This window comes from Narcine bancroftii, chromosome 1, assembly GCF_036971445.1.
Source record: "Narcine bancroftii isolate sNarBan1 chromosome 1, sNarBan1.hap1, whole genome shotgun sequence".
Classification (NCBI taxonomy): Eukaryota; Metazoa; Chordata; class Chondrichthyes; order Torpediniformes; family Narcinidae; genus Narcine; species Narcine bancroftii.
Window position 1 is genome coordinate 283218597 of NC_091469.1, and position 288358 is coordinate 283506954.

Genomic DNA, 288358 nt, shown 5'->3' on the forward strand with positions numbered 1-288358 from the left:
TTCTTCTTCCCCATGGCCATCAGATTCCTGAATAATCAGTGAACCAAAGACACTGCACTATTATTTTTATTAGTATTTTATTTTTATAGTAATGTCATAGGATGGTTATAATCTGAATGTTTGCACTATGATGCTGCCACAAAACACTGAATTTCATGACTTGTTCATGACAATAAATCCTGATTCTGTACCTTTTTCCAGATGGTAGCAGAGTGAAGAGGACATGGCCTGGGTGGTGACGGTCTTTGAGGATAGAGGCTGCTTTTTTTAAGACACTGCCTCATGTAGATGTCCTCGATGGAATTAAGTCCGATGCCTGTGATGTCGCAGGCCGAATTAACAACCCTCTGGAGTTTATTCTTGTCTTGAGAGTTGGTGCCTCCATACCAGACAGTGATACAACCAGCCAGAACACTCTCCACGGTACACCTGTGGAAGTTTACAAGTCTTCAGTGATATGCCAAATCTCCTCAAAATGCAGTCGCTGGTGAGCCTTCTTTGTGATTGCATCAGCATGGAGGCTCCAGGGCTGATCCTCTGAGATGTTGACACCCAGGAATTTGATGTTTTGACCCTCTCCTCTACGGAGCCCTTGATGAGGACTCGGTTGTGTTCCCCAGACTTCCTCCTGAAGTCCACATCATCTCCTTGGTTTTGCTGCCAAGGTTGTTGGAGTGACCCCACTCAACGAGCTGATCCATCTCCCTCCTATACACTTCCTCATTGCTGACTGTGATTCTGCCGACAACTGTGGTGTCCTTGGCAAATTGGATGTGCCTGGCCACGTGGCCGTGGGTGATAAGCGAGTAGAGCGCTGGGATAAGCCTACATCCTTGGGGTGGCCCTGTGTTGATGATCAGCGGACAGGAAACGGTGTTTCCAATTCGTACTAACTGGTCTCCGATGATGAAGTGAAGGAGCCAGTTGCAGAGGCCCAGGGTTTGAAGGTTGTTGCCTGCGGGAATAATGATGGTTTATGCATGGCGCCAATTACACCCCCCCCCCCCCCCCCACCAATTTGCCTCCCCCTCACCATCTGTGGCGGGGTAAACTGCAATGTCATGGCCAAGCCGCTGGATGGAGCGCCAGCTGCTACCTTGGACTGCACGAGGCTGGCTGGCAGAGGTAATGCCACCTCCCATCCGCTAGATTGCGCGGCAGCGGGGAGCTGGGTCGCGCGCCGGCAGCGGAAGTGGAAGCGGCGGCCATTTCAGGTGGAGATGAAGAGGCTGAGCCTCTGACAGCTGAGCCCGAGCCCCCACAGCGGCGACGATGGAAGCCAGCGAGAGGCTGAGGTTCCAGACGGTGCTGCTCGACATCTCGCAGAACCTGACGGAGGACAACCTGAGCACCCTGAAGTGCTTCTGCGCCGAGCAGATCGGCAAGAGGAGGCTGGAGACGCTGAGGAGCGGCCTCGAGCTTTTCCAGGCGCTGGAGGAGCTCAGCCTGCTGTCCCCGGCTGAGCCCGCCTTCCTCACCGAGCTGCTGACGGTCATCAAGAGGCCGGACCTGGGCAACAAGTTGAAGGCCTTCCACAGTACGGACGGGCCGCCCATCGCCGAGGTCGGCGGGGACTCCAGTAAGCGGCTTCACCCGGTGGGGTGGGAACGGACGGAGGGAACGGACGGAGGGAACGGACGGAGGGAACGGACGGAGGGAACGGACGGAGGGAACGGACGGAGGGAACGGACGGAGGGAACGGACGGAGGGAACGGACGGAGGGAACGGACGGAGGGAACGGACGGAGGGAACGGACGGAGGGAACGGACGGAGGGAACGGACGGAGGGAACGGACGGAGGGAACGGACGGAGGGAACGGACGGAGGGAACGGACGGAGGGAACGGACGGAGGGAACGGACGGAGGGAACGGACGGAGGGAACGGACGGAGGGAACGGACGGAGGGAACGGACGGAGGGAACGGACGGAGGGAACGGACGGAGGGAACGGACGGAGGGAACGGACGGAGGGGGAGACAGACACCTCCCTAGGAATAATAGTGTGCTTGATGTGGCAAAGAGACATAACCAACCTTCACTTAAATCCTCCTCGTTTGAAGGACCTGTTCTGATGAATGGTGACATATGTAAAAATGCTAACGTTATTTCTCTGTTAAACGTAGTGCCGGGGAAACTCAGCAGGTCAAACAGTGGCCTTTATAGAGCAAAGATAAAGATATAGAACCACGTTTCAGGCCTGAGCCCTTCATCACCATGTAACTTGGTTCACTCCAGGCCATATAAATGGCTTCACTTAGCAAGTCCTGGATGAGCTGAATCCCTGGATGAATTGTTGGTTACATAGCTATCTTCGCTCTATTAAGGACACTGTTGACCTGCTGAGTTTCCCCAGCATCATGTTTTTACTGAAAGCACGCTGTCTGCAGGGTTTCCTGTTTTGCTTCTCACTTGGAATAACATTGGGCAACTCTCCTACCTTGAGAGGTAGGAGAGTGGTTAGCTGAAGATTGGAATGCACAAAAGTGCTGGAGAAACTTAGCAGGTAACATAGCATAGGGTACCAATGTTTCAGGCCTGATTCCCTTCGTCAGGGTACCCTTTACTTTCCCATGGATTCTGCTTAACCTGCTGAGGTCCTGCAGCACTTTTGTGCATTGCATTACAATCCCAGTGTTTGCAGACTGCGGTTTAACTAGGTGAACGATGGAACAAGATGATGGGCAGACGAGTCCAGGTAGATAGAGGATGGGGATAAGAAAGGTGAATCAAAGAAAAGGAAACCCAGGTGAATAGGTAAGCATCTGCAGTTTTGATTTTCAAACACTCGATAAGTCGTGCAACATTGTGACACAGGGGAGAATGTACAAGCTCCTTTCAGACAGTGCAGGTTTCGAACTCTGGTCCCGATCATTGGCGCTGTAACATCATTGCGCTATCTGCTACGCCAAAACAGTAAACTAGTTAATAAATATAAAGGGGATAGGGGCAGCCATACTTTGCGCTTCAATCCTGAGCTCAAATTCTATCTCTCTCATGCTGCCCTTTTTAAGATGCATAAATTATTGATCATTGTCCTAATATTTCTCAGTTTGACTTAGCTTCTGTTTGATGTTCCTATGGTCTTCATTGTACTGAAGGATCAGTGAACTGTTCAGAGAAAAGATGGTGTTCTTCCCCCACCCCATGTCAAAATGTCCTTGCTGAGTTGGCTGTGGTGTTAGGATGGGCCTGATTCCTGGATAATTCTCCTTTACTCTCTGCCACCTGGTTCATTGTCATTTTGAAACTGTTTACCTGGAATCGTAACAATCATTCTATAGGAAGTCTACTCCACAACCCCAAATCAAAGAAAAAAACATGCATTTGGAATGGAGAAGAAGCTGTTGATGGAAATGTCAAGTTTGATTTATTTTTTGCTAAGTGTCACAGCTTTAAAAATTCACTTTATTTTCTAGGTAATCTGGATCTTGCAATTGATGTTGTGTGTGATAATGTTGGAAAAGACTGGTGGATGCTTGTTAGAAGACTTGGGCTCGGGGAGTCGCAGATTCAGGTAATTGAATACAATAATCCGCGTAACATGCGGCGTCAGATTTTCACCGCTTTGACAGAATGGAAGAGAATTAATGCGTCAAAAGCCACTGTGGATGAACTGGTGACAGCTCTTCGGAGCCTCAAACTGAATATGGTAGCTGATACTGTCCAACTGAAGATTAAGCAAGCCATAAATTAAACCTTAACCCGAACTTGCTTTGTTGCCGAAGTTCTCTGAGCATCCAAAGCAAACTCTTTGAAAGTTCAAACTGTTCCTGCTGTCAATTGATAACTTTTTATGTAGTTGTTCTTGGGGATCTCCATTTTATTGCTGATGACTGTGTTTGGGTTACCAGAGTGAAGGATCCTTTCCCAACATGGGGTTACACTGCTCTAGGCTTTGCTTCAGGAACTTTGATCGTCTCCTCCAGAATTTCTTCACCTTCAAGTGATGCTGCGATCTACTTGCCTTGGCTACAATGACACTGTAGGATTTTTTTTAAATGATTGTTTCACAGGAGTGTCAGATTTAAAACTGAATTCTACTCAAAGCATATTAGAGAGGAGTGGGCAAAAAATTGCAATAATATCTTTGGAATTTGTCTTGGGGAAATTATTCAAAATTTATTTTGTTAAAATCAAAGTATTGTTTCCAATTAAAAAAAAACATTTTATTGAATGTTTTGTTGATAAATACATTATTTCACTTTATATTCATGATGAATTGATCTTCCATGTAACTCCTGGTAATTCACAGATGTAAGCCGTTTTATATGTACTAAGAAGTTCTTGTTTTATTTTGCATTTCCTGGCAACAGGAACTGAAGTTAATTTTGGCATCATTCAATAGAAATGCAAGACTAAAGCACATACCTGGACTAAAGCACATACCTGGACTAAAGCACATACCTGGACTAAAGCACATACCTGGACTAAAGCACATACCTGGACTAAAGCACATACCTGGACTAAAGCACATACCTGGACTAAAGCACATACCTGGACTAAAGCACATACCTGGACTAAAGCACATACCTGGACTAAAGCACATACCTGGACTAAAGCACATACCTGGACTAAAGCACATACCTGGACTAAAGCACATACCTGGACTAAAGCACATACCTGGACTAAAGCACATACCTGGACTAAAGCACATACCTGGACTAAAGCACATACCTGGACTAAAGCACATACCTGGACTAAAGCACATACCTGGACTAAAGCACATACCTGGACTAAAGCACATACCTGGACTAAAGCACATACCTGGACTAAAGCACATACCTGGACTAAAGCACATACCTGGACTAAAGCACATACCTGGACTAAAGCACATACCTGGACTAAAGCACATACCTGGACTAAAGCACATACCTGGACTAAAGCACATACCTGGACTAAAGCACATACCTGGACTAAAGCACATACCTGGACTAAAGCACATACCTGGACTAAAGCACATACCTGGACTAAAGCACATACCTGGACTAAAGCACATACCTGGACTAAAGCACATACCTGGACTAAAGCACATACCTGGACTAAAGCACATACCTGGACTAAAGCACATACCTGGACTAAAGCACATACCTGGACTAAAGCACATACCTGGACTAAAGCACATACCTGGACTAAAGCACATACCTGGACTAAAGCACATACCTGGACTAAAGCACATACCTGGACTAAAGCACATACCTGGACTAAAGCACATACCTGGACTAAAGCACATACCTGGACTAAAGCACATACCTGGACTAAAGCACATACCTGGACTAAAGCACATACCTGGACTAAAGCACATACCTGGACTAAAGCACATACCTGGACTAAAGCACATACCTGGCTACACTGTCAAGTCATTGAAGTTGTTTATTTTTTTCCTCAAAAGACTGGGGAGCAAGAATCTAAAGCAATGGTTCCCAACCTTTTACTTTCCACTCACATACCACTTTAAGTATTCTCCATGCCATAAGTGTTCTGTAATTAGTAAAGGTGTTAAACATCTCCCAAAGACTATGAGGCCATTCTTCTGTTTTCTGTTGTAAGTCTGTGGCACAGTGATTGGATCTGGATTTGGGAGGACATGTTCCAAACATCAAACATTTTGGATTTGACATTCCCTACAGATGTTGCAAATCCTGTGTATCTGCCAGTCTCTCAAAGGGGTAGAAACAAGGTGGTGTTGGATAACCTCAGCAGGTCAGCCACGATCGATCAAGAGGGAAACATAATTAAGTATAATCAATCAACTTTTTAAGTTGCTGGCTTATTAGAATAGAAATGAAGCAGGGTTTCTGCAGTGTCAAAAGAAAGTACAATATTGGGTGAGGGGGTATGAAAGAGCAAGGTAAGGAGAGTGAAAAAAAGATGTATTCAAGATGCTTCTGAGAATGTTGCATATGTCAACGGCAGAGTCATCAATATCTGCTGCCCAAAATGTTTTTTTTATTATTTAGCCACACTGGCCTAGGAATGATAAACCTTTTGACGGATGTGATTGCAGCCTCTAAGTCGAAGCTGATGCCATATTTCTGGCAAGTCATTTGTTAGGTTCCATGTTTAATGCTCAGGTGCCTGATCTACTCTTTGGACAAAGTTGCTTTCAAGTGACAGGGTGGCACTGATCCTAATGTGTTTGTCTTCCTTCCACCATCAGACTCCTCAACAATGTACTCAATCAGGAACTCATTTGAAAATTCTTACTTTTGTACTTTATTGATTTTGTTTTCTTTTTCTCTGTATTGCAGTTTGTTTACATTTCTTTAACTGTTTATACATGTATGTTGTGGACAGTTTTTTCTTGCACTACCAATAAATGGTAATTCTGCCTGGCCCACAGGAAAAAGAATCTCCAGGTTCTATATGATGTCATGTATGTACTCTAACAATAAATGTGAACTTTGAAAACTTTGTTACATGCAATCTGAGAAAAATAAATTGAAGGTGACATATGAGACACGGCAAATGCTGGAATCTGGAGCAGCAAGCAATCTGCTGAAGGAACTCAGTGGGTGGAGCACCATCAGTGGGAGACAGATTTTTCAACATTTTGCATTGGAACCATTCACCAGGACTGAGAGTTTATAGGAGAGATGGCTGGTGTGATGCAAACACACGGAGGGGATGAGCAGTGGTCAGTGGGGATTGAAGAACCAGGGAGAGGTGAAGGATGACAGACTGGCAGTTAATTGACATATTCTATCTGACCCCTTTTCCTTTTGCTTCTCTCTGTCCCTTTGTCTAGCATCTGCTAATTAACTGCCTCTGTCTGTACTCTTTCACTACTCCCAATCCCCACTGTCGCCTACTCACGCCCTCTGACCCTGTCCGTATTATTACCAGCATCGCTCTTCTAAGGTGGTATAAGAAATCAGTGAGGCCAAATTTGGAGTTTTGGTCACCTAACTACAGGAAAGATATCAATAAGATAGAGTGCAGAGATATACTGGATGTTACCCAGACTTCAGGAACTGAGTAACAGTGAAAGGTTAAACAGGTTAAGACTTTATTCCCTGGAGTGCAGAAGAATGAGGGCAGATTTGATAGAGGTATTTAAAAATTATGAGGGGAGGATAGACACTGAGGGTAGATGAGATACAAACCAGAGAGGACGTGGGTTAAGAATGAAAGGAGTGTGAGGGTGAACTCTTTCACTTAGAGTGGTGGGAGTGCGGAACGAGCTGCCAGCTGAAGTAATGAATGTGAGCTCAATTTTAACATTTAAGAAAAATTGAGACAGGTGCACGTATGGGAGGGCTATGGATTGGGTGCAAGTTAGTGGGAGTAGGCAAAAAAAAATGGCACTGACTAGAAGGGCCTTTTTCTGTGCTGTAGTGTTCTATAATTCAATGATATTTAAATTCCGTCTTGATGAAAAGTTCCAGCTCAGATCATTGACAATTCTCTCACTGATGCTCCACGACCTGATGAGTTCCTCCTGCAGATTGATTAAACAAATTGAAGGACTTTGAGATGGATTTGACGTAACCTTTCATTGTAAGCATAAGCATTAAATTACATTGTGAGAGTGGCAATTGGGACTTGAAGGCTTTGGCTCCAGAGGCTTCACAGAGAATCAGGTAAGAACTTTAAACCTTTCTCTTTAAATTGCTCAAACATTTAATTGTTCAGTGAGCTTGAGACTAAACAAAGTTATTAGCAATTCAATAAGACTCCAAATTACATTGAATTAAATTTAAAAAAGATGCAGTCCCTCTTCTTTACTTTGCATCATTGTGGCTATCTAAGAGACTTAAATGTCCCCATTGAACCAGCATCCACCACCACCGCTGTCAATGCATTCTTGGCATCATCTTTCTCTGTCTCCCAAATCTTCCACCACTCACCTTGAACAGATGTCCTCTGGTACTTGCTATTGTCCCCTTAGAAAAATGTGCTAGCTGTCCACCTAATTTATGCCCCTCATCATCTTGTTTCTGGTTCAGTCACCTCTCATCCTTTATTGCTCCAAAAAGAAATGGAAGTTAGCTTATGAGGAAAAATTGAGTAGCCTGGAACTATGCTCGTTGGAGTTTAAATAGATGAGGGGAATATATGAAAGAAATAGATCAGGTAGAAGCAGAGAAGTTATTTCTACTGCCAGGTGAGATTTGGACTAGGGTATATTACCTCAAGATTCAGAGGAGCAGATTTAAGGCTGAGGTAAGGAGGGACTGTTCCTTCTAGGGAGCAGTGAATATTTTGAATTCTTTGCCCAACAAAGCAGTGGAGGCTGCCTCATTAAATGTATTTAAAAGACAGACAGATCTTTGAATACTAGGATATTTAAGGTTATGGACAACAGGCAGGTAAGTGGAGTTGAGTCCATGGTCAGATCAGGCATGAATGTGCTAAATGATGCAATCAGCTTGATGGGCCAGCACACTTGATTCTATTTCAGATTTTTGGCACCTGCAGTATTTTATAGCTTGTAGTACTATCATTGTTTTCTTTCTCCGGTTTTCATTAATTTCCTTCCTGGTGCATTTCAAGATAGATCAGCTGCAATTAACAAGCTTTCACCCCTCACCCCTCACCCCCCCACCTCTCCTAACACCACTAACACTTGTCATTCCATATATTTTTGTCACCATCCTATGACAGACATTTCCTTTGTTCTCCTCTCCCTGTTCTGTGCACTTAAAGCTAGTTTGCTTTTATATTTTTGATTGTACTAACAGTTGGAACCACTGCAAGACCAATGAGATGAAGGGATGAGATTTAAGACTCTGAACAAACAAAATCAATTAAAAAACCCATAGAAAAAGCATCTTCGCACAATAAAAAGATCATTTTGCTTGAATTATGCAGAGTGTGGAGAGTAGTTGCAGATAAATGATGGACGTGACATCTCATTCATTTACAGTAATTTTACTAAGCTTGACTGACAGGAAAGAAACGAGTCAGTTTATTTCTATGTTTTACTGCATCTGCATTCAGTTTGTAACCTAATCACAGTTAAGCACTTTGCCTCCAAGTCAAATGTTTAAGATCCCATTCTAGAGAATTCAAAGTAGCATCAAGTTGCAGGGTCAGATTTTAAAGTTGAAGGAATTGGGGTGTGACATTCTGATTTCATTTTGTCTTCGATGTTTATGAATGTTATTTTTAAATTTGCTTTCTGGTGTAAAATATGCAAGACCATTTACAGTTTGAAAAAAAACCTTGACATTAAGTCGATTTATGGTGTTTATGAAGATCAGACCAAATTAATAATTAACACTGGTGGAAGAGTGGCACCCACTGATTAGCTGTGAAGCATAATAACATGTTGGCTCAAATTATTCCAAGAGAATTGTCTCAGCTTTGTTAATTTGGGCAAGTCTTTAATTTGACGGAGTGTAGAATGAAGGAAATACAAAACCTGTGTTTAACACTGCCAGTAAATGAGCATGCACATTAAGTCAACATTTCTGTTCACTTCTGGCAAGTTTTGAAAGATTAGGGAACTGCAGCCTTGGGGGAACTGGCATCAAAGAGGAAATAATGCTTGGGCAGATCAGCCATGAACATATTGAATGATCATATTAAATGCTCAGGAAGGCTTGAAAACTGGGTGGTCGTTACAATATTCCTTCTTCCTGTGTTAATCTCCAAGTGGGATTATTTTATAAATTATGTTCACTCCAATGGTTGATCATATTTTAAATATACAATGAAACTTCTGTTAGCTGGAATTCAAGCAACCAGCGAAAAAAAAACAAAGAAAATAAATTTTACAAATTAAAATAACCAAGAATAAAATAAGTTAAAATATGTAAGTTAAAAATTGTAATAGTAAAGGTTCACTGAAGTAATGCATAAAACTTTGGTGAAGATGGGAGCAAATATTCAGCCAGTGGAGGGCCTTGATCAGGCTTTGCTTGTAGCAGCTGTTTGAATAAAGTTGTGTGAAACAGCAATGATGGTGTGAAACAGCTGGTTGATGGTGCTTGCCATTGGAATGACATTAAGTCTCCCTTCGTAAGAGTCACCCCCGATCAGAGGCTTTATCTGTAAACTTGAGGGAGAGGAGGGTTAATTATCTATAATGTTATTTGTCTTTCGGGCACTCTGTGGAGGTTGAGGGTGAAGAACCTGAAATGCAGCAAAGGTTAAATGTTTTCAAAGAATGTAACTGAAAATAAAGTAAAATGAAAGTTTATGTAATCTTGCAAGTGAAATTTATTCAGTGTAAATACAGTATAGTACTTTCTGTCTCTTAAACTGTTTATTCTAATGTTGGTGCATTAGTTAGGCATTGTATGAATAAGTCTCAAGCAACTGGAAAATACAGCGACTATCAATCCCCATGGGTGCTGGTACCAGGGGTTTTACTGTATTAGTTTGGGATGTTCCATTTCTTCCACATGGCCTAATAAGATTCCTCACTATAAATAGGATCAAATGTATTGATTATATATTTAAAATGTAACCAAAGAGAATGATGGGAATTCTCAGCAGGACAGACAACTTCAATGGAGAGCAACAAAGATAAGTCAACTTTTCACTGGAATAATAGATCATAAGTATGGCTGCTTGCATAAGTAAATAACAAATGCGAAACTCTCAGCTCAATACCCTTTATTGAAAGCAGAAACTCAACTAAAAGGCATGCCTTGCACAATAATATATCAAAGTGATTCTTGTGGACAGTTCTGAGAAGTTCCCTCACACTTGTATACAATGCACTGCTCACAATGGTGGTTATGTGATGGGTAAATATTTACATATTTGTGAAAGTTAAATTCAATGAGAAATATGATCTAGTTTTCTTTACCTGTGAGGTCTCCTTAACAAATCTGTTACATTTCTATAGCCAGATCTCTGCTTCTATCGTGAATCCCAGATACATAAGTTTGGACTGCATAAACCTCAGTGAACCTTTATAGACTGCTGATTGCTTCACTGGTACCTCCAGGATTTTCCATCAAATCTGTGGGTTAGTGTGGGTAACATCTTGATTATATAAAGATTACAATTGATGATTCAGGGATGATTGATTTCTGTTTGGGCCCCAGCTATGCTTACCCATTTGTTGGCTTTGTGGAGCAATTCATGCTGCAAGTGTGCACAGACAAGACCCCTCAACTTTTCCTCCACTACATTGACTATTACATTGTTGCTGCCTCATGCACGTGATGAGCTCATCAACTTTATTCACTTTGCTGCTAATTTTCATCCTGACTTCAAATTCAATTAATCTAACTCCAGCAATACTCCTCTTTCTTGACCTCTATCTCCATCTGTAAAAGGCAAACTTGAAGACAATTTTTACAAACCAACTAACTACACAACACACCCAGTCCCCCTGCAAGGATTCTATTCCCTTCAACACCTCTGTCTCTGTTGTATCTGCTCCCAAGATGAGGTCCAGAGCATCTGTAATGTCCTCCTAACAAAAACATGGCTTCCCCTCCACCACCATCAATCAACTCAGCCTTTATCCACATCTCATTCATTTCCCACTCATCTTCCCTGGCCCCTTCTGCCTCCCCCCCAAAAAAACAGGATTCTCCTTGTCCTCACCTACCACCCCACCAGCCTCTGCATCCAACACATTATACTCTGTAATTTTCATCACCTACAGCATGATGCCACCACCAGACAAATCTTCCCTTCTCTCACCCACTCTACTCCGTGTCTCCCTTGGCCACTCATGCCTTCCCATTAATTGCACCCTTGGCATCTTTCCCTGTGACCAGAGGAAGTACCACACAAGTGTCCATACCTCGGCCTCACCAATATTCAGGACCCCAAACAATCCTTCCAAGTGACAACATGTCAATTGTGCATCTGCAGGAGTCATCTACTGCATCTGGTGCTCCAATTGTGAGCTTCCCTACATCAGAGAGACTGGATACAGACTGGGAGATTGGCTTTGCTGAGCACCATCACTCTGTCCCCATCAGTGACAGGGATTTCCTAATGGTCTACCATTTCAGTTCCATGCCCCATTACCTCGCTGACATATCTGTCCATGACATTGTACTGTCAAATCAAGACCACCCGTAAATTGGAGGAGCAACATCTAAATTTATCTCTGGGCACTCTCCAATAAGGTGGACTTCTCCGGATTCTGCAAGCCTACTTTGTTCTCCCTCTCTTCCCCATTCCTCTTTTTCCTCCAGCTCTTCACAACCTTCCTGTTCCATTCACAGCCATCCCCCCTCTTGTTTGCTGGTGTTCCCTCCCTCCCTGCCTGATCCACTATTACCTCCTGATTGTGGGACTGTGCTTCCCTGTCCCCACCATTATGTCTGGATGCCTGTCTATATTTTGCTCATACCTTGAAGGGCTCAAGTCTGAAATGTCAATTACATATCTTTACCTTTGCTATATAAAGTACACTGTTTGAACTTGACTTTCTCCAGCATTGTGTTTTTATTTTAATTCAATTTCATTTGGTAGCTTGGTGTAAGGCGAACAATCCCATGTGCATAAAAATTGTCCTCAATCCACTTTAAGTTGTGTTTAGGCATGGGGTAGATCCACCTCACTCAAGTATTTAGATATTGGCATTTTCAAGAACAAATCTTGTAAGATGGACAATGGTTTTTCATTATCAGCAGCAGTTTTGTGTTAGGTCACATGGTTTGGTGCATCATAGGATCATCTCCAACTTTGTCTCCCATCCATTGTTTTAGACTTTCACCAATGTCCAATTCTGTTCCAGTTTTCACAGCTTCTCCGTGACCTGTGGCTGAGGGAGTAAGGAGCCGCTCTTGCCTGGGAATCAGTAGGCTTGGTTCCTGGACAAACCTGAGCCTTGCATTCACTGTACAAGCTGAATGCCAATGTAGTGGCTCATTGACTAGACCAAATTTCATGGCCTTGCTAGTTTTTCACCTCAACATTGACTGTCTCATGCTATTGGACCCAAATATTGGCAGTTTTCTTTCCATTTACTTTTACATGATTTTTTTTCCTGAGAATTGGCAAGTGCCTCTGGAGTATAGCATGGAATATCACTAAAGCTTGTTAAGCTGAACCTATTATGTCCCATTAATAAGCCCTCAGCACTCTTTCAATTTTCAACATGCTAGCCATCCCTTACACATCCTCAAACATTAAAACCATTAAATTACATAGTTTCAGGTGAATTCTCTCATCACTCAGATCCCTCAGTGCTGACATTCTGAAAATTATGCAGTGGCTGGAAGAAGTAATCTAAATATAAATGGAAAAAGACAGGAGTTGGGAGACAGTGGAGGTGGGATCTGAAATATTCTCTCCCTCCTTCCTCTATCACCCCCTCCCGCTCTCCCTCTCTCACTGGAGCAAAAGGACTGAATTTTGTTTTAAGGTGAGGAGAACTGCTTGATGTCCTTATCTAGCAGCACAGAGCCTAGGGAATACTGATGTAATTTGAAATCGAGGGGAATCTCTCCACTTGGCTGGAGCCTTGACTCACATGAAGGACATGTGATCTTCTTTTCCACTTCATAGATCTTTTCATAGCCTTTGAAGAGCTGGTGTTGAAACACCTTTGAGCACTGCAGACCTTCAACTGAAGGTGCACTCACTTTCCCTTACCACTGGCCTGATTTCTTTCCCTCCTCCTCTCTACCAGTCACTCGCACCTTCCTTCCTCAAGGCACCCACCCCCTTCCCTTCCTCTTGTCAGTGCATCTTTCTTAGACCTCTGCCCCTTCTTTAATCACAGATCCTTTTTTTAAATTCCCTCTCCCACCTATATTCACCTGTCATTTTTCAACTGTGTTTTTTCCATTTCCACTTTCAAGGAAACTGTGGCGAATTTCCCCATGTAATAAATACCACTGTTAAAAACTTTGTCCAGGACTTGTCATTCTTTGAATCTATTGAGCCTATTCTCCCCATCACATCTCCTTCTACTGAATTTATATTGAGGTGGGGGGGGGGGTGGAATATGGGGTTCCTCTCGCAAATGGTCAAATATCTTTGGAATTATCTACCTTGGAGTGCTGTGGAACTTGGGATGGCGATGTCTCTGAATTATAGGAATGAAAGGTTCTGGGAAATGAGTAGGAAAGTTGAGTGTGGATCGGATCATGGATTGATACAGTGGGTTGTATGGTCTCATGTCACATAGGTTTAGGTCAGTAGGATGTCACATGTGTTCAGTGGTTAGTAAGGGATTACTTAAGGTGGTATGTGATCGAAAGAAAATGGTTATAAACCACTGGTTTAGGTGCTGAGATGAGAGTTTATCATATACACAAGTACAATCTACAAATGCACTGACATTCTTGCTGCTATCAAAACAGGTTCACAAGATACACCAACTACAATAGTGTAATAAAATTACCTCTAAGCAAAAAAAAAATGAAGATAAAAAGAAAGTATATTTTCAACAGTGCAGACAGATCTTTTGATGGTCCAATAAGTTTATGGTTGGAGTTGGGGTAGGAGCTGTTAGTAGTCACTTTAGTCTTTGAAAATTTTGAGCTAGAGGAAGCTAAAGCTCCCCTCATTCAGTATATTAAACAGTCTGACAGCACAGCTCCATTCAACAGATGGCATTGAGTCATACAGATTCAATCAAATCTAAATTTCTTTTAAATTGTAATTCACCCAGATCAGATTTTGAATGAAAATCTTTTATCTAACGTCCAGCAGAGAACTACATCCACTATTCTTAAATTAGATGGGTGTCACTTTTCTTCATGGCCTCAGGAATTTAAACTTATGAAGCTGATATTCTGGACAATGTAAATTGTACAATATAATCTAGTGTGATGAAACATGACCCTTCTCAATGTTACCATGCCTTCTCTGCTGGAACATTAAAATGTTTATAGGACCTTAGATAGTCTACTTTAAGTTGCTCAGTATGTGGCATGATCAGATGTACATCAAGAAAATATGTTGGTGATTAACAGGGGTTTGGGAACATTTGCAGCTGAATTTTATAAAACAGCATGCCGCTTCTTTCACTGTCTTAAAATAAAGGCACTGCTTCAAATTTCACTTGTTCTCACAGCATTTAACTTTAACTTCAGAACAATTATGGCCTTACTTTCAGATTAATTCCGCATTGCCTGTGAGGCCTTTTGGTACATTCTGAGGAAATGAAGAGCTGGTATACAAAAATGTTCACTCAGTTCAATGAGAGTGGGAGGAATCCGGAGCCCCCTGGGGAAAACCCATGCAGACATGGGAGAGAAAGTACAACCTCCTTACAGACAGCATAGGATTCAAACCCCAGTCCCAATCACTGATGCTGTAAAGGCATTGCACTAACTGCAACACTAACCATGCCACCATAATAAAACATCTATTTATTACATTATAAATAATAACAAAATTCATTGTAAAAACACAAAGCTGGAGAAACTTAGCAGGTCAAACAGTGGACTTTATAGAGCAAAGTTAAAGATGCAGAACCAACGTTTTGGGCTTGAGCCCTTCATCAAGGTATGAGCAAAATGTATACAGGCACCCGAACAAAATGGGGCAGGGGGAGCACAGTCCCACAGGCAGGAGGTAATAGGTGGATAAGGGAGGGAGGGCACAGCAACAAAAAAAATTAGCAGCAAGTACCTCCAATCCTTGTGGGGGCCAAACAGGGAGACCTAGAACCGACAACTGAAACTGCAAGCTTTCGTGTTTTACTTCTCTCACACAATTCATTGTGCTCAGTTCTGGTTACCCAGCTATGGGAAAGGTATCATTACAGAAAAGATTAATGATGATGATGTTACCAGGACTGGTGGGCTTGAATTGTAAGGAGAGGCTGGATAACCTTGGCACTTTCCAGGAGACCAAGGGGGAGACCCTCTCAAGGTTTATAAAATCTTGGAGGGGTGGGCATGGATAAGGTGAATAGTCATGGTGTTTTTCCTGGGATAAGGGGATTGCTCCAATTTAAGGAGAGAGGGGAAGGATTCAAAAGGACTTGAGGGGAAACGTTTTTATACAGAGGTGGTGGGTATATGGAATGAGCTGCCAAAGTAAGTGGTAGAGGTGGGTACAATTATAACCTTTAAATGACATCCGGACAGGTGTATTGATTGGAATAGGGTCTAATGCAGGCAAATGGGAGGAGCTTGACTTGACAACCTGGTCAGTGTGGACTAGTTGGTCCAAAGGGCCTTATTCCATGTTGTAAAACTATGACTCAAAACATTTTCTTTTCCTGTTCTGATGTACATAATATTGAGGTGGAATGTATATTTCTTTCCTTATTCTTCCATGTTATTGTGGGGACAGACCTTATCATCACTCTGCAGTGGTTTCACCACCTTTTGCGTGGGTGGCCTTTAACTCTCCAGCCGATTATGAACCATAGAATCTTTAGTGTTCAAGGAGGTCAGTTCAATGAGCCAAATGTTTAACACAATAATACACATTGGGGGATATTATCTCTTGCTTCACCATCAGAAAGTTGGGTTAAGGAGCTTTCCCCATGTCTGAGAAAGCAACTTTCCAGTAATCTTAATTTTAAAATTAAAAATTTTAATGTTAAACTTAGACATACAGCACAGTAACAGGCCCTTCCAGCCCACGAGCCCATGCCACCCAAATACCTACAACCCCCATACATTTTTGAAGGGTGGGAGGAAACCAGAGTAGAAACAAGGAGAACGTGTAAACTCCTTATGGACAGTGCAGGATTCAAACCCTGGTCGCTGGCCTCTTAACAGCATTCCGCTAACCATGCTGCCTCATTAATGTTGTGAGAGTTATGGGTTAGCAATAGGGATATCCAACTGAACATATTTCCTGTGGACACATCTGTCCAGTCTCATTCCATCATTTCTTCCCCATAACCTTGCAAATTATTCTTCAAGTACCAATGCAATTTGTCTGCACTTTGAAACATCACCTTTTTCACACAGACTGCAACTGTGAATATTTATCTATCATTTTGTATATTTATTATTTTTTTCTGTCTAACAACATATTGTGATGATCTAATTTATATTATTATAGCTGGCATATTTTGTGTTTGCTGGAGCAAGGAAGGATTTCAGTGCCTCTGTACATTGTACTTTTGTTCATGGTAATATACTCAATTTTATTCCAAAGCTCTTGTTAATACTGTTTACACCTTCTTTCCTATCATTGAGTTCCAAATCATCTCCATTCTCTTCATTTTAAAAAAATATTTTCTTACATTCCCTTGTGTATTTTACCCATCACTTTCAATCTGGATCCCCTGGCATTTGAACCATTTGCTGATTCAAAGAGATTTCTTATACTTACCTTATCTGAACCTGCAGTGATCTCAACCTTGCTTGCTCGTTAGTAAGAACTAACAAAAATGTCGGCTAATGACTTCCCATAAGTACAGGTACAACTGGCCATTCCCTTAAGGCACATCAGCTGCACATTTGGATACATTTCAACATGAGACACTCTGCATCCAGATGCTTCCTAATCTTCCACTGAAAGAAAAAATTCTTTAGCCCTCCTTAAATCCCTCCAATAATTCTCTCAAATTTATTTTGGCTTGTTTTTGCTTCTGTAATAAGGGAAATTACTCCTTCCTGTAAACCAAGCATGGGCCTCTAATAATGTTGTCTTTGATTAAATCTTCGCTCAGCCTCTTTCTTTCCAAGAGAAATAAGCCAGTTTAATCAGTCAGTCCTTGCAACATTACAAGTACATGAGCGGTATTTCTCAATGTGCTATTTCTGCTGGCCATAATAAGAAAGTATATTGTAAAACAAGGGTGTAAATTTGATGCCAAAAAATAGCTCTAAATTTTTCCCTCAAAATCGAAGAAAAGTCCTGTTGGTGTTGTGGGAATGGCTCGAGCTCCCCTCCCCCCAGACCCTCTGTGGTGGTCTGTGGTTTTCTTATAGGTTGTTCATAGTAAAGGACTACTTAAGATGATCTGTGGGTGAAAAAAGGTTGAGAACCACTGTCCTAAAACATCATGCTTTCTTAGCGAATGGGCCATTACATCTTTTTACTCTGCCACGTAGCCCCATCATCTGCCAGAACCAATTTCTTCCATTGTGCAATACAGGAAAAATATCACCCATCCTACCCCAAAAATGGATGAAGTCCTAAAGGCCATGTGGGAATAGAAAAAAGGAGCATGGGAGATGGGAGAACAATTGGTCCCAGAATCTGCTCTGCCATAAGATAACACACCTCATGTCCCTAATATTAAAAATCCAACCTTGTCTAAAATATATCTACTGAAGTAGCCTCCATGGCTTCAGTGGATTCACCACTCTCTGGATCCTCCTCATCTCCATCCTTAATCTACTACCCTGGATCTTGAGGCGATCTCCCCTAGTTCTGGTCTCTACCACCAATGGGAACAGCTTACCTACCTCTATCTTATCTATGACTTTAATAATTTTATACATCTCTTTAAGATCCCCCCCCCCCTCATTTTACTAAATTCCAGCAAGTATAGTCCCAGACGACTCAATCTCTCCTCATAGGCCATCCCCCTCATTTACTGGAATCAACCTGATGAACCTCCTATGCACCACCTCCAAAGCCAGAAATCCTTCCTTAAGTAATGAGAGCAGAACCGTATACAGCACTCCACATGTGGCCTCACCAGTACCTCGAGTTGTTGCAGCATAACCTCCCTGCTCCAAAATTCAATCTCTCACAATGAAGGTTACATTACAATGTACAGCACTTGAATGTAAAGACTGAATGACACTAATAACATTGAGTTTTTTGCACTGTTTCCTTTATATGTATGTATGTGTGTGTATATAAATAAACCTTGGAAAACCATGAGGGGCCACTAGTTGGAAAATAGAATGGGGAGGAGAGGATGAATTTCTTGATTATTGGGTGCTGTGAAACCATCAAGACCGCAGCTAAATGAACATGACACAGTTTAACTGAGTTCCAAAAAAGTTTATTCTTAGCTGACACTCCACATCAAATTTAATCTCATTCTCCTTATGGCATGGTTTTCTGTTTCCAAACTGAAGTTTGCCAACTTAAATGATGACAAGGAAATTGGAGAGGAAAGAGATGAATAATGTGCCAAGGCCCACAGCAGGCAAAGTTTGCTCACTGTATCTAGAACCTGTCAAAGCCTCAAATGTGCAGTAGTAATGACCTGAGCTTTGCATTGGACCAATTTAAATAATTTCTACAGCTGTTTACACTCTTAAGAATTTGAACTACAACTATGATTGTAAGCACTGGATAACAAGCAGTAGCAGTGCTCAATCATGAAAGTGGTTTGGATTTTGTTGGACTGGCAGCGGCAAAATATTCTCTTTCCCCCACCCCCACTCCCCATTTGCATGATGTAGATAGGACATGCAGATCCAGAATTTTCAAGAATTAAGATTCATTTTATTCTTTGGCTTGGCTTCGCGGACGAAGATTTATGGAGGGGGTAAAAAGTCCACGTCAGCTGCAGGCTCGTTTGTGGCTGACAAGTCCGATGCGGGACAGGCAGACACGATTGCAGCGGTTGCAAGGGAAAATTGGTTGGTTGGGGTTGGGTGTTGGGTTTTTCCTCCTTTGCCTTTTGTCAGTGAGGTGGGCTCTGCGGTCTTCTTCAAAGGAGGTTGCTGCCCGCCAAACTGTGAGGTGCCAAGATGCACGGTTTGAGGCGTTATCAGCCCACTGGCGGTGGTCAATGTGGCAGGCACCAAGAGATTTCTTTAGGCAGTCCTTGTACCTTTTCTTTGGTGCACCTCTGTCACGGTGGCCAGTGGAGAGCTCGCCATATAACACGATCTTGGGAAGGCGATGGTCCTCCATTCTGGAGACGTGCATAATAAAATGGCAAAAATATTTCCAATGTTTGACCTCAAAGGCAAGCAGTTAGCTAATCCAGTGTCTAAAAAGAAAAATAAAAGTAAACAAAAATCTGGAGACTGTGCTTGAAATAAAAACACAATGTTGGAGAAACTCAGCAGGTCAAACAGTTTCCTTTATATAGTAACGATAAGATACAGAATCAACACTTCGGGCTTGAGCCCTTCATCAAAGAATGAAAAAATGTGGGCAAGCACCTGAACAAAATGGGGGGGGGGGGGGGGAGAGGGGCACGGATTCAAAGGCAAGAGAAAATAGGTGGATAAGGGAGGGAGGGAGGGAACAGCAGCAAACAGGAGGAGAAGGGATGACTGAATGGAGAGGAGGTGGTGAGCTGGAGGAAAGAAGACAAATGGGAAAGGAGAGAGAACAAGAGAGCAGACTAGCAGAAACCAGAGAAATCACTCTGTGAATGGAGAGGGAGGGCTGTCTCTTCAGAGACATCGTGTCCGTGGATCTCTCTAAGGTCACTGCCTGTTCAAGCATAAACAGAAGATGTTGTAAATCAGAAACAAAATCAGAAAATGTGAGAAATCCCAGCAGGTCAGTGTGGTGGTACCGCCGGCCTACTGCAGGGGGCAACCTCTGTACCTGCAGGAGTGTAAGGGGACAGGACAACACCTGGCCGGCTGTCAATCAGTCGGCCTGAATGGATCAAGCCCCACCCTCTGGGGTATAAGCCTGCGCCGGTCTCCCGAGGCCTCACTCAGAGTTGCTGCAGCCACAGCCAGCCTGGCTCTGTGGAAGTCTTTTTGGTTTAAACCTGTTGTACAGTCTTTACCTTGTGTGTGTCTGATTCTGTCTAACAGCACACCACAGTCAGGTTACATCATCTCTGGTCTGGCTTGTCACTAAAACGGGGAAGGAGAGAGATGCAATGGGTATAGTTTGTTATCAACTGTCTGTTTCCATGTCATGTTGCAATCACTATGTAGTCAAATTTAGTTCACTTTAAGCACTGATACAGTTGGTGTGTCTCAGTAACTGATTCTCTTAAATCAAACTCTTCTTGCAATGTATCAGACTCTTCCTCCTCCTGATTTTCAGCCAGTCAGGACTGAGGGTAAATTGTTTTCAAGCATTTTCTAATATGAGTCAATCCTTTCGGCATCCTGAAACATTTCTGCATTCTTTCTGAAGTGTGATTTTAAACTACCTACACTGAAACCTGTGTTCAATTTGCTTTCAATTTTCTAAACCAACCTTTGCTCTTCAGAGTGCAATCAGTTTGATATGATATATGAGAGTTTATTGTCTTTTTATGTATGTGTGTCTATACGTGTGTACAAATGCATCAAAATTCTTACTCGCTGCAGCCACACACCAACAATGATAGTATTAATTATAATGTGCCAAGAGAGAAAAAGAAAAAATAAGTATAAAACAATAGATAAATAAATATTCATGGTTGTAGTTAATGCAAAAAGGTGATGTTTTAACAATGCAGAGAGATTTTTAGGTGGTCCCACAGTAGTTTATGATCAGGGTTTGGGTACTTTGAGGAGATTCAAGAGCCTGATAACTTTTGGAAAAACACGTTTTCCAATCTAGAGGTGCAGGACTTCAAGCTTCTGTACCTTCTGGCTGAAAGAAGCAGCGAGAAGAGGTTATGAGCAAGACGATGGAGATCCTTCATGACATTAGCTACTTTATTGAGGCAGCACCTCACCAAATGTCTTCAATGAACAGGAGTTCAGTGCCTGTGCTGGACTTGGCTTGCCTCTTTCTGCAGCCACCTGGGCACTCGAGTGTCCAATCCAAGCCATGATGCAACCAGCCAGTATACTTTCCATAGCACCCCTGTAGATGTTTGAGAGAGTATTCAATGACCTGCTGAATCTCCTCAGACTCCTTAGAAAGTAGAGGCTTGTGTGTGCCTTGTTGCTACTCTCTGAACATTTCATCAGGTCAAAAGACTTCAGTACTTTACCAAGAGATGTTCTTGGGTTCATTAGTGCTCAACTCGGCTTCCTCAGATAATTGTCCTTGGTCAAGGTAGGGCAATCTGCTATGTCTGTACTCATATCAGCTCCAAGTATTTAACTATTGACCTGAGGCAGTTCTGCTTTCTGGCGTTGCTATTGGTAATGAGGATGCTATATAAATCAACTTCTGCTTGATCTCTCTAGTTCCTCTCTGGTTGTTACAGAGACGAATCAAATGGCTGCAGTTACCTTGACTAATTCTCTTCTTCAGGCCTTCATGCTGAGTCTGCACTGTGTCCTGTCCAACAGTCATTTTGTACTACTCACAAGAGTTGTGTGCAAAGCCATCACCTCAAAGGCATTCAAGCCACACTCTGACCCCTTCTGCTGGTATTCATCCCTATGCCCACATTTCCAGTATGCATGCAGGATTAGCTGTGGTTCTACCCCACAGCACCACTAGTGTCCCAAGCTGCACTAATGGTCACCAACATTTCAGCTGACAGGAAGTTGCCACTTTCTGCAACCTTCTAGGCATGGTTAGCATAGCAATAAGTGCAATGCTTTTGTAGCACCAGTGACTGGGTTCATCTCTAAGTAGTTAATACATTCTGTGTGGGTTTCCTTCGGGAGCACCTGTTTCCTCCCACCCTTCAAAAATGTATAGGGGTTGTAGGTTAATTTTTGGGCTGAATGTGTTTGGATGTTTAAAAGGTCTGTTACCTTGATGTCTAAGAACTTAAAAATTAAAATTAAATTAAGTAATTTTAACTCAATTCTATTTCTTTTTATGCAAGGCCTGTTCTTTACACCTTCATCATGCTTTGTAAGGTATGTGTGGACTCTTATCCAATGGAACTAGTGTCAGGAATACAAGGTACCACTAAGAGATAGTGAGAGCTGCTGAATCACCTCCATCTTGTTGCAAACACACAGCACTTCTGCACATGTACAGTCCCACCCATCATGTTTGAGACAGACATTTATTCCTTTATTTGCCTCTGCTCCACAGTTTTACATTTGCAATCATACAATTCACATGTGATTAAAGTGCACATTCCAGATTTTATTCAAGGTTATTTGTATACATTTTGGTTTGACCATGTAGAAATTATAGTACTTTTTATACATAGTCCCCTCATTTCAGGGCATCAAAATGTTTGGGACATATGGCTTCACAGGTGTTTGTGATCACTCAGGTATGTTTAATTGCTTTATTGGTGCAGGTATAAGAGAGTTAGGCTTGCTTCTAAGTTTTTGATCACCTTTGGAGTCTGTAGGTACCAGAGTTGTGCCAATGAAAGTCAAAGAAGCCATTATAAGGCTGAAAAACAAGAATAAAACATTGTCCAAATCTTTGGATTGCCAAAAATCATCCATTTGGAACATCATTAAGAAAGAACCCAATGGTGAGCTCAGTAATCCCAAAGAGACTGGCAGGCCTAGGAAGATTTCCATTGCTGATCATAATGAGGAAAAATATCCAAAGGCTTGTCCAACAGATCAGAAACACTCTTCTGGAGGCAGGTGTGGATATGTCATTGAGTACTGTCTGCAGAAGACTTCATGAACAGAACAGCAAGATGCAAACCACGAGTTAGCCACAGAAACGTGGCCAGATTACAGTTGGCCAAGAAGTATTTAAGAGCCTGTAGAATGGGATTTTAGGGAGATGAAGTAATTGAGAAAACTTGTGGGCAAATGGGATTGCCTTGTGAACTGCATTGACACAATGCGCTGAATGGAAATTTAAAAATAGTGCAAATATATTTGAATCATTAATTTGATTTCATTTTTTTAAATTTAGGTCCTTCCAGTCCACGAGCCCATGCTGCCCCAAATACCCCAATTAACCTACAATCCCTGTACATGTTGAAGGGTGGGAGGAAACCCATGCAGATACGGTGAGAACGTACAGACTCCTTACAGATAGCATTGATTTTGAATATGGGCCGCTTACACTGTAATAGCATTGTGCTAAACATGTTGCCCAAATAATTCATACAATTAATTAAATAATTAATTTGGAATTATTTAATATAATTAAGGGAAAACTTTTTTTTAAATTAAAAACTAAAGCTTAAAGTAAGCTGCTGCCAATACTCAGCAGGTCAAGAAACATCCATGGAGCCCATGGGATGGTTGATGTTCAGGTTAAGGCAGCAGGGTCTTGATCCATAACATCAACCATTCTTTGACTCCACAGATGCTACTCAACCTGCTGAATTCTTCCAGCATTTTATTTTTGCTTCAGATTCCAGCATTTACAGCCTCTTGCATCCCCTTACTTAAACAATAGAAATTAATTAAAATCATTGTATGAGTCATTTTTTAAAAAAGGCTCTACATATTTTTTAAAAACCCTACAGCTATCTTTTCAGCCTGAGCCAGTTGTCCAATTAAAATGATCTTGCCAACCCAGACAAACTACTCATTCCCAGTGTGAACTGAGTCCAGCCCCCATCACAGCTCATTATAGTTCGTTCAAATGGAAGTTGAGGTTTATTCTCACATATACTGTGAATGAAATGATAGAGGGTTTTTTTTTTTGCAGGCAGACCAGTGGACATCTCATGCATAGTTATAGTAAGACACGGTTAAAAAAAAGGGCATATTTATAGAGTGGGATCAATTGGTATGGAGCAAATGCAACATAATTTTACTGGTGTGATATTCATTCAGGAGTTTGATAGCAGTGGGAAAGAAATTGTGTTTGAATTTGCTGGTGCGTGCGTTACTTCATACTTGTGAATCTTCTTCCTGAAGGGGGAGGAGGGGGACGAGTTTGGCCAGGGTAGGATGAGTCTTTTAATATGTTGACTGCTTTTCCAAGGCAGCAGAAGTTATAGGTGGAGTTGATGGTGGGAGGGATGTATGTATGATAGACTGAGCCATGTTTCTTCCACCTTAGGCAGAGTTGTTCTTGTACCATGCAGTGAGGTACCTTGACAGGATGCTTTCGATGGTGAACTTGTAGTCATTGTTGAGGGATGCAGAAGACGTTGCATAGACATAGAGAAAGGATTGATCGCTCGAGATGTTCCTATGTGATTCCCCCCCCACCCCCCCCAAGCACAACAGGTGAACTTTGCCTCTGGATTCAGTACTGAGATGGAGGAAGTCTAAGGAACTGCCATCTAAGCAAGGAGGATGATTTTAATAAGGAGCAAATGAAACCCTAGAACCTGTAAAATAACTGCAAAATGTACAGTCCACATTTTTTTTTTTTTATGTCCTGAAACATTTAATTAAGGAAACAAAGAACACAAATTGTCTTGATTTAATTCATGACTCAGGGTTTGCTTCTGATCATGTAAATTGTGGCTTGGGAATTCTGCAAAACATAAAGGACAAACCCCTGCTTTCACATATTGCTTGCTGGAATTTGAAGAGAATATTAATGAGACCAAATGATATGGATAATTTTATTTATGAAGCTGTGGTATTATTTTCTGAGCATTTGTTCCACTGAGGTGTTTCTTTTTTTTGTCGCAATTACCATCTGTGGTTCCAGGGGAAAATATAAGCATTTAAATGATAATAATACAGAGATTCTTTTTCAGAAGGAATTGCTGATAAATGTATAAGAGAAAGCAATGATTGTGAATGCGTTCAGTGACTGTATTCTGGAGATAAGGAACAAAGCCAAGAATGACAGCAAGTGGGCAGTTAGACCATTGCACTCAATGAGAATGTGGCGTTTCATAAACTTCACAAATGTTTTCCAGGGGCTTTAGTTCGTATAAATGTGTGCACATCCTTTGTTAGTTTTCATTTTTCTTTTGCAAAAATAAAAATGAGTTAATTGGCGCAAAAAGACAGAATTCAAAAGCAGGCTCACTGGAATTCAACAATCTTTGTTTCTCAATCATTTCATCCAGATCAGTTAGCTATTACATCAGTAAAAGACATTAAACTTCAGACCATAATATTGCAGGATTTTGTTCACCCCTCTCTCTCTCTGAGCAACCTTTCTTCATCATTCAACATTTATTAAAGTTTTTGACCTTGTTTCACATTTCTATCTATGGCAGTTGCTGAGAACATTTTGGTGGTTATGCTTCCCACATTACAACATTGTGTAGCTTATTAAATATTTAAAGAGATTGTGGAAGGCACAATGTAAATGCAAGCTCCTTTCTCTTTTCTTTCCATTAATATCATTCTGTCAAGCAAAAAAACAATCTGGCCATTGCACTGAGGAAGAGATAGCTTGCTCCTTCGAAACACCTTCTCAAATACACATCTTGTTAATTTTTTTTTAAAAAACAGAAAATGCTTGGAAGCACTGCAAATTAAACAGCATCTGTGAAGTGAAAAAAAAGAGTTTGTTTCCATTTCCACAGAGACTGACTGACCTGCTGAATATTTACCTCCATTTTCTGTTTTTATCGCTAATTTCCAGCATCTGAAATGTTTGTTTTGATTTCCATTTTCTTTTAATCTTGTTTGAATTTTTAGGTTTCAGAGCTAGAACTATCAAGCAGATCCCAATGAAGTGTGTAAATTTCTTGACAGCAAGATTGCTGGAATTTCTTCATCAAACACCGTTCTTGGACATGTTTCTCCTGCTGAACATTAGTAAGTCCCACTCCAGGTGATGTAAACAGCACAGTGTCAAATTTCACACTGGAACCACACAATCCCTCCCTCACAGAAATGGAGGTGTGTTTGCTTTTGTGTGTTTTCCATGTCCCTACTTAAATAAAAATGATGTCTCTTCAAAATTGTTTTGTTTTTTAATTTAAATGTGTCTAACTTTTATTCTAGGTATTTAAAGATAAAAAAAAATCCTTTGAAAATCTCAAATAGAAACAGAAAGTAATACATTAGTTAAGCAGCATCTGTAAAGATTCACTTCAATGCACTGTTTTAATGTACTTTTACCTATTCCCTGTACTGTTTTGTTCTTTTCTCTATATTCGACACTATTTTGTCTTATTGTAACGCTATCCCTAACATGTTGTTTGTTTGTTTATTTATTTACTTGCTATTGTGGCACTTATGGTTTTTCAACTGCAGGCATGTAATGGCACATTCAACGAAATTTGCCATTACATGGCAGTCTAAAAAGGAAAGTGCAGGAATTTTTAGTCAATTCCTGCACCGTGATTTATCCTGTAGGATCCCCTACTACTTTTTGGGGGAAGTCTGCAGTCTAAATTGCATGCAAAACTCACCTCATGAATCCAACGACCAGCTGATGACGCAGGCCATGTTGCTCCACGTAAAAGCACCAGGGCTAAAGTGCACAGGAACTTAAGGTGTGGAGTGTAAACAACCACAAGGTGAGTAATTAAGTTAATTTATATTAAAAAATTTTGAGATTTTTCCGACATTGCAGTCTAAAAAACACTACTGTCAGCTATACGAGTTGACTTGCCCTGAAAAAAAGAATCACAGGGTTGTATGTGATCTCATGTATGTACTCTTACAATAAATCTGAACTTTAGATAACATGTGAAACCAAGCTTTTTACTGTAGCTTGGTACACACAACAATAAACAATTCAAGTCAATTTATTAATCATTTAGTACTGGCCCTTCAGTATGAGTTTGCATTATATTATCTGCTTCAGTTTAAGATTATAAAAGCTGGGCATGGGGTGTAAAGGTTAAAACCTTGTGTTTTTGCTTCTTAGTAATTTTGTGCCTATCTGTTTAAGGAGAAGTATTGTTTATAGTGTTACCATAGTGACTATGATGTCATAATATCTGTGCAGACTTGGAGCTTGTTTTCTCATTATTTGGAGAACCATGAAAGAGACACAAGCTCTTAATACTTTTCTTTGAATTCATCTTCATCAGTGGATAATCCAGCTGACATGGCTTCATGAGGATCAATGGTTCAATCATTTCTGAAAAGAGCCAACACTTGGTGTTCGGTCCTCAATTTCTTTTGCAATTTCAAGAAGAATGCCCTCAAAATCCAGAAGAGTTGAAAGAATTTTCAATGAATAATCCAGAAATCCAAAACACTAATGTGAATACTTTCAAATAACTACCGGGAAAGATCCGATTATTTTGCTATCATTCTTCATGGTTTAGTTTGAAAAAGGCAGTAGCGTGGATTCTTAGATTAAAAACGACATCATATCAAAAAGGAAAATCTGAAGTCTCAAAAGAGCTGTTACCTAACAGTTAATGGATTGGGGAATGCTGATTTAGAGATAATTTGTTTTTGTCAGAAAAGGGCATTTGGTTATGAGATATCAAAATTGAGGTAGAACCTGAATATTACAAAAGCAAGTTGTGTTTATAGGCTGAATCCTATTCTGGTAAATGATGTATTGAGAGTAGGAGGAAGATTGGAAAGAGCAATAATTTCAGAAAGAAGATATCCATGCAAGATGCAGATAGAGAAGTGCAGTTTATTGCGGATCTATTATGGAAAATATGGATTAAAGAATATCTTTCATTATTACAAGAGAGACAAAAATGGTCTAAAGCAAAACACAATTTTGTATGCGGAGACATTGGATGATTCTGCACCATGAAATTCTTGGTTGCTGGGGAGAATTGTGGATACAGTTCCAGACAAGAAAGGTTTCATTCAGAAAGTGCAGATTAAAACCCAGAATGGTTACTTAAATCGACCTATTATTAAAATCTTTCTTTTACAAGAAGCAGATAGTTTTGATTTCTAATCCTATACTTAGCATGTTTACTTTTGTATCTGTAATAGTAATTATTATGTATTAGTCATTAATGTCTATTATAATAATGAGAAGCTGGAAGGTAAAGGTTAAAACCTTGTGTTTTTGCTTCTTAGTACTTTTGTGCCTATCCCTTTAAGGATAATTATTGTTTGCAGTGTTACCATAGTTCTTTTTTCTTTGGCTTGGCTTCGCGGACGAAGATTTATGGAGGGGGTAAAAAGTCCACGTCAGCTGCAGGCTCGTTTGTGGCTGACAAGTCCGATGCGGGACAGGCAGACACGATTGCAGCGGTTGCAGGGGAAAATTGGTGGGTTGGGGTTGGGTGTTGGGTTTTTCCTCCTTTGCCTTTTGTCAGTGAGGTAGGCTCTGCGGTCTTCTTCAAAGGAGGTTGCTGCCCGCCAAACTGTGAGGCGCCAAGATGCACGGTTTGAGGCGATATCAGCCCACTGGCGGTGGTCAATGTGGCAGGCACCAAGAGATTTCTTTAGGCAGTCCTTGTACCTTTTCTTTGGTGCACCTCTGTCACGGTGGCCAGTGGAGAGCTCGCCATATAACACGATCTTGGGAAGGCGATGGTCCTCCATTCTGGAGACGTGACCCATCCAGCGCAGCTGGATCTTCAGCAGCTTGGACTCGATGCTGTCGACCTCTGCCATCTCGAGTACTTCGACGTTAGGGATGTAAGCGCTCCAATGGATGTTGAGGATGGAGCGGAGACAACGCTGGTGGAAGCGTTCTAGGAGCCGTAGGTGGTGCCGGTAGAGGACCCATGATTCGGAGCCGAACAGGAGTGTGGGTATGACAACGGCTCTGTATACGCTTATCTTTGTGAGGTTTTTCAGTTGGTTGTTTTTCCAGACTCTTTTGTGTAGTCTTCCAAAGGCGCTATTTGCCTTGGCGAGTCTGTTGTCTATCTCATTGTTACTAAGACATTATATATCATAATATCCGTGCAGACTCAGAGCATGCTTTCTCATTCTTCTGAGAACCATGAAAGGGTCGTAAGCTCATAATACTTTTCCTTGAATTCATCTTTATTGTCTTAATTCATCTTATTATCATTTTATATCGTTATGTCATTAAATATAACTGAAAGCTTTGTTTATTCATCATTCTGAAAATTTTGATGCAAAGTTATGCAAAATTTTTGTCTGTTTAAATCAACCATCTACAGAATTTGGTTTATTGAATTGATAAGATTGTAATTTAGGTGATATGTTTTGAAATTGGGAAATACTAGAAAATGGAAAGTATTGTCTATATGGGGAAGTCTCAGTTGCTGCTTGAGTACAGACCTGATTTACATCCCATGAACTCCCACCAGCAGAAGCATAATAAGCCAAGACCATTCCACAAATGCTGGAAATCAGAAATAGACAATTGTAGAAATACTCAGCAGGTCAGGCAGCAGCTGTGGAGAAGCATCTTGGGCAGTATCCATCCAAAAACCAAAACTAGTCTGAAGAACAACAGAAATAACTTAAAACACACAGAAATGCTGGAGGAACTCAGAAGGTCTCATAGTGTCCAAAGGAGGTAAAGATGTATCAATGTTTCAGGCCTGAGCCTTTCCTCAAGCATAAATAACAGAAATAACGTATTCCCACAGCACTTTTTATACAACAAAACGAAGAAACGTGCTTCACAGGAGTGTAGCAGACAAAGAAAATAACCATATGAGATCATATTAGGGCAGTTGAGTAAATATTAAGTTTTAAAGAGCATCTTTAAGAAGAAATAAGAAACTTAAAAGGTTTCTGGGAAGAATTCCACAGCCTTGGCTCTGCAACTTTTTATATTTTGTGTGTTGCCTTGGCAATGGTAAAGCAGTTAAATCCATACTTTCTTGAAAGACTGGAAGGGACCCACGGATCTCTTACAAATCAAAGATGACACGATCATGGCCTTTCACATGTCACCTCATGACATAAACACTCAGCCCAGGTGAACAACTTGCATCTACTTCCAGCTTAGTGAAAATTCCATGCTCATAATACAGCCTCCACATTGCAGGAATCCGGTTGGGTCAACACTTGGTCAAACACCTCTGTTCAGTCTGTGGGGGAAACCCTGCTGTTCAATTTCCTCTCATTTTAATTCTTCGTTCCACTGCCACCTTGCCTTTATATTCCCACAAAGGTGGAGAAAATCACCTCATAGAACATGGAACACCACAGTACAGACCCTTCCCCCCTCAATGTTGTGCCAACCTATATATTCCTACTAAAAAAAGAAACCCTCCTGACCTCGTAACCCTGTCTTTCATCCCATGTGTCTGTCTAGGAGTCTCTTAAATGCCCTCAATGTTCCAGCTTCCACCACCATCCCTGGCAAGGAATTCCAGGCCCCCACAGCTCTCTGTGTAAAAAAAAAACTTACCCCTGATGTCTCCCGTCAACCTCCCTCCCTTCACTTTGTACACATGTTCTCTGGTGTTGGCTGCGCGTGCCCTGGGAAACAGGTGCTGGCTGGCCACCCTGTCTATGCCTCTCATAATCTTGTAGACATTAAGTCACTCCTCATCCTTGCACACATTATCTTCCAAAGACACATTGTAGACTTCAGGAACCAGCTTTAAATTCAAAATTTTCAGATAAACAGCTGTAACGTGATTAATACTCCTAGGTCCAGTTGTCATGACAATTATTTCTCTCTCCTTTTCTGATCCTTGAGATTATATGTGTCTCTCCCTATTTAAATCTCCTTCAGACATGATTTCATCATAGTCCCTTAGCAGGCATTTGCAACACTTGTGTCATTAACCCTTTGGATTCCAGCCATTTTTAACCTTTCTGTGATAGTACAGATTCTATCACCAATGTATATATGTACAGATGGTAGTGTAGGATGACTGTGATTGGCTGAGAGCATAGCCACACCTACTGGCAGGTCTTAGCCTTGGTTTGGGTCAACAAGTCTGGTTCTTTCGACACGCTCTACAGTTTTATTAACTAAAAAGCTTTGAAGGGATGGAGCGTATGCTACGGCTGAAACGCCTCGACATTGACCCACGGTCAGCTCCAACCTTGAATGACTTTAAGCACTGGGTGAGATGCTTTGAAACATACTTACAGCTCTCTGATCCTGCCATGATAGAGGACAGCCATCGACTACTAATATTGATGACTATGGTGTCCCCGAGAGTCTACCAGAGTGTCCAGGACGCGACCACTTACGCCGCAGCCATGAAGGTGCTGATAAGGCTCTACGAGCAACTGGTGAACAGATTCTATGCTTGGTACAAACTTGTAACAAGGAGGCAACAGCCCGGTGAGTCCTGTAGAGCTTATATTTTTCAGGCCCTAAGAGCAATGGAACTGATTAAAGTGCATGGACACTATACCAATTGCTTATTTGACTCTGGGTCAACTGATAGTTTTATCCACCCAGACCTGGACCACCGTTGCAGACTGGCTATTCTCCCCACTGCCTAGAGGATTTCATTGGTGACCAGATCGCACTCGACTGGGGTAAAGGGGTATTGCGTGGCGACCCTGAAAGTCCAGGGCATCATGTTCACAGACTTCAAACTATTAGTCCTTCCCCAATTGTGCACCCCTGCACTGCTGGGACTGGATTTTCAGTGCCAGTTTCAAACTGTTTCCCTGCACTTTTGGAGGCCTCATGCTCCACTCTCTGTCTGTAACCACTCCACCCCGGAAGCCTCCTGCCAACGGCAGCCCGAGCCACCCGCTCCCGTGCCCTGGGGCCTCACCTGTTGCCTCTCCACCCTCCGAGTTGCTCTACCAGTGCTCTTTGGAAACCTCAACCCTGGCTGGAAGCCTGTGACCACCAAAAGCCGGCAATATAGTTATGAACACAGGAAATTTATCATAAGCGAGGTACGCAGACTGCTGGACAAGGGCATTATTGAACCTAGCTCGAGTCCCTGGAGGGCCCAGGTGGTGATTGTTAAAAACGGGGAGAAGCTGCGGATGGTGGTTGACTACAGCCAGACAATCAACTGCTTCACACTTCTGGATGCATACCCCCTTCCAAAGATCACAAATGTGGTGAGTCAGATCGCCCAATACCGCATATTTTCCACCATTGACTTGCGTTTGGCCTATCATCAGCTCCTGATCCACCGAGAAGACCGACCTTTCATGGCCTTTGAAGCGAATGGGCAGCTGTATCAATTCGTCAGGGTACCCTTTGGGGTCACAAATGGTATCGCGGTCTTCCAGCGGGAAATGGTCCGGATGGTGGACCAGAATGGGCTGTCTGCTACTTTCCCGTATCTGGACAATGTCACCATCTGCGGCCTTGACACAGAGGATCATGATGCCAACCTTGAGAAATTTTTTCAGACTGCAATTCGGCTGCACTTGACCTACAATTTCGACAAGTGTGTCTTCCAGACCACTCGGCTCGCAATTCTGGGTTGTGTGGTGGAGAACGGGATGGTCATGCCAGACCCTGACCGCATGCATCCCCTCATAGACTCCCCCCCCCCCCCCCCCCACACACACCCAGAAGGGAGTCAGTTGCTGCCTGGGCTTTATCTCCTACTATGCCCACTGGGTTCCACACTATGCCGACAAGGCATAGCCACTTATCAAGACCACCTCCTTCCCCCTGCCAGCCGAAGCCAGAGCTGCCTTCGACCACATCAAATCGGACATCGCTACTGCAACACTGCATGCCATCAACGAGTCCACCCCGTTCCAAGTTGAGAGCGATGTGTCCGACTTTGCACTGGCAACCACTTTGAACCAGGACGGCCAGCCGTTAGCCTTCTTCTCCAGAACCCTCCAGGGTCCTGAGAGCCAACACTCCTCTGTCGAGAAGGAAGCCCAGGCCATAGTCAAAGCAGTACATCGTTGGAGACACTACCTCATTGGCAGGTGCTTTACACTGCTGACTCACCAACAAGCGGTCTCCTTGATGTTTAGTAATACCCAGTGAGGTAAGAGAATCGAGCCCTCCACCTTTAATTATGACATACTGTATCGGCCTGGTAAGCTCAACGACCCGCCAGATGCGCTCTCCAGGGGGACTCCTCCACGAGGAGCTCTGTCATCCAGGGGTCATTAGGTTCGTGCACTTTGTCAAAGCTCGCAACCTGCCCTACACGGTCGAGGAGATTCGCTCCATGAACCGAGCCTGCCCAGTGGGCGCTGAGTACAAGCCCCACTTCTTCCATCCGGAGAACACCCACGTCATCAAAGCCACCCGCCCCTTTGAGCGTCTCAGCGTGGACTTCAAGGGGCCCCTACTGTCGACCAACCATAATACCTACATCCTTATGGCCATCAACGAGTACTCCTGCTTCCCGTTCGCTGTGCCCTGCTCAGACATGACTGCCTCCTCAGTCATAGAGGCCCTGCACAGCATCTTCACCATCTTTGGGTACCCCAGTTACATCCACAGTGACAGGGGGTCCTTGTTTATGAGCACAGAGCTGCGGCAGTACCTTCTGGAGCATGGTATTGCTTCAAGCAGGTCCACCAGCTATAACCCACGTGGTAATGGGCAAGTCGAAAGAGAGAATGCCACCATCTGGAAAGCGGTTACGCTTGCCCTCCAGTCCAAAGGTTTCCCCACCTCTCGCTGGCAGGACATGCTCACTAATGCCCTACACTCCATCTGCTCCCTCCTATGCACCGCGATCAGTGCCACCCCCCATGAAAGGATGTTCTCTTTCCCGAGGAAATCTGAATCGGGAACAACCATAACGGCGTGGCTCGCTGTTCCATTATGCCTACGTTGAGTACCCGGACAGGCGGGAGGACACAGTCTCGGTAAGGGACCTAGCCTAAGCCGGATCAGGCGCAGCAGTGCCTTCCACCCAACCTCCTCAATTCCTTCTCCCCCAGGTCATGTGCTTGAACAGAGAGACCAGCACCACTCCACCAGCTCAAACCAGACTGTTGACAACGCATTTGGGGAATTGGGCAAAGCAGTGGCCGCACCCAACTAGCCTGCCGGCGACACAACTCCAGCGACCCCAATCCCGGGACCACGGCGGTCACGCTGGATGGTCAGGCCCCCTGAGCGGTACAGCCCCTAACCTCCACCAGGCACTTTTCTTTTTTTTTTACAGCCCTCCATCCATCCCGGGGTCAGTTCTCAAAGAAGGGGTGAATGTGATAGTACAGATTCTATCACCGATGTGTATATGTACAGATTGTAGTATAGGATGACTGTGATTGGCTGAGAGCATAGCCACACCTACTGGCAGGTCTTAAAGGATTGCTCCTAGCCAGACCAGGTTATTCTGGACTGGTTGACCTACTTGTGATATGCTCCATAAAAGCCTTGGTTTGGATCAACAAGTCTTTGGTTCTTTTGACGTGCTCTACACATTCATACTATATACTCCAGACCAGGTCCATGGGTAAACTACAGTACAAACTCCAGTACAAACCAGCTAGTGGTTGAACATAAAACCAGTCCCAGAAAACGGGAACATGGAGTATATGAGCTTATTGGTAGTCCCTAAAAACAAGGATACGGAGTCCAAAGGGTTAAGTCTCTCCTGATCTCCATCTAATCACAGACACTTTTTCCTGTTCTCTGCCCCTTCTCTTTCCTTTAAATATCAGATGTGTTTAATGTCCAACATTTCCCAATGTGGATGACAATGCTTTCAAAGAAAAGTTGAATCTTCACAGACCCTGGTGAATATTGTTTGAACATTTTCTGTTTATATTTCAGGTTTCTGGCATCTGCAGCTTTTACTTTTGAGGCCCACAGATCCTGGCTGGTTGTAGAGCTGAGGGTGATCTCAGAGGAAGAGAGGTTGAGACAATGGCATTTGAAAGCAACAAACAAAATAATTGATTTACTAAGGCACTGATTGGACAGAAAACACAAACCTGATGGTGAATAAGATAGTGCCAAAGGGTCAAGGATATTTCCTTCTTGGGGGAATAGTGGGGGGTGGGGGACAGTAGGGGAGGGGGATTGCCATGTTTTTCAGGTGAGAAGTGAGAAATGACATTATTACAGGTGATTCTCTGATTACGACTGGGCAGGTTAATAATAAATCAAGCAAGTCTGAGCCCATTGATGGACAGGTTGAAATGGTGTTGGTCAAGATTACATTGGTCAGAATCATATGCTGAAACAAAAACAAGATATTGTGTATACACAGTTAGTCAGTTACATCAATGGAGAGAGACGAACAGACACTTCATGTGATGGTTTTCCAAGTTACTTTCTCTTTCAGTTCTGGGGAGTCTAACTTAGATATTCAAAGTTCAAGTTTATTATCATCTGATTGTACATATACAAAATGACAAAATCGCATCTCTCCAGATCATGGTACATGCACAAAAATACACAATATGCAGATCAAAAAGATCACATAAATAATCAAAATATAAATAAAGATTTGGGATGATTGTCATGGTTACAGGAAACTGTTGATCAGTCTCACAGCCTGTGGGACGAAGCTATTTGCCAGTCTGGCATTCCTGATTTTGATGCACTTCTACCTTCTTTTTGATGGTAGTGGGTTGATAATACTGTGGGCTGGATGGAAGGGGAATATATATGGGCAATTATTCCACAATCCAATGTCAATGATCAAATGTTCAGACATACAGTGATATTCTCCTTCCTCCATTATTGACCTACATTCTCCACATCACAACATACTGCTGGACAAATTTCCCCCATTCAAAATAACTTGTAGACTGCCAGGGAGGCAAGGATACCAAATCTCTTCCCAGGCATTGGTCTTTCAGAAAAACGTCTTTATGGTTAGTGTGAGATAGATTTTTAAATTATTTCTCAGATTTCCTTGTTGGGATATGAGCAGATATACTTTGGATTAATAATTGTAATTAGTGTAATATCATAAATACTACCAAATAATCTTTTTTAAAGATAAATTAATCAACATTTAACCACATAAAAAACAGCTAACCCAAATGCAATTCTTAGAATTTAACATCTTCACATTAAATATTATCCCATCAAGATTTTGTGTTTTATATGTACACACAGATGATAATAAACTTGAACAAGAGTCTGTGCGGCTGCAGGAGCTCTGAAGGTGAATCCACGGACACTCAGTGACTCTGAGGGACTCCCTTTGCTTTTCTTTCTCTTGTACAGTAAGAGGCACCAGGCAATTCTAATGGTGACCCTTAATGTGCCTCATGGCAGGCAAAGTTAAAGTATGTCATGAATGTTACATTTTTAATGTATTATTAAGTGATCATAAAAGGAACCTTGAAGATTATCCCATTTATTCCTTAAGTCAGAAAAATAATTTAAGTGCACATTAAGTTCAAATGGCCAAGAATTTCCCAATGTGAAGAAAAAACACAGAAATGCTGGAGGAACTCAGCAGGTCTCACAGTGTCTATAGGAGGTAAAGATGTATAAACACCGGGCCTGAGCCCTTCATCAGTGATGGTGCGAGACCTGCCGAGTTCCTCCAGCAGTTTTGTGTTTTTACTACAATCACAGCGTTGGCAGACTTTCGTGGTTCACTCCCAATGAGTGAAAATGGGTTTAGACAAAAAAAGCACGCACACACCCAAATTTAAAAAAAAATAATTTTCAAGCTGACAAAGCAGTAAATGCTACTGTTGTTAATGATGCATGGGGAATGAAACAGAGGGTCTGCTTCCTGGACAGCAAGGTAGCCAATGGACATGGGGAGATTTATTTTCCCAGCATGGCAAAAGAATGCAAAGTATGTGAGGAATAGCAGTCATGTGGAACCTGCAACAAACCGTACATTTCTGGTCCATTTTTTTGGTAAGCGTATGCACTTTTAGTTGTTCACAGAAAACTGAGAGTGATGTGCTTGGTGTGGTTGTACTAAACACAAGCACAAACAGAAGATTTGCTTGTAACCATCATTATTTACATCATTAACCTCATAAATAGGGCAGGATTTTAAATGAGTTAAATTTTGGAGGGACACAAACACATCCTTTATGTTGTAGGTGAATGTGCCTACCAATACTTGTCCTCAAATTTTGGCATGATCATTATGGACGAGGTGACCCCATTTGGATCCTCCAGAAAAGGAGCAAAGTGAACAATATTTTTTTCACTGAACAAAGAATAATTGTAACTGTATACAATGGATAAAGACTTGCATTTCTTTAGTGCTTTTCATCTCCCATTCTGGATTGAATTAAGCACTGTTCAACCAATAAACAACTTTTAAACTTTTAAAGTAAAGTCACAGTTGTACAATAAATTTGACCATAAGAAGCTTCCACAAATAGACTAGAAATGGGCAGCATAGTTTATGCAGTGGTTGGTGCAACATTATTACAGCACCAGTGACGTGAGTTCGAACCTGACTCAGTCTGTGAAGTGTTTGTATATTCTCCCCATGACTTGTGTGGCTTTTCTCTGGGTGCTCTGGTTTCCTCCCACCTTCCAAAGATTACAGGGTTGGGAGGTTGAATTGGTATGATTGGGCAGCACAAACAGAAGGGCCTTTTACCATGCTGTATCATTAAAATTAAAAGAATTCAATGGCTAACTGAAGGTTGGCTAAGGGGACCAATTCTGTGCTGTGTGATTCTCTGACTAAGTCCAGATTTATGTGGTAAGACATTAGTTTCAAAAATCTGTCATGGATGATTTCTATTTAGATACACAATGAGATTCAAATTTGTGCTCAAAGCTTCCCTGAAGGCAACACATCTCCTTTGATTCCTGGGAAACTCTGGCTGATAACTGCTCAGAGTGGAAGATGTGAAGACTGAGAACCTCAAGGTTACATATCAGGACACACAGTGAGTGTGTTAGCATGGGGGTGGGTGCACCACTTCACACACTCACCACCTGCCCCTACTGGGTGAGATTCTCTGGTTCTCACATTAGCTTCAGTCACCTCACACCCACTAAACTGCAGTGGAGTGAGGGATCACCCAAGTATTCTTTAGTTCAAGTTTAGTTGGTTCAAGTTCACATGTATGAAGGTGCAGTGAGAAAGTTTGCATCACAACATTGGCTGCATCACAGTGTAGAATGGTTGGTGCAGAGAAATGGATTGGAGGTCAATCCACAGGACCAAAAGAGTGGCAGAGAGGATCACTGGAGTCTCCCTCCACCCCCATTGACACGATATACCAGGATTGTTGTTTGAAGAGGGCGTGCAAAATCATTGAGGACTCCTTTCACCCCGCACATAGCATCTTTCAGCTGCTCCCAACGTGAAAGAGATACAGAAGGATCAGAGCCAGCACCACCAGGCTGAGGAACAGCTTCTTCCCACAGGTAGTGAAAATGCTGAACGACCAAAGGAACTGTTCACGTTAACCATTCCAGTTTCTCATATTCATTAAACAATATTTATTTGTATATATGAATACTTATCCTGCATATGTGTTATGGCTGGTTGTGTGTATGCATGTTTTATACTGAGGACTGGAGAATGCTGTTTCGTTGGGTTGTACTTATGTATCAGATGACAATAAACTTGACTTGCTTTACAAGCAGTTTAGCTTGACATCCCATTCCATAAAGTAAGTAAAACACATCACTAAGTTACAAAGAGAGAGAGAGAGATTAGTTGGTATGGAGCAAAGACAATTTCATTTTACTGGTGATAGGTCCATTCAGGTGTCTGATAATAGCAGAAAAGAAACTCCATGGATCTGGCCATGTGAGATATCATATGAATTCTTAGTGTGAGGAGGGCAAAGAGAGTGTGGGTAGGGTGTGATGAGTTTTTAATATTTTGGGTGCTTTTTTAAGGCAGTGGGAAGTATAGATGGAGGGGAGGGGGATTAATGTGATAGTCTGAGCTGCTTTCACAGCTCTCTGAAGTTTCCTGCAGTCTTGAGCAGAGCTGTTCCTGTATGCATCTTGCAAATTACCTTCATGAAGGAAGGTGATACAAGACTTAGAGGTGAAGATGAGAGACAGGTGAGAGAGAATAGATCACAGGAAATTAGTTTTGGAATGGGATTGATGGAATAGCTCTGAGAGTTAATATCAACTCTGGCCTGAGTAGACTGTTGCTCTGTCATAAAGAAATTGAAGAATTATTTATCAGTGTGGATCCGATAACTCATAAGCAAAACTGAGGTGGAACTTATGAAAGTTTACGTGTCTTTTCCATACTTTTCGATGGCTTACAAAATTATTAACCATCAAAATAATGGAATAGCAACAAAGAGAATGACAACAATATCAAAAAAATACACTATTTATCTGAGATTAACAATGAAAATCTTTATTACAATTGCTGGGAAAAAGAGGGCTGTACATATTGAAGGCCAGTCTGCAGCTGTACTTTGTGAGGTGTTTGAGGAGATTCAGTATGTCATTGAAGACTCTCGTAAACTTCCACAGGTGAACCATGGAGAGGTTTCTGGCTGGTTGCACCACTGCCTGGTGTGAAGGCACCAACTCTCAGAACAAGAATAAACGCCAGAGAGTTGTTAACTTGGTCTGCGACATCACAGGCACCAGACTTCACTCCATCGAGGGCATCTACATGAGGCGGTGTCTTAAAAAAGCAGCCTCTATCCTCAAAGTTCCCCCACCACCTAGGTCAGGCCCTCTTCACTCTGCTACCCTCGGGGGAAAGGTACAGGAGCCTAAAGGCACAAGGACAGTTTCTTCCCCACTGCCATCAGATTCCTGAATAATCAATGAACCACAGACACCGCCTGACTTTGACTTTTCTTGCACTATATTTATATGAATGTTTGCTCTGATGGAGCTGCAGCAAATCAACGAATTTAACGATAGTTTAATGACAATAAATTCTGATTCTGTCATATCTTGCTGTAAACTTTGTGTGAAAGAAATAATATCCTTGATGAAGGGCTCAAGGCCGAAACGTCGGTTCTCCGCTGCATAAACGCGGTTTGACCTGAGATTTGACCAGAGTCTGCAGACTTAGGTGTTTTACTTGGAGCAGCGCAAAGATTGTATTGCGGGCAGGCGTTGTGACCTGGGGGAGCCTGGCGAAGGAGGTTGGAGTCGGGAGGAGCCGAACGCGGCCGGGAGGCGCCGAACGCGGCCGGGAGGAGCATCCGCGAGTGAGTGAGGCTGCGCGCGCCGACAATTCTGACGGGATCGAGCGCGTCCTTCGGGGAGCATCGAGCGAGAGGAGAGCGAAGGAGCCGAGCGGCCGGGGAGCTGGACCCTCCGGGTGGCGTTTACCGAGGCCGAGGCAGAGACACGAGCAGGAAGCGCCGGCCTACACGTGGGTTTGGATTTCACGCTCGGGCTGCGGCTGGTGGCGATGAACCCGGGGCCCGGAGCGGCCTGGAGCTGCCGCCGGCTCTGCTGACGGGGCGGGCGGGCGAGTCCCCTCCCCTTCAGACATTAATTTCTCGGTGCTCATCCCCACGCACTGCTCGTCTCCCGTCCTCGTCCCCCTCGGAGACGCCGGTGGGAGAGCAGGCCCGCCCCGGCCCAGGATGATGTGCGAGGTGATGCCGACTATCAGCGAGGACGCGCTGAGCCCGCGGGGCTCCCAGTACGGCCCGGACACCGAGGCCAACTTCGAGCAACTGATGGTGAACATGCTGGACGAGCGCGACAAGTTGCTGGAGAGCTTGCGGGAGTCGCAGGAGTCCCTGGCCCTGTGTCAGGCCAAGATGCAGGAGACTTCCCACGAGAGGGACTCGCTGCAGAGGCAGCTCAACACCGCCTTACCTCAGGTACAGTCGGCGGCTCGCCATCCCCGCCTCCCTCAGCCACGTCCTCCCTTTGCACCGGAACCAAGCTGCTCCCTCAGCACCCCCACCTGGACTGAGCTGCTCCCTCAGCACCCCCACCTGGACTGAGCTGCTCCCTCAGCACCCCCACCTGGACTGAGCTGCTCCCTCAGCACCCCCACCTGGACTGAGCTGCTCCCTCAGCACCCCCACCTGGACTGAGCTGCTCCCTCAGCAACCCCAACTGGACTGAGCTGCTCCCTCAGCACCCCCACCTGGACTGAGCTGCTCCCTCAGCACCCCCAGCTGGACTGAGCTGCTCCCTCAGCACCCCCACCTGGACTGAGCTGCTCCCTCAGCACCCCCACCTGGACTGAGCTGCTCCCTCAGCACCCCCACCTGGACTGAGCTGCTCCCTCAGCACCCCCACCTGGACTGAGCTGCTCCCTCAGCACCCCCACCTGGACTGAGCTGCTCCCTCAGCATCCCCACCTGGACTGAGCTACTCCCTCAGCACCCCCACCTGGACTGAGCTGCTCCCTCAGCACCCCCACCTGGACTGCTGCTCCCTCAGCACCCCCACCTGGACTGAGATGCTCCCACAGCACCCCCACCTGGACTGAGCTGCTCCCTCAGCACCCCCAACTGGACTGAGCTGCTCCCTCAGCACCCCCACCTGGACTGAGCTGCTCCCTCAGCACCCCCACCTGGACTGAGCTCTTCCCTCAGCACCCCCACCTGGACTGAGCTGCTCCCTCGGCACCCCCACCTGGACTGAGCTGCTCCCTCGGCACCTCCACCTGGACTGAGCTGCTCCCTCGGCACCCCCACCTGGACTGAGCTGCTCCCTCAGCACCCCCACCTGGACTGAGCTGCTCCCTCAGCACCCCCACCTGGACTGAGCTGCTCCCTCGGCACCCCCACCTGGACTGAGCAGCTCCCTCGGCACCCCCTCCTGGACTAAGCTGCTCCCTCAGCAACCCCTCCTGGACTAAGCTGCTCCCTCGGCACCCCCACCTGGACTAAGCTGCTCCCTCGGCACCCCCACCTGGACTAAGCTGCTCCCTCAGCACCCCCACCTGGACTAAGCTGCTCACTCAGCACCCCCACCTGGATTAAGCAGCTCCCTCAGCAGCCCCTCCTGGACTAAGCTGCTCCCTCGGCACCCCCACCTGGACTAAGCAGCTCCCTCGGCAACCCCACCTGGACTAAGCTGCTTCCTCAGCACCCCCACCTGGACTAGGCTGCTCCCTCAGCATCCCCACCTGGACTAAGCTACTCGCTCAGCACCCCCACCTGGACTAAGCTGCTCCCTCAGCACCCCTACCTGGACTAAGCAGCTCCCTCACCTCCCCCACCTGGACTAAGCTGCTCCCTCAGCAGCCCCCCACCCCGACCCTGACCAAGCTGCTCCCTCAGCACCCCCACCTGGACTAAGATGCTCCCTCACCTCCCCCACATGGACTAAGCTGCTCCCTCAGCAGCCCCCCGCCCCGACCCTGACCAAGCTGCTCCCTCAGCAACCCCACCTGGACTAAGCTGCTCCCTCAGCACCCCCACCTGGACTAAGTAGCTCCCTCAGCACCCCCACCTGGACTGAGCTGCTCCCTCAGCACCCCCACCTGGACTAAGCTGCTCCCTCAGCAACCCCACCTGGACTAAGTAGCTCCCTCAGCACCCCCACCTGGACTGAGCTGCTCCCTCAGCACCCCCACCTGGACTAAGCAGCTCCCTCGGCAACCCCTCCTGGACTAAGCTGCTCCCTCGGCACCCCCACCTGGACTAAGCAGCTCCCTCGGCAACCCCACCTGTTCTAAGCTTCTCCCTCAGCACCCCTACCTAGACTAAGCTGCTCCCTCAGCACCCCCACCTGGACTAAGCTGCTCCCTCAGCACCCCCACCTGGACTACGCAGCTCCCTCAGCAACCCCTCCAGGACTAAGCTGCTCCCTCGGCACCCCCACCTGGACTAAGCAGCTCCCTCGGCAACCCCACCTGGACTAAGATGCTCCCTCAGCAACCCCACCTAGACTAAGCTGCTCCCTCAGCACCCCCACCTGGACTAAGCTGCTCCCTCAGCACCCCCACCTGGACGAAGCTGCTCCCATTAGCACCCCTACCTGGACTAAGCAGCTCCCTCACCTCCCCCACCTGGACTAAGCTGCTCCCTCAGCAGCCCCCCGCCCCGACCCTGACCAAGCTGCTCCCTCAGCACCCCCACCTGGACTAAGCTGCTCCCTCAGCACCCCCACCTGGACTAAGCAGCTCCCTCAGCTCCCCCACCTGGACGAAGCAGCTCCCTCAGCACCCCCACCTGGACTAAGCTGCTCCCTCAGCACCCCCACCTGGACTAAGCAGCTCCCTCAGCAACCCCACCTGGACTAAGCTGCTCCCTCAGCACCCCCACCTGGACTAAGCTGCTCCCTCAGCACCCCCACCTGGACTAAGCTGCTCCCTCAGCACCCCCACCTGGACTAAGCTGCTCCCTCAGCACCCCCACCTGGACTAAGCTGCTCCCTCAGCACCCCCACCTGGACTAAGCAGCTCCCTCAGCAACCCCTCCTGGACTAAGCTGCTCCCTCGGCACTCCCACCTGGACTAAGCAGCTCCTTTGGCAACCCCACCTGGACTAAGCTGCTCCCTCAGCACCCCCACTTAGACTAAGCTGCACCCTCAGCAACCTCTCCTGGACTTAGCTGCTCCCTCGGCACCCCAACCTGGACTAAGCAGCTCCCTCGGCAACCCCACCTGGACTAAGCTGCTCCCTCAGCACCCCCACCTGGACTAAGCTGCTCCCTCAGCACCCCCACCTGGACTAAGCTGCTCCCTCAGCACCCCCACCTGGACTAAGCTGCTCCCTCAGCACCCCCACCTGGACTAAGCTGCTCCCTCAGCACCCCCACGTGGACTAAGCTGCTCCCTCGCCACCCCCACCTGGACTAAGCAGCTCCCTCGGCAACCCCACCTGGACTAAGCTGCTCCTTCAGCACCCCCACCTGGACTAAGCTGCTCCCTCAGCCCCCCCACCTGGACTAAGCTGCTCCCTCAGCCCCCCCACCTGGACTAAGCTGCTCCCTCAGCCCCCCCACCTGGACAAAGCTGCTCCCTCAGCACCTTTACCTGGACTAAGCAGCTCCCTCACCTCCCCCACCTGGACTAAGCTGCTCCCTCAGCAGCCCCCCCGCCCTGACCCTGACAAAGCTGCTCCCTCAGCACCCCCACCTGGACTAAGCAGCTCCCTCGGCAACCCCACCTGGACTAAGCTGCTCCCTCAGCACCCCCACCTAGATTAAGCTGCTCCCTCAGCACCCCCACCTAGATTAAGCTGCTCCCTCAGCACCCCCACCTGGACTAGGCTGCTCCCTCAGCACCCCCACCTGGACTAAGCAGCTCCCTCAGCAACCCCTCCTGGACTAAGCAGCTCCCTCGGCACCCCCACCTGGACTAAGCAGCTCCCTCGGCACCCCCACCTGAACTAAGCTGCTCCCTCAGCACCCCCACCTGGACTAAGCTGCTCCCTCAGCACCCCCACCTGGACTAAGCTGCTCCCTCAGCACCCCCACCTGGACTAAGCTGCTCCCTCAGCACCCCCACCTGGACTAAGCTGCTCCCTCAGCACCCCCACCTGGACTAAGCTGCTCCCTCAGCACCCCCACCTGGACTAAGCTGCTCCCTCAGCACCCCTACCTGGACTAAGCAGCTCCCTCACCTCCCCCACCTGGACTAAGCTGTTCCCTCAGCAGCCCCCCGCCCCGACCCTGACCAAGCTGCTCCCTCAGCACCCCCACCTGGATTAAGCTGCTCCCTCAGCACCCCCACCTGGACTAAGCAGCTCCCTCAGCTCCCCCACCTGGACTAAGCAGCTCCCTCAGCCCCCCCACCTGGACTAAGCTGCTCCCTCAGCACCCCCACCTGGACTAAGCAGCTCCCTCAGCAACCCCACCTGGACTAAGCTGCTCCCTGAGCACCCCCACCTGGACTAAGCTGCTCCCTCAGCACCCCCACCTGGACTAAGCTGCTCCCTCAGCACCCCCACCTGGACTAAGCAGCTCCCTCAGCAACCCCTCCTGGACTAAGCTGTTCCCTCGGCACCCCCACCTGGACTAAGCAGCTCCCTCGGCAACCCCACCTGGACTAAGCTGCTCCCTCAGCACCCCCACCTAGACTAAGCTGCTCCCTCAGCACCTCCACCTGGACTAAGCTGCTCCCTCAGCATCCCCACCTGGACTAAGCAGCTCCCTCAGCAACCCATCCTGGACTAAGCTGCTCCCTTGGCACCCCCACCTGGACTAAGCAGCTCCCTCGGCAACCCCACCTGGACTAAGCAGCTCCCTCGGCAACCCCACCTGGACTAAGCTGCTCCCTCAGCACCCACATCTAGACTAAGCTGCTCCCTCAGCACCCCCACCTGGACTAAGCTGCTCCCTCAGCACCCCCACCTGGACTAAGCTGCTCCCTCAGCACCCCCACCTGGACTAAGCTGCTCCCTCAGCACCCTTACCTGGACTAAGCAGCTCCCTCACCTCCCCCACCTGGACTAATCTGCTCCCTCAGCAGACCCCACCCTTACCCTGACCAAGCTGCTCCCTCACCAGTCCCCCGCCCCGACCCTGACCAAGCTGCTCCCTCAGCACCCCCACCTGGACTGAGCTGCTCCCTCAGCACCCCCACCTGGACTGAGCTGCTCCCTCAGCACCCCCACCTGGACTGAGCTGCTCCCTCAGCACCCCCACCTGGACTGAGCTGCTCCCTCAGCTCCCCCACCTGGACTAAGCTGCTCCCTCAGCAGCCCCCCGCCCCGACCCTGACCAAGCTGCTCCCTCAGCAGCCCCCTGCCCCGACCCGGACCAAGCTGCTCCCTCAGCAGCCCCCCGCCCCGACCCGGACCAAGATGCTCCCTCAGCAGCCCCCCACCCCGACCTGGACCAAGCTGCTCCCTCAGCAGCCCCCCACCCCGACCCAGACCAAGCTGCTCCCTCAGCAGCCCCCCACCCCAACCCGGACCAATCTGCTCCCTCATCAGCCCGCCACCCCGACCCGTACCAAGCTGCTCCCTCAGCAGCCCCCCACCCCGACCCGGACCAAGCTGCTCCCTCAGCAGCCCCCCACCCTCTTTTGCACCTGGATCAAGCTGCTCCCTCACTCCACCTCCCACCCCATTCCCCCACAGAACATTACCGCACAGAAACATACCCTTCGGCCCTTCTCGTCTGTTCCTGGTCCCACTGACCTGCACCCAGTCTGCAGCCTTCCATACCTCACCCATCCATGTACCTGTCTAAATTCTTCTTAAATATTGACCCTGCATTCACCACTTCAGCTGACAGCTCGTTCTATACCCCCATCGCTCTCTTTGAGATGTTCCCTCTAAATCTTTCCCCTTTCATCCTTAACCCATGTCCTCTAGTTTGTATCTCACCCATCCTCAGTGGAAAAAGCCTAGTAGCATTTACTCTCTGTATACTCCTCATAATTTTAAGTACCTAATTTTTCTACACTCCAGGAAATAAACTCCTAACCTGTTTAACCTTACCCTGTTGCTCAATTCTGCAACATACGAGGAAATCTTCTTGAGACTCTTTCAATTGTATTGATATTATTCCTGTAGTTATGTGACCAAAACAGCACACAATACTCCAAATTTAGCCTCACCAATGTCCCTTATACAGTTTTACTATAACTCCTCTACAGGTGCTTCCCTACTTACAATGGTCCAACTCACGATTTTTTTTGCAGTTACGATGGTTTGAATCTGCATTTTCAATTTTGAATTCCTATCTGCTCCCGCGCTGACAATATGTGGTACTCGCAATGCGGGCAATGGTAGCACTGCATGAGAGTATCGTACAGCGTACTCATGATGCTGACTCAACCATGCTCAGTTGTGTATGTTAATGGTTTTTTTCAGTGTGGAATAAAGCTATTCAAAATTTAATTATAAAAAAATGGTAGGTGCGTTATTCTTTATCGATGATTTTTTCGATTTACAGTGAGTTTGCCAGAATGTAACCCCATCAAAAGTTGAGGAGCACTTGTACTCAATAGTAAAACACACCCCTGCTTATTGCCCTATTCCCATCCTATTTTCTCCCCCACTTGCTCAGCCTTGTCTCTTCTGTCCCTTGCTTACCCTGCCCATCCCATCCTCTGACCCATCCTTGATGAAGCCTGAAACGTTGGTTACGTATCTTTATCTTTGCTATATAAAGTCCACTGTTTGACCCATCATGAAGTACACTCAACCCACCATAAACTCAATCAGGGACTCTCTGAAGGACTCGTACTTTTGCACATTATTGTTTGTTTTTCTCTCTTATCGTACAGTCAGTTGTTTACATCTCTTTATTTGTTTACGTGTACATTGTACAGTTTTTCCACGCCTATAAGAGGTAATGCTGCCTTGTTCGTAGGATAACGAATGTCCGGGTTGTATGTGATTTCATATATGTACTTTGGCAATAAATAAATTTGACCTGAGTTTCCCCAGCTTTGTGTTTTCACTTTTATCCCATCTTGTACCTTATTCCCCACCACTCTCCCTCTTGTTGCTGCATTCTCCTTTCTATCTCCCCAACCCACAACTCGCCTTTCTCCTGTTTTTTATTTTTTTCCTGATCCCCTGTCTGGTCCTTCATATTCCATTGTTCCTGTTTGTCCCCCACCTTTTATCTGATTCTGCCCTTTTCTTCCCTGGTTACTCCTTGTGTGCTTTGGCTTCCGTTCAGTTAAACCTATTATCTTTTTGGAATGAGAATTTTTATTGTTGCTGAACCTTTCAGGAACAGCATGTTTGTGTTTAATTGTTTCATACTTAATGTTTGGATGTACTCAAGACTAAGACATTGACTCTTTAACCAATACTTTGGTTTACTTAATACCACCTTCTATGTTTTATGAAATTCATTTTGATACTGAAGCACATAGAAGGTGGTATTAAGTAAACCAAAGTATTGGTTAAAGAGTCAATGTCTTAGTCTTGAGCACATCCAAACTACTTTATCTTCACACTTCACTGTAAGTTCTTCCAGGATTGTGACCTTTTGGAATGTTTCTTGTATTCTGATGCAGATTTCATCATTCACTGTTTCTTCGACAGCTAAGGCTGCTTGAAACCCTCCCTCTTCCTCTCCTTCTTTGACATTATTCTTTGACTAAACTTTTGGTTAATGGCACGTCATCATGGGCTGAAGGGCCTGTACTGTGCTGTTATGTTCTCTGCTCTAACCCCCTGAAGTAACTGAGGATCATTATCAGCTTCATAATATTTCTGAGGAAGTATGTTGAACTACTTGTGATGTCCTGGGCTGGGTCTGCTCGCTTGTGCAGAGCTTTTGCTCGGTTAAAGCTGCATGTGTGAATTTTATAGCATTGAAATAAGCATGGTTCATGTTATAATATTGAAAAAAATGGGAGTATTTTATGCCGAACAACCTTCAGAGTGGCAATAAGGAAATGGACTAATCTGTTTGAATATTGTGATGTCTCTTTGCAAACTAGGATAATTATGGACTTGGAATAGTTTCAAGATTTTTGTCTATGCAAAAGGTCTTGATATAACATCTCTCTGCTACTGGAGTATCAGCCTTGATGTTTGTGATTAAGTATGTTAGGTAGGACTTGATCCCACAACCAATAATATTTTCTACAAATTTGAGATAAAAAGGTAACCCTGATACTCAAGAAAAGAGTCAGAACATAAGTACAAATCATTTGTTAAATGCAACAATTTTTTGGTAAAAATGATAATTGAGCATTTAGAAAATAGTAATTTCAGATTTATTGCCAGAGTACATACATGACAGAACACACAACCCTGAGATTCTTTTTCCTGCAGGTGGGGCAGAATTGTCACTTATTGGTAGTGGAAGAAAAAACTGTACGCAATGCACACATGTAAATAAATTAATGTAAACAAACTGTTGAATGCAGAGAGGGGGAAAAATCAATAAAGTGCAAAACTAAGAGACCTTAAATGAGTCTCTGATTGAGTTTATTGTTGAGAAATTTGATGGTGGAGGGGTGCCAGCTGTTCCTGAACCTGGTGGGGCGAGACTTATGGCACCCATGCCTCTTTCCTCATGGTAGCACTGAGAACAGAGCTTGTGTTGGGTGATGTGGATGGGTGATGTGGATCCGTGATGGCACTGCTGGTCTTCGACAGCAGCGTTCCCTGTAGATGTTCTCGATGGTGGGGAGAGTTTTGCTTGTGATGTCCTGGGCTGGGTCTGCTCGCTTGTGCAGAGCTTTCCAATCAGGGGGATTGGTGTCCCCATACCAGATGATGATACAGTCGGTCAGCACACTTTTCACCACACATCCGTAGAAATTTGTCAGGATTTCTGATGTCATACCAAACTTCCGCAAGCTCTCAAGGAAGTAGAGGTGCTGACGTGTTTTCTTCACTATGCCATTAGTATGTGTGGAAAAATTCTCTGAGATGGTGGCTCTCGAGAACTTAAATTTTGCTCCCCCTCTCTTTGAGCAGGTGGATTTTCAAAGTGATGAGGGTGGAAATCTAGCGGATGTGTATTTCTTAAATGGAAGGCTCTGTATTAGATTGTGAAATAACGATTATTTCATATACAGAAATCAAAGGGTCATTTTTTGGGTGGGGAAGGTTGATCAATGGTTCTTGGCTCAGTGGTGGGTTCCAACAGCTCACAATCGATATCAATGATTTGGATGATGGTACAGATATGAGGTGAGTTTTCTGCTGATGGAGTGGGGTGAGAGCTGGGGTGAGAGCTGGGGTGAGAGCTGGGGTGAGAGCTGGGGTGAGAGCTGGGGTGAGAGCTGGGGTGAGAGCTGGGGTGAGAGCTGGGGTGAGAGCTGGGGTGAGAGCTGGGGTGAGAGCTGGGGTGAGAGCTGGGGTGAGAGCTGGGGTGAGAGCTGGGGTGAGAGCTGGGGTGAGAGCTGGGGTGAGAGCTGGGGTGAGAGCTGGGGTGAGAGCTGGGGTGAGAGCTGGGGTGAGAGCTGGGGTGAGAGCTGGGGTGAGAGCTGGGGTGAGAGCTGGGGTGAGAGCTGGGGTGAGAGCTGGGGTGAGAGCTGGGGTGAGAGCTGGGGTGAGAGCTGGGGTGAGAGCTGGGGTGAGAGCTGGGGTGAGAGCTGGGGTGAGAGCTGGGGTGAGAGCTGGGGTGAGAGCTGGGGTGAGAGCTGGGGTGAGAGCTGGGGTGAGAGCTGGGGTGAGAGCTGGGGTGAGAGCTGGGGTGAGAGCTGGGGTGAGAGCTGGGGTGAGAGCTGGGGTGAGAGCTGGGGTGAGAGCTGGGGTGAGAGCTGGGGTGAGAGCTGGGGTGAGAGCTGGGGTGAGAGCTGGGGTGAGAGCTGGGGTGAGAGCTGGGGTGAGAGCTGGGGTGAGAGCTGGGGTGAGAGCTGGGGTGAGAGCTGGGGTGAGAGCTGGGGTGAGAGCTGGGGTGAGAGCTGGGGTGAGAGCTTGGAAGCTTCATGGGTGATATAAACCAAGGACATAGTATATGGTGTGTCTTATTGAAAAACAATAAAAGTGAGGTTGTCACTGGTTTAAAAGCAAAACATTTTAAATTATTGTGGTTCCAACCTTTTTTCCCCACTCAAGTAATCCTTTGTTAACCATAGAGAAAACTGAGGTCCTCCATCAGCCAGCTCCCCACCATGACTACCAGCCCCCCCACATCTCCATCGGGCACACAAAACTCAAAATGGTCAACCAGTTTACCTATCTCGGCTGCACCATTTCATCGGATGCAAGGATCGACAACGAGATAGACAACAGACTCGCCAAGGCAAATAGCGCCTTTGGAAGACTACACAAAAGAGTCTGGAAAAACAACCAACTGAAAAACCTCACAAAGATTAGCGTATACAGAGCCGTTGTCATACCCACACTCCTGTTCGGTTCCGAATCATGGGTCCTCTACCAGCATCAACTATGGCTCCTAGAACGCTTCCACCAGCGTTGTCTCCGCTCCATCCTCAACATTCATTGGAGCGACTTCATCCCTAATATCGAAGTACTCGAGATGGCAGAGGCCGACAGCATCGAGTCCACGTTGCTGAAGATCCAACTGTGCTGGGCAGGTCACGTCTCCAGAATGGAGGTCCATCGCCTTCCCAAGATCGTGTTATATGGCGAGCTCTCCACTGGCCACTGTGACAGAGGTGCACCAAAGAAGAGGTACAAGGACTGCCTAAAGAAATCTCTTGGTGCCTGCCACATTGACCACCGCCAGTGGGCTGATATCGCCTCAAACCGTGCATCTTGGCGCCTCACAGTTCAGTGGGCAGCAACCTCCTTTGAAGAAGACCGCAGAGCCCACCTCACTGACAAAAGACAAAGGAGGAGAAACCCAACACTCAACCCCAACCAACCAATTTTCCCCTGCAACCGTGTCTGCCTGTCCCGCATCGGACTTGTCAGCCACAAACGAGCCTGCAGCTGACGTGGACTTTTACCCCCTCCATAAATCTTCGTCTGCGAAGCCAAGCCAAAGAATAGACTTAAGGTGGTATGTGAGTTGGCCAGGGTGGGGGGGGGGGGGGAGGTTTGAGAACCACTGTTTTAGATGGTCAGAGAGGAGAGGCACCAGGTTTTAGTGTGTCTCTTACTGGTATTGAGAACATACTTCCAGATAAATCCTTGTACTTATGTCTAAAGTTATCTTATCTATTTGCCTCTGTTGCGAAGCCTGAACAATTGTTTGACAGTTTTGAATTTTTTTTTGTTTTATGCTAACAGGTGAAATCAAACATTACAGAAACAAGTGGAGGAAAAATGCTTGCATCCTTTAACTGGCCAGTTATAAAGAGGATTTGTAGTCTGAGTGTAACTTTAATTAGAAATGTATTTGAATTGGTTGGAATCAGCAAGATAAAATATCAAAATTTGTGTACTGTACAAACTGTTTTCAGCTTCTTAAAGAGCAAATTTTTACTCCTTCCTAGTTGTTTTAATTGTATTATGCAAATTCTGGATTTGCTTCTGATGGCCATTTAAATAATGGCAGCAAAACAATAGAACTGTCAGAAGTGTTGAGGCTGTAAATTCTGGCTTTTATTTCACCTTGAATGATTTTGTTCCTGTTAGAATGTTTTCTTGCTGCCTTTTACTCAACCTTTTGTATTTGCATAATTATTTTCAAATAAGTCTGTCAATAAAGAAACTCCTTTCTGGCCTTGCACATTCATAGAAACATAGAAAATAGGTGCAGGAGTAGGCCATTTGGCCCTTCAAGCCTATACCGCCATTCATTTTGATCATGGCTGATCATCCACTCAGTACCCTGTTCCAGCTCTCTCTCCATACCCCTGATCCCCCTAGTCACAAGTACTAAATCTAACTCTCTCTTAAATATAGCTATGGAACCGGCTTCAATTACTTCCTGTGGCAGAGAATTCCATAAATTCACCACCCTCTGAGTGAAAAAATTCTTCCTCGTCTCAGTCCTAAAGTACTTCCCCTTTATCCTTAAACTGTGACATCTGGTTCTAGACTTGCTCAACATTGGGAACAATCTTCCTGCATCTAGCCTGTCAATTCCTTTAAGAATTTTGAACGTTTCTATTAAATCTCCTCTTAATCGTCTAAACTCCAGCGAGTACAAGCCCAGTCGTTCTAGCCTTTCTTGATATGCAAGTCCTGCCATTCCTGGTATCAATCTGGTAAACCTTTTCTGCACTCTCTCCATGACAATAATGTCCTTCCTCAGATAAGGAGACCAAAACTGAACACAATACTCCAGGTGAGGTCTCACCAAGGCCCTATACAACTGCATCAATACCTCTCTGCTCCTGAACTCGAATCGTCTTGATATGAACGCCAACATACCATTCACCTTTTTTACTGCTTGCTGCACCTGCCTGCCCACTTTTAATGACTGATGCACAGCGACACCCAGGTCTCTTTGCATCTCCCCTTTTCCTAATTGGATACCATTAAGATAGAACTCAGCCCTCCCATTCTTTCCTCCAAAGTGGATAACCACACACTTATCCACATTATAATGCATCTGCCATACATTTGCCCACTCACCCAACCTGTTCAAGTCACCCTGCACACTCTGAACAGCCTCTACACAGCTTACAATCCCACCCAGCTTCGTGTCGTCTGCAAACTTGGAAATGCTGTTCTCTATTTCCTCATCTAAATCATTAATATATATTGTAAATAACTGGGGTCCAAGCACTGAGCCTTGTGGTTCCCCACTAGTAACTGACTGCCATTCCAAAAAGTACCCGTTTATTCCTACTCTTTGCTTCCTATCTGTCAACCAATTCTCTCTCACCTCAATACCATAGCCCCTATACTGTGTGCCTTAAGTTTGTATAGTAATCTCCTATGTGGGACCTTATCAAAAGCCTTCTGAAAATCCAGGTAAACCACATCTACTGGTTCTCCCCTATCCACTCTACTGGTTACATCCTCAAAAAATTCAATAAGATTAGTCAGACACGATTTTCCCTTCATAAAACCATACTGGCTCTGACCAATGAATTCACCATTTTCCAGATGTGCCGCAATCACATTTTTAATAACTGACTCTAACATTTTCCCCACTACCGATATCAAGCCAACCGGTCTATAATTCCCTGATTTCTCTTTCCCTCCCTTTTTAAAAAGTGGAGTTACATTAGCCATCCTCCAGTCCTCAGGAACTACTCCAGAATTTAAAGAGTTTTGAAAAATTATCACCAATGCATCCACTATTTCATGGGCTACTTCCTTTAGCACTCTGGGATGCAGACCATCTGGCCCTGGGGACTTGTCTGCCTTTAATCCCTTCAATTTATCCAACACAACCTCATAACTTGCACTTATTTTCCCCAGTTCTTCCATCACATTAGCCCCATGGTCCCCTATTTTTTCCTGAAGATTATTCATATTTTCCCAAGTGAAGACCGAACTAAAGTAGTTATTTAATTGGTGTGCCATGTCCTTGTTCCCCATGACCAATTCACATGTTTCTGACTGCAATGGACCCACATTTGTCTTTACTAATCACTTTCTCTTTACATATCTATAAAAACTTTTGCAGTCATTTTTTATGTTCCCTGCCAATTTTCTCTCATAATCTCTTTTGCGTTTCCTGATTAATCCCTTTGTCTTCCTCCGTAGAACTCTGAATTTCTCCCAATCCTCTGGTATTCTGTCTTTCCTGTCTAGTCTATATGCTTCCTCTTTACACTTGATACTCTCCCTGATTTCCCTTGTTATCCAAGGATGTACTACCCTCCTTGAGTTATTCTTTTTCCAAACCGGGATGAACAAACGCTGTATTTCATCCAGGTGATCCTTAAATGTTTACCATTGCCTTTCTACAGTTAATCCTTTAAGTAACATTTGCCAATCTAACTTAATCAATTCGCGTCTCATACCCTCAAAGTCACCCTTCTTTAAGTTCAGAACCTGAGTTATAGAATTAACTCTGTCACTTTCCATCCTAATGTAAAATGACCACCATATTGTGGTCACTCTGGCCCAAAGGCCACTCACAGTGCCCAGACCCTGGCTACTGCTGCCTTCTCCTGATGGGCCATCTCCCCCAACAACATACAAAGCGGAATATCTGTTTTTTAGGGAGATGACCACAGGAGACTTTTGCACTACCATCCTGTTCTTACTCTTACCTTTGGTCACCCAGTCCCTATCTCCCTCAACTCTATGAAGCTGTGGTGTGACCAACTCACTAAAGGTGTTCTCCACCAAATCCTCAGCATCCCGGATGCTCCAGAGTGAGTCCATGCGCAGCTCGAGTGCCGTCATGCGGTCAATCAGGAACTGCAGCTGAACACACTTCCTGCACACGTATTTCCCAGGGACACTATCAGTCACCCTGAGTTCCCACATAGCACAAGAGGAGCATGCCACGGGACTGAGCTCACCTGCCATGTCTAAAATGACCACCTACGATTGAGTTAAATGAAAAAAGAAAAAAAGAGACTCACCCCTTTACCTGTGCCTCAGCCTCTCTGCGCCTAAGTCTCTCGAGCCAAAGTCTCAAGTCTCCATTCCTTCACTGTCTCTCGAGCCAAAGTCTCAAGTCTCCACTCCTTCACTGTCTCTCGAGCCAAAGTCTCAAGTCTCCACTCTTTCAGTGTCTCTCGAGCCAAAGTCTCGTCTTTGCTCCCTCGCTCCCTCGCTGCCCCGCTCCCTCGCTGCCCCGCTCCCTCGCTGCCCCGCTCCCTCGCTGCCCCGCTCCCTCGCTGCCCCGCTCCCTCGCTGCCCCGCTCCCTCGCTGCCCCGCTCCCTCGCTGCCCCGCTCCCTCGCTGCCCCGCTCCCTCGCTGCCCCGCTCCCTCGCTGCCCCGCTCCCTCGCTGCCCCGCTCCCTCGCTGCCCCGCTCCCTCGCTGCCCCGCTCCCTCGCTGCCCCGCTCCCTCGCTGCCCCGCTCCCTCGCTGCCCCGCTCCCTCGCTGCCCCGCTCCCTCGCTGCCCCGCTCCCTCGCTGCCCCGCTCCCTCGCTGCCCCGCTCCCTCGCTGCCCCGCTCCCTCGCTGCCCCGCTCCCTCGCTGCCCCGCTCCCTCGCTGCCCCGCTCCCTCGCTGCCCCGCTCCCTCGCTGCCCCGCTCCCTCGCTGCCCCGCTCCCTCGCTGCCCCGCTCCCTCGCTGCCCCGCTCCCTCGCTGCCCCGCTCCCTCGCTGCCCCGCTCCCTCGCTGCCCCGCTCCCTCGCTGCCCCGCTCCCTCGCTGCCCCGCTCCCTCGCTGCCCCGCTCCCTCGCTGCCCCGCTCCCTCGCTGCCCCGCTCCCTCGCTGCCCCGCTCCCTCGCTGCCCCGCTCCCTCGCTGCCCCGCTCCCTCGCTGCCCCGCTCCCTCGCTGCCCCGCTCCCTCGCTGCCCCGCTCCCTCGCTGCCCCGCTCCCTCGCTGCCCCGCTCCCTCGCTGCCCCGCTCCCTCGCTGCCCCGCTCCCTCGCTGCCCCGCTCCCTCGCTGCCCCGCTCCCTCGCTGCCCCGCTCCCTCGCTGCCCCGCTCCCTCGCTGCCCCGCTCCCTCGCTGCCCCGCTCCCTCGCTGCCCCGCTCCCTCGCTGCCCCGCTCCCTCGCTGCCCCGCTCCCTCGCTGCCCCGCTCCCTCGCTGCCCCGCTCCCTCGCTGCCCCGCTCCCTCGCTGCCCCGCTCCCTCGCTGCCCCGCTCCCTCGCTGCCCCGCTCCCTTTATTTTATTGGCCCTCAGACAATTTACTTACTGCTCTAGCAGTCTCTACTCGCCCCTCCTCCAACGGTCGCCTTGGGAAACACCGACTCTGTTGCCCTCCGAGCATCAACAGCCCTATCTAAATAGGCCCACGATGCTAAACCAAGAATTTAAATTCATTTGACAACTGACTAAAAAGAAATTGGTTGAGTTTTTTTACATAATTCTTTCCCACTGCAGTGTGGATTTTGTCATTGAATATAGATTTAATTATAGTTAAATATTTCAAATTCTGATTGCACTCTTACTATTGAATGTGAAACTCACTGTGGTGCATGTGGTACTTGTTGCATGTTCCCAAAATAACTTGTCTGTCATTCGGAAGAGTTAATTTACAGAAAGTGTGAGAATCGAAACCATGCATTTGATGTATACTATATGGACTTAAAGTCCTTTTGACACAGAACACAGGCCCAAAAGAACACAAGCCAAAACCTATTAGGCAGATTGTCAAATTGGATCCTAATTGGCTTGTTAATGGTAGATATCTTCATGTGATTGGAAACCTGCAACCAGTGGCATCAGAGGGATTGATGCTGGGAACTTTACTGCTCACATTTGGATGTGAATATAGGAGGTGTGACAACGTTCCCAGATGACAAGAAAGTTGATGGTGTTGACAAAAAGTTAGTCTTATATTACGGGAAGATATTCATCAAATGGTAAAGTGGGGGCAGCTTTATCCTGGGGAAATACACTTCAGGAGAATGGATAATGACATACGTAGTGTATGGCAAATCTCCAAGGATTATTAAGAAACAGAAACACTTTGCCATGCAGATCCAAGCATATATGAAAATGACAGCACAGATAGGTAGTGATGAGGACAGGTATATGGGATACTACCTTCATTCATCGGGTCATAGAATACAACAGCAGGGATGTCATGAGACATTTTAAAACTTTGGTTGTGCTACAGCTAGAATATTGTCTGCTGTTCTGGTTGGAAGGATATGATTTCAGAGGAGAGGATGCACTGGAGATTCACCAGTGATGGAGTATTTAAATTATCTGGAGAGGCTGGTTTTGTTTTACTTGAAGCAAAGGAGACTGGTGATGGAGAGGGGGAAATGGTAGAATCTAAATGTGTGCCAAATTTTGAGGGGAAATTTGAGGGTGGATTTTTTTCCTCTATTCCAAAAATATCAAAAGCTGGAGGGTATGTTAAGAGCATGGGGAACAGGCTTAAAGAAGATCTGAGGAAGATATTGTTTTGCACTGCCTCAGTGGGTAGTGGAAATGGTGCACTCGTGTTTAACTATCTAAATGAGCACTGGAATTGCCATAGAAAGGCCATGGACCAAGTCTTGGTCAATGAGGTGTGTGTGATTAGTGTGTATACGGGGGTTGTGTGTGATTAGTGTGTAGGTACAGGGTTGTGTGTGATTCATGTTTAGGTACGGGGGTTGTGTGTGATTAGTGTGTAGGTACGGGGGTTGTGTGTGATTAGTGTGTAGGTACGGGGGTTGTGTGTGATTAGTGTGTAGGTGCGGGGGTTGTGTGTGATTAGTGTGTAGGTGCGGGGGTTGTGTGTGATTAGTGTGTAGGTACGGGGGTTGTGTGTAATTTGTGTGTAGGTACGGGGATGCGCGTGATTTGTGTGTAGGTACGGGGATGCGCATGATTTGTGTGTAGGTACGGGGACGCGCGTGATTTGTGTAGGTACGGGGATGCGCGTGATTTGTGTAGGTACGGGGACGCGCGTGATTTGTGTAGGTACGGGGACGCGCGTGATTTGTGTAGGTACGGGGACGCGCGTGATTTGTGTAGGTACGGGGACGCGCGTGATTTGTGTAGGTACGGGGACGCGCGTGATTTGTGTAGGTACGGGGACGCGCGTGATTTGTGTAGGTACGGGGACGCGCGTGATTTGTGTAGGTACGGGGACGCGCGTGATTTGTGTAGGTACGGGGACGCGCGTGATTTGTGTAGGTACGGGGACGCGCGTGACTTGTGTAGGTACGGGGACGCGCGTGACTTGTGTAGGTACGGGGACGCGCGTGACTTGTGTAGGTACGGGGACGCGCGTGACTTGTGTAGGTACGGGGGCGCGCGTGATTCGTGTGTAGGTACGGGGGCGCGCGTGATTCGTGTGTAGGTACGGGGGCGCGCGTGATTCGTGTGTAGGTACGGGGGCGCGCGTGATTCGTGTGTAGGTACGGGGGCGCGCGTGATTCGTGTGTAGGTACGGGGGCGCGCGTGATTCGTGTGTAGGTACCGGGGCGCGCGTGATTCGTGTGTAGGTACCGGGGCGCGCGTGATTCGTGTGTAGCTACGGGGGCGCGCGTGATTCGTGTGTAGCTACGGGGGCGCGCGTGATTCGTGTGTAGGTACGGGGGCGCGCGTGATTCGTGTGTAGGTACGGGGGCGCGCGTGATTCGTGTGTAGGTACGGGGGCGCGCGTGATTCGTGTGTAGGTACGGGGGCGCGCGTGATTCGTGTGTAGGTACGGGGGCGCGCGTGATTCGTGTGTAGGTACGGGGGCGCGCGTGATTCGTGTGTAGGTACGGGGGCGCGCGTGATTCGTGTGTAGGTACGGGGGCGCGCGTGATTCGTGTGTAGGTACGGGGGCGCGCGTGATTCGTGTGTAGGTACCGGGGCGCGCGTGATTCGTGTGTAGGTACCGGGGCGCGCGTGATTCGTGTGTAGGTACCGGGGCGCGCGTGATTCGTGTGTAGCTACGGGGGCGCGCGTGATTCGTGTGTAGCTACGGGGGCGCGCGTGATTCGTGTGTAGGTACGGGGGCGCGCGTGATTCGTGTGTAGGTACCGGGGCGCGCGTGATTCGTGTGTAGGTACCGGGGCGCACGTGATTCGTGTGTAGGTACGGGGGCGCGCGTGATTCGTGTGTAGGTACGGGGGCGCGCGTGATTCGTGTGTAGGTACGGGGGCGCGCGTGATTCGTGTGTAGGTACGGGGGCGCGCGTGATTCGTGTGTAGGTACGGGGGCGCGCGTGATTCGTGTGTAGGTACGGGGGTGCGCACTCTGTCTGTAATTTAGGAATAATGCTTTCAATTTTTGAGTTTACCTTCCCAGTGGTTATGTAAAGCCATGCTTGTGGTTTCTGATTTTGTTATTTTAGACTGGGTGGCACTCATAAAATAGCATGGCCAACTATCGCAAACATGTATAGTGGATTTTGTGTTATGCACTAGTTTGACAAAATTTTCTCCTTTTTATGTGAGAGAGAGTGAAGTTTATGAAAATTATATCCATAGTATAAAATGACCACTTCAATACCACCAGTTTTCTACCTGCGCTGAGGTTGATGGTTAATTCCATTTATGAATAATAAAACAAAGAAAAAATATCCTGAGGTGTTTGAAGAATGGACCTACTTTGATGGTCCATTCAGAGTTAAAAATAACTGAGACATTAATAGTAATATCATAATACTTAAAATAAAAAAGCACCCTTCTCTTTCATTGCTTCAGCTGTTTACCTATGCTAAATATATTAGTTTTCACATTTGTTTTAGTCTACTAAAATTTATTTTAAACACCTTTTGAACCAGGAAAACATTTTTGGATTACATGGGACTCAAATCTTGCTTTCCAATTTTGTAAAGTTAAACTTTCCTTCAGTTTTTGCACTCTTGTGATTCACTTTCAAAAATTACGATTGTTACTTAAGTTCTGGTGTTCTCATAGCAAGAGAGAGCAATACCGACCAATAGGGCACTTTGGAAGACCAAACACTTGGAAATCCTTGTCATTTTTGGGTATATTGAGTTTCTAGGAAATGATTGCTTTTTGACACAATGTCTGGCACATGAGATTACATGCTTTGTATAACAATTAGCTTTTCATTCATGCTATTGTTGGTGCCCATAATTATTTTTTACAAAATTAGATTTTTCAACGGGTGACTTTTAAACAGCTAATGTTTTTAAAGTTGTACAGAAATAAATAGCAGCCACGATCTCTAGTACAATACAGAAAAGTGCTGGCGAAACTCAGTAGATCACGCATCATCTATCGGAAGAAAAGGGTAAGTCGAGGTATGAGCAAAAAGCAGACAGGTGCCTGAATAAAAAAAGGTGGAGAGAGGAGAGGCGGGAGGAAGAGTCATGGGGATGGGGTACAGGCTAACGGATAAGAGGTCATTGGTGGATACAGATGGGATGGTGGAAGAGAAAAAAGCAGATAAGTGATGGGGAGGGGTAGCTCTGAATAGAAAGAAAAGAGGGTGGGGAGGTGGTGGAAAGGAGACAGGGAAAGAGACGCTGGGAAGAGGTCCAACATAAACTGGAGAAGTTGATGTTCATGCCATCTGGTTGGTGAGTACCCAGATGAAATACTGTGTTGTTCCTCTAATGTGCAGGGTGGCCAGGTTGACGTAGTGGTTAGTACAACACCATTACTGCGCCAGCGATCGGGACCAGGGTTTGAATCCCACACTGTCTGTAAGAAGTTTGCATGTTCTCTCCATGTTTGCATAGGGTTTCCCCCTAGTTTCCTCCCACTGTTTGAAACATACCGGGGTGTAGGTTAATTGGGTGGCATTGGCTCATGGGCTGAAATGGCCTGTTTACACCCATGTCTAAATTTATGCTGTATGTCAAAATTTTAAAAAAATTAAAGCCCTAGCCTGGCAGCGCACAAGGCCATGGACAGATATGTTGGTGTAGGAATGGTGTGCAGAATTAAAATAGTTGGCCACATGGAGGTCCCCGTGGTCGCAGCAGAGAAAAGGTGCTCAACTGAACAATCTCCTAGTCTCTGATGTAGAGGATGCCAAAACAGGAACACTGGATGCAGTAAATAACCCCGAGAGATTCTGAAGTGTTGCTTCATTTGGATGAACTGTTTGGGGCTCTGAAGTGGAGTGAGTTGATGTGGGTGCAATTGTGGCATTTCCTGCAGTCATGGGGGTAGGTACCTAGGGGACAAGTGGACAACAAAGTTTTCGAGGGAGTGGTTCCCACAGAAAGCAGGGAAGGTAAGATGTGTCTGGTAGTGGGATTGCATTGTATGTGGCAAAAATTGTGGAGGATAATATGTTGGATACAGAGCTGGTGGGCTAGTCAATGATGACAAGGGAAACCCTGACCTTGTTGAGTCTTGCAGTGGAATTGGCCAGGGCAGATGTGTGGCAAATGGAGGAGATGCGAGAAAGGCCTGAGTTGATGGCAGTAGAGGGGAAGCCATGATTTTTGAAGGAGGACATCTCAGATATTCAGGAATGGGAAACCTCATCCTGGGAGTAAATACGACGGAGGCAGAGAAATTGGGGGAAAGAATTAGAATCCTTGCTTGAGATGTGGTGTGAAAAGGTGAACTGTGGAAGTTGGTAGGTTTATAGAAAATATCTGTTGAGAGTTTGTCTCCTGAGATGGGGACCGAGAGATCAGGCCCAAAGCATTGGTTACCTATTACTTCCTGTAGCTGCCACATGACCTGCTGAGTTTTCTCAGAACTTTTGTGTATTGCACTACCATCTTTGTTGTGTTTAATTTCAAGTGCAATAGTACAATTTTCTCTTCTTCACATTCTCTGATGTATTGTAATGTTAGAAAATTTTAAGAGTTGGATTAGCAGCAAAAAGATTAAACACATGAGAATTGTTTGCTTCTTTTCAAAGACATGCATAGTATGTTTTTTTTAAACACTCACCTATTGAATTCCTAATGTGGGTGATCTCCAGTGAGTAGCATCAGTGGCCATGAAGAAAATGCCTTGGGCTTGCATATTAGGTTAAATTGCAAGTAACTATTAACTGTAAGCAAACTATGCAATACAGAGAGAAAAAAAGAAAATCAATAAAGTGCGCAAGTTAGAATCTTTAAAAGAGTCTCTGATTGAGTTTGTCATTGAGGAGTCTGATGGTGGAGGGGGAGCAGTTGTTCCTGAATCTGGTTGTGCGAGCCTTGTGGCATCTCCACCTCTTTCATGACGGCAGCAACGAAAACAGAGCGTGTGCTGGGTGGTCTTTGATGCTCCCTGCAGACGTACTCAATAGTGGGGAGGGTTTTGCCTGTGATGTTCAGTTCAGCATCTATATTTTAATTTTCAACAAATCAATCAGATTGATTGGATAAATTCTGTTGGCAATGGTAAAGAGAGTTTATTGATACAAGTATAATGTACAGATTAGCACAATTCTTGTTGCAGCCTCAAGTAGGTAAAATACACAAACTGCAATAGTATAAATTAAATTACCACAATATGTCAAGATAGAAAAAAATATATTGTAATAGATACAAGAGGATAGATAAATATTCGCAGTTGCAGTTAGTGCAAGGAAAAAAGTTGAATTTTCAATAGAGCAGTTATTTTACTCATCCTAGAGTCCTGTGGTTTACGGTTTTGAGTAATACAGGGAGGTTCAAGAGCCTGTTGGCTGTGTGGAAAAATATTTGTTCTGAAATCTAAAAGTGCTGGACTTCCGGCTTACGTATGTTTGGCATACCTATCATAAGCTTAGAGTATCATTGTACAGGTACACGATCCTTTATCCGGAAAGCTCCAAAATCCGGCGAGTGGGGAGCGACGGTCGGGGGAGATGGCCAGGCGGCCGAGGGACTAGTGGTCGGGGGAGAAGTCCGAGGGACCGTGGTCGGGGGAGATGTCTGGGCAGCCGAGGGACGCGGTCAGGGGAGGCTGCTGGGTGGCCGAGGGACCGGTTGTTGGTGGAGGCGGCTGGGGTAGACTGCTGGGCGGCCAAGGAACGCAGTTGGGGGAGACTGCAGGGCCGAGGGACCGGCGGTCGGGGGAGACGGCCGCAGTAGACTGCTGGGCGGCCGAGGAATGCGGTCGAGGGACAGGTGGTCGGAGGAGACGACTAGGTGGCAAGGGACCGGTGGTCGGAGGAGGCAGCTGGGCGACTGGAAAGGGGTGGGGTGGATACGGCAGCACAATTCGGGTGGGCTTTCCGAAATCCGGAAAAATCTGAAACTCGGAACACACTGTCCCCCAAGGGTTCCGGATAAAGGATCGTGTACCAGTAGTTACATTTATCCAAGTGGAACTTTTCAATTTGAGCCTTGTAAATGGTTTGGCAAGTTTGGAGGTGAGTTACTTGCCTTGGCATTCCTAGTCTCTGACTTGCTCTTAAAGGCATAATATGTATGTTTGCAATCTAACTAATGTGTTTTATATTTTTCATTGGTTATTTAGATCATTTCTCCAAATCCAAAATAATATAAAACTCCATATTTAACAAGATATTCAGAATTATTCATCCAGTATTGTTCCCTAGAGTTTGAAATGAGTATTCCTGAAGAGCAGATGAAGAAATAATTTTTCTCTCTCTTATCTACATGCTGTTTCTACTAATGCCATTATTAACTGTGCACTGATTAACTGATATAAAGTTATATAAGATTCTTTCTCCAAAGTGCTTTTGAAAATTTAAATGAACAAAATTCACATGGCAAACATTTGTCTTGGTGGAAATGCTCTTGTAACGAGCTGTGATGTAAGCAACTAGGTAGTAATAATGCAATTTTATTCGTCAAGATGGTTGTTCGTTGTCAACAAGCATGGATCAGGATACAGTTAAATCAGAGCACTTCTTTGGAAAAAGAATTATTATGCAAACCAAACATGCATCAACTTAAGAACTTTCAGATCACTGTATTATAGAAGTAGGGAGCAAAATGGTAAAGAGCAGACAGAACTGGAGCTTCAAACCCAATTCAAAATGATTTCCATCACACTTACTGAAATTGCTTTATTGCCTTCTATTATAAACCAAGAATTAAGATTTAAACATTTTAATTTCTATACTGTATTTGATTTTTCAGTTTGGGTGTTGTTGATCTCTTTTGAAAAGTGAGTTGTCTAAAAACAGTAATTAAGATTTAGCCACATATAACTTCATACCAGTGTAATTTGATACATCCATTGGCACTTGCTTTTTAGTTATGGGTTTTTGTGCTTTGAATTACCCAATTACGTCATTGTCCATTGTAATCCATTGTGTTCATGAAGAAACATGATTGATTGGTCAGTATTCTGCACACTATATCTCCACAAAACGCCACAAAATACTGGTTAATATTATACATTGCTAACATGAGTTTAAAGTTATATTCATGTTAAAATTTAAATGGATTTTTGTAGTTTATTTAGTTATTATTGGGATAATATCTTCAATTATGGCTTTGAAGAGAATTAGCTGATTTTGAAAAACTTGATTTTCATGTGTGATTTTTTTTTAAAAAACCAAAGAAATTTTTGTGATTGCAAAATATTGCAACTTCCTTAAGGATAAGTTCAATTCTAGAAACTCAAGAGTGCAGATGCTGGAATCTTGAGCAAACAATGAGAACTCAGTGGGTCAGGCAGTACCCATGGATTGAAATGGACACTTAGTTTTATTGAAACTTGATAAAGCATCTATGTAGATCCGAAGCCAAGGAGATGATTGTGGACTTCAGGAGGAGGTCAAGGGAACATGACCCAGTCCTCATCAAGGACTCAGTAGTGGAGAGGGTCAAGAACTTCAAATTGCTGAGTGTCAACATCTTCAAGCATTTGCCCTGGAGCCTCCACATTGATGCAATCACAAAGAAGGCTTGCTAATGGCTATACTTTCTGAGGTGATTGAGGAGATTCAGTATGTCACTGAAGATTCTGGTAAACTTCTACAGGTGTACAGTGGAGAGCATTCTGGCTGGTTGCACCGCTGCCTGGTATGGAGGTGCCAACAGTCAGGTAAGAATAAACTCCAGAGGGTTGTTAACTTGGCCTGTGACATCACAGGCACCAGATTTCACTCCATTTGAGGACATCTACATGAGGCAGTGCCTCTAGCCTCAAGGACTCCCACCAACCAGGCCATGCCCTCTTCACTCTGCTACAATCAGGAAAAAGGTACAGGAGTCTAAAGACGAGGATTCAGCGGCACAAGGACAGCTTCTTCCCCGCTGCAATCAGATTCCTGAATAATCAATGAACCAAAAACACTGCCTGACTGTTCATGTGCTACTTATTTATTGTTGTAAGGTGATTTATATGAATGTTTTCACTGTGATGCTGCTACAAACATTGCATTTTGTAACTTGTTCATGTTTAGGTACGGGGGTTATGTGTGATTAGTATACCTACACACTAATCACACACAACCCCCGTATACACACTAATCACACACACCTCATTGACCAAGACTTGGTCCATGGCCTTTTCTGATTCTGAAAATGTTTACTGACCATTTTGACCCATGTTGACTTGCTGAGCCCCTCCAGCAATTTTCTGTTGGTCCTAAAACATGTGAACTGAATTAGGCCATTTGTCTTCTCAAGTCTATTCTGCCATTCAAATCACGTTTGATATATTTTTCCTCTCAACTCCATTCTCTTGCCTTCTCGTATCCTTTGACACCCTTCCAAATCAAGAGCCATCACACTTAAATTATCAGACTGAAAATTGCTCATCTTAATGAAAAAACAATGTCAGTTGCTTTTGCACAAAGCAACTTGTTTCGGCTGAAGAGTCTACACTGCATTATCTTTCAGGTGGTACAGGTTAGAATGAGATGTCTTAGACAGGCTTAGAAAATATCAATAGGAAGTAACTGGTGCTTGTCCTTCACCCTCCTGCCCAGTCTTGGAGTTTCATCTTTTTCCTCTTTGCTCTTCCATCGAATCATAGGAAGGTTGTGCTATTTGTGTCTGGAAAAAATGTGTATGATCATGTACAAAGTAGACAAAATACCTTAACATGGAATAACTGAAGTAATTACATTTCCTATTTACTTTAGTAATATTAATAGCAAAACTTTCAGACACTTTCCCCTTTTATTCCTGCATGGCTCCAAAGATGTAAATCAACAGTGTTTAATTTTGAGTGTTTCAGTTATCTGATATTTCATCCCAATGCTGTACCCAGCAATGCTACTTAGTGTGATTTTAGTTAATTTGATAACTACTGAAAATGAACAAGGTATGCTGTTTTAAGTTCTGGGAGTTCAACTAACTTGGCATCGGTCAGAAATCAAATCTTCCTTGGTATGCATCATTTGTCCATTAAATAATAAGAATTATTTTTAATTGAGGGTTTGACATTCTCTCACGATAAATTACTTTTCTAGAGTTGGCATATGAGAATATTGTAAAGATAACGAAGGTGGTGATGTGGATTGTGCAGAGAGTTGCTGTAGACTACAATGGGATGTAGACGGGATGCGGAGTTGGACAGAGAAGTGACAGATGGAGTTCAGTCCGGAAAAGTGTGAAGTGATAAATATTGAAAGATTGAACCCGAAGGTGGAGTACAAAGTTAATGGTGCAATTATTAATAGTGTATAAGAATAAGGGGATGCTGAGGACCAAGTCCCTAGGCCCCTCAAAGTTGCTGCGCAAATAGGTTAAAAGATGCTGTATGGTGTGTTCGCTTTCATTAGTCTGGGGGGATTGAGTTCAATAATTGTGAGGTAAATATTGTGGCTCTGTAAAATTCTGGTTAGTCCACGCTTGAAGAATTGTGTTCTGTTCTGGTGACTCATTATAGGAAGGATGTGGAAGCCTTAGAAAGGGTTATGGTGTCTGAGGGAGGGAGGGATTAGATTGTTGTCAAATCAGTTTCTATAGGTCGGCACAACATTGTGGGCCGAAGGGTATGTACTGTGCTGCAGTGTTCTATGCATTTTAACCTGAATTGAGGCAATCAACTTGTATGATCCGAATGCACAATTATGTCTTGGCATCTAGCCTTCATTGTGGAAAGTTACCCCTGTCTGGTCTGTCCACACAAAGTAGGTCTAGTCTAATCTAATCACATTCATTCCTGCCAATCAGTCTATTCTCAGCTATTAGCATAATAACATCAACGATGTGATCAAGCAACATTTACTAAAGAACTGAGAGATAAATAGTGGGTTATTTCACCAAAGTCTTTGATTCCAGACCTCAATGCTGCCTTTCTCAAAACATTTTGCCTTTCACTGTCAGTACGAATTGGAAGCAATGTCTCCTCCTCACTGATTATCAACAAGACGCACCCCAAGGATGCATGCATAACCCACAGTGCTACTTGTTATACAGCCATGACTGTGTGGCCAGGCACAATTCCAATGCCATCTCCAGGTTTGCCGTTGGCAGAATCATAACAGACAATGAGGAAGCATCCAGGAGGGAGATAGATCAGCTTGTTGAATGGTATAACGATGACAACCTTGCACTCAACGTCAGCAAAGCCAAGATGATTGTGGTCTTCAGGAGGACGTCAGGGGAACACGACCCAGTCTTCATCGAGGGCTCAGCAGTGGAGAGGGTCAAGAACTTTAAATTCCAAGATCTGTCCTGCAGTCTCCACGTCAATGGAATCATGAAGAAAGCTCGCCAGCAGCTATACTTTGTGAAATGTCTGAGGAGATTTGGTATGTTACCGAAGACTCTCGTAAACTTCTACAGGTATACAGTGGACAGCATTCTGACTGGTTGCCTCATTTCCTGGTAATGAGGCACCAACTCTCAGGACAAGAATAAACTCCAGAGGGTTGTTAACTCAGCCTGTGACATCACAGGCACCAGAGGTCACTCCATCGAGGTCATCTACACGAGGCAGTCTTAAAAAAGCATCGCCTATCCTCAAAGACCCCCACCAACCAGGCCATGTCCTCTTCACTCTGCTACCATTGGGGAAAAAGGTACAGGAGCCTAAAGACGAGCCCTCAGCAGCACAAGGACAGCTTCTTCCCCACTGCCATCAGATTCCTGAATGGAAAATGAACCAAAGACATGGCCTCATTTTTCATGCCCTGTTATTGTTATTATTTTATTTCTTTTTTTTTAGTAATGTTGTAAGATTATTATATCTATGCATTATGATACTGCTGCAAAACACAATTTCATGACTTGCTCATGACAACGTCCTGATTCTGACATGGGCTGAATTTTGATGAGCTGAGAATTGGTTATTATGGAGGAAATACTCCAGTGATTGCATGAAGGAAATAAGAGGTTATTAGAAGTAATTCATCAGATTCCAGAACATGAGTACATGAATGCATGTGTTCCCCAAGGACGTTTTCAAGGCCTGACAGCTTCAGCAATTTATTGATAACTTTCCATCATCAGGTCAGAAATGGAGAACATCACTGATTATTTAATATTCATAGTTTAACATGAAAGCTGAAAACATTGACTTCACTTAAAATGTAAAACAAAATGGGGTGTAATATCCTAATAGCACCTCTCCTTGCGCAAAACTGAGGCCCAGATGCAAGGTGTACCTAAATCCTTTTTTTTAAATCTTTTTATTAATTTTCTACAAAAACAGAATAATATATGGAAAACGTGAAAAAGTAATATACGTTGTCCTTGAATATAACAATCAATTACTTTTAAATTAATTCAACATGTCCATATATTGTCAGTGTGGCGGCACACCACGAGGCAGGCAAACCAGCCCCGGTTGTAATCCACATGGCGGGGCAGCTGGCCAAAATGGCGCTGTCGGGGATTTCCCCTTCTCAGCACAGGGCTCAGAAGCCCGCGCTGGGGGTCCACGTGTTGCCCGGGTGACGTCAGCGCCCCCCAGCGCGGTTCTCAGCCAGGTCTGGCCTGGGAGTACAAGTCCAGCCCAGCAGCCTGCAATAAATCAGTTCTGCTCACTGAGCTCAACCCATCTGGTTGTGTGTTCTTTTAGTAGCAGTCTAGCTGCTGCTACAACAGTTACATTGAATAAGAAAATAAAAAGTTCATGCATAAAACAAAAAAATCTAACTCTGATTGGGGGAGGGGAGAGACCCAAAAAACAAAAACAACTGGTCAATCAATTGAGAGTAATTTCAAAATAAGTAGAAAAGAGATTCTTGAAGAAGGAAAAACTGGAAGTGGTTCAATTTTGTTCATTAGTTTGAGTCATATGTTACATTTCTAACAAACTACCATAAATCTCAAAATAAGCCCTCTGGGAGATTAGAAGAATTAGAGAAATGCAAAATGCTGTTCTGCACATAATGGTTGATTACCGTTCTCAACTTTAAGCTTTAAGAATGTTTGAGGGAAGGAAGAAAATCATGTTGTATAAAACGTCATCAAATGAAAGCTGTAGTCATTACTGGCAAATAAGGTCTAAAAATTTCTTCCTCTACTAACTTTTCAGTGCTTTTCAAGTTCAAAGAATTGTTACAGTTAGTGCAACCCCTCAAGTGTATTTTTTTTCCTTGTAATTCCATTTCATCACTCTTTTAAATTTTGTTTCTTTTAAATGTCTTATTTACTTTCCGAAAGCTCTGATTGAATCATCATCTTCCACAAACAGGGCAATTTGTTCATGATTACCAGCAAGCTTTAAAAAGTACTGTGCCCTCCTCATTGCCAGATCTTTTGTCTATCACTTGGCCCCAGATTAAACACTTGGTTGATGTGGAAAAAAAAATTTCTATATTTAGCTAAACCTCTCAGTATTATTTTTCAAAACTTTTCCCTTAATTTAGAAAATGCTATTGGTGCTGACCACATTCAATTGACCTTAAATATTTGCCTTTCCTCTGCAAAGTACAATCAAGAACTTCAGACAAAAATCCCTTAGAAACTGAATATTAGAATAAATTATTTGAAACCATTCTGCTCCAGAAGGAAAGTTTCAACATTTCATTCTAAGATTTTAACCCATGTTAAAAGTGGAATTACAGCATTGATTCATAAGTTAGCAAAAAAATTAGTCTGTTGTCCTGCTTTTATTTTCATTATTCTGTACTGCATTGATTCAACTCAAAATTGGTGCAGCTGAACTTTACCATTGCAAATAGTGCATATGATGTCAATGTACTGTTTTTGTTATCTTTAGCGGATCAGAATGTTGATTATAGAGTTTTGACATTGTTTAAACTTGAATGGATTTAAAATGAAGAGTTTACTTGTCTTCTGTTAGTTTGAGTAGTATCAAATGGCCTGTATTTGATAGAAAATGAATGGTGAGGAATAATGTTGCATAATCTGTTATAGTTTGTGATTGCCAAGTTAATTTCAAAAGCATTGTGACTTTTGAAGTGAAGTGACTTGCATATTTTTCTGTGTCACATTCGATCGTCTCTGGTAAATTTTGTGTACGGGTGCTCAAAATCTCTGTTTATAGTTCTATTTAAACACCATTTTTGCAGAGAGCTATACTAAATGTTAAATGTGTATATTTTTAGGATAATGAATTGCTTCAAGAAGTCATTGAGGCACTTCTGAAAAAGGTAAAGCAGATTGACAGCAAAGAGTGAATGTTAAAAAAAGAAAATTATTACTGTTCAGAGCAACTCAATAAAGAGTTCTAAAGATTCTGTTCCCTGGAAATTTATAATCAGTTCGCCTTAGGTGCACATTGAACTATGATAAATGTGAGAATGGTTGGTTGTATTTCCAATCCTATCTGTCACTCCTAACAAAACAAATTTGCTGTAATACCAGTGTATCATCTGACCTGAAGTTGTGCAAGTGATGTTTATCATTTACTTCCATGCTATTTTGACTCTTGGCAATAAAATTTACTGTTTAATGGATACCTTTCCCATTGCTTTGGTACTTGCTGGCATTTGTTTTCCATGTTGTTTTACTAAGCATATTATGCTATGCAGCTTTCAGAAATGAATGATTACAGTGAACAACAGTGTTCCACTAGCATCAGTTATAGCTTTTTTTGAGTTGAAAATTTCAATTTTAGATATAAGTTTAATATCGTGCCAAATTTGGTTTTGTTGTTGAAAGGGATGTGTTATAGTGGTAATGGGGAATAATTAATAACACTTCATCAAATTGGAAGACCAACTTGCAGAATAGGCAAGTGATTTGGCAAAGTAACCCCAACCAACCAATTTTCCCCTGCAACCGCTGCATCCGTGTCTGCCTGTCCCGCATCGGACTTGTCAGCCACAAACGAGTCTGCAGCTGACGTGGACATTTTCCCCTCCATAAATCTTCGTCTGCGAAGCCAAGCCAAAGAAAGAAAGAATAAGCATAACCAAGTTCAAGGCAAATTTAGCAAGTATGCATTAAGGGTTAGGGAGTGATCACATCCAGGGAAAGTGTAACTGACCAGCAGCTAGCTCGGGCCAGGGACAAGAGTGAAAGCAAGAACAGGAGCACTTTGTTTGCTTAATTGACTTTGACCAAAAAACTTCATTGTTTTTGACTAGTTAGCCTACTTGATTGGCTCACCTCTGCTTCAACAACATGATACTATTTGCTCTTGACCAGAATAGCAGTTCATCAGACCTGCTTCAACAGCACTTCCCAAATTGTCCACTACAGTGCTCAAGACTGGATGCATGGCAAGTTCCTCTCCAAGATGCACACTGCTATGATCTGGAATAATTTCATTAAATTTTAAATTACACATACAGCACTGTAACAGGCTAATTTGGCCCTACAAGTCCGTACCACCCATTTTACATCAGTTGACCTACACCCCGGTACATTTTTGACTATTCCTTTTGGGTGGCTTTTTAAGATGTTTGTATTAATATTTAATGAAACCCATTCCTAATGATCCCCTTGAAGCTCTACCATCTTTCTGGGTGTGCACTACATAATGGTATGCAAATTAGAGATGTGCAAATGCTGGCAGAGGTTGTGAATTTAGAAAGTGTTCTTGGAGCAATGGAGACCAACATTTTGTAGATAATACCCAATGCAGCCGTTGTGCAACTTTAATGGAGGATAGGAATTTTTTAGGGTAGTTGATAGGGTATTATTTGAGCGTGCTGCTTTATCATGGATAGCTTGGAGGTATTAAAATATTGTTGGAGCAACCCTCACTCTAACAAATGGATAGACCACTGATGCCTCTTGCAGATGGTGTAATGACATTGAAGTGGAGAATACATAGCCTGTGAACTTTCAGTTGAAGCCCCAGTTTTTAAGGTGAGCTTCTGCTTCTGATGTCACCCCCTGATGAATATGTACATTGTCAACTTTCACCTCATCTCTGGTTCTTTGGTTCATATTTGGGCTAGGTTGTGATGAAGTCTTGAACCAATTAGGTTATTAATGAATGACTATCACCTGAGCACTGTTAATAATATGTTCCATTGTTTTGAGATAAATTGAATGGTAATTTGCTGAATTGAATTTCTCCTGCTTTTTATGAAAAGGATGCAAGAGGCTGACTTCTTTTTATTGTCAAGAATAAATCCTTGATTGGTGTACACCGAACAGACCTTGGGAGTATGCTGCTACCTCTAGTCACTTCAGAGCTAGTGCTGATGCTCTTGGTATTTTAATTAATTTGGGAAGATCCAGAAATGAGCAGAAGCATGGAAATATTCTCTAAAAACTTCTTCATTGTTGGAATTAGAGGAGCAATATGATAATTAGAAGATTACAGGACAGAAGCAGGCCATTTGGCCCTTCTAGGCTGTGCTGTAACTCTGCCTAGTCCCACTGACCTCACCCAGTCCATAGCCCTCCAGACCTCTCCCATCATATACCTGTCCAAATTCTTCTTAAATGTTAAAACTGAGCATGCATTCACCCTGCCCTAGCACTCTCTGTGTGAACATGTCCTCTGGTTTATATCTCTTACTCTATGGAAAAAGTCTACGTACATTTACTCTGTCTATCCCCTCATAATTTTAAATACCTCTATCAAATCTCCCCTCATTCTTCTACCTTCCAGGGAATAAAGTCCTAACCTGTTTAACCTTTCCCTGTAACTTAGTTTCTGAAGTCTAGGCAATGTCTAAGTAAATCTTCTCTGCACTCTTTCAATCTTAATAATATCTGTCCTGCAGTTCGATAACCAAAATTGCACACAATACTCCAAATTTGGCCTCACCAATGTCTTGTGCAACTTTTCCATTAACATCCCAACTCCTATACTTAATACTGTACTTTGATTTATGAAGACTGATATGCCGAAAGCTCTCTTTATAACCCTATCCACCTGTGAAGCCACTTTCAGGGAATTATATATCTGTATTCCCAGATCCCTCTTTTACTGCACTCCTCAGTGCCCTACAATTTACTGTGTATGTCCTTTCTTGGTTCGTCCTTCAAAAAAGTAACACTTCACACTTATCTGCATTAAATCTCATCTGCCATTTTTCAGTCCATTTTTCCATCTGGTCCAGATCCCTCTTTAAGCATTGAAAGCCTTGCTTGTTGTCCGCAACACCTCCAATCTTTGTGTCATCTGCAAACTTTCTGATCCAATTTGTATAAATTAATGAGAGACATAGGGAAGATGGCTTTTTTCCCCAGAAAATCTCTAATATGAGAGGATGAGAGGGAGATTCTTTGAGGGAGATTTGCTAGTTGTGTTTTTTTTAACATGGAGTGGTAGGTGCTTGGAACATGCAACCATGGAAGATGGTAGAAACAGATATGGCAGCAATGTTTGAGTCATTTAGACAGTAAATGAAAGGCAGGAAATAGGGACTTGTATTCCATGTGGAAGCGGATAGGATTAACTATATCGTCATCGAGGTTGGCACAAACAGATTGGGCTGGATGGTCTGTCCTGTGCTGTACAATGGACTTGTTGAAGTAGTCCTGCTGTGCTATGTTACTTCAATTTAAATTTGATTTTGTTGATCCAACATTTAAAAACATAGAAAATGCACCTAACTTGTGATTTTTAAACTGGTTAAATTGAAAATATTCTAAAGCACTGCAATTTTAACCTTGTAACAACAATTAAACAAAGTGCAACTCAGCATATGGTTCCCAGTATCCTGGGCAAATAGAAACGAGAAGGGCACAAGAGGTTTTTCAAGTTCTTTGTTTTGATGAGGACATCAGATTGCTGTTCACCATACTTTATTCTCTGACTGGATGTCCAATTAAGTGAAACTTTTTAATTTAACTTTATATTAATGTGCTAATTAATTGGTTTGAAGTGAGATAAAATGACTTCTGTTACATGATGTATAAGAGAATGTAGAAACATTTCAGAGGTTAAATTACTGGCAATTTGTCAATTTGCGCAAGGAAGAATATGATTATTCTTTTCCATGCCATTAATAAATGTTGAGCTCTGCGATTCATGCTACTGTGGGATTTCTGCTGAAGTATACTGGTTTAGCTATTTTTGCTGATGTGGAATTTTGGAAAGGAAGAAGGACTGAGATGGGAAAACATTGTGGCTTGTCAGTTACCCACTAACAATTGAAGAATTTTCCTGCTGCCTCCAAGATTAAATTGCCATACCTACATGTAATCTAGAAAATGTATGTCCCATTTGTCTTAAAGAACAGGAGTTTACCCCTTCAAGTTTGTAGATTTTTTTTGGCATATTGTTACTTTTTAATTAAATGGTGGAAATCTTGGTGAATTGGCAACAATTCACTTGGCTTCAATGTGAATATCAAAAACCAAGTTATATGGAAGGAAGGCTGCTTAGAATATAATGTCTACCTAGCCTCAAATGGTACTTCTGGAAATAGAAATACAAAGTTCCTCTTGACAATTTTGATGGAGTTGGTGAGCAGGATTGAATTGTATAGGACTGTTTTGTAGGTCTGAAAATCAGAAACTGCAGATGCTGCATACATGTAAGCAGAAAATACTGACACCATTGAAAATCAACTCCCAGACTTTTTTTTAGGTTGTAGTCTCTGAAAAGGTGAGCTCCAATCCTTGATAGACACCAGTGTAGAACCGGTGGTTCAATGTGTGGATCTGGTGGAGGATGAAGTGTAGGAGAGGTCTATGGCAGGTTGTGGTAAGTTTTTTTTTGAGCAGCAAAAAAGCAGTCTTTAGGGAGGTGAGCTTCCAATCCTTGATGGACATATCTGGGCATTCTTCACCAGAAGGCATTAACATCGACTTCTTCAGTGTCTGTTAGGTGCATTCATTCTCTCGCTCTCCCTTTTCTCTCTCTCTCCCCTGTCTCCTTTCCTCTCCATTCAGAAAGCAACCCCGCCCCTATCACTTCCCAGATTTTTTTCTCCTTCCTTCCCACTCATATTCACCCATGATCTCTTGTCCATTGGCCTTTGCTATTCCCCCTGCCTCTTCTTCCTTCCTCCCCAATCCTTTTTATTCAGGCACTTGCTTGCTTTCTGCTCATACCTTGATGAATGGCTCAGGCCTGAAATGTTGGTTATATAGCCTTTGCTTCCAATGGACACACTGAGTTTCTCCAGCATTTTTGTGTATTGCATATTTTGAAGCTTGCTGATGTCGCTGAACTCAATGGCATTTACAGACTTTGAAGGTGTAATGATTTTTCAAAGTGACCTCATTTGAGCAAGAAGGCAGAGATTTTGTATAATGTGGATAAATGTATCTGCTTTGCTAGGATAAATAAAAAAGATGTCCTGTTATAAAAAAAATGGTAGATTGAAAGGAGTTGAACAAATTGCTTTGTATGCACTTGACTCGGAGATATACAGGCAAACTTGAACAATGGTCATTGTTGCACCTGCAAGTTTGCTGTCTACATTAAAGAAAGCAAATGGTATTTTGTCCTTCCAAGCAAGAGAATTTGAATATTGAACAATTATATGGGGTCTTGGTAAAATCAAACTCGTATTGTGCGCAATTTTGGAAAAAAACATTTTAAAAGATGCACTGATAGGCTGTATTTGCTATGGACTGCATTGGAAGGTTACCAGACTGAGACCAGGAATGGTGGGACTTCAATAAGAGGAAAGATTTAGTGAAATGTTTTTATTCATTGGAGTTTAGAATATTGAGTACCAGTTCAATTGAAATTTACAAAATTCCAACATGAAGATTTGAAGATTATTTTGTCTTGTAATAAAACAGAAACTGCACTGGATGTAGAGACAATCTTTCTTTTAGGAAGATTGAATCATAATCACTGGTTGCAGGGCAAGACATTTAAGACTGAGCTGAAAAATTTTGTCACTCAGGATGGTGCATGTGAAGTTTACAACCACAGAGGATTACAGGGGACAAATACTTTGTATTTATTTTTACAAGCAACTGATCATCATTTGGTTAAAAGAACCAGTTTTCTGTTTCATTGCAAATTGTGATAGTAATTTTCTCTAATGACTATCAAAACTTTATCATTTCTCAAAATATTCTCCTCTTTGTTGCCCTTAAGCTTGCAAGTGGTTTCTTGGACAACAAACTTGACCATTCATTGTGCTCATCTAACCAAAAGTTCAAGTAAGATGAACAGTAGGTTCTTTCCTTTCAAAATCTTGGTGTTAATGGGAGGGCAAATGATATGGAACTTTATCATGGAACCAATGAAAGAGACTTAAAGCAGCATTTGATAGCGACTCATATTTAAATCTTCACAGATACTTTGTAGGTAGTCTAATCAAATTCTTGCTAGTCCGGCAGCTTTTGGTTGAGAGAAATATTACTTGCAATGATGCAGAAGGTGAGGGGCTCTCACTGAACTTTTGCCTGATTAAATATGAATGTGCTCTCAGTATCCACATGAAGCTGACACTATCTAACTCAACCACACTACTGCCTCTATAGATCGCACCAGAATCTATCTGTAAATTGTCAATCTGCTTGACCAATGTCCAGTACTGAAATTTCAAAGCAGAAATTTCCTGTCATAAATTGTTTCCTGCCCACAGTTTGAAGTTGAGTCCTTGAGTCATGTGCATCCCTGAGATGAGATGAAGATGTGCATTCAAATCTTAGTTAAAGACTCCCAATTTTCACCTCTTGTGATGTTGACCAGTTCTGCTTTGGGCTCGGTTCATCTCCTGAAAGGTTTATCCATGTCATTGTTACCTTTTATTTAAATATTTCAATGCTCTTCTGATTAGTTGCTCTTATTCTGTTTGCTGCAACCAATCTTCATTGTCCACTTATGAACTCGTATCAAGCCCAGATAACTCAACAAATCTCAGCTTGCTAACCTGCTTTTGCTTCTAGTTAAGTCAAGTCTTTATTTAAAATTTTCATTGTTTTCAAATCCATCCTTGGCTTTGCTCCTCTCATTCTAATCTCTTCCAACCCTTTTAAGATAATGTCACATGGAGAAGCTCGTGGTTCTGCCTCTTTGTGGCTCAGTTAAGATGATGCTTCTCTGTTGTGCTTTAAAATATTTTAAGTTAAATATTTCTTATAAATACAAATAGTTGATTACCTGAACCCAAAATCCTTTTTGGAATAGAGTAGTTGACTCTAGGTAGAATTGTCACCAATGTATACCAGTCACAAGCACTTGGAGATGATTAGATTTGTGCATTGTTGCCACACTTTGTCCTATAACACAAAGAAAGGTTGTGCAGTGATTCTCAATCTTTTTCTTTCCATTCACATACCACTTTAAGTATTCCCTATGCTATAGATGCTCTGTGATTAGTAAGGGATTCCTTAAGGTGGTATGTGAGTGGAAAGAAAAAGGTTGAGAACCACTTAGTTTCCATTGGCCTTAGTTAAAGGGATATTCATAACCTGGTTTTCTGTTTTAATCTTGGAATTTTCTTCCCACTCATCCTTCTCGCGACATTAGATGATGGAGAATACTATGGGATGCAAGACACTTGGTAAAATATCTAAACCTAGGACTTTTTCAGCAAAGGAGAATTCATCCACAAAGAATGGACAGAGTTCAGATTTGATCTGTGGCCCATTGTTTGGGAGTGTCGGAATGAGACATTGAGAATGTGCCTATTTATCAGAAGACCAAGTTTTAAATTAAATCATTATTTGCATTTGCTTTTTCACAGACTGTGCCTCAAGGCATTATTGAAGATGAGAATTTCAATGTTGATTTTTACTTGAAATGTTTTCAATGTAACTTGGATTTTGTAGATTAGAAAAATTAATTTTGCTCAATTTTCATACCAACAGCTAATCCCAGGCTTTTGTTGGGATTTAAATGCCAGTTTACAGCTCTTGGACAACTGTACGAGGAGAAAGCAATGAAATAGCTCTTTAGCTCATTGGCATTTGTGCTTTCTAATAACAAACTATGTTAGTCACCACAGCCCATCTTAAAATTTGCGCACTTATAGCTTCTCTGGAAATACGAGTGAGGTACCACAGCAATTGAGTGTACTTACTATCTTGAAGCAAGCAGGCTATTACTCAACTAGTCATTCCTTTTGTCTATGCTTGGTTAAAAACTGCTCTCCCACTCCTTCCACCTTCTCCATCAACACATCCTTCTGTCTTATTCTCGCACAGCTACTTTGAAGGAGTTTTCTTTTAATGTTTCAACTACTGCCTTATGGTAGCCATAATACATTCTCGGCACTCTGAGTAAAGAGATTCTGCATTCCTCAGTATTGATTTGCAACTACGGTACCTTGCATTTATTACACTGAATTTAAAATACCTTCTCTCAAGCACGTGATTCGATAGACATTGTGCTTAGTATGGATTTCAGTTGTGAGTCTAATAATGAAATGCAAGTACAGACATTGAAGGAACAGGGCAAATCAAGCAATAGCATTCGCATTTCCACATTTAAATGTGCATCTTCAGATTCTGGAAGTTTGTGCCTATTTTCCTCATTAACAGTGAACATTGTTAGCTTTAGGAATATGATATTCCTTTTGTTCCATAGACTGAGCATAATTTGCACCAATAGTTAGCATGGCTTAGTTATTTGCAGTGTTACCTCATAATCAGGTAGCCATGGTTTCAAGATCTAAACTAAGAACTGGCAGCATCCAAGCTAATTGAATACCAGGGGAGTATTGAATTATCTGAGGTTTCATCTTTTGGATGTGACTTTTAAGATGGTTCAGTTGTAGGGATTGAGATGTTTGCTTATGCAATAGTACCGACAACTCAGTGGAAATACTTTGGGATATTTTGAGATGTTAAAGCAGACTTTGAATGTTTAACCTTTCACCAGCCTGTTGTGATTAATTTGCATATTAACTATTTACGTATCATTGTACTATGTTCCAAACTGTACTGCAGTATTCTGCTTTGATGTTTGTTTTGTAAAGCAGAAAGACAGTTATCCTTGGTCTCTGATGTTTGGTACTGGTGGAGTCACTGGATAACTACTGGAAGTTCTCCCCAGTACACAGATACTGAATCCATTTGAAAAGACATTACTTAATTAGATATCTCAATTTTTAAATTCACCAATCTGAGCTGTACATGTAAGAGAGAGAAAAGCTATTTTCCAAAATAAAATTACTATTTCCAGTTTCCATTGGATATTTCCAAATTATTTTAAGATTATTGTCTTTAATTTACTGATTTAACCCTCCAATTTTCTGTTTAATGATTTTCCTGTTTGTTGAAACGATCATGTCCAGTCTCAAGGTCCAGGTTGTAGAACTTTTGCCATTGGTTTAAGATACATGAATTGGTCAGAATTAGCATATTAGTAATGAAATCTGATTTGGTTTATTCAGGAAAATCTTGGTCTGTGTCCCAATTATACAAAGAATTGTACACAAAAGCACACTGTTGTCATTGGAATCATAGCTGTGTATAAGATTTGATTCTTGTGTTCGGTGTGTGATAAGTCATTATCTGTGGTTTCCAGGTTTCATGTGTAGGGATCCAGATTTGCTGTACTTGTATCCTTTGCTTTTAATGTGATAATAGGTTTCACTGGTACAGTAACATGGTGCTGCAGATAATGCTGTTGCCCCAGAGCTCCAGTGACTTCGGTCTGATTCTGACCTCTGGTACTTGGTTTCCTTCCATATCCCAAGTACAAATGGATTGGTACATTAATTGGCAACTATAAATTGTAGGTAGGTTACAAGAAATTTGAGGGTGGAGTGAAGAGATGACAGGGCAATGTTGAGGTTGATATTGCTTTAGGTGATGAGCTGAATGATCACCTTGGCATATGGATATAAGAGAAGAGTCAGTTTGTTGCATGTGAAATTGAGTGTCTGTTAGAAATTAGCAGTTATAAAATTTTAGGCATTCTACAGCCTTATTTCTTCAATCTGTTCTGACCCACCTGGAGAACCATGCCTCATATGTTCATCGACTTCAGCTCAGCATTTAATATGATCGTTCTCCAAAGGCTGGTGGAGAAGCTGTCCTCACTGAGAGTCAACACCCCTCTGTGTAACTGGATTCTGGACTTCTTAACAGAAAGACTACAGTCTGCCCAGGTTGGTTGCAGAACGTCAAGCACATTCACACTGAGCACTGGCATACCTCAGGGTTGTGTGCTCTGCCTGCTTCTGTTCATGCTATTGATCCATGGTTGTATCACTTGATTCAGCTTCAACAGTATCATCAAATTTGTAGATGAAACCAGAGTATTTGGCTTCATCGGCAACAATGATGAGACACACTACAAATAAAAGTTGGAAAATCTCCTGATTTGGTGTGAGAGTGACACCTGAGTTCCCAACATGGGCAAGATGAAGGAGATGATCATATTCTTTCAAGTGCTCCTTGGCTGGTAGAAATAATATAACATCTTACTTAAATCTAAATTTTACCCCAACTATGCTCGTGTGTGTGTGTGTGTGTGTGTGTGTGTGTGTGTGTGTGTGTGTGTGTGTGTGTGTGTGTGTGTGTGTGTGTGTGTGTGTGTGTGTGTGTGTGTGTGTGTGTGTGTGTGAGAGATAGAGAGAGATAATTACCCAAACCATTACAAATTACAACTTGGGCACAATTCTGATAAGTAAATTCAAGGTTCAGTCTTAGAAATCCTGTATTGAAACTCAGAACCTTTAAACTGATATTCAGAAGTGGATGAGACACTGAGTCATCAGATTTCTCAAAACTCACGAATTCTTGTCAAGTTGTTTTCAGAGAAATGTTCCTTCATATGACTGATATGTCACAACTCCCTTTTTGAAAAAGTTCTATTTGCTAAGGGTCAGAATAGTCCACCATTGCTGACCATCAAGTTATCATTTATGCTAATCTTATTTGCCAGCATTTGATCCATAGCTTTTAAGTTTTGGATTTGTTTGTCTAGAAGTTACTTCCATAAGCCGTTCCAGATTCAACTACCCTTTAGCTTAAAAACGATTCTTCCTCAGACCTCCTCTGAACCTCGTATTGCCTAAATGTATATCTTCCATTATTAAGCCCCTTTTCCACTTGCATCCCAGTTGAGCGATATCCCAGGATAGGAAGCCCTTTGTGCTGTTTCCACTGGGACACTAATTGCTTTTCCACTGAATGCACTCATCCCCAGGGGTCAGAGTGTTCTACTAACAGAAAACTGGTGACTTTCTGCTGTCCCTTTTCCACTGGTCTTATCAGTACACCCGTGTCAGCAAACGTCAGGAATATGGGTAGGGGTTGAGATGGTTAATCCTTAGATTGAAATGATATCATTTGATGCTGGTGTTCGAATAGTGTACCTTTTCCACTGGACCCTTCCCAGTAAATTCCTAATTAATTCTTGGGGCAAGGTTCCATTGGAAAATGGGCTTGAGATATCTGCTTTGGGGAACAGTTACGCTGTTTATTATATGTGCCTCTTATAATTTTGTAAACCTCAGTCAGAACAAGAAAAATAAATTCCCTGCCTATGTAATATCATCACATTTTTAAAACTCTTTACCCCAGGCAAAATCCTCTGGAACCTCCCTCTGTACCCAGGAAATTATGACTGTTTGGCAGTGCAATAGTAAAATTAGGTGCCTGGGAGGGAATGTGTGGGAAAGAGCTTCTCAAATTTATTTCAAGTCTGGAGCAGGAAGTAATTTGTATCTTGTTTGCCCAATTATTAATTGAACTCTGTTCATAGTCGGTAAAAAAATTGTTTGCATTCAATAAATGCTGTATTTTTTCAGTGCGAGATAACAAAATTTCGATTGTATTCAACACAGAAGAATATTAAGATGATGATTGCTCAAAATTTGTTTTGCTGTTTATGCCTTAAATTAACCTTGAGGCATGCAAATCTTTTGCTGGGCATTAAAAGGAAAAAAATTAACTTTTAAAGCAGTTTTTTGATTTGTGCTTTAATTTATCAACATTTGTCTTGAAAATGTTTTTCCTTATTTTTGTTTTTTGAACAAGGCAAACTGGTGGATCAGTTGGCATAGTGCTTAGGCCAAATCTTTGGTAGCACCAGCGACCTGGGTTCGAATCTGGTGCTGCCTGTAAGGAGTTTGTTCGTTCTCCCCATGTCTTTTTGTTTCCCCGGGTACTCCAGTTTCCTCCGCCTTTCGAAAATGTTTGTTGGTTGTAGGTTAATTGGGGTATTTGGGTGGCACAGGCTTGTGGGTTGTTGTGCTATATGTCTAAATTTAATTTTTTTTTTAAATTAACATATGGTCAGGTATAGAGTGAACACAATTGTAAAACCTTGATGAAGCTTTTAAAACGTTTGCAATGATTGTGTACAGTTAATACACAATTGATGAATTCTCCACCTACTGAGCAGCCGACAGGTGCTATGCCCTCTTGTCATAATTTACACATTATTACTCAAGGTTAAAGTGTGAATTAATTTCACTTCTCGTGATTAATTATGAAAAACATTTCAAGAAAAATGTGATCACTCATGGCCCATAGCTTATCATAAGATTGAAATGAATAAACTGATGTTGTTAAGCTCTCCTATTTGATGTTTTTTTTAAATATTTGATTATAATGTTTTTAACAACCATGTGTTTGAATAATGTCCTTCAATTGAGTGTAAATGTAAAATAAAATAACTAATTGGATTGTTCTTGTGCTACATTAAATGCTAGGGGAATTATTTATTCAAAGATGTTTATACTGTCTAAATTGCAAATAGTATATAACCAGGCTTTCAAATAAGCCTGTTATCAATGAGGCTATTGGGATGCTTTACTTTTTGCATTGTTTCATAAAAAAATTCTTAGTTTGTGAAAATCTTTGCAGTGTATATTTTTATAAGCTCCGTGAATTTTTGCATTAATGTTAGTTTTAATATTTTACTCTTCTTAAATTTACTTCCACACACTTCTCCCTTTCCTCGTCGTGAACATATATAACCATAGAACATCAACATTTGCAGTTTTGTAGAGCCATTGATCTTCTGGTTTTATTTTCTTCAGATTGAGCAGCAAACTGGTACAAAATGCTTGAGGGCGTTGCACCCGATATTTGTTTACATTTACCATAAAATTCTAAATACCAGTGAATAACGGTACAAATTTTGATTTGCTGATTTCTTGGAGCATTCATTGTCTTGCTATTAAATAAGTTCATCTTATTGGGGCAGACCAATTACCTTTGAAAACCTATCTAAGGAAAGGAAATGCTTCATTTTAATGTACATATCTGTTCTGTCAGGATTAGAGTCATGGGGTTGTTCAACAGAGGAACAACTCCTTTGGTTTTCTTGCCCATGCAACTGAAATGCCTATCTATGGTAATCCACTTGCATTTCAAGTCAAGTCACAAGAAAAAGGAACAGAAGTAGGCTGTTCATCCCATCAAGTCTACTCTGCAAATCCACTCTGAGCTAAACTGTTCCAAGTTCTGGTCTTTTCTCCATATCCCTTGATAGCTTAACTAATGAGATACCTATCAATTTCACTTTTAAACTCTCCCAACAATCTGTTCTCCACAGGTGCATGTGGTAGTGAATTTCACAAATCCATGACCCTCTGACTAAACACATTTCTCCTCTCTGTTTTAAATGGGTACCTTCTAATTCTAAGATGGTGCCCTTTTGTCCCGTATTCACCAAGCAAGGGAAACATCCTATTCACATCTACTTTGTCCAAACCTTTCAGCATTAGAAATGTTTCGATGAGATCATTCTTCAATATGCCCAAGAGTCGCTAAGCGTTACTCATGCCTGGAATCATTCTGGTAAATCTCTCTGTTCTCTCTCCAATATTATTACATCCTTTCAAAGATAAGGGGCCCAAAACTGCACACAGTATTCCAAATGAGTTCTCACCAGTCACATGAGTATGTAGAACCTCATCAACACCTAATTTTCTCCCCAAAATAATAATATCTGCCTCCAAATGATAATGCCTGTTTACTTCCTCTTCCAAAATGTACAATCATACATTTTTCACCACTGAATCTCCTCTGCCATTTTTTTGCCCACGCTCCTAAGCTGTCCAAGTCTCTCTGGAACCTCTTCAACACTTCTAGCTCCATCACCTAAATTGGTGTCATCTGCAAACTTGACCACAAAACCATTCAATCCATAATCTAAATCATCAATATATATTGTAAAAAAAAAAGTGACCCCAACACTGACTCCTGTGGAACACCACTAGTCACCGGCAACCCACCAGAACAGGATCCCTTGATTCCTTTCTGCCTATCAGCCCCAATGCTCCATACAATCTAATTTCTTTCCTGTAATTCTATGGGCTCTCATATTGTTAAGCAGCCTCTTATGCAGGATTTTAAAGAAGGCCTTTTGAAAATCCAAGTACACAACATTCACAGCCTCTCCCCTGACCACCCTACTTGAGATTTCCTCAAAAAATTCCAGTAGGTTGGTGAGGTAGGATCTTCCCTTCATGAAACCATGCTGGCTTGGACCTATCATGTCATGCACCTCAAGGTATTCATAACCTCATCTTTGAGGATCGACTCCAATAACTTCCCAACTACTGATGTCAGACTAATAGGCCTATAATTTCCTTTTTTCTGCCTCCTTCCTTTCTTAAACAGCGGAACTATATTTGCAACCTTCCAATCCTCTGGAACCATGCCAGAGTCTATTGATTTCTGGAAAATTATTTCCAATGCCTCCACAATCTCCAAAGCTGTAACCTTTAGAACCCGTGGGTGTACCTCATCCGGACCAGGAGACTTAGCTACCTTCAGTTCATTAAGCTTTCTGAGTACTATCTCTCTAGTAATCTTGACTGTTCTTAATTCTGTTCCCTGAGACCTCTATCAGGTATATTGCTGTTTTCTTCCTTTGTGAAGACTGACACAAAATATTCATTTAATTCCTCTGCCATCTCTTTGTTACCCATTATAATTTCTCCAGCATCACTTTCAATCATTCCTATATCTACCAGTGTCTCTCTTTTACTCTATATATTTTTTAAAAATTAATATTCTTTTGTATGTTTGCCAACTTCTTTTCATAGTTCATCTTTTCTTTCCTATGACTTTCTCTTGCTGTAAGTTTTTAAGTTACCAAGTCCTGTTTCTTCACTAATCTTTGCTTCCTTTATCCCACCCCCCCCCCCTTTTGCTTTTATTATCGCTTTAACCTCTCTTGATAATTTTCCTTTTCCTTGGAGTATTTCTACCTGCGCTTTCTTTACTTCTTGTAGAAATATCATCCAATTCTGCTCTGCTGTCCCTCAATCGAGCTTACTTTTCCAGTCAACTTGGGCCAGTTCCTCTCTCATACCTCTGTATATTCGTTTGTTCCACTGAAATATTGAAACACCTGATATCAACTTTTCCTTTTCAAATTTGAAACTGAACTCAATCATATTATGATCCCTTCTTCCTAAGGGTTCCATTACCTTTAACTCCCTAATCACCTCAGGTTCATTACACATCACTGAATCTAAAACTGCCAATCCCCTGGTTGGCTTATTGACGAGTTTCTCCAAAAAGCCATCCCATAGGCATTCTGCAAACTCTCTCTCCTGAGATCCAGTACCTTCCTGACTTTCTCAATCACCTTTCATGTCAAGTCACGTTAATTTATCGTTCATACCATGCTCGCACATTAACGACAAAGTAACATTTTTCCAGGCCCATGGAGCATATTGATATAAATAGAAGTTAAACGTAAAATATTAAATATTAAGACGTATATTGTAAGAGTTCAATGTACCAAGCTACTCTATGCACATATGTTCTGGGAATCCAGGAGTCTGATGGCCTGGGGGGGGGGACTTGCCCAATCTGGATGTGAGGGCCCAAGTGCTGCAGTACCTCCTCTCAGATGGCAGAAGAGGGAACAGTTTACTTGAGGGATGTTTGGAGTCCTTCACAATGTTTATTGCCTTTCACCTGCATTGAGTGTTGTAAATAACCTTCGTGGTAGGAAGAGAATCCTCAATGTTCTTTTCTGCTAACTTCACTATCCTCTGCAGGGTCTTTCGGTCCGAGGAGGTACAGCTACCAAACCAGGCAGTGATGCAGATGCACAGGATGTTTTCAATGCATTCTCTTTAGAACATAATGAGGATGGGTGGGGGTGGGGGGGGGGGTGGTGGGAGATGAACTTTCCTTAGCCTTTACTGGAAGTAGAGACACTGCTGGGCTTTCTTGGCCATGGAGCTGGTGCTTAGACCCAGTAGGTTCAACTTCCTTATCAGGTACTGAGGAATGATTGTGTTGAATGCTGAGCTGAAGTCAATAAACAGTATTCAAACATATGAATCCTTGTTTTCCAGGTGGGTGAGGGCTGTGGCAATGGTATTGTCCGTGGAGTAGTTGGGTCAGTATGCAAACTGCAGAGGGTCCTGTAACGGGCAGCAATAGCTTGATGTGCCTCATGACAAGCCTCTCTAAGTACTTCATGATGATGGGCACGAACGTGACAGGGCGGTAATCATTGAGGCAAGATGCAGACAACCTCTTTGGCACAGGGACAATGGTGGTGTCTTTGAGGGATGTTGGGACCACAGCGTTTCTCAGGAAGATTTTAAAGATGTCATTGAGACTATCTGCTAGCTGAGCCATACATCCCCTGAGCGTTCTGCCGCGGATGTTATCCAGTCCAGCAGCTTTCCGTGGGTTGACCTTGCCTAGCTCACTTCTCACATCGATCACTGCAAGACACAGCATCTGATCACGTGGAGGAGGGGTGGTCTTCTTTGACGCAACATCATTTTTTGCCTCAAAATGTGTGTAAAAGTTGTTCAGTTCGTCTGGGAGGGGTGCATCAGTACAGACAGATGGTGTAGACCTGTGGTTGATGATGTCCTTGGATGCCCTTCCACATGCAGCGCCTGTCCTTCCACATGCAGCACCTGTCCTTCCACGTGCAGCGCCTGTCCTTCCACGTGCAGCGCCTGTCCTTCCGCGTGCAGCGCCTGTCCTTCCGCGTGCAGCGCCTGTCCTTCCGCGTGCAGCGCCTGTCCTTCCGCGTGCAGCGCCTGTCCTTCTGCGTGCAGCGCCTGTCCTTCCGCGTGCAGCGCCTGTCCTTCCGCGTGCAGCGCCTGTCCTTCCGCGTGCAGCGCCTGTCCTTCCGCGTGCAGCGCCTGTCCTTCCGCGTGCAGCGCCTGTCCTTCCGCGTGCAGCGCCTGTCCTTCCACGTGCAGCGCCTGTCCTTCCACGTGCAGCGCCTGTCCTTCCACGCGCAGCGTCCGCGCGCAGTGCATGTCCTTGTGAATATGCTGGGCATATGCACACTTTGCTTCCCTGATGGCTTTTGCAGAAGCTTGGGCTACCTTGTCATCTGCTCTGAAGGCAGCATCTCAGTTCCTGAACAGCACACTGTCATCCGTGGCTACTGATTAGAGCAGGTTACGATTGTCTTGGGCACAATTATATAAACTCCAACAAAAGGTCACCCTCAGCCTCTTGAGCTCCAATCCTAGCCAATTCTCCTTGTGTCTGGAGCCCTTAATTTCAGTCAACAACCTCGCAAATTACTTCTGCGCTCTTTCCAGTGCTACTGGAACCTTTCCATAGTGTGGTAAACAGAGCTGCATACAGTATTCCCGGTATGGCCTAACCAATGTCTTGTCTCAACTTTTAAACTCCACGCCCCTGCACTGAAGACAAGTGAGCTAAATTCCTTCATTCCCCTCTATCTCTGCCACAGTTTTCAGGCAACTATAAACTTGCAATTCAAAAGCCCCCTATATAGCAACTCTTCTAAGCTTCCTTGAGTTGGCTGTACAGATCCAAATAGTGCTAGATGACTCATTTGTCGGGATTAAATTCGATTTACCTTTGCTCTGTCCAACTTTCCAGCTGACTTGTGTTGGGAAACTATCATTTACACTAATCTTTGTGCTGTCACCAAACTTGTTAATCATACTGCAGAAATTCTCATCCAAGTCATTTATATATGTAAAATATCAAAATCAATTAATAAAGGCAGTACCACTGAACTGTGCAGAACACCATTGATTGTAGACTTCCAGTTAGACAAACAAATTTCATCGCTACTCTACATTCTATCTCCAGGAACAGATTGATTTTTAATTCCTGGGGGGTGGGGGAGCCAGGAAGTACTGTAATTAAAAATTATAGTGTGAATGTCTTCTGTGAGCAGGATTCATTAGTTTGAGCTTCCAGACATTGAGCCTACCTCCTGCTTTAATAGCATTTATAAGCTGAAAACAGTGTTGCTGTTGAGTTATTACTTGGACTAATCTCTCTGATTGCACCAATTCACTGGAGCTTTAAATGCTGAAAGTATTTCTTATTCCATGTCACATTTAGACAATAATTTAAGATTGTGTCAAAATACCACCACTAAATTTTTTCCACAAATTGAAGGCTCTGAGCACTAACAATACAAGTCATTTTACCTGATTGGACTCCATTATGATATTCTTTCATGGAACCACTTTGTGTTTGTAAAAAAAAACTACTGTGGACTACAAATACAGCACAATGGAATGTTACGTAAATAAATGGAGACCTGAAAACAATTTGTAAATAAATGTATGAAGGACTGATGTAAATGCTTTTCAAGATTCTTTTATTGTCATGTCATAAACAGAAAATGTAATACAGGTATTACATAAAATTTCCGTTAGTCTACTGAAAGGCAGACAACGATTCACCATCAGCAGAAATTGCCCAGTGCCCCTGAGAGAAAGAGAAGGAAAAGAGTCTGTTCCCCACATAATTTCCCCCCCACCTTCTGACCAGAGTCACTGTGTCCATAGATTCTCTTCCAACACTCCCACAGCCTCTACAGCCAAACAGCCTTCAGTCCAAACCAACCTGAGCTCCAGATCCAAACTTCTTTTATGATCAGGAAGCCCTCAGCACCATCTCGCATCTCAATTCTGATTATATGGTACCCCTTCAGCCAAGTTCAAGCCAGACTGACTTGCAATCGGCAGCCTGGTGAGAGTGAGTCCTTTGACCGCAGTAGCCAGCACCCCGCATTCTGCACGGGGTCCTTACCTTGAGTCACCAATAGGCTGCCACATAGACCTTATTGGTCTGCCACTATGGTCACCATCCCGTTGGTCTGCTTCTCATTCTCAAACTGAGGATGGTCTCCCTGTTTTCTGGTGCCCTGCACCAGTTCTCCAGTTCCCTGAAGTCTGCAACCCCTTGTGGTGCTGAACATAGGTGCCACAATCTTGGGCCCAGCCTCCACAGGATTTTAAAATAAACCACCATCGAGTCCTTTAACAGGCCATTTAAAATCTGTATGGAGCCAATGAAAGTTGGATTGGGTGGTTGGGCCCCATGGGGGACACTGTGTGTACCAGTGGCAGCGTTGCCATGAAAGCAGCTCCGACAGCACTGCCAGTTTTTAATCTCAATTACAATTATTTTTCCCTGATGCAACTAATATTAATCTTTATTGACTAAATTATATTTCTTTCCCTCCTCATGCTTTCCCCTTGTAACCTTGCAATCAAATTTTATATCTGTTGTACTACAAAAGTGACCATGAAATGCAAGGCTTGATTAAGTGTTATATAGAAATTTCACCTGTAGTGGACATCTTTTAAATTCAAGTAGATCCCTGGATGACGTATGCAAGTAAGCATTTCTTTCATGATATCCAGAAAAAGAAACAACAGTTGTATGCATGCATATCTCAGAATGCAGAGTGCCTTTTCGGTCAAAGACTATGTTCTCTTTAAAATTTACACAATATACCTTGGTACAGTCTTGATGAAGGGTTTTGACTTGAAATATTGACCATGTCTTCCCATGGATTATGTCTGACCTACTGAGTGCTTTCAGCAATTCTTTGTTTGATACATTGGTACTTGCAGATTTAAAACAGAAACATTTTTTCCCCCCAGTGGGGGAGCAATTTCAGTTCACATTGAATATTGCCCAAAAGCTGATGTATGATCATCTTCCACACTGTTATCAACTCCACCAATCTTTGCATCATCAGTGAATTTGTTGTTCTTGTCTTCCATAGCTGCATCTTTTTCTAAACCTTAATAGAGCCTAAGCCTATTCAATCTCTTGTCACATGCCAGACTTGCCATCTCAGGAACCAATAATTAGAACAAAAACTGCAAATACTGGTTCTCTAAATGGAGGAAAGTTTAGGGGAGATGTCAGACATAGAATTCGATTATTACACATGTATATATGCTGTGAACAAATTTTTAGGGTAAAATTTAAGCGGTCGACTATTATACTCATTCTATTTTTGATTGTAATAAGTACCTGCTTTGAGGCATCAGGAGTTCAAATGGGCGGATGGCAGGGACCAAGAAGTAAGTCTGCTTTTGAAGTGTCGGGAGCTTGGATGGGTTGACGTCTGAGACAAAGGTCCACGGTCTGGGCGTTGGGAGCTCGGATGGGCAGGTGGCAGAGACAAGGGTCCATGGTTGGGGCGTCGGGAGCTTTGATGAGTGGGCTGGCTGAGACGAGGATCTGTGGTTTGATGTTAAAATCTCTGGTAGGCAGGCAGCAGAGCCAATAATAGGAGGGTCGACTATTACACGTGAATGTACGGTAGTGGTTGAGGCTGACACATTATGGACCTTTAAGAAACAGATTAGCACATGGATGCAAGACTTTTAAATGAGCATAGAGATCCAAGAAAAATTGGGGGGTGGGGGTGTGGTGGAGAGAAGTGTGAGGGAGGTAAGGATTAGATGGATTTTGGAGTAGGTTTACATATGTTGGTACAGGTCGACTGCCCCTTATCTGAAATGAATGAGATCAGAAGTGTTTCAGATTTTGGATTTTTGAATAATGTTTAGGGTAACTAAGCAGCACTTTAGTATCAGCAGAATCCCGGTTGGTATCAGCTGTTAAACAACAAACAACAGCAAGCTATCAGTCTCCACCTACGATGCTGTGTTTTGATCAAAAGATTACAGTACACTATTTTGTATTTTTCAACACAAAAATGTTGCCGCTTATGCTACACTCAAATGTGGCATTTTAGGAGGAGATGAATTTCAGATTTCACATGAAAATAATATTTTGTACTTACCAAAAAAAAAACTTGATCTCTGCTTACAAAAGAAGATAAATACAGCAACCAAATACTAGAAATTATGCTGGTTAGCTTAAAATGTTTCCTCCAGAGTCATCACAGTGAGTACATGTAGGTGTGGGGGTGACAATGGTTGGTAACAGACTGGTAGCAACAGAGTGTCAGAGCCCCACATAGGCAAGTGAGGTCAGGTGTGGAATGTTCCACTTGTGGCATCACATCGGCGCTCAAAAGGTTTTGAATTTCAGATTTTTGGATTAGTGCTGTACTATTCCATGGTCTAAAAGTATAATTAAGTATATTGAAGTGACCATGGATAGAGAAACACAGCTGATATTTTGCATTAGCCTTTCATCAAAATTGGAAAAGTAAGGAAAAGGAATAAGTTCTCACCATCCCTTTGCTGCAAGGCAGATGGTTGGGGAGAATAGAAAAGTCTGATATGCTGTAGACCAAGTATGTTTTGAATATGACAAATAGATGAATCCAGCATGCCCTTCCTCAAGGATCTCCTCCCCCAATCATCCCTGCCGTCCCTCAAGATTAAAGATAATTTGGTCCTGAGGAGTGATGGATGCCTTTGAATGAATGTTTTCCACATTCATTGGTTGTTGTGTACCAGCTCCCACACAGTGGTGACAGAATAGGATCTGGATCCAAAAGCAGGAAACTCCTGGATGATTTGGACAACTTCTTCTGCACAATATGCACACCCAACCTTACAACCCACCCTGTCATCACTCTTGCGCTTAATCTGGCCCAGTTTACACTTTTTAATTGGGTCGAGGGTTAAGTCACTTAGGTTGTTTGTAGGTTAGTACCCAGAGAGTCACTGGGTATTGCTGTGACTTTGTCTTGCTGTAGGTAACAGAATGACAGATTTGTTGAGTGCAAGACTAATTAGGGGGTGCTGATTATGTGGACATTTTGTGAGCACCTGTTTCTAACAACTGAATAATTTATTGGTTCCTCATTAAATATTAATTCAGACTGTAAATTGATATGTAATATTATGTACAATTATTTTTTTTGGAACATTGCAGATAATTCTGTGCAACGTAGGCATTGCTTTAAAAGTAGCAATGAACAAGGTAGTTCAGAACCAGGAAAGAAGTTAAAACATCTGCACTGACTTTCATTCTGAAAGCTGAATGTGTTGTATTCATTTTCTGAAGTGAAAGTTATTTATGTTTCATGCATTGGTTTGAGGCTTTACACGTTATTGAATTATCCAGATGAGTGGCAATAAGTTGGTATACAATGATCTTCCATAAGATGCATTATCCTGCTGTATTACTCTAAATCCCATTATTCCTTTGCTGTACTGAAACTCTGCCCTTTATCAGTTTTGACTTTGATATAGAGGGAACAGACTGAGTGACTCATTGACCAATACAGAACAGCTTTCTTTCCTACCCTCTCCCTCCCCTCACCATTAATAACGTTTTTTTAATGCTGAGCCTCCACCTCGAGCCTGGCTCTATCTGCGGAAAAAAATTCTATTTACTTTTTTACGGAGCAACCCTAAAAAGCTGCTCCCACGCCATTTTTATAAAAAGCAGTGCCTCGTAGCATCCTCCAGAGTGTAGCATGGAGGCGGGGCGAGTGGTGCTGTAGTGCTATCCACCGCCATGAAGTCTAACAAACATGGTGAGCAATGGCCACCTATAATCCCCCACTCAGCTGGATCTATTCTGGGAAATGCAGAGCTGTTCCAGCTGCATGGGAGATCATGGATAACAAAGAGAGCCATTGATCATGCTTCCAGCTCTTCTGCCTGGCACTGCTCCTCCGGCTCTTTGCTCCCCTCTTGCATCCATTGGACTCCCCAGCTCTGCTCTGTCTCCACTCCTCGGTATCTGTCCTCCTTCCTCCCAAGCTGTGGAGCTTGGCACCCGGGTCCCTTTGCCCTCTGGCCCTGGCAGCTCAGTGGGCTCTGACTCTCCTTCCCCTGCTGGGCCTCTGGCTCCTTGCTGCTTCTCGGTCTCGACAGCCTTTGAGAAGGAGCAAGGGGGAGAGGAGGAAATGAGAGGTTGCAGCCCTAACCCCAGAACCAATCATCATGGGAACCTTGGTGGTGGTTCCTGGGTCATGGGCTGACAGCGTCATCAACCCACTCCTAGCCAGCCGCTTGCAGCAGCAGTACATTTATGATGTGTGGCGGAGCTGACACTAGGTTGAAGAGGGATTGGAGTCGGCACCTTGGAGCTGCTCACGGAGCATTTATGATAGTAAGTTTTGTGACTTAAGGGCGGAGAATCTCCACCTTTATGGTTGTGTTTTTTCACTCTATGAAAGGGCCTATTGATTGATGTCAAAATTACAGCATGTTTTATAGTTAGTGCAAAAAAATTGGGATAAAATGCTATCTGAGGGAAATTCATTCATGATATCAAAAAACATCTGAGAGCACCGGATTCAGGAAAGACAAAGGAACCAGAAATTATCCCAGCTATAAAATTGAAGACCCACACCTAGTTGGGTTGGGCCAATCTGCTCCAGCAGAGATACAACATTGGCATCATGGGACAGCATTCAACATTACCCAGATGGATAATTTTGACAGAAAGGGTAAGATTCTAACCCAACTAATTACTGCCCAGTCAGTCCGTGCTCTCTCATTGGTAAAATGATAGAGGTCTTGTCAATACTATTTTGAAGTGGCACTTGATTCATCAATGCACAGATTGATTGACACTTCCTAAACATTTGTTCCTGTTACCACGAGTGCACAATGCCTGCAATGACTACTGCGGTTGCTCACCTAAATTTGTCCAAAAACATCTCACAAGCCAATAACTGCCAAAATAGTAATAAAATTAGTGCTGTTGCCTCTTAGTTCCAGACAACTGGGTTTGATTCTGACCACTGGTGCATGTGTTTCCGTTCTCATGTCTAGAATGGGCGTTGCATAAGCATCCTGAACCAATCTGTCCCCAGAATATTCAGTCTTTTCCCCAGGATAGGAGAGTTTAAAGCTAGAGGGCAATGGATTGTTTGGTGTGGGGTGGGAAAGATTCAAAGGAGATCTAAGGGGCAACTTTTTCCACACAGCATGCCATATATGGAACAAGGCTCAAGGACAGAAAAGAGTGAGATGCGGGCCAAGTTTGATTCGTCCAGAGGTAATTTGGTCAACATGGACAAATTGGGCCAAAGGGCATGTTTCTGGGCTGTTTACCTGACAATATGACACTCTGATAACGACACCCTCAATCTGAGAAATACAGGTTCATTGAGTCCTTGGAAAATGCCGACTGCTTACTGAATCTTGGAGCAAGCTCTCAATAAATGTATATGTGGGTGATTGAGTTCATTGCACCAGCCCATACATGGATTGTTTGAAGAAAAGAGTTTGAAGATCAAGACCTTAAATTGAGCATGCAGCTCATGATTCACCTGGCAATAATGAATAGGCCATTATCCCTAGCTCCAAAAGACAGGCTGTGTCGTTCTTGTGCCCGATGTCAGTCTCCTAAAATGGGCATTCTACCTGCAGCTTGGTCACTAACAGCAACAACTAGGTAGATCAAGGAAACTGTTCAAGAATGTTTTCAATGCCGCCATGAAAGGATGTTACATTCTTCCTGACTTTTGGGAGTCTTGAGCCCATAACTACTTGGAATGGAGGAGGAGCATTCAAGAGAGCATAGAGAACTTTGAAACCCTTTTGGAAAGGATGCAGAAGTTCAGCATAAACAATAAAAAGAGCACACCAGTTTTTAAATGAGTCACCTTCTTGCCTGATCCAACATCTGAGTTTGCCTCAGCTACTTCAGAACTGCAGTGGATCTGTCGTACTTGATCACTGGGAAGTGGCTGGAAAAGAGGCATATGAAACAAAAAGATAAAACATGAATGCATATGACATCATCCACTTTCTTTAGTTGGTTGAGGAGGGGGGATGCTGTTGCAAAGCAATTCATATAAAATATTTTTGAAGCTTTGTGGGGTGTACTGAAAGGTTTGTGATGCTGTGGCAGCAATTTTGATCTTATCTGTGTCAGTAGGCATTGAGGTTTGGCTTGTCTATCTGAAATCATTTCAATTTATGAAGCTTCCTTAATGTCTGGAGCCATCAATCCTTTACAATGCTTATTACAATGTTTATTGATTGCAGATAACTCACTAGTATATTTGATCTCCCATTTCCTTTTGCCAAGCCTGATTATTCTTGTCATAAATATTCATCAAATAAAATGATAACCTGACATTTCAGGTAAATAGGTGTAAATTGCAATTGGGGTGTCATAAATGAGACAGAGGTGAAATGCTTCTATTTTGTCAATTAATTCTAGCTTTAGAAAGAGAGTTACGTAGCCGCGCACTACTCATTCACACAAGGTAAGGATGTACACATGAGTATAGTCAGGTGTAGCTCTGCTTTATTGGGGTGGAAAGCCCGACTTTTATATCGTTTGTGTTCCCGCCATTTGCCCTTGTGTGCTAACATCACCGCTCGCGTAACAATAGTGGTTCTCCCATGTGCGTGTACATTCTTACATGACAATGCCTTCTTCCCCGCGCGCTTGTCCCTCTCTTTTGGTTGTGCAGCGCCATATTAGGGATGCTGGTCCCTATGCTGCCTTAGCCTCTTGACTGCTGCCGGTTTGCTTGCTGGGGCCAGTGCTGCTGCGCAGTCTGCTGGTCCCTGGTTGTGCTTGCCGCCTGGTTGTAGCGTGCCGCTACATGACCATCCCCAGAACTGGTGGTATTGTCTTGGGTGTCCGTAGGCAATGTCTCTGTAGGCTTTGACGGTCTGCCTCTCCTGCGTCTTGCTGGCGTTTCGACTGAGTGAGCTGGGTTCAGGTGTGCTGCCTTTAACCTGTCCATAGTGAAGACCTCCTTCTTATCTCCGTCCTCCATTTCGAATGTGGCGCCGTTGTTGCGTGTAACCCACAATGGACCCTCATACGACCTCTGTAGTGGGCAGTGTGGACCCCCACAGATGAAAACCTACTCACAGTATGTTAGCTGTCACTTGTCCGTGCTTGGTCGGTGTAGTTTGTGGAGGAATGCTGCTGTGTCATCTGGTTGCTTGTCCGGGCGTGGTATGAATTCCCCAGGGATCACCAATGGGGTTCTGTAGATGAGCTCGGCGGAGGTGTTGAGGTCCTCTTTGGATGCTGTGTGGATTCCTAGCAGTAGCCATGGTAGCTTGTCTACCCAGTTGGGTCCTTGTAGTCTGGCCATGTGTGTGGACTTGAGGTGCCTATGGAAACACTCCTCCAGCCCATTTGATTGTGGGTGATAGACTGTGGTGTGGAATAGCTGAGCGCCCCACAGGCTGGCAAGGCTGGACCATAAGCTGGAGGTGAATTGGGTCCCTCTGTTTGATGTAATGTGCAAGGGTATGCCAAACTGTGCCACCAAGAAGGAGATGAGGGCCCTGGGACATGAAGTCGTGGAGGTGTCCGCCAGTGGGACTGCTCTGACCACCTGGTGAAATGATCGACCATTGTGAACAGGTAGTGGAAGCACTAGTATACTGGTAGGGGTCACACGATGTCCACATGGACGTGGTCAAACCTTCGCTCTGCGTGCTCGAAGTGCTGTGGTGGGACTCTGGTATGCAGCTGCACCTTGGCTGTTTGGCATTGCTTGCACGCCTTTGCCCACCTGCTGACCTGTTTCCAGAGACCGTGCCACATGTATTTGCTGGCCACCAGTCGGACTGTGGTCCTGATAGATGGGTGAGCCAGCCTGTGGATGGAATCGAAAACCTGTTGTCTCCAAGCCACTGGAACAATAGGTATGACCTGTCCGGTGGCCACGTCGCACAGGAGGGTTGTGTTACCTGCACCAACTGGAGTGTCCTATAGTTGCACTCGCGAGATGCCCATCCTGTACTGGGGCATCTCCACATAATCTTGCTTCACCAACGCCACAAAGTCCACCCCCTTCGATAGCGTGTGGATGTTCTGCCTGGATAAGGTCCGCCACCACATTCTCCTTGCCCAAGACGTGTTGCACATCTGTGGTATACTCAGAGATGTGTGATAGATGGTGCTGTTGGCAAGCTGACCAGGGGTCTGAGATTTTGGCCAGGGCAAGGGTTAAGGGTTTGTGGTTGGTGAAAGCTGTGAATGTCCTGCCTTCGAGGAAGTAGCAGAAGTGGCAAATGGCTAAGTACAGTGCCAGCAGCTCTCTGTCGAAAGCACTGTACTTCATTTCCGGAGGCTGCAGATGCTTGCTTAAGAAAGCCAGCGGTCGCCAGCTTCCTTCGATCTGCTCCAGAATACTGCCGATTGCCATGCCTGAGGCATCTATCGTCAGGGCCGTTGAAGCATCTGCCCTGGGGTGTGGTAAAAGAGCGGCGCCTGCCAAGGCTTCCACTGACTCTTTGTTCCATGTAACGTCCTTGGCCTTGCCTGCTATCTGAGGGAACAAAGGTCGCACGATTCTGCAGCTGAGGGGATGAACCTGCAATAAAAGTTCACCATCCCAATGAACTCTTGCAGACCCTGGTCGTGCTGGGCCTCGGAAACTTTCGGATGGTCTCCACCTTGCTGGGCAGTGGTATGGCCCCTTGGCTATCCTATGTTCCAGGAAGTTGATAATCTCCAACCCGAACTGGAATTTGTCTGGGTTAATTGTCAGTCCAAACTCACTCAGCCGGGTGTAGAGATTACAGAGGTGCACAAAGTGTTTTTGCCATTCTTTGCTCGCCATGAGGATGTCATCCAGATAGATGAAGATTCCACCCAGGTCTCGGCCCACTGCTGCCATCAGCCGCTGGAAAGTTTGCACGGCATTCTTCAGCCCGAATGGCACGCGCAAGAACTCAAACAGGTTGAACAGGGTGATGATGGCATTCTTGGGGATGATGTCAAAGTGTGCTGTGATCTGATGATATTCCCACACAAGGTCCACTTTTGAGAGGATCTTTGCCCCATGCAGGTTAGCTGCAAAGTCTTGGATGTGCAGCATGGGATAACAATCTGGCGTGGCGGCCTCGTTGAGATGGAGGTAGTCGCCGCACGATCACCAACCTCCAGTGGCCTTGGACACCATGTGCAGGGGAGAAGCCCACAGGCTGTCTGACCGCTGTATTATGCCGGGTTCTTCAGTCTTCTTGAACAACTCCTTTGCTAGTTGGAGCTTCTCTAGGTGGAGTCATCTTGCTTGTGTATGGAGCGGTGGGCCTTGGGTAAGGATGTGGTGCCTCATGCTGTGCCGGGGCATCTCTGTGGTGAACTGGGAGTTAATCACTGCTGGGAACTCTGCGAGGATCTTGGCGTAGTCATCGTGGATCACTGTACCAAGTCAAGGTGGGGAGCTGGGAGCCTGGCGTCCTGGAGGGCACAGTTTGGAAAGTCTGTGCGTGGACCAGTCTCCAACCTTTCAGGTCCACCAGCAGGCTGTGGGAGTGGAGGAAGTCTGCCCCAAGGAGTGGCTGTTCCACTGCTGCCAACGTGAACACCCATGTAAAGAAGCTGTCTCCCATCTGTAGTTGGACCTTGTGTGGGCCGTAGGTCCTGATTGTGCTGCTTTTGGCAGCCCTCAGTGTGGGGCCCACTTGTCTGTTTCTGGTGTCATGGGGGTAAGACTCTGACCTTACTCCTGTTGTCCACGAGGAACCGCTGTCCGGAATGACAGCCCCTCACATACAGGAGGCTGGTCAGCCATCATGGTCATCAGCGACAGCTGGCTCTGGCATTTCCCTGGAACATGCATGGGGGTCGGCATCGGCGGGCTTTGGAGCCTCATCGGTGGTGGTAAAAGCACCACTGGTCATTGGGCTCATATCCCTTGTGGGATTGCTGTTCTCTTGGTGGGTCAATCCGGTTCTGGCCTCAGAGTTTGGCGATGAGCCCCATGGATGCCGAGTACTCTCTTCTGTTTCCAGAGGATGTCCACTCGTGCTGCAACCTTCCGGGGCAACTGAAGTCAGCATCTGCCAGGAGTAGTTGGATGTCTTCAGATAGTTGCTCTAAGAATGCCTGCTTGAACATTATGCAGGGTTCATGCTTCCCAATGAGGGCTAGCATGTCGTTCATCAGGGCCGATAGGGGCCTGTCCCCCGGCCTGTCCCCCAGCCTGTCCAAGTGGAGCAGGCGTGCTCCTCTCTCGCAACTTGAAGTTTCAATGAGAAGGTTTCAAAGAGAAGGGTATTGAAAGCAGCGTAGGCACCTTCTGACAGGGGCTCCTGAATGAAATTGGCCACACGGCTCACTGTGTCCTGGTCCAGGTGTTCACTACATGGTTGTACCGGGTGGACTGTGCTGTGATCTGGTGGATTTGTCCAGAAGGCTGCCAGGCTCAAGGCAACTACATGGACTGATGGTACGCTCATTGTTGGGTTTAGATGCTGTCTAAACCATCGGGGTCACCAATTGTAGCACGCTATTCAGAGTAAAGATACACACACACACACACACACACACACACACACACACACACACACACACACACACACACACACACACACACACAGAGTTCGTGTTTCCGCCGTTTGCTAATGTCACTGCTCACATAACAATAGAGGGTCTCTCGCACACAGGTCCATTCTTACATGACAATGCCTTCTTCCCCGCGTGCTTGTTCCTCTCTGTTGGCTGTGCAGTGGGGCCAGCACCATGTTGGGGATGCTGGCCCCAACTGCCAGTTTGCTTGCTGGAGCCAGTGCCACTGTGCAGTCTGCTGGTCCCTGGTTGTGCTTGCTGCCACGGAATGCCACTTCAGTTAAATTTTATGCTTTGAGTAGTGAAATGCTCAAAATTTAAGATTGTTGTGTTTTTTTTTTCTTTTCCAGGAGTTTGCAGCACTTACAAAAGAATTAAATGTATGCAGAGAGCATTTGCTAGAACGGGAAGAAGAAATTTCGGAACTAAAAGCAGAACGAAACAATACAAGAGTAAGTGTTCAGCATGAGACATTGTTCTTTTAATTTGCTTTAACTTCTAACTATACTGGAAGTTGCTAAAGGAGCTGCTAATTCTAAACCTGTAAGTACAGTAGCATTCTTTGTTACCTCTTTTAAATGTAAACTGTTATAAACTTGGTGGGCTCCTGATGTCTACATCTCAGTGAATGCTGAATAGAATAACAGAAAATACTGTATTCTACTCTGCAGATCGGACAGCATCTGTTGATAGAAGCAAAATTAGCATTTTAGATGGTTACATTTTTTCTTGGATAGCGTTTTACCTCCTTTGCTGAACAATCATAGAAGTCTGGAAGCAAAGGTTAAGTTGAATTTTGAAGCCTAACAAAGTGGTGCAGGATACTCAAAGCAAATGAATGTATTGTTAAAAATTATTTTAGTTGCTGGAATTATGTTGGTGTTGTTTTTAGAATGTGAACTGCATAATATTTTTTTCGATGACTGTTTCTCTCGGTCCTTCCTGTTCTGTCAGGCTGTTATGAATAATTTAACTGCAGTGCTTTCAGTATTCTCTTCTTAGCATTAACAATCATTCCGAGAGAGAGAGTGATGACCGCAACTTAGTGGTTAAATATGTTCTTGCTCAAATTGGGAAACTGTTCGATCTTGTTTCTGCTTTGTGCAGAGTTGGCTGACTGGAGCAAGTGCAAAAGTGAGAATATTAAATTTGTCTGTCTGGTATTCAAGCCCAATCATTAATGATCTTACAGATCTCATGAATTATACTGCAGTACATAAGCTATTGGATTCTCTATTTCCTGGTACACCCTGATAATGAATAGCCACATGAGCTAGGATTTGAAAGTTAGTGATATTTGTGTTTGGGGAACTTGACACAAAGGTTATGTCAGCTGTCAACTACAGTTCTTTGCCACGGTGGAGTCTGTGAAGAAGTGCCCTGTATGTGTGTACAACATTTTCACCAAGTGTGTTTACTTTTGATTCCCATTGGGGAGTGAGGAAATGTGATCTACAAAATTAAACCATATAGTTATAATACCAATTTTAATAATTAATTGAGACAAATGAATTATTCTCTGACTGCAGTGTTCCTGCAAACAAATACTGACAGATATTTTGAAACTCAATTGAATTTTTGTTTTGTTTTGCAGCTACTTTTAGAGCACCTTGAATGTCTTGTTTCCAGACATGAGCGGTCACTCAGAATGACTGTAGTAAAAAGACAGGCTCAATCGCCAGCAGGTGTATCTAGTGAAGTGGAAGTTCTTAAAGCACTCAAATCATTATTTGAACACCACAAAGCTTTAGATGAAAAGGTATTGTGTTTCTGTTTATCAAATGATCTGTCATTAAATTTCACAATGGTTTGCTTTCCCTGTTATCTCAGATTACAATAATCAGAAGGCCCTTTTATGGTGCAACCCTGCATTTAAGCCTCCTCAAGGAAAAAAAGGTGAATTTACCTTTTATAGTGACGGCCTATAATGCGGATCCAGCGTTACCTTTGTGGAGAACAGAGCTGGGAGCTGTCTTCCGGAGCTGAGGGAGGTAGGGCGAGTGGTGCAGTAGCGCCACTCGTCACCGTGGCATCAAACATATGCGCCAGCAAGTGAAAAATTAATAGAGACATTCCCTCCCACCCAAAAGAACAAAAATCTTTAGCCATTACTCAATAGAGTAATGATCCTTTAGAGACAAATTGTGGATGTTATTGCCCTGTATCTGAACAAACTGAGCGCTTTAAAATTTGCTCTTGGGTCATGATGTCACTTTCAGTGGCATTCCTTTCTTGGAGGAGGTCGAGGCACTGCACTCAACCTTTAAGTGTCCCCCCTAGGCGGATGGAAGCTGGAGCATATTCTTGCAGTCCATCCGCATTTGGACCTTTTATGGAGATAAGAATCTCTACATTCGCCTTTTTTTCCTCTATAAAAGGGCCTAGAGATATGTCTTACAACAATTGATCTAAAATAATAGAACTTTCAGCTGGTTTAATTCTTCAATTAAATTTTTTGTTCGATGGGTTACTGGTTCTGGGGATTCTGTCAGTCGGCAGAAGGTTGCAATGGTCACTGGTAAAGATTAAATGGAGGAAGGCATTTTATCCATGACAAAAAAGATTTGAGAAAAAGAGAGGGGATGTCATACAATTGTCAAAAGCTGGGATCCCTTTTTCCCTTTACCATTTTGACTACTTTTTTAATTCATGAAATTTAGTGTGAATGAATGTCTTAGACCTCCTGTTGCTGCAACATCTAACTGTGCTTTCTTCTATCTCCAGATTTAATTTAACATTAGGCTCTTTCAGGTGGCCAGAATACCCCAATGTAAAGCCGCATATTCTATCCCAATGCGGCTGATGAAGTACCCATCTGAAAATGCACCGAACGCGCCTCTGAGGCTCTGACACCAACCCTCCTCAGGGACCGATAATTGGCGGATTTCCGGGCTCTGCCGAGGCACCACTGGAAGCGGCTGCCTGGGGTGGGCTGATGACACTATCAGCTGGCGATCCAACTCCCTGCTGCCTGACAGCCCCCCTCCCCACTGCCTGACAGCCCCCCTCACTGCCCGCCACCCCTGCCCTGGTTCCCCCACCGGCTGCCCCTACCCCAAGGTTCCCCCGCCGACTTCCCCTCCCCAGTAGGGCAGGGGGCTTCAGGCAGCAGGGCGGGGGGGGTGGCTGGCAGGGGCTGTCGAGGCAGGGGCGGCCAGCGGGAGATGTCAGGGGTGGCCAGTGTGGGCTGTCACAGCCCGGCTGGCCACTCTTGCACTGGGGCCACTCTCTGCTGCTAAAAATGTGGCATAGTAATGGCGGTCTTCCCTACCCATAAACCCCCATGCAGCTGGAACTGTGTGGGAAACACAGAGTGGTTCCACTTGCGTGGGGGATTATGGGTAGGAAAAACAGCCATTGCTATGCCGCATATTTATGATGGGTGGTGCTGCTGTACCAGTCGCCCTGTCTCCATCAGATGTGGAGGCGCTACAAGATACCTCTGGATATCACTAGGCTCTTTTAGTTGGTCTTGTAGCAACTTTTTAGGGCTGTCACCTGAAAGGTGAGTCTTCAGGCTGGGATTCGCTCCTTCAGCCACCCTCAAGGCACCTGAAAGTGGCTATTGTGATTCCTTGGACCATTTGAGTCAAGCTATAAACTTGTTGTTTATTAGACCTCTGCTTTCTTGTCTTCTTGCACATTATCATTTTGGCTATCTGAAATTCTGATTGTCTTATTCAAATCCATCTCTCTTTTTCATACCTTCTCCAACTGCAATTCTCTAAGGATTCTGTGAGTCTTTGTGGTCTCATGGCCTCTGATTTGCCTCAGTCCTTCGCTGTGTCTTCGGTGTTGAGAACTGAAATCTCTCTAAATTTGTCTGTTCTTCACACTTTCCTCTTCCTTTCAGATGAATGTTTGCCACTTTGACCAGCTTACTATAATAATATACTCCTCTTTGGCTTATTTGAGTTCAATGCATGATAATGCTCCCAGGTAGAACCTTGAGGAAATTTTACAATAAGAATGCTAAATACAGCATTTGAAGTGATGTTTTTGCATTTAAAAATGTATATTTTTACACATTTCTGGAGATTGGATATATTATGATTTTTTTTGCTGGTTTTTGCTCCTATTTTTCATGTTATTGGCAAAGTTTGCAAAGCTTAATTTTTTTAAATTTAGGTTATGATAGCTATATGCATAGATACAGGGTTTGATCATTTTGATCTGTATAGGCATTCTTACATAGCTGCTGAGTAGTAAAACATTTTCAGAAATTTTCTGCTCCACTGACCATGTAAAAATGTCAAGACGGAATTTATTAAGTAAATTCCATTCCATAATTTTTCCACTAGGACCCTTACACATTTTTATGGAGCGGCTGCAGTCTAAATTGACTGCAGGCACATTACAAAAATGGGCCTAACCCCGGCTGTCTGTCGCTGCAACCCCCCCCCCCCCCCCCACCCATCCGTCACACCTAGAGTTCACCTGAGTACCGCATTGGCTCGTGGAGAGAAACAAGCAGCGACAGCTCAATGCAGGAGCAATGGCTGTGTTCCTTATCCATGATCCCTCATGCAGCTAGAACTGCTCTGCCAGAGCCAGGGGCTTGATGAAAAAATCATAAATTTAAAAATGATTGCAATCACAAAAAGAATGCCTTAATCTTCCAAAGCGATTGAATCAAAACATGTTGAACCTGGAAGAAAGAGATTTTAAAAATGACCAAGTTGTTTTTACGCTCAATTTTTTTTTAATGTAAAAAGCAAAGTGAGGTGGTAAATTAACAAGCCTTAAATGTTGCTCATTTTGCAGAGATTTCTATAGTTAATTGTAAGACAAATAAATCATGCAGTATACAGCAAAGCCCAGAATCCAAGGAATAAAATATCCTGAAAGCAATGAAAAAGAACAAAGATTTGTTTTATTTTATGCCCTGGGTTAATTTATCTTGAAGGGTACAGTCATTCACTACTAACAAAAAGAAACAGTTGTGCAAGTCTGTCATACAGCATTAGTTTAATTCTCCATTACAAAGTAAAAGTGTACTATAATAATTCTGCACAATAGATTGAAACCAACTTTAATGACAATAATTTAATTAACGTTGAAGACCATATTATGCAAGTTGAATCTTGACATAGATTTTGCTTTTTTCCAGGTACGAGAGCGGTTAAGAGTAGCACTAGAAAGAGTTAGTGCTTTAGAAGAAGAAATTGTAATTAGGGAGAAAGAGGTTGGTATTCATGTTAGATGTTCCTACAACTTATGAACTCGTAGGTGTCCAATCAAAATTTTGAGTCCAACAAAGTAAAATTACAAATGTACATGATGAGAGAAAATTCACTAAAATTTCTATGTATGTCTTTGAGCTTTTGCTGAAAGCATTAAATTCGAACTTGGGCAATGGCTCTTCCATGTATCGGGTTTTCGCTATCATTAGCTTAATTTCATAATTAATTACGACGATAATAAAATTATGCAGGATCCTGAGTTTTATTCCAAGGAACTGCTCTTCTGCATGGGGAATGCATGATTTAGGAAAAAATTCTCATCACACTCACCAACTAATGTGTTCATAACAGAATTTCTCATTCCAACATTTAAGACTTTCTATAAGACAACATTTATGTCTTTCTATAATTTCTTTCAGATCTCCTTATTTAAAGAGCAAAACAGCCATCCTCTGAAGAAAGGTGTAACAGACACATTAGATGAAAATCATGGTGGTGATGACTTACCTAACACAAATGGCATGGTATGATGTCTGGATATATTTTATCATTGCAGTTTTATTTGCTTCCTATAATTAACCAATAGGCTAATAGATACTTGCAAGTAATGTAATTGTTACAGAAAGTAAAGTCTCTACTGAAGATTCAAGCCCTGAGATTGCATGACAGTCTCGTACTGTAGAATGGCTTCATACTGTAGTATTGAAGAAAGATGTGGTTAATGCTTCCACAGTACGTTAAAATACCTGTCAAGTACCTTAATTCTCATGTTCTTATGAAAATGCTAATTAATTTAATTTTCATAGAAGCACTTTGATATGGAGGGAGACAACTGAATTAGGAAACTCACCGATTTGGTATATGGTTTGTTCTTTAAAGATATTTCTAAGCAAGACTTGACTCACAACCTGACTGCCATTAGAATTGCTTCAGGATCGTGGAGCTTTATTACCTTATCTTTAGTCAGATGCATTCAGTACCAGCTTTTCCACTTGAGGTCCTTGAAAGCACCCATGTTCACATCATCACATGCAAATGCTTGGCTGTAGCTTTACGACGATCAAGAGTGTAGTTCTGCAAATTACCTGAGCTTATTCAATGCATGTCTTCTCAGAACCTTACAATTTCATGGGGAGTTTTGCAGCATTTGGGGAAAAAAGCTCTCTTTATATACATTTAAGGGAATTAATGTAAGATTTTTGCTACATTTTGTTTTAGAGATTTTCTAATAGTTCTATAATCCAAGATGAAGATTTGATTAAAGTAATAGAGCTTCAAGAAACACTAGATAAACAAAGCATGGAGAACGGGCAGATGAAGGACCGACTGGCTGCTCTCTCTAGTAGGGTATCTGAACTTGAAGAGGATCTGGATACAGCCCGCAAAGATTTAATTAAGTCTGAGGAAATGAACACTAAGCTTCAGAGGGACCTGCGTGAGGTAAGAATACTAAGGCAATGTTTCTGGAAAGTGTGATTGTGTGCCCAAAAACGGTGAATGAATATAGATTTCTCAGGGTTTGGGTTGAGTATTATGAACATATGTAGCACATTACTGCATGTGTAAGGGAGTACATTGTAGAAGTGACTATGGTAGTATTTTTAAACCCATGCTCTGGAACTATTTGCCAAATACATGGACATGCAGATCGTGAAGATGGTCGAGTGGGTGGTTTCCTTGCAGTGGTGAATTTAACTTGTGAATGTTTCACTGCTGGCAGCGAAGAGGGAAAAAAGCTAGCAGCTTGCATGCTAGATACACTGGAGGACATTCCTATTGTGTTCCCAGGAAATATATTTGGCTAGTCTACTGGAAGATGGCAAGAAGAATTTTTGTTTCTACGTTTAAAAAAAAAGATTAATGTCTACTGACATAAGGACATTTCCACAATAAATTAAGTTAATTTGCAGTTTTATCAAAAATGCTCCAACCTGCTTGCAATTTTTGTATATACACATACATAAGTAGCAAGTTTTGGAGGAAATATTTAGAGATCAATATACGAGTTGATTAGTTTTGCCAGAGAAGATTGAATGGAGAAGGAGCAGTGACTTCTCATTCATGTTCTAATTCTAACAGGCTATGGCTCAGAAAGAAGACATGGAAGAAAGAATAACAACGCTTGAAAAACGCTACCTCAATGCACAAAGAGAATCTACGTCTGTACATGATCTTAATGATAAACTTGAAAATGAACTTGCCAATAAAGATGCCATGTATATACAGGTATCTGGCTCCATTGAAAGAAAAGCTCTGATTGTTAAGCATGTTTCTATCGGTAATAAAGTATTGAGAGAAAACAAAATCATTTAGAAAAGAGATAAAAACAAGTGATGCTTGTTAAAGCAACATAATAGCTTTTCTGAATTTGAGACTGAAGGTGATTAGCAATGAATTGTTTCTTAGTGTCCAACTTAAAGTATGAAAAAGCAACAGTTTCTCCTTTCTCGTATGAAGTATTATAAGTAGAGTGCTGTTCAATTTTCATTTCTATCTGAAACAAATCAGAAATTCTCATTTATCCAAAGTTTTTCGGAGTCGAACTGACCGGGGACGTCAGGCTGTCGGTGGCAGTGGGGATATCAGGCTAGATGAAAAGTAGGTGCATGGATTAGCAAGTTTGCAGATGATACAAAGATGAGTAATGTGGGCAGTGGAGAGGGCTACAAAAAGATATTGTGGGACATTTATACAGTCAGAGAATAGCAGTTGGAGTTTAATTTGGGCAAATATGAAGTTACAGTTTAGGAGGTAATGTAAGGGGAAAATATACAGTTAATGGCAGTTCTCATTGATAGCATTCATGTACAGAGTGACTTGAACATCCATCCATAGCTCTTTGAAAGTAGCCACGCAGATAGATTTGTAAAGAAGCCGCACAGCATGCTTCAATGATCGGGGTGTTGAGTACAAGAGAAAGGTTGGGCCGTATTATGTCATTTTGGTTGCCACTTTACAGGAAGGATCTGAATTTGAGGGAGCTATTGGGAGAGATTTGGTAAACTTGGATCATTTTATTTGGATCGCTGGATGCTGGACCTGATTATAAAGTTTACAAAGTTATGAGAGGTATACATAAGATAAACAGTCAAAATCTTTTTCCCCCCAAGGTTAAAATGTCATCTAATGGAGGACATGCGTTTGTGCTGAGAGGGCGAAAGTTTAAAGAATATAAGATCAGATGCCTTTCAGAGAGTGGTAGGTACAAGGAACAGGCTGCTAAGCAGATCTGATGATAGGATTTGAGGCTTCTTGGGAGTAATGTGAATGTGTAGGCAATAGCGCTGTATGTATCATATGCAAGCACCAGAGATGGTTTAAATTGGGATTGTCTTTGGTGCAGATGTTGTGGGCTGAAGGACATGTTCCTGTGTTGTATTATTTTATACTAAGTTTCTTGGAGGATGAAGGCAAATAGCCTCATGTAGAAGATTGAAGAGGATATACCAGGACTTTGGAAAAATCCCTGTTCTTATAAACTGGCAAGATAAGGACTTGTCTGGCCTTGATTTAATTCCCTGGTTAAAAGTAATGTGTCAAACAGTCTTTCATTGCTATTGAAAATACAGCTGGAGCTGTACCCCCTCTCTCTACCCCCTCTCTCTCCCCCCATAACGATCTGACTAAATGCTTTAATATTTCCTTCTATCTCTACTAAACTTTGATTTTTGTATGATCTGAATGGATGTGAATGGGAATTATTCTGTCTCTTTCTCTCCCTCTATGTGTGTCTCTCTCCCTCTATCTGTGTGTGTCTCTCTCTCTCTCTCTATCTCCCTCTGTGTCTGTCTCCCTCTGTGACTGTCTCCCTCTGTGACTGTCTCCCTCTGTGACTTGTCTCCCTCTGTGTCTCTGTATGTCTCTCTCTCCCTCTCTCTCTCCCCCCTCTCTCTCCCCCCTCTCTCTCCCCCCTCTCTCTCCCCCCTCTCTCTCCCCCCTCTCTCTCCCCCCTCTCTCTCCCCCCTCTCTCTCCCCCCTCTCTCTCCCCCCTCTCTCTCCCCCCTCTCTCTCCCCTCTCTCTCCCCCCTCTCTCTCCCCCCTCTCTCTCCCCCCTCTCTCTCCCCCCTCTCTCTCCCCCCCCTCTCTCCCCCCTCTCTCCCCCCTCTCTCCCCCCCTCTCTCCCCCCCTCTCTCCCCCCCTCTCTCCCCCCCCTCTCTCCCCCCCTCTCTCCCCCCCTCTCTCCCCCCCTCTCTCCCCCCCTCTCTCCCCCCCTCTCTCCCCCCCTCTCTCCCCCCCTCTCTCCCCCCCTCTCTCCCCCCCTCTCTCCCCCCCTCTCTCCCCCCCTCTCTCCCCCCCTCTCTCCCCCCCTCTCTTCCCCCCCTCTCTTCCCCCCCTCTCTCCCCCCTCTCTCCCCCCTCTCTCCCCCCTCTCTCCCCCCCTCTCTCTCCCCCTCTCCCCTCCCTCTCTCTCCCCCCTCTCTCTCCCCCTCTCTCTCCCCTCCCCCTCCCCCTCTCTCTCCCTCTTCCCCTCCCTCTCTCCCCCCCCCTCTCTGTGTCTCTGTATAGCTGCTTCTGCATTTGAACTGAGATTACTCTTGTGTTCTAAAACTGAAAATGTAGAGCGAAGAGAAGAACCGTCAGTTGCAAGAACGGCTGGAACTAGCTGAGCAAAAACTACAGCAAACGCTCAGAAAGGCAGAAACACTACCAGAAGTGGAAGCAGAGTTGGCGCAAAGAGTGGCAGCGCTCTCAAAGGTAGGATGTTGAATCTGCACAGAGCATTAAATAAGTAGACCATGCTTAGATGATAAAATGAAAACAATTAAGCAGAAAGCTGCCTCCTTTAATTACTAATACTTTTACTACCTTTTTATTTCAGTTAACATTGAGAAATTTTGAAAATTAAATATCAATGGATTATTTAGGGATTTTAATCTTTATTTAAAGGAAATAATGATCTTGAACAGGGATATAAACATTGCATTTCAGAAGTAACTAAACTCTTTGGATTATGTTTTAAAACCTTTGATAACATCGGAGTGTTTGTGATACCTTTGAAGCTTAGATAACGAAGGGTGTTCCCACAAGTGAGAATTGCAAAATATTCCCGAAGGGGTTGCTTGAGCTTTAAATTTTGCAACTCTTATCGTGTAACTCAAAAATCCATCTGAATATAATCGGTGAATGCAGCAGCACTTTTGTTTGTGGATTTCCTTGCCGAGGGTAGTATCTGAGAAACATCCTCTTGAAGAATCTCAGACTTTTGGACCCAAAATGGAAAAAGAATAATCCTTGCATTAAAAACAGTTACCTTAAGCAAACAAAAATGAGCTACTTCACATTTTGTAGCTCCATAACAGCAGAGTAAACTAAGCACCTGTATTTTTTTTAAAATGGAGGCCAATAGAGCAAGACCAATGGAATGGAGGTGGTTGGAAACTACTTTTTACTTTTTCTCTTCACACCAACACCATCTACTCCACAGGTTTCAGGGACCTCTCCTACATTTTCTGACTCTGTACTGATTGTGCTTGCTCCTCAGTTCCATTCTAAGGATCAAGTAGAAATGTTTTAATACACATGATTGACCTTTAGAAAATTACCATAGAAAGCCTGAGTTTTGATAAGTAAATCTGCCAAGGATTATTGAAATTCGTTTCAATGACGATAAAGATAAATTATTTTGTTTCTCACAAGGAAAAACTCTGTTTTGATGCTGTGGAATTGCAATATCATTGGAAAAAAAAGTTCATCTCATTGAGTTCATACTGGATTTATGCAAGAGAAATCCAGCTCTCCCTACTTCCTTGAATTCCTCTGTTTCCTTGCAAATTCTTTTCTTTCAGATCCTGACATTTGAACCACTGCATGTGGACAAACTTAAAACCTTTAGCCTGGCAGACACTACAGAAGCCAGTCAAACAAAAGAATGAGATCTGCACTTAACAGCATCCTTCAGAAATTCTAACAATTAAACCTGAAACATTTTGTTGCCCTTAATATCGTAATATTTAAATTAGATTGAATTCATGTACAATTTATGGAAAGTACAGATGAAAATTTAACATCAATTTTTTCTCCAGAGGAGATGGTACCTAGCTTCACTGAAAGCAACATTACTCTTACATTAGAGATTTGTTTTAACATAATCTCATTAATCTGGAGAAAGTGAGTTCCGTTTGTGTGAAGACTCATAGAACAAGCTACTTCAGTTAAATTAGTTGAGACTGAGAGGACAAAGTTAGAGGATTGTGAGAATTTAGCCAGAGTTCAGAAGGGAAGAAGGTAGAAATCAGTTCCAGATATGTCTGTGTTGTGAGATTTCAAGTCAGGGCTGATTTGAGTTGAAGCTTAAATAGAGTTGAGCCATTTTATAGCCAAAGGGGATAGGATGTACATTCGTTTCTCAACAATTACTTGCAGCCAATGTTTAAAGGGATCTTGGGGTTAAATCTTCAGAGCAGAGAATGATAGCTGTACTTGTTTTCAGCTTGAAGATTAAGTGACATGACAGTGTCAAATACCTGGTAAAGCTGATGGGCAGAATGAGTAAGAGAGGCTTCTGCAATGAAATCCAATTTTGTGTGGGGTTTTTTTCCGATTTGCTTTCAGTACAATTGATATTCAAGAGTTTTAAATATAATTAGAAGTGATTGTTTTGCTATCCCTAAATTGCACAGTCTTCTTTGTTAGGGTCATTGCCTTGCTGTTCGTCTTGAATGAAGGTCATATTCTAGTCTGTAATCTTTTTAATATATGCATAATTTTAACCTAGTCTGTTATTGCTTATGCATTGTTTTAGTCAGTGTACATAAAATTTTGTCCATGCATCAATCCTCTTTCATGAGCTTATTCCTGATATCCTTCTATTTAGCACATGTGTAACATTTCTAGATAAACTAATTTTGAATTATTGTTCACATTCGTCTCTTTTCTCTACTTGTATGGCGGTCCTAACAATAGTAACCTTTCTTTCTACTGTTTCCTGTACTTTTTTGCCTTTCTTAGTCTGATCCTTCCCTTTCTTCTGAAGAGTCTACCCTCATGGAAGCTAAACTGATGGAACTGAGCTCCATGCTTAGGAAGGTAGAATATGCAATACTCCGGTCACTGTCTTGTGCTTGCTACTTATTGCCTTCTGCAAACAGTGGCATTGAAAGCCTGGACCTTGTAATGAGCTTGCTGAGCACCAAAAGCTTCAAAAACGCGCAAATTATTTTAAAAACACCATTGTGATGTTGCAATTTTTTCATAAAATGCCATGTTCAACAAGCTTTTGAGAGACCACTGGCTGAAGCTTATTCTAAACTGGACCTATGCTTTTTGGAAAACTTGGAACTCTTGTAGAAATTTATGATTTCAAACTACAAGCCTTGAGTTATTTGACAATGATATTTATTTATTTGTCAGGCTGAAGAAAGGCATGGAAACATTGAAGAAAGGTTACGGCAGTTGGAGGCACAGCTTGAAGAAAAAAATCAAGAATTGCAGCGAGTATGTTGATGGGGGGGGGGGTTCCATGTTGCCATTTATTGAATCTAAAATTATAAATCTGTGGAATCTTATGCAGCTTCTAAAATTAGTGCATGGATTCTATCTTAACCTTTTAGGTTTCTCACAAATATGGACTGTAAACTCAGAAATTAAAATCCAAAATTCCTTTCTCAATTAGGGTGGTTGATGGTCGGCGTGGATTCGATGTGCTGACCATCAATCACCTCTGTATGTCTCTGACATTAAAGATGGCAAATTCATCTCAATACTTGACAAAAACGTTGCTTGATTGGCATTTGTTTGTCGAGTCATTTTGAAAGGTCTTGAATTCTACTAGCTCTGTGCCCAAAACATCTCCAATTTTGTTATGAGTTGCATGCTTTTTATTTAATTATGCTGTTTATTGAAAAATGAGAAATAAAGTTCCTAAGTTGATTCTTTTTATTCCCAGTGCCCTCCCTGTCCTCTCCACTACTGCAAAATCTAAGACGCCAATTATGTGAACAAAAGTTAACAAGGCTCTTGTTTGTAGTAGACTGACTTTGTTTGGAATGGACTTGCAGGCTGTAGGTTTCTGTGAACACTCTCTTGTCACCTGCTCCATCTCAGTGTTAAAAAAAACATTACTTTGCTCTTTCATAACAATTGTTCAATTTTTATTTTTCAATCTGTTGTTTGGATGACAATGTTGTGTATCACACCAAAATTGAGGAAAAATGTAACGCATTTTGAACCAATGCTTGGATTTTGTGTCCCCCACATCTGGCATTTACATATGTTTTAGTATGACTTTAAAAAACAGGTTAATTTCAATTTTTAATCAAACTGGATAAGGTTTTCATACTTGGGATTCCTCTTAGAAACTTTCACATTGGATTATAAATATCATGGACCCAAACAAATGCTTGAAAATTTAAAAAAAAATCAAATACAAATGGTGGAAATCTGAAATAAAAATAGAAAATATTGGAAAATGCTCAGTGAGTCAGACAACATAGCCAAATATTCATTAACTTTTCACTAAACTTGATTCTTTTCTGTGTGCCAAATATATATCTACATATGTTATAAAACGCTTGGGTAGAGGTAAAAGTGAATATATTTAACACTTATGCAGTTCTTGTTCACCAAGGCAAATGCATTCTTTTTAAATTAAGAGTTTTCTTGTGTTTAAAATGATCCTAACTTCTGCATAGTATATATTGACCAAATGGAAGTTGTTGAGATTTTAATCAACCTAGTTTTTTAATCAACCGTTATTTATCTGCAAGGCTCGACAGAGAGAAAAAATGAACGAAGAACATAATAAGCGCTTATCAGACACAGTAGATAAACTACTGTCAGAGTCCAATGAAAGACTTCAGCTGCATCTAAAGGAAAGGATGGCTGCATTAGAAGAAAAGGTAGTCCTTTTAAAAACAAAATAATTAAAATTATTGGATCCTTGATCATACAGTAGGTAGTATTTGAAATTCAACCTTCTTTATTGTCATGTAATAATACAGAAAATATAATACACAAAATTTCATTTTTCATGCCTTAAGGCAGACAGAGTTATCATAAGTGTTGTCTGGCACCCTTTGCAGTAAAAGAGGAAGAGAAGCAAAAGAGAGTCCCTTCAGAGTCACTGAGTGTCGGTGGATTCATCTCCAGTGCTCCCACAGCCTCTGCAACTGCACAGACCCCTGTTCGATCCATTGGCAACTCGAGTTCCAATTCCAAAACTCTGACACGATCAGGAAACTTTCAGCTTTAGAGGTCCTTCAGGAGCCCTTCTTGCCCTCAGTTCCCTCACGAATCCAGGTTCCATGAGGCTCTTGACCACAAGTTGCTAACCTCCTGTAGCCTGTGTGGGTCCTTTAGCCGCTGGGCCCCTTGCTAGTCTGCTTTCTTGGTCCCGTCTCCTCTGGTTCTCCTTCTCAGTGGAAGGAGTTCTCTCTGTTTCTGATGCACTGTGCCCATCTACTGCTTTTGAGGCTGCAACTTTTACTGCATAAACTTGGTCTATTTAGCAAAGCTCAGTGGGCTACGTTTCACAGAATTTATAGCATCGTAAGATAGTGAAAAGAACATTTAGCTCCTCAAACTTTTTCTCTTGCTTAGTAACACATTAATAACGCAACCCTGATCTGTAAACTATTTAAAATTTTGAGATGTTCCCCAACATAGGCATCCTAGCCAATGTTTCTACCCTTCAATATTTTGAAAGCTTCAATCACAACTCTTAAATTAGAGGAAATACAGCTGTTTATAACATATATATAACCATATCACCGTTTGCAGCACGGAAACAGGCCATGTCGGCCCTTCAAGTCCGTACCGGTTCACTTGAACAACTCCACTAGCTCCTCCGCAAACTCCTGAGGAAGTAGAGGCTCTCTTCATGATGCCATTGGTGTGTTGGTTCCAGGAAAGATCTTCAATCCCCAATTTTTTTTCAGGAAGCTCTTATTGCATTCTGTTATTTGGAATTGTGTCATCATTCTGACAAATGAAACCTTACCAATGTATCTTTGCTAAGATCTGTACAGGACTGTGACAGTAGTCCAGGTGTCATCTCACCAGACTGCATTTATTTTTATTCTTCCTTGAATTTGATCTACATACAAACGCTCGCTACACTGTTTACTATGTGATTCACGTAGATGTTTCTTGGACAACAAAAATAAATCAGCATGATGGGCCATCTTGATATATTCAGCAGCAATGTGATGAAGTCTGTTGCTGAGACTTGTTTTTGGCATGCTGTAGTTCTAGAAAGATGTAAGCAACTTAGGAGAAATGGTAAATTAATGTAAATTAAAGCACCTACTGGAAAAAAACACACTTTCTCCTATCCGTATAATATCATCTGTTTTTTTTTTAAATTGTGAAATGTTAATATTATTACGTTTGAGTTGAAATAATAGGTGTCTGGTATAATTTGTCCTGGAAAATATTATTTCAGAATTCCCTTATTCGAGAGCTTGAAACTACAAAACAACTGATTGAAGAAACTCATCAAGAGAAGGTGAGCTTCCTTTGCCACTGTCCTATTTTACCTGTTTTCATTTGAATTTTGATTCTTTTCTCTCGTAACCAAAAAGCACAAATAGAAAAGTAATTTAGTTGCCTTACTAATTAAAATGCTTAGCCTGTCTTGTCATTTTCCATTATTTGGTGTCACTGTGGATTGCATCTTAAAACCAGTTCTTCAAACTATTAAATGAAAATCTGAAAAGCAGGAGATGCTGGAAATTTAACATAAAAACAGAAATTTGCTGGAAATCCTCAGTGGGTCAGGACACAACTACAGGAAGACTTAACAGTTGTCTCTGAAATGTTTTTGTAATCGCTTCCGACCTTCATTCTCTGATCCCAACAATCAGTCCTCAGCAGAGGGCCTTGGCTTAATCTCCCTCTGTCTCTCTCAATGAATTCTGACATTGAACTCTTTTTCCACCTTTTTGACTCGGAGACTTCACCACTAAGATCCTTCTGTCTTATTCCTATGCTCCTAATCTATCTGGTTGCTTCCCCTCTTGAGATCTATTTATTTCTGCAACTTGACATTTCCATTTCCCCCTTGCGTGTGAACCTCCCCCTTACTGAAATTGAGGCATTCCATTTAATTCCATCAAACTCACTGACAACGGTGATGCTGTTGTGGTCTCGTGAACTGAGCTGTACTTTGGCTAGATGTTGGTTTTCGAACACCACTTCAACTTCTTTTTGAAACATTAATAGCACCAGTGTAAATAGTCATCCAGAAAGCTGTAAACATTTCCTCAGGAGATCTATCTTCTACAGCTTCCAGCCTTGTGGTGTCCCAGCCCTGCACGATTCACCTCCCACCCAAGTTTCACAGGAAGGGCTTCCCTGACAGACCCATAGTTTCAGCTCGTTCTTCCCCCACTGGAACTTTTCTTCCTACCGTGATTCTGTTCTTTCTCCTCTGGTTCAGACCTACCATTTTATATGTGTAACCACCACCCACCCCCCCCCCCACCATATTTTGAATGTTTCAAATTTCCTGGTCCCAATTGACTTAACTGTGCTATAGACATGCAATTTATTTTCACCACCTTTCGATATCAATATGTTCTAAGGGGTTTCCACTGCTTTCTGGAACAAAGGCTCAACTAGTTTCCCTCTACAAAGCACTTCTTCATAGGGTTGAACTTGTTCTTGCATTGATCAACTTTTACTTCAACCTCACTTACTTGCTTAGTCAAAGACATAGCTGTGATCACTCACATGGGGCTATGTATTCTTGCCTTTTTCTGGGATACCTGGAATAGTCTTTCTTTCCGTTCTACCTGGCAGTGCAACTTTTTCCAATACATTGATGATAACACTGATGCTGTTTCTTGAACTCATACATTTTCAAATGATCAATCTTCCCTTCTTTCTATCTCAGGAGACATATTAGTTACATCCTTTTGGTCAATAGTTTAGTGAGGGTTGTTAACTCAGCCTGCAACATCACTAGCATCAGTCTTCAATCCATCGAGGACATCTATATGAGGCAGTGTCTTAAGAAACCAGACTCTATCCTCAAGGACCTCACCACCCAGAGCATGCCCTCTTCACTCTGTTACCATCGGGGGGAAAAGGTACAAGAGCCTGAAGGCGAGCACTCAGCAGCACAAGGACAGCTTTTTCCCCACTGTCATCAGATTTCTGAATGAACAGTGAACCACAAACACTGCCTTATTCATTTTTTTGCACTATTTTGTTTTGAAATGTGATTTATAGAATTGGTTGCACTGTGATTCTGAATAACAACAAATTGCCTTAATGCATGGTCTTGTTTAGGTAATGACTGCATTGAGCTTGTTAATTGATCAATTTCACAAGTTACACAATATTGTGTAAACTTTTGTAATCGTGCAATATTTTTCAAATGATATTATTTTCAAATTATTTAATATTTTGTATTTCAGAATCAATTGTTGGTTGAAATTGAAACCTCGCGGGCTGAAAACGATCAGTGGAGAGTGAAAACATCTTCTTTTGCTGACCCTCTGCATCATAGGTATTCAAAAATACAAGCTATCTCCTAATTTACACAGTAGTTCTGTTATTTATTAGCCTGATCTATAACTCTACCGTTTCACTTTTTGTCTTGAACCTGTTGATCGAAGCTTTGCAAAGCATCGTTATTGAGTAATTCAATTGCATTTTCTTTTCAATTTGAAAATCTAAATTTAGAAAATTATCTAATATTCAACCCATAATATCACTAAATAATTAATTTGGCTGAAGTTCTGGTAGTATAGTGCATGGCACGGTTGGCGTATTGCTATTACAAAGCCTGCTACCCGGGTTCAAATCCGGCACTATCTGTAAGGTGTTTGTACATTCTCTACGTGTCTGCATGGGTTTTCTTCCAACCACCTTTCAAAAATGTACAAGATTGTAGGTGAATTGGTGTGTTGGGGGGGGCCCCAAGGTCGTGGGTATGGGCCTATTACCGTGCTGTATGTCTAAATCTTAAATTTAGATTTAAGTTTAGACATACAGCACAGCAACAGGCCCTTCTGGACCACAAGCTCATGCTGCCCAATTACACCCAATTGACCTACAGTCTCACTATGTTTTGAATGGTGGGAAGAAACTGGAGCTCCTGGAGAAAAACCCACACAGACATGGGGAGAATGTATAGACAGTATTCAAACTGGTGCTATAATGGCATTGTGCTAACTGCTCTACTAACCGTGCTGCACTAATCTAAATGAAATTAAGTATTCTTAATTTGGAATTTTTAACATGATGATGATACATTGATTTAAAAATTCTTTTATTTTTGCACTGGTTGCTCTATGACTTCATGCTCCAGCTGCCTTCAATTCTGGGTTCCAATACACTTTTCCAAGTTTCTTCTTTCTTGTGCCCCTTTTACATTTCCCATGTCCTGTCATTGCCTTTGGCGATGATTGTTCCACTACCTCTGTCCCACCGACTGGAATGCTCTCCTTCACTTTCTCTTCTTGCCCATTTGTTTCATTGGTTTGTTAAGAAGGATGGCAATTTTTTTATTTTCCCGGAATGCTACCTCATTGAATTCTTAGTGCATAAATGTGGTATTGATCACTTCCTAGTTTGACTTCATGTGAATGGCTATATGGTCTTTCAGTTTCATCTGTGGAAGCAGAGAAGGAGTTAGATGTAAAACCAGCAAAACTCTTTCTCTATGCTAAATTTAGCAGACTTCAATTTGTATAGAACAGTACAGCACAGGGACGGGCCCTTTGGCCCACGATATCTGAGCAGACCATCATACAAATATAAACTAAACTCATCTGCCTGCACACTGTCTATAGCCTTTCATTCCCTGCCAGTTTATCTGCCTGTTTAAATGTTTATTGTATCTGCTTCTACGACCACCTGATCTCCCCAACCCCCTCACCAGCAGAACATTTAGAGTAAGTGCTGGAAGCAGATGCAATAGCATGCACTTTTTTAAAAAAAAAAATCTTGCTTTGTAAATCTCCTTTAAACTTTCCCCATATCACCTGAAATGAATTCCCTCTAATATTTGTCATGTCCACCCTGGGATAAGGGCTTTGACTATCTACCTTTTCTGTGCCTTTTGTAATTGTATATACTTCTGTCATGTCACTTCCTCGATGACCGATGCTGTAAAGAAAATAGTCCTCAGTTTGTACAATCTCATTATAGCTAATGCTTCCTAGTCCAGGCAAACATCCTAGTGAATCCTTTTTACACTCTCTCCAAAGCCTTCACAGCCTTCCTGCAATATGGTGAGCAGAACCGAACTTGTCAACTTTTGTATTTAATACACTAACCAATAAAGGCAAGTATGCCAAGCCTTTGCCACCCTAATTGTATTGCTACTTTCAGAGATCTGTAGACCTGCACCCCAAGATTCTCTTGTATATCAGTGCATTTAACCTCCCAAAGTGCAACTGCTCACACTTGTCCGGGTTAAACTCCATCCTTAATTTCTCTTCCCATTTTTCCAGCTGATTCATATCCTGCTGTATCCTTTGGCAACCTTCCTCACTATCCACAAGTTCACCAATTTTCACGTCATCAACAACCTTACTAATCAGCCCACCTACGTTTCATGTATATTCCATACCAGTAGAGCACCAATAGACCTTCAGTCAGAATTACATGTCTACCACCACTCTGTCTTCTCAGCCAATTTTGAGCCCAGTCAGTGGAATCCATACTTAACGTTCAGGATCATCCTACCATGAGGCTCGTTACTGAATGCTTTTTTTTTTAAAAAACCTATTTAGACAACATCCACTTCCTTGCCCTCATCGATCATCTGGTCGCCTCCTTTGCACAAAGCCATACTGACTATCCAGATGCGAGTAAATCCTATCCCAAAGAATCTTCTCCAATAACCTCACTACCACTGAGAGGAATAGAGAGGGGAATGGAGAGAAAATAGGGTTTAAATTGAGGGGAGAGAAATTTACAGGAACCTGAGGGGTAATCTTTTTACACAGAGGGTGATGACTGCTGGAGAAGGTAGTTGAAACAGTTACTATTGCAATGTTTAAGAAAAAAAGTTTTGGACAGATTCGTGGATAGGATGGGTTTAGAGCAGTGGTTCCCAACCTTTTTCTTCCCACTTGCATACCACTTTAAGTAATCCCTATGCCATAGGTGCTCTGTGATTAGTAAGGGATTGCTTAAAGTGGTATGTGGGTAGAAAGAAAAAATTTGAAAACCACTGTTTATATTGTCCCTAATTGACTCATTATGTGCATGGTTTCATAACTCCAAAAGAAATGGGCCAATGACTATTTTTCTCAAGCAAAATATTTCAGTAATAATTGGGTCTAGAGCAGTGGTTCTCAACCTTTTTTCTCCACTTACATACCACCTTAAGTAATCCCTTACTAATCAGAGCACCTATGGCATAGGGATTACTTGAGGTGGTATGTGAGTGGAAAGAAAAAGGTTTGAAAACCACTGGTTTAGAGGGATATGGGCCAAATGCAGGCAGGTATTTTGTTCATGCTGTGTGACTCTGACAGTGACGTAAGGCTCACCAGCCTATAATTTCCTGGTTTCTCCCTATTGCCCTTCTCAAACAAAGGGACGACATTTGTTGTCCTCTAGTCCTCTGCACTTTGTTTTTGGCAAAAGAGGATACAAAGTTCTTTTTCAAGCAGTCTCACTTCTTACCTTGCTTGATAATGGGGGATGGATCTCATCGAACCTGGGGTAGACAATTCCAACCTTGATCTTTTTTATTTAGCATCATTTGTAGAAGTTATTAAAAGAATAGTTTAGAAAAGGTAACATTTCTAATTTGAGCAGTTTCTAGTCTCTAAAGGAAAACTGGCAATATTGCAATTTAATATGACTGATAAAGCAATAAACTACAATGTTGATGTAACTGGACATTGAAATTCAAACTCTGTTCAATGTGCATTTCTGAGCTTGTCACAATACTAGAGGAGAGAGACTGGAATGAATATTGACACAAACATCAATTTAATTGAAAAGTTTGGCAGCAATGCTGAGATATTTTGATTTCCCACAGAGGCTAAATTTGCAGTAGGCATTGCTTCCTTCAGCAGATTTATTTCTAAGGTTTGTACAAAATGCAGTCCTAAAAGCTGCAAATAGAGGCATGGCCTAATTTCTTTACATTCCAATAACTATCTGAATGAATTGAATTTTTCTTTTCAGTGACCCTACTTTGAAATGCTAAAGAATTTTAAAAAAATTCAAAAACTGGTTATGTTCTTGCAAGTAGCCCCCAAATAATGTAAGAAATTAAATAAGTAGAATAATAGATCAACTCCTCAGATCTACTCTGCCATTGCCTGGAATGGTGCCACTTCCATAGTCCTTAATCTCCTTAATAGTTTTAAGAATGAAAGAAGTGATAGTTGCATTTGTTTTATTCTATGCCATTACTTTTAAGTTCACAGCAAAGTTGTTGCAAAATATTTAATTGTTTATGAGATGTAATTTCTACATAAGGAGTCATTGACCTTCTTGATATTACTGGGGTCCCATTAATGAATTATTATCAAAGAAACCTCTTCTTGAAATTGAGACCTGTAAATGCAATATACCAAGCAGGGCTCTGTGCTCATTCGGAATGCAGATTGGCAAAATAATTTTGGAATTGTGGTTCTATTTCTAATATGTGAGTCTGCAACATTGAACTTGCCCAAATAACTGAATTTGTTTTGTTCCAGCAGGCCACATTTAGGTAGCAGCTTGGATTATAGGTATTCAATTTCAACAGCATCAGAGGGAGATGCCCATCCAGATTCGTATAGCACCACTTCAGTATTACATAGAACTCAGAAGGGCCGCTTGGCAGCATTACGAGATGAACCTTCAAAGGTAAAGTTTCTCGGTGTCATGACAATAGGATTGGAAACAATTTGTCTGCATTCTGAATTTGAACTCCAAGAACAGGACTCACTGTTTAGCCCTACTTGTCCACCAGAAACTGGGCTGTTTGAAACAAAAAGGCAAGTTCATTACTTGTCTGAAACTTGATATTATTTAATGCCAGTTTTGATTTTGGTCCTGGCTCAATTTTCTCCTGAGTCAAAAAGTTAATTCGTTCAAGTTCCTTTGCAGAGACTCCAACCTCAAAATTGAGGTTGTCACTTCAGTGCAATGTTGAGGGAGTGCAGTACAACTGCTGTTATGTCTTGTGGATGGGATTATCTGATTTCTTGATATAAAGGATGCCGCTGTTTGTGGGACCCTGATTGTGGCATTCCCAGAAAACGTGCTGCTTTGTTGCTAGCTTAATGCACCCAACTTTCTTTTTCTAAAGTAATGGACAGTCTGTGGGAGGTTTTGCTTGGCTGGAAGAATTTCCTGACTCTTGGACATGAGTGTTGCTTTGATCCTGGATCACTGTCTTTCAGGAAATTCGAAAATACTGTCCTGGAGTTATTCAGTTCAGTACGGGACTCAATCTAAGAGAGTGTGACTTAGTCAGAGTTTCTATGTTTCAGATGGAATGATCTCTCTATATATAGCTCGATCATGTGAGCACCCACCCCTGCCTCTGACCTCCACATTCTTTCCCACCCTTCCATCTTTCTCAGTTATTCCCATTCTCCTGTTTCCACTGTTGAAAGGGGTCTCTACTGAGTTCAAAATCCTGGCGAATGTGTCTTTCTCTTTGGATCCATGTTGGGAAAATTGTGAAGAAAGGTATTTTTTTAATCTATCTTCAATGCAGCAATAATTTTATTTGAAACAAATTTGAGGTGTTGGGAATTTTTCTGAGTCGAACCCTCTCTGCAGTTGCTGGGTTATATACAGGGTAACTAAAACTTGCTGTGTTCTGCTGGAAAATATTGTAAGTACACCCTCCCATGCCCCAGGTTGTTTTTTCCAATGATGTTCCTGGAAAAAGCTTCAGTTCTTGAAGGGATATTCACCCTTTCTCTGGCTGGTGGCATTCAGAAATTAATTCAGAGCTTTTGAATACATTAAGTACTTGACACCAAAGGACCTCGAATAGGAATATTAAATAAAAACTCAATTTCTAGCTATAGTTTGTGTTGTAATGGAATTTGTGCTTGCAAATTGGATCACCTTGTTCCAATAAATCTTTACGCATTATGGTAAGTTTGTTTTCCAATTGTGGTAAATTTGCTTGGCTGAAATCCTGCCCTAATGTCATTGCATGTGAAAAGATTAACAATGCTGATCAATTGCTCAATTAGCTACACACTTCTGGATTATTTCAAAAGATGCTATTGATATCAGCAATTTACCTGCTTCATTTTCTTGTGCATGGAGTGAGTTTTGCTGCTCCTCTCTTGCTGAATGATCAGTTACATTTTCAGTCCATTTATTCAATTTAACTGCCGTTCCTTTAAGATGCATCTTCTCAGAGAATATTGAACTCCCTTTGCAATATAATCCAACTCCTATTCCACTGAAATGCACAACTGCCGTGCACCACTTAATTGTGATCTATTGATGATGCCCTTCTATTATTGCTTTCTTTTTCTGCTTCATTTCTGGTGGATTTCTGCAGAATGTAAGTTTCTTTCTCATGCGTTGTGTGCATAATTTTTTTAATTATAAATAGCTTCAGAATGTAACATGTCGTGATTTAGCATTTTTAAATTTAAAGGTACAGTTCACTTTGACATTTCAATGCATTATTGTGGTAAATCGCTGATATGTCCAAAGAAAAATAAATATAACATTTATTACAACATGGTTAGCGCAGTGCTGTTGCAGCACCAGTGACCAGGGTTCGAATCTGGCGCTGTCTGTAAGGAGTTTGAGTGTTTTCTCTGTGTCTGTGTTGATTTTCTCTGGGTGCTTCAGTTTTCACCCACACTTCAAAATGTGTGGGGTTTTCAGGTTAATTGGTTATAATTGGGTGGCACAGGCTCTTGCGCCGGAAGGGCCTGTTACTGTGCTGTATATTTTAATTTAAAAATTAATTTCACAGCCTGCATTTGTGAAGCCTGTAGTGGGCCATGTAGAGCTCCATCATGGCATGTGCTTCTGTGGGGAACCTCCTTCTGAACAGCAATTTCCTCCCACCCAGCCTTGGAAACACCAGTACCTCTGACCCCTGAACACCATCCAACTCATACTGGGTTGAGGAACTGGCTGTGTTTTACATCTGGTCCCTTAGCTTCACGAGTTGCATAAAAGCAACACCCATAATTATCTGAAAAGAGTTTCTGCCTTTCATGACAGATAAATTCAAGTTGTGTTTTTTTTTTAAATTTATTTTGGTTTCTTTTAACCTTATGACATTTCAGGTGTTTTCAATATCACCTTTAAAGATTTTTATTTTAATCTCTTAACTACTTTTTTTGATCATTCTGAATACTGGAGGATTACAGCTGGAGGTGAATACAAGATACTCCCTGGGTGAAGCAGGATCCAGCCCAGCTTGCTGCAGCTCTGAAAGCACATGACCAGTGCAGATTCCTTCCCTCTCCCTTTGCACCAATTCCATACTCAATCCTCATGTAAATTTTGCATTTTCTTCTTTCTGTTTCCAACAATTTCTCAAAAATATCTACATATCTATTACATATTGAGTTCCATATGACTTGGGATTTTGTTAAAACATGTAAATATTGATATTAAACTACTAACTAGTATGCTCAAAAGAAGTGCAAAATTAAGCTTTCTATGAAGATTATCCAGTCTTGGTTTGGATGACTGATCCCTTTCCCCCCAAGAGATTTATATTTTTTAAACAGAATATTGGCTGTAATAAATACTCTATCTGTAAAAATGTTATTGAGTCATAGGGACAATTGAAAATTATAAAAATGAAACTGGATGGAATTGATAATAAAGAATCTTTCCCAGGGTATGACCTGACGACTATTTCCAGCATTTTCTGTTTTGGATATCAGCATCTGACGGATTTTGTTGCTTGGATGAAATTGATGTCTACAGCTATGATCTGATTGAATTTGAGAAAAGGGGATCATTAGGTTGAATAGCTCTTTTCTGTCCTTATATCCCTGCTTCATGTTTGATATCATTAAGAATCCAAACAACCCAGCACACACTCTGTTCCCGCTGCTGCCATCAGGAAAGAGGTGAAGGTGCCACAAGACTCTCACCACCAGGTTCAGGAACAGCTACTCCCCCTCCACCATCAGACTCCTCAATCAGGGACTCATTTAAGGAATCGGCACATTATTGATCACTGAATTTTTTTTCTGTATTGCACAGTTCATTTTGTTTATATTTATTTCTTTGTTTACATTTCTCTCATTTGTATATGTGTAGCGGCAGCTACACTGCTCCTGCAATAACACACACACAACCACCAGGCGGGTTGAGCTCAGTGAGCAGACTGGTTTATTGCAGGCTGCTGGGCTGCACTTGTACTCCCAGCCGGACCTGGCTGAGAACCGCGTTGGAGGGCGCTGACGTCACCAGGGTGTCACGTGATCCCCCAGCGTGGGTATCTGAGCCCCGTACTGGATGGAAGGGAAACCCCCGATGGTGACATTATGGCCGGCTTCTCCGCCGTGTGGCTTACAAGCGGAGCCGGTTCTCCTGCCTCGTGGTGAGCTGCCACATATGTATCTGTTCTCTTGAGTACAAAGTGGTAATTCTGCCTGGCCAGTAGCAAAACAGAATCTCAGGGTTGTATGTGATGTTTTATGTGTACTCTGATATTCTACTTCTGAACAACTTGCACCGCACTTTACGCGCAGGTCCAGACACTAAATGAACAAGAATGGGAACGTGCCCAACAAGCCAGCGTGTTGGCAAATGTGGCACAGGCTTTTGAGAGTGATGCCGAAGTGTCAGATGCAGAAGATGATAGAGAGACAATATTCAGCTCTGTGGATTTACTCTCACCAAGTGGGCAGGCTGATGCCCAAACCTTGGCTATGATGCTTCAAGAGCAGTTGGATGCCATCAATAATGAAATAAGGTTTGGCTTCTTATAATGTACTTTTTTAAATGATGGGCAAAAAGGAAAAGACATGCAATCCCTACTAGACAGCACAGTTGTGGGAAGTAATCATGGCTGAAAAGATCATGTAGTAAAAATACAAAAATACTGAAGGAACTCAGCACGTCTCGCAGAATCCATTGGAGGTAAAGATGTATAACTGACCTTTTGGACCCGAGCCCTTCTAAGCCTTCCTTGAAGAGCTCAGGCATGAAACATTAGTTATATGAGGGGGGCATGGCAATATGGCGTAGAAGAAAGATGTGTAATTCCAGCTTTCCCCAGCTAGATTCTTAAGTACCCGATTTTTAAAAATTACAAAAGTAGTTAAAGATAGTATTACAGCCTTCTGAATAAAAGTGATTTAATATGGCTACTAATGTGAAGAAATCTAAAGCACAACTTCAGAAAAAACTACCTTATAAAAGTGTAGAAGAATTGAAGCCTACCTACAGAGTTGAATCCACAGAGTCGTTGTTGGGAGCCTCCAAACCTCAGAACTCCTGCCCATTTGAGTTTGACACCGGCACCGACCCTGCAGTCGCAAGATGGCCCCGGCACATTGGTAAGTTCAGCCGTTGCCGACCTGCATGTACATGACGCCGGGCATGCGGGTGGCCTGACTGACAGAGGATCCCGTGAGCCCGCAATACTGCCTCATGGCCCGGGGACGCGAAGTGTAGAGTCGAAAGACACACTTGCATGTTCAGCGGTTCTGCCGGGCATGCGCGGTGCCTCACGGGTGGGTGCACTTTTGGAAAAGGTGTTTGGCTGTGGAGGAGCCCAAACGGCAGCAGCCCAACGAGGTCGGCGTGCCACTGTCGGGTATCCAAACCCGCAGCCACACAGGTAAAGGACCTCTTGTGCCTGAGGAGGAAGAGGAACTTACCTTACTGGAATCTGCTCAGGAGGAGGAGTCTGAAGTTAGAGAAGGTAGGCCTCAAAAGATAGTTATGGATCCTGGACTGGATTCAAGTGTTCACTGTTTTGGAAGGGATTGCTTGTCAAATGGAGAATATGTCAAAACAAATGTCAATTCAAATGACCCAAGGATTTATGGAGGTGAAAACAAAAATGAATACTTTGTGTGATGAAATGACAACTATGAAACAAGAAATGACTGTAGTTAAAAGTGATATTAACAGATGTATAAAATCTGTTGATACTGCACAAGATAATTTTTTTTAAATTGAAACAGCTTTCTCTGAATGTCAAAATCAGGTGGAGTGTAATAGGTAAAAAATGGAAAAAGTTGGGGATTCCTTTGTAGATTGGGGGATTCAAAAAAGGGATTTATTGAAGAAGATTGATTCGTTGGAAAATCAAAGCCAGAGAAATAATGTGAAAATAGTTGGTCTTCCAGAAGATATTGAAGGTTCTGATCCAATAAAATTTTTAAGCATTGGATTCCTGAAGTATTGGGCAAGAAGTTTTTTCCTGAAGATTTGGAATCTGATCGAGCTCACAGAGCGTTGAGGAAGAAACCACTTCCAGGACAAACACCGAGAGCAGTTCTGGTTCGTTGTTTGAATTATCAAGATAGAGAGATGATTACGAATGGCGGTACAGAAAGCATGGCAAAGTCAATCTCCGTTGATGGTTCAAAATAAAGTGTTTTTTTTTTAAATCCTGATTTGAGCCAGGAGGTTATTAGAAGTCTACAGGAATTTAATTCGGCTAAAGATGTACTGTGGCGAAAGGGTTATAAGTTTGCCTTTCATTATCCTGCGATTTTTGAAAGTTTTTAATGGAAATTTTCAATCCCAATTTTTTGAGAATGATCATCAAGCTTTGGTTTTTGCTACTTCATTGCCAGAATTGTGAAGGAATGGTCGGTCTTCATCATCATCTCCTAAGAGGAGGGTAAACTGAAATGAGAATGGAAATGGGAGTGGGTATGGGAAGAATGGAAAGAAAGAAGAGCTGACACAAAGTCTTCTTGACAATGAAGACCCAGAACAATCACTGGGTTTGGAATCATTGGGCCTAATATATCTATTATATTTGATTGTGCTTACTTTAATAATGAGTATGCGTCTGGCTGGGGGGGGGGGGGGTGGATGACACCGACAGCTTTGATAGTCATCTGCCGCTAGTGGGTTTACCACACCCAGAGTTTTAGGGTGTTACTACCTTTGGGTTTTTTTTTATTTTATTTTTGGGTTATTTTTACTTTTTGAGGGAGAGAAAGGGGGAAAAAGTATTTTTCCTCCTTTTTTTCTGTTTATTAAGGGTTTTTTTTTGATTTTGAAGATTTATAAGGGGGAGCGTTATTTTATAGTTGGTAAATATATTAGTAGTTAGTAAAAATGTCTACTTTGAATTTTGCAACTTTTAATGTTCAGGGATTAAATAATCCAATTAAGTGAAAGTGGGTATTGGCTTATATTAAAAAAATGAAAATTGATATTGCCTTTTTACAAGAGACACATTTGACTGAAAAAGAGCATTTGAAATTGAAAAAAGACTGGGTTGGACATGTGTTTTCTTCTTCTTTTAATTCTAAGGCAAGAGGGGTAGCGATTTTGATTCATAAAAATTCACCATTTGAACTGGAATTGTCAGAGGGAAATGTTGGGAGAGTTTTACAAGTGAATTGTAAATTTTTTGCTGAATCTTGGACTTTGTTTAATCTTTATGCACCTAATATAGATGATGAGCGGTTTATTTCATAAGCTTTTTTTATTGTTAACTAGAGCTAACAAAAATATTTTAGTTGGGGGAGATTTTAATTGTGTTTTGGACCTTTTATTGGATAGAAATCCAAAAAGTATAAGGAAATCAAAGATGGCAACACAAATTGGTGCATTGATGAAAGATTTAAATCTGGTAAGATATTTGGAGAAAGGATAATCCTACAGAGAAAGATTTTTCTTTTTATTCTTCACAACATGATTTGTTTTCTGGAATAGATTTTTTTGGTATCAGCACACTTACAGGGTAGAGTATTGCAAGCTGAATATAAAAGTAGAGTTATATCAGACCATTCATTATTATTCTTGTGAAAGTTAGGAAGTAGTACATTCATCGTACAGATGGAGGTTTAATGCAATGTTACTGAAAAAAACAGAGTTTGTTACTTTTATTAAAGAACATATCTCTTTATTTCTGACTGAGAATGTTAATTCTGTGGATAGTCATTTTGTATTATGGGACACTTTGAAAGCTTATTTGAGAGGGAAGATCATTAGTTATTCTACGAAAGTTAAGAAACAATATATGGCAGAAAGTTTATGGTTGGAAAAACAGATTGCTGAGTTAGAGAAAGATTTTCCGAAGGATGTGACAGAAGACAAAAAAGCTGCCTTAGCGAAGTTGAAATTATGTTATAATACATTACAAACTTATCAGTTTGAGCACTTAATTAATCGATCTAAACAACGTTATTATGAGTTGGGAGTGAGAGCTCATAAGGTACTTGCTTGGCAACTGAAAACTGAACAGACATCTTGGACTATTAATGCTGTTAAACAGAATTCAACAATTACCTATAAGCCTCAGGAAATTAATAACCAATTTTATTCATTTTATCAAAAATTATATACTTCTAAGGGGAAGCAGGATAATGATTCTATTGAATCTTATTTATCTAAATGAACGTTACTGGTATTAGAAGAGAAAGATGTTCAGAAATTGGAATCTTCATGTACAGATTTTGAAATTAAGGAAGCTACAGGAAATACCAAATGGAAAGTCTCCAGGGGAAGATGGATTTTCTGTGGAATTTTATAAAAAAAATTTATGATGATTTATCTAATGTATTTGGAGATGTGTTAAAACAAGTTATTGAAGATCAGATGTTACTGGAATCTTGTTCAAATGGTTTAATAACTATTATCCCGAAATAAGATAGAGATCCACTAAAAGTGTCTTCATATAGGCCTATTTCCCTATAAAATGTAGATTATAAAATTATAGCAAAAGTATTAGCTAACAGACTTGCTAAGTATTTACCTAAGTTGATATATACTGATCAAACAGGTTTTATTAAAAATAGAAATGCATCAGATAATATTCTTTGTTTAATCACTTTGGTCAATGCATACCGAAATCAACCTAACCATTCTATGGTGGTTGCATTAGATGCAGAAAAGGCTTTTGATAGGGTTGAATGGGATTTTTTATTTAAGGTGTTAGAAAAGTTTAAATTTGGCCCTTTTTTTATTGGTTGGGTTAGAGCTTTATATACAAATCCGATTGCCAGGGTGGTGACAAATGATCAGGTTTCGTTACCATTTAAGTTGACTTGTTCAACTCGGCAGGGCTGCCCATTGTCACCAACCTTATTTGCGTTGGCTATTGAACCGTTGGCTCAGACTATTAGGCAAAACGATGAAATTAGAGGGATGAAGGTTATGAATGAAGAATATAAGATCAATTTATTTGCAGATGATGTTTTGATATATTTTATGGAACCAAAATGGTCGTTGAAGCAGTTACAAGAGTGTTTGTCAAAATTTGGAGAATTATCTGGATATAAAGTTAATAGGGATAAGAGTGAAATTTTATCAGTCGGAATAGGAGATTATTCTGAATTTTAAATTATTACAAAATTAAAGTGGACAAATAAAATTAAATATTTGGGTGTGTTTGTAGATGCTAACTATCAGTCATTGTATCAGTTAAATTATGTGCCTATATTAAAACAGATTAAAGCGGATTTGATTAAATGGAAAGATCTTCCATTAACTTTGATTGGCTGGGTCAATTGTATTAAAATGAATATTTTCCCTCAAATTAATTATTTATTTCAGTCAATACCTTGTTTACTTTCAAAGAACTTTTTTCAGTATCTGAATAAGCCTGTGCGGGAGTTTTTATGGAAGGGTAAATTAGCTCGAGTGACATTGCATAAACTTGCATGGAATTACGTGTTGGGTGGACTTCAGTTACCACATTTTCAAAATTATTATAAAGTGGCCCAGTTGAAATTTATTAGTAGATTGATGGAATTAGATCAACTCCCAAGCTGGGCCAGGGTGGAAATGGCGTGCATTTCTGAGGCTGAGGTACATCAATTTATATTTCGTTGGAATTCAAATTTGTTACAGGAATATAATATGTTAAGGATTTGGATTAAAAGAAATAAGGTTTTGGGATCAAAAGGTAAATTATCAATTTTAACTCCATTGTATAATAACCAACTTATTCCTTTTTCAATGTTTAATAATTATTTAAAGAGTTGGGATCCTAAGGGTATAAAGACAATACAGGATTGTTTTGAAGAGGGACAATTTCTTTCTTTTAATCAATTGAGATTTGGTATATCTGTAAATTTTTTGTTTGTGTATTATCAACTCAGAGCCTTGGTAAAAGATAATTATGGTAGAGAGATGAATTTACCTACTTTGACAAGATTTGAATCTTTGATTTCCTCTGTACCAAAGAAGGTTTATATTTTGGTTATTATCATTTGTTACAGGATAATATGTATAAACTGGATTGGGAAAAATCTAAACTTAAATGGGAAAGTGATTTAGCGTTTATTTTCCCTGAAGATGATTGGGTGGATATGTGTCAGGATAATGTAATTTAATTGACTAATGTAAGATATGGAATGGTTAATTATAATTTTCGACATCAATTATATTTGACCCCGGAGAAATTGAAAAAATATGGGTTTAGTAATTTGGATTCTTGTTTTAGATGTGGTTTATGTACTGGAACTTTTTTACATGCTGTTAGGTCTTGTGTTAAAGTTCAACCATTTTGGCAAGGAATTAAGATAGTTTTGGAAAAATTATATAACTTTAAATTACCATTAGATCCAACAATTTTTTTTGTTGGGTGATATGGCTTCTCTGAGAGGAATGGGGCTGGATAAAATTTGTACGTTTAGTGCTATCAGTAGCATGTAAATGTGTAGCTAGTACCTGGAAGGATACTACAGAGATTAATATAACATGCTGGCATCATGAATTGAAAGCTTGTATTGTTATGGAAAAAATTACTTATAATTTACATGATAATTATTCTTTTTTGTTGATAAATGGTTTCCATATTTGGAGTATATACATTTAGATATACTCTGAATTGTTATTAATACTTAACATTTTTTTAAATATAATTCATATAATTGGCTCCCCTTAAGGGAGCTGGCTGATGGGGTGGGTGCGTGGGATGGTTTTTTTTTGTTGGGTTGTTTTTTTATATATATATATATATATATAGTATATATATATTTCTGTAAAGTTAATTTTTGTTTGTTATTAGATTGTATGTTATGTTTTTATTATCTTTTAAATAAAGTTTGAACAAAAATTTTAGTTATATATCTTTACCTCCTATGGACACTATGAGACCAGCTGAGTTCCTCGAGCATTTTTGTGTGTTTTTTTTAACTACAATCACAATATCTGCAGATGTTTGTATTTAAGATCATGATATAGAATTAGTTTGAGTGAGAATAAAAAAACAATGAAAAAGTCGCTAGTGGTCTTCATCTGTAGACCGTCGAACAGAGGTTGCATGGTGAGAATAAATCAAAAAATAATGGGAATAAATGTGTGTACTCCATATCAGTAGGCTTAAATGATTTCAGGCTGAACAAATGGCCTGATTCCAATTAAAGCCTCATTGAAACCCTGCACTGTTCATTTTACTTGAAACATGTTTATGGTTGCTTGAATTGGAGCTATAATATTTTGTATTGTATTGCAAAACACGATGACCATGATTAAAAAGTGATAGTGCATCCAGGATGATTGTTTTTAAGGCTCATCCAAGAAGAAAAGGAGTCCACGCAGCAGAGGGCAGAAGAAATCGAGAGCCGAGTGGGCAGTGGTAGCCTTGATGGATTGAATCTTTGCCGCTACAGAGGAGGTACTCTCCCTGCCTCGTTCACTGGTTCATCTCTTGCCAGCTCTTCACCACCTGGCAGTGGACACTCTACACCAAGACGAACCCCTCGAAATGCAGCTCATGAGATTGACAGGCTTGGTGTCATGACACTGGTAAGTTTAAATCATTGTCTTGTGTGATAGCATTCCCTTTTAGCAATGTTATTTGTGCTAACACTCTAGTTGCCCTATCTAATTTGCTGTTTGATAATTATACATTACTTCAGTCTATTCAGTGCTTTTTAATTGATTCATGGGATCAATTATTTATTTACTTCCTATCCTTAAATGCCTTTGAGAATGTTGTGGTGGGTCACCTCTTTGAAGCATAGAACATTACAGAACAAAATCAGGCCCTAAGGCCCTTCTAGTCTGTCCCAAACTATGTTTCTGCCTAGTCCCACTGACCTGCATCCAGTCCATTAACCAACCCATCCATGTACCTGTCAAAATTCTTTTTAAATGTCAACATTGAGACTGCATTCACTACTTCAGCTGGCAGCTTGTTCCACACTCCTATTCTCAGCGTTAAATTCCCCCTAAACTTTGCCCCTTTCACCCTTAACCCATTCCTCTTGTCTGTATCTCACCTTCCCTCAGTGGAAAAAGCCTACTTGCATCCTTCATAATTTTAAATACCTCTATCAAATTTCCCCTCATTCTTCCACGCTTCAGGGAAAAAAAATCATAATGTTTAACCTTTCCCAGTAACTCAGTTCCTGAAGTCCAGGCAACATCTTAGTAAATCTTCTCTGCACTCTTTATCTTATTGATAGTTTTCCTGCTGTTAGGAAAATCAAACTGAACACAATACTCTGAATTTGGCCACACCAATATCTTGTACAACTTAACCATAACATCCAACTCCGATAATCTATACTTTGATTTATGAAGGCCAGTCTGCCAAAAATTTTCTTTACAGCCCTATCTACCTGTGATTCCACTTTCGGGGAATTGTGCATCTGTATTCCCAAATCTCTCTGTTCTACCACTCTCCTCAGTGCCTTACCATTTACTGTGCATGTCCTTTCTTGATCTGCCCTTCCAAAATGAAATGCCTCACACTTGTCTGCATTAAATTCCATCTGATATTTTTCAGCCCATTTTTCCAGCTGGTCCAGATCCCTCTGCAAGCTTTGAAAGCCTTGTGAGAGACTCCTCAAGAGCTGCTTGGTCAGGAGCACCAAGATTTTTATTCTGTGATGATAAAGGGGTAGCATTGTTTTAGTCAGCCCCTCGTCATCCTCAGTGGTAGAGGCTGTGGGTTTGAGAGGTGCTTTTGGTGTAGACTGGACGAGTAAGGAATTAAAAATGTTTATACAGACACAGTGATTAAATTACTGGATTAGAATAAAAGGTCATTAGTTTAGAGTTCATAAACCATCACAGCAGCTATGGAATTTAAACTTTTATTTTTTAATAAAATGTTAACACCCATGATAGCAATTGTGAATCTACTGACAGTGTTCAACTTCAAAAAAAACATGGTGTTCACGTCTGTTTGAACTGTTAGCATATGGCTCCAATTATGCCAGTTAATTTGCTCACGTTGAATGCAACGTTTATTTTTCTGCTGCATAGATTAAATGTTAACAGATTCCTGTAAGGATTGCATGCCACACTTGAAAGCAAAATTCATTCTGTTCGCACTTAGTACATGTTAGGGTTAAGGTTGAGCTGAGAAGGCTAGAAAACAGTTCATAAAAAGAGAATTGTGCACATTGCTTGCCAATGCAAGGAATTAAAAATGGTTTCTTGAAAGTGTTCTTGGGCGTTTGTGGTTTCTGGTATTAAATGTACCGTGTTCGCATCTTTTTGAGCACTTGGGTGTGTGAAATTTGAGTCTGGCCTCTTGTGATTCTGAACTTGTTCTGGGGCAGGAAGTTACACAAGAACTATAGATAATGTTGTGTCGTAACTATTGCTTTCAAGCAATCCTGGATGAATCATTTGCAACTGTAGTTTAGTGCAGCCTGCACTTTTGATGGAATATGATGTTTTTAATAGTTTTAAACATTGCGATTTTCTTCCTTAGTTGTAGCTTTATCTCCACTCCTTCCTCTTTATGGCAAAAAGTTTTAGGCACTCTCTCAGCATTCTGTTTCGTCTCTTTCAAAGCATATATTTTTTACACATCAAGCTTTACAAAAGCCAAAGGATAATTTTTGGCTCATTCAATTGATTTAATGCTTTTGGTTGATGACCTTTCAGAAAAGTAATAGATGAGAACATGAAATAAAATACACATTATTAAAATAAATCTTCCAAGCCTGCCATGTTTTTTGTTATTCTAATTATTGACCTAAGAAATGAATTCCTTTCTCTCCACAAGGGTTACTTCAGCATTCTTCTCTTGACATCAGCAAGTTATTTCATTAAGTAAGAACATTCCTTTCGCAGGAGGAATGTATAACCTGCTTGTGATATAGTAAACAGCAGCAGCAAAAAAGCATTAATTGAATGAACAATTTAATGGTTCATTCCCGAAAGAAGAGGTTATTCCAATTTTATTTGCAGAAGCAGGGTTCATTTCTTCAAATGTCTGGTGGTGCAGTTTAAGTCAACTCCTGTGCATGAATCAGTTTGCAATGTAACCTGTGGGAGATTTGTCATTTATTAGCTTTAGCATGCCATACACCTGGCATTTATTAAAGCAAGACTGAATTTTGACCACAAGCTATTTTGCACATTTAACTTATTAAGATTGTTATACCTCAGACACTGTGTGGTAATTTCCACAATTTCATGTCTTTTGAAGAACATCTGCAGTCATGCTTAGCTGGCAGTTATAAACATTTTCAAATTAACAAAAGGCAAAGGAGGAAAAACCCAACACCCAACCCCAACCAACCAATTTTCCGCTGCAACCGTGTCTGCCTGTCCCGCATCGGACTTGTCAGCCACAAACGAGCCTGCAGCTGACGTGGACATTTACCCCCCTCCATAAATCTTCGTCCGCGAAGCCAAGCCAAAGAAAGAAAGAAGATGAATCTTCCAGGGTGTCCCGGTTTTGGTTATTTGTGTGATTTCTAATGCAGCTGCATCTTGTCTAATCTTTTAAATAAGTTTGTTATCCTTAATGACTCTCTCTTTTCTTTGCATGTGTCTATCAGCCTAGTGATTTAAGGAAGCACCGTAGGAAGGTAATTGTATGAAAATGAACTCTGATTATGTGGCAACAGGTTGTTGAATAATCTGCATCTCAAGTCAGTGCAACAGTAGCATCTTTCTCACATAGCTTCCTCCCTTTTCTGCTGTTTCTGAAAGGCCTTGAACAAGGGAATGGGATGAGTGTAGGTCAGCATAATGGGCAGCATGGATGAGGAGGACTGGATGTATTGTATTATTCTGTGATCAAATTATCTCTGGTAGGTTTGAAGTCATTATGTTTTTCTCTGGAGATGATGCTTTGAACAGAGATTTCCCACTGTTTGGGTTTACATGTTTATATCTTAGTTATATGCTGAGGTCGGAATGAATTATTTTAAAGACTGGTGACTGCAAATAAAATTGACTTATAACTAAATGCTTGCTAATTTTGTAACTTTATTCTTGAAAGTCTAAATCCACATTTATGGTTACATTTTCTGCTTGAAAATTCCATTTATGGGCAGCCTGGTTAGCGTAGCCGTTGGCACAAAGCTACGACATCACCAGCGACCCAGGTTCCAATCCGGCACTGTAAGGAGTTTGTGTATTCTCTCTGTGTCTGCATAGATTTCCTTTCACCCTTCAAAAATGTACAGGGGCTGTAGGTTCATTGGTGTATTTGGGTAGCACGGGGTTGTGGGCCGGAAGGGCTTGTTACCATGCTATATGTCTAAATTTTAAAAATTGATCATTTGAAGTGATGGAAGATATTTAAAAGATCAAGGAATTGAAGACTATGGGTATTTGAATCCTGGGATAGGTCATCAAGACTGACTTAATGGGCCTGGTGACCTGCTTCGCCAATTTTCTTACGTCTTTGTGTAACTCACAATGCAAAGAAAAAATGTTTTCAGCTATTGTTTCTCTTTCTCAACAAGGCATTTTCTTCATTGGACACCTTCAGTATTTCAACTTACTTGTGGCATTTGCTATCCTTTAGTTTCTTATCTTTCAAAATAATTTACTAAGACACAATAAGCATGAGATAAGAACTGTTGCATTGACTGATTGTTTCCAAATATATTATGTTCACAAATGAGCAACTCGAATTAATTGTCTCAGCTTCCTGTGCCACAGTAATTCTGTCCCAGTGCCCTTGCTTGCTTCATTGTGCCTGTGCGATCATTGTGACGCTGATATAATTTCAGTTCATGTGGTAGTGCCAACGTTTTTTAATTGATGGGTCTTTAAACTGTTACAGTTTTGTGATCCTTTATTCATTTATATCTTCTCTAATCTCAGATAGCGAAAGAGGATGCTCGGGAAGATAAAACAACGATAAGGTGTGAAACATCACCTCCCTCCACGCCAAGGTCCATTAGATTAGACCGAGTTAACCAAGGTGCCTTTCACACTTCCAGCCAGGAGGATATTCGGGACATAAGAAGGTGAATAGTTTTGGAAAAGTGTCATTGTGGGATTATTTACAGGCTTTTCTTAATTTACAAATGTTTATTTTTTAATTTGTGTTGTTAACACCATTGACTCTTTAAGGTATGTGCTCTCAATTTATGAAGTTTCTTTGCCTTGGCCTATAAAATTCCATTTTGTCAACATAGTAGTCTGCTTTATAATAAGATTTATCAGAATTTATTATGTGCATACTTCAAGATGCCTTGAAAATGTTGCACCTCCTGAAATGAAGGTATAAACATTAACATCGAACCAGATATAATGAGTAGAAGTGAACAAGGGGAATGTTTGGTGGATATCAACCACTTGTTAAACCTTCAGAGCAAAGAAAAATAAGTTAGTGACCAAAATATTATCCAGGAAGTACCTTACATGTTACAAAGAGCAGAGATATGATGGATGTTTAAAATCCATGGTGTGTGCCCAAAATTTGATGATAACACAGAAGAAAATAAGACCTTTCTGATGAGGCTTGAAAGCTTAACTGTTGCATCTTCTGAAAGAGTTCATGGACATGGTTGGATTGTCCATGTCCGAGAAGTGTTCAAATCTGAAAAATATTAATTTTTTAAGAGTCAATTATTTATATATATTTATTTTGGATCACTCTGTGGATATGTCATTTGTGTGTCTGTGCACTATGGCCTGGAGATGCACTATTTCATTAGATTGCATATGTACAATCAGGCAACAATAAACTTGAACTTGAAGTGGTAAAAACAGGGTACCAAACATATTCCAAGGAAGCTGAAACGCATCATTGAGGAAGGTGACTATTTTCTTAAACAAATTGCTGAGAAGGGACTTTTTGAAGACAAAAATCTTACTCGCATGAAAAAAAACCACTCCAGACTTCAACAGCCAGAGATCATGTTCTTCTCACACAGTGCTTAACTATAAGCTTAAGGCTCTCTTGAATAGAAAATGAAAGGGTTCTGAAGTGGTGTTCAAAAGCCACTTTTCCCTCAATGTGGCCATCAAATAAGAGTCTGAATGGAAAGCTTGGATGATGAAGGTGCTCTTACAGAATAATGTCACGTCATTTCTTTCCCCCCCCCCCCTTTAGACTGGATTATGCAAGAAAGAGCCTGGGCCAGACCTTTACTTGTTTAAGATTTTGAACCCTCTTGGTCACCTCAATGTATACTAATCCTAAACTAACCCCATTTTATTTTCCCCACATTCTCCTGATTCTTCTACTCATCAGCACTCTAGGGAGATCTTAGAGGCTACCAAGCCTCACAACCTCTTAGGATGTGAGAAGGAACCAAAGCACATCAGTCTTTTAGGAATTGAAAGCCACAGACCAAGTGCTAGTTGACAGGTTTAATGCCTATTGGTTTGAATGGATGTGGTGAGCTGACTGCCTATTTTGCATGCTGTATGACTCTCTAACTCCATGACTGCCAGAGGAAATCCACATGGTCACAGTGAGGAAGTGCAAACTTGATACTGATGTTGTAGAAGTCTGAAACGAATGCAGGTTGCTGGATCTGAGAACCAGCCAGGATTAACTGTCTTAACTGTCCCGTTGCATTTGAGGATTAGTTCAGAAATATTTTACTTTTAATCTAGTCTGCCTTTTTGGATCTGCCTTGAAGTTTTCTTGCGTTTATGTTGCACCTTGCATTGAGTTGCTCTTTTTGATATTGTTTGTAAAAAAAAAAAATATGCAGTAAACATTTTTTCCTGTTATTTTAAATTCAACATCCACAGTTCAACTGGGTCTCAGGATGGTCAAGCCAGCAACCCTAGTAGCAGCAACAGCAGTGAGGATTCCCTTCACAAAGCTCCCAAAAAGAAAAGTATAAAGTCTTCTATTGGGCGGCTCTTTGGTAAGAAAGAAAAGGGTCGGCTTGGACAGTCCAGCAAAGATCTCACAGGGCAAGGTTGGTCTGGAAGTCAGCTTGAAAACTTGAAATCAGTACTTTATTGTCAAAGTTTTCACTTTTTTTTACTATATTTTGTCCTATAAGATTTTACCCCATCTTTTATTTAAAATATTTTTTCTTGTTTCTCTTTATCAAATGACTCTTCATCAATCTTGGCCCTCTTCGCTATCTTTGAAGTTCAGGGTTCATCTCCACGCTGATGTTCTTGAATTAAGATGTGGTTTGGTTGCATTTTGGATTGGTTTAATGTTTGACTGCATGGTGTAGATTTGGCATTAAAACCTTTTGTGGAATAGGCACACTTTTCAATTCTGGCAGCTCAGTAACAAATAAATGTATTATGAAAGTTGGCTTTCTGGTTTTAACAAGCTGGATGGAGTTCTTTTGATTCTATGAAGAGGGATCAACTCAAAAGGTGTAGAGTTTTTTTTCCAGACTCTAAAGTTGTATACCTTTATCTTTGATAATCTGTGCCTGGCTAGTAATTCTGATCTAAATTAACCTGTGAGCAGCTATTTCAGATGTTCTAAGAAGCCAGTTAAAACTGTTCCCAAATCTAATCTCACCTTCCTGTATTGGCTTTATTCCATTTGCATACAGAACCATATCCAAATACTTTTCAAATGTGATCTGCGTTTGTGCCTCGTAACACTCTTCTGTATTTTTCCTCTGGACTTTCTATCACTGCTAAGTAAGCTAGTCTTTCCTATTTACTCTGTCTAGCCCTCCCTTCATTTTATACATCCTCTCTTCATTTTATACATCATAATTTAATCTCTTTCAATTTAAGGAGAGCAAGCCCAGACTCTCCATTCAATGTCCTGAGATAGAATTTTCCATTCCTGTAAACCTCCACTGCGTCCTCTGTATGAAAATCACATAGTTCTTTAGCTAGTCACTGTTGCACACAATCCTAGCATAGCCTCTCTACTCAATAAGAATGAGTAGACCAAAGAACAAGGTTTTGATCTGGTAAGAATCCTGACAGTAGCATTCAGAATGAGTTGCAGGTAGGAAGGCATAGAAAGTATAATTAAAGGTCCCGGTGATTATATGGGATAGGGAGATCTTCAACAATGAAGAAAGCCGCCCTGAGTAAGGTTTGGCTTCAAACCCATTTATGTTATCTGCATGTTTTGGCGCATCAGTATTCCCTTCCCTTCTCCCTCAACCCAAAGTGAAGATTTTATTTATTAAATCCTGCAATATTACTTGAACTCCAGGATGGTTTTGGTAAGTTTTTGAGCACTAATAGCATGATGCTTGTTGGATCCCAGGCTTGTGCAACTACATAAATGTGTTTTATGTCACCTGATACCACAGTCCCTACTGAAGTTCTTTAGCAGAAAAAAATTTGCATGTTAAAACTAGATTTTTTTTGCCATATCATTGTTTGCATGCTTATAATATTGTGGGCAAGAGATTTGTAACTGTATGTGATGTAGAATTATTTTTTTACTTCTGAATAAATGTTTTCGACATTTGATATTATTGCTTACCTGAGGAATAGTTGAAGAAATGGTTGGATATTAGGTGAAACCAGGATAAAATTGGGTACTTCTGAATTAACGTCTCAATCAGGTTTATCATTTTAATGTTATATTTAATTATTTAAGTATAATTACTTTTCAGATTTATTGTCCGAGTACGTACATGACATCACATACAACCCTGAGATTCTTTTTCCTGCGGGTGAGGCACTCATTGGTAGTGCAAAAAAAACTGAATCAACATACACATGTAAACAAACTGACTAGGCCATACAGAGGGGGAAAAAAATCAATAAAATGCAAAAGTAAATGTCCTTAAATAAGTCCCTGATTGAGTTTGTTGTGGAAGAGTCTGATGGTGGAGGGGTAGCAGCTGTTCCTGAACCTAGCAGTGCGAGTCTTGCGGCATCTAGTCCTCTTTCTTGATGGCGGTAATGAGGACAGAGCGTGTGCTGGGTGGTGTGGATCCTTGATGATTGCTGCTGCTCTCCGATGGTAGCATTATCTGTAGATGTTCTCGATGGTGGAGAGGATTTTGCCTGTGATGTGGGCGGTGTCTACTACATTTTGCAGAGCTTTCTGCTTGGGGACATTGGTGTCCCATCCCCATTTCATGCAGTATATTTGAATTACAGATCAAATGTTATAATTTGTTATGTAAAATTGGGCACTTCCACAAATGCGAACATTTATGGGATGATGGGTTTGCCATGCTTAACACCATGTGAGTGTGGTGATATGCTTGCCTTGAATCACAGCATTCGCTCCAGTGGAGGTATTCCCATTGTGCTGTTGTTAGTGTTCTATAATCTAGACCCAGCAACCATGAAGGAATGGTGGTACATTTCCAAATTGGGAGGATTGTGTGAACTGACAGGTAAAAATGTTTCCATTTCCTGCCATCTCTTTCTTCCAAAGTGAAGGTCATAAAGGAGGAGGTAGCAAAGTAGCCATGGTGAGAGATTGCAGTGGATTTTGGATAAGGTAGTTATCATTAGGAAGTGGGAAGAGTAAATGGTTAGTTAGGACTTTGGAGTTAGTACATATCAACAAATTGCTTTATCTTGTATGGTGTCAAGTTTTTCGAATTCTGGTTATGCTCAATCATCCAGGCTAAAAGTTATCAGTCTTTTCTGCTGCAACCTTTGTGCCCACGTATACTTCTGAGTTTCCCTCATTCTGCTCCATGTGAACTATGTGGGGATTCTTTGTTCCAGACATCAGAATTTCCTTAGACTTTGAAATTGCCTTTTCTTTTGCTATTTAAAGGGGAAAATAAACTGCCATTCAAAATACAGTTCACAAATGTTGATGCAACTGAAATTATAATGATTTAACTTTAAATTTTATAGCTGGCATACCAGATATGGAGGTTTGTCCTCAGGATACCTTGGGACTCAGTAAACTTGGCCAAGCAGAAAAAGATAGGAAATTGAAAAAGAAGTAAGTTTTTTTTTCAAACTTTTTCTAAAGTAGCTAAAATGCATGGTTATTTTGACTCTGTTTCACCATTTGGATAAACAAATAGTGAAAAAACTGCAATGATATTTTGTGTGTTTCACATTATGCAAATGGAAATGTTTAAAATAAACTAATCAATGACTTTTGAATCATGTCAACTGAGAAGGAAGTTTAACTCTTCCTGACATCCTTTCACCCCATATCCTTTCCTTTTCCCCTTATCATTTTATTCTTCGTTTAAAATTTGTGCTTTACATTTTTTTTTTCATTTCTTTCCCTTCTTATGTTATTATTCACTCCATGACCTTAGTAATAAGTCAGGGTAAGTTCGTTTATCAATAATTTTCATGAATGCTCTTGGTTTGCTCTGTGCCTCTGTCAGTGCCTGATGGTAAAGGGAATTTCATTTTTCTTCTGGAATGTGTTGAATGCTGGAATATAACTTGGGTGCACACATTTGCATTGGGTTCCAGTTTGTAGAGGAGAGACTTTATTTTTTGATTATATTTTGTAGTAACTTGTTTAACAAGTTGCCGTAGCTTTTATTTTAAAAAAAAATGTAAGTTTAAAGGTTGCTGACCTGGAATATTAGCCTTGAAAGCAGAATCTTGGTCTCTGGCATAGTTGATTGCAGAGGTCAAGAATCACAGGGTTTGGTGGGACAAATGGTTCTCTTTAACCTGTTGCACCATGCAATTGGACCTCTCCCAGATGATCACATAACATCATGGTGATGCTCTGTTGAGGTATCTGGAAAAAGGCCTCTATTTTATAGAGGGACTATTCAAAGCATGTAGATCAATACCTGTGTAGTGCTTTGGAAGAGGAAAATAAGTCATTTTTTAAAAAATGACCATAAATTACACCTGCGGCATTATCCTATCTGTGCAATGTAATCTTTTTAAATATAGTGACCAGTAAGTGGGCAATAATAAACTTTAATTTGCCAGAATCGTACACGCTAGTCCCAACTTGTATTTAGAAAGTATTTTTAAGTAGTAAGAGGTTGCAATGCACTTGACAGTTTTTTGTAACATGAATAAGGGGTTAACCTTGATTATTAGGGAGCAAAAGTTGAGGAAGTTCTGCACCTTTTTTAAAATTAGTGCCTCTGAGTTTTATCAGTCCTTGAGGTGAATATTGAAATATCATTTTCAGAATGCCTGTTAAGTCCATCCTTTTTAAAAAGAAAATATTTATTACTAACTGATAAGTCCATCCTGATGTTAATGCTTCATGTTATCCTCCCACACTTTGCATACTCCCATCATTAAATACCTCAGTTACTTTCCCCCTCAATTCCTTCACGCCATTTCAATCCATCTACTGTGGCAATGAGTACTGCATTCTCACTGCACTGAACAGTAACTGAGATTTCAAAGCCATTTCATTCAGTTGCCAAGGCTGATGTTTGCCGATTAACAATGCTCTTAATGTTACGGAAATTGCATTGGGCCTTGACTTCATGTTGAGGATCCTGTTATCAAATGTAGTTTTGATAGGTCTGTTAACACTTCTCCCTCACCAAAAACATCTACCTAAAATGTACAATTCTGTATCTTGGTTCATTTAGTGGAAGTTTGCTTCCATTGCATCATTCTTACCAAATTGTCATTTTTTTTTGTCTTATCTGACTCAAAACTGCAGCTGTGCATCCCAGCCAATGCTTGCCTGTTTCGTGGATTGAAATGTTATTTATTTTATGCCCTCTCAATTCCTTTCCTCTGTAATGTAATCTCAAAGGCTGCTGCATAGAATTTTTTTTGCCCTGAAAGTAACATTTACCATCAATTACACATGTGCGCTTCCATCTTTGTTCATTAGTATCGCACTTTTCATCCATGAAATGCTATTTTTTTTTGCATTATTTAACATGTTCATTGTAGACTTGTGGACAATTTGTCATCCTTATCTGTGGACTTTTAATTTCCTTCTGTAATGATACAGCCAACCTTTGGGTTCATGAAAAATAGAGAGGCAATAAATGCCAAAATGCCACATCCTGTGAAGAAATAAATCCAAATACGAGTGAGTGTTAGAAGTTTGGAGTGGGTGGGGTTAAAGCTGTATTAATGCCATCATGACCTCGTTAACTGGAACTCTTTGGGAATGGAAGGACTGTTTGGAGTACAGCTGTGTGAGTCAAATTCTATGTAGAGCTTCACTATGTAACCAACATGAGGAATGAATATTCTGACTTTCCTAACAGTGCTTTGCTTTATTTAAAAAAAACTATGCTCACGCTTCCCTTCAAATATTTCATGTTGCAAGTTTGTGTTAATCTCATCCTATCTGCATGTTTTAAGTACTATTTTAACATTTACAGTCAAGTCAAATATCATAGAATGATTTTGTCATGAGTGTAAAAAAGGACAATACTGATCACCATGCATAATTAGTGAACTAACTGAGAATTTGGTTTGTTAACGCAGGACGGAATTATTGGAAGAAGCACGAAGGCAAGGGTTGCCATTTGCGTTATGGGATGGTCCCACTGTGGTTGTATGGTTGGAGGTAAGGTTGCATATCTTAAAAGAAAAGCATTTCACCTTTAATAAGTTTGCAAAAGAGCTTGAACTCGCGGGCTGTCAACCTTGTAATGATTTTCAGATGATGTCTAATTCCACCAAGCTGCTGGACTAATTAAGGTCTAATTTTATAAAAATAGTTCTTAATATTTTTGTTTTGTATTAATTGCTTGTGATACTGGTAGACAATAAATTGCAAGGTATAAAGAAAAGAAAGCAATGAAAACTGGTATGGATCTGTTGGGTCAAATTGCTTCCTTGGTCTTGGTGGGGCTGGAGCTTTGTGAGCAGAAATATTTTGCAGAGTTTTTAACCACTCTTTCAGGCAATACATTCCCATCTTAACTGTTGTGTGGGAAGAGAAAAAAGTTTTATGTGTTCAAAGAGCAATGAGTTTGGACACAGGCTGAACACAGGAAGGATCTTTATTGAAACACATACAGGGGTAACACACACACTATACTCTCTATTACACAACGCAATATAATCAGTCATTGGACTTGATATTTCTGATTCTAGCGACTGCTTATACTCATACAAACACCGTACAACTCAGTCACATGTGTTATGGGGTATGTTAGAATAGTTATAGCTAAAATATGTATTTAAAAGAGAGATTGTGGGGGTTTAGTTTAGGTTACACATCACAGAGTAACACTTCACAAAAGAGATTTAATTTAAAATGCAAGAGCTTTGCTCTACTAGTCACTGAGGTTCAGTTGGCTTTGCAGAAGCAATGAAGAATGCTGATCTATTGTGTATGGGCAATAATGCTCAGGCTCAGAGAGGCTAATAAGATCTTTCAAAGATTGGGTTTGGAGCCCTGTAAAAAGTCGTATGGTTTTACAAGCAGAGAAAGGAAAAATCAGGTGATTTATCTTTTTAGAGAGAGAGAAAAGTCAGTTTTACATTAGCAGTTGAGGCTGCAAGCTGGCAGCTTGTTGAAAACCCCATTTTGAAGATGGGTTGTGAGTTCTGAGTTCAGCCTGTTCAAAACCCTTGTAGACCTTACAAGAGGAAATGGCTGGCTAGAGTGTTTCTCCTGAAATAAGGGAAACAAGAGGAACTCTGTGCTGACCTGGAAGAAGAGGTTATCATTTGGAAAACCCATGATGATGCAAGTTTCTTCAGCAAGACACTGAAGTGACTGATTGGAGGAAATCAGTTTGTTTGTGTCCAACGAGCAACAAATCTCTCTCTGAAACCAACAAGAACCTTCCATTTAACTTTAAGCACCAGAGCCTGGTGAAGATTCATAAATATTAAATTCTGTGCACAGTATCAGAATTGCCTGATACTGGTGAACTTGGAGAAGTGAAAAGTGAATGATTGGACAGTGAAACAGAGAACTTTCCTGAACATAATCACAATTCCTACACGTGCGCTTAGAATTGGAAGGGGTTAAGTTAATAGTAATAAGTTTAAGATTAATCTTGTTATGATGTTTAAAGAAAATTAAATGCAACTTTTGTTTAAGTAAGCATTGTCTTGGTGAATTTCTATTGCTGCTGGGTTTCAGAGTCATCTGGGCTTGTAACACATGGGATACAATGATTATCAATACTGGCATCTGTTTATACAGACTTGTATCATAACCAAGTACTACAATACGCTATCTGCGATTCACTTGTCTTACGTGGGTATTGCTCAGATGCCATCTACAACACTACAACAGCCCCAGTTCCCTATGTAGTGCACACCTTGCCAATGACTCCTCCAGCGTTGTCCACTGATTGTGACCTGGAGTGGTACAGGCTTCACTCGGGGCCAAAGAGCAAAAGAGGAAGAGCTGCTCCATGTGAAGAACATTGTAGCTGTAGGGTCTGGCCCGTGTAATCATTAGGTGATTAAAGAGGCCAATGGTCAGATGTGCATTAATGGGTGGGCAGAGTCTAACCTTAATTGGTAGGTGATGCGACTTCCAGCTAGGTACTCATCGGTAGGGTCATATGACAGACTATATTCTCCACTACATTAATTAATCTGTTAACTGACTACTTAAACTATTTCAAACTTGGCTAATTAATATTCTGTGAGCTGGCAGACAGATTTGTATTTCATTAACAAATTGCACATTCTGTAAATTAAAATGCTTGAAACTCTTGGGTCAGGCAGCAGGTGTAGAGAGAAAAATACTGGTCGATGACTTGTGTTGGATACAATAACATGAAACATATATTGTTTCTCCCCCACTGATGTTGCCTGACCTATTGAGTACCTTCAGAATTTTCTGCATCAATTTGATATCGGCAGGGTTATGATATATGAGAGGAATGCAGGTATGAACAGAGAGAAAATTGACAAATGCAAAAATAAATTTTGAAAATCTTAATTGTAGAGTGATGTTGCAATAATGCACAAGGATCAGGCTGAAATTTGTCTTTGCTTTCCGTTCCTTGTCAACATATGTTGAAAATTGATGGAGAATGATGGTGAAATGTGAAACCAATGTTCTGCCTGATCTAAACTAAAAACATTATGCTAGAGAAACTCAGCAGGTCAAACAGTGAAAAGATAGATATATAACCAATGTTTCGGGCTTGAGCCCTTCATCAAAGTATGAGCAAAATTTATGAAGCGAAATTGTTGTTTATAATATCTTTATCTTTGCATTATAAGTACATTATTTAACCTATTTCTGCAGTATTTTGTTTTTACTTCAATCACTGTGTCTGCAGACTTTTGTGTTTTACTCCATTCTCCCTGGCCTACAGGATATCCCACCTGATGTGTTAGGATAAACTTAGGTTCAAAATGTTTTGGCTCAAGTTGTAGTTGATCAATTTGTGAATGATTTTATTTCAGATTGATTTTTACTTTGTTCACTGTTTTGTTTTGCAGCTTTGGGTAGGCATGCCTGCATGGTATGTGGCAGCATGTAGAGCCAATGTTAAAAGTGGTGCGATCATGTCGGCCTTATCAGATACAGAAATACAGCGAGAGATTGGCATTAGTAATCCTCTTCACAGGTTAAAATTACGACTAGCCATCCAGGAAATGGTATCGCTAACCAGTCCTTCAGCACCTCCCACATCCCGTACGGTAAGAGCCGATCACTTTCCTCCATAGACCATATTAATTTCGACTATTAACAGTTTAATTTCTAAAATGTACATTTTATTTTGTAAATTATGTTGTTTTATTCAGAACATTAATAGCTCTTATGGATGTCAATAAAGAGAATAAAGCTTTCTCAAAATCATATCAAGTCCAAAAAAATTAGTATTTTTCAGATCATGTGATTCCCACTTGTTCAAAATGTCATTCTTCAGGGGCATAGCTAAGTTTTAACGAACATGTAAATAACTTTGTCATTGTTCTGCTGTAATTTTAACAAACTAGCTTTAACCATTAGCTTACCTCCTTTAACATGCTTATTGCTTAATAATTTGGCACTTTTCTTTATTACTGCTATCCTGTAATTGGATTTGTTTGGGTCTCTATGGGTTCTGTCACTAGTCCACTGGAAATGTCTGGTTAACACATGAAGAAATGGAAACTCTTACTGCCACACCACAAACGGTTAGTCCTATGTGTTTAGTTGCTTCTGTCTGTGATCCCTTTCCCTTGTATCTTGTGTTTTTTAATCTTAGAAATGTTTTTGTTGAAAGTACTTCAGAATTTTTTATAATGTCAGATGAAATTTGAACTGGATGGGTGCACACCCAAAATATATTTTTCAATAACACTGATGCTCAATGACTGGATTTTATTATTGATTCGCGCTTGAGGGATATTTCTGGTCCAATGCTCAATATTAATGGTGAATATAATCAAACATCCTTTCTATCAAACATTTAATAGGAATTGTGAAAGAAGCTGAATGACGCAAATAGCATTGTCCCACTTTAATCAGACTTGCATTGTATTCTGGACCTAAGATGTCTCGACAATCTGGCTATTTTCAGAGCAAATTTCATGAATATAAAGATACTATGCTTTGTCTTTATGACAGTCACATAGTAAAGCAACCTTTTATAAATACAAAACAATTTTTATGTTAGTAAATATTCCATTGGTTAAATAACAAATATTATTGCTGAACATCTTACCATTTTTTTAGACTTGTGAAGAAAATTTGTTTTTTTCTAATCTATGAAATTCATTTCTTTGTCATAATGTAAAAGAAATGCATGTGTGCACATTGAGAGTAACTTGAAGAGATCTTGAATTTGTCCAACTAACTTTTGGCTTCTTAGCCTTGATAAGTCAAAGTATTGAGTATAGGAGTTGGGACGTTATGGTATAAGACATTGGTGATACCAAATTTAGAGTACCATGTGCAGTTCTGGTCACCTAACTACAGAAAGATATCAATAAGATTGAAAGAGTGCAGAGAAGATTTACTAGGATGTTGCTGGGTCTTGAGGAGTTGAGTTACGGGGAAAGATTAAACAGGTTAGGATTTATTCCTTGGAGCGTAGAAGAATGAGGGGGATTTGATAGAGGTTTACAAAATTATAGCTCCTTTTACACTTGCGTCCCACTAAATCAGCCATTCAGTGTCCTGGGATTGTGCTTATGTTATTCACAGCATTTCTCTTAACTGGGGCACTGCGCGCATTCACACTTGCAAGGACCCATCCCTGGGGTTAGGACTGTTCTACTTTCTACCGGTGACGTCATGACGCATTGAGCGATGATGGACCTGCCCTAAATCCTGATCAATGTACTATGATCTTTGAACAAAATTGATTTTCACATAGTTAAGCTTTATGTGCAACACAGTATGAGGCCCTTCAGCCCCTGTTGTTGTGCTGACCTATATAAACCTTTATAAGGGACCATGGGAAAGTGCTAGCAATAAATAGCAATAGTGGGCGATTTTTAAATAATGTGGGAAAGTTGGTAGAGATATCATGCACAATTTATAAATTCCGTGAGAGAAAGTGATGGTGGACCTACCCTCCCACAACTCTGTGTAGCAGAGATAAGGGCTGTATGCACGGAGCACTCATGGAGGGGTTTCTCTGCCACATGGCATTCTGTGAAGTCAAGACCACCATCACTTTTTCCCACAGTCTTTAAAAAATTGTGCTCTTATAGCACTACCAACTTTCCCATGCTGTTTAACCCCCTTTCTCTCTCCCCTCTCTCTTCCCCCCACCCCACCCCCCTCGCCCTGCTGTGACTTTCCCGTGGCAAAGTTCATACCTTCATTTTAATCTTCCTTCAAGTTCCTGTACTCGCACCAAAACTTGGGTCATTTCTGTCCTAGAATGCAATTGCCTGTTCTACACCTGCATAATTGCAACGCCAGCATCTGCAGATGCCGGGGTTTGCACTAGGGGTCGAGGCAGTCTATTCCCGTCGTGAGATTATGTCATTTCACACTATCGTTGAGTTGATTTTCATTCCACACTAGACCCTTTTTAGGCCAATTGGCCATTAATTCCTGGGATCACTTGCAAAGTGTGAAAAGATCTATGAGAGGTATAGACAGTAAATGCAAGTAGGCTTTTTCCACTTAGATTAGGAGAGATAAATACAAGCGGACATGGCTTTAGAGTAAAAGGGGAAAGGTTTAGGGGGAACTTATTCACTCAGATGGTGGGAGTGTGGAACGAGTTGCCATCTGATGTGATGAATGTGGGCTCACTCTTTAAGTTTTAAAAATAAACTGGATAGATACATGGATGGGAGAGGTCTGCAGGGTTATGGATTAGGTGCAGGTCAGTGGGACTCATCAAATTTTGGCACAGACAACAAGGGTCTGTTTTGTGTTCTATGGTTTTCTAACTCTTTAGAAAGGTTATTGCGAAATGCAAATCCATCATGCATATATTTTCTTTATCCTCTAACAATCTGCTTGACAATTTAACATTAATATTATTTTTAAACTTGTGTAATCTCTGCTTGGAATTTACATTGTGCTTGTTTGTGTTGCTGCTTGCTCAACTAATATCTCATTATTAAGTTTGTGATACATGTTTTCCTCTTGCTTTTCTAACTGCTTTAACGTCAGGATGATGAAGAGGGCAGCTGGGCCCAGGTGGGCTTTTTTATCAATATATTATCTTTCTTTTTGCTAACTACTCCGTCCTATTCCCCGTCCCCTTTTAGTTTTGAAACATTTCACAAAACTCTGTCATTTGTACTAAATGTTCCTGAAGATGCACTTTACTCCATTTCACTGAATGGTTGTTACCTAAAGGTTGGATTATGTGGTAGACATGTTCAATGCTCTTGAGTTCTTGATGACAGAGCAAAACAAAATATTTCACTTATTGGCAATTAATCACAGCACTTTATATTCATATTTTTAAAAATCTATTTCTTCATGGAATATGGACTTGGGGGCAATGCTGACACTTGGCTGCTCATCTCTAGTTGCCCCTTGCCCCTGAAATGAGGAGCTCGTTAATAAATTGCCACTTTAATTTATCTTAAGGCAACGGTGATCTAGATTTTTTTCAAAGGATATTATTGTTATTCATTTTAGATGTTCATACCTTGAATTTAAAGGCCCAACTTTCAAAGAGAGACTTGAAGTCTCGTCCCTGGCTGCTATCAGCTATGTTTCTGCGCCCCTTTAAAAAATAGCAAAAAAATCTTTTGGTACTTCAGATGGGCTCTTGATAATATTGTGTATTTCTCTTGGGGCCATTTAAGACTTTAGCGTACGGGGATATGAATCATGAATGGATCGGCAATGAGTGGCTCCCCAGTTTGGGTCTGCCTCAATACCGCAGCTACTTCATGGAATGTCTGGTTGATGCTCGAATGCTGGACCACTTGACAAAAAAAGATCTCCGTGGGCAGCTTAAAATGGTTGATAGTTTTCACAGGCAAGTTTCTTGTTTGTGCTTGATTGATTCACAAAATTCACTGTTTTGATTAAAATGCTTGTGTTGTAGTCAAAGGAGTTCATTTGTTTTTGAAAGTTTTATCCTGAGAATGTAATAATTAATTGAAGACTTACTGCAGCACGCAATTATATCCATCTTGGAGAAAAATATATTTTGTGATTTTTTTTTGAAATGTACAGGCAGGGGTTATATGGCATTTTATATGGATAACATAATTCAATCTATACATTTTAATTTTTAAAAAATGTACACATACAACACGGTAACAGGCCATTTTGGCCCACGATCCCGTGCAGCCCAATTTACACCCAAATAACCGACAACCCTGGTAGGTTTCAAACGGTGGGAGGAATCCGGAGCCTCCGGGGAAAACCCAGGCACACATGGGGAGAACATACAAACTCCTTCTTTTCTTTTCCAATCTTTTTATTATTATTATAATTTATAAACACATACAGTTCAAAGAGATATGAAAAATACATAGTAAATAACGAATTAATACAGAGATATTAAACAATAATATTGCAGAATAAAAATATATCATTAAAAAAAAATTTTAGATCAGTTTAGAGTATGAACTATCTCTAAAAAAAATGATATAATTAATTAATATATATAAAAAAAGAGAGAAAAAAAAAACCCCAAAAAGGAAGAAAAAACAAATCTGAATTAAAAACTTAAAAAAAAACCTACCGATATAGCTAAACCACGCCGATCACTCCGATCTCATCTAACAGCCCAATTATCATACATAATCATAAAAAGAAAACAGAGCCAGATCAACTCACCACAAATGAAAATATTGAATAAATGGTCGCCAGGTTAACTCAAACTTAGAAACTCCTTACAGACAGTGCGGGATTCGAACCCTGGTCCCTGTCGTTGGCGCTGTAAAGGCCTTGTTCTAACCACTATACCAACTGTGCTGTACTTGTAGAAATCTTTAATTGGTTATTCAGTATGAGATACTTTTTGTGCATTAGCATTATTGAATTTATAAACCCCACATTTAAAAGTATCTGAGGAAATTATCATCATTGAGTTTATTTTTATTCTGAACCTTTAGAAAGGCATTTTAATTGGACCAAGATTGAAAGAGTGTATATTCAGTGCTTTTTGATTATCTTGGAATTAAGGCAACATTTAATTACAAAAAGACAACTTCTGTCCATTACTATTTTTGTTTGGCAATTCTGCTGCATTCTGGGTTTTATTCATTCTTGTGGATGTGAAAGTCATTGGCTGGGTCAATGTTTATTCCTCTTTCCCCAAATGCTCCTGAATTGAGTGGCATGTTAGATCATTTCAGGTCAAATGACCTTGTTGTTGCTTTGAAGTGACCAGATGAGGCAAGAACTACCTTCCTAAGAGGACGTGAGTGAACAAAGTGTTCTATTTTACCAATCTTTGAGTTTCATGGCCTTCATTAAACTCAAGCTTTGTTTTATTGAATTAAAGTTTCCTTAATACCATGGTAGATTTTGAACATATCTGATTGAATGGATCAGAGCTCTTGATGACTAGTCCAGAAACGTAACATCTGTGCTTCGATGCCTCCGTTTATTTGTTGATTCCTGGAGATTAACATGATTGGTTAGGTCAGTTACTGATGTGGTCCTACTTAACTACTTAAACTGAATGAGATGTTGAAATGAAAACTAAAGTTTGGAAAGATTTGTCCAAAATCTGAATATATATTATTTAAAAAGTAAAGGGAAAATCCCTAATTGGAAGGAAGAATGTAGAATTGGTAAATATATACTGTAATCTACGAAGTATTTAAACACTTTATTAAATACTTTTTCTTTAAACAGAAAAAGCCTCCATTGTGGAATAATGGCCTTAAAAAGGCTGAATTACGATCGCAAGGAGCTTGAAAGAAGACGTGAAGAAGGACAAAATGAAATCAGAGGTGTGGTTATATTTCAGATCTTAATGTATTTCATGCCTTAATGGCGATCTCAATAAGTAGAAACCAATGACCAAGCTTAACAAGTCCCAGGTCTTTTCTGGTACTGCACTCCTGTCTTTGTGCTCAGATCTTTCCGTTCAGTTTTTTGATCACTAGCAAGTCAATACTTGTTCCCTGTCCTTCCCAAACCCCTGTTTTGGGTTGAACCAGACCATCAACCTTGAACACCATTTGCTCTTGAGCTTCCAGTCAAATTTCCCTTAATCTTTCTCAGATCTTCTGGTCTGGAAATGCTTATTTCATGCATTTGTTATTTTCAGGCAACCATTTCATTGCACCTCGAGTCAGCATTCTTTTCTCCCCACCCCCAACACCACTTAAAAATTGATGGAGAAACTCAGGAGGTCAGACATCTTCTCTGAGTAGAGAAATAAACATTTCTGGTTGAAGACCATTCTTCAGAACTAGGAAAGAGAGAAATTCCCTTTTATCATTAAGCTCTTGTGCTATGCCATTGCCAACCAATCACCCTTTCCCTAACTGACCCATATTGGCAATCTTTCATTGAGAAAATCTTAATGCCATTTTAATCCCAGTCTCACCCACCCTTCCTGGCCTAATGTTTAAACAGCCTCTATTAGGCTTAAAATTGCCTGCCTTTCTTTGTTTTGTTCATAGTAAATACCTTTCTCTGCCACTGCTCTTTGTTTTCAAATGTCATTATATTTGAATCACCTCTAATGAGACAAATAATCAATAATGTTGTGAAAAATTGTCATTGAGCCAAATGGTCCAGGTTCCCTCTAATTCTGTTTGCTCTCACTTTTGCAGATGTTATGGTGTGGACTAATGAGCGAGTTATACGTTGGGTGCAATCAATTGGTCTTAAGGAATTTTCAAATAATCTTTTAGAAATTGGAGTTCATGGTGGTCTTATCGCACTAGATGAACTTTTCGATTACAATGCACTGGCTCTTTTATTACAGATTCCAACACAGAATACACAGGTAAATTGAGCTAATATTTATTAATGTAGGAAACTCTTTTCAAAAAACACAGCTGATGTACACTGTTTTCTAAACTATTTCTATCATTGAAATTGTGTAGAAGGTGGTGGAAATACTTAACAAGATAGGCAGCATCCACATATGGGAAATGGAGCTGTTTCTCTCCACTGTCCTACCTGATCCGCACAGTGTTTTTTTTTAATTATTTTTGTAGCTTCACGTCAGAATGTCTGATTACCACCATTCAGACTCCTCTTCCTTGCATGTGGTAGTTTTTTTTGATCAGGGTGGCAAAACTTTTTAGGTTGTGGGCCACATATAGAAAAATATAAAGTCACGGGCCAAACAACCTTAAGCCCGACAGTTTTCAACCAGTTACACTGCAAGAAAAATGGTGTTTTTAGACCAGAAAACTCCTGTGCCATCAAATTCATTTTCTATCAAAATAACTGTACAATATCACTGAACAGTTTAACTGTTGACATTGAAACTAAGAAATGCAATTTTTTGTTAGACTATTTGCTAACAGGCCACTTAAAAATGGGCATCGGGCCACAGTTGGCCCAGGGGCATGGTGTGGCCACCTTAATTCTAGATTATCTCTCTTTACTTAGGACAGGCTCTTTCATGAATGTTTGAACACGTCTTTCATTTTAGTCCCCCGCTTGGAGAACCTCAGCTTTCATGTCTCACTTCAATCATAATGCTTTCTTGAAAGTGTTCATTTAGAGTCACATTCATGCAGAACACAAATTGGCCCGGAGGCCCACGTCGGTTGTCATTGACCCTAGCCATTCTTAGCCCTTTTTTGACTATGGCTCCCTTCGGACTCTGGTCAAAGTTTAAGGGCCCCCTTCCTTGTGAAGCCATCAAGTTCAGTTGGTTTTTTCCTTCTTTGGCTTGGCTTCGCGGACGAAGATTTATGGAGGGGGTAAAAGTCCACGTCAGCTGCAGGCTCGTTTGTGGCTGACAAGTCCGATGCGGGACAGGCAGACACGGTTGCAGCGGCTGCAGGGGAAAATTGGTTGGTTGGGGTTGGGTGTTGGGTTTTTCCTCCTTTGCCTTTTGTCAGTGGGGTGGGCTCTGCGGTCTTCTTCAAAGGAGGTTGCTGCCCGCCAAACTGTGAGGCGCCAAGATGCACGGTTTGAGGCGATATCAGCCCACTGGCGGTGGTCAATGTGGCAGGCACCAAGAGATTTCTTTAGGCAGTCCTTGTACCTTTTCTTTGGTGCACCTCTGTCACGGTGGCCAGTGGAGAGCTCGCCATATAACACGATCTTGGGAAGGCGATGGTCCTCCATTCTGGAGACGTGCCCCACCCAGCGCAGCTGGATCTTCAGCAGCGTGGACTCGATGCTGTCGACCTCTGCCATCTCGAGTACTTCGACGTTAGGGATGAAAGCGCTCCAATGGATGTTGAGGATGGAGCGGAGACAACGCTGGTGGAAGCGTTCTAGGAGCCGTAGGTGATGCCGGTAGAGGACCCATGATTCAGAGCCGAACAGGAGTGTGGGTATGACAACGGCTCTGTATATGCTTATCTTTGTGAGGTTTTTCAGTTGGTTGTGTTTCCAGACTCTTTTGTGTAGTCTTCCAAAGGCGCTATTTGCCTTGGCGAGTCTGTTGTCTATCTCATTGTCGATCCTTGCATCTGATGAAATGGTGCAGCCAAGATAGGTAAACTGGTTGACCGTTTTGAGTTTTGTGTGCCCGATGGAGATGTGGGGGAGCTGGTAGTCATGGTGGGGAGCTGGCTGATGGAGGACCTCAGTTTTCTTCAGGCTGACTTCCAGGCCAAACATTTTGGTAGTTTCCGCAAAGCAGGACGTCAAGCGCTGAAGAGCTGGCTCTGAATGGGCAACGAAAGCGGCATCGTCTGCAAAGAGTAGTTCACGGACAAGTTTCTCTTGTGTCTTGGTGTGAGCTTGCAGGCGCCTCAGATTGAAGAGACTGCCAACCGTGCGGTACAGGATGTAAACAGCGTCTTCACTGTTGAGGTCTTTCATGGCTTGGTTCAGCATCATGCTGAAGAAGATTGAAAAGAGGGTTCCTACTGACTACATAAAACCATAAAAAACATTTTATGATTTCAGCCCATGCTCCCCACCCCCAAAAATGTGCTGTGACCCCCCCAAAGAGATGCTGTAGACCCCACATTGAGAATAGCTGGTCTATCTGAATTAATACCTATCTGAATTAATCTCACTTAGCAGCCCTTGTTCCACAATCTTCTCTGTGTTGGCTAATCAGTGTTTGTCCAGATACTTATTAAAATGTAGTGGAACAGAGTAAAACACTACAGAATAAAAGTCTGCAGATGCTGTGATTGTAGTAAAAATGCTGAAATCCTGGAGGAACTCAGCAGGTATCACAGCATCATAAAAGGTAAAGATATATTACCAATGTTTCAGGCTGAGTTCTACTTCAAGGTTGTGGGAGAGCCTGCTTCTACCACCCACTCTGGCAGGGCATTCCAGGTTCCAACCCTGCTCAGTACAAAAAAAGCTTCCCCAGATTTCCTGTGAACCCTTTACTCCTTAAATTATCCGACTATCTACCCTGCCTATACACCTTTAAATTGTGTATAGGCAAGCCCCTTCTTTACTCCCAAGTAAAACTAAACGAGCCTTCTGACTATATTGTAGCTGAAATGCTCCATCCCAGCAAGCATCCTGGTGAAACTCATCCACGCCCTCTCTCCTGCTTCAAGTCTTTTCTATAGGATGGAGTTGAGAACCGGACACAACACTCTACATGTGGCCGAACCAATTTATTTTCCAAAAATAAACTTTATTCACTATAAAAATACATACAAAGGGAAATATTTGCAATCTTTTCACATCCTTACATTTCATTACTCGGCATTGTTATGTCAATCCTCTAATTTGCTGCTACTATGACCCTTTTGTAGTTACTCCCTCCTCTGTTATTTGAAAGGCTTCCTCTCCATTCTCTGTCCCTGAACCAGAAGGACTCTTGGCTGTGGTCCTTCCCCACAAAGCCCTCACATTGGCTGTGCCAAGCCTCAGTGCATCGTAGCCGGCAGTATTCCCTCGCTGGCATCTCTGTGCCAGACTACCAACAAGCCTCGGGCATAAAGTTGATGATCTTCCAGCAACTCTTTATGTGTGTCTTTTGGCCATTTCATGTCAGGCCTCTGCCTTGAGGCTGGCTACAAGAGCAGCAACCCTAAAAGGCTGCTCCAGCATCCCATTCATATTAAGTGGCACCTTGTAGCGCCCTCTGGAGCCGATGGAGGTAGGGCGATTAGTGCCATAGTGCAGAGCGATGGCTGTCTTCCCCACCCATATCCCCCACACAGCTGAAACCGCTCTGTGTTTCCCAGAACAGTTTCAGCTGTGTGGGGGATTATAGATGGGGAAGACGGCCATTGCTCAGCTGTGCTTTGAGCCGCAGAGAGCGGCCCCAAAGGCCGAAGTGGCCCAGTGTGGCTGTCGTAGCCCACACCGTCTGCCCCCTGATGGCTCCCACCACCCCGATGGCTCCTGCCTGCCGCCCCTGCCTTGAGGGGATCAAGGAGGGAGAGGGGTGAGCGGGGAGATGGATCACGGGCTGACGGTGTCATTAGCCCATCCCTAACCAGCCGCTTGTAGTGGCTGTACATTCAGGTCAGGCGCGCGGAGCACAGTGCTCCACCGATTATCCTTCCCTAGAAGGGTTGCAACCAGCTTCTTGGAGCCAGCCAAGGCGCATTCAGAGAAGTACGTCTTTACACATAAGGGCAAAGAACCTCCAACTTTACAAACTGGTGTTTTCCCTGCTTGAAATTGCCTTTTGCGTGTGTGTCTCTGGGAACAGTCAATAACCTAATCAATATATTACAATCTGTGTCCTGGTTAATGAAAGCAAAGTATCCTACATAGCTTCTCTCCCTGTGCTGCCACCTTTGGGGATCCTTAGATGTATAATAATGTCCCTCCTGATCTTCAGTGCTCCGTGGGGCTGGCTCCACCATTCCTTGTGTATGTTCTAGATTTATAAATCCTCCAAAAGGGTTTCATCTTGTATTTATGAAAATTAGATTTTATCTCCAATTGATTGTTGTAGACTTTCACTGCCGTCTCTTCATCTTGCCGAATTCTATATTCACAATACAATTTTGTTCCATATGCAGATTGCTGTAGCCCTAATTTTTTTCTCTCTAGTTATGCTCTTGCTCTTAACATGTAAAATCCTTTTGCAATTTCTTTGATCTTGCCTGCCAATGATATTTAATGTCCTTTCTTTATCCTCCTCACTGTTTTGATGTACTAAAAGATTCACACTTTAATTTTCTAATTTAATCTCTGAATTTTAAATTTACTCATGTAGTGGTGATCAGTGTGTGCAAATGGTATGAGGCCTGTAAGTGCCCGGGGGAAGAAAGACCGCTTGTCGATCTGAATGTGAACCCTTTTGTATCACCCCCTGTGCGATGATGATCTGACAAATTAACCTCCAGTCTTTTTTGACCATTTTTTCATTTCTTTTACTGTGTACCTCTGTACTCAACATCAGTCTGAATTTCTCCCCAGTTCTTGAAATTTTCTCCCCAATTGTTGCTTTGTACCTGAGTGGTTCTCTTCCCAATCCTCTGGATTTCTAAATTAATTTGTCTTACTGGCATGATATTTTGTAGAATTAACAATAGCTTGCTCTTGATTATAGCAGTTATCGTGACATTCAGCCCTTTAATGTCTTCCCTTTGATCAGTGACTTGTTAAATTTCCCCTTTTTCCCCTGCTCTCAACTGTTTGCTTAAATTTACTGCAGAATTCCAGTTTTCTAACTTAACTTTGCCAAAATAATTTACACCAGGGGTCCCCAAACCTTTTAGAACATCGACCCCTTCATGGAATACGATGCTTCATCAACCCCCCCCCCAAACAAGGCACGGCACTGGATGGGGGAAGGTTGCCGGTGGCGCTGGATGGGGGTCGGGCGCTACCAAAGGGACAAAGAACACATACATCTTTCTTCTATGCTCACTACATCCTCATTTTTGCTCTCAACTTGTTCAAAGGCCGAAGCCAAATCCAACATGGTGACGACCAAGGCCTGCTCTCATGAGAGGTTGGCCAACCCTGCCATTGATCCACCCCTGCTTTCTACTGCAAAAGTTCAATTGACCCCACCCCGGCATTATCGACCCCTTGGATAGTCCCACTGACTCCCAGGGGCTCTCTGTGTACTTTGTGTTGCCTTGCAAAATCTGTACCGAAAAGAATATCCCTTATAAAACTGTGGTACAGAGGAGCAGACATCTCTCTCCTACTTCATCCCCATATTGAAGGCTATGTCTTTCAACTGTTTAGACCCTACATTTTTCAAAAATAGTAGTAACTCCATTTATTTTCCATCCTTTAAACCTGCTTAAAAAGAGGTGTCATCTCTTTTTGGCGCCTTTCCCATTTTTCATACCGTAGTTCAATAAAAGCAAATCATCATTTCTTATGAAACACATGGAAGCATTTTGTGGCGAAAACATTTATGCATAGTCCAAGTTGCCTGCTTATTGTGGGATTTGATGTCTATTTCTCACTTGGGTTATTAAAATTTAAAACAGGAACTAAATGTGCAAACTGAGTTGTAATTTGAGGAATTCTGTGTGGAGTCTGAGAGGTTCTTCATTGATAACGAGTTTTTTTGTCATACACAGAAGCACAATGTACATGGGCACCAAAATTCATACTTGCTGCAGCCAAACAGATATTGCTCTTTTAAAAGAAAATAAGAATATGCCTAACATTATGCCTGTACAGAAAGAGATAATAAATGTAAAGGATAAGGTCAGTGCAAGAAAAAATGTAATGCTTCAGTAGAGCAGATGGGTCTTATTATAGTCCTGGAGTAGCTCATGGCTGGGGTAGTAAGGTAACATTAAAGAGCCTGACAGCCATTCAGAAAAAAATGTCTTAAGCCTAGAAATGCTTTACTTGAGGCTTTTGTATCTTCTTCTTGAAAGTAGCAGCAAGGAACATTGTGGCCAGGATGATGAGGATTCTTTATGATGTTGGCTGCTTTCTTGAAACAGTGCCTTGCATAGATATCTTCAAATTTACCTGCGGGTATAAATTTTTTGTTTTAAAAAAAAATCTTGACACACAACAGAGTAACAGGCCATTTCAGACCACAAGTCCATTCTGCCCAATTTACACCCAATTAACTTACAACCTCCAGTACATTTTTGAATGGTGGGAGGAAACCGGAGCCCTCAAGGAAAACCCACGCAGACACGAGGAGACGTACAAACTTCTTACAGACAGAATAGGATTTGAACCCCGGTCCCGATCGCTGGCACTGAAAAGGTTTTGCACTAACCATTTCGCCAACAGTGCTCTTCCACTGAAACCTGTTACGATGCTCAGCACTGGAGTCCCCTTGCTAAACCCTTTTACAGATGTACTCGTGTCCTTCAAGATGCTCCATACGATTAACATATTTAGTATGTTAGCTGGTCAACCTGACAGTCAGCATTTGCTTAATAATGTTGCTTGGGATATTTTGCTGTATTACAGGAGCTATACAAATGGTAGTAACTTTTGTAATACAGTTAGAAAAGCATGAAGACAGACTCTTATAATTGACGTGAAGAGATAGTCTCAGCAATGTCAGTATTGTGCAAAATTTAATTCTTTGGAGGAGATAGTGTGGTATTCAACATTCATATCCCCACCTTGGAAATGCATTTTAAAATTAAAATATTAACAATGTGGAGTATTTATATGAAAACCAAAAGATGACATTCACATTATTTTTAACTGAGGTGACTTTTGGCATTAGAAAATGAGAAACCCTCATTTTCTTCAAGCCTACAACATTTTATTGTCAGCACAAGTTCTGCATTGTGGAATTAGTTTTGGAAATGCTTTACGAGAGGAGAGTGCCATCTCTTGAAAAGACAGTGGTGTTGCAAATCGGGCATAATTATTTGTGTTGCTTGTTCACCTCTTGGCATTTTGTCTATAAATTCGGAATAATTGAATCTATCTTTGCAATGGGAAATTGGTAGCAACCAAGTCCCTGGAATTTCTTGTGACAGTTAATAAATTTAATGGTCAAAAAACTGCTGGAGGACAGGTTAGACAACATCCATGGGAAATGGTCAGTTGATGTTTGAGACTTGGTAAAGGGTTCAGGCTCAATGTTGACTGACCATTTCTACCCATGGGTGATGTCTGCCCTGCTGAGTTCCTCCAGCAATTCTTTATCATGTTGTTTTGCCAATTTTGTCAGTCAACATTTCAATTTCCTGTGGCTTTAATTTCACTATGCAGGAGTAAGATTCAAGTATTATGCAATGTCCTTGAGCTTTGTTCTGACTTTCCATACCTCCTTGTTACTGATTATGTGGAAGAGATCAAAATTACTTAGAGCAAATAAAAACCGGTTTAGAGCACCTTGCTGCAAATGTTTTATAACTGCTTATCTAAATTCACTTTTCTCTAATGACATATTTGCACTTATTAAATATCTCCCCAGTGCTCAAAATGGTTTAGAAATGGGGGTTGTTTACTGACCTGAGTTAAGTAAAACTCTGATAATCCAGTATCCTTGGACCTTTGGTGCTAGGTTGACAGATTTTCCAGACTTTTGGATACATTATTACCTGTATTAATTTCCAAGCACATTTAGCTAACCAATCTTTGTTCTCTGATTGGCTTCTTTTTTACATTTTTAAAATTTTTCACACTATGAACCATATCAATCAAAATACATACAAACATTTCCCTCTTAAATATACTCTGTCATTTTCTCCCCTTTTTTTCCCCCTACCTTCCCTCCTCCCTTCCCACCCCCCTCCAAACCCATTTTGTTCTTTTGGCTTGGCTTCGCGGACGAAGATTTATGGAGGGGGTAAAAGTCCACGTCAGCTGCAGGCTCGATTGTGGCTGACAAGTCCGATGCGGGACAGGCAGACACGGTTGCAGCGGCTGCAGGGGAAAATTGGTTGGTTGGGGTTGGGTGTTGGGTTTTTCCTCCTTTGCCTTTTGTCAGTGAGGTAGGCTCTGAGGTCTTCTTCAAAGGAGGTTGCTGCCCGCTGAAATGTGAGGTGCCAAGATGCACGGTTTGAGGCGATATCAGCCCACTGGCAGTGGTCAATGTGGCAGGCACCAAGAGATTTCTTTAGGCAGTCCTTGTACCTCTTCTTTGGTGCACCTCTGTCACGGTGGCCAGTGGAGAGCTCGCCATATAACACAATCTTGGGAAGGTGATGGTCCTCCATTCTGGAAACGTGCCCCACCCAGCGCAGCTGGATCTTCAGCAGCGTGGACTCGATGCTGTCGGGGTCTGCCATCTCGAGTACTTCGATGTTAGGGATGAAGTCGCTCCAATGAATTTTGAGGATGGAGCGGAGACAACGCTGGTGGAAGCGTTCTAGGTGATGCCGGTAGAGGACCCATGATTCGGAGCCGAACAGGAGTGTGGGTATGACAACGGCTCTGTATACGCTAATCTTTGTGAGGTTTTTCAGTTGGTCGTTTTTCCAGACTCTTTTGTGTAGTCTTCCAAAGGCGCTATTTGCCTTAGAGAGTCTGTTATCTATCTCGTTGTCGATCCTTGCATCTGATGAAATGGTGCAGCCGAGATAGGTAAACTGGTTGACCGTTTTGAGTTTTGTGTGCCAGATGGAGATGTGGGGGGGGCTGGTAGTCATGGTGGGGAGCTGGCTGATGGAGGACCTCCGTTTTCTTCAGGCTGACTTCCAGGCCAAACATTTTGGCAGTTTCCGCAAAGCAGGACGTCAAGCGCTGAAGAGCTGGCTCTGAATGGGCAACTAAAGCGGCATCGTCAGCAAAGAGTAGTTCACGGACAAGTTTCTCTTGTGTCTTGGTGTGAGCTTGCAGGCGCCTCAGATTGAAGAGACTGCCATCCGTGCGGTACCGGATGTAAACAGCGTCTTCATTGTTGAGGTCTTTCATGGCTTGGTTCAGCATCATGCTGAAGAAGATTGAAAAGAGGGTTGGTGCGAGAACACAGCCTTGCTTCACGCCATTGTTAATGGAGAAGGTTTCAGAGAGCTCATTGCTGTATCTGACCCGACCTTGTTGGTTTTCGTGCTGTTGGATAACCACGTTGACGATCTTTGGGGGGCATCCGATGCGCTCTAGTATTTGCCAAAGCCCTTTCCTGCTCACGGTGTCGAAGGCTTTGGTGAGGTCAACAAAGGTGATGTAGAGTCCTTTGTTTTGTTCTCTGCACTTTTCTTGGAGCTGTCTGAGGGCAAAGACCATGTCAGTAGTTCCTCTGTTTGCGCGAAAGCCGCACTGTGATTCTGGGAGAATATTCTCGGCGACACTAGGAATTATTCTATTTAGGAGAATGCTAGCGAAGATTTTGCCTGCAATGGAGAGCAGCGTGATTCCCCTGTAGTTTGAGCAGTCTGATTTCTCGCCTTTGTTTTTGTACAGGGTGATGATGATGGCATCACGAAGGACCTGAGGCAGTTTTCTTTGGTCCCAATAAAGCTTGAAAAACTCATGCAGTTTGACATGCAGAGTTTTGCCGCCAGCCTTCCAGATCTCTGGGGGGGATTCCATCCATACCTGCTGCTTTGCCACTTTTCAGTTGTTCAATTGCCTTATATGTCTCATCCTGGGTGAGGACCTCATCCAGCTCTAGCCTTAGGGGCTGTTGAGGGAGCTGGAGCAGGGCGGAATCTTGGATTGAGCGGTTGGCACTGAAAAGAGATTGGAAGTGTTCTGACCATCGGTTGAGGATGGAGATCTTGTCGCTGAGGAGGACTTTGCCGTCTGAGCTGTGCAGCAGGCTTTGGACTTGGGGTGAGGGGCCGTACACAGCCTTTAGAGCCTCGTAGAAACCCCTGAAGTCGCCAATGTCCGCACTGAGCTGGGTTCGCTTGGCGAGGCTAGTCCACCACTCATTTTGGATCTCCCGGAGTTTGCGCTGAAGATGGCTGCATGCGCGACGGAAGGCTTGTTTCTTCTCTGGACAGGACGGCTTTGTAAGGTGAGCCTGGTGGGCAGCTCGCTTCTTTGCCAGCAGCTCCTGGATTTCCTGGCTGTTATCGTCGAACCAGTCCTTGTTTTTCCTGGAGGAGAAGCCCAGTACCTCTTCAGTGGATTGCAGTATGGTTGTCTTCAGCTGATCCCAGAGGGTTTCAGGGGACGAGTCCATGAGGCAGATTGCATCCTCGAGCTTTGCTTTGGAGGTTTGCCTGGAAGTTTCCTCTCACTTCGTCTGACTGCAGGTTTCCAACATTGAACCTCTTTCTAGGGGCTCTACTGTTCCTGGGGTGTGGCTTGAAGTGAAGGTTGAGCTTGCAGCGAACCAGCCGGTGGTCAGTGTGACATTTTGTGCTGGGCATGACCCTGGTGTGGAGCACATCTCGTTTGTCTCTTTCTCGCACCAGGACGTAGTCCAGGAGGTGCCAGTGTTTGGATCGGGGATGCATCCAGGTAGTCTTCAGGCTGTCCCTCTGCTGAAAAAGGGTGTTTGTAATGACAAGCCGCTGTTCTGCGCAGAGCTCCAACAGGAGGCGCCCATTGTCGTTGCACTTGCCGACGCCATGCTTGCCCAGGATTCCTGGCCAGGTTTCTGAGTCTTTGCCGACGCAAGCGTTGAAGTCGCCAAGGATGACAACCTTGTCGGCTGTAGGGGTGCGTTGAATGAGGTTGCGCAGGTCAGTGTAGAAGTTGTCCTTTTCTGCTGGTTCTGCCTGGAGGGTTGGAGCATAGACACTGATGAGGGTGATGCGACGCTTGTTTTGAAGGGGGAGTCGCATGGACATGATCCGGTCCGAGTGGCCTGTCGGGTGGTTTTCGAGTTTGGAGGCAATGGAGTTCTTGACCATGAAGCCTACACCAGAGAGGCGTCGTTCATCCAAAGGCTTGCCAGACCAGTAGAGTGTGTAGCCTGCGCCGCGTTCTTGGAGGCTGCCTACATCTGCCAGGCGGACTTCACTGAGAGCGGCTATGTCGATGTCAAGTCTGAGGAGTTCATGTGCAATGAGGGCAGACCGACGTTCAGGTCGGTGGCTGTCAGCCTTGTCTAGCATGGTTCTGATGTTCCAGCACGTTAGCTTGAGTTTGTGAGCATCTTTTGAGGGGGAGGACATGGAGGGGGAGGACATGGACCTGTCCTCGGGCCTGCGCAAAGGAGCTTTTAGGTGGAGTGCAGTGTGCGCAGTACTGGCCCCACCCTTTACACCCATGGTTCGTGTGCCGTGGCCAAGCAAGCTGGGACGTGGCAGCGAGGTCCTTGGGTCGTAGGTTTTATATTGGAGTGGTCTTCTCCTATGCAGTTTTCTTACCTGGGATGGAGGGGCCTGCCTCCCCTCCTAGGTCGGCCCATACTTCCCGGACTGGGGCCGCCGCCTCCAACTCTCTGCCCAGACCGGGGCCTCCGTCTTCCTCACTCGACCGAGGTCGGGGCCTCCCCTTGCTCCTGCCCAGATTGGGGCCGCCGTTGCCTACCCTGTGCCTGGGCCGGGGCCGCCGCTGCTTTCCCTGTGCCCGGACCGGGGCCGCCGCCTTCAACTTTCTGCCCGGACCGGGGCCTCCGCCTGCCTCACTCAACCGAGGCCAGGGCCGCCGTCTCCCCCTTGCTCCTGCCTGGATCGGGGCCGCCGCCGCCTACCCTCTGCCCGGACCGGGGCCGGGGCCGCCGTCTCCAACTTTCTGCCCGGACCGGGGCCTCCGCCTGCCTCACTCGACCGAGGCTGGGGCCGCTGCGTCCCCCTTGCTCCTGCCCGGATCGGGGCCGCCACTGCCTACCCTCTGCCCGGACCGGGGCCGGAGCCGCCGGTGCTCTCCCTGTGCCCAGACCGGAGCCGCCGCCTCCAACTTTCTGCCCGGACCGTGGCCTCCGCCTCCCTCACTCAACCGAGGCCGAGGCCGCTGCTGCCTACCCTACAGTAACTAACATAGCTAATAATTTAAATAACAAACCCATTAAACATTCAACATATACAATAAAACCATTAAACAATGTCATCACACAATGAAAATAAACAAGAAAATTGTGTTATCTACTGTTACACACTGTATCAGGTAATTTTGTCATCTTCACATTTTAGGGGGTGGAGGTCTGTGGTAAGCGCTCTCTATTGTGTTCAAATAATGTGACGTTATTTTTTGAATTATATGTTATTTTTTTCTAATGGAATACATTTATTCATTTTCATGTACCATTGCTGTACTCTTAGGCTCTCTTCTGATTTCCAAGGTGACATTATACATTTTTTTGTTACAGCTAAGGCTATCATAATAAATCTTTTTTGCCCTTCATCCAGTTTGAGGCCTAATTCTTTATTTCTTATATTAGAAGAAAGATCTCTGGATTTTTTGGTATGTTGCTTTTTGTGATTTTATTTTATACCTGATTTAGATCTTCCCAAAACTTTTCCACTTTCTCACATGCCCAAATTGCATGTACCGTTGTTCCCATTTCCTTCTTACAGCGAAAACATCTATCTGATAATGTTGGATCCCATTTATTTAACTTTTGGAGCGTGGTGTATAGCCTGTGTAATCAATTATATTGTATCATGCATAACCTTGTGTTTATTATATTTTTCATAGTTCCAGAGCATAACTTTTCCCATATTTAATTTTTTAATCTTTATGTTTAAATCTTTTTCCCACTTTTGTTTGGATTTATAGCTTATTTCATCATTTTCCTTCTTTTGCAGCTTGATGTACATGTTTGTTATAAATCTTTTTATTATCGTTGTTTCTGTAATCACATATTCAAAGCTGCTTCCTTCTGGTAATCTCAGTCTGCTTCCCAATTTGTCCTTTAAGTAGGTTTTCAGTTGATGGTATGTAAACATTGTACCATGAGTTATTCCATATTTGTACCTCATTTGTACAGATGTAAATAAATTATTTCCCAAAAAACTTAACAGAACCAGAAATATCAATAAAAGAACTACATAAGAAATTGAAGGAATATGGAGAAATATTGGGGTACAAGATCAACACAAATAAAAGTGAAGTGATGCCAATGAATAATGCAGATTATGCAGAATTTTAAAAAAGAATCACCATTTAAATGGCAAACACAAGTAATCCGATACCTAGGTATTAGATTAAATAATAATTTAGACCACCTATACAAATTAAATCAAATTAAATAATCAGCCATTAATGAAGAAATTACAGGATGACTTAGAACATTGGAAGGAATTGCCACTAACATTGATAGGGAGGGCAAATTGCATTAAAATGAATATCTTCCCAAGGATACAATACCTATTTCAATCGTTACCAATTCCCTTAACAGAGAAATTCTTCAATGAACTAAAAAGAATAATAAGGAAATTCTTATGGAAAGGGGGGAAACCGAGGATAGCGCCAGATAAATTAACAGAATGGTAAAAAAAGGTGGTTTGCAGCTACCAAACTTTAAAAATTATTATAGAGCAGCACAATTAAGGTATCTATCAGATTTTTATCAAACAAGGGAAAAACCAGATTGGACCAAGATAGAGCTAGATAAAATACAGGAGAAGGTACCAGAACATATACTTTATAAGTGGGATGAAAAACTGGTGCAATATAGAAGTTCACCAGTACTGCAGCATTTACTCAATATATGGAAGAAGATTCACGTAGAAAGGAAAAAAACAAATTGCCAACTACCAAAATTATTATTGATGCAAAATCAACTAATACCTTTCACAATAAATAACCTTCCCTTTAGAGAATGGGAGAGAAAAGGAATTAAAAGAATAGAAAATTGCTTTTTGGGAAATAATTTATTAACATCTGATTGGCTTCTTGAGATTTGTGCCAGTTCCATGCTGAGAAAGCTGTGGTTTGGTCAGCCTGTATTCCTGTCCCCTTCCCCAACATATTGCGTTTGTAGACTGGAAATGCACTGGTTATCTTTTGTATGTTATCAGGTGTTGATGAGGGATATTCCACTGAACAGTGATGTAATTTTGCTCTCCTGGTTACTTTTTCATTCCTTTTATTGCATCTCTTTTTCATGAAATGCAACTGCCCACACCAGATCAATTCTATCTACAGTTATCTTTCATTTGAGTTCCATTATTATCGGTGTACTTGCAATCAGACTCTGTGAATTCCAGAATTCTCAGAGGAGCCACCAAATGGAGACCTCGTGCTTGAAAACCGAATGATGCTGAAAGTTCTGTTGTCCCAGTTCTTTGTTTTTCCATAACTTTGAATTGATCAAATAGAATATTTAATGGTTTAATGGTTTAGAAAATACACTTCTCATTCAAATTTTCTTTCTTTCAGAGAATTGTTACATGTCAGTTGCAATCTCATCTCTTGTTCTAAACCTTTCCCACTCCAGAGACTTAAAAATCAAAGTGGAGTCAGAGTAATGTTACTGAGGTGACAGGGCCAGTTCCAACCGAAACTGAAAACATCATTGCACTCCTGTTGAAATTTGTTGGAATTCTGTATTTCTTTCATCATCTTATCTTGAGATAATCAGTTTCTTTATATTTTAAGTTGTATTAGAATTTGTCAGATAATTTCATTTTGGGCTTTTTAGTTTTCCTTAAAAAATTATGGCTTTATGTTCATAGGCTCGTCAGTCATTGGAGAGAGAATTTAACGACCTCTTGGCTGTAGGAACGGACAGGAGACTGGATGATGTAAGATTTAAACATAACCTTATTGTAGAGATTTTATTTTTGCAGTCATGGATTCTTCCCCGTTCATTTAATTTCTATATAAAAATGTGGATTTAGTTACCATTCTGTGTATATATAAAAAACATTATTATATTTCAGGGTAATTCTTTTGCATGCTTTGTAACTTTGCATGGATTCCACTTGTTGGAGAGGAAATTGTATACAACAGTAGATAACTGGAGTTAATTAATGTGTTTTATTTCCCTTAAGGAGGATGAAAAAGGTTTCAGGCGAGCTCCTTCCTGGAGAAAGAAGTTTCGACCAAAGGATGTAAGGGGTATGACACCTGGGTCAGCAGAGACACTACCTGCTAACTTTAGAGTTACCTCAACAATATCTTCACCTTCCATACAGCCAAAGAAGATGCAAACAGATGGTATGTATTGTTTTTGTGTTGGATGATGTCAGTTGGCAGGTTCAATATATATTTTTCACTTTTGGATAGATTCTGAAAATAGTTACAAAGTTTCAATTATCTTTTCGTGTACAACCAAAATTGGCTGAGCTTTATTTGATGAGACTTGCATTATAAAACAATGGAAGAAGTTTTGTGGACACCTTGATGGTGAATGCTGGGTCACAATTCAAAATACTATTTTATCTCAATTGCGGCATGTTAGCATTATTGGAAAATAGTTTTTCGTCCCTTAAAAAACATAAAAAAATGATATCATTGTTTTAGAAAATTCTTCAGTGTTTTAACTTGTTTTCTTTTTTCTCAAATCTTGAAACTGCTCATTATGAAGAAATATTCTTTAATTTACAACTTTGGCATACACCCATAATGTCCGTGATTTAGTTCTTGACACATTCCTCTGAATGAAAAAAGTGTAATAAAATATGACATGATGCACCAGTGTATCATTAAGAATTTTAAAGTAAATAACAACTGAGAAAGCAAACTTGTTTCGATCGTTACTGGAATCTTGTCTGTTCAAGGCTGGAGTGAACAAGCCAGAGCTCGGGAGGCCTTGGCACACACCATAAAGGGGATATAAACTCAGCCTGAGGGCCTGCTGCTCATCTTGAGCTATTCCTCTGTGCAGGATGGGATTGGACTTGGTTGTGTTTCTGCTTGCTGTAGCTTGCTGGTACCACCAAGACTGTCAACTCAAGTTTCACATCAGAGCTTGTAATCCAGACTGACATTCCAGCACAGTTCTAAAGGAATGATGCACAGGTAGCTCTGTTTAGATTGGTAAATTGAGGCCCCTCTTCTCCCTTTGATGCAAGTGGTAACTTTAAAAGATCCCTGTTTCCTTGATCAGTGCTTGTCGTCAACCGACACCTGGAAATCTAGTCATTGACACATTTTCATCTGCGAGGCTAACTGTGCCAGATTCCCGTATTACTCTGGGCTTTAAAACTTCTTAATTAACTGTAAAAGTTCTTCTTTGTCACTTTTCAATTCAAGTTTACTGTCATCCGATTGCACAAGTACAACCCAACAATTCAGAGTTCTCCAGTCCTTGGTGCAAAAGATGCAGACATACACCTAGACATAACACACATAGACAAACAATACATATGCAAGACAAGCATTTCATATAAACAAATAAATGTTTCATGTACATGAGGGTCTCAGATGGTTACTCTGAGCAGTTCCTTTGGTCGCTCAACATTCTCATTGCCTGTGGGAAGAAGCAGCTCCTCAGCCTGATGGTGCTAGCTCTGATCCTCCTGCTGAAAGATGCTATGTTGCAAGGTGGAAAGGGTCTTCAATGGTTTTGGGCGCCCTCTTCAGACAATGATCCTGGTATATCACATCGATTTGGTAGAGGATGGTGGGGAAGACCAGTGACCATCTCTGCCACTCTTATTGTCGATTGACCTCCAATCCATTTTTCCGCAGCATCCATACCACAGTGTGATGCAGCCCGCCAGGTTGCATCGTGGTAGTAGAAATTTTGGCTTCTCTGAAAATGGAAATCAGTGCTGAATTAGTTAGTTATTTATCAAAAATCTGAGGATATATGTTTGATAACCAAACCAAAGGTATACAGAAATTTTGGAGAGAAAGTGAATCTATGGAGTTGAGTTAGATTATTTTTCGTTTCAGTTTATGGTGGAGCAGGCAATAGATAGCAAACAGCCCTCTCTCCTTGTATTCCTTTGAAATATGGTTTGCAGTGTCCTGATAGTTTTTGATACAGCACTTTTTTTCTTTCTTGCCTCATGTATCAGCTTTCACTTCTGAAAAATTTTCAGTTGGTGAAGTCCCAGAGAATGGGCATGACATATTCAGTGCACTGCATCATGGGAGTGTACCAGCAAACAAAGGCAATTGACTTTTCACCTTCTGCTAAATTTGTTCCAAAATAAAATGATAGATATAAAGTATTAGCATAGAAATTGGCTGCAAATTTGAATTTTAGAAAATGCAATCCAGCTGTCGTTGTCACCCATTGCTGCCCAGCAGAATGATATATGTGGCAGATAACGGACTGGCCAGCCATGCTCATCACTAATATGTGGGTATGAGTCTTTCTACCAGTTATGCCTTCCTGAATAAATGGAGGTAAGGTATATGAGCACCAGTCAAACCAAGAAATTGAAAGACAGTTTAGTATTTAGCTGCCACGTATGCTTGGTAAAAGAAGCTTGTAGTTGGCAATTTTAGCCCATCAATTCGCTGCAACAAGTTTTGCTCTTGATCTATAACTATTTAACTACACTGTCTCTCCCTCTTTAATCTTCTGCCTATTTGTTTATCTAACACCCACTTAAATGTTGTAATTGTGATAAAATGTTCCATGTTTTAATAACCCTTTATGTTGGGGGGAAGATTGTATTCATGTTTGCTATGTCCTCCTCCTTCATAATTCAGATCAAGTTGGGCATTTGTTTGTGTTTATCAGATCATTGCATTTTGGATTGGTGCCTTGCCATTGTAGATGGAAACTGAGCAATGGTGCTACCAATGATCATCTGGACTGGAAAGATTCACTTCAGGTTCTTGGTTTAAAGCCATGTGTTAAATATAAAAGTATGTGGAGACCTTGGGCACAGACCAGGAAATCACAGGCAATGCAGCCAGCATGCATTAGTAGTGAAGCCACCTTCTAAAACAATTTACAAGCTTGTTTCAATGGAGTTCGTGTCACAGAAATTAAAGACTTGGAGCAATATTTGTTCTTCAGAATTTAATTTGTCATGAAACATTTAACACCTTGGGGTCTCGACCCAGATGAAACAATTCAATTTTGCCTTTGTAAAGTGGTTTATTTGTAACTAACTGCATGTTTTCTGCATGCTATTTCCCTTGATGCACATCACAGGCAATGTTTCAGGAGAGCAAAGAATGGATTCTGCCACTATACGAACCTATTCGTGTTAAATTTAGGTAAGTGTTCACAGAGTAGTTCCTCTGCATTTTCACAGGCAGAAAGGACCTTTATTATTTAAAAATTCAGAGGAAATAACTGGGTGCCATAAAAATAGAGATTTCTTCTCTCTGGGTAAATGAATATCTGTGAGGAAAAATTGTCTTTATAATGGTGAAGTTGTGGCGACCTCTACTACATTATTTAAATTCTGATGCTTCAACATTTGTGAGCATTGACGTCACAACCAAATTTTCCCCTTGTAAGATACAATAGCCATTGACCAACCGAAAATGTGTTAATAGGTAGATCTTGTTGATCCTACACTAACTGCAGGTGCTCACTGTCACAAGTTTAAGTATGAAACTATTTGTGCCATGAAGGTGGTAAAACAAAGTCTGCAGACGGTGGGTTGAGTTCAATGCACAAACATGTTGGGGAAACTCAGCAGGTCATACAGCATCCACAGGTAGCAAGAGGCTCAGGCCTGAAACATTGGTTACCCTTTACTTCCTATGGATGTTACATGACATTATAGCACATTACAGCCCCTTCGTCCTATGATGTTGTGCCGACCCATGTATAGCTACAAAAAAAATTCTCCCTCCCTCATAACCCTTATTTTTATTTCATTCATGTGCCTAAGTGTCTCTTAAGTGCCCCTATTGTTCCACCCCCTACCACCACCCCTGCCCTGCAGAGTTTCTCCAGCACATTTGTGTGTTTCTCTGTGCAATGAAAATTCCCTGATTTGCATGATCAGAAGGTCATTGTTATTTGGATATTTTAAATTTATGGGGTGTGGCTCTCCTGACACTTAGACATTCACAAGTTATCAGGGTGGACCGGTAACATGTTGCACAGCCTTTTTCAGTATTTTTGTTGAATAATTTGTACACATGTATCTGGATACTTGTCAAGACTTGCCACTTTAATATTTTTGATGTAAAGCGAAACTGAGCAGTGATCTCCTCTTGGCCGATTTTTATTCCCAGAGGAGTATGAGTGCCTCATCTGCAGATTATACTGTCATTTTCGATCATAGCTGACAATTGGATCTACCAATATACTGTTAATTTCCCATGAGTGTGTGTTAATCATGACCATTGTTCATCAAACCACTATTTTAATATTGTGGGACTTCAGTAAGTGGGCACTGCATATTTTGTACTGGCATCACTGTATGCCATTTCTGCTCAGCTCAATTGCAATGACCTACACAAGGTTGAGCTCTACCGTGAAAATCTGATCCAAGTAGATGGAAGTTTAACAAATATTTCTGATTCATTTGAGCTGAGTTTGTATAAATCCTTTCAAGTCAAAAGCTGGTGGTTGCAATGTGAAGAAATTGTTCAACAAGCATTCAATTTACAGGGTAAAATGTCACCAATCCTCAAATAAATACCAAAATAAGGATTAAATCCAATGGAAGCCGTCAACAGTCCCTTCCCTTCAGTGCATAAAAAAGGTATAAATCTTGGAGCATAAATAGTGACAGATAAAGGAATGTTCAAATATAGGTGTAGAATTTTGAAGCAAATGTGGAAATGGCAAACCATATAAAATTTGTTCTTTTTCATGGTCAGAGAATTAAATAGAAATTGTTCTCACTGCAAATGGTACACAACAGCAGCACTCTTATCAGCTCATTGATTACTGAAGATTAAACTGGAGAGGTTTGCAAAGCAATACTACAAGTAGTGGAACATGTAATCACTGCTTTGGGATTTCCACTTTAATATACTGTTCATGCTCCAGAAGTTACCATCATAGAATTGATTTGAAAGATGCTATGTGGCAAAATCAAAATAGATTTTTAATTGCAATTGGCAACCTCAAGGATGTGTGCTTTGCCCACTGTTACAAAATTATTAGTAATTTTTAAGTTATAAAATATTTTTAATAAAGACTTTGTGGGTTTGGAAACAGAAAGACAATTACACATAAAGACACATCACACATTTGTGTTATCAGATAAGAGAGGTCTTCTGAAGACAGTGTCTCTTAATTCAAAGCAGTAAGAATTTTGGATTATACAATTGAAAGATCAGAGATACTGGATGTTTGCTCAGAAGCACCTGTGTGCACACAGCCATTCTGCTTGTTGGTCTGAGCAGACAGCCCAGAAGCATTTTCTTGTTAACTTTTGGAAGAGAAGACCTTCCAAAAAAACCAGTGGTGATGTCATATCATGTGATTGGGACACTTCAAGAAGGCATCTTTAATATTAAACCATACTTGAAGTCAGAGATGCAGTAACTTTCATTGAGAGAGGTACTGTTGTGCGTTCTCCCTTTGATAAGGAAGGAACACAGAATCAGTGGTTTCGAAAGAAGGGCCACTTCAACTGTCTTTTTGTCAAATGAGACCAATTTCTCAGGTCCATTTGTAATGGTCACTTCATTTAACCCATGCCTGGGTTGGTGAAATCATCATGTGAGACACAAGTTCTGAAACCTCCACACAAGAGAGGAGAATTTGTGAAAAGTCATTCCCCGCTGCCATCAAATTCCTGAATAATCAATGAACCAAAGACTCTGCCTTATTTTTTGTGCAGTTTTTTTTAAATTTGTTCTTGTAAAAGTGGTTTATATGAATGATTGCACTGTGCTGCAAACACTGAATTTTGTGACTTGTTCACGACAATAAATTCGGATTCTGATGTCAAAATAGAACATTTTGGAATAATGCAATTAAATTGTCTGCACCATGGTTAATGTAGCAGTCAGCGCAATGCCATAACAGCTCCAACACTGAGCACCTGGGTTTGATTTCACTGCTGCCTCGTGAGTTTGTGCATTCTGCCTGTGTCCGTGTTGGGGGATTGGGTTTCCTCCTGTGTTTCAAAGCCGCATGGGTTAGTAGGATAATTGGTCACATCAATGGGCTTGTGGGCCAGAAGGACCCTATTCTGTGCTGTTTATCTAAATTTAAATATCTAAATTAAAATTATAACTAACATCTCAGTGCTGATGAAAAATTATAACATGGTTAAAAATCGACCTTTGGAAAACTGGTTGAATTATTTTCCTGAACTATTCTTTGTATTACATTTATACAGTTGAGACATTAAATTAGTCATAAATGATTTACTGTTTTAGCAATACATACATATATATATATATATACAGTACAAACCCAGGCAGCAGTGATACTGGAGCGGTTAGCGTAATGCTGTTACAGTGCCAGTGACCGGGTTTCAAATCAAGCACTGCCTGTAAGGAATTTATACGTTCTCCCCGTGTCTGCGTGGGTTTCCACTGGATGTTTTGGTTTCCTCCCACTGTTCAAAAACGTACCAGGGATGTAGGACAATTGGATGGAATTGGGCGGCACAGGCTCATGGGCCGTAAGGGCCTGTTACTGTGCTGTATGTCTAAAATATTTCCTGCAGCCTTTCATCTGTTTCATCTTGCCATGTTCCCACTGTACATGTTAAATTTTGTTACACTGTTTAATGTGTCAGATTAAACATTTATCGCGGTCCTTTTATTTTTCAGCATACCTACACTATTTCAACTAATGACTGCACAGCATTCAAAGCCTTCATACATGAAGTGTACATCACGTGAAGTTGTGTAATTCCCAGGATCTTTGTGATGTAGCAATATTTCTAACCTGGACTTGATATTTTGCTACAGAAATTTTAATTAGTTGAACCATGTCATGAGTACCCTAGATATAAAATTTTAGAATAAACGTTTCTTATATTTATGTAAACCTGTTTCGATATTGATTTATCGTAGATCTAGTTTTTATTGTGTACACCTGCTTAAAATGCATTTTATAATGTACAATTCTTTCTTACATCAGTTTTCTTTACTTTTAATCATGTTGTTTTTCAAGGAAATGTACCATATGCCTGTATTCATCCCCATGAAAATCATGGAGGTTTTGTAAATCATTATGTAATTACTTCAGATATTCAGATTTTTTTTATAAAGTTGAGGACATTAAAAAAATTATGACATTTCCATGCTGTTTTTCCAAGAGAAACTGCATGTTGACAGCACTAAGTTTGTTGATGTTGTAGTTTAAAGTCTGTAATTAAACCCTTTTTAATCAACCTGTTCAATTTTTCAACTGTAAATGCTTATCTTTTTTTGCGGTATGGTTAATAATGAGTAGATGGATGTACGAGAGAAAGCCATATATATATAGGAATATTATGGATGAGGTGGAACCGAATGCAAGTAAAGACCTGTCCTAGCTCCATGACATTTCCTTCCTTCACTCTTTGGAAAAGTCTGGTTATAACTTTTCAGTGGACCAATATCATTGACTGTTGTCAACTGAAGTGAAAGGCATGGAGAGAGCAGGTCTAGTCAATCTAAAAGTAGAAGTGGGTACTTGTTAAAATAAAATGAAAGCCTTATTTATTTTTCATGAAGTATGGTTCACTGTTTTTGCAACCTTTTCCTAACCTAGATACTGTGCATTTCACTTTATAAGAGATGATCTGTCAATAGGAAACTGAGAAATTGTCGTCTTGGCTTTATCAATGAGACTGTTCAGTATTTTTGAAGAATCCATCAACATCTCAGCTACAGTTTTTGTTGGTATCACGGTGAGCTACGTATTTTGTACCAACACATTGTGACTCTGTCCTAAAGCTACTTGGAATGGTCAATTTTTGATGTATGTTGGCCTGAATCATGTACTGTTATTTGTCCAATATTCTGTTGTTGTCTGAGATTTTCCTCTGCCGCCTTGTAACAAATTATGTACAGTCTATACAGTACGTTGAACTATTTTTATCACAGTATTTATTGGTTTCTTTCAATAAAATTCTTAAACTTTTATTTTCCACTGCCAGTAAACAAAGGAATGTGGTTCTTCCATGTGTTTGGCTATTACAATGGAAATTGCCCTCAACCTGCATGCACCAAATTGTCCAGCTTCTGTAGAAATTGTAAGTGACCAGGGTGATGGGAGTCCTTTATGATGGCCCTCTTCTTGGGGTGGCACTTCACATTGAACGGGAGGTCAGAGACTGTGATGAACATAACAAGTCAAGTCACCTTTATTTGTCATTCATACCATAACTACTAATGCAATGCACAGTAAAGATGAGATGGTGTTTCTCCAGGACCATGGAGCAAATTTACAAAAATAAGAGTTAAATATACAAGAGTTAAGTCCTAATACAATCACAATCCATGCTATACCAGTATAGATATATTCTAGAAATTGAAGAGCCTGATAGCTTTGGGAGAAAAACTGTTGCCCAATCTGGATGTGTGGACCCGAGTGCTACGGTACCTCCTTCTAGATGGCAGAAGAGAGAGGGGTGAGAAGTCCTTCACAATGTTATTTTCCTTCCGTGTGCATCGTGTGTTGTCGATGTCTGTCATGGTAGGAAAAGAGACCCCAATGATTTCTGCTGACTCACTATCCTCTGGAGGGTCTTATGGTCGAAGGTGGTGATGATTCCAAACCAGGCGGTGATGCCATCGCACAGGATGCTCTCAATACATCTGTAGAAAGTAGTGAGGGTGAAGAGTGGGAGATGGACTTTCCTCAGCCTTTGCAGGAATTAGAGGTGCTGCTGGGCTTTCTTGGCTATGGAGCTGGTGTTAAGGGACCAGGTGAGATTCTCCACCAAGTGCACCACAAGGAACTTGATATTCTTGATGACCTCAACGATGGAGCCGTCAATGGTCAGTGGAGCATGCCACCCCCCCCCAGCCCTTGGCCCTCCTGAAGTTGACAATCATCTCTTTTGTTTCATTAATATTTAGGTACAGGTTGTTGGCTCTGCACCAGTCTGTTAGTGACTGCACCTCATCTCTGTACGCTGACTGATCAGGCCCATCACAGTCGTGTCGTCAGTGAACATGATGATGGCGATCAAGCTGTGTTTTGCTGCACCGTCATGGGTCAGCAGAGTGAACAGAAGTGAACTAAGCACACAGCCCTGCGGGTCCCCGTGTTCAGTGTGATGGTGTTGGAGGTACTCTTACCGATCCAGACTGCCTGAGGTCTCCCTGACAGGAAGTCAAGAATCCAATTGCAGAGGGAGGTGTTTAGAACCAACAGGTTCAACTTCCTTATCAGGTACTGAGGTATGATTGTGTTGAATGCTGAGTTGGTCAACAGCAATTTATCATGTGAGTCCTTGTTTTCCTGGTGGGTGAAGGCTCGATGGAGGGCGGTGGCAATGACATCGTCCGTAGAATGGTTGGGTCTGTATGCGAACTGCAGGGGGTCTAGTGACGGGGGCAGCAGGAGCTTGATTTGGCTCATGACGAGCCTCTCAAAGCACTTCATGATGATGGATGTGAGTGTATCAGGGCGGTAATCATTGAAGCAGGACACAGACACTTCTTCAGCATGGACAATGGTGGCAGCTTTGAAGCACATTGGGACCACAGCACTTCTCAGAGAGATGTTAAAGATGTCGGTGAGAACATCTGCCAGCTGAGCCGCACATCGCCTGAGTGCTTTGTCGGGGATGTTATCTGTCCAACAGCTTTCCACTGGTTGACCTTGCCTAAATCTTAAATCTTTATCAAGATCTTGCTGTGCATGAAATGGCTGTTTTGCATCTGACATTGAATGAATGTACTTTGAAAAGCTCTAGAATGTAGAGTTGTGTTGTCAGAGGATTAAATGAGGTGATAAAGTTTGTTTGCAGCCAGTCAAGTGCGACATCTCAGCAGAGCACTCCTGCTATTTAAAAACTGAACCATGGGTTTGAGATTCTGAATACTTCCTTTTTGTTAGCCAGGAATTCCCAAAGGGCTGTGGGGATATCACACCTTTTCCAGGATGTTTTGAGATCTTGAATCTTTTGTTTTGACAGTGTTGTGACAGAGCTCAGTTTTGACTCTTCTGGGATCCTAGTGTCGGGCATTGGATTGATGTGGCCTCCATCAGTGGGGAATTATTAGTGCCCTAATGGTGGAAATAGTTTGTTTATCCTGCCAATGGATTTGGAAGTTTTTTGGACAATGCGGTGGTATCTCTCCATGCTTTGAGCTGTTAGTAGTCAAGGATTCAGAAGATTCAAGATTTTGTTATTGTCCAAAACATACAATATTGCACAAAATCTTCTGCTGCCGGAAGGCAGTCAGGTCGCCATTAGCAATGCCTGGTGCCCATTACAGTAAGAGAAAGAGAAGCAAAAGAGAGTCCCTTCAGAGTCACTGAATGTCTGCGGATTCACCTCCAGCATCCCCTCAACTGCACAGACTCCTGTTTAATCAGCAACCTGAGCTTCAGGTCCAAACCTCCCACAATCAAAAGTTCTGAGGCTCTTCTTGCCATCAGAACCCTCTCAAATCCTGGTTCTAATACCTGATTCCCATGATCCAGTTTCCAGCAGCCCATGCGGATCACCCGACAGCAGGTCACCCCCAGCCTGTGTGGGTCCTTATTGGTCCACTGCCATGGCCACCTTCCCTGTAGGTTGTCGTCTCTGCTTCTCTCAATGGGGAGTGTTCTCCCTGTTTCTGGTGTCCTGTGCTGGTCTGCTACTAATGCCCATTTAATAGACAGTTAAAGTCAAAAAGCAAATGATCATAGCTACCCAGAAGACCACATGTTCACTGTCAGCATTGGGATATTCAAACTCTCAATGCCAGAAGCTATGCTGTTGCAGTGAAAAGATGGTTCAACATTGATATATACTGTTGACACCTGAAATTAACAGTAAACCAAGTATCTGGCAGGAACCCAGCCATTTCTTCCCCAGCTTCCGACAATGTCTGAGGATACACTTGGTCAGGCCCTGGACATTTATCCACCTTCATGCTCTAAGGCAGATCGCATCTCCACTTTTTAAATGTGGATAGAGTTCAAGACATCATGATTTCCATGAACTTCTCCAGGGTAAATACAAATGAGAAATATTCATTTAAGGCCTCACCAGTCTTGAGGCTCCACCTATAAACAATAGAATCTCTGGATTTTTCCATGTTTTTTTCTCCCCTCCTGAGTTTTCTCTTGTGTGTATTCCTACATCCCTTACACTCTTAATTCCAGCTGTTTTTTTTTTCCTGATGAGACCTTCAATATCCCTCATCAATGAGGATTCCCGGGGAGGAGTCATATGATGGAGTATGGGCTGGTAGAGTAGAACCAGTCCTCTCCAGAGAAAAAAAAGTTTGAAAAAAAGAGCTCAATAAACATAAAATACAGGAAAAGAAAGATAAAGTTACAATGAAGAGCCAGGAGATGGCACCCAGAAAAGAGAAAGTAAGAATGACAGGGAAAAGGGAAGAAGGAAAATCACCGGAGAAAAAAGAAGGCCTTACCTGCATATCAGAGCAAGGAGCCACTGTGGAGAGGAGCAACCGACCTCCGAAGCTGGTGAGTGCCCAGAGAAACGGTGACCTCCCGACTGGCAGACTTCAAAAATGGCTCTCGGAGCCAAGCAAAGTATGCAAACAAAAGAAAAGGTGAATGCCAGCGGGAGGGGGGCTCAGCTGAGGAGCAGTCAGCTGCAGAGTGATCAGCTGAGAGACACCCAGCACCGTACCAGGGTGTTCAGCTGGGGAAAGTACGCAGGAAAGAAGAGCGGTGAGAAAAGGAACGAGGGGCTGGGAGGGTGGACAGGGTGACCAACAACGGGATGACCTGTGGCAGGAGGCCCAGCAGTGGGTCTGCCTGCAGCAGGAGGTCCAGCAAAGGGTCGACCAACAGCAGGAGACACAGCAGCTGGAGGCCCATCAAGGACACAGAAGTAGCTCATCAGAAAGAGAGGAAAATTCACAGAGACGGAGAAGAGGCGAAGAAGAAGACAGACATATATACAGACACAAAAGAAGAGGAGGAAGAAGACCAAGATCTTCACAGGAAAGAAGAAGGTAAAACAGAAGGACAAAATGTAGATAAAGCCTTTTTTGAAGAACAAATGAGGTCATTAAAAGAATGGCTATCATTAGAATTTAGTTCAATTAAAAGAAAAATGAAAAGAGCTGAAGACAAAATGCAAAGTTTAGAGTTGGTCATGACAGAAATGGGGAAAAGAGTATAAAATATGGAGGAACGAGAAGCTGCTATAGAAATGGAAATAAATGATTTAAGAGGGAAATTGGAAGAGAGCGACAAAAAAAATTAAGGAGAGATTTATTGTCACAGAAAATTGACGTATTGGAAAACTACAGTAGGTGAAACAACATAAAAATAGTGGGCCTAAAAGAAGGCAAAGAAGGGTCAGATATGAAGGAATTTATAAAAGGATGGATCCCGAAGGTGCTAGGAATGACAGATTTACATGAAGAAAGAGAAAGGGCACATAGAGCGCTAGTACTAAAACCGAGATCTATATTGGTAAAACTTCTAAGATATACGACAAGAGAAAACATACTGGAGCAGGCAAGGAATAAAGTTAAAGAAGACAATAAGCCATTGGAATATAAGGGAAAAAAATATTTTTTTATCCGGACATAAGTTTTGAACTTTTAAAGAAGAGGAAGGATTTTAATATGGCAAAAATGATCTTGTGGAAGAAAGGTTATAACTTTATATTAAGACATCCAGCAGTACTCAAAGTATTTATCCCTGGGGAACAGAATAGGCTGTTCTTGGACTCAAAGAAAACCCAAGAATTTGCTGAACATTTACAGGACAGGAGAAGAGATGAGGAGGAGTGACAAGAAGGAAGATTGGCAAGAAAATATACAAAAATATAATATAAAGTAAAGATAATGTATATATAAAGAATTAAAGATGGAAAAGAGAAGGGGAAGGAAGGTAAAAAAGAGAGAGCTTTGTTATATGTATAGGAAAATAGTGTTCTCAGTGGGGGGGCTGGGGGTGGGGGGATAAAAGTCACTGCAAAAACTGTTGACGCTTGCGAGTAAGTTCACAAACCGAATGGAAAGGGGAGTTGTGGTTGCCGTCAAGGGACAAGGAGCAACCCAAGGAGGGGAGGTTCATTTGGGGTTGAAGAGTTATTGCTTGTGAGGATTGTTGGGGTATTTCATGTCTTAAATGCAATGTCATATATTGAGATTAAAAAGGAAAACTTAAAAAACAGTATTGGGAAAAAGGGGATGAAGGTAACGAGGAGGCGGAAAAGAAGTGAAAACAAAGATGTACGATGGCCACGTTGGACTATATAACTATAAACATTAATAGAATACAGAACCAAATTAAAAGTAAGATTCATTGTGATGTCCTTAGCAGTGGCAAAAGAATGAATAGTGTCAACTTGGAAAATGGAAGAGAGCCTGAAAATACAGTAAAGGTACATGGAGATGAACAGGTGTGCTCCATTGGAAAAAATTACATACAATTTGGAAGACAAAGTTACATTGTTTGAAAAAATCTGGGAACCATACATGGAACATAATAGAAAGAGCTGACCTCTGACCTCACCACCTAAAATGATAAGAAGATAAACACAATCAGATTTAATATGTATAAGTAGATGACATGTCTTTCTTGTTTGTTTTTCTTTTGTTTTATTGTATTTTATATGTTCAATATTTATTTGTTTTGGAGGGGAGCAAGAAGGGGGTAGGGATGGATGGGGAGAAAAGAGAGAAAATGTCACTGTGCATATTTAAAGAGATACATCTGTAAATATTTTGGTTGATATGATTTATAGTGCGATAAATAAAGAATTATTTAAAAAAACGAGGATTCCCAACCTTGTCCGCACTTTTAACAGGAATATACTGGCCCTGATCTAATGTCACCATGAAGAAAGCACAACAGCAACTTTACTTCCTAAGGAGTTTATAGAGGTTCAGTTTGATGACGAAAACCTGGCAAATTTCTGCAGATGTATGTGGAAAGTGTGCTGACCTGCTACATCATGGCCTGGTATGAGGGTACCAGTACCCCTGAGTGGAAATCCCTGCAAAGGCACAGCCCAGTACATCGCAAGCAAATCTCACCCCACCATCAAGAAAATTTATGTCAGAGAGCAGCAGCAATCATCGAGGATCTACACCACCCAGAACATGCTTTGTTCTTGCTGTTGCCATCAGGAAAAAGCTGCAGGTGCCACAAGACCCACACCACCGGGTTCAGGAACAGTTGCTACCATGGATCTGTGTGCATGGAAGGGCATGGGGTGGGGGGGGGGAGGGACTTGTGTTTTTATTTCAGTTTGTTGTGTATATTTAAAATGTCTTTCTTCTTCTTTGGCTTGGCTTCGCGGATGAAGATTTATGGAGGGGTAAATGTCCACGTCAGCTGCAGGCTCGTTTGTGGCTGACAAGTCCGATGCGGGACAGGCAGACACGGTTGCAGGGGAAAATTGGTTGGTTGGGGTTGGGTGTTAGGTTTTTCCTCCTTTGTCTTTTGTCAGTGAGGTGGGCTCTGCGGAAATCTTCAAAGGAGGTTGCTGCCCGCCGAACTGTGAGGCGCCAAGATGCACGGTTTGAGGCGATATCAGCCCACTGGCGGTGGTCAATGTGGCAGGCACCAAGAGATTTCTTTAGGCAGTCCTTGTACCTCTTCTTTGGTGCACCTCTGACACGATGGCCAGTGGAGAGCTCGCCATATAACACGATCTTGGGGAGGCGATGGTCCTCCATTCTGGAGACGTGACCTACCCAGCGCAGTTGGATCTTCAACAGCATGGATTCGATGCTGTCGGCCACAGCCATCTCGAGTACTTCGATGTTAGGGATGAAGTATAATTAAAAGTATAATTTTTGGAAAAATATATATATTTATATAAAAAAAGGAACAGTTGCTACCCCTCCAACATCAGGCCCCGACACAACAAACTCAGAATCACTTACTTTGCACATTACTGATGGCTGAATATTTTTTCTGCATTGAATAGTTAGTTGGTTCTTTGTTTACATTTTCCCCTTGGGTATCTGTACAATTTTCTTCAGTTCATTTTGCACAACCATTAAAGTCGAAATTTGGTCTGGTTCGCAGGAAAAACAACCACAGGGTTGTATGTGTTGTCATATATGTACTCTAACTGTAAAGCTGAAGTCTGAACCTCTCCCAACCTCACTTTTAAAAGCCTCCCACTTGTCAGGACTGGGACGACCTGCAAATTAGAGGTTGATACCTCACCCTGTCTGGGCACCATCCAAACATTGACCTTTGGTTTCCATGAACCTCTTCCTCATCACTATGTCTCCTTTTCTCTCACTCTATCTTTCCCTTTCCTTCTGTCCTCCAGCTCTATATTCACAAATCCTTCCCCTTACCTGATCAATTCTCTCCTTTCCTGCCTTCCCACCCATGTCCTATTATGGCTTTTACCTGTCAGCCTTGGCTCCAACCCCTGCCCTTCCCTCCTTCCCTCCTCTCCCAACCTTTTCATTCAGGCGCCTGCCCACTTTTTGCTGATACCTTGAGGAAGGTCTCAGGCATGAAATGTTTGTTATGTATCGTTACCTCCTACAGATGCTGCCTGACCTGCTGAGTTCCTCCAGTATTTTTGTGTTTTTCCTTTTTCTGCGACAACATTTCTAAATCAAGCTTTGCAGTTTCTGTCTATTGTTAACCCTGACCCTATTATTAAGAATTTAATTTATGTACCAGTCCTATCTTTTTCCAGAGGATATTAAAACTGATAGATTTCTGGTCACTGATCGGAAAGTGCTCCTCCATTGACACCAAGTCACTTACCAATAGGAGATGGAGAGTTGCCCCATCTTTTGTTGGGTTTACATATTGCATTAAAAAGTGGCAGCGTTCTTGCTCGTGCAGACCCACAGAGAGCGGGGAAAGAAAACACTGTTCCTAGAGCCCAGTCCACTGCCAATAGCTCCATATTGGCTTTAAATGGCCTGTTAAAGGAACCAATGGTGTTTTAAATCCTGTGTCTGGGCGCAAGATAGTGGCACCTGTGTTCATAATCAGCCTCGAGGCGTTACAGACATGGAAAGCAGAGGAATGGCGCAGAGTACCAGAAAACAGGGAGACTGCCCCCCCTCCCCCATTTGAGAAGGAGATGCAGAAGAGGTGCCCCGCAGGACGGTGACTGTGGAGGAAGACCAGTGCAGGGCTCTGAGGCTGGACGTACAGGTAGCAGGGCTGCAGATGACTTGAGGCAAGGCACCCACACAGTTCTGGGCTGCTGGCAACTGTGGTCAAAGGCTGTGGACAACTGGAGACTGTCTCAAGACCGGCTGAAGGGGTACAAGGTATCAGATCTTGGATGCAAGAGGGTGTTGAAGGTTTCCTGATTGTGTCAGAGGCTTGGATTAGGAGTTTAGGTTGCTGATGGTTTGGACTGAAGGCTGCAGAGGCTGTGGGAGTGCTGGGAGTGCTGGAGGCAAAATCTGCGGGTACTCAGTGACTCGGGGTGGGGGGGGGGTCCTCTTTTGCTTCTCTTTTTCTGACTGTCAGGGTGTCGGGCAATTTCTGCTGATGACAAATCTTTGACACAGACTAAATGCAATTTTGTGACATATTACATCTGTTTTAATGGCAGTAAAAGAATCTTAAACATTGATGGACACATGCCTGAGCATCATGTTGCTCCCAAATTAAAATCAAGGACTGTTACAACCCTGTTGTTACTACAGCTGTCCTCAATCTTCCTCCACATTTGCTCCTTTAATTTCTGATGGTGACTGGGGTTAGGCCTGTGGTACAAATCCATTCAAGTGGTCACCACATGACCTCACTGAACAATCCCCCAGGTATAACCTCTCTTAACTACTGCCAAAATGTTCTCCTCCTCTCTTACCTCCACCTCTATCATGCAAGTACCATCTGCATGCTACAACACTGAGCAGCTCACCCTGCCCATCCCTCAACCAAATTTCTGTCACAGCTATAATATCCTGGTCCCAAGTACCTATCCATGTCCTGAATTCAATTGTCTTACTCCTCAGACTTCTTGCATTAATATAAATGCAATTTAATCTATCTGGAAAAATATGTTATTCATGCCCCTCATAATGTTATAAACCTCTAGCATTGCCCTAGTTCTCCTATGCTCTAGTGCAGTGGTTCTTAACCTTTCCTTCTACTCGCATACCACCTTAAATAATCCCTTATTAACCATAGACCAGTGGTTCTCAACCTTTTTCTTTCCACTCACATCCCACTTTAAGTATTCCCTATGCCATCGGTCCTCTGTTATTAGTAAGGGATTGCTTAAGGTGGGATGTGAGTGGGAAGAGAAAGGTTGAGAATCACTGCTCTAGACCCAATTGTTACTGAATATTTTGCTTGAGAAAAATTGTCATTGGCCCATTTCCTTTGGAGTTATGAAACCGTGCACATAACGAGTCAATTAGGGATGATTAAAACAGTGGTTTTCAACCTTTTTCTTTAAAGTGGTATGAGAGTGGGAAGAAAAAGGTTGAGAACCACTGTTCCAGGGCAGCCATTCTCAACCTTTTTGGCAGTGACCCCTTTAGGACTCTGCCCAAAGTTCATCGGCCCCTTCCCTGTGAAGCAGTCAAGTTTTATTTTGAAAACTATATTTATAATCAATAATAAATGATACATACAAAATACAATGCAGTACATATTTTATCCCATAAAACCTCCCAACTCCCATCCCTCTCCCTCCCACCCCAACCAACTCACCACTAAACTACCCAAAAAAAGAAAGAAAAAGAAAGTGGAAGGGAGCAATTAAAACAAGGCATTCAGGAATGTGTTGCAGTTTGGGACCACACCACCCATGTATGGGAAAATAAGTTTTAATAATTAGAAAGTATCCAAACCATGTATGGGCTCCAAACTTTAACAAAAGAAGAAGAATTATTTTGAAAAATTATATATTATATTCTCTAAAGGAATACATGACCTCATCTCTGCATGAAGCAGTCGTTTAGTTGGTTTCTTCTGTTCTTCTCTCCCACCATCTACCTAAAAAACATTTTATGATTTCAGTTCATGGCCCCACCGCCCCATATGTGCTATTCCCACCAGGGGGAGCTGCAGGGTTCCCATTGAGAATGCCCGATCCAGGCTATCTAACAAATGGAGTTGGGGGCAGAGGCTGCCCATCCAGCCTCCCATGAAATTGGTATCTGTTAACTCTTTAGTAAAACATGAAAGTCTGCAGATACCGCAGTTGGAGTAAAAACACGATGCTGGAGAAACTCAGCAGGTCAAACTGTGTCCCTTATGTAGCAAAGATAAAGATACAGAACTAATATTTCGGGCTTGAGCCCTTCCTCAAGGTGTTGAAAAATGTCGACAGGCACCCAAATAAAAAGGTAAGGGCGATGGATGGGGGGGGAGGGGTAGTCACAAAGGCAGGAGGTAATATGTGGAGAAGGGAGGAAGGGATGGCTCGGTATATGGAGAGAAAAGGGTGGAGAGCTGAGGGAAAGAAGATGGGGAGGGGGGAAGGAGAGCAGATTAACTCATTTCTCGATGGATTGGAATCTGTTTACAAAACATCAAATGCGTTTTCCAGGATTTCATTTGAGCTTTATTTTGCAGTGAGGTTCTCTCCCACCGTTGTACCCAGCAGAATGGTTATTTTTGTTTGGCCTGACGCAACATTAAGTATAAGATTGTTCTGTCTTCTTGTTCCAGATGTGGACTACCCTCAAAATGAAAACATTGTCCCTCTGGTCCCTCGAGAATCTCACCCCAAACCTCTGCATTATCACTATCCTTTAAACAGCCACCTTGGTTGGAAATCCCAAAGCCCGGGTCTTATTATGGGGCATTTTTAATCTGTTCCATCACACACATTCTCAGATGAATCACTGCACATCAGGTTGTTCCTCAGTTTGGTTGAAGAGGTAGTACCTTTGGTTCAGAGGTAGTAGAGTGTAAATATTATGGATTTATCAGACAGCTTTTCTGGGATCCTCTCAACACCAGCATTTCATCCATTTATTCCTTCACCATGATACGAGAGGACAACCAATTCTTTGAACAAACTGCCTCATGAATAAGAAAGACATATACGAGCCCCAACAGCATTTTCATTGCATGCTCCTTGAACTTTGGCAGCACTTGGGGCTCTCTGTCTCATGGAGAACTCTTATTACAAAACCCAGCCACTCAGGACAATGGTTTTCCATCTGCTGGAATGACAGGTTGCACCAAGGACAGGAGAAGACAGTTTCCTCAGGTTGTTCTTAGACATCTTCAGCCTCTCCGCCTGGCCACTCATCGCATCGTTTTGGAGCAAGAACTGAGGGTCCAGGAGCGCGAGTGGGAGCAAGACTTGCCCCAGTGTTATTTTGGCTGTAGGTGTTTGGGGGTTGAGGGGTGCTGTGTTGAAGGTTCCCCCCACCCCCTCGACCTGCTGAGTTGAACCACCACATTATGCTCTGCTCTGATTTGCAGAATCCTGCCTTGATGGTTGAATGGATTTGAATTCTGGTTTTGTTGAAATTGGGCAACACGACGAGGGAAAATAACACTGGAGCCAGATATTCCCAGAAACTTCAGGCGGAGGAACAGCTGCGTCAATGTGGGAGTGAAGGGGCGGACCCCTTCCCCCGGGGGGAAACCCGGGACCGGGGGCGAGGGAGGGTGGAGCTGATTCCCAGTGGGATCCGGAGGGGGCGGAGCTGAGTCGGACACGTGATCGGTGCAGGAAGTGGGAACAGAGACGGAAACAGCGGCCGAGCCATCCAGCCGAAGGGAGAGGTTGGGACAGAGCCGGCGGGAGCGGTGAGTGGGGGCCACCCGGACCGAATCCCGACCCGGACTCCAACCGGGACCGGACCCGAATCCCGACCCGGACTCCAACCGGGAACCGGACCCGAATCCCGACCCGGACTCCAACCGGGAACCGGTCCCGAATCCCGACCCGGACTCCAACCGGGAATCGCTCCCGAATCCCGACCCGGACTCCAACCGGGAACCGGTCCCGAATCCCGACCCGGACTCCAACCGGGAATCGCTCCCGAATCCCGACCCGGACTCCAACCGGGAACCGGACCCGAATCTCGACCCGGACTCCAACCGGGAACCGGACCCGAATCCCGACCCGGACTCCAACCGGGAACCGGACCCGAATCCCGACCCGGACCCAAACCCCGAACTGGACTGCAACCGGGACCCGAATCCCAATCCCGATCCGGTGTCAGGATGGGAAGTTGCTCAGGTCACATTGTGCGGGGGGTTTGAGCTGGTTGTGGTTTAATCAGCCCCAGCCCTGGGGGTTGATGCGGGGAAGGCGAGTCCGGGGGCTGGGGATATGGGGATGCGGGGGAACGGGTGGAGTGTCTGACACGCACCTTCCTCGTGCGGGACGGCCCGCGCCTCTAGCGAGGGAATGTGGCTGGTCCTGCTGGGGAGATGGGCCATTCCTGCTGGGAATTGCATCCAGCCCTGCTGGGAATTGCATCCAGCCCTGCTGGGAATTACATCCAGTCCTGCTGGGAATTACATCCAGTCCTGCTGGGATGGGCCATTCCTGCTGGGAATTGCATTTATTTTAAGTTCACTTTTCTGAAACAGGGTTGTCTTGTTGCCACATTGTCAAAGGTTTCTGATTGGTTCTGCCTAAGGTAACGAAGCCTCCTACCCTTCCCAACTTGTTAAAATGTTTTGCAGACTAATGGGAGATCTGCATTTGGGTAGCGCCTTTCTCCACCAGATTCAGTGTTCAACAACCTGTGAAGTCCAGACACGGGAAGTCTGATGGCCTGTTTTTGCATGTTAAGAACTGTGAGACAAGGATCTGCTTTGGATTGTGGGTTTCAAGGAGCAACATTGGCAGGGTAAATCTGGAGTTTCTTGTGCAGATGCTGGGGTTGTAATGTGATACACAGAGAGTTGGGGAAACTCGGCCGGTCACGCAGTGTCTACAGGAGGTAAAGATGCTGCGTGACCGGCTGAGTTTCTCCAATGTAGGCTGGGATAATTCCCCCACCTCTGACTGGTTTCTTGGGATCTGTTTTCAATCCAGTGGGGAGAGTGGACTGTAGAAAGTTGACGAGACTTGATCTGAGAACAGGAGGAGCAAATCTGTGTGGTCCCGACATATGCTTTCTACACAATTTGCATCGCAAAAGCTTGATTTATTTGTCCTTTTTGAAATTGGATTGTAAGCTACAGCTAATCTATGAGAGACGTACAAAGTGTGAATGGAAACTATTGCTAATTTTTTAACGTGTAAAGTTATGTTTTGAATCGATTCCAAATTTTTTACTGAATACCACTTATTGTTTGGATAACAAAAAGATAATTAGGAAATTTAAAAGTATAAAGCTTGAGGTTATAATTTAACTTTGTGTCCTAAGTGCAAGCAGAATTAATGAAGCTTAAAATTTTTTTTTAGAATTAGACATACAGCACGGTAATGGCCCCTTTCAGCCCACGAGCTCAATCACACCCATAACCCCTATAACTCCTGTACGTTTTGAAGGGTGGGAGGAAACTGGAGCCCCCAGAGGAAACCCACGCAGACACGGTGAGAATGCCCAAACTCCTTACAGACAATTTAGTTTTAAATTGGGCTTGAATGAATCTACAGGATGTGTAGCCTGAACAGAAGGTGACTTGTATTTGAGTGGAACCTTTTTGGGACCTGTTTGATGCTGAGATGGGTTGGTAGGGTCGCTGCCAGTGAATTGTGGCTGGGGAGAGCTGTGGATGCACGGTTGGGACAATATACTAAAGTGTTGGAGGAACTCAACAGGTCATGAAGCATCAATGGAAAGCAATGGAGTGGGAGGGAGAGGGCTGAGAAAGATTCTCTCAAGCTGCTTTCAGGTGCTCGGATGCCGATAATGCGCCGGCAGACGTGGCTGGGAGAATGCAGCGAGGACGTTCAGGTGGCAGTAGAGAAGACTCTGTCACCCGGATGCGCCGGCTGAAGGAGAGCCACGTCCAAGCGAGTGCCGGCTCCTGTGGACTGTGGCCATAGTCCCACTGCTGCTTTCAGGTGCAATGGGGGATTCTCAGAGCCGGAGATTATACCTATCGGAGGAGGGTTAGGTAGGTGCTCCTCCTGGCCGGGTTCTCCACTTTCAGGTGGCCATTTGACAGCCACATTGGGGTACAATAGATGGCTTTTCAGTTGGGTATTGTGGCCACCTGAAAGTGCCTTCTGACAGGAGAAAGGAAGGGAAAGGGGTGTGGAGCTAGAAGGAGTCAGAGGAATGAGGGGAAAGCGAGGAACGGGGGTTATCAGAAAGGATGGCACAGTTAGTATCGCAGTTAGTACAATGCTGTAACAGGGCCAGTGACGGATTCGAATCCAGTGCTATCTGCACGGAGTTTGTACGTTCTCCCCGTGTCTTTGGGTATTCACCAGGGGCTCCGGTTTCCTCCCACTTTTCAAAGTTGTACAGGATCAGTTGGTTAATTAAGTGGCTGGTCACGTGGATGTATTTGGGTGGCGCAGGCCGTAAGGGCCTGTTACTGGGCTGTATCTAAATTAAATTTAAATTCGAGAAGTTGATATTGATTTAATCTGGTAAAGGTTCCATTCTTGGATGGAATTACTACATTTAGAATGTAACATACATGGAATTCTTTAGCTTTTGTCCACTGTAAGGCAGACAGAGTCGCCACTTTGTCCAGCACCAGGTGTTCCTGGGCGACCTCCCCTCCAAGTACCGACCAAGCCTGAGCCTCCTGAGCTCAGGCATATTCAGACTGTTTGGTTGGAGACAGAATCAGTCATTAGTTAATGAGGACCAAGATTTTAAAAACGTGTTTGTATGTTGGAACACTTTGCCTCAGGGCTGAGTGACTATATGATGTACTTGAGATATTAATTTGTAATTTTGGAATGGTTCAGGGTATTCATTATTCCATGAGAAAAATCGGCTCCTTTATGTTGTGTAAAAGCAAACTTGAGGCGGATCCATCAAAGTGATTCATTTTTTCTGTTTTAAATTGTCACCAAGAAGTAAAACCACGCAATGATTTTGAAGGACCGTCGGTCTTCACGATGGCGCCCCATTGACGAGGCATCCATTCACTTCGCTCTGAGCTGCCTCTTTTACCCACACACAAGTGTGCGGGGTCAAGAATTGTACGCAGACCAGCTTTATAAAGATTCTTCAGGGTATTTCCGGAACCATCTTTGGAAAACTTAATTTAACGTGTAGCACAAAGAATTCAAAGTATAGTTGGAGCATGGAACGCTACAGCACAGTCAGGCCCTTTGGCCCTTGATGTTGTGCTGACCTGTATTTTTCTTTGGCTTGGCTTCGCGGACGAAGATTTATGGAGGGGGTAAAAAGTCCACGTCAGCTGCAGGCTCGTTTGTGGCTGACAAGTCCGATGCGGGACAGGCAGACACGATTGCAGCGGTTGCAAGGGAAAATTGGTTGGTTGGGGTTGGGTGTTGGGTTTTTCCTCCTTTGCCTTTTGTCAGTGAGGTGGGCTCTGCGGTCTTCTTCAAAGGAGGTTGCTGCCCGCCAAACTGTGAGGCGCCAAGATGCACGGTTTGAGGCGTTATCAGCCCACTGGCGGTGGTCAATGGGGCAGGCACCAAGAGATTTCTTTAGGCAGTCCTTGTACCTTTTCTTTGGTGCACCTCTGTCACGGTGGCCAGTGGAGAGCTCGCCATATAACAGGATCTTGGGAAGGCGATGGTCCTCCATTCTGGAGACGTGACCCATCCAGCGCAGCTGGATCTTCAGCAGCGTGGACTCGATGCTGTCGACATCTGCCATCTCGAGTACTTCGACGTTAGGGGTGTAAGCGCTCCAATGGATGTTGAGGATGGAGCGGAGACAACGCTGGTGGAAGCATTCTAGGAGCCGTAGGTGGTGCCGGTAGAGGACCCATGATTCGGAGCCGAACAGGAGTGTGGGTATGACAACGGCTCTGTATACGCTTATCTTTGTGAGGTTTTTCAGTTGGTTGTTTTTCCAGACTCTTTTGTGTAGTCTTCCAAAGGCGCTATTTGCCTTGGCGAGTCTGTTGTCTATCTCATTGTCGATCCTTGCATCTGATGAAATGGTGCAGCCGAGATAGGTAAACTGGTTGACCGTTTTGAGTTTTGTGTGCCCGATGGAGATGTGGGGGGGCTGGTAGTCATGGTGGGGAGCTGGCTGATGGAGGACCTCAGTTTTCTTCAGGCTGACTTCCAGGCCAAACATTTTGGCAGTTTCCGCAAAGCAGGACGTCAAGCGCTGAAGAGCTGGCTCTGAATGGGCAACTAAAGCGGCATCATCTGCAAAGAGTAGTTCACGGATAAGTTTCTCTTGTGTCTTGGTGTGAGCTTGCAGGCGCCTCAGATTGAAGAGACTGCCATCCGTGCGGTACCGGATGTAAACAGCTGACCCGTATACTCCTATCAAAAAAACTAAACGCTCCTTACCCCATAACCATCTATTTTTCTTACATCCATGTGTCTATCTAAAAGACATTTAAATGCCCTCAATGTTCCAGCCTGCACTACCATCCCTGGCAAGGCATTTCAGACCCCAAACTCTCTGTGTAAAAATGAAAACTTGCCCTGATTTCTCCCTTCCTTTTGTACAGATGATATTGCAAATTATATTGCCCTCAGAGTTTTGTCAATGGGGAAAAAATAAAACCATGCATGATCTACGGTAAAATGTCCAGCCATGCGATGCATTCGGTCGGTGCTGCTGTTGTTTGGTCTTCGGACATTGGGAAATGGATGAGCTTGATGCCCAGGATCAGGCCAGAATGTGAAATGGTGGAACAGATTCAAGGGGAATGTTTCTTTTCCTTCAGACCTCTCTGCAAGCAGTGATGTCCCTTTGAAGTGTCGTGGTCATTTCAGCCAGTCTGGATGCATCAAATCCCATTAAATTTTAGGTTTAAACATCGAGCTCAGTAAAAGTCTGTGCTTTCCAATGACTCCCAACTGACCCACGACCCTGTTACATTTTGAAGGGTGGGAGGAAACCCACGCAAACGGGGAGAAGATACAAACTCCTAAAGACAGCCCCGGATTTGAACCCTGGTCCCGATCGCTGCTGCTCTAACAGCGTTGCGCTAACTGTGAATGAGCAGCGACTTTCACTGATGCATCCAGAGTGGGCCAGCATGTGAAACCACTCCCTTTCTTTAGTGGGACATCTAAAAGACAGAGTTAAATGTTTTCCATGGTGAACCTTCACTTGTTTCTCAGTATATAGATGCTGCCAGACTTGCTGAGTATTTCTGGATCATTTCAGATTTCCAACAGCTCCCTTGCTCTGCATCTCTCATTTCCAGCATGGGTTTGTTTTCTCTGTGCTCCCTGTACTTGTACCTCCAGACATGTCACCTGTTTCACTCTCTTCATTGGCATCAAGGGTATTTGTACCATCTGGACAACCTTGGTCTCCAGCCTCTGGCATACATACCCCTTTGTCCTCTCCACCTTTTCCACCCACAATGTCCATCTGAAAACCAAACATTGACCTCCTTCTGTCTCCACAGACACTGCCTGAATTGAATACTTCCAGCTCTGTTTTTGCTTCCGAGTTCCAGCGCCTTTAATTCCATGTCTTGTCAGCACTCTGAAATCTCTGACACTGCAGCTGAGGCCTGAAACGTCGGTTATACATCACTACCTCCCATGGACACTGCAAGACCTGCTGGGTTCCTCCAGCACCTCTATGTTTTCACTGCAGTGGTTTCAGTCCTTGACTCTCTGCAGTGGGCCTGGAACATGAGATGTCTGGGTGTGTTTGCAGATGACACCGACACTCAAGAATCTGCCAATTAGTGTTTCCTGTAATTCCTTCATTGTGGGAGGGAACCACACATTTTGCTGCTGCCTTCCTGATCTGGTGACTAACTGCAAACTTGTTCATCCAAACCTGCCTCTCCATTCCTCACAGTTGCACGCCTTGCTGATCAGAAATGTGTTTTTAATTGTGGATTTTGTGGAAATTCTTCACTGGTAAGGATCTTGTTTTGTCATGGGCTGCCAACACCACTCCATGAGGGGAAAGAACAATGGTTGAAATGTAATCCTGCGAGATATGTCTGGAATTTGCCCAGGAGTGTGACATATAATCTGCTGATGGAAGATGATTGAAATTAATGACCGAAACCAGGAAAGGTTAAATGTTCCCTTCAAGATGAGTGCTATTCCACAGAGATGATAAATTAAAACTGGTGTTCTTGGATCAATGATGCTTATTAAAAGTGCATTGTTCTGCTCCGTTAACCATGACTCATTTGCTAGTTTTCCAGCCACCGAGTCAAGCCATTTATCTCCTGTTGCAGATGAGCACAAAATAATCTGATTTTCCAGTGCCCAGATATTTTAGGGAACGCTGCAGCATCAAAGATACGACTGTTCATATTTTTACAGGGAGAACGTTGAGAAGTTGGGAACTAAAGGTTGTCGATTTGAGATCGAAGTGGGTTGTTGGGGTTGAGGTGAGGAGAAATCCACTCACCCAGAGGCATTGTCATTCAAGATTTCTGAGCAGGAAGGGAATTGAGGGATGTGTGGCTAATCCAGGAAAATGATGCGAATGTAGACAATCTCAGTGCAACACACAAACGTTTGGGAGAAACTCAGCAGGTCACGCAGCATCCATGGGTGACCAATGTTTCAAGCCTTGGCCCTTCTCGATAATGGAGTCGGCTCAAAGGGTCAAATGTCCAGTTGCTTCTCCGTATCTTGTGTGTTGTTAAAGTGAGCGTCCTCTCTTCTGAATGGACGTGGCTTTGCACTTGACACCAGCATCTTCAGATTTTCTTGTTTAAGCTCAGAAAAGATCTGGTGGGTTCCTGGCCAAAGTGCCTTCTTCACCCAGAATCTGGAAGGTTTATTCAGTGAGAATGTGATGCATGCAGATTGGCTGCTGTGTTTCCTCACGATGCACTGATGAGAAAATTCCACCTCTCCTTTGCCAATTGGTTGTCAGTTGCTTTGAACAAAATTTAATTTAATTTTTACATTTTTATTTAGACATTCTGTTTAGTTACAGGCCATTTTAGCACACGAGTCCGTGCCCAATTAAACTACACCCCCGGTACATTTTGAAGGGTGGGAGGAAACCGTAGCCCCTGGAGAAAATCCACGCAGACACGGGGAGAACAAACAAACTCCTTACAGACAGCGCAGGATTTGAACACTCGATTGCTGCCGCTGTCGTGGTGTTGTGCAAACTGCTACACCAACCATACCACCATTATTGTCATATACAATGTACAAATGCAGTGCAAGCCTTGCTGCAGATTTCCAGTTAGGTAAAAGTGCCCCAACCTGGAAAAAAAGGAAGAGAAATATTCAAAGTATCAAATTGATGTTTAAATTTGGGTCATCTCAGAGATAGAGATAGACTCCAATTTATTTGGAAGTAAAACACGAAAATCTGCAGACACTGTGGTTGCAGTAAAAACAAATGCTGGAGAAACTCAGCAGGTCTGTGTATTTTCTGTCTGGGCGCTGTCCAACCGGACGGCATTTATGTCAACCTCTGGTTTCTGCTAGCCCACTCCCCATTCTCCTCCCCCATCCCTCTGTATCCTTTCCTCCAGCTCTCCACCCCCTTCCCTCTCCATTCACAGAACCATCCCCCCTCCCCATTTGTGGCTGTGCCCTCCCTCCCTTATCCACCTATTACCTCCTGCCAGGGGGACTGTGCTCCTTCTCGCCACCATTTTGTTTGGGCACCTGCAGACATTTTGTTCATCCCTTGATGAAGGGCTCAAGCCCGAAACGTTGGTTCTGTATCTTTGCCACATAAAGGACACTGTTTGACCTGCTGAGTTTCTCCTGCCTTGTGTTCTTACTCCAATTTATTTGGATATTTTCAGTGTTGTTTGAGTATATGAAAATGTGATCAGTGACTGTTGTTTTTGTTCGGGGAAGATTCTCTGGGCACCAGCAGTTAACTGTTTTGGAGGTGGGGGGGTTGGAGAGAGAGTTGAAGATGTGTCACAAGGCAGTTGAAGATGCACAGATCTGTGGGCCTTCCTGCCCATTGTGTGCGTGCTAGCCACCCAATAAAGCAATTGGAATATTTCCAGTGTCCTGCTCGAACAGTAGTCCCTTGGGTCACAGAGACGAGTAGCTCCTCTGGAGATTTGCCAGGATGTTGCCTGGATTGGAGAACATGTCTTATGAAGCCAGGCTGACAGAACTAGGGCTTTTCTCTTTTGAGCGACAAAGGGTGAGGGGTGACCTAATAGAGACTGAGATTACGAGTGGCAGCCAGAATCTTTTACCTGGAGTGACAATAACAATTAAGAGGAAGATCTGTTTAAGGTGAGTGGAGGAAAGTTTAGGGGCAATATGAATGGTATTTTTTTTTTTAGCTCCAAGTGGTGGGTGCATGGAAGGGTTGTGGTGATGGAAACTGGTATAATATGGACATTCTCAGACTGGTGCATGGATGAAGAAAATAGATTGTGGCTGTGGGGTAGGAAGAATTTTACATAGGTTGGCATAACATTGAGGGCTTGAACACCTTGTACTGCATTGTGTTCTACTTCAATATACTGAAGATTTTGATCTTTCTCATGCAGAGAGGGCTATAGACCCTCTCTCCTTGAATGGAAACCTCTCCCTGCTTTTCCTAAATCCACAATCTCTCTGTGCTTGGGGATTTTTTTTCCCCTGTTTTATCTCAATCTCTCACAATTTTTTCAGCTTCAATTTATTAGTTTCTTCTCCCTGCCTTTTATAACCATTATTCTGTTGAGTGCACGGGCACTGAATCATGATTAGAAAGGGGGGAGGGGTGTGGCTTTCCCTTCAGCTCTCCACCATCTCACACACATGCAGTTCACTGGGTTGGGAACGATATCACACACACACACACACACACAGAGTTCACTGGCTGGGGAATGACATCTCACACATACTGGTCACTGGCTGGGGAAGGACCAGCAGTCTAGTTCATTTCAGGTAGCTGAGGGACTCATTAGTGTGTGTTAACTTCCCCATTCAACACTCTTGCAATTTGCAGTTTTCTGAGAACATTGTCCTGTGCTCTATTTAAGTGAAGAATTAATTGATAAATGTATATGTATTTTAAATTTAGATATACAGCACAAAAACAGACCCTTCTGGCCCATGAGTCCACGCCATCCAATTAACCTACACCCCTGGTGCGTTTTGAATGGTGGGAGGAAACCAGAGCCCCCGGGAAAACCCACAGAGACATGGGAAGACGTACAAACTGCTTACAGTGAGCGCGAGATTCGAACCTCCATCCCGATCGCTGGCTCTAACAGTGTTGTATGTTGCCAAGGTGTTCTCTGTTCTCCCTCTGCAGACACACCCACCCAGTTCCCCAAGCAGTCTCTATTCTCTTGGGGGATTTTCACCATCTCCAGATTTTGCTGCATTTTAATTGCCATTTGCTTACTAGGTTGCTTGAGTGAAATCAATTCTGTGATTGTGTCGAGGAAGATAATTAATGGAAACAAATGAGCAAGCAGTGAAGATTTAGAGCAATGAACAATTGCCTATTAACATTGGTCTTTGGGTAGCACAACTGTGGATTAGAAAGGTGTGGTTAGTGATGGAGCTGTGCCCTGATCTCAGCAGACATCCTGTCAGAGAGATCTACCAGAGATGCCACCTTTTGACCTAAAACTAAATTGTCACCCTGACTGGCAGCTAAAAATGAGTTCAAGTTTATCGTCATCTGACTGTACGTATACAATCAGATGAAACCCCGTCTCTCCGGATCACGGTGCACACGCATTACAGAATAATCGTAAAAAGATGTAATATCAAATAAATAGATCTAAATATTTTGCGATGATTTACTCAGTTGCAGGATGTCGTTTAACACTTTCACAGGCAGTCCTGTACCTCGATGGTAGTGGGTCAAAGACACTGTGATGGGTGGAAAGTTGAGCCCAATTTAAGCAACACTCCTAGTGAATGGAAGAAAGGCAGACCCCAAAGATCTTCTCGGCTGTTTTGTCGAGCCTCTGTGTGGACTTGCAGTCCGATGCTTTGCAGCTACTGTACCACATGATGATGCAGCCGGACAGGACCCGCTCAATTGTGCTCTTGTGAAATATTGTCCAGATGGGGGGCCAGTGGCCTTGCCATCCTCCAACTCCTTTGGGGATTGATTGATGCCGGATAAAAGAATTTGTTGGTTGCTTGAGATTGCTTGTGGCACGGATTGGCGAACTGACCGTTAGGGGGTGCTAATTTTAAACTTTTTTACCTATTTATTTTCTGGAATTTTTTTGGCAGTTGCTTGAATTCCAGATAACAGGGATTTTACTGTCTGCGTTTTTCATTAATTAATTAGGTTCCACTTATTTTAAAAGGTGGGTAGTTAATCCAGAGATCGGACTGATATTTACTCGCCAAGGCAAATAGCGCCTTTGGAAGACTACACAAAAGAGTCTGGAAAAACAACCAACTGAAAAACCTCACAAAGATAAGCGTATACAGAGCCGTTGTCATACCCACACTCCTGTTCGGCTCCGAATCATGGGTCCTCTACCGGCACCACCTACGGCTCCTAGAACGCTTCCACCAGCGTTGTCTCCGCTCCATCCTCAACATCCATTGGAGCGCTTTCATCCCTAACGTCGAAGTACTCGAGATGGCAGAGGTCGACAGCATCGAGTCCACGCTGCTGAAGATCCAGCTGCGCTGGATGGGTCACGTCTCCAGAATGGAGGACCATCGCCTTCCCAAGATCCTGTTATATGGCGAGCTCTCCACTGGCCACCATGACAGAGGTGCACCAAAGAAAAGGTACAAGGACTGCCTAAAGAAATCTCTTGGTGCCTGCCACATTGACCACCGCCAGTGGGCTGATAACGCCTCAAACCGTGCATCTTGGCGCCTCACAGTTTGGCGGGCAGCAACCTCCTTTGAAGAAGACCGCAGAGCCCACCTCACTGACAAAAGGCAAAGGAGGAAAAACCCAACACCCAACCCCAACCAACCAATTTTCCCCTGCAACCGCTGCAACCGTATCTGCCTGTCCCGCATCGGACTTGTCAGCCACAAACGAGCCTGCAGCTGACGTGGACTTTTTACCCCCTCCATAAATCTTCGTCCGCGAAGCCAAGCCAAAGAAAGTGAATTTACAAGACGAGGATCTCTCTTCATTCTCACATCTGTTTTGAGTTAGCAGACGTGAAAACAGAGACTACCTTTTTTTTAAAAACATGACTGATTCATGAAGTGCTTCATTGCCCATAAAACATGTTTAGGTGCCCTGAGGGGATGGGAAAGGTCCTATGCAAATGCAAGTTTTTCTTTTATTCCACCTGATTAGTGTTGGGTTGTTATCGATGTTGATTTCTTTTCCAGATGTGGAAGGCCGCTGCTGGTCGGACTATTTCTGTGACGACTCCCGATGATGGTGATGACTGGGACACTGACCCTGACTTTGTCGTAAGATACTTTTAACTAACTTTGAGTATTATATGCTGGTTTTTCAAAATCCTGGTACATTCCAGAGTAGCCAATGAAGTCCATCAGGCCGTGGCCAGCACAGGACATCCAGCAGACACTGAGAGACGAGGGGTCGATGGACACTGTGTGGTGGTTCCCAGAGCAGACTGATCGATTGTCCACCACTATCACCAGGACTTGGCCTGGCTAGTGGTTAGAGGAACCCTTCTAATCAGATCCTTCCTGTATGACAGAAATATCACCTACAATGCAAGTTGTCCCTGAGGTGACTGGTGGAGTGGAGATAGTTACTCGCCTCCATGCAGAATGCAGATTCACTAAGAATGTGTGGAGAAGGATGCGAGGGTCCTTGTCACGGTTCATCCCCAGCAGGACATTCGGATCTATGGGCTGGTCACAGAACACATCCAGACAGACATCCAGAACTGCTGGAAGACCATCAACTTGGTGAAAATGGCCTGTGGTCTGCCCGAAACCTGTGGGTCTTCCAGCAAAGTGAGATGTGGGTGAGGGAATGCTGCTGACTGGCACCTTCCCAGCTGCAGGAGTACGTGCTGAGTGATGCACCGAGGCAAGGGCACAGTCCTTCCATCTCCGGTCATTGGAGAACTGAGACTGAGGGGAAGTCTCTCCAACATCAGAGGGGCGAGTAACTACAAGGGGCCACAGTGGGTGCCTACGATTCTAAACGGAGACTGGATGTGACAATTTACAGGCTTGGAACTGTATGGACATGATACCAAGAATATGAAAAGATTTCAAACTGTTTAGTACACATATGTCAAACTCTGGCCCGCGGGCCAAATTTGGCCCGCGATATAATTATATTTGGCCCGCAAGATCATTTCAAAAATGTATTAGAGGTGGCCCGCCCTGCAGCGAGAGCCGATGCTGTTTTTTTGGTAATGTCACCCCCACCATCCTCCCCCTTCATTGCACATCCTTCCCCATTGTAACACGAGAAATTGTAACACGAGAAGTCTGTCGATGTCATCAGCCGGAAAGCCAGTTGGAAGGCTCCCTGCACAACCAGTCACTTCTCCCACCTGTCGAGCGGTGCGGCGGATTGGCGAGCGCCTGTGATTTCCTGTCGACGCGACGGGCATGGCAGGCTGCGCACGGCCCCCGGGCAGCGTGAGCCCCGCGCGACTGGCACCGGACGGCCCTTCCACAGTGCGAGCGCACTTCTCCCGGTCGCCACGGCCTTCTGCGCTTGCATCCACGTGGACCCCAGGGACGGCTGGTTCGGCCCTGCACGTGAAGAGAGAGATGGTGGCTGTCCGCAAAGGCTGATCGGCAGCGCGCTGAGCCTGAGTGGGTGGGTAAGCAGGGGTGGGCAGAGGGTGTAGGTGAGGAGTAATGGGCAGGGGAAGTTATGGTGGTGCGAGGGGCAGTTAGAGGGAGGGATGAGTAGAAGGAGGGGTGGATAGGGAAGAGGTAAAAGGGGAGGGGTGATTAGAGGGTGAGAGATGGGTAGAGGGAGGAACAGGTTGAGGGGAGAGGCAGTAGAGGGGCGTTTATAGGATAGGGTGGGTAGAGGCAGAGTGAGTGGAGTGAGGGGTGAGTAGAGGTTGGGTAAAGGACTGGTCAGGTAGAGGGATGGTGGGTCGAGGGTGAATAGAGGCCTAGAGCCTGAGGAGTGAGCAGGAAATGCTGAGTCCTGATGCAGGCCAAAATAGACACAGCCTGTGAATGCTGACTACATCTCCACAGGGATCAAATAGGTTTCCCTCAGGTCAAGCAAAGGGTGAACTTGAGCTACCTACTCCTGACCTGTAACATTATCCTCCTAAAGTTATATCCTAAAGTTTAACATTACATATGTTGAAACAAGAGAAAACATGCAAATGTTGTTGAAAATTTTCAATAAATATTTAGTTCGACCCTCGACTTAGTCCAAGTTTTTAATTTTGGCCCTCCGTGAATTTGAGTTTGACACCCCTGGTTTAGTAAATAATTTATTGTGAATAAAGTTTATTTTTTGGAAGAAAATGAAGCTCTGGACCAGTGGTTCTCAACCTTTTTCTTCCCACTCACATCCAACTTTAATTAATCCCTAGGCCATCGGTGCTCTGTGATTAGTAAGGGATTGCTTAAGGTGGGATGTGATTAGGAAGAAAAAGGCTGAGAATCACTGCTCTAGATCCAATTGTTATTGAAAAATTTATCTTGAGATAAATTGTCATTGGCCCATTTTCTTTGGAGTTATGAAACCGTGCACATAACGAGTCGATTAGGGACGATTAAAACAGTGGTTTTCAAACTTTTTCTTCCCACCCACATACCACTTTATGTAATTCCTTACTAATCAGAGCACCGATGGCATAGGGATAACTTAAAGTGGTATGTGAGTGGAAAAAAAACGTTGAGAGCCATGGCTCCAGAGTAACGCAACTCAGCAAAGGGCCTTCCCTGTAACCTTTGATGCCTGTACTAATCTAGAACTTATAAATCTCCCATTTAAATCTACCCTGTGATAATTAATTCCATGTTCTCACTGCCCCCACCCCACCCCCCCCCCCCCCACCCCCGGCTGAGCCCCTTCACTCTTTCCCCATAAGTTATTCTCTCTCAGGAGCCTCTTCATTTATTGAGGCTTTGACCCTTTTTCCACAGGAAGTGGATCCCAGCTTTGCCATTTGTTCCTTTGGTCGAAAATTCCAATTGTGTCCTTGTCCATGGAACAGGATGGAAGGGAGGGAGGTCATCTGAGAATTGTGGTGCGATACATCAAAATGCAGGCCATGTAGCATCCACCAGAAGTAAAGGGTAACCAGAATTTGGGATTTGAGGCCTTCGTAGGGCATTGTTTCCCTTGGATGCTGCGTGATTTGCCGAGTTTCTTCAGCATGTCTGTGTATTGCACTTGATCCCAGAGTTCTGTGAACTTTGTTGTTTCACTCAGTTTTGTGAGTTTCCTTTTTGTTGATGACCTTGCAAGGAGTTGGGTAAAAGACATGTGGTTCTTTTCTTCTCTTCAACCAGAATGACCTGTCTGAGAAAGAGCAGCGATGGGGGGCCAAGTCAGTGCAGGGATCTGGACACCAGGCCCACATCAAGTGAGTATCATTCATTCCGAGTGGTGAGTGGGGAGGCTTATTTCTTTTCTGCTGTCAGCAACTTATTGAAGCCTTGTACTTTGACATAGCTTGTAATCATTTTACACCAGTCACTCGGTGATTGAAACTTTGCATCCTGTGCCCTGCTGGTGAGGTGTTTTTCGCATTTCCCTGTCCCTAATCACCTCCAGCTCCACTTAGACAAAGTTAGTTTCACTTCACTTTCTCCCTTTACGAAGTAAAGACTCTGTCTAAAGAGAAGGTTGAAGCTGAGATTTCTGCCCTTGGCAAGTCCACCACTTCTGGCCAAACAGCTTATTGACAGTGAATGGTCAAATATTTGGATGAAGGATCCCAGAATAGAGCAAGGGAGAGGCATCCCAAGTCCAGCTGCTTCAGAGCTGAATAATCTCTTGTTTAGTGGTTCAGAGAGTAAAGGATATAAAACTTGTTGGTTTGAATGTTAGCTTTAAAACAATGATTTTTTAAAACTACAGGCCCGCATTTGTTGCTAGAGGTGAAAAGCCTTTGAGAAAATGTTTCCGAGCTCCTCCACTGAACCGTGGCAGGCCTTCTGTTAAAGGTGCTGTCACACTGCTGTAGGATAGGGATTTCCAGAATGGAGGCAGTGGAAATGTCTGGTGAGAGTGGGGATATCGGGATGAGTCACTTGGCACAGGATGCCTAACCTCTGACCTGGTCCTAAACCCATGATGTGGCTGGTCCAGTTGGGTTTCAGACCAGTGGTGAGCTCCAGGATATTGATCTGCATGTTGGACCGTAAGGAGGTGGGACCGTAAGCTCCTATATCTCCTTCCTGAGAGATAGTGGACAAGGGTCTGGCAGATGGAGAACAATGTTGGTAAATGTGAGATTATCCACTTTGGAAGGGAAAATGGAAGATCAGAGTATTATTTAAATGGTGAGCGAATGCAGTGTGCTGACGTGCAGAAGGACTTGGGAGGGCTTGTGCATGAATCGCAAAAGGTTGGTTTGGAGGTGCTGCAGGTGATCAAGAAGGCAAATGGAATGTTGGCCTTCATTGCTGGAGGGATGGAATTTAGGAGCAGGGAGGTTCTGCTGCAGATGGTCAAGGTCCTGACGAGGCCACACCTGGAGAACTGCGTACAGTTCTGGTCTCCTTACTTGAGGAAGGATGGACAGGCTTTGGAGGTGGTACAGAGGAGGTTCACCAGGTTAATTCCAGAAGTGAGGAGGTCGGTCTATGAGGAGAGATTGAGGTGCTGGAATTTAGAAGAATGAGAGGGGATCTTACAGAAACACTTAAAATTAAGAAAATGATAGATACAATAGAGGTAGGTAAGTTGTTCCCATTGGTGGGGGAGACCAGAGCTAGGGGAAATAGCCTCAGGATTCAGGGTAGTAGATTTAGGACAGAGATGAGGAGGAACTGGTTTTCCAAAGGGAGATGAATCTATGGAATTCTCTGCCCATTGAAGCAGTGGAGGCGACCTCAATAAATGTATTAAAGACATAGATTTTTATATAGTGGTGGAAATAATGGTTAAGGGGAAAAGGGAGGTTGGTGGAGATGAGCCTCTCATCAGACCAGCTATAATCAGCCATTGAATGACAGGGCAGACTCGACGGACTGAATGGCCGACTCCTGCTCCTATTTCTTATGTTTTTGTGTTAGTTCTGTCACACTGCTGTTGGCAGGAAATTCTAGGATTCAGGTGGTGGAAATGTCTTGGTGAGGGGGGGATGGGATGCAGTGTATCAGAGTGAGTCACTTGCCACAGGATGCCCAACCCTAAAATCATTGATGTGGCTGGTCCAGTCGGGTGTCAGGCTAGTGGTGAGCTCCAGGATATTGACCTGTTTTGGTATGAATGTCACCAGCAGGAGGTTAACACCTCTTGTTGTAAATGGTCATTTACCCAGCACTTTTATGAATATAATTTGCTACATGTCCATATGTTGTCTGGGTCTTGCTGAATATCAGCCTGTGTTTGTATGTTGTCTGGGTCTTGCTGCATATCAACCCATGTTAATATGTTGTCTGGGTCTTGCTGAATATCAGCCCGCGTTTGTATGTTGTCTGGGTCTTGCTGAATATCAGCCCGCGTTTGTATGTTGTCTGGGTCTTGCTGCATATCAGCCCGTGTTTGTATGTTATCTGGGTCTTGCAAAATATCAGCCCGTGTTTGTATGTTGTCTGGGTCTTGCTGAATATCAGCCGCGTTTGTATGTTGTCTGGGACTTCCTGAATATCAGCCCGTGTTTGTATGTTGTCTGGGTCTTGCTGCATATCAGCCCGTGTTTGTATGTTGTCTGGGTCTTGCTGAATATCAGCCCGTGTTTGTATGTTATCTGGATCTTGCTGCATAACAGCTCGTGTTTGTATGTTGTCTGGGTCTTGCTGCATATCACCCCATGTTAATATGTTGTCTGGGTCTTGCTGAATATCAGCCCGTGTTTGTATGTTGTCTGGGTCTTGCTGAATATCAGCCCGTGTTTGTATGTTGTCTGGGGCTTGCTGAATATCAGCCCGTGTTTGTATGTTGTCTGGGGCTTGCTGAATATCAACCCGTGTTTGTATGTTGTCTGGGTCTTGCTGAATATCAGCCCGTGTTTGTATGTTGTCTGGGTCTTCCTGCATATCAGCCCGTGTTTGTATGTTGTCTGGGTCTTGCTGCATATCAGCCCGTGTTTGTATGTTGTCTGGGTCTTGCTGAATATCAGCCCGTGTTTGTATGTTGTCTGGGTCTTGCTGCATATCACCCCATGTTAATATGTTGTCTGGGTCTTGCTGAATATCAGCCCGCGTTTATGTTGTCTGGGTCTTGCTGCATATCAGCCCGTGTTTGTATGTTATCTGGGTCTTGCTGAATATCAGCCCGTGTTTGTATGTTGTCTGGGTCTTGCTGAATATCAGCCCGCGTTTGTATGTTGTCTGGGTCTTCCTGAATATCAGCCCGTGTTTGTATGTTGTCTGGGTCTTGCTGCATATCAGCCCGTGTTTGATGTTGTCTGGGTCTTGCTGAATATCAGCCCGTGTTTGTATGTTATCTGGGTCTTGCTGCATAACAGCACGTGTTTGTATGTTGTCTGGCTCTTGCTGCATATCACCCCATGTTAATATGTTGTCTGGGTCTTGCTGAATATCAGCCTGTGTTTGTATGTTGTCTGGGTCTTGCTGAATATCAGCCCGTGTTTGTATGTTGTCTGGGGCTTGCTGAATATCAGCCCGTGTGTGTATGTTGTCTGGGGCTTGTTGAATATCAACCCGTGTTTGTATGTTGTCTGGGTCTTGCTGCATATCAGCCTGTGTTTGTATGTTGTCTGGGTCTTGCTGCATATCAGCCCGTGTTTGTATGTTGTCTGGGTCTTGCTGCATATCAGCCCGTGTTTGTATGTTGTCTGGGTCTTGCTGCATATCAGCCTGCGTTTGTATGTTGTCTGGGTCTTGCTGCATGTCAGCCCGTGTTTGTATGTTGTCTGGGTCATGCTGCATATCAGCCTGTGTTTGTATGTTGTCTGGGTCTTGCTGCATATCAGCCCGTGTTTGTATGTTGTCTGGGTCTTGCTGCATGTCAGCCCGTGTTTGTATGTTGTCTGGGTCTTGCTGAATATCAGCCCGTGTTTGTATGTTGTCTGGGTCTTGCTGCATATCAGCCCGTGTTTGTATGTTGTCTGGGTCTTGCTGCATGTCAGCCCGTGTTTGTATGTTGTCTGGGTCTTGCTGAATATCAGCCCGTGTTTGTATGTTGTCTGGGTCTTGCTGCATATCAGCCCGTGTTTGTATGTTGTCTGGGTCTTGCTGCATGTCAGCCCGTGTTTGTATGTTGTCTGGGTCTTGCTGCATATCAGCCCGTGTTTGTATGTTGTCTGGGTCTTGCTGCATATCAGCCCGTGTTTGTATGTTGTCTGGGTCTTGCTGAATGTCAGCCCGTGTTTGTATGTTGTCTGGGTCATGCTGCATATCAGCCTGTGTTTGTATGTTGTCTGGGTCTTGCTGCATATCAGCCCGTGTTTATGTTGTCTGGGTCTTGCTGCATGTCAGCCCGTGTTTGTATGTTGTCTGGGTCTTGCTGAATATCAGCCCGTGTTTGTATGTTGTCTGGGTCTTGCTGCATATCAGCCCGTGTTTGTATGTTGTCTGGGTCTTGCTGCATATCAGCCCATGTTTGTATGTTGTCTGGGTCTTGCTGCATATCATCCCGTGTTTGTATGTTGTCTGGGTCTTGCTGCATGTCAGCCCGTGTTTGTATGTTGTCTGGGTCATGCTGCATATCAGCCTGTGTTTGTATGTTGTCTGAGTCTTGCTGCATATCAGCCCGAGTTTGTATGTTGTCTGGGTCTTGCTGCATATCAGCCCATGTTTGTATGTTGTCTGGGTCTTGCTGCATATCAGCCCGTGTTTGTATGTTGTCTGGGTCTTGCTGAATATCAGCCAGTGTTTGTATGTTGTCTGGGTCTTGCTGCATATCAGCCCGTGTTTGTATGTTGTCTGGGTCTTGCTGAATATCAGCCCGTGTTAGTATGTTGTCTGGGTCTTGCTGAATATAAGCCCGTGTTAGTATGTTGTCTTGGTCTTGCTGCATATCAGCCTGTGTTTGTATGTTGTCTGGGTCTTGCTGCATGTCTGCCCGTGTTTGTATGTTGTCTGGGTCTTGCTGCATGTCTGCCCGTGTTTATATGTTGTCAGGGTCATGCTGCATATCAGCCTGTGTTTGTATGTTGTCTGGGTCTTGCTGCATATCAGCCCGTGTTTGTATGTTGTCTGGGTTCTGCTGCATATCAGCCTGTGTTTGTATGTTGTCTGGGTCTTGCTGAATATCAGCCCGTGTTTATGTTGTCTGGGTCTTGCTGCATATCAGCCCGTGTTTGTATGTTGTCTGGGTCTTGCTGCATATCAGCCCGTGTTTGTATGTTGTCTAGGTCTTGCTGAATATCAGCCGGTGTTTGTATGTTGTCTGGGTCTTGCTGCATATCACCCCATGTTAATATGTTGTCTGGGTCTTGCTGAATATCAGCCCGCGTTTGTATGTTGTCTGGGTCTTGCTGCATATCAGCCCATGTTTGTATGTTATCTGGGTCTTTCTGAATATCAGCCCGTGTTTGTATGTTGTCTGGGTCATGCTGCATATCAGCCTGTGTTTGTATGTTGTCTGAGTCTTGCTGCATATCAGCCCGTGTTTGTATGTTGTCTGGGTCTTGCTGCATATCACCCCATGTTAATATGTTGTCTGGGTCTTGCTGCATATCAGCCCGTGTTTGTATGTTGTCTGGGTCTTGCTGAATATCAGCCCGTGTTTGTATGTTGTCTGGGTCTTGCTGCATATCTGCCCGTGTTTGTATGTTGTCTGGGTCTTGCTGCATATCAGCCTGTGTTTGTATGTTGTCTGGGTCTTGCTGCATATCAGCCCGTGTTTGTATGTTGTCTGGGTCTTGCTGAATATCAGCCCGTGTTTGTATGTTGTCTGGGTCTTGCTGCATATCTGCCCGAGTTTGTATGTTGTCTGGGTCTTGCTGAATATCAGCCCGTGTTTGTATGTTGTCTGGGTCTTGCTGCATATCAGCCTGTGTTTGTATGTTGTCTGGGTCTTGCTGCATGTCAGCCTGTGTTTGTATGTTGTCTGGGTCATGCTGCATATCAGCCTGTGTTTGTAGTTGTCTGGGTCTTGCTGCATATCAGCCCGTGTTTGTATGTTGTCTGGGTCTTGCTGCATGTCAGCCCGTGTTTGTATGTTGTCTGGGTCATGCTGCATGTGCTTCATTTTTATTTTACACTGAGTGTTTTGAAATCCATTTCTTTTGCTGTTTTTGCTGATAAACTGCTCAAGGCCATTTTTTTGCACTTTTAAAAGGGGCAGATATAGGTTGTGTGAACATTTTACAGGGCAGATTATTTTAGTCAGGTAATATTTTTAAAAATAACATACAGAGCAAATAGCAGAGGAAAGGCTGTTTGACTTCTGGCCTTCTTTCTCTTCTGCAAGTCTGTCCTGGTCACTGGTGTTGCCCACTGCCACCTACAGTGTGGCCCAACTCAACTCCCACCCTTGCCCCCAACACCCTTTTCCCTTCATGTCCCCAATTGACTCATGGCCAACATGCAATCTCAGTCACAAAGTTGCTCACTACCCCCATGGCAGGAAGTTTTCTCTTATTGCTGCCTCCCGGGTGAATCGTTGTTGAGCAAGCAGGAAGCAGAAATCGTGTGAAAAATGTTTGGTTACTGTGCCTCTTTTGAAATTTTTGTGACCCATGGTTTGGTGAGGACTGGCGAATGATTTGAACTTGTCCCCCTAGATCTCTCAACTTTGGTTCAAGCTAATTGTCATATGCACCCGGTTTCAGTGAGAAAGTCCAGCTGGACGACCCATCATGCAGCAAGTTAAACTCTAAGTGAAGAGTTCCACAGAGAGGTCAGTTGGTGCACAGCAAAGAGCAAGATCACTCCTGACAGAAGGCTCAGGCCTGAATCGTCGTGTGGATGCTGTGAACCTGCTGAGTTTCTCCAGCACTTTTGCGTACTACACTAGACCCCAGCATCTGCTGATCTCCTGTTAACCTCAGTCATAATATTCATATTTCTTTCTGACATAAGGAAGGCCTTTCAGCCCCTCGATTCCATGCCAGCTCAGAGAAATCCCATTCCTCTTCTTGACCTTTATAAAATCATGAGGGGCATGGAGAAAATCTTTTTCCCCAGGGTAGATGATTCTAGCATGAGAGGACGTGTTTAAAGTGTGAGGGGAGAGATTTAAGAGGGACCTGAGAGGTGACTTTTTCAAATGGAGGGTGGACTGTGTCTGGAATGAATTGCTAGAGGAAACTGTAGAAGTGGGCAATTTTGGTGTTCAGACACCATTCCAAAGGATAGGAAGGGCTGGAAAGATAATGAACCAAATGCAAACTCGTGGGACTAGCCCAGGATATCCAGATCGTAAATATTTCAAGGAATCAAGTTCATTTTGACCTGTAGGGTAGATGGTCAGAGTGGAAGGAAGTGTCACCTTGGAGAAAAAATGTTTTGGCTTATTCATGGAAGTGACTCCCTTTCTTGAGTGCCTTTGGGTTATGTCATACAAATCCACCTGGATTTCTGCTGACTTTACAGTGCTGCAATTGCTGGGTGGTTTGGCATTTGGGGCTGCCTGTTTACAGGGTGGTAAATCTCATTTTATTCTGTGTCCGGCTCTTCAGTTTGCACGAACTGAGGGAAAATGTCTCGCAAGAACATAAATCACTCAAACAGAAAGAATTGGCCGACGGACCTAATGCTTCACATGGATACGGAGGGAAATTTGGGGTGCAGGATGACCGTATGGATAAGGTAAGAAACATGGACTTTCAAACAAATCGGGAAAGCACCTGGTGTAAGAAAATTATTTTAAATAAATCCATGCAGATGCAGAAATTGATGCAGAACTAAAAACAGAACATTTCTGGAAACACTCAGCAGCGTCTTTGGAAAGAGAAACAGTTAATGTTTAGGGTTAAAAAAACCCATTTGTTGTTCTGAGGGTAAATCAGTCCTGAAATATTCAGTCACGGACCTTCCTTCTGTGGACCTTCTGATCTGAGGAATCAGCCTCGTGCCTCACACCTTGTCAATGAAGTTGCAGGGCCATTGCTTCTGTTGGTTGACCAATGGATATCCCTGGATCCATGTCACCATAGTAACAACCTACCTTATGAAGAGCCCATTTGCTTTATGTGGCAACTTGGTGCGAGCTAGTTTTCAGCTGTTGCTTTTGTGTCACCACAGTAATTTGCAATCAGAAATTCAGGGGTGTGTAGCACTTTTAACTATCATGAAAGGTATGTGAAAGACCATATGATGTAGGAGTAGAAGTAGTCCATTTCGCCCATCAAGTCTGATCCACCATTTCACCATGAGCTGATCCAGTCTCCCAACAGCCCCATTCCCCAGCCTCCTCCCCACAACCTTTCATACCCTGAGTATTCAGAGACCTATCAATTTCTACCTTAAATAAACCCAACGATGTGGCCTCCACAGCCATTGGAGGGAGAAAATTCCAGAGGTCCCCACCCTCTAGCTGAAGAAATTCCTCTGCATCTCTGCTTTAAATGGGCGCCCTACCATCCTAAAGTTCTCCCTCTTGTCCAAGACTCCTCTGAAGACACAAAAGAAATGAATTATATTTTAATGAAGAAAAACAGAATGCTGTAAAGGAGTGAGAGGGATTCCGAGTGTGCAAAGGTCATTGTGGTGACTCATTCGTCTTTTATTTTGGTTTTAGTTGTCCTTTTTCTCCACAACACCATTCCCTCCCGCCGGCACCCATCCCCCTCCCGCCGGCACCCATCCCCCTCCCGCCGGCACCCATCCCCCTCCCGCCGGCACCCACCCCCTCCCGCCGGCACACACCCCTCCTGCTGGCACCCACCCCCTCCCGCCGGCATCTACCCCCCCGCCGGCACCCAACCCCTCCCGCCGGCACCCAACCCCTCCCGCCGGCACCCAACCCCTCCCGCCGGCACCCAACCCCTCCCGCCGGCACCCAACCCCTCCTGCCGGCACCCAACCCCTCCCGCCGGCACCCAACCCCTCCCGCCGGCACCCATCCCCCTCCCGCCGGCACCCATCCCCCTCCCGCCGGCACCCATCCCCCTCCCGCCGGCACCCATCCCCCTCCCGCCGGCACCCATCCCCTCCCGCTGGCACACACCCCTCCTGCTGGCACCCACCCCCTCCCGCCGGCATCTACCCCCCCCCGCCGGCACCCAACCCCTCCCGCCGGCACCCAACCCCTCCCGCCGGCACCCAACCCCTCCCGCCGGCACCCACCCCTCCCGCCGGCACCCACCCCTCCCGCCGGCACCCACCCCTCCCGCCGGCACCCATCCCCCTCCCGCCGGCACCCATCCCCCTCCCGCCGGCACCCATCCCCCCTCCGCCGGCACCCATTCCCCTCCCGCCGGCACCCATCCCCCTCCCGCCGGCACCCATCCCACTCCCGCTGGCACCCACCCCCCTCCAGCCGGCACCCATCCCCTCCCGCCGGCACACACCCCTCCTGCTGGCACCCACCCCCCCTCCCGCCGGCATCTACCCCCCCGCCGGCACCCAACCCCTCCCGCCGGCACCCAACCCCTCCCGCCGGAACCCACCCCTCCCGCTGGCACCCACCCCTCCAGCCGGCACCCACCCCTCCCGCCGGCACCCACCCCTCCCGCCGGCACCCATCCCCCTCCCGCCGGCACCCATCCCCCTCCCGCCAGCACCCACCCCCTCCCGCCGGCACCCATCCCCCTCCCGCCGGCACCCATCCCCCTCCCGCCGGCACCCATCCCCCTCCCGTCGGCACCCATCCCCCTCCAGCCGGCACCCATCCCCCTCCAGCCGGCACCCATCCCCCTCCAGCCGGCACCCATCCCCCTCCAGCCGGCACCCATCCCCCTCCCGCCGGCACCCATCCACTCCCGCCGGCACACACCCCTCCTGCTGGCACCCACCCCCTCCCGCCGGCATCTACCCCCCCGCCGGCACCCAACCCCTCCCGCCGGCACCCACCCCTCCTGCCGGCACCCACCCCTCCCGCCGGCACCCACCCCTCCCGCCGGCACCCACCCCTCCTGCCGGCACCCACCCCTCCCGCCGGTCCCACCCCTCCCGCCGGCACCCACCCCTCCCGCCGGCACCCACCCCCTCCCGCCGGCACCCACCCCCTCCCGCCGGCACCCACCCCCTCCCTCCCACCGGTATCACCCCCCTCCCACCATCTCTTACCAAAGCAAGTTCGAACAGTGGCTTGTTCAGAAAGTGGGTGAGAGTGAGTAAAGGGTCGAGTTTGTTGGGATTAGTTTGCGTTTATTTTCTGCTGCAATTGAATGGAGAACGTGCTGCAGTTGCAGTAGCTCTGACCTCTCCTCCAGGTTGAAGCTGGAGGCAACTAAACGTAACAGGAAATTCTGGCTAAACTCATTAGTTTTGTGGTCATTGACCCAAGTTAACATTTTGGATCAATGACCTTCAGGAAATGAAGAAGTTCAGGTTTTATGGCTGCACAGAGTGTAGTGGTTAGTGTAACACTGTTGCAGCACCAGTAATCCGGGTTCGAATCCCACACTGTCTGTAAGGAGTTTTATATCCTCCCTGTGTCTGTAAGGGTTTCCTCCAGGTGCTCCGGATTCCTCCCACCCTTCAAAAACCTACAGGGCCTGTTGGTTAATTTGGTAGCACAGGCTCTTGGGCCAGAAGGGTCTGTTGGTTAACTGGGCGGCACAGGCTCGTGGGCTGGAAGGGCCCTGCTGTATGTCTAAATTTAAAAAAAATATATTGTTGCATTCCAGAGATGCAACAATAAACGATAACAAAGGTAGGATGGAGATTAGGGTAGAAGGTAGAAAAGAGAATATATGTGAGGGTCATTCTCTGAAATGCATATATTTTAATGCAAGAAGCATAGTGAACCAGGTAGATGAGCTTAGAGCATGGACAGATAATTGGGGTCACGATATTGTGGCAATTAGTGAGACCTGGCTACAAGAGGGGCAGGACTGGCAACTTAACGTTCCAGGATACATTTGTTTTAGATGTGATAGATCAGGGGGTAAAAAAGGGGGAGGAGTTGCTCTGCTTGTTAAGGAGAACATTACTGCCGTGAGGTGGCAAGATGGTCTGGAGGGATCGTCCAGTGAGGCTGTTTGGGTGGAATTGAGGGGGTGAAGGAGGCATGAGGGTGCTAATAGGGGTGTATTACAGACCACCAAATGGGTCAATAAAACTAGACGAACAAATGTGTAGAGAGATAACGTATATGTGTGAGAATCATAAGGTAGTGATCATGGGAGATTTTAACTTCCCTCACATTGATTGGGATACCCATACAGTTAGAGGGCTGGATGGGCTAGAGTTCGTTAAATGTGTTCAAGATTGTTTTCTGAATCAATTAGTAGAAGAACCGACTCGGGATAGTGTAATACTGGATCTCCTGTTAGGGAACGAGCTAGGTCAGGTATCAGACATTAATGTTGGAGATCCAATTGGGTCTAGTGATCATAATTCTGTTAGTTTTAAGGTAGTTTTAGGGAAGAGCAAGGAGGGACCTAAAGTTAAGGTTCTGAATTGGAGAAGAGCAAATTTTGAAGGAACAAGAAGGGATTTGGGGAGTATTGAGTGGGACAGGATACTTTCAGGTGAGGGTGTAAATGAAAAATGGAGGATATTCAAAAAAGAAATTTTGAGGGTACAGAGTAGTTATGTCCCAGTGAGGATCAAAGGAAAAGCTGGGGAAGTCATAGGGATGCTTGGTTTTCGAGGAATATTGGAAATTTGGTTAGGAGAAAAAGGGAGGTGTTCAAGAGGTATAAAGAACAGAGAGTTGACAATTTGAAGGAGGACTACAAGGAGTGTAGAAGGAATCTTAAGAAAGAAATTAGAAAGGCCAAAAAAAGGCATGAAGAGGCTTTGGCAGACAGAGTAAAAATAAATCCAAAGGGTTTCTATAAGTACATTAAAAGTAAAAGATTAGTGAGGGATAAAATTGGACCCCTTGTAGATAGTGAGGGTAGGCTGAGTGAGAAGTCAGAGGAAATGGGGGAAATTTTGAATGATTTCTTTGCCTCTGTATTCACTAGGGAAAAAAATATTGAACCAGTTGAGGTAAAGAAAAATAGTGGGGAGGTAATGAAGCATATAAGGATAACCGAGGAGGTAGCGATGGCTGTGTTGAAAAAGATAAAGGTGGATAAATCTCCGTGACCGGACAAAATATTCCCAAGGGCACTCAGGGAGCAGATAGTGGGGCCATTAACAGAGATATTTAGGATGTCACTGGCCATGGGGGTAGTGCCAAAGGATTGGAGGGTGGCGCATGTGGTTCTGCTGTTTAAGAAAGGGTCTAAATGTAAACCTGGGAATTATAGGCCTGTGAGTCTGACGTCTGTGGTGGGCAAGTTGATGGAAAGTGTTCTGAGGGATGGTATTTACAAATATTTGTAGGTACAGGGATTGCTAGGGAGTAATCAGCATGGTTTTGTCAGGGGTAGATCATGCTTGACAAACCTGATTGAGTTTTTCGAGGGGGTTACAAAAAAGGTTGATGAAGGGAAAGCTGTGGATGTTGTCTATTTAGACTTTAGTAAAGCTTTTGACAAAGTTCCCCACAGGAGGTTAGGAAAAAAGGTGGAGGCATTAGGTATAAATGAGGAGGTAGTGAAATGGATTCAGCAATGGTTGGATGGGAGGTGTCAGAGAGTAGTGGTAGAAAATTGTTTGTCCAATTGGAGGCCGGTGACTAGTGGAGTTCCTCAGGGATTGGTCCTGGGTCCACTATTGTTTGTTATATATATTAATGATCTGGAAGTAGGGGCGGAGAATTGGATAAGCAAGTTTGCGGATGATACAAAGATTGGTGGTGTTGTGGACAGTGAGGAAGATTACCGTAGATTAAAAGGTGATTTAGGAAGGCTGGAGGTGTGGGCTAAGAAATGGCTGATGGAATTTAATACAGATAAGTGTGAGGTGTTACATTTTGGAAAGGCAAATCTAAATAGGTCATATGCATTAAATGGTAGGCTATTGAGATGTGCAGAGCAACAAAGGGATTTAGGAGTTGTGATAAATAGTACCCTCAAGGCTGATACTCAGGTAGATGGTGTGGTGAAGAAGGCATTTGGAATGTTGGCCTTCATAAATCGGAGTATTGAATTCAAGAGTAGGGAGGTTATGATGAAATTGTACAAGGCATTGGTGAGGCCAAATTTGGAGTACTCTGTACAGTTTGGTCACCAAATTATTGGAAAGATATAAACAAACTAGAGAGAGTGCAGAGAAGGTTCACGAGAATGTTGACAGGATTTCAAGGTTTGAGTTACCTCTCTATTTCAGGGGTCTCCAAAGTGGTCGATATCGACCCCTGTGGGTTGATGGGACTATCCAAGGGGCCAATAAATCCAGGCGGTCAATTTAACTTTTGGGGTCAAAAGCTGACATTCATATAAGAAATAAAAATACACAAAATACAACTTTCGGATACAAATTTCTGATTTATATATCATTAGTTCTTATTGGCTATTTATTTTATATTCTGTTCATTTTGTGTCTCTCTGACTTTTATTTACAGCAATAGCATCTTTACCTGTGTTGGAATGTTTTAACTGGAATCTTTTTTACTGCCTTTCCCCCTCTCCCAGAGAGAAACAGTTCCCCAATTTTAGTGGGTTTTTTTAAATAATTTTTTCTTTTTCACACTGTGAACCTTATCAATCAAAATATATTAAATTTACACAGTGGTCTTTTCCCCCCCTTCCCCCCCCCCCTTCTCTCTCTCCTCTCTACGCACCCCCCCTCCAAAACCCATAAATATTCAACATATACCATACAATAAAACCATAAAACAATATTTTCATACAAAGGAAAAAAACAAGAAAAATGCATCATATATTTATTACACACTGAATTTAGTCTTTTTGTCTTCTTATCATTTTCATTCTGATTTTAGGGGATGGAGGTCGTAGGCAAGCTCTCTCTGATTATGTTCCATGTGTGGTTCCCAAATTTGTTCAAACATTGTGACTTTAATTTTTAAATTACATGTTATTTTTTCCAATGGAATGCATTTATTCTTCATTTCCTGCATTGATTAAAGTAGCCAAATTTATGGTTACTTGTCTTTTGTCCAGTTTTATCCAACATTAGGTCCAAATTAAGGTTAAAATTCCCTCCTATCAATATATTTCCTTGTGTATCTACAATCTTCAAAAAATTATCCTGCATAAACTTTTGATCCTCCTTGTTAGGTGCATATATATTGAGCAAATTCCAAAATTCTGAGTATATCTGACACTTTATCATTGCATACCTCCCTTCTGGATCTATTATTTCCTCCTCTACTTTGATTGGTACATTTTTGTTAACTAGTATGGCTACACCTCTAGCTTTTGAATTATAGGATGCTGCCATTACGTGTCCTACCCAGTCCCTCTTTAGTTTGTTATGTTCCGCTTCAGATAAATGCATTTCCTGACAAATGATATATCTAATTTTTTCCTTCTTCAATAATTTTAGTCACCTCTTCCTTTTAATTTGGTTATGTATTCCATTAATGATTATAGTCATATAGTTCAACATGGCCATCTTATGTCTTGCATACACCTCTTTTCCAGCTCTTCGCCACCTCCATCCCCCTTTTCCCCATTTTCATCTCTTAGTTTTCTCTTATTACACTTAATGTACGACAACATATTTAAGACATAAAGTACTCCCGCAGTTCCCATATCCACTAATGCCTTAACCCCCTCTCTGAGTTGCCCCATACTTCTTGCCGGCCAACCACAACACACTTTTTCATTTGGATTGCGATCTTGTTCGCAGCGTCAACTGAATTTGCAGTGACGGTTATTCCCCCTCTATCCAGCCCTCTCCAGAAAATTTTTTAAAAAAATACATATAACAAAGTTCTCTCTTTTTTTCCCCTCTTACTCCCTTCCTTTCCTTCTCTTTCCCTTTAGTTCTTTACACATACTTTATTTTTACATCTTTATATATACTTTATTGCCGTTCTTCATTCTTGTTACATCTCTTCATCTCTTCTCCTGTCCTACAAACCTTCTGCGAATTCTTGCGCTTTCTCTGGATCTGAGAACAGTCTGTGTTGCTCCCCAGGTATAAATATTTTAAGCACGGCTGGATGTCTTAATATGAATTTGTAACCTTTTTTCCATAGAGTTGATTTTGCTGTATTTAATTCCGTCCTCCTCTTTAAGAGTTCAAAACTTGTGTCTGGGTAAAAAAAAATATTTTTTGACCTTTATATTCCAATGGTTTATTACCTTCTCTAATTTTATTCCTTGCCCGTTCCAGTATATTTTCTCTTGTGCATCTCAAAAATTTTATTAAGATGGATCTTGGCTTTTGATGTGTCTGTGGTTTTGGAGCTAATGCTCCGTGTGCCCTTTCTATTTCCATTTCTTCCTGCATTTCTGTCGTTCCCAGGACCTTCGGGATCCATCCTTTTATAAATTCCTTCATATCTGCACCTTCTTCATCTTCCTTCAGGCCCACTTTTTTAATGTTGTTTCACCTACTATAATTTTCCAACCTATCAATTTTCTGAGATAACAACTCTTGTTTCTCTTTAATTTTTTTGTCACTTTCTTCCAATTTTTCTCTTAAGTCATTCACTTCCATTTCTACAGCCATTTCCCGCTCTTCCACATTCTCTCCTCTTTTCCCTATTTCTGACATGACCAGTTCTAACCTTTGCATTTTATCTTCTGTTCTTTTCATTTTCCTTTTAATTGTATTAAACTCCAATGATGACCATTCTTTTAATGATCTCATTTGTTCTTCAAAAAAGACTTTATCTCTATTCCGTTCATCAGTTTCACCTTTTACTTCTCTTTGTCCATCAGTTTTACCTTCTATTTCTCTGTGAAGGTTTTAGTCTTCTTCCTCTTCTGTGACTGTATCTGTGTTTGTGTCTTCTTCTCTTCTTTGTGTCTGTGTCTCTTCTGTTTTTTTTCGGATGAGCTGCTTGTATCTCTTTGTCGGGCCACTTCTTGCTGGGCATCTTGTTGCTGGTCCTCCCCTCCTGGGCTGCTCATCTGTTGTGCTTCCTGACGTTGGTCTTCTTGTCGGTCTTCCCCCCCGTCTGTCATCCACGTCTGTTTCATCGCTCCCTATTCTGGTGTCTTCCTTATCCTCCAGCTAAGAGCCCTGGTGTCGGGCATCCCTCAGCTGCTCGCTCTGTGACAGCTCGCTCCTCTGCTGATCTCCCCTCCCACTGGTGTCCTCTTTCTCCTTTGATTGCGCACTGCACACTTTTGTTTGGTTTTGAGAGCCATTTTTGTAGTGCAGCAGCTGGTAGGTTGCAACTCTGTCGGGCAGGCACTGAACTCGAGGGTTGGGCGCTCCTCATCACAAGAGCGCCTTTCCTTCGTGCAAGTAAGGCCTTCTTCTTTCTTCTCCGGTGGCTTTTTTTTACATTTTTTTTAGTTGTTCTTACTTTCTCCTTCTTGGAAGCCATCTTCTTTCTCTTCTCTGTATCTTTATCTTCTATTTCTTGTATTCTATTTTTGTTATTCTTTGCTTTTTCCTAACTTTTTTCCTATTTTCCTGGAGAGGGCTGGTTTTCCCGACCGGCCACTACTCCATCACGTGACTCCGTTCCCTAATTTTAGTTGTTTAAGGCAACCATTTTAACATGATACTTTCTTGCCTTTGCAGTCAGCAGTGGGACATGAGTATGTTGCTAAACTCTCCAAACACTGCTCTCAAACGGACTCAGTCAGAGGATTTGGTGGCAAGTTCGGTGTACAGAAGGACAGGGTGGATCAGGTAAGTGTGACAACTTCCCACACTTGATTGATTGTACATTGGTGTTCATGTACACTCCACTTGGGGCAGTTTGCCTCCTGCTCTTGGTTATAAAATAGTGTCAAACCACCCTGAGACTTGAACATTCACTCAGTGTAACCTGACTGAATGTATTCTGTGCATGAAAGGATTTGCCTGTGTTTTTTTAAATTTTTCACACTGTGAACTATAATCAACCAAAATATATACAAACATTTCTCATTAAATATACACAGTGGCATTTTCTCCCTTTTTTTCCCCCCTATCCTCCCTCCCCCCTTCCCACCCCCCTCCAAAACCAATAAATATTCAACATATACAATACAATAAAATGATTAAACAATGTCATCACACAATGAAAAATAAACAAGAAAAATATGTCATCAACTTTTACATACTGGATCGTCGTTTTGACTTCTTATCATTTTAGGGGGTGGAGGTCCGAGGCAAGCCCTCTCTCTCTGTTATGTTCCATGTATGGTTCCCAAATTTGTTCAAGTAATGTGACTTTAATTTTTTTAATTATATGTTACTTTTTCCAATGGAATACATTTATTCATTTCCATGTACCATTGCTGTATTCTCAGGCTCTCTTCCATTTTTCAAGTTGACATTATACATTTATTTGCTACTGCTAAGGCTATCATAATAAATCTTTTTTACGCTTTATCCAATTTGAGACCTAATTCCTTACTTATATTACTTAGAAGAAAGATCTCTGGATTTTTTGGTATGTTGCTTCTTGTGATTTTATTTAATACTTGATTTACATCTTCCCAAAACTTTCTCACTTTCTCACATGCCCAAATTGCATGTACTGTTGTTCCCATTTCTTTCTTACAGCGAAAACATCTATCTGATAATGTTGGATCCCATTCTTTTAACTTTTGAGGCGTGATATATAACCTTTGTAACCAATTATACTGTATCAAGCGTAACCATGTGTTTATTATATTCTTCATAGTTCCAGAACATAACCTTTCCCATGCTTCATTTTTTATCTTTATGTTTAAATCCTTTTCCCATTTTTGTTTAGGTTTATAGCTTATTTCATCATTTTCCTTATCTTGCAGCTTAATGTACATGTTTGTTATAAATCTTTTAATTATCATTGTGTCTGCAATCACATATTCAAAGCTGCGTCCTTCTGGTAATCTCAGTCTGTTTCCCAATTTATCCTTGAAATAAGCTTTCAGTTGATGATATTCAAACATTATACCATGAGTTATTCCATATTTGTACTTCAACTCTTCAAATGTTAATAAATTATTTCCCAAAGAACAATTTTCTATTCTTTTGATTCCTTTTCTCTCCCATTCTCTAAAGGAAAGGTTATCTATTGTAAAAGGGATTCGTGGGTTTTGTGTCAATAACAATTTTGGTATTTGGTAATTCGTTTTTTTCCTTTCTAAGTGGATCTTCTTCCATATATTAAGTAAATGATGCAATACTGGTGAGCTTTTATATTGCACCAGCTTTTCATCCCACTTATAAAGTATATGTTCCGGTACCTTCTCCCCTATTCTATCTAGTTCCATCTTAGTCCAGTCTGGTTTTTCCCTTGTCTGTAAAAAATCTGATAAATACCTTAATTGTGCTGCTCTATAATAATTTTTAAAGTTTGGTAACTGCAAACCACCTTGGTTATACCTCTCTGTTAATTTATCTAACGCTATCCTCGGTTTCCCCCCTTTTCACAAGAATTTCCTTATTCTCTTTAGTTCATTAAAGAATTTCTCTGTTAAAGGAATTGACAATGATTGAAATAAATATTGTATTCTTGGGAAGACATTCATTTTAATGCAATTTACCCTCCCTATCAACATTAGTGGTAATTCTTTCCAATGTTCTAACTACTTTTCCTGCAATTTCTTTATTAGTGGCTGATAATTTAGTTTGTACAGGTGGCTTAAGTTATTATCTAACCTAATACCTAAGTATCGGATTGCTTGTGTTTGCCATTTAAATGGTGATTCTTTTTTAAATTCTGTATAATCCGCGTTACTCATTGGCATCACTTCATTTTTATTTGCGTTGATCTTGTACCCCGATATTTCTCCATACTCCTTCAATTTCTTATGTAATTCTTTTATTGATATTTCTGGTATACTATGATATCATCTGCAAATAAGCTGATTTTATACTCTTCCTTTATTTTCTGTTCTGTTCTTATCAGTTCTGCCAATGGTTCTATTGCTAAAGCGAACAATGAGGGGGATAGTGGACATCCCTGTCTAGTTGACCTACTTAATTTAAATTGGTTCGATACATATCCATTTACTGTTACCTTCGCCAACGGTCCATTATACAATGCTTTAATCCAATTAATATATTTTTCCGGTAGATTGAACTTCTGTAATACATAAAATAAATAGTTCCATTCTACTCTGTCAAAGGCTTTTTCTGCGTCTAAAGCAACAGCCACTGTTGGCTTCTTATTTCCTTGAACTACATGAATTAGATTAATAAGTTTACAGACATTATCCGCTGTTCGTCCTTTCATCCCTCAGATGAGCACAATCGGCCAATCTGTATGATAATAATTTCGCTATTATCTTATAATCTGAGTTAAGTAGAGATATTGGTCTGTGTGATGCTGGTGTTAATGGATCCTTCCCAGTCTTTGGGAAGTGTAATTATTGCTGTCTTACATGAATCTGGCAAGTTTTGTGTTTCTTCTATCTGGTTCATTACTTCCAGGAGAGGAGGAATTAATAACTCTTTAAATGTTTTATAGAATTCTATTGGGAATCCATCCTCTCCTGGCATTTTATTGTTCGGCAGCTTTTTTAATATATCCTGTACTTCCTCTATTTCAGATGGTTTTATCAGTTTTTGTTCCTCTTCTTGCAATTTCAGCAGTTCAATTTTAGCTAAAAACTCTTCTATTTTATAATTTTTACCCTCATTCTCAGTTTGGTATAATTGTTCATAAAATTCCTTAAAGTTTTCATTAATCTCAGTTGGGTTATATCTAATTTGTTTGTTCTTTTTCCTTGATGCCAATACTGTTCTTTTAGCTTGTTCTGTTTTAAGTTGCCAGCCTAATATTTTATTTTTTTTCTCCCAGTTCGTAATACTTTTGCTTTATTTTCATTATCTTCTTCTGCACCTTGTACGTTTGTAATGTTTTGTATTTTATTTTTTGTCCGCCAATTCCCTACTTTTCGTTATATCATCCCTTTTTACTAGTTCCTTTTCTGTCTCCCTTTCTAACTGCTCTATTTCCCGATTGTAGACCTTTTTCATCTTAGTTACATAATTTATTATCTGCCCTCTAATGAAAGCTTTCATTGCGTCCCATAATATAAATTTGTCTTTTACTGATTCCGTATTTATTTCAAAATATGTTTTAATTTGGCATTCAATAAACTCTCTAAATTCCTGCCTTTTAAGTAGCATGGAGTTTAACCTCCATCTATATGTTCTTGGTGGGATGTCCTCCAGTTCACAGGGGTTCACAGTTCACAGGGGTGAATGATCAGATAGTGACCTAGCTTTATATTCAGTTTTCCTAACTCTCCCTTGAATATGGGCCGACAACAAAAAAACATCAATCCTTGAGTATAAGATGAGTATTCCTTCTCTCTTGGGTGCTGCCTCCTCCATATATCCATAAGTTTCGTTTCCTGCATTGATTTAACTATAAATTTGGCCATTTTATTCTTTTTGCTTGTCTTTTGTCCAGTTTTATCCAACATTGGATCCAAATTAAGGTTAAAATCCCCTCCTATCAATATATTTATTTCCTTGTGTATCTACAATCTTCAAAAAAAATATCCTGCATAAACTTTTGATCCTCCTCATTAGGTGGATATATTTTGAGCAAATTCCAAAATTCTGAATATATCTGACATTTTATCATTACGTACCTCCCTGCGGGATCTATTATTTCCTCCTCTATTTTAATTGGTACAATTTTTGTTAACTAGTATGGCTACACCTCTAGCTTTTGAATTATAAAATGCTGCCACTACATGCCCTACCAGTCTCTCTTTAATTTATGTTCCACTTCAGTTAGATGCGTTTCCTGCACAAATGCTATATCTATTTTTTCTTTTTTCAGTAAATTTAATAGCCTTTTCCTTTTAATTTGGTGATGTATTCCATTAATGTTTATAGTCATATAGTTCAACGTGGCCATCTCATATCCTGTTTCCACCTCATTTCCACTTCCTCACCACCACCATCCCCCTTTTCCCCATTTTCATCTCTCAGTTTTCCCTTTTTAAACTCGATGTATGACAACACATTTAAAACATAAAATACTCCAACAACTCCCACATCCAATATTACCTTAACCACAAATACACCCCCCTCCCTCTCTGAATTGCCCCTTATCGCTTGCCGGGCAACCACAACTCCCCATTCCATTTGGATTGCGATCCTGTTCGCAAGCATCAACTGATTTCGCAGTGACGGTTATTCTCTCCCCCCCTCCTAACCCCCCCCCAGAAAACACTTCTTTACACATATAACAAATTTCTCACCTTTTTTTTCCCCTTACTTCCTTCCTTTCCTTCTCTTTCTCTTCTTTAGTTCTTTATATATACATTGTTTTTACATCTTTATATATACTTTATCGCCATTCTTCATTCTTATTACATCTCTTCATCTCTCCTTCTGTCCTACAAGCGTTTTGCAAATTCTTGTGCTTCCTCCAGATCCGAGAACCGTCTGTTTTATCCCTGGGGATAAATATTTTGAGCACAGCTGGATGTCTTAACATGAATTTATAACCTTTTTTCCATAGGATCGATTTTGCTGTATTAAACTCCTTCCTCTTCTTTAAGAGTTCAAAACTTATGTCTGGGTAAAAAAATATTTTTTGACCCTTGTATTCCAATGGTTTATTATCTTCTCTAATTTTATTTCTTGCCCGCTCCAGTATATTTTCTCTTGTCGTATATCTCAAAAATTTTACTAAAATGGATCTTGGTTTTTGATGTATCTCTGGTTTCAGAGCTAGTGTTCTGTGTGCCCTTTCTATTTCCATTTCTTCCTGCATTTCTGTCATTCCCAGGACCTTCGGGATCCATCCTTTTATAAATTCCTTCATATCTGTGCCGCCTTCATCTTCCTTCAGGCCCACTATTTTTATGTTGTTTCGCCTACTATAATTTTCCAACATATCAATTTTCTGAGATAACAACTCTTGTTTCTCTTTAATTTTTTTGTCACTTTCTTCCAATTTTTCTCTTAAGTCGTTTACTTCCATTTCTACAGCCACATTTTCTACTCGTTTCCCTATTTCTATCATGACTCGTTCTGATCTTTGCATTTTATCTTCTGTTCTTTTCATTTTTCTTTTAATTGCACTAAATTCTAATGACATCCATTCTTTTAATACTCTAATTTGTTCTTCAAAAAAAGCTTATCTATATTCTGTCCATCTGTTTTACCTTCTATTTCTCTGTGAAGATCTTGGTCTTCTTCTTCCTCTTCTGTGTCTGTACCTGTGTTTATGCCTTCTTCTCTTCTTTGTATCTATGTCTCTTCTGATTTTTCTGATGAGTTGCTTGTCTCACTTTGTCAGGCCTCTTCTTGCTTGGCCTCTTGCTGTTGGACCTCTCCTTCTGAGCTGCTCATCTGTCGAGCCTCCTGGTGCTGGTCCTCTTGCCGTTCACCCTGTCTACTTTCTTTCTCACCTGGTACTTCACTCCCTCTTCTGCTGCCTTCCTCATCTTCCAGCTGAGAGCCCTGGTGTCGGGCTTCCCTCAGCTGGTCGCGCCTTGATTGCCCGCTCCTTGGCTGAGCCCCCCTCCCGTCGGTATTTTCCATTTGTTTGGCTCAGAGAGCCATTTTTGCATTCCACCGGTCGGGGGGTTGCAACTCCGCAGGGCCTGCACCAGCATCTGAGATCGGGCGCTCTTCGCCACCATGGCTCCCCTGTTCCTTCGTGCAGGTAAGGCCTTCTCCTTTATTTTCCGGTATCTTTTCTTCTTTTTGTCCCATTGTTTTTACTTTTTCCTTCTTGGGTTCCATCTTCTTTCTCTTCTCTGCAACTTTATCTTTTATTTCTTATATTTTATATTTGTTGAACTTTGTCTTTTCTTGACTTTTTTTCTTCTTTTCTGGAGAGGGCTGGTTTTACCCTACCGGCCACTACTCCATCACGTGACTCCTCCCAGGATTTGCCTGTGTTCAAGTTGGTTGCTATCCAAGTAGCATGTTAGCATCTCCAAATTCCTGCTGTGGGCATCATGCATCTCGGCTCTGGTCCAAACTGCCCTCTGGGAAGGATGTGACATCAGTTAGATCTGGTGTGCAATGAGAGCAAGTTGCGCTCTGGTCTGATATCGGATGGAAAGAAACTGTCCTTGAGTCTGGTGGTGTGTGATCTCACGCTCGTGAGTCATCTTCCTCTCCTGAGGAGGGAGGAGAGTGTGGGTCTGGGGTGGGACGAGTCCAATAATATGTTGTTGAAGAAAAAAATCCGCAGATGCTGGGATCAAGTGCAACATGCAAACATGCTGAAGAAACGCAGCAGGCCACACAGAATCCACAGTGTGGTAAAGTTAGGGTAGCGGTCAGCACAACACGATTACAGCGTGAACAACCTGGGTTCAAATCTGGTGCTGTCTTTAAGTTCTCCCAGGGTCTGCCTGTGTTTCTTCTGGGTGCTCCAGATTCCTCCCACCCTCCAAAAACATCATGGGTTCGTGGGCCTGTTACCTTGCTGTATCTCTGAATTCAACAAAAAATGTTTGGGCCAGGGTCTTTCGTCGGGAACAAGAGAAAAACAGGCGGGCACCTGAATAAAGAGGGGGGGGGAGGAAGGGGGACGGGGAGGAGTAAAAGGTAATACAGTGAGTGGACACAGGAGGGAGGGTAGAAGAGAAAATAGCTGGAGGGAAAGGTAGGTCTCTGATAGGAGAAGGAAAGGGTGGGGAGGCAGAGGGCTAGGAAAAGAGGGAGACACTGTGGAGGTGGATGGGGGCTAATGGAAATTGGAGAACTCGAAGTTAATGCTGTCGGGTTGGAGGCTGCCAAGACAATATAAGGTGTTCTTCCAATTTGCAGGCAGCCTCGGTCTGTTACTGCATGAGGCCATGGACAGACACATCAGTGATGTGTGGAATTAAAATGGCTGCGCTGGGAGGTCCCATAATAAGTTGGCTGCTTTTCAGAGGGTTTAAATGAAGTCACGGGAAGGGGAGGGAGGTATTTCCCTAGACCCTGCCAAATGTGAGCGAATGAGATTGGCATATATCGGTGTCATATGGGAGTGGATGAGTTGGCTGAAAGTGCCCCATTCTGTGCTGTTCAACTGTGGCTCCATGTGCAAGGCAGATCTGAGGACTTCTGCTGGGGTCAGGATATAACTGATGCCAGGTTCCATGACGTTAACCCAGTGGGTCCATTTCATTGCCCACTTTGAGGGGTGGTTTCCTTCTGTGACTTGCCCGACAGCAAAATTCCACAGTGCAAACCTCATCGGATTTGACATTCCTAGCATTCCTTTTGCAAAAATGTGTTATCCAGAGTGATCATTTCACACTCATTGCCTCACCTTCTGTTGACTCTGTTATGTTTTATGGGACCCTCCAGTGAACCATTACAGATAATATAACTAGATGTTCTTTGTTTTCATCAGATGCCAAACCCACTTTAATTCGATATGTTTATTTGTTGTTATGAATCATAAAATGGGCATGGATGGTTGGAACATGTGACTGTCCTGCGATCACTTGTCCTTGATTGAATTTAATTTTTTTAAAATTTAAATTTGGACATTCATCACAGTAACAGGGCCCTTCCAGTCCCCGAGCCCGTGCTGCCCAGTTACACTCAATTGACCTAAAATCACTTGATCTTGAAAAAATGTCAGGAATACATTTCTTGGCTGCCCCTGAACTGTGGAGAGACCCTACATTAGAGAAACTTTGCAGATTAATTTCAGCAGTGGAGTTGCCCTCAATTCCTTGGGCACTTAAACACTTTAAAACGGGATGTGCTGGAAACACTCCACAGGTGAGGCAGCAGCTGGGGGAAGGGAAACCGTTTCTGACTGCAGACCCTTCATCAGAACCGGTGGGGAAGTATGTTTTAACCCTTTGGGCTCAATGTCCCTGTTTTCAGGCAACTACCAACAAGCATATGTACTCCATGGCCCAGTTTTCAGGGACTGGTTTTAAACCCAACCACCAGCTGGTTCGTACTGGTGTTCGAACTGTAGTTCACCCATAGACCTGATCCAGAGCTTATATTATGAAAGGTTAAAAATGGCTGGAGTCTAAAGGGTTAAATGATCGAAAGGTTTGGGTACAAATACAGAAATTGCCCTGAGATGATTACACTATTGAATCCATTTGTTTCTGCACAGATGCTGCACAACCTGCTGAATAGTTCCAGCAAATTTGTTTCAGTGATACAGCATGGTATCCGGTCCTTCCAGCCCACAGGCCAGCGCTGCCCAGTTCCACACTTGTGACCAATTAACCTATAAACCTTGTGCATCTTTGGCATGTGGGAGGACACCGGAGAAAACCCATGTGGTCACAGAGAGGACATACAAACTCCTGACAGACTGTGGCGGATTAGAACCCGGGTTTGTGACAGTGGCGGATTAGAACCTGGGTTTGTGACAGCAGCGGATTAGAACCCGGGTTTGTGACAGCTGCAGTCTAGAACCCGGGTTTGCGACAGCGGCAGATTAGAACCCGGATTTCTGTTGTTATTTTGCATTTCAGGCAGTGACAGTGTCCTGATTTTTTACTTTGAGTACTTTACCTGAATTCTTGGAATTCTTTTACAAAAATGCTTCTAGCATAAGATGTGTTAATAAAAAAAAATGCTTTTTCTCTTCCAGTCTGCAGTGGGGTTTGAATATGAAGGCAAGACTGACAAACACGCATCACAGAAAGGTAGTGTGCTTTCAGATGAATTTCTGCTCCCCACCCTTTCAGACTGGAAAGCTGAAGCTATTCAAATCACAATTTCACTTTTGAACATAATCTCAGAGGAATTTTGACCTTTTTTGAATAGGTGTATTGCTTTATTGAGAATGGCTCAAATGCTCTTCCTCTGTGGTGTAAGATCCTCTTGATGACACTGGACAGTGAATATTTTGATTCCTAAACACTTTCAGGTGTATTTTATGGATTTTGGGCTGCTGATCATGAAAATCATCTCAAAATTTTCCTATCACCTACCACTTTTTAGATATAACCTCTCTTTTTGTGATTTTAAGTCTACTTCAAGCATACAAAACCATGAAGTGCAATGTGTCATTGAAAATTCATTGTTTACATTCTCACTTGGACTCCTTCCCTGCTGATCTTGCTTCAGTCAGTGACGAACATGGTGAAAGGTTTCACCAGGACATTGTGACCCTGGAAAAGTGGTGTCAGGGCAACTAGAATCCATCATTGCAGGGCGACTATTGTTGCACACTAACATGAGAGGCATCAGATGCTGAGTACAAATGAAAATCAGCACCAAAACATTTTTGAGTCATTTGAATTAACGCAATGTGTCAGCATCATTATGCGATTAAACCTGTTAAGTTCACTAAATGTTAATTTAATGTTTCTCCAACTTGCTACATGATGCAGCAAATCGGAAAATATCTTTGTCCATTTGAAGTTGTTCATCATATTCCCCAATTTTTTTGTCAAGAAGCATTCCTTTTGGAAAAATGTGTTGTCCAGAGTGATCATTTCACACTCATTGCCCCAGCTTCTTTTGACTCTGTTATGTTTTATGGGACCCTCCAGTGAACCATTACCAGATAATATAACTAGATGTTCTTTGTTTTCATCAGATGCCAAACCCACTTTAATTCAGTATGTTTATTTGTTATTATGAATCATAAAATGGGCATGGATGGTTGGAGCATGTGACTGTCCTGTGATCACTTGTCCTTGATTGAATTTAATTTTTTAAAAATTTGAATTAATTAACAAAAATTTAAATTATTATTTTTTTAAATTTAAATTTGGACATTCATCACAGTAACAGGCCCTTCCAGTCCACGTGCCCGTGCTGCCCATTTATACCCAATTGACCTACAGCCCCCAGTACATTTTGAACAATGAGAGGAAACCCAAGCAGACACAGGAAGGACGAGCAAGCTCTTGACAGACAGCGCCAGATTGGAACCCGTGTCGCTCGGGCTCTGTGCTAACCGAGCCATCCTTTAATTCCAATAATGGCGTTGTGGAAAGGGAGGCAGTGCCAAAAATCCCTCAGGTTCTAGAGATGTTTCCTTTGTGATGGGACCACTGCCTCATGTAAACACCATAACATTCAGTGAAATGCAGTTGCTTTCTCTGGTAATGCTTCACGCTTCTGCTTGCTTAATCACGTGATCTTTTGCATTCCTGCAGTCGGTGATATTGCATGCCTTTGCTGTCTTAAATTATTCAGACTACAGTACTGGTTTTGGGGGAAAGTATGGAGTGCAAGCTGATCGAGTGGACAAGAGTGCCCTTGGCTTCGATTACCAGAGCAAAACTGAGGTTCACGAATCACAGCGAGGTGTGTCCAATTGGTTCTCTTTCTTCCTCTGCAGAAGGTGGGGCTTTGCGTTTGGTGGTGTTGATGACTGGAAGGGCTGCTTGCTGTGCTTCTCTTGGATTTGCTCCTGGCCTCTGATTCTCTCTGCACTGACATTTGGGCATAGATCACAGTAATGGGCCCTTTGGCCAGTTTCTTTTTTTTTTCTTTGGCTTGGCTTCGCGGACGAAGATTTATGGAGGGGGTAAAAAGTCCACGTCAGCTGCAGGCTCGTTTGTGGCTGACCAGTCCGATGCGGGACAGGCAGACACGATTGCAGCGGTTGCAAGGGAAAATTGGTTGGTTGGGGTTGGGTGTTGGGGCCAGTGATGCCCAATCAACCTACAACCCCCAGTACATTTAGAACAGTGGGAGGAAACTGGAATGCCCAGCTGAAACCCACGTAGACACGGCGAGAACGTACAAACTCCTTACAGACAGCGCCGGATTGGAACCCGCGCTAACCACTACACTAACCCTGCCGCCATTTAATTCCAATAATTGTGTTCCCTGTGGAAGAGGAGTGCCAAAACTTTTTTGAATTGTTTTTTAAAAAGCCCTCAGGTTCTAGAGATGTTTTCTTCGGGTTTTGTGTCAGGACAGCTGTTTCTTGTAAACACGATTACAGTCAGTGGAATGAGGCTGCAGGAGCACGACTGTTAGTATCAACACACAAGAAGATCCTAGCATTATGCTCAGCACTCCTGCCTCCATCGAATTCCCTTTTTGCTTTGGAGTTGGGGCAGGTTTGGGTGTATTCTTGTGCTACTAAAACTGTAAATTCACCACTAAAAACTTAGCATTTTCTTTAAAAGAATTCCAAATATTCCATTGCCTTATGAAACTTGGAATTGAATTGGCGAACAATCTAAAATCAGCTACTTTTGTGATTTTCCTTAAAATCCAAAGGCCTCCATGTGTTTTTATCTTGGCAGTCCCGTTACTCTCCATTTTACCTTCGTGTGTGCTCCTTGTGTCCTCTGCATTGCTCTACCCTTTCTCAGCTACTTCCCCCACTACTTCAGCTAACGTCCAAGCTCTGTTCTCTGTTCCCAGTGTGTGATGAGATTTTGTTTTCCCATCACAGATGCAGAATCCAAACAACGTGATCCCATTCCACACACTTCACCCACCCTTTCCCCAAGTTGGTTTTGGCAGCACCTTCAACGATTTCTTCTGATATTTCATTTGTTAATCCAGAATCTTCACTTGTTCCTTGCAAAATTGAGGACTGTACTGTTAACTATTCATGTAAAGTTAACATGTCTTCCACCTCATATGAGAAATGTTAAATCACCTTTTTATTATTCAGAAACATAACACCCCTGGTATCTGGCACTGATGGGTAGATGCCAGATAAGTGAATTTTCTGGTTGCTTGAGACTTACTCTTCCTAATACACTGTACTTACACGGAACAAACTTCACTTGCATGAATGTATAAACCTTAAAGCATTTTACTTTATTTTCAGTCAGTTTCTATGAAGACATTTAACCTTTGCTACATCTGAAAGTTCCTTCCTGTCACAGATCCGCCCAAAAGATGAACAATTGCATTATTAATAATTAACTCCCCCACCACCCCCTCCCCACACCCTTCCCCCATGTTTACAGGTAAAACCTCTGACTGGGGTGACTCTTACGAAGCAGGGATAAGGAGTCACCCCAACGGCGAGAGGCATCAACCAGTTCTTCATCCTGGGCGACGCCATTGCTGTTTCACTCAACTTTATTCAAACAGCAGCTACGAGCAAAGCCCGACCAGGGCTCTCCACTGGCTGAATATTTGCTCCCATCTTCACCAAAGGTTTATGTGTTACTTAGAGAACATTTACAATTTTAAACTTGCGTATTTTTTATCGATTATTTAAAAATTTTTTAAATCTATTTTCCTTTTTTTTGCCGGTGGCTTGAGGCTGTCATGTGCTTGAATTGCCAGGGGCTTTACTGTACTGATACAGCAGCTCCCATATCAGCTGTTAAATATACGAGTGGATGGACTTGTTCAGAATTCTTGTTTTGTCTCCTCTGTGTGAACAGAGCTCCTTCCCATCAGGTTTGTTCTGTTTGCTCCCTTGTTAGTCGTTTGCACTTGAAGGTTTATACCCATTGGGGTTTATTTACTGTCCAGTGACCTGTTTGACCTGAATATTCAGCTGGATGCGCTGGTATTCTCATCCTCGGGTTTGTATCCATATTGACAAATTCTGAAGCATCACTTGACCTGTGCATCATTTTCACAAGAGAACCAACTCATTTCACAATTGCAGTATAAACCCGGTTAACTGGAATTTGAACAACCAACAGCCTCAAGCAAACAGCAAAAAATATCCTAGATAAGAAATAGATTAAATGTCGGAGTTTAAAATTGATTCCTCTAGCAGTTAGTTCGCCAACCTCAAGCAACCAGAAAATTCACATATCTGGCATCTCCCAATTCCCATCATCAAGTCAAGTCACCTATATTTATTGTTTATACCATACTGGCACATTAAAGTCGAGATAGCATTTCTTCAGGAGCACGGAGCATATCTACATAAATACAAGTTAAAATAGAAGTAAAATATAAAATATTAATTATTAAGACGTATATTGCAAGAGTCCAATGTACTAAGGTACTCTATGCGCATCTGTTCTGGGAGTTCAGGAGCCTGATGCCTTGGGGGAAACAACTGTTGCCCAATCTGAACATTAGGCCCCAAGTGGCACAGTACCTCCTACCAGATGGCAGAAGGGAGAACAGTTCACATGAGGGGTGTGTGGAGTCCTTCACAATGTTAATTACCTTTTACCTGTATCATGGTAGGAAGAGAGACCCCAATGGTCTTTTTAGCTGATTTCACTATCTTCTGCAGGGTCTTTCCGTCTGAGGTGGTGGAGCTTTCAAACCAGGTGGTGATGCAGTTGCACAGGATGCTCTCGATACATCCTCTGTAGAATGTAGTGAGGGTGGAGAGTGGGAGATGAACTTACCTCAGCCTTCGCAGGAAGTAGAGGGGCTGCTGGGCTTTCTTGGCTATGGAGCTGGTGTTAAGGGACCAGGTGAGATTCTCCACCAAGTGCACTCCAAGGAACTTTATACTCTTGTCGACCTCAACAGTTTTGCCATCAATGGTCATTGGAGCGTCGTCCCCCCAGGCCCTCTTGAAGTTGACAACCATCTCTTTTGTTTTATTAACGTTCAGGTACAGGTTGTTGGCTCTTCACCAGTCCGTTAGCGACTGCACCTCATCTCTGTACGCTGACTCATTGTTCTTACTAATCAGGCCCATCATGGTAATGTCATCAGGGCACTTGATGATGTGGTTTGAGCTGTTTAGCTGCATAGTTGTGGGTCAGCAGGGTGCACAACTCTGGAGGCAGATATCAGGGGTATTGAGCTATTCAGCAGTTTTATTAATGTTGGATAATTGCTCATGAATAACATTAATTTCCACCCTAAATTGTATGTAAGAGGGGTGGTAGGCAGTTGTTTTGAACCACTACAGTTCACATTTTTGGAGACCATCCCATAGTGCTTGTTGGGGAGTTGGGCTCTCCGTTTCAGACAAGCAGTGATGAAGGAGCAGCGAGGCCTTTCCAAGTGAACATGGTGCATAACTTAAAGGGGAGCCTTGTGGCTCCACTGGGGAACCAGCCTGTCAGAGTCCTCCCCATCGTTCCTCCTAAGAATCTGTGTTTCACTAGGCTTTTTCAGGTGCATTCTATGCTAAGAATGCACCTGAAGAAGCAGAAGTGGCCCTTTAAATTGCCGTTCAGGTGGCAGCATTTAAAATGCATCGCTGGCTACCTGAAGGACACAGCTGCACAGGATGCAGCTCTGAGCACACTCTAGCTCCTGCCCAGTGTCAGCTGTGATCAGCAGCCTGACCCTTTAACATCTGCTTTCAGCCAGCTGCATTCAGGTGGCTGGGGGAGCCGCTGAGCTAATTATCCCTCTCGGAGGAGGATTAGGTAGCTCACCTCAAGAGCACCTCCTGCACATTCAGGTGGCCTCAAAGCAGCTGCATATTGCCTAAACTTGCGGCTTTACATTTGGGGCAGTTGGCCACCTGAAAGTGCCTACTGAGATCATTTCAGGTTCTTACATATCTGGTCCCCAAAATTACCTTGAATGTCATCAAAGATTGAAAATCCACAATTCTCTGTGTTGGATCATTTATGTTGGATAAAGATGCACCACTCCCTACACAACAACATTTCTTTTGAGTGTTTTATTGACCCTCTTATCTTGTGATAACCTGGAGTTAAAGCCACTCCCATTGAAGGAAAGAGCTGAAACCTGATTTACTTGGTGGAATAATAAAGGTTGAAAGTCAATGATTAACAAGGTGCACTGATCAACACCCACATTATAATTAGCTCTGTGTACAGGTGTGTGCCACCATGGATCAGATACTGGATCTGGTATACCGTTTAAAGTGTTATTTTGTTTACCATTGCAGAAAGTTTAATTAGAACAGTGGTGTGGAGAAACTTCTTCATCTGGAGGGTGGTGAATCTGTGGAATTTGTTGCTACAGGTCATTGTAGAGGCCAGATCATTGGGTGTATTTGAGGCAGAGATTGATAAGTTCTTGATTAACCAGGACATCAAAGGTTTGGGGAGAAGGCTGGGCAGTGTGGCTGAGTGGGGAAATGGATCAGCTCATGATTAAATGGCGTGGACGACTCGATGGGCTGAATGGACTATTTATGTTCCTGTGTCTCGTGGTCTAAGAATGGAAATTTTCCAAATCGAGGGTTTTTATATTCTGAGCCACCTTCTCCTGCAAAATATAATGGCTCTCTTTGGGAAATTATACAAGCTTCACATTTATCAATCCCACCTTTCATTGTTTCACTGATGCATTTTGGAAGGTCAAACCTGAAAGCTGAGTACTTGCTTAATGGTTGGATACTTAATAGTGTGGAAGATCAGAGGAACCTGCATCTCTCAAGGTTGATGCAGGTTGATAGGATAGTTAAGGTCCAAGTGGGATGCTGGACTTCATAAATCGGGAGATTGAGTTAAAGAGTCACATAGAAACAAAGAAGATAGGAGCAGGAGTAGGTCATTCGACCCTTCGAGCCTGCTCTGCCATTCAACGAGATTATGGCTGATCTTAAAGTTCAGTACCCCGTTCCCGCCTTCTCTCCGTAACCTTTAATACCCTTATACTGAAGAAATAGATCTAATTCCCTCTTAAATATATTTAATGAACCTGCCTCTACTGCCCTCTGTGGCAATGAATTCCACAGATTCAGCACCCTCTGGGCCAAGAAATTCCTCCTCATCTCGGTCCTAAATGGTTTGCCTATTATCCTCGAATCATGGCCCCAGGTTCTGGATTTTCCCATCATTGGAAACATCGCATCTGCATCCACTCTGTCCAGTCCTGCCAGAATTTTATATGTCTCTATGAGATCCCCTCTCAATCTTCTAAACTCCAACGAGTACAGTCCCATTTTGCGCAATCTTTCCTCATAAGTCATTCCTGCCATTCCAGGTATCAGCCTGGTGAATCGCCTCTGCACTCCCTCCATTGCAAGAATATCCTTCCTTAGATAAGGTGACCAAAACTGCACACAATACTCCAGGTGGGGTCTCACCAAGGCCCTGTACAGCAGCAGTAAGGTATCCTTGTTCCTATACTCAAACCCTCTTGATATGAAGGCCAACATACCATTTTCCTTTTTAACCGCCTGCTGTACCTGCATGCTTGCCTTCAGAGACTGATGTACAAGTACCCCTAGGTCTCTCTGCACTTCCCCATCTCTTAATCTATTGCCATTCAAATAGTAATCTGTCCTCCGGTTTGTATTACCAAAGTGGATAACCTCACATTTATCCACATTGTAGTGCATTTGCCATGTATCTGCCCAGTCCCTCAATTTATCCAAATCACACTGGAGCTTCCTGACCCCCTCTTCCTTGCACACAACCCCTCCTAGCTTAGTATCATCTCCAAATTTGGAGATATTACATCCAATCCCCTCATCCAGATCATTAATGTAAATTGTGAACAGCTGGGGTCCCAGTACAGATCCCTGTGGCACCCCACTGGTCACCGGCTGCCACTCAGAAAACGAGCCATTTATCCCAACTCTCTGTGTCTTCTACCTGCCAGCCAGTTCTCAATCCACATCAATACTTTGCCCCCAATCCCATGAGCCTTGATTTTGGAAGCCAGTCGTTTATGCGGGACCTTATTGAAGGTCAGAGTCGAGAGGTCAGGTTGCAGCTCTACAAATTTTTGGTGAGACCACATGGAAAATATTGTGTTCAGTTCTGGTCACTTCATTGTAGGAGAAATGTGGAAATTATGGAGAGTGTGTCGAAGAGATTTACCAGAATGTTGCCTGGATTGGAAAATGAGTCTTGTGAGTCAAGGTTAGCAGAGCTGGGACTTTTCATTTTAGAGTGAAGAAGGATGAGAGGTGACAATAGAGATCGGCAAGATTTTGAGTAGCGTAGATAAGGTAAACAGCAGCGCCTTTTCCCAGGGTGATAATAGCAAACACCAGAGGCCAAATGTACAAAGTGAAGGGAGGGATGTTGAGGGGAGACATCAGGGGTAAGTTTTTTATGCAGAGTTGTGGGTGCCTGGAATGCCTTGCCAGGGATGGTGGTGAAGGCTTAAACGTTAGGGGCATTTAAGAGACTCTTAGACACATGAATGAAAGAAAAATAGATGTTTACAGGTTAGGGAAGGTTTTGTTTATTTTTTTGGTAGGCATTATTGATCAGCATAATATTGAGGGCCAAATGATCTGTACTGTGCTGTAGAGTTCTATGTTTGGCTCTTGATAAAGTTCTTTAGACCATTCGCCATGACCCTGATTGCATTGGTATTTGGATTGAGTGTGTGTGTGATTTTTTTTTTAAAGAGGTACACACACACACACAGACCACACCGACACAGCACACACATGCGGGTGTATGCATGCAGAGACACACACACACACACACACACACACACACACACACACACACGTTTTTATGTATTTGGGGAGACAGATAATATAAAATTTCAGAATTTGTCTCAGCAGGATTAGGTTGTGGATCCTGCTAAAACCAGCATCAGTCGTGACCTGGAAGGAACCAGGAATTCCGGAAAGGTGCTGTCGTAGCATTCTGCAGTCATCTCCACCTTCCCCCTCCTCTCCTTCATTGCTCCAGCTCAAAATGTCACTGCTCAGTTCCTCCAGCAGATTGTGCTTGGCAAGTAGTTTGTTAACTTGTCTGACCTTGGCTGCATAGTCATATCAGGCACAGTCATGATGGTGAAGCCAACACTGCTCTACACCAATCTTGATGCAATCCCTTTTTTCTTCTGCTTCTCTGCTGCTTGTCAGTTGTGTTTTTTCTGTAAATTTAAACTTTTCTGCCTTCATTTAATGAAGAAGCTATGCTTTGCTGTAGATTATTCCAAAGGATTTGGTGGCAAGTATGGAGTGGAGAAGGATAAAGTAGACAAGAGTGCAGTTGGCTTTGAATACCAAGGGAAAACTGAGAAGCACGAATCCCAGAAAGGTTGGTTGTGTGTTTTTCTAATTGTATCTTCAAGGCAGTGGCTTGGTTTCTGCGATTTTGCTTGAATTCCTCATTGTGGGGTGGAGGGTCCATCGGGGATTTCTACATTATCTGTTATAATGTCACAGATGGAGTGGAGTTCATTCATAAGATAACATAAGAAATACGAGCAGGAGTTGGCCATTCGGCCCATTGAGCCTGCCCCGCCATTCAATGTGTGATCTGATGATGGGCTCATCTCCACCTTCCTGCCTTTTCCCCATATCTCTTAATTCCACCACTATGTAAAAATCTATCCATCCTTGTCTTTAATATATTTACTGAGGTTGCCTATACTGCTTCAACCAGCAGTGAATTCCACAGATTCACCTCCCTCTGGTCCTAAATCTACTACCTGGAATCTTGAGGATATGTCCCCGAGTTCAACCCATGAAGCCCATGGTGACCTCCACAGATAGTTTGCATCTGTCCCATTTCTCCCACCAGCTTCTCATTCTTCCAGTTTGTCCTGCTCCCTGTTTCTCACTCTTCTGCAACTTGTCTCTCATATGTCCACACCCCTACCTTTTAATCTTTTCTGCTACGAATTCACAATGGTAGGTCACTAACAGCGGCTAATTGTCCTGAGACATGGGAGGAAACCAGTAGACAAGGAGGACACTGAGGCAGTTGTGGAGAGAACCCATAAACTCTGTATTCAAGCTCCAGGTTGGACCTGGGCCTGTTGAGCCATGTCCTGCGTCAATGTGTTAATTTGATTGTGACGCTCTTAATCGATGGGCTGAGGGATTGAGTTTTCCGTGCGTCCCTCTCACGTGTGTAGCGCCTGGATCATTGAAAGAATCCTGTTTTGGTAACTGTTGTTATTTTGAGCTGAAGTACAACTAGGTAATTTGCAGAACAGGGCTGTGTTCTGGCCCTCTGCTTTAAACACACCCATATCACACTTCTCACCCTGTGGCCTGGAGTATTTTTGGAGTGCAGGCTGACAGGTTTTTTTGGTTAATTGAGGTGTGGTGATTCTGAAAAGCTAAGCATAGGGGGCATGGGCCACTCGACTGCAGCAGAGCTTTGCTGTTGTTGATTGTGGATCCAAGTTCACTTGGATTTGGGATCAATCAGTGGATGATGATGGGATTTTCCCTGGCTGGAGAGCTCGGAATAAGGGCATGTTGTCTCTCAGGGAAAAAAAATTGAATCTGAAGGTTGGCGGAACCTTGCCATTCTCTGCCTCAAGGGACCCTCGAGGTATTCGAGGTTAAGGTCAATAGTTTCCTGGACTTGAATCAAAAGATGGGATTGGGTGGTATCATGAAAGAGGGATCATTGGTGAATGGGAACTGCATGATCTACTTAGGAATTAATGAACAATTTCTGAATGAATTTCTTCTGGAGGCCTTCCAAGACAGCAATGCAGTGTGCCATAATTCTGCATAACAGAGATTGTTTTGAGATCTCCAATCTCCTTCCAATCCTTTGTGTGTATGTGTGTGCATGGGAGTAATATCAAAATTGGCTTCCGTTATAACCAATGACTTTTGGTTTAACTAGATTACGTCAAGGGCTTCGGAGGGAAGTTTGGTGTCCAGATGGATCGACAGGACAAGAATGCCTTGGGCTGGGACCACCAAGAGACCACACAGTTGCATGAATCTCAGAAAGGTAAGCAGCTTAATGCCAGACTAAAGCAGTAGGGCACAGGTACGGGAGAGAGTGCCAGCATCACCATGAAGTTCAAAGCAAAGGGCAGATGTGTAAAGCTGACAATGGGGCAAGCTGTAGTGTGGCAGGAGCAGGAGGAAGAAATAAATTTGACCACTCTCAGCTTTGAAATCTGAAGGGCTTAAAGATAATAGTGTCATTTCAATACACAAATGCACAGAAATTCTTGCTGTAGCCAAACTGGTATGTCATTTCAGTAAAGATCAACTTCATTCGTGTACGTTAAATTAGAGATAATACAAAATATAGATAATATTCAGATACCCAAGTGACAATACAATAGTGCAAACACTCCATTCGTGATGTGGGAGTCGTCCCTCATGAGGTTCAAGAGCTTGATAGTTGTTGGATAGAAACTGTTCTTGAACCTAGAGGTGCTGGTCTTCAGGCTTCTGATCATTCTGCCCAAAGGGAGCAGTGAGAAGAGGTTGTGACCAGGGTGATGGGTGTCCTTGATGATGTTGGCTGCCTACTTGAGGCAGTGTTTCTTGTTGGGAGTAATTGGCTAACTGCTTAAAACTGCTTTAACGTTCCTGAAATGTTTCCGTATCTGGATTTGGCCCATTGTACACCTCCTGCATGCCAACGGGAACACGGTCTACACCTGCAGTAGGCCTGTATCCCTCTGTGCCTTTCCTAAGTAGCCCTCCAAAACCCTTCAAACCTCCTTGTACAACTTGGTTCACACCTCTGAGTGGAAAAGCTTAGCCCTCAGATCTCGCTCAAGTTTCTCACCTTTCACCTTAAACTCTCACTGAGTAGTTTGGAGATAAACCTAACCTCCAGCACATCACTCCTTTGTCTCTGATATTTTAGTGAAAATAAACCCTGACCATCCTGTCTGCCCCCCCCCCCCCCCACACACAACTACACCCCTTCATTCCTGGCAGCAGTCTGGTGAGTCTCTTCTGACACTCTATTTTGCTACCACATCCTTGGTGTGATGTGGCAACCTGAAAATGCTGAAGCTGCAATAGGAAGAAAGGGGCCAAGCAAGAAAAGGAAACCTGTCCTGGACGTTGTGGGCAGGAATGTAGCAGACAAGCATGTTTGCGCAGTTGGTCTCTTGCTTACAGTCTGGAACTGCCCAGTTCTGTTACTGGGGTTCATGGTCTCTTGCCCAATTATTGTGCTGTGTCCTTCTCCAATATATATCAGGGAAAGTGTTGTGTTTGGTATTTTAACCTGTATTCTCTTCCACCCCCTCTCCCCCCCCCCCCCCACTCTCCCAGACATGCAATCTCAACAACTCTTCAGAATCTGAATTTATTGTCATTAATGCCATGAAATTCATAGTTTTGTGGCAGCATTATAAGTGCAAAATTTCCGTCAACTACATTAAAAAAATTAAATAAATCCATGCAAAAGAAGAAAAAAAGAGGTCATGTAGTGCCTGTGGTTCATTTTCCATTCAGGAATCTGATGGCAGTGGGGAAGAAGCTGTCCTTGTGCTGCTGAGGGCTCGTCTTTAGGCTCCTGTACCTTTTCCCCAATGGTAGCAGATTGAAGAGGGCATGGCCTGGGTGGTGGGGGTCTTTGAGGATAGAGGCTGCTTTTAGACATCGCCTCACATAGATGTCCTCGATGGAGTGAAGTCAGGTGCCTAAGATGTCGCAGGCCGAGTTAATAACCCTCGAGTTTATTCTTGTCCTGAGAGTTGGCACCTCCATACCAGACAGTGATGCAACCAGCCAGAATGCTCTCCACGGTACACCTGTAGAAGTTTTCAAGAGTTTTCGGTAACGTAACGAATCTCCTCAGACACCTCACAAAGTACAGCCGCTGGCGAACCTTCTTTGTGATTGCATCAATGTGGAGGCTCCAGGACAGATCTTCAGCAATGATGAGACCCAGGAATTAGAAATCCTTGACCCTCTCCACTACTGAGCCCTTGATGAGGACTGGGTCATGAACCCCTGACCTCCTCCTGAAGTTCACAATCATCTCCTTAGTTTTGCTGATGTTGAGTGCAAGGTTGTTGTTAAACCATTCAATGAGCTGATCTATCTCCCTCCTGTACGCTTCCTCATTGCCGTTTGCGATTCTGCCAGCAACTGTGGTGCCATCAGCAAACTTGTAGATGGCATTAGAATTGTGCATGGCCTCACAGTCATGAGTGTATAATGGGTAGAACAGTGGGATAAGCATGCATCCTTGGGGTGCACCTGTGTCGATAAACCATGAGTAGGAGACCTTATTTCCAATTCATACTGATTGTGGCCTTCCACTGAGGAAGTCAAAGATCCATTTGCAGAGTGGGGTACAGAGGCCTAGATTCTGTACCTTTTTGAACAGCATTGAAGGAATAATGGTATTGAAGGCCAAGCTGTAGTCGATGAAGAGCAGCCGTATGCATGAGTTGCTGTTTTTGAGGTGATCCAGAGCTGAGTGGAGAGCCAGCGATATTGCATCTGGTGTGGAGCAATTGTGATGATAGGTGAATTGTAGTGGGTCCAGATCTTATATGAATATATGGTCCGGAGTAACCACACATTGATGAGTTTATCACCCCTCATCCTCCTGAACTCCAAGTCCGAGGAAGTAAGGGCTGATATCCAAGATAGTAGTTCTAGTCTCCTCATTCTCTCCCTTTTATTCAAGCCCCTGAATCCTGGCAACATCCTTGTAAAACTTCTCTGCACCCTCTCCAGATCGCAAAACCTCTTTCCTGCAGCACGGTGACCAAAACTGAACACAATGCTCCAAATGGGGCCTCTTCAAAATCTTGTACAACTGTGATGTGACCTCCCAATTTCTACACTCAATACTCTGCCAAAAGCCTTTTTGACCACCCTGTCGATCTGTGACACCACTTTTGAGGGGCTATGCACTTGCACCCCTTGATTTCTCTGCTTGACAGCACTCCCTAGGTTGCTCCCTACCATTGACTGACTACCCACATAAGATGGTAAAAGACCTCTGGAGGAGATGGACAGGTGGATGATTCAGTGATGAAGATAATAAAAGTGGAAACACCTCCTTGTTCCACTTCTACCCTGACTTGGAGTTTTGTCGAGGCTGAGTATGCACATTCTCCCTTGTGACTGCACGCGCTTTCTCTGGGTGTTCTCTTTCTCTTCCCTTTTCCTTCTGTCTCTTTTCCCCCAGCTCTCTCACCTTTCCCCTCCTATCTTCCTCTCCATATCCCACTTGCACCTTTTATCTGTTGGTCTGATCTCCTCCCCCTGCGCGTTCTTCCCTTCTCCACGGCTTTTTAATTTGGGCACCTGCCTGCTTTGTACTCCAACCTTCTAGACGGGCTCAGGCTTGAAACATTGGTTATGCATCTTCACTCCTCTGGATGCTGCAAGACCTGCCGAGTTCCTCTAGCATATCTGGGTTTAATTGGACACGGAAATTAGCCCTGAGTACTTGAATCTGGGGTATTTTAATAATTCTGGGAAAGATTAAGATTGATGAAGCATTTTGTGAGGGTGATTGGCAAAAGAATCAAAAGTGACATGAAATATTTTTATCCACTGAGTGGTTAGGAGATGAATTTTAAATGTAAATTTAGCATTTAAATTTGGAGACACAGCACAGTAACAGGCCCTTCCTGCCCACGAGCTCGTGCCACTCAAATACTCCAATGAACCTGCAACCCCTGTAGGGTGGGAGGAAACCCATGTTGACATACATACAACATGGTAACCAGCCCTTCCAAGCTAGGAGTCCATGCTGCCCAATTATGCCAATTCACCTTCACCTCCTATATGTTTTGAAGGAAACCCACACAGATACAGAGGAGTGTTCAAACTCCTTCCAGACAGAGCCAGATTTGGGCGCAAGTCACTGGCGCTGTCATAGTGTAGCCCTAACGACTATGCTGACTGAGATGGAATACATTGGCAGAAGTTCTGAAGACTGATTCAATGGTAGAGTTCAGAAGGGAGCAGGATGAGGATCTGAATGGACAGAATTTAATGCAAGAAAAGTAGAGGGTTATGGGTGTGAGATAGGGAACGATGAGACTGTTGTGAAGTAGATTCATGTAGGTCAGCACATCATCATGGGTTGAAGGGGCCTGTACAGTGGGGTAACGTTTTATAATTTGCAGGGCAGTGGGATGAGATCAGAAAAATGGCAGATGGACTTGAATCCTGTCAAGTATGAGGCTGTTTTTTTTTGGGAGGTCAACTGTAAAGGGAAAGACTCTTAAAAGCATTGAGGTGCATAAGGAGTGAAGCAGGAGCGTCTGCAGTCACTGCGATTGTAGTAAAAACACAGAAATGTTGGAGGAACTCGGCAGGCCTCGCAGCGTCCAGAGGAGGTGAGGGTAAATGAGCTATGTTTTGGGCGGGTCTAGTGGCAGGTGGGGTGGGGGAGTTCCTTGGAAATGGCCACACCATTAGATAGGGTGCTAAAGAAGATGTGTAGCGTGCTTGGCTTCATTGATCAGGGATTGTTGATTGAAGTATCAGCAGTAAAGGCTGGTCAGCAATTTTCACCAACAGCATGGTCTGGATTTCCTGCATCGTGCTGACACAAATAGATTCCTTGCTTAAAGCTGGCTGGTGATGTGGGGTGTTGCTGATGTGGAAGATTATCAGGATCTCTGACAACAAAGTGTCACTTATCCAGTGCTGGCAATGAAAATGCCAACGTGCAGGAATGTGACAATAAAGGGTCTTACTGGGAACACAAAACTGCAGAACCTTGCTCTCTCTGTTATTCAATGCAATTGCATCAATGTCCTTCCAGAAGAGTTTTTTTTTCTTTTTTTTTAAATTTTTTATTTTTCACACCATAAACCACATTAACCATGATGCATACTTTTTCCTTTTCAAATATATACAGTGCCATTTGTCCTTCCAGAAGAGTTGATGTGATTTTTGTTTCCGAAGTCCATAAGATCATGAGACATAGGAACAGAAATAGGCCATTCAGCCCATCGAGTCCCATCATGAGCTGATCCACTTTCCGACTTAGCCCCACTGCTCTGGCTTTGCCCTGGCTAATCAAGAACCTATCAATCTCTGCCTTAAATACACCCAATAACCTGCCTCCACAATCGCCTGTGGCAACAAATTCCACAGATTCACCACCCTCTGGCTGAAGAAATTCTTGCTCTCAGTGGACACCCTTAAATCCTGTTGTACCCACTTGCCTAAACTCTCCCACTGTGGGAAACTACCTTTCTACATCTACTCTGTCCGCGCCTTTCAGCATTTGAAATGTTTCAATGAGATCCCTCCCTCCTTCTCCTAAATTCCAACGAATACAGGCCAAGAGCTGTCAAATGCTACTGGTATGATAACCCTTTCATTCCTGGAATCATCCTTGTGAACCTCCTTTGAACCCTGTCCAATGTCAGCACATCCTTTCTGGATCACTTCAGCATTATTTATTTTCCACGCCCACATTCCTTCTCTTGTGTGACTTGGTGAGCTGCTGTCCTTGCTGTCAAATGAGTCATTAGAGAAGGACATGTGTACCAAGACGCAGTAAAAAGCTTTCTGTTCCAAGGTGACACCACTCCTCTAATGAAGTACCTCTCCGTGCCCAACTGCTTGCTCTCCAAACGTACTGGAGAAACTGAGCAGGTCACACAGCCATCCGTAGGAAGGAAAGTTTCAGGCTCGAGTCCTGCTGAGTTTCTGTACAACGTCAGTGAGTTGGACTCAACCTGAGCATCTTTTTTTTAAAATTTTTTTATTTTTCACACTATGAACCATACTGACCAAAATACATACAGACATTTTTCTCTTGAATATATACAGTGTAATTTTCTCCCCTTTTCCCCCCCTCCCTTCCCTCCTTCCCTCAACCCCCATCCTATTTATTCAAAGTTCAATCTATATTAAACCCGATAAACAATGTCGACACTTAATAAAAATAAACAAGAAATTTTTGTCTTTTACTTTCATATACTGAGTCAGTTCATTTCGTTGTCTTTTCCTTCTGTCATTTTCGGTGGTGGAAGTCCATGGTAGGATTTCTCTATTGTGTTTCATGTATGGTTCCCATATTTGTTCAAATATTGTGATGTTATTTTTTAAATTATATGTTATTTTTTCTAATGGAATACATTTATTTATTTCTATGTACCATTATTGTATTCTCAAGTTGTCTTCTAATTTCCAGGTTGACATAATACATTTTTTTGCTACTGCTAAGGCTATCATAATAAATCTTTTTTGTGCCCCATCCAAATCGAGTCCAAATTCTTTATTTCTTATATTACTTAGAAGGAAGATCTCTGGGTTTTTTGGAATATTGCTTTTGCAATTTTATTTAATATCTGGTTTAGATCTTCCCAAATTTTTTTCACTTTCTCACATGCCCAAATTGCATGTTTTGTTGTTCCCGTTTCCTTTTTACAGCGAAAACATCTGTCTGATACTGTTGGGTCCCATTTATTTAACTTTTGGGGTGTGATGTATAGCCCGTGTAACCAATTATATTGTATCATGTGTTTATTGTATTTCTCATATTTCCGGAGCATAGCTTTATCTTTATCTTTATGTTTAGATCTTGTTCCCATTTTTGTTTAGGTTTACAGTTTGTTTCCTCATTCTCCTTTTCTTGCAGTTTGATGTATATGTTTGTTATAAATTTTTAAATTATCATTGTGTCTGTAATCATATATTCAAAATTGCTTCCTTCTGGTAACCTCAGACTGTTTCCCAATTTGTCCTTCAAGTAGGTTTTCAGTTGGTGGTATGCAAACATTGTATCGTGAGTTATATTTGTCCTTCATTTGTTCAAAAGATAATAATTTATTTCCCGAAAAACAATTTTCTATTCTTTTGATCCCTTTTCTCTCCCATTCTCTGAAGGAAAGGTTATTTATTGTGAAAGGGATTAGTTGATTTTGTGTCAATATTAATTTTGGTAGTTGATAATTTATTTTTTTCCTTTCTATGTGAATCTTCTTCCAAATGTTGAGCAGATGGTGCAATACTGGTGAATTCCTACGTTGCACCAATTTTTCATTCCACTTATATAGTATATGTTCAGGTTTCTTCTCTCCTATTTTATCTAGCTCTAATCTGGTTTTTCCCTTGTTTGATAAAAATCTGATAGGTATCTTAATTGTGCTGCTCTATAATAATTCTTGAAGTTTGGTAGTTGTAAGCCTCCTTGTTTGTACCATTCTGTTAATTTATCCAGTGCTATCCTCAGTTTCCACCCTTTCCATAAGAATTTCCTTATTATTTTCTTTAGCTCCTTGAAGAATTTCTCTGTTAAGTGAATTGGTAATGATTGAAATAGGTATTGTATCTTTGGGAAGATGTTCATTTTAATACAGTTTATCCTTCCTATCAGTGTTAGTGGTAAGTCTTTCCAGTGCTCTAAGTCATCTTGTAATTTTTTTCATTAATGGCTGATAATTTAGTTTATATAGATGGCCGAGATTATTATTTAGTTGTATACCTAGGTATCGAATTGCTTGTGTTTGCCATCTAAATGATGATTCTTTCTTTTTTTTCTTTTCTTTCTTTGGCTTGGCTTCGCGGACGAAGATTTATGGAGGGGGTAAAAAGTCCACGTCAGCTGCAGGCTCGTTTGTGGCTGACCAGTCCGATGCGGGACAGGCAGACACGATTGCAGCGGTTGCAAGGGAAAATTGGTTGGTTGGGGTTGGGTGTTGGGTTTTTCCTCCTTTGCCTTTTGTCAGTGAGGTGGGCTCTGCGGTCTTCTTCAAAGGAGGCTGCTGCCCGCCAAACTGTGAGGCGCCAAGATGCACGGTTTGAGGCGTTATCAGCCCACTGGCGGTGGTCAATGTGGCAGGCACCAAGAGATTTCTTTAGGCAGTCCTTGTACCTTTTCTTTGGTGCATCTCTGTCACGGTGGCCAGTGGAGAGCTCGCCATATAATACGATCTTGGGAAGGCGATGGTCCTCCATTCTGGAGACGTGACCCATCCAGCGCAGCTGGATCTTCAGCAGCGTGGACTCGATGCTGTCGACCTCTGCCATCTCGAGTACCTCGACGTTAGGGGTGTGAGCGCTCCAATGGATGTTGAGGATGGAGCGGAGACAACGCTGGTGGAAGCGTTCTAGGAGCCGTAGGTGGTGCCGGTAGAGGACCCATGATTCGGAGCCGAACAGGAGTGTGGGTATACTTTCTTAAACTTTGTGAAATCCGCATTGTTCATTGGCATTCCTTCACTTTTATTTGCGTTGATCTTGTACCCCGATACTTCTCCGAATTCCTTCAATTTCTTATGTAATCCTTTTATTGATATTTCTGGTTCTGTTAACGTCACCTGCAAATAGACTGATTTTATATTCCTTCTCTTTTATTTTTATCCCTCTTGTTTCATTTTCTGTTCTTATCAGTTCTGCTAGTGGTTCTATAGCTAACGCGAACAATGAGGGAGATAGTGGACATCCCTGCCTTGTTGATCTACTTAATTTAAATTGGTTTGATATATATCCATTTACTGTCACTTTCGCTAGTGGTCCCTTATATAATGCTTTAATCCAATTAATATATTTCTCTGGTAGGTTGAATTTTTGTAGTACTTTGAATAAATAATTCCATTCTACTCTGTCAAAGGCTTTCTCTGCGTCTAAAGCAACCGCTACTGTTGGAGTTTTGTTTCCTTTTACTGCATGGATTAAGCTAATGAATTTACAGATATTGTCCGTTGTTCGTCTTTTTTTAATAAATCCAGTTTGATCTTGTTTTACTATTTTTGGTACACAGTCAGCTAATCTGTTTGCTAATAGTTTAGCTATTATCTTATAATCTGTGTTAAGTAGAGATATTGGTCTATACGATGCTGGTGTTAGTGGATCTTTCCCTGTCTTTGGTATTACTGTAATTATTGCTATCTTGCATGAATATGGTATGTTTTGTGTTTTTTCAATCTGGTTCATTACTTCCAGGAGAGGAGGAATTAATAAGTCTTTAAATGTTTTATAGAATTCTTTTGGGAGTCCATCCTCTCCCGGTATTTTATTGTTCGGTAGTTTTTTAATATCTCCTGTATTTCTTCTATTTCAAATAGTTTTATAAATTTATTTTGTTCCTCTGTTTGCAATTTCGGAAGTTCAATTTTAGTTAGAAATTCATCTATTTTGTCTTCTTTCCCTTCGTTTTCAGTTTGATATAGTTGTTCGTAGAATTCCCTGAAGTTTTCGTTGATTTCCGTTGGGTTATATGTAATTTGTTTGTCCTTTTTCTTTGATGCCAATACCGTTCTTTTAGTTTGTTCTGTCTTAAGCTGCCACGCTAGTATTTTGTGCGTTTTTTCTCCTAGCTCATAATACTTCTGTTTTGTCTTCATTATGTTCTTCTCCACCTTATATGTTTGTAGTGTTTCATATTTTTTTCTGTCTGCCAATTCTCTTCTTTTAGTTGTATCTTCCTTTATTGCTAATTCTTTTTCTGTACTTGTTATTTCCCTTTCCAACTGTTCTGTTTCCCGATTGTAGTCCTTCTTCATCTTAGTTACATAACTTATTATTTGCCCTCTGATGAACGCTTTCATTGCATCCCATAGTATAAACTTATCTTTCACTGATTCTGTATTTATTTCAAAGTATATTTTAATTTGTCACTCAATGAATTCTCTAAAATCCTGTCTTTTAAGTAGCATGAAGTTTAATCTCCATCTATACATTCTCGGTGGGATGTCCTCCAGCTCTTTTGCCAATAACAGGGATGAGTGATCCAATAACAATCCAGCTTTATATTCCATTTTCTTAACTCTTCCTTGAATGTGGGCTGATAACAGGAATAGGTCTATCCTTGAGTATGTTTTATGTCTACCCGAATAATATGAGTATTCTTTTTCCTTTGGGTGTTGTTTCCTCCATATATCTAAAAGTTGCAAATCTTATAAATTTGGTTATTTTGTTCTTTCTGTTAGTCTTTTTTCCAGTTTTATCCATGTTTGAGTCCAAATTAAGGTTAAAATCCCCTCCTGTTAGTATATTCCCTTGCATATCTGTGATCTTCAAAAAGATATCTTGCATAAATTTTTGATCTTCTTCATTAGGTGAATACACATTGAGTAAATTCCAAAATTCTGAATATATCTGACATTTTATCATTACATACCTCCCTGCTGGATCAATTATTTCCTCTTCTATTTTGATTAGTACATTTTTATTGATTAATATAGTTACTCTTCTGGCTTTTGAATTATATGATGCTGCTGTTACATGTCCTATCCAATCTCTCTTTAATTTCTTGTGTTCCACTTCAGTTAGATGTGTTTCTTGCACGAATGCTATATCAATTTTTTCTTTCTTCAGTAAATTTAACAGCTTCTTCCTTTTGATTTGGTTATGTATTCCGTTAATATTTAAAGTCATATAGTTCAACATGGTCATTTCATACTTTGTTTATCTTTCCTTTCCGTTTCCTCATCACCACCTTCCCTTTTTATCCATTTCTGTTTTCTTTTTTTGAACACATTGTAAGACAACACTTCTAAAACATAAAATATTTCCACTATTCCCATATCTAAAATTCCTTTAACCCCAATAGTCCCTCCCCTCTCTGATTTGCCCTTTGTCCCTTGTTGGGCAACCACATCTCCCCTCTCCATTTGGATTTGCGAATCCGCTCGCAAGCGTCAACTGATTTCGCAGTGACTGTTATTCTTCCCCACCCAGCCACCCCAGAAAAGATTTTAATCTTCATATATAACAAAGCTCACTCTGTTAATTCCCTCCTTACTTCCTTTCTTCCCCTTCTTAGTTCTTACTTATACTTTATTCTTCTTTATATATAGTTTGTTGTCATTTTTGTTCTTGTTACATCTCTTCATCTCTTTGTCTGTTTTGTAGGTGTTCTGCAAATTTTTGTGCTTTTTCTGGATCCGAGAACAGTTTGCTTTGCTGCCCCAGGATAACTATTTTAAGCCCCGCTGGATATTTTAACATAAATTTATAACCTTTTTTCCATAGGGTCGTTTTTGCTGCGTTAAACTCCTTCCTCTTCTTCAGGAGTTCAAAACTTATGACTGGGTAGAAAAAAATTTTTTGACCTTTGTATTCCAGTGGTTTTTTTGTCTTCTTATTTTTTTCATTGCCTTCTCCAATATATTTTCTCTTGTCGTATATCTTAGAAATTTTACTAGAATGGATCTTGGTTTTTGTTGTGGTTGTGGTTTAGGGGCTAATATTCCGTGTGCCCTTTCTATTTCCATTCCTTCCTGTAATTCTGGTCTTCCTCGGACCCTGGGCATCCAATCTTTTATAAATTCTCTCATATTCTTGCCTTCTTCGTCTTCCTTAAGGCCCACTATCTTTATATTGTTTCTCCTATTATAGTTTTCCATTATATCTATCTTCTGAGCTAACAGCTCTTGTGTTTCTTTAACTTTTTAATCAGATTCTTCTAATTTATTTTTTAAGTCATCTACCTCCATTTCTATGGCTGTTTCTCATTCTTCCACCTTCTCTACTCTTTTTCCTATATCTTTCATGATCATCTCTAATCTATTCACTTTTTCTTCTGTACCTTTTATTCTTCTTTTTATTTCACTGAATTTTTGTGTCAGCCATTCTTTTAATGTTTCCATATATTCTTTAAAAATTTTTTATCCATGTACTGTCCCTTCCCTTCATCTTCCATTTCTCTGTGTTCTCCCTCCTCTTCTTCTGGCTCCACTCCAGGATCTGTGTCTTTTACCTCTGTCTCTTCTGGTTTTCTTGTTGGGTTGTTTCTTTTAGTTTGTTGGGTATTTTTGTTTTTATTATTTTTATTACAATGTCTTGGTGTGAGTTGGTCATCTGTTGTTTCTCTGATTTCCTATTTTTACTCTCTTCCTTCTTGTTCCCGTTATTTTCTATGTTTTCCTCTTGGGAGCCTTGCTATCATGTTATACTTGTCTGTTTCAGCTGTGGAGATTTACTCCTCAGCTGGTCCCCCCTCCCGTCGGTGTTGTTTTTGTCTTGTGCATCGCGCATGCGTGGTTGCGCACTTTTGTTTGGCTCCGTGAGCCATCTTTGTAGTTCTGTGTTCGGGGTTTCCACTGACCTCAGGGAGTGGGCTTCTCTCTCCATTGGCAGGCCTCCTCGTACAGGTAAGGCTTTCACCTTTCTCTTCCGACGTCTTTCCTTCTTCTTTTCTTCCCATTGTTTTTGGTTTTTCTTTCTTTGCTGCCATTTTCTCCACACTTTTATTTTTAATTTGTTATGGTTTCTGCGTTTGTGGCTTTGCTTTTTTTAAACTTTTTTAACTTTTCTGAAGAGGGCTGGTATTTTCTTACCGGTCACTATTCCATCACGTGACTTTCCCCAACCGGAGCATCTTGAAGACTTTCCTGTCACACTGCCTGCTCTCCATCCACTAGCCTCGAGTCCCAGTGCCCACAGCTTAGTGGGAGGAATTTCCTCGACCACTGGCCCTGAGGCTTTCATCTGCTGAGTATTGAGCCTGTTTTATTCAGTGCTGCTGTTTCCTGACCTGATCGATGCTGCCTTGTCCTGCATGTTAGGCACCACTGCCTACTTGGAGTTCAGCCCCAGATGGACTTATTGGAGCCACCACCTCACAAGTTAACCATCGCTGCATCTGCAGCTCTGCACTCTACATACTCACTGCCTTTTTCCCCAAACCGCAGGATCAATATGATCGGGAAGAGAATGCTCCATCCCTTGAACCTGTGCCTGCCCTAATGCTGTGATTTACCAGTTCTCCCAGCCCTTCCTCTCAGTTCCAGAAAACTGTTCCAGATAAACTGTGTTCTTGTGATTCTTTCTCTGCAGCACTTTTATTTTTGCAAAAGCACCTTCTTGAGTCAAGTTTGTTGTCATCTGATTGAACAAGTATAACTTGACAAAACAGCGTTCTCCTGTCCTCGGTGCAAAACACTCAGACACACAACCAGACATAACACACAGACAGACAGACAAACAACACATATGCAGGACAAGAATTTTATCTACTCAAATAAATAAATAGTGTTGTATAAATGAGTATCTCGGAGGGTCAGTGTGCAGTTCCTTTGGTCGTTCAGCATTCTCACTGCCTGTGGGAAGAAGCTGTTCTTCAGCCTGGTGGGGCTGGCTCTGATATTCCTGTATCTCTATGTGTGGGGTGGAAGGGGTCCTCAATGATTTTGCGCACCTTCTTCAGACAACGATCCTGAAAGATCATGCATTTATGGAGGGGAGGGTGGGGATGGGAAGGAGGGAGACTCTAGTGATCTTCTTTGCCACTCTTACGGGCTGTGGATTGACCTCCGATCCAATTCCCTACAGCAGCCGTGCTCTGGAGAGCTGGCAAACAGAATGCAATTTTATTGCCTCAAAGACTCTACAGGTTCAACCAGTTTGATCCCTTTTCAACTGACGTCATGTGCTGTTATTCCAAAGCAAACACCAATAACCTATCAAGTTCAAGTTTATTGTCACACGTTACAAGATTCAATCATAAAAGTTTGTTTTGTGAGTTTGGTTGGATATTTGCAGGGTGCTTCACGAATTGATTTCATCATGTGTGATGAGACCATTTCTCTTTTCCACCTTCTCTCTCTCGGTCCATTCTCTCTTTTATTTTCATCTTTTCTGTTATTTTGTACGTTTGAGCCATTTTTCTGCTCTTTCTTGTCCCATTTGTTCAGTGTAGGAGCTGAATGTTGTAGCTTGGTGAAACTCCACAGGGAAGCTGCCCTTCTGTAGTCTATAGATCTGAAGGAAATTTTATTTTTACCAACCAATGAGCGCAGAAAACATTGAAACATACTGTCCCAAGTCAATGCAGATTTGGATGAATGTGATTGGGAAATGAGAAGGATGAAAGTTGGCACTGTTCATCAACCCACCTGGAAACACAGAGGAATGTTGACAGGACAACAACCATAGGAGGTAAAGATACTTGACTGGTGTTTTCAGCCTGAGGGCATGAGTAAAAAGCAGGCAGGTGATGGATTTAAAAGAAAGGGCTTGGGGAGGAGTACAGACCAACAGACAAAAGGTGCACATTGGCTCTGGAGAGGAGGCCAGGAGAGAGGAAAGGTAGAATTAATTGGGGGAGGGGGTGTGGATCTGTCCCCTTACCAGCTGCATCTTTTTATTCAGGTGTCTGGTTGAGCTTTTGTACTCCTGAAACATTGACCGCCTGTTACTTTCCCTGGATGCTGTGAGCCCTGCGGAGTTTCTCCAGCACTTTCATGTGCTGCACTTGACTTGACCCACGCCTTTGCAGATTTCCTGTTCAGCACCCGCTGTTTTAAGATGTCACTGTTTCAACTGATTGTTCTTAACTTCTAAAGCAGGCATAGCTGTGACGATTGTGTGTAAAAGTCTGGTTCAAAGTTTTTACTGTCCCTTGTGTTATTATTGTTATCTTTTCTGACTGGATGTTTGACCTAACCTGGCTTGTTTTGTTTGTCATTTTTATCGTGGTTACCTGTGGATTCACAGACTATAAGAGAGGTTTCGGCGGCAAGTATGGTGTTGAGACAGAGAAGCAGGACAAATCTGCGCTGGGGTTCGATCACAAGGAAAAGCTGTCCAAGCATGAGTCTCAACAAGGCAGAGTTCAATCCCAGGCCGCACTCGGGTTTCTTGATGAGGCATTAACTTTCAGCACACGCCTGCCTGGCAGTTTCGTCTTTTGAATACATGGCAATGTTAATAAGAACTGTATTTATTTCCATCTCCAATCTCTCTCTTTCCCTGTCAAACTTTTTCTCTGATTGTGATCAATGACTACTCTGGCCTCTCCCTCCACTGAATTCTTGAGATTGCAGGAAGTGTCTGTTTACTAATGGGTTTTGATCTAGACAAAGAAACAAACAGTCCGAACCCCTCTCTTCCCCCTTCTCTTACTGGCTGGTCAACTATTTGGTTTTTAAATTTAAATTTTAAAAAATTTAAATTGGGACGTAAAGCACATTAACAGGCCCTGACAGCCCACAAGCCCATGCCGCCCAATTACACCCAATTAACCAACGACCCCCATACATTTCTGGAGGGTGGGAAGAAAGCAGAGCACCCAGAGGAAACCCACCCAGAAACAGGGAGAACATACAGGCAGCGCCAGATTCGTGCCAGTGCTGTAACAGAATTGTCCTAACCATTATGCTAACTTTGTGGCTAAGAGTTGTGGAGTTTTACAGAAACAGGCCCAATGGCCCAACATCCATGCCAACCAAGTTGTCTACCCACCTGACTTTTTCGATCCATTATCCCTTTCAATCTTGGTCGACATTTCGAGCCATAACTTCATCAACACTGAGCTTTGTACAGAGGCATGTGTAAAGGGGGGTGAGGTTGGGACATCTCCCGCAGTGGTGAAGAAGAGTTTCAGTCGAAACATCAATCACTCTCTTTCTCCCATTGACGCTGCTCAAGTTCCTCCAATAGTTTGTGTTTGGCGACAGATTCTAACATCTGTGGCCTCCTTTGTGGCTACATCTGAACCTTTTCTTTGCATGTATCTGTCTAAATATCTTTTAAATGTACAATATCCTCATCTCTACCACTTCTTCTAACAACGTGTTCCACATACACACCACCCTCTGTGTGGGGGGGAAAAATGTGCCCCTTAGTTCACTTTTAAATCTCCTTAAACCTATGCCCTATTGGCTTTAAATTCCCCAGCCGGGAGAAAGATGATGGCTTATCTCAGTTCGTCATGACTTTATAAACCTCCATCAGATTCCTCCTGTGCTCCAGGGAGAAAAGCCCCACTCTCTTATAATTCAAGCTTTCCAGTTCTGCCAACATCATGTGAATCTTTTCTGAACCCTTTCCAACTTAATGATCTCTTCTCTGTAGGTGAGTGTACACAGTCCTCCAACTGAAGGATTAACTCTCCAATGTAAATATGGTGGGTTTTGAATTTCAGATCCTTCCATCATGGATATCCGCAAGAACTTTGATGGGGTGCCATGTGATAGATTGGTTCGGAATGTGGGATTGTCTGGGATCCAGAACGAGGAGGCAGTTGAGTATAGCACAGAAGTGTTTGAGAAACTAAACTAGTCGGGAATCGACTTCCAGTGGGAGGCAGGGGCTGGTGGTGGAGAATTGTTCGACAGGCAAGAAGTGGTGTGCTGCAGGGATTGATACTGGGTCCACTGTCGTTCATTGTTCATGGCCCAGATAAGAATACAGATTTGTAAATGGCAGTGAAAATTCCAATGGAATCTCGTCCGACCGAGTCAGTGGGTCAAGGAATGGCAGACAGAATTTAAATTAAAAAAAAAAATTTAGACATATAGCACGGTAACAGACCATTTTAGCCCAGGAGTCCATGCTGCCCAATTTACACTCAATTAACCTACATTCTCAGTACCTTTTGAACAGTGGGAGGAAACCGGAACCCTCAGGGAAAATCCAGGCAGATACAGGGAGAATGTACCAACTCTTTACAGACAGTGCGGGATTTGAACTCCAGTCCCGATCGCAAGTGCTGTAAAGGCATTAGGCAAAGAAGGTTCTTTGGATGTTTGCTTTCACCGGTCAGGGCATTGAGTACAGTCATTGAGATATCATGTTCAGTCTGGACAAGACAACCAAAGGCCACGTTTGCAAAACAGGCAGTCCCTGGGTTAAGAACATCCGACTTATGGACAGCATGTACTTATGAATGGACTATGTGTGCGTCAGCTTGAGTAAGGGGAGCGGGATTTGCCATTTTAAGTTGGATCACATTGCTGTGTTGAGTGTGCTGACTTCAAGAAATTGACTCCAGTAGTTTTACATGCATAGAAAGGTAAAATATACACTGTATACTAAGACAAACATTCGAATAACTGACGCTAAATAAGAACTGTATGTGTCTGTCCAACTTATCTACAAATTTGACTTAAAGACAGACTTGGGAATGGATCTTGTTCGTGACCCAGGGACTGCCTATACTGTGTGCAGTTCTGGTTGCCCTGTGAGAGGAAGGGTGACCTTAAGATGGAAAGGCTGCAAATAAAGATTCACAGAGTTGTTACTGGGACTGGAAAACTTGAGTTATGTGGGGAGGCTGGATAGGTGAGAACTTTGTCCTTGGAGTGTTGGAGGCTTAGGGGAGCAATTGGTATTCTCTCCAGCATAGGAGAGTCTAGAACTAGAGGGCATTGGTTTAAGATGGGGAAGGGATGATGGGGGGAGTTGGTTTACAAGGGACCTGAGGGGAAAGTGACAATGTGGAATGAGTTGTCAGAGTAAATGGTAGCGGTCGGCACAATTAGGATATTTTAAAATCAGAAAAATTGGAAAGACAGTGGGATAAGGGCCAAACGCAGACACATGGGATGAGCTTAGAATGGTGCCTTGGTTGTCATGGATGAGATGGGTTGAATTTCCATGTTGTAAAACTCTGATTCTAGCTACTCTCATCAGTGTCCACAGTGATACAGTGAAATGTTCTAAATATTTGCAGCACCATCTAAATATTTTACCACCAAACAGAATTGTTCCTCAGTTCCATCCGATTGCAGATGGTCTGACGTTTTGAGCCTCGACACCACTTTCCTCCTGCTGTCAATGACCTCTAATTCCATGGAAAAAAATATCCTTTCAACCTCTGATAGGCTTAAACATTAAGACATAGGATCAGAAATAGGTCCATTCAGCCCAACGAGTGCCCTGCTATTCATTCATTTTCCAACTCAACCCCACTGCCAGGACTTCAACCTACAGCCTTTGATGCCCTGTCTTATCAAGAATCTATCAGTCTCTTCCTTAAATACACCCAATGACCTGGCTTTCACAACCACCTGTAGCAACAAATTCCACAGATTCACCCTCCTCTGGCTTAAGAAATTCCTCCCCATCTCCGTTGTAAGCAGGTTCTTTGGATGCTTGCTTTCACCAGTCAGGGCATTGAGTACAGTCGTTGAGACATCATGTTCAGTCTGGACAAGACAACCGAAGGCCACATTTGCAATCCTGAAGTTGTGCCCTCGTCCTAGACTCTCCCACCGTGGCAAACAACCTTTCTACATCTACTGTATCCATGGCTTTCAGCATATGAAATATTCAGATGAGATTCCCTCCTCATTCTCCGAAATTCCAGTGAGTACAGGTGAAGAGCTGTCAAACACTCCTCTTATGATCACCCTTTCATTTTTGGAATCATCCTTGTGAACCTCCTTTTGACCCTCTCCAATGTCAGCACATCCTTTCTTCAATGAGGAGCCCAAAACTGGTCACCCCTAAGATTCACCATTCTTTGAGAGATATTCCTCCTCATCTCAGGATTAAATCCTAATTGGAACACCCCTCTGGTAAATTTTAAGTGAAGTTGAACAAAGCCTCCCTTTATCGCCAGATTTGTGCTCTGCTTTTGCCCACATCTTTAAAAGTCAGTGGAAAAAACTGACAATAACTCATTATTTACTTCGCCATCAAACACCAGTAACTAATATTGAAACAAAAATTGGTCACCTTCATCGGCAAGTGACTTGAATCCTTAGAAGGCTGGCACAAGGTATCTGCCTGAAGTGGTGCTGTCCCAGGTTCCACATTCCCCAAGGATCCATCTTCCCACGGGTAGACACTGTCCTTGTGGGGGGTGGGGGAGTGGGTGTCAGAGATCATCTGGTGAATTCTGGGTCCAAGGGTAAACGGACACCTACATGAAATGCCCAAACGGTCTGTGCTGCAAAGTGGTGCATTTATTGTCATTGTCTTGTCTAATCTGTGTCTCTGTTTTTGCTTTATGTGTTTGCCTCAATAAAAGCATCATTCCTTCAGTATGAAAGCTTGATTTAGCATGTCCTAAAGAATTGGGTTATTCACTCCAGCATCTCATTTACACTTCTTTTGAAAAACAGACTTTGCTTATTGATGCCAAAAGGCAATGTCAAAAACAAAATGATAGATTAATAATCTTTGGCAGTATGTATTTTTTTTCTCTCATGACTAATTTAATTGAGCCTAATCAAATCTTGCCTGTCGTTTAAAATGAGAAGCTTGCATTCAGTTTGGCTGCTGCCTTTTAAGTTTATGCATGATCACTCTGCCCTCTCCGGAGCCTCAATTGGGCCAGCTGAAATGTGCTTCCTCTGTCTCCTGTTTCAGATTACTCAAAGGGATTTGGTGGCAAGTATGGGGTGCAGAAAGACCGTATGGACAAGGTGAGTGAAAGGAGGAAACTGCTTTCTCAGTGGTCATGGCTGCTTTCTCAGTGGTCACGTTGAGTATTTAGTCAGTGATGGGGAGACAAAGGTTCTGTTCCATCCACCCTGCCTCGTAACTTGTCCACCTCAAAGTTCAAGTTCACCATCAGAGGACATACTTGGCATTACATACAACCCTGAGATTCTTTTTCCTGCAGGCCAGGCAGAATTTCTACTGATCGTTAGAGTGAACTGCATGCAGGAAAAAGATAACCAGACAAAAGAGAGCAATGTAAACAAAGAAATTTATGTGAACAAAATATGCAAATACAGAAAAATAAATATTCAGTAATAAATAATGTGCAGTGTTGTGTTGTTTCTGTCTGATGGTTGAGAGCTGGCAACTGTTCCTGAAGCTGGTGGGCTTACATTTTCAAAATGAAATTTTGACATATAACAAAGTAATGCGTTTGTGCTGTCTAAATTCCACAATTAACCAACAACTCCAGTACGTTTTGAAAGGTGGGAGGAAACCAGAGCATCCGGAGGAAACCCAGACAGACATGCGGAGAACATACAAAATCCTTACAGACAATTGAAACCCGGGTTGCTGGCGCCGTTACTAACAGTGCCACCCACTTATATCTCTTTCCTGATGGCAGTAGCGAGAACAGGACATGTCCCGAATGATGTGGATCCTTGATGATTGCTGGTGGGGAGGGTTTTGCTTGTGATGTAGTGGGCTGTGTCCACTACCTTGTTCAGGGCTTTCTGCTAAGAGATATTGTTGTCCCCATACCAAGCATGGTATGAAACTCTGTTTCATGTCAAGCTACGTGATCTCCAGGGAGAGAATCAGAGCCAGAATTTTGGTCTCCAGGCAATTCTCAACCCTGCCAAATCAGGACTATCAACTCTCACCCAGTAGCAAGACCACTTGTGTCATTCACTTTCATGATCTCTGTCTATACCTCTGCTATCTTGGGAAAGCTGCCAACCCGTTCTTTCCCCTTCCATCAGGGAGAAGGCACAAGGGCTTGAAAGGCAAAAACCTCCAAGTTCAAGGGCAGTTTCTTTCCTGCTGCTATTGCCTTCTATACCGACTTCCTATTGGGAAAGAAGATGCTCTTGCACTCTTTTAACTGTGCATGTGTCTGCTCCCTTCACTTTGTCCCAATAACACTATACGCTGCATCCTCACTGTAACACTACTCTCTGCAGTTTTGTTCGATCATTGTTACCTGCCATGCTTAAGGATGCTTTGACTTACCTTGATTGCACAGAAAACAAATGATTTCCCCGGATCTCAGTGCACATGACCATAAACAATTCAATTCCATCAAATTGATCACAGGTATTCCCTTTGTTCTCTCCACCCCTAACCCGCAATGTAAATCATACTTGTTTTCTAAATTTACCCAAGTTGTAAAGGAAACTCCGTGACCATTCTCTCTCTCTGAGATACTGAATAATTCCTGCCTTTTCCGTTTTATTAGAACGTTAGCGTCCTTTTCTGCTCTCATCTTGATTTACTCTGTCATGCTGAGAATTCCTCTGTACTGTAACCATTGATTGGACCCCGGTTCCATGCACTTCCCTTCTAAATTCCCTTTCAAATCCACCAGTTTTTATTTTCAAGTGTGTATGTAAATTGCTGTTTCAATTGTCAAAAGATAATGATTTTTTTTAAACCCCCTATCTCTGTTAAATTCTAAGTTTGTGCTTTTGGTTGTCAAATCTATCCTACATTAACCAACTCCTTCATCTATTGTTCCTCACCATTAAGCCCAGTTTTACACCTGTCTTGTATCTCAAAAATGCAGCACACCACAGGCCCTTTGGCCCACGGTGTTGGTGCTGACCAATATAAACCAACTCCACATCCATCTAATGCTTCCCGCACTCATAACACAGAACCCTCCATTTTTCTGGCATCCATTGTTTTAACATCTTCATTCAAGATCAGGGATTGTGAAGCCTTCTCCAGCATTTCCTTTTTCACTGGTTGTTTGAACAGTGGGCGGCGCAGTTAGTGTTGTGTCAGAGCCAGCGATCTGGATTGGCTTTGAATCTCACGTTGTTTCTGCCTTCTCTCTGTCTACTTGGGTACTTCCCGGGGGCCCTGGTTTCCTCCCACCATTTGAAACGTAATGAAGGTTTAGGTCAATTGGGTGTAATTGGGCGGAATTGGTTCTTGGGGCGAAATTGCCTGGTACCATGCTGTATGTCTAAATTTAAAAATTTAAATTAAAAAAAATTTAAAGCTATCACTAATGTTTAAGACAACGATCGACACTAAAAAAATTAAAGAAAATAGTAAACAGTATGACAATTGCAATAGGAGGTCTCAGAATTGTAATGCAGCTATTATCGACAGAGAGGGAAACCCTGCTGTTTAAATAAATGTCTTTTAAACAAATCTTATTACAATAAAACCTCAGTTATCCAGCACCTCTGGGGTTTGGTAGATACGGATAAGTGAATTTTCCATTTGCTTGAGTTTGTGTGTTGTATAATTGGCAAATGAAAGACAAGAGGCACCAATTTTAAACTTCCATAATTTTTACTTATTTATTTTTCTGAATTTTTTGCCAGTTGCTGGAATTCCAAATAACAGGGGTTTTCCTGTCTATATTTCATATTGAGCTTTTCCCAGGAAATGTTTGTGAGCATTAAGCTCAAGTTATCTTTTACAAACTTGCATGATTCCGTGCATTTGATGGATCTCCCAGCCCATAAGGATTTACATTTTTATATTTCCTTGTGCACGGTTGATGACGAATCAGATGTCTTTTACCTACGAGAGCGAGCCTAAAGTAAATGTTGTGGCAGTTGCCAGTGTCACCCGGTTGTCTAGAAGGACAGAAGGGTGAAGGGTGCACAGGAGAGGGAGGGATTCTACAGAAAGTGAACCGTGGAGAATGAAGGATGTTTCTGTCGTTCTCATAATAAAACTGTCTGATTACAGAGTGCTGTGTGCTTTGATGATATTGAACGGCTGTCACCAGCGTATCAGAAAACGAAGCCAGTGGAGGCCGGTGAGTATGAACGTTCAAGAGCACTTGAATCTGCTTCTCCAGTTTGCTGTCATTTGTTGCTGATGAAGCAACTCGACCCTTTCTCTCACCCACACCCACAATCCTGGCCTGATTAACGATTTCTTCATTGTGGAGGCTTGTGGGTTTTTTGGTCCAGATCATGCTTTTATAAATTATTTATTTTCATATTCTGAGATACAGTGCAAAGCTTTGTTTTGCATGCTATCCAGGAAAGTCAACTCGATCTTGTGCAGAGCAGGTAGTGGAATAATTACAGCGCCAAAGACCTGAGTTAGAATCTGGTGCTGTCTGTAAGGAGTTTGTACGCTCTCCCATATATACATGTGTTTCCTCAAGGTGCTGTGGTTTTTCCCTGCACGTTCCAAAGATGTGTGAGCTGAGTAGGTTAATGGGTCACATGGATGTATTAGGACTTTGCGGATTTGTGGGCTTGAAGGGTCTATCACTGTGCTATATGTCGAAATTTAAAAAAAAAATGCAGGGTGGGGTGATACAGCGGATCGCAGAGTGGAGGCTGGGGTGATACAGGGAGTAGTCACAGAGTGGAGGGTGGAGTGATACAGTGGGTCACAGTGTGGCGGGTGGGGTGATACAGCAGGATACAGAGTGGAGGGTGGGGTGATACAACGGGACACAGAGTGGAGGGTGAGGTGTTACAGCAGGACACAGAGTGGAGGGTGGGATGATACGGCGGGACACAGAGTGGAGGGTGGGGTGATACGGCGGGACACAGAGTGGAGGGTGGGGTGATACGGCGGGACACAGTGGAGGGTGGGGTGATACAACGGGACACAGAGTGGAGGGTGGGGTGATACGGCGGGACACAGAGTGGAGGGTGGGGTGATACGGCGGGACACAGAGTGGAGGGTGGGGTGATACGGCGGGACACAGAGTGGAGGGTGGGGTGATACGGCGGGACACAGAGTGGAGGGTGGGGTGATACGGCGGGACACAGAGTGGAGGGTGGGGTGTTACAGCGGGTCACAGAGCGGAGGGTGGGGTGATACAGCGGGACACTAGAGCGGAGGGTGGGGTGATACAGCGGGACACAGAGTGCAGTGCAGGGTGTGGCTCAGGTTCATGATGTTGATTATAAATCTTTGCCTCCTGTGGATGCTGTGGGTCCTGCTGAGTTCCTCCAGCACTTTGTGTCTTTGCCACTGAGTTCAACTGGTTTCTTGAGCTGTTTCTGCTGATGGATGTTTGCATGGTTGGGCCCATTTTTTTCCACAGCCAATGCTAGTGCGAGTAGCATCCGGTCCAAATTTGAGAACTTTGCCAAAGTTAAAGAGGAGGAGGATCGAAAGAAGGCAGGAGAGGAGAGGGCCCGACGTCTCGCCAATGAGAGAAAGGAACAGGAAGAAGCCAAGAGGAAGTTGGAGGTTGGTGGAGAGTCTCTCATCTGAAGTAACACGTCCCACTTTGCATTACATGTGACCAACTAGCACTGCAGTTACTGTTGATTCGTGATGCTTTGCATTCTTGAGTCCAATGTTGGTGTCTTACAGATGGATGTCTAATTTGTCCTGAGGATAATCTTTACTGATCTTTGAGTGCAATTGGCTTTCTCCCCACTCCTCCAGAAAATTCCTCACTTGGCAGACAGGGTTTTAACAGATGCTTTGTCTAATGTTCTGCACTGGGTTTTTGATCAACTGGTGAGGGTTGGCGTGAAATCTTGTTTTAGCTTCAGTGCATTTTGAAATTTTCGAACTTGTCTGGGTACTGATTGGTACAAGGTTTTGATTCTCTTGCCTTTATGTCGGCCAACATCTCAAGAGCATCTCAAAGTTCAGACTTATTGTTAGAGTACATACACGACATCAGATACAACTCTGAGATTCTTCTTCCTGCGGGCTTGGCAGAATTATTTTATTTTGCATTTGTTAGTGGATTCAGATGTAAACGAAAGGAAAAAAAAAAGACACTTTTATTCTTACTTGGTTCATCTTGAGGTCTAGATTACTGGCAGACAAGTTGGTTCTAGTAACATGAAAGGTAGTGCAAAATAAATGTAAACAAAGAAAGGAATGCAGAAAATAAATTACTGTAATAAATGCAAAGTAAGAGTCCTTAACTGATTCCCTGACTGAGTTTGTTATTGAGGAGTCTCTGATTGAGTTTGTCATTGAGGAGTCTGATGGTCAGGGAGTCACGTGATGGAGTAGTGGCCGGTCAGGGAACTCCAGCCCTCTCCGGAAAAGTTTAAAAAAAAAACACAAAAAAAAAGGCACAAGAATAAAAATTAAAACAAAGTGAAAGTAAAGGTGGGAAGAAAATGGCAGCGAAGAAAGTAAAGTCGATAGCAACGGGAATTAGAGAAGAAGAAAGAACGTCGGAAGAAGAAGGTGAAGGCCTTACCTGTCCAAGGAGGCCCGCCGCGGAGAGAGAAGCCCGCTCCCTAGGGTCAGTGGAAGTCCCGAGCTCGGGACTACAAGTAAAAGTGTGCAACCGCGCATGCGCAAGGAGTCGCACATGCGCGATGCCCATGAAAAAAAAACACTGACTGGAGGGGGGATCAGCTGAGGAGTCGATCTCCACAGCTGAGGATGACAGCTGCAACACAACAGGAAGAGAACATAGAAAACAACGAGAACAAGAAACAAGAGAGTAAAAAGAAAACAAGGAAACAACAGATGACCAACCCAGAGGAGGAAGAAGAAGAAGAAGAAGAAGAACATAGAGAAATGGAAGAAGAAGGGAAAGGCAAGACAATGGATATTTTTTTTTAAAAGAATATATGGAATCAGTAAAAGAATGGCAATTACAAGAATTTAGTGAAATAAAAAGAAGAATTAAAAGTGCAGAAGAAAAAATGAATAGAATAGAGATGGTCATGTCAGATATAGGAAAAAGAGTGGACATGGTGGAAGAACGAGAAACAGCCGTAGAAATGGAAGTAGAGGACTTAAAAAAGAAATTAGAAGAATCTAATAAAAAAGTTAGAGACACAAGAGCTGTTAGCTCAGAAGATAGATATAATGGAAAATTATAATAGAAGAAATAATATAAAGATAGTGGGCCTTAAGGAAGATGAAGAAGGCAAGAATATGAGAGAATTTATAAAAGATTGAATCCCCAGGGTCCTAGGAAGACCAGAATTACAGGAGGAAATGGAAATAGAAAGGGCACATAGAACATTAGCCCCGAAACCACAACCACAACAAAAACCAAGATCCATTTTAGTAAAATTCTTAAGATATACAACAAGAGAAAATATATTGCAGAAAACAATGAAGAAAATATAAGAGAAGACAAAAAGCCACTGGAATACAAAGGTCAAAAAATTTTTTCTATCCAGACATAAGTTTTGAACTCCTGAAGAAGAGAAAGGAGTTTAATACAGCAAAAACGATCCGATGGAAAAAAGGGTATAAATTTATGCTAAAGTACCCAGTGGTACTTAAAATAGTTATTCCAGGGCAGCAAAACAGACTATTCTCGGATCCGGAGGAAGCACAAAAATTTGCAGAACAACTACAAAACAGGCAGAGAGATGAAGACATGTAACGAGAGCAAAAATGACCACGAACTATATGTATGTGTGCATATGGGTATATATATATATATATATATATATATATATGTGTGTGTGTGTGTATATGTATATATGTGTGTACATGAGTGTATCCGTATTTAAAGGAAAATATATAGAGTATAGATAAGAATTAATAAGGGAATGAAAGGGAAGAGAGAAAGAAAAGAGGGAATTAAGAGAGTGACCTTTGTAATATATGAAAATTGAAATCTTTTCTGGGGGTGCTGGGTGGGGAGGAGTTACGGTCACTGCGAAATCAGTTGACGCTTGCGAGTGAATTCGCATATCCAAATGGAGAGGGGAGATGTGGTTGCCCGACAAGGGATAAAGGGCAACTCAGGAAGGGGAGGGGATAGTGGGGTTAAAGAAATTTTAGATAGGAGAATAAAGGAAATGTTTGATGTTTTAGAAATGTTGTCTTATAAAGTGTTCAAAACAAGAAAGCAGAAATAGATAAGAAGGAAAGGTGCTGATGAGGAAACGGAAAGGAAAGATAAACAAAGTATGAAATGGCTACGTTGAACTATATGACTTTAAATATTAATGGAATACATAACCAAATCAAAAGGAAGAAACTGCTAAATTTACTGAAAAAAGAAAAAATTGATATAGCATTCATGCAAGAAACACATTTAACTGAAATGGAGCACAAGAAATTAAAGAGAGATTGGGTAGGACATGTAACAGCAGCGTCATATAATTCAAAAGCTAGAGGAGTAGCTATATTAATCAGTAAAAATGTACCAATTAAAATAGAAGAGGAAATAATAGATCCAGCAGGGAGATATGTAATGATAAAATGTCAGATATATTCGGAGTTTTGGAATTTACTCAATGTATATTCACCTAACGAAGAAGATCAAAAATTTCTGCAAGATATTTTTTTGAAAATAGCAGACACGCAAGGGAACATACTAATAGGAGGGGATTTCAACCTTAATTTGGATTCAAGCATGGATAAAACTGGGAAAAAAATTAACAGAAAGAACAAAGTAACCAAATTTATAATTAAATCGATGCAAGAAATGCAACTTTTGGATATATGGAGGAAACAACACCCAAAGGAAAAGGAATATTCATATTATTCGGGTAAACATAAAACATACTCAAGAATAGACCTATTCCTGTTATCAGCTCGTATGCAAGAAAGAGTAAGAAAAACAGAATATAAAAGCTAGAATATTATCGGACCACTCACCCCTGATATTGACAATAGAGTTAGAGGACATCCCTCCAAGAATGTATAGATGGAGATTAAATTCCATGCTACTTAAAAGGCAGGATTTTAGAGAATTCATTGAAAGACAAATTAAAATGTACTTTGAAATAAATACGGAATCAGTGAAAGATAAGTTTATACTATGGGATGCAATGAAAGCGTTCATCAGAGGGCAAATAATAAGTTATGTAATCAAGATGAAGAAGGACTACAATCAGGAAACAGAGCAGTTGGAAAGAGAAATAGTAAATATAGAAAAAGAATTAGCAATGAAGGAAGACACAACTAAAAGAAGAGAATTGGCAGATAAAAAAATAGAATATGAAACACTACAAACATATAAGGTGGATAAGAACATAATGAAGACAAAACAGAAATATTATGAACTAGGAGAAAAAACGCACAAAATTCTAGCATGGCAGCTTAAGACAGAACAAACTAAGAGAATGGTATTGGCATCAAGGTAAAAAGACAAACAAATCACATATAATCCAACGGAGATTAGTGAAAACTTCAGAGAATTCTACGAACAATTATACCAAACTGAAAACGAAGGGAAAGAAGACAAAATAGATGAATTTTTAACTAAAATTGAACTACCAAAATTACAAATAGAGGAACAAAATAAATTTACAGAACCATTTGAAATAGTAGAAATACAAGAGATAATAAAAAAAACTACCAAATAATAAAACATCAGGAGAGGATGGATTCCCAATAGAATTCTATAAAACATTTAAAGATTTATTAATTCCTCCCCTCCTGGAAGTAATCAACCAGATTGATAAAACACAAAGCATACCAGATTCATGCAAAACAGCAATAATTACAATAATACCAAAGACAGGGAAAGATCCACTCGCACCAGCGTCATATAGACCAATATCTTTACTTAACACAGATTATAAGATGATAGCTAAACTATTAGCAAACAGATTAGCCGACTATGTACCAAAAATAGTAAATCTAGACCAAACTGGATTTATTAAAAAAAGACAATATTTGTAAATTTATTAACTTAATTCATGTAGTAGAAGGGAATAAAGCTCCAACAGTAGCAGTTGCTTTAGACGCAGAGAAGTCCTTTGACAGAGTAGAATGGAATTATTTATTCAAAGTATTACAAAAATTCAGTTTACCAGAGAAGTATATTAATTGGATTAAAGCATTATATAAGGGGCCATTGGCGAAAGTGACAGTAAATGGATATATATCAAAGCAATTTAACTTAAGCAGATCAACAAGGCAGGGATGTCCACTATCACCCTTATTGTTCGCGTTAGCTATAGACCCACTAGCAGAATTGATAAGAACAGAAAATAAAATAAAAGGGATAAAAATAAAAGACAAGGAATATAAAATCAGTTTATTTGCAGATGACGTTATAGTATACTTAACAGAACCAGAAATATCAATAAAAGAATTACATAAGAAATTGAAGGAATATGGAGAAGTGTCGGGTTACAAGATTAACGCAAATAAAAGTGAAGCAACGCCAATGAATAATGCGGATTTCTCAAAATTTAAGAAAGAATCACCATTCAGATGGCAAATGCAACCAATACGATACCTAGGTATACAAATAAATAAAAACCTCGGCCATCTATATAAACTCAATTATTATCCACTAATAAAAAAATTACAGGACGACTTAGAGCATTGGAAAGACTTCTTCTTTCTTTGGCTTGGCTTCGCGGACGAAGATTTATGGAGGGGGTAAAAAGTCCACGTCAGCTGCAGGCTCGTTTGTGGCTGACAAGTCCGATGCGGGACAGGCAGACACGATTGCAGCGGTTGCAGGGGAAAATTGGTTGGTTGGGGTTGGGTGTTGGGTTTTTCCTCCTTTGCCTTTTGTCAGTGAGGTGGGCTCTGCGGTCTTCTTCAAAGGAGGTTGCTGCCCGCCAAACTGTGAGGCGCCAAGATGCACGGTTTGAGGCGTTATCAGCCCACTGGCGGTGGTCAATGTGGCAGGCACCAAGAGATTTCTTTAGGCAGTCCTTGTACCTTTTCTTTGGTGCACCTCTGTCACGGTGGCCAGTGGAGAGCTCGCCATATAACACGATCTTGGGAAGGCGATGGTCCTCCATTCTGGAGACGTGACCCATCCAGCGCAGCTGGATCTTCAGCAGCGTGGACTCGATGCTGTCGACCTCTGCCATCTCGAGTACTTCGACGTTAGGGATGAAAGCGCTCCAATGGATGTTGAGGATGGAGCGGAGACAACGCTGGTGGAAGCGTTCTAGGAGCCGTAGGTGATGCCGGTAGAGGACCCATGATTCGGAGCCAAACAGGAGTGTGGGTATGACAACGGCTCTGTATACACTTATCTTTGTGAGGTTTTTCAGTTGGTTGTTTTTCCAGACTCTTCTGTGTAGTCTTCCAAAGGCGCTATTTGCCTTGGCGAGTCTGTTGTCTATCTCATTGTCGATCCTTGCATCTGATGAAATGGTGCAGCCGAGATAGGTAAACTGGTTGACCGTTTTGAGTTTTATGTGCCCGATGGAGATGTGGGGGGGCTGGTAATCATGGTGGGGAGCTGGCTGATGGAGGACCTCAGTTTTCTTCAGGCTGACTTCCAGGCCAAACATTTTGGCAGTTTCCGCAAAGCAGGACGTCAAGCGCTGAAGAGCTGGCTCTGAATGGGCAACTAAAGCGGCATCGTCTGCAAAGAGTAGTTCACGGACAAGTTTCTCTTGTGTCTTGGTGTGAGCTTGCAGGCGCCTCAGATTGAAGAGACTGCCATCCGTGCGGTACCGGATGTAAACAGCGTCTTCATTGTCTTCACTAACACTAATAGGAAGAATAAATTGTATTAAAATGAACATTTTCCCAAAGATATAATACCTATTTCAGGCATTGCCAATACACTTGACGGAGAAATTCTTCAAGGAGTTAAAGAAAATAATAAGGAAATTTAAATGGAAAGGGGGGAAACCGAGGATAGCACTAGATAAATTAACAGAATGGTATAAACAAGGAGGCTTACAACTGCCAAACTTTAAAAATTATTATAGAGCCGCACAATTAAGATACCTATCAGATTTTTATCAAACAAGGTAAAAGTCAGATTGGACTAGATTAGAACTAGATAAAATAGGGAGAAGATACCTTAACATATATTATATAAATGGGATGAAAAATTGGTACAACGTAGGAATTCTCCAGTATTACATCATCTGCTCAATATTTGGAAGAAAATTCATGTAGAAAGGAATAAAACAAATTACCAATTTCCAAAACTAATACTGACGCAAAATCAGCTAATCCCTTTTACAATAGATAACCTTTCCTTTAGAGAATGGGGAAAAAAAAGGGATCAAAAGAATAGAAAATTGCTTTTCAGGAAATAAATTACTATCCTTTGAACAAATGAAGGATAAATATAATATAACTCAAGATAGAGTGTTGGCATACTACCAACTGAAATCCTACCTGAAGGACAAATTGGGAAGCAGTCTGAGGTTACCAGAGGGAAGTAATTTTGAATATGTGATTACAGATACAATGATAGTCAAAAAATTTATAACAAATATGTATATTAAACTGCAAGAATAGGAGAATGAGGAAACAAATGGTAAAACTAAACAAAAATGGGAACAAGATTTAAACATAAAGATAAAGAAGGAAACACGGGACAAGTTGTGCTCTGGAACTATGAGAAATACAATAAACACAAGGTTACTAATGATACAATATAACTGGATACACAGGCTGTACATTACACCTCAAAAGTTAAATAAATGGGACTCAACAGTATCTGACAGATGTTTTCTTTGTAAAAAAGAAATGGGAACAACAATTCATGCAATCTGGACGTTTGAGAAAGTGAAAAAATTTTGGGAAGATCTAAACCAGATATTAAATAAAATCACAGAAAGCAATATACCAAAAAACCCAGAGATCTTCCTCCTAAGAAACATAAAAAACAAAGAATTTGATCTTGATTTGGATGGTGCACAAAAAAGATTTGTTAGGATAGCCCTAGCCGTAGCAAAAAAATGTATTATGTCAGCCTGGAAATTAGAAGATAACTTGAGAATACAACAATGGTATATAGAAATGAATAAATGTATTCCATTAGAAAAAGTAACATATAATTTAAGAAATAATATTGAAATATTTGAACAAATATGGGAGCCATACATGAAACACAATAGAGAAAACCTACTGGGGACATCTACCACCTAAAATGACCGAAGGAGAAGGAAATGAAAAGAATTGACTCAGTGGAATTTCTTGTTTATTTTTATTGAGTGACAACATTGTTTGACGGGTTTAATGTATCTTAGATTCTGTACTTTAAATGAATGGGAGGGGAGGTAGGGAGGGTGGGATGGGAAGAGGGAGGGGGGGGGAGAAAATGACACTATATATTTGAAAAGAAAAATGTATGTATCTTGATCAATGTGGTTTATAGTGTGAAAAATTAAAAAAAATTTAAAAAAAAGAGGAATCTGATGGTGGAGGGGGAGCAGCTGTTCTTAAACCTGGTGGTGCGAGTCTTATGGCACCGATACTTCTTTCCTGATGGCAGCAGCGAGAATAAAGTGTGTGCTGGGTGATGATTGCTGGTGATCTCTATCAGCAGCATTCCTGTAGATGTTCTTGATGGTGGGAACAGTTTTGCCTGTGATGTCCTGGGCCACGTCCACTATATTTCGGAGGGCTTTCCGCTCAAGCATATTGGTGTCCCCACACCAGTCCGATGATAGGGCGTCAGGAGTGGGATTTGGTTTTCCTCTCAGTTGCATACGGTAAAAATCCACTGTTCAAATGTTGTGCTGCCACGTCTCCACTTGTCATGAAGAACTAGTTAAATTATAACCTGGGATAAATATTGAGTATCAGAATGGTTGCCAGTGACTTGCCCCAAAATGTTTGATTGGCAATTCAGAAATTCATGAGATAACAGAAGGGGGTTATTGTAACTCAATCATCAAAGTATTTGTGGCTGTATTCGGTTGCAAAACAAAGAAAAAAAAGGACACTATTTTATACTAGGGTTTTAATCATGAGGAAAGTCTGCAGACACTTGGATGTATAAACACACAGAAATGCTGGAGGAACTCAGCCTGGGAGATCATTTTGTTGAGCACCTTGGCTCTGTCTATTGAAATAGAATGGATCTCCCGTGGCCGCCCATCTCATTTCCCCGTCCCATTTCCTTGCTGATGTGTCTGTGGTTTCATGCACTGCCAGACTGAGATCACCCACAAATTGGAGGAACAAGACCTCATCTTTCATCTGAGCCCCCTCCAATCGGATGGCATTAACAGCGACTTCTCTGGTTTTCAATTAAACTCCCCTTTCCCCCAGTTTGTTCTAATTTTCTCTCTCTTTTCCCTTTTCCCTGTTTCCTTTCCCAGAGCCAAATTCAATTCTCACCTCTCCTGTTATCCTATCCAATGAACACCTTCTGTTGGTCTGGGCTCCTCCCTCTGCCAGTCTTCAGTCTTTATCTGACAACTTGCTGTTCTTTGCTTATCCCTTGAGGAAGGGCTCAGGTCCGAAACATTGATAACATATCTTTACCTCCTGTGGATGCTGTGAGATCAGCTGAGTTCCTCCAGCATCTCTGTGTGTTTTTACTACTTTAACTTCCGTTCATCTTGAGGTCTAGATTCCTGGCAGACAGAATTTGATTCTTGTAACATGGAAGGAAAATTTATGTTTGAGGCTCCAAAACAGAATCCTTTATTACAAAATTTGCCATGTCAATGAAATAGGTGATGTTGGACTCTCTTGGTTTAATTTATTTTTATTTAGATGAGCCATTGAGGGTGATTTTGTCGGGTATGTGTCACCCTTGGGTGACAGAATGTATTGTGTTGTGAAATAATATTGTGTTGTGAAGTAATAGGAAAGCTGAGTATTATTTAAATGGAGACAAGCTAGGGAGCGGGGAAGTGCAAATGGATCTGGGTGTACTTGTTCACCGGTCACTGAAGGCTAGCATGCAGGTTCAGAAAGCTGTGAAGAAGGCAAATGGAATGTTGGCTTTCATAAAGAGGGGATTGGAGTATAGGAACAGAGACCCCCTTCTGCAGTTATACAGGGCCCTGGTGAGACCCCACCTGGAGTATTGCGTCCAGTTCTGGTCTCCAAACTTGAGGAAGGACATACTAGCTATAGAGGGTGTGCAGCGCAGATTTACAAGGTTAGTTCCAGGGATGGCAGGGTTGTCATATGCAGCAAGGCTAGAAAAACTGGACTTGTATCCATTGGAGTTTAGAAGGATGAGGGGGGACATGATTGAGGTATACAAAATCAACAAGGGGATAGACAAGGTGAAGTCTGATTACTTGTTCCCAATGATGGGGGAGACGAGGACTAGAGGGCATAGTTTAAGAATACAGGGTAGGCCCTTTAGGACGGAGATGAGAAAGCATTTTTTTACCCAGAGAAGTGTGAATCTGTGGAATGCTCTGCCACAGAGGGTGGTAGAGGCGGATTCGCTGACTATGTTCAAAAGAGAGTTAGATAAGACTCTTGTGGGTAACGGAGTTAAGGGTTATGGGGATAAGGCTGGAAATGGGTACTGATGGTAATGATCAGCCATGATCTAAAATGGCGGTGCTGGCCCGATGGGCCAAATGGCCTGCTCCAGCTCCTATTGTCTATTGTCTATTGTCTAACAGGAACAAGAATTGGCAAGAAAGCAGTCACTGGTGTCCACACCAACGCCTGTCCCCATTGCCCCAGCTCGGGCCCCGGCAGCCACTCCAGCTCCTGCTCCAGCATTCGAAAAGGAACGGAGGGCGTCCATTCCGGAGTATGAGGTACCTTTATGCTTGTTTGCAGAATCATGGAGACCTGTAGACACACAGCACGATAACAGGCCCTTTCAGTCCTCAAGCTCATGCCACCCAATTGATAATACAACCCGGTACATTTTGAAGGATGGGAGGAAACCTGAGCCCCCAGGGAAAACCCACGCAGACACAGGGAGAACATACAGATTCCTTACAGACAGTGCAAGATTCAAACCCTGGTCCTGATCACTTTCACTGTAACAGCATTGCGCTAACCACTACCCTAACCGTGCTGCCCCAAATGGATGCATTCAGCTTCCATCATCTTCCCTGCTCCCATTGTGTTTGTGGAGTAGAACACAATAGTCTGCAGACACCGTAGTTGGAGTAAAAACACAGCGCTTGAGAAACTCAGCAGGTCAAACAGTGTCCTTTATGTAGCAAGGATAAGGATACAGAACCAACGCTTCGGGCTTAAGCCCTTCATCAAGGTGTGAGAAAAGTGTTGGAAGGCATCTGAACAAAATGGTGGGAGAGGGAGGAGTGAGGGAGGAGCATGGTCCCACAGGCAGGAGGTAATAGATGGATAAGGGAGGGAGGGCACAGCAGCAAACGGGGGAGGGGGGACAGCTCTGTGAATGGAGAGTGAAGGGGGTGGAGAACTGGAGGAATGGAGACAAAGGGATGGGGAAGGGAGGGAGAATGGGGAGTGCTCTTGCAGAAACCGGAGAAGTTGATGTTTATGCCATCTGGTTGGAGAGAATCCAGACGGAAAATGAGGTGTTGCTCCTACAATTAACAATGGCCTAAGTTTTGACAGTACATGAGTCTATGGACAGATATGTCAGTGCAGGAGGGGGCACAGAACTGAAATGGTCGGACACTGGGAGACCCCTGTCATTGATGCGGACGGAGCGAAGGTGCTTAGGGAAACGACCTCCCGGTCTGTGTCCAGTCTCTCTGATGTAGAGAAGGCCAGTGTTCTTTGATAGTTCATTATATGAACTTACCATTGAGGTGAACAGCCATTATTATTTTACATCATTTTGTAATTAATTCCATTAAAAAAAATCATGGTAAAAGGCCGTTCCCTGCCCTTGAAACCTGTGCTGCCAATTACACTCAGATAATTTACCCGGCCTGCCCCACAAACCCCCCCGCCTCCCTCAAAGTAACCAATATGAAAAAATTCAATATAGTTACAGAAAGAAAAGGATATTTTTCAGTCTTCCCAGAAGGGTGTTGTCTAACACACATGCTTAGAGAATTCTTTTAATACAATTCAGAGGAGATTCTTGCAGGTCCAGAGGCACAGGAAGGACAATATTACAAATTTAAACCTAATATTAATTTAAACCTAAAAAAAACATAGAATCTTTATTTCTCAAACTGTGTAATTTTTTCCAAAGGAATACAACTTTGAATCACTGCATTCCATCTTGCCATACCCAGATACATATCTGATTTCCAGGTAACTGCGATACATTTCCTTGCCACCGCTAATGCCACTTTAACAAATTCCAATTGATATATGGACAATTTTAATTTAGATCTTGTTCCTTCAATATTTCCTAATAGAAATAAATCTGGGTTTAGGACAAGACCAAGTTGAATGCAAGAAAGTTCCTACATCCTCACCACATCTAAAACGTTGATCTGATAAATCTGATTTCAATCGATTCAATTTCTGTGGTGCAAGATATAAATGATGTAAAAAAAAATTATACTGCACTAATCTATTACCTTACATTAATAGTGTTAGTCATACAATCCCTACGAGGATCTGCCCATCTTTGTTCATCAGTCCCAATGTTCAAATCTAGTTCCCACCTCTGTCTGGATTTATGAACTCCATGCTTAGGAGTTCCTATTTGTAATAAAGAATATATCACAGATGTAAATTTCTTAACATTTCCTCTCCTAATAAGAAGTTTTCCTTCAGTACAACCAAGTAACAATGTCCTAACTTAGCCCTCAAATATGCTCTTAATTGAAAATAACAAAAAAGTGTTTTGAGTTATTCCATATTTATTTCTCAATTGCTCAAATAACATTAATTGCTCACTTTCATAACAATCTTCAACAGAAACAAAACCAAATATATAAAAATTAATTATACTTTGAAAAAGATGAGAGAATTTTGAATCAAAGGCATTTTAGATGATACACGTCCTCTTACACCAATTTGGTCATTTATTTTATTCCGAATATTAATCAAATGCTTCATCAATGGTGTTTCTTTATCACCAACCATCGAATTTGCATCCCATTAATTATATATTCTTCTGCTTTTCTCTCTCCTATTTTATCCAACTCTATTTTGTCCCTCCCTGACTTTTCTTCTCCTTCAAATAGAGAAGCAAGAAATCTCACTTGTGGCGCTTAAGAATAGTTTTTGTAATTAGGAAGCTATAAGCCTCCCAATTCATATGTCCATGTTGACTTCTCTATAGAAACTCTTGACATTTTACCTCTCCAGAGGAATTTCCTTACATATTTATTGAATTCTTGAAATTTTTTTTTGAGGTATTAAAATAGGCAATGTTTCAAAAAGATATTGTAATCTTGGGAATATATTAATCTTAATACAATTTAATCCTTCCCACTAAAGTTATAGGTAAATTCATCCATTTTTTAAAATCCTCCTCAATCTTTTTAAATTATGATAAATAGTTCAATTTATTTAAATTTTTCAAATTTTTATCTGTGTGAATGCCTAAATATTTAATACCCTCTTTTGGCAATTTAAACAGTGTATCTCTTTGACATTGAGTATAATCATCTTCTGTTAAAGGCAAAATTTCACTTTTATCCAGTTTATTTTGTAACCTGAAACTATTCCATATTCTTCCAATTTAATATATAATTTTTGTAAAGATGTCTCGGGCTCAGACAAGTATATTAAAACATCATCTGTAAATAAGCTAATTTTATGGTCTTCTTGACCTACCCTAAATCCCTTTATTTCCAAATCACTCCAATTTGCTTCAGCAAGTGGTTCTATAGCTAAAATAAACAAAGGTTGAGATAGGGGACATAGAACCATAGAACACTACAGCACAGAAAAAAAGCCATTCAGCCATTTTAGTCTGTGCTGACCATTGTTCAGCTAGGCTCAATAACCTGTTCCCATTCCATAACCCTCCAGACCTCTCCCACCCATGCATCAATCCAATTTATTCTTAAAGATCAAATCTGTACCCACCACATCAGATGGCAGCCCATTCCAAACTCCCACCACTCTGAATGAAGAAATTCCCTTTACTGTTCCCCCTAAACCTTTCACCCTAAAACCATGTCCTCACATATTATCTCTCCTAATCTAAATGGAATGAGCCTACTCTTATTTACTTTGTCTATACCCCTCATAATTTTGTAAACTTCTATCAAATCTCCCCTTATTCTCTTTGTTCCAATGAATAAAACCTGTTTAATCTTTTCTTGTGACTCAACTCCTGAAGACACGGAAACATCTTAGGAAATCTTCTCTGCATTCTTTCAATCTTACCGATATCCTTCCTGTAGTTAGGTGACAAGAACTGCACACAATACTCCAAATTTGGCCTCACCAATGTATTAAACACCTTCAACATAACACCCCAACTCCTGTACTCATATGAAGGCCAAAATACCAAAAGCTTTCTCTACAACCCTATCCACCCGCGACGCCACCTTAAGGGAACAATGTACTTGTATCCCCAGGTCTCTTTGCTTCTCTGCACTCCTCTGTGCCTGACCATTTACAGTGTACATCCTTCCTTGATTTGCTCTTCCAAAATGCATCACCTCATACTTGTCTGCATTAAACTCTATCATCCATTTACTGGCCCATTCTCCCAGTTGGTCCAGATCCCTCTGCAAGCTTTGAAAATCTTCCTCACTGTCCTCTACGCCTCCTATCTTTGTGTTATCCTTGACCACTTGACCTCGCCAACTGAAGCGGTGTAGTTATTTGTCCATTAGTCACTACTTTATTATGCAATTATTCAAATCCAAATCTTTCCATCACCTTAAACAAAAGTCCCATTCCAGTCTGTCAAATGCTTTTTCTGCATCTAGAGTCACTGCAACACTCAAATCTTTTTGTTTGCACTAGATGAATTATACTAAGTAATCTAGCAACATTTTCAGATGACTGTCTTTTTTTTAACAAAACCTGTCTGATCCATATTTATTAATTTTGGGAACAGTTTAGTCCTTCTCTTTGCCAAGATTTTTGTAACAATTTTATAATCCCACATTTAATAATAAATGTGGAGATGAAGGCTTTTTTAATGGGTCCTTGTTTTTTTTAGGGATCACAGTAATTATTGCTGTTGAAAATGATTCTGGGAGAGTAGGGGTTTCCAAAGCTTAATCTAATACTTTCAGAAAAATGGGGATTAACCCTGTGATTTGGAAGGTGGGAGAAAACTGGATCACCCGGACGGAGAAAACCCACGCAGGTTACGGGGAGAACATCTGAACTCCTTACAGATAAATTAATCGACTTGTAGAATGGACCTCCTCTTGGTGACGATTGCCTCAGAAGTCCAGGCGTATTCTGGAAAGGCACCCTCATTCATTGGATGTCCTTCATTCTTCATTAGTTCAAGCACTGAGTGTGAATGTCTGTGAAAGAAATATCTTGCCTCATTTCTCTGGAGCTGAAAATCTTTTACAATCACTACCATCAGGAAGGAGGGACAGGAGCATTAAGATCAGGACGGCCAGGCTGGGATATAGCTTCTTCCTGCAGGCTGTGAGACTGATGAACAGTAATCTTTAACTGAGAAAACATTTATACTAATTTTTTTAAACTGCTTTTCTCTGTATTTATGTGATATTTATGTACTGGGCAGTGTGTGTGCACTGGTCGGAGAAATGGTGTTTTGTTGGATTGTACAGTCAGATGATGATAGACGAACTTAAAAGTGTTTTTGAAGTAAGAGACGCACCTACTTGCATGGAGCTCGGTTCCCATGTACAGCTCGTATTGTTTTCCACAGGAAATCTATGATTGATTAAGGTACCGTAAGTGACCTCTAAAGTCATTGTTAGAGCAGTGTCCATGACCTACTTTTGTTGACAAGGGAATAGTGTGCTGAGTTGCATATTGCAGAAAGCCGGCAGTTCCAACAACGCCGACTCCTGTGAGTCTGCGGCATCAGCTGAGATTTTCAGCCGAGAGAAACAAGAACTGCAGATGCTGAACAAAGAGAAGGTGGAGGGACCCAGTGGGGTCAGGCAGGATCCATGGAGAGAGCTAGACACCATTTTGGGCCGTCACCCTTTGTCAAGACAATGGGATTGGGTCCCAGTGAAGTCAGTGTTTCAGGTCAGGACCCTTCGGGACCCTTTATCAAGACGCTATTTCCATGCTGCCTGCAGAAACTCAGCAGGTCTCGCAGCATCAATAGGATGTAAAAGGTAATCAATGTTTCAAGCCTGAGCTTAACCCCAGCATCTGCAGACTTTGTGTTTAATTAGTCATGACTAAGGGCCCAAGCCCAAAGTATTAACTGTTTTCTATTCCCTATACATGCTGTGTGTCCTGTAGAGTTTCTTCAGCACTTTTGTGAGCTGAGGTTTATCTTCCCTTTTTTTTCCCCCTCCTTATCATTTGCTGACACCTGTGTCATGGACGTGAATCCTGGAGTCATGCAGAAACGAGCTGGAGAAATACCCATCGCAGGGCCCAGGCCTGAAACGTGGGTTAACCTCTACTTCCTGCGTGATCTGCTGAGTTTCTCCAGCACATTTGTGTTCTGTTCTCAACCCAGCATTCTGCAGACTTTCTTGTTTGACAACATTAGTTCCTAGAATCTCCTGGAATTGGGTCTGCTTTTTGATCAGTCTGTTGCTTGGTGGTCTTTAATTTCTGTACGGTCAGTCTTCACTCATCAAGGACATTTACGTGAGGCGGTGTCTTGAGAAAGCAGCCTCTATCCTCAAGGGACCCTCACCTCCCAGGCCATGTCCTCTTCACTCTGCTACCATTAGAAAGGAGCCCGAGGATGAATACCCAGCGGCCATCAGGTGCCTGAATGGTCATGAACCACAGACACTGCCTCAGTTTTTCATAGTTATGTTAAAATTTTATAGTAATGTTTACATTGTTACGCTGCTGAAAAAGAATGAATTTCGTGACACGTGCATGACAATAAATTTGGTTTCTGGAAGACAAGTTGAAGGAGGTTTCAACTTCTGTTATCTTTTTCAGGAGTCATTAAAGCAAGAACAGGAGAATAACAAGGAGAAGCAATATAGTGGGATGTATGAAGCAGAGCCCCAGGTTGACAGTGATGAAGCTCCGTACCAAGAAGCAGTGTACGAACAGGATCCAGTTTACCAGTTGCCTGATGAAAATCAAGTGGACCAACAAGGTAATGGCTCACGTTCAGCTTGATCTGCTGCCTTCCAGTTGAACGCCCCCTCAAGGACGACCAGATAGATTTGACTTCATGCCAGGGTGAGGTTTGATTAGACGTGCCTTTTTTTAAAAGTAAAGAGACCCCTTTTAAAGTACATTTAAACTCTGGTATCCAGCACCTATGGGGATTGGTAGATGCCGGATAAGTGTATTTTCCAATAGCTTGAGACTTGCTCTTACAATGCCTTACTAATACACCAGCATTAAAAATAAACATTTAACCGTTGCCTCATCTGCAGGTTCCTCCCCCTCCACGGAGCCGCCCGAAAGACAAGCAATAACCCCTTCCTTCCCCCCAAGTTTACAGGTAAAGCTCTGACCAGGGCAACTCTTACTAAGAGTCACCCCTCCGGCGAGAGGCAGCAACCAGCTCTTCATCCAGGGCGACGCTATTGCTGTTTCACGCAACTTTATTCAAACAGCTGCTACGAGCAAAGCCCGACCAGGACTCTCCACTGGCTGAATATTTGCTCCCATCTTCACCAAAGGTTTATGTGTTACTTAGAGAACATTTACTATTTTAAATTTGTGTATTTTTACTTATTATTTTATTATTTTTAAAATGTATTTTCCTCTTTTTTTTCCTGTTGCCTGAATTTTGGATACCAGGGGTTTTACTTTATTTGAAATGTTGAGAAACAATCCTTTCTGTGTTTGTCTTTTCTAGATGAGCCCACTTATGCAGAGTATGAGAATGAGTATGGAATAACTGCAGTCGCTTTGTACGATTACCAAGCAGGTGAGTGCAAGGTTGTTAGATTATTGTGAGGGTAAATCCCATCACAATTCCTCTCTGTAATACAATGCAACTTGTGTTTCCAGCATGAATCTTTTAAGTTAAAAATACAAAGCTGGGGAAACCCAGCAGGTCAAACAGTGTACTTTATATAGCAAAGATAAAGCTACATAACCAACATTTTGGGTTTATGTATCTTTATCTTCGCGATATAAAGTACAGGTACTCAGGTACTCCCCAACTTGTGACCTATGCGACTTGCATCCATCTGCACATACAATCAAATTGTTTTTGAAAAATATAAGAAAAAACATAAAATTTATGCGATTTATGTTCTATTTGACAAACTATAAGAGGGATACAGGGCATATTAGAGCCAAATAATGCATACTTACCTTGTTAGTTGGCGTCCTGGAGTCTATAGGCTGGGCGCAGCCATCTTGATTCCTGTGCACACGCCCGAGAGTTTGGTTGGCGCATGTGCAAGAGTTAAGGGTGCGAATTCAATACGTTAGGGCGCTTAACACGCGCGCATGTGCTAACTGAACTCCAATAAGCAAACCCAACACGCGTATGCCAACTGAAGACTCGTGCATGCGCACAGGGCCCAAGATGATCGTGTCCAGCTTAGAAATCCCGGGGCACCGGCTAACAAGGTAGGTAGGCAATTCTGACATGCTTCCATTCCGAGGTACAACCAGTCATCAAGAACAGAACGGTGATGTATGTTGGGGAGTGCCTGCACACTGTTTGGCCTGAATTTCCCCAGCATTGTGTTCTTCCTTCAATCATGGCATCTCCAGACTCTCATGTTTTAAGGTTTAAAGTGTCTAATCCTGGTCTCCTCAAACATGAAACATAAGGAGTGATGTTGGAGAGAAATTGGTCACTTCGTACCAGGACTTAATTTGTAGCTACCAAGAGAGATGAAGCAGATTGAGATTTTTTCCTCTAGACCAGCCATTCTCAAACTTTATAGTTGGCTCTGGCCCCCTTAGAACTCTGCTTGAAGTTTATGGGCCCCCTTCCCTATGAAGAAGTCGAGTTTAGTTGGTTTCTTCCGCATTTAAAATTTATTTCAAATTTAATTTTTAGTCACACAACCTTTCCAGTCCACTGGCCCATGCCACCCAAATAACCTGCAACTCCCTATATTTTGAAACCAGAGCACCCAGAGGAAACCAGCGCAGACACGGGGAGAACGTACAAACTCCTCACAGCGCAGAGTTTGAACCCAGGTCACTGGCGCGGTAACAGTGGTGCACTAACTACTGTGCTAACGTGCTGCCTCTTCTACCAACTATATAGAAACATAGAAAGGATTTTATGATTTCAGTTCGTGGGTCCCGTTTAGAATATGTGCTCTAGAAGATGGAAGCTTAAGGGGGCTTTAAAACGATGAAGAATGAAACGTAGACGCAGAGAAAGTACTGCAGAAGGAATGGTAGCAACATTACTGAAGATGTTGGTCCAAGTTCCTTAGATCTAAGCAAAATTTAGGTGTGAATAAATTTAGATTCTAGATCAACGGTGCACTAATGGCCACTTTGTAAAGGTTATTTGTGTGTTTCACCAGTAAGTAGAGGCATTAAATGAAAGGTCAAAAATATTTTATTTTGAAATCTCTGACATTTGTGGATGTTGTGGAAAGAGATGCTTTGTGGAGTTTGACTGCCAAGGTGTTTGGAGCTGGGTGTTGCCATTATTACCCTCGGGCATTTATTCTCAATAGGGGCCAAACTGGGGGCCCCAGCACATTTAAGGGTGCCACGGACTGATATCATAGAAAGTTTTTTACATGTTCAGTAGGAGAGAACAGAAGAAACCAACTAAACTCAACTCAAGGGGCCCATAAACTTTGAGCAGAGTGTTAAGGGGGTCACTGCCAAAATAATGTTGAGAATGGCTGCTCTAGGGAACTGACAGCAGGCTTGGAACATTTTACTATCAGGATTCAGGTCGCTGGTTTGCAACTTTCACTGTCATTATTAAGGAAAATTACAACTGATGTGAATTTAAGTAACAAACTTTGAAATTTTTTGTGCATTTTAAATGAGGCCCAAGGAATTATAATGGCAAAGTTTGTTATTTGTTGATGCGGAGTAAACGATCTGGACATTTAAAAAAAAACACATGTAATTTGTTATAGGCGTTGTTAATACTTCAAGGCTTATTTTTACTGTTTATTTTTACATTGATCATGTGTTTGTTTCAGATTTCAGCATTTAAGGGTTTTAAAAATGTGCCTTTTGCTTCTGGTTTGAATTGTCCAAAAGGAGAATTTTTCAATGTGAGCACAGAAATGCGAAAAAATGTACATTACATAAGAAGCCTGAGTCATCACTCATGTCTGTCCATTACACCACTCATATCTGTCCGTTACACCACTCTTGTCTGTCCGTTACACTGCTCTTGTCTGTCCGTTATACTGCTCATGTCTGTCCGTTACACTGCTCATGTCTGTCTGTTACACTGCTCATGTCTGTCCGTTACACCGCTCATGTCTGTCCGTTACACCGCTCTTGTCTGTCCGTTACACCGCTCATGTCTGTCCGTTACACTGCTCATGTCTGTCCGTTACACCGCTCTTGTCTGTCCGTTACACCGCTCTTGTCTGTCCGTTACACCGCTCTTGTCTGTCCGTTACACCGCTCTTGTCTGTCTGTTACACCGCTCTTGTCTGTGCTCTTAACAAAAGCCCTGAAGAGCATTGCTCTTACACGTCCTGATGATGCAGAACTTCCAGTCGCTGGATGGCATTAAGAGGTGAAATCCCTGCAACCTCTCTCCCTTGCTGCAAGGAAGGCTACAATACAGAGTTAAAGGCCCCTATCATTGCCTGCCTGAGTTTGAAATGATAGAAGGAAACGGTTTCTTGGATGGGAATTATGGACAGATTTAATATTATTTTACAATATTCACTGGTTCTTAATTCAGTGAAATCTTGTTCTTTGTTTAACAATGTAGTTTCCCAGTCTGTGTGAGGACTGTTCTACACAGCAATCTTTCATTTTGTAGCTGTTGTATTTGATTTTTTTGGCCTCAGTATCAATGATTGGGGTTGGGGGTGGGGGGAGGTTTGCAGGGGGGAGCTGGAGATTGAGCCTGTTGGTCCACTGTTGTGTGAGGAGCCAGCAATGGACAAATGGCTTCCATCTGCATTGTGCTCCTGCCGAGAACAGATTTCTCGTCAACAAGGTGAGAGAGTGGGTGGGAGCGGGTAAGCGTGGGCGAGAGCGCAAGTGTGGGTGAGCATGGGCAAGAGCGGGCGAGTGTAGGCGAGAGCAGGTAGGCAGGAGCGGGTGAGAGTGGGTAATCTGTTGTTGGGCCTGTATTTCCCCTCAACATGGAGAGAGAACAAAATGATTTTGCTGTGAAACATGAAAGTCTGCAGACGCTGTAATTGTAATCAAAGCACAAAGGTGATAGATGAACTCAACTGGTCTGGTAGCCTCCAAAGGAGAAATGTCTTCAGGGTAGGCATTGCTCAAAGAGATTTCACAGTGGAGCAGCCGAACAAAGTCTGCAGATGCTGCGATTGCAGTAAAAATCAAAGAAATGCTGGAGGAACCAGCCGGTCTTGCTGCCTCTATGGAGGTGTGGCATCCTTGAAGAAGGGCCCAGGCCCGAAGCGTACGTTACATATCTTTACCTCCTATGGACGTGGCGTGACCTGCTATGTTCCTCCAGCATTTCTGTGATTTTTTTCTAAGGTGATTCTGTTGCTTGGCCTGAGAGCATTGTGAATGCCGGGGCATCCGTTTGACCTGATGCCGGGGCATCCGTTTGACCTGATGCCGGGGCATCCGTTTGACCTGATGCCGGGGCATCCGTTTGACCTGATGCCGTGAGGATTCAGAAGTGAGAAGTCTTCCCTCAAGAGTCCTCATCCTTTATTGAGGACTTGGTGCAAATTTGGAGCCCAGCACAAAGCCTCGACGCTTGTGAGGTAGCTCAAAAGTAGAGGCCACATGAAATCACTGCTGAAAAGAGTATCCAATATGAGATTGGAGCAAGCTCGTTCCCCTGATTTATTAAAATGTGGAACACGGCTATACGTTGCATGCAATTTCAAACATTACTACAGATTTTTAAACAAAGTAAAATTTGCAAACCAATTTTTCAGCTGGTGATGATGAGATTTCGTTTGACCCTGATGACATGATCACCAACATCGAAATGATTGATGAAGGATGGTGGCGAGGTGAATGTAGAGGCAGATATGGTCTCTTCCCTGCTAACTACGTCGAATTGAAACAGTGAAGTGCCCTGCCCGCTGGTTTGCAGAGAGTGTGCAATTTCCCTTCGATGCAGCGGGAATTGTGTTCAGTACTGGCAATAAAGTTTTTTTTTCTCTTGAGAATTGCAATTATGCTTGGCATAATAACCAGTCTTTACAAGTGCCAGGGGCAGGAGCTTCAGGTTCATTTTGACATGCCTTTGGAAGGTGGGATCATTACTCAGCTATTGCTTACAGAAAAGTTGAATGCCCTTTCAAACCAAGGACGAGACCCACCAGTAATACCATTCGTGTGGGGAAGTGCTGAAATCAATGGGTGCTCACTACAGAACAAGGCCAAATGCTTCTTGGTGAACAAGTGAAGTTTTTAATTGAAGTGGATATGGTTATTTATCATTGCCTAGTTTAACCCTTAATTTTAGCCTTGAGTTTAGTTTGAAATAATTATTTTTACACTCACTAATAGCGAGAGCAATGAATTCCTATTTTCTTTCAGTATTTACTTGCTTCTGGAGCCTTGTTTTATGCTTAACCATGTTCACAATCAGAAATGGGTTTAGGTTTTGTAATAAAAGTCTTTTTCAACATTGTTCATCAAGAATTAAACTGGTTTTATTGCACTTTGCTCAGTATATTCGTTGTCTTTGTTTATTTTGTTTGGTTTCTTAATTTTGGGTAAGTGTTCTAAAGCCGGATCATTCCCACGACCATATTATTTCCATGGTTTGATTAATCACAGTATCCTACTGAATCCTGGTGCTATTGTTGAGGCTAAACCCCCTCCAGCAGTTTTCTCATCTGCTGGAAGAACGGGGATAAGCCAGGCGCTCGGAGATGCAATAATCCATGTGTCTGATGATGAAATGCATCACGAGAGGTTCCTTTCCAGCTCCTTCGTGGGAATTCTCTCTATTCCAAAAGAAAGGTAATGATTCTCAAGAAGGCCTTTGGAGATGAATGAAAGAAGAAAATCAAAAGGTGTAAGTTAATTTTGTGCACAGAATAAAGGTTTGCTGTATTTTCCCAGATGATGACCTGTAACAATGTAATGGACAGAAATGGGCCATTCAGCCCATGCTGTTTATCTATCATGGGTGCCTCCTCACTGGGGGACCTATGATCCAATGTACTTTGGACTTTGTAATGTTGGATTGACAGGTTTCCTGGACATCTGATGTTATCCGCTAGTGAAGTTTTGCAGCATTAAGATGAGTTCTTCTGGAAACTTCTCGGCGTATGCGGGAACAAAGTCCCTCTGAGTTTTGAGGGGAAGTTGGAAAAGAATCTCTCTGAGTTTTAGTGCACAGAGACTGGATTCTTGGGAGGGTGTGAGAACTGAATTGTCCAGGGTTTAGGCATTGATGCTACATTTGGCATGTATTGCCCATCCACCATTGCCCTGGAGAAAGCAGTAGTAAACTTGCCTCGTGCATGTTGGCATGAGCATTTGAATGTGGCATGCTGAAACTTCAAATCAATTATCTGTTTCCATCCACTGAAGAAGCCGTGATACAGAGTGTCGTTGAAGTGCCAATTGATGAAATAGACTAAGACGATGTGGTCAAACAATAATCATGGCTTTTATTAGCAGAAACTCACGGTACAATAATGAAAGACGAGGTGCATATACAGTTATATCCAAGGGGAGTGTCCTTAACAGTAGAGATAATGCACACCCAATTTTAGTACAGCAAGGTTCACCAGAGGGGAGACAGGCAGCTTGGCAGACATTAACCACAGTCGTGAAATTTTCAGATGGCGTCTTGGCTTTGGGAGCACCAGTAGATGATGGGTTCTGGTTGCTTTTTCATGGTTAGAACTAGCTCCAAAACAGGCCTGCAGATGTGGCTATTCCCAGTTAACAATGCGTATTCCATTCCAGTCGAGCTATTTATAGAGGCTGCAGCTTTCAAAAGAAGCATTGAGGTTATCCTTCTCTGAATAAGTGATGTTGAAATAGAACATAGCACAGCACAGTACAAGCCCTTCAGCCCACGATGATATGCTGACCAAAGGACCACGTCTGTGTGGGTTGGTAGCAGAATGTCGAGCACTGTCACACCTCGGGGCTGTGTTCAGCCCCCTCCTGTTCACGCTACTGACCTATGGCTGCATTGCCAGCTCCAACACGGTCATCAAGTTTGCAGATGACACGACAGTTGTTGGCCCCATCAGTAACAACGATGAGTGGCTCTACAGAGAGGAGCGGAAATTCTTGTGAAATGGCGTGAGAGTAACAACCTGAGTCTCAATGTTGTCAAGACTAAGGAGATGATCATCGACTTCAGGAGGACTAGGAACGACCACCCTCCGCTACACAACAACAACTCTGTAGTGGAGAGTTGCAAGTTCCTTGGAGTTCACTTAAACTAGTGACTTGTCATGGACTCAACAGCTCCTCACTTGACAGGAAGGTGCAACAGCGACTGCACTTCCTGAGAAGACTGAAGCAGGTAAAGCTCGCGGACACCATTGTGTCAACCTATAGGAGCTCCATCAAGGAAGCCCTGGCCAGCTGCATCACAGTGTGGGTACGGTTGTTGCAGAGAAATGGATCGGGGGGGTCAATCCGCAGGTCTATAAGAGTGGCAAAGAGGATCAATGGAGACTTCCTTCCCCCTCAGCACATGATCTACCAGGATTGATGTCTGAAGAGGGCACACAAAATCATTGAGGACCCCTTATACCCTACACACAGCACCTTTCAGCTGCTCGCGTTGGGGAAGAGATACAGGAGTATCCGAGCCAGCACCACTAGGCTGAGGAACAGCTTCTTCCCACGGGCAGTGAGAATGCTGAACGACCAAAGGAACTGTGCATACTAACTTCCAGATTCTCATATTCATGAAATAATATTTATTTAGTTATTTGTAAAGATGAAATACTTGTCCTGCATATGTATTTTTTTGTCTGTATGTGACTTGTGTCTGGATGTGTGTCTGCATGTTTTTTCACTAAGGACCAGAGAAATCTGTTTCGTTGTGTTGTACTTGTACAATCAGATGACATTAAACTTGATTATTATTATCTACCATCCCGACCTTGCACCCATAACCATCTATTTTACGTGCATTGATGTGCCTGAGTGTCTTCTTATTATACCAGCCCCCACCACCACTCCTGACAATGCAATCCACACACCCACTACTCTCTTTAAAACATACCCCTGATGCCTCTCCTGAACTTCCCTCACCTTAAACATGTCATGTAACTTCTGTGGCTCCGGGATAAAGCTCATGGCTGTCCACCCTATCTATGTCTCTCATAATCTTGTAGACCCCTATTAAGTCACCTGTAGAATGATAGTTAGATAGTAGAATGATATTTATAGAACATTTTTTTCATAATTCCAGGATTCCCAGCACCCCATTCCCTCTAACCCTTGAACTGTTACAGACGTACAATAGTTGACTTTGGCTTGCACTTCTTTTCAATGGAACACAACACAAAGGCAAAGAATAAAATGGGCTTGGATGTGAAGTTCATTAAGTTTTAACTGCAAGATGTATCGCCATTGTAATTCCTGCAGCATGGACCTGTTTAAAAGGGTTCCTGTTGCACCTTTTCAATTGGAGATGAATTGAAATGTAAATCTGTACGGGCTGGGTTGTGTGAGCACAGCGAATGTGGATTGATTAATTGGAAGAATTACACTGAACAAGGAAGATTTTGCTTCATGAACACTTTTGTGTGTATTTCATGGGTTTTGGGTTGATTGTGAAAACCACCCCTAAAAATTTCCCTATCACATACAGTTATTTTTAGATATAATCTATTTTTGTGATTTCCTGTCATATTTTACGTCTACTTCAAGCAGACAAAACCATGAAGTGTAACATGTCATTGAATATTCATTTTCTGCATTCGCACTTGGACTCCTTCCCTGCTGACCCTGGTGCAGTCAGTGACGAACATGGTGGAAGGTTTCACCAGGACATTGCGACCATGAAAAATTGGAATCAAGGCAACTGGAATCCATCAATGCCGACCGACTATTATTGGACACTGACACAAGAGGCATCAGATGCTGAGTACAAACAAAAATCAGCAGCAAAACATTTTTAGGTCGGTTGAATTAATGTGTCGGCATCATTATGCGATTAAACCTGCTAAATTTAGTGCAAGTTAGTTTAATGTTTCTCCAACTTACGAAGTGCTACAGCAAATCTGAAATAGTGTTTAGCTTGAAGTTCGTTATCATAATCTCCAATTTTCTTTCAGGAAACAAACCTTTTGGGGAAAAAAAATGTCCAATGTCATTAGTCAGTGTTGGCAGCACTCCTAGAATTTAATTTTGTTCTGGAGAATTGGGCAGGGTTAAAGATGAGTCAGTTCTCTGCTCAGAGAAACCGATTGACAGACATCCTATCCTTCAGCACTGTTTATATTGGGATGTAACTGTTGAATGATTTCATGCAAAAAAGATCACAAAACAAAAT

General features: G+C 42.5%; 3 protein-coding genes across 16 annotated transcripts; all 3 read left to right on the forward strand.

Moving 5' to 3' along the window:
- The first annotated feature begins 1170 nt into the window (after positions 1-1170).
- fadd (Fas (tnfrsf6)-associated via death domain) lies at positions 1171-26359 on the forward strand. Of its 4 annotated transcripts, XM_069914220.1 has the most exons (4): positions 1171-1579; positions 3415-3512; positions 23450-23546; positions 26104-26359. In XM_069914220.1, exons 1-3 carry the CDS (start codon positions 1273-1275, stop codon positions 23516-23518), a joined length of 474 nt encoding a protein of 157 aa, XP_069770321.1. In that variant the 5' UTR covers positions 1171-1272; the 3' UTR covers positions 23519-23546; positions 26104-26359. The 4 variants fall into 4 exon arrangements, with proteins under 4 accessions (XP_069770321.1, XP_069770331.1, XP_069770313.1 ...); XM_069914230.1 differs by lacking the exon at positions 23450-23546; XM_069914212.1 differs by lacking the exons at positions 23450-23546; positions 26104-26359 and adding an exon at positions 3850-4172.
- A 13931-nt stretch (positions 26360-40290) lies between these two features.
- LOC138745098 (liprin-alpha-1-like) lies at positions 40291-176558 on the forward strand. Of its 7 annotated transcripts, none has more exons than XM_069902213.1 (30): positions 40292-40902; positions 99616-99717; positions 100860-101024; positions 104376-104450; positions 104868-104972; positions 105667-105888; positions 106528-106674; positions 109008-109142; positions 111798-111881; positions 113153-113284; positions 114829-114891; positions 116807-116898; positions 121061-121211; positions 125048-125271; positions 132008-132245; positions 135245-135274; positions 136524-136669; positions 138411-138583; positions 141429-141519; positions 143970-144051; positions 146907-147107; positions 147525-147587; positions 150031-150057; positions 150678-150853; positions 152689-152786; positions 153618-153793; positions 168321-168389; positions 168639-168804; positions 171707-171771; positions 175252-176558. In XM_069902213.1, the coding sequence occupies exons 1-29, from the start codon at positions 40660-40662 to the stop codon at positions 171763-171765; spliced, it is 3735 nt and encodes a 1244-aa protein (XP_069758314.1). In that variant the 5' UTR covers positions 40292-40659; the 3' UTR covers positions 171766-171771; positions 175252-176558. The 7 variants fall into 7 exon arrangements, with proteins under 7 accessions (XP_069758323.1, XP_069758326.1, XP_069758327.1 ...); XM_069902216.1 differs by having other exon boundaries at positions 121064-121211; XM_069902222.1 differs by lacking the exon at positions 150031-150057 and having other exon boundaries at positions 40291-40902.
- An 11615-nt stretch (positions 176559-188173) lies between these two features.
- Positions 188174-284551, forward strand: cttn (cortactin). Of its 5 annotated transcripts, none has more exons than XM_069902227.1 (17): positions 188174-188281; positions 199794-199877; positions 202884-202957; positions 210134-210263; positions 219126-219236; positions 228067-228121; positions 229626-229736; positions 237158-237268; positions 238820-238930; positions 253324-253434; positions 257926-257981; positions 260932-261001; positions 262256-262404; positions 272418-272558; positions 278734-278896; positions 279611-279682; positions 283806-284551. In XM_069902227.1, exons 2-17 carry the CDS (start codon positions 199794-199796, stop codon positions 283940-283942), a joined length of 1686 nt encoding a protein of 561 aa, XP_069758328.1. In that variant the 5' UTR covers positions 188174-188281; the 3' UTR covers positions 283943-284551. The 5 variants fall into 5 exon arrangements, with proteins under 5 accessions (XP_069758328.1, XP_069758335.1, XP_069758342.1 ...); XM_069902228.1 differs by lacking the exon at positions 188174-188281 and adding an exon at positions 189250-189336; XM_069902234.1 differs by lacking the exon at positions 253324-253434.
- Positions 284552-288358: the final 3807 nt, after the last annotated feature.

Bases quoted from the DNA above. Each gene is read 5' to 3' on its own strand.
- fadd (XM_069914205.1), top strand. From the start codon at position 1,273: ATGGAAGCCAGCGAGAGGCTGAGGTTCCAGACGGTGCTGCTCGACATC. The intron at 1,580-3,414 runs GTAAGCGGCTTC...TTTATTTTCTAG, and splicing joins CGAGGTCGGCGGGGACTCCA to GTAATCTGGATCTTGCAATT.
- LOC138745098 (XM_069902213.1), top strand. From the start codon at position 40,660: ATGATGTGCGAGGTGATGCCGACTATCAGCGAGGACGCGCTGAGCCCG. The intron at 141,520-143,969 runs GTAAGTTTTTTT...TTGTTAACGCAG, and splicing joins GATAGGAAATTGAAAAAGAA to GACGGAATTATTGGAAGAAG. The intron at 168,805-171,706 runs GTATGTATTGTT...TGCACATCACAG, and splicing joins AAAGAAGATGCAAACAGATG to GCAATGTTTCAGGAGAGCAA.
- cttn (XM_069902227.1), top strand. From the start codon at position 199,794: ATGTGGAAGGCCGCTGCTGGTCGGACTATTTCTGTGACGACTCCCGAT. The intron at 199,878-202,883 runs GTAAGATACTTT...CTCTTCAACCAG, and splicing joins ACACTGACCCTGACTTTGTC to AATGACCTGTCTGAGAAAGA. The intron at 238,931-253,323 runs GTAAGCAGCTTA...GTGGATTCACAG, and splicing joins GTTGCATGAATCTCAGAAAG to ACTATAAGAGAGGTTTCGGC.